This window comes from Chionomys nivalis, chromosome 1 (genome assembly GCF_950005125.1).
Source record: "Chionomys nivalis chromosome 1, mChiNiv1.1, whole genome shotgun sequence".
NCBI classification, from domain to species: domain Eukaryota; kingdom Metazoa; phylum Chordata; class Mammalia; order Rodentia; family Cricetidae; genus Chionomys; species Chionomys nivalis.
Genome location: NC_080086.1, coordinates 198,867,687 through 199,121,880, shown reverse-complemented (window position 1 = coordinate 199,121,880; position 254,194 = coordinate 198,867,687). Strand labels below are relative to the sequence as shown.

At 41.9% G+C, this 254,194-nt stretch overlaps 1 protein-coding gene across 1 annotated transcript; it reads right to left on the bottom strand.

Moving 5' to 3' along the window:
- Positions 1 to 11,096: 11,096 nt before the first annotated feature.
- Cdk6 (cyclin dependent kinase 6) lies at positions 11,097 to 188,282 on the bottom strand. Its single transcript, XM_057771599.1, has 7 exons — positions 188,050 to 188,282; positions 143,609 to 143,744; positions 101,167 to 101,334; positions 57,900 to 58,009; positions 16,861 to 16,911; positions 12,857 to 12,992; positions 11,097 to 11,629 (listed from the first exon to the last, which is right to left on the bottom strand). The coding sequence occupies exons 1-7, from the start codon at positions 188,280 to 188,282 to the stop codon at positions 11,483 to 11,485; spliced, it is 981 nt and encodes a 326-aa protein (XP_057627582.1). The 3' UTR covers positions 11,097 to 11,482.
- Between the last annotated feature and the right edge of the window lie 65,912 nt (positions 188,283 to 254,194).

The following is a 254,194-nucleotide window of genomic DNA, read 5'->3' as shown; positions in this document are numbered from 1 at the left end:
GGGTAAATCAATGCTGAAAATTAAAATAATAAATTTGACTTCCTGGGAAATACCTCATTTGTTGATTTTCCTTAGAAAACAAGGAACTAGAAACTGGGCTGAACTCCAAAGGGTAAAAATCCGTGACAAGCTACAAAGGTTTTGATGGAATTTGAGTGTGGCGGAGATAACAGAAGGATCTGTTTGATCATAGTTTGGGAGGTACAGCTGCGTACGTGGCACGCATGTGCCAGGTTATGCTTTTCTGTAGTTTATGTCACTAACCCCAGACTGTGTCACTTGTCTTCCTGCCTCCTCCTTCATTGCGGGCCTGTACACAGAGCATGTCTCCTGAGAGCAGCACCTCTTGGTCTTTGCGTACTCACAAGCCGTATTTCTGCAAGCACTCTTGAGAGTGCACTGCATGTGGAAACCGCGGTCGACACCCACGACTTCTGCGAGTCCTCTCCACTCATCTTTTTGAGACAGTGTCCATCACTGGACTTGGCTCACCAACAGACCAGATGGGCTAGCCTTTGGGTTCTAGGGCAGCATCTGTCTTTGCCCTCTCAGTAGAGTTACAGACATGAGTGACTGTAGTGATATTTTGTTTGTAATCTAACAAATAAAACTTGCCTGAAGAACAGAGTGCAGGGCTAAGCCACTAGTTAGCCATAAAGGCCAGGCAGTGGTGGCACACACCTTTAATCCAGCACTTGACAGAAGGATCTCTGTGAGTTCAAAGCCACCCTGGTCTACACAGGATTGAATTTGTCTAAAAGAAGCAGAGCTCACACAAAGGTGATCCCAGCACTTGGGACCGCATGTCTTCTTTTTAGTATTTTAATTTTTTTATTGATATTTATTGAGCTCTACATTTTTCTCTGCTCCCCTTCCTGCCTCTCTCCTCCTCCCTTCAACCCTCCCCCAAGGTCCCCATGCTCCCAATATACTAGATCTTGTCTTTTTCTACTTTCTACTTCCCAGGGACTTTTAATCCCAGCACTAGGTAGGTGGAGAGTGGCGTACTATGGCTTGGTGGAGAGAGGAATATAAAGTGGTAGAACACAGGAGCTTAGTGCAATCTGAGGATTCAGTCTGAGCACAAGCCTGAGGTTTTGTAGAGACAGCATTTCATCTGAGAGACAGGATCGTCTCCTTCCATCTGAGCATTGGCAGAAGTAAGAACTCGCCAGAGGGTGGCTGTTCTGCCTCTCTGATCTCTCAGCTTTCACCCCCTAATATCTGACTCTGGGTTTTTATTATAAAAAAAACCAATTGAATCCGTGTTAGAGGTGACATCGCCTGGATTTTACGTGGGTGCTGGAGATTCAAACTCAGTCCTCACAGTTTCAATCTAGGTACTTTAGTGGCTGAGCCATCCCGCAGTGAACCTTGCTTCACTTTTCCCCAGTGTGCGGTTCATGCACCTTGGTGTGAAGCTGTGTTTGTGTATGTGCATGCGCAAGCCAGAGGAGGGCACTGGGTCTTCCACCTCTAGGCCTTATTCCTGAAAGACAGGATCTCTTGCTGAACCAGTGCTTACCTGTTACGTTTAGGTAGGGTGCCCAACAAATTCCCAGAATCTACCTGTCTCCGCCACCCAATGCTGGGGTCACAGGGACAAGCAGCCGTACTCAGCTTTTCTCTGTGGGGGTTGGAAGTCTGAATCTGGTGGTTCATGCTTGTGCAGCAAATACTCACATCCATTGCGTCATCCCCTAGGCTTATCAAGCCTTATTTCTATGAAACCCCTGGGTATCTCTACTGGACCAGTTTGGTGACACAAATCTTTTTCATGGTAACTTCTCTCAACTGCAAGCTCTTAAGCACTGCCCGTATTTTACTGATTTCTATCTAAAGCGTTTAGCAGTCACCTGCTCACCCACTCAGTATTTGTTCAATGAGTTGTAAGCTCAGTGAGCTGCTCCTATTTGAAGCACATCCTTGATAAAGGACCTCTTTGAAAAATCTAACACCACATTGTGCTAACACGTTCTACAATGCAACAGTGTTGCTGCAATTATATCCATTTAAGTAAAAAGACAAACAGCCAGTATAGCAATCCACCTCTAAGGAAGGAGTCTGGAACTACTGTTTTTATTTTAAGAAATACAAAAGGTATGACAAATGTACAAACCATTTTCTGGTTTGGCGTCAACCAATTCAGCGGGCACACAGGTGATTCCAATGGACAGTGACGTTTGAACAACGGTTTTGAAAAGCAATGAATTCAGTTACCTGACAATAAATACCAAATTTGCAGTCTAGCACCCAGTAAGAAATCCAGTTTCCAAAGGAGTATTGATCTGTAACCTTCTTGATTTCCTGCCCATCTCCCCTCCCATCAACATAGAGTGAGGACTGCAGCGCTCCCTCGCCTGGAAACTCCCACGCCATCCGTACCAGGCTGCTCCCAGAAAGAGACTTGTGGAGATGGGAGATTCCACAGAGGTTGTGGTCTTCGGATGGCACAGACACAGCACACACCCCACTCTCCCACTCCTCTAAGTGGGAAGGGTTCGGATAAGCTGACCAGCACTTTCATCTGCTTCAAAGGACAGCCTCAGAGATGTCCTTCATGCTTCTCCTCAGGAGGGTTTCATATGGACGGGGCGCGTGTCATTAGAGTGACATAGGTCTATTGGCCCATCCATCTGTTTGCTATCTATATACCCTAGGGTCATTTTCCTGAGGGCTAGTAACGTGGATAGGCAGGGCAGCCAGAGAGGATGTGCCACACTCACCCTTGAGTGTACACCACATTTCACAGACCACTCAAAGAAAGGCCCCTGGTAGGACCTGGTCGGCCAGCCTGCTAACCTCATCTAGTGGGCACAGAGAAGAGCAAAGGCAACATCAACACCAAGACTCCTGCCCAGTGCCTCCAAGACTGTGTCCTAGGTAGTGATACTGCTTCTTTGACCTGCTGAACCCAAAGCACCAAAACAGAGCATTCTATAGCGATATGAGCAAACGGAATGAGAATAGTTATGCACCTTGAGAGAATGTGCAACCTGATGTCTGCACCATGAAATCAAAACAGTAGAATGAGTTTCAAGTCTGATGAAACACATTATAAGCAGAGCCAACAGGTGGACAGCATCGAGCAGCCTGGAATGTTTTTCACCTGGGACCACAGCCAACAATGAACACTCTGCATCATAACTGGGTTTAAAGATCAGGATGCACAGAAAAACACTAGGGGGCATTTATGACTGACATCATGAGTACAGTCTGTGCCTGGCACCAGGTATTATCTCTTGATGACTACGGCCAACCAAAGGCAAAGTGGGGGTGGTGGTAGCCAGGCCTAGGCAAGCATACTTGGTGCTCAAAGTATCACCCATCACGTGCTTGATGCCCAGAACTCAGCCAAAGAGGTGGGGAGCATCAAAGGGACAAGTCAGGGTGGTGGTATGAGCACCTCCGGGAAGGGAGGACAAGATTCTTGGGTGGGATGCACAGTGTGGGGGCCCTGGACATCTGGGGCTGGCTTCCACAGCCTAGATTAGCATCTAATGTATGTGACCTCTACAATTCAGTCCAGAAAACAATGAGCCCGATGTCCAGATTAAGGTTTTTTTTTTTTTTTTTACCTTTAAACATTTCTATTAAAGTCAAACAAAAAGCAGCTTGTGGTGTACAATGGCTTGGCTAAAGCCTAGAAGCAAGTTTTAACTAGTCTGTATGGGAATTCAAACAGAACACACCTTCCACATCTAAAAGAGGACAACCCTGAACAGTCCCTACTGCTAACAAGCACTCTGGGACGCGGCACTGTGCCCTAACACACACTGCTCTTCTGTACCAAACACTTGCCCATTAACCTTCAGCTGAGACCAGAAACAGCAGAAACACAGCAGGCTTTTGAGTTGTTGGGAACGTCTGGTTAAGATCCCAGATAACATGCGACCCTAAGGTGGACTGCTCCCATATACAGCAAAGTAGCCTGCCATAAACTGGCATTCTGGTTCTACAGACCCCCCCCCCCCCCCATACACACTGCTCCCTTCTCCACAGCACCACCTGTCCTCACTGCTGCACAGGACACCTACAAGGGCAGGGGATTGCTTAGAGAGGCTTTTTTTGTAGAACCAGTCAGGAAGCAGCACCCAGATGCATGGCATCCACTTTGCTGGCCACCTGGCAGTCCCTACATGCTTCTCTACCTTACTACTTCCTATAATTATTCCTACACTACATCAAACACACATCTGTTAGAAGCAACAGCTACAAGTCTGTGGCTTTGCCTCTTTTACCGTAAGACACCTAGACACCAAAAGCACTACCCTAACCACTGAAATTTTAGTCATGCTAAGCCCATGCACCTTATCTGGGGCATCACTGTGATTCTGTTTCCTTCACTCCACCAGGACAATGACAATGAACATTAGTATCTGCCGCTGGTTGTGCTTTCACAGGACTGGTGTGGTTTAGCAATAAATAATATGCATGAATAATAATAGAAATAACTTATGTAAATGTGGAACTTGATAAAAAAAATTCCCCATCTGCTAAGTGCTGTTCCTAGCACACTATTAATTCCGTGTACTAATACATCTATTACTGTTCATAGGAAAATAATGAAGACAAGAGCTGAAATACACATGAATATACTGCTACAAACAGGACCAGAGTGAAAAGATACATGATTTGGCAGGGGTGGGGTGTGTCAAGAAACAATCTACTTTAATTATTCAGAGACTTAAGGTCAAACTCAGACATGCTGGTGACCACAGAAATCATGTTGCTGCATTTTATAGAACTGAAGACTAAAAACATCAAGTCTGGGTAGAGGGCCCCTTAGCCTTAGCTCATCAACAGAATGTCACTAAACCCTACCTGAGTTAGGAGTTACAGAACTGTGTTCAATCCGGGCTAGATGTAGGTGTGGCTATGTGTCCCCTGAAAACAAAACAAAAAAAGAACACCTCCCCATCTGACAGTCTAAAGGAATTATTTGTGTGACTCAACACTTCACACAAAAGCTTCCTTTACAGAGGTAACCCTCTTTCTGTTCAAGGGATAATCTGCACACCGAAGAAGAAAGAGAGAAGAAATCAGAAACTAAAGAATTATACAGATGAAGTAGAAAGCCTTTTTTTTTTTTTTTTGGTTTTTCGAGACAGGGTTTCTCTGTGGCTTTGGAGCCTGTCCTGGAACTAGCTCTGTAGACCAGGCTGGTCTCGAACTCACAGAGATCCGCCTGCCTCTGCCTCCCGAGTGCTGGGACTAAAGGCGTGCGCCACCATCGCCCGGCGAAAGCAATTTTTCAAAATGAAATATTTCCAGGAATAACTTTTTGCCACCATGTATGTAGCAGGAGAGAAAACAGAAAACTAAATTATACATCTAAAACAAATAAACCAAAAAGACAAACTCTGAGTGTGAGGCGCCTGGTCCAGGGCTTGCAGTGCAGCGTCCTCGGCATCTTTACTCCTGAGCTAGCGAGTAAACTCGGTTGTCATTACTGATGCCCAGAGGCCAGCCGTGTTTCTAGGGCACCATGCTTCCTAAGATGGCACAACAGAAGGCAGCGGAGCACTGCCCCTCCCCATATAACATCTTCGGGGTCTGGCTCAGCTGCTTCGTCACTCTGCCTCGTGGGCTTCAGGTTCAGGAGCAAAAGCAGACGGCTGAAGAGAGCCAAACTTTTCTCAGGGCCTGGGCAGTGCCTGCTTGGCGTAGCACTTTGATTCAGTGTAAAGAACTGAGGCTTGCCTGTCTGCCACTCTGGAGTGACATCAAACAGGTGTGTGTGTAACACTCACGAGGAACAAACTGCTTTCCGTCATGGTGTGCCAGAGAAACTGCGATTCCTATCTGTTCACATCCTCTGCACGGAGTCATGACTGGTTCAAGGGGGATGGGTCTTAGAGCAGAAATGTGAATTCAAAATGTAGTATAAAAAACTGACTTTGATAGTGGAAAAACCACTTCCTGAGTTGCTATGTTCACATATATACAAACACAGAATTTATGGGTTTATAATTATGGTTCATACCGGAGTGTAAAACTAACGCACTGCTTATCTTGTTCACTTGAATTTAGAAGCGAATCACTGTCAAAGGGCCATGGAGGGTGGAGGGGTGGCGTCCTGACTGGGGCCCTAAAGGAGCCTTTTATTTCTAACAAAGCTAGCCTCTTTACAGATGAGGGTTGGCTTCATCTGTGTCCAGCTGGACACCCTAGAACTACAGGTAACTGGGGTCCCCTAAGTAACTGTAAAGGCATCCTTCATCTCTTCAGAATGTCATCCTCAAGCATAATTTGGTTACTCGGAAACTAGCTAAAAAGCAGATGTGTAAGCTGTGGAATATTATGAAGATGTTAGTTACTTGAAGAAACATGCGAGATGACAGTTAAAGATGTGTGGGAAAACAGTCTGCAGTAATATTTTTAGAGCATCTCTTTAGCCTTGGTCAGATTTTTCTGAGAGTGCCACCTTGTGGAATCTTAGGGGACTGTGAATTTTAATAGACTTCTGCCCCCAAACCAAGTCAACTCTAAATTACCTTCCATCCTCACCATTTTCATTTTAATTGTTGTAACAGTATTTCTAAACTTTTGAGGGAAAGCAATTTATTCTCAGGTGGCTGTTTTCTCGGGGGTCAAAGAGGCATGGATATTCTAGCAGCGAGTTAGATTTACCTTGTTGAAAATCCTGGGAAAAATATCTGGAAAAGGCAATTCAGTACTTCATTAGAAAAATTCAAAAAAGTAAATTTAGAGAAACAGTTAAAAACTAAATATGGGCGGCAGCACATGCCTTTAATTTCAGCCCTAGAGAGACAAAGGCAGGTGAATCTCTGAGTTAAAGGCCTGGAACTACAAAGATAGTTCCAGGATAGCCAGCGCTACACAAATCTTGTCTTGAATAAAAACAAAACAAAACAAACAAACAAACAAAAAATTTTAAACCCCTCTCTTTCAGAAGAAAGTAGGGCAAAAGAATAGCTTTGGCTTATGTCCTTAAAAACAACAAAACAAAAAGCCAAACCAAACTGGGTATGACTGAGATGTGCAATCCAGTGCTTGGAAGAGGCAGGAGGCTGTAGGCAGCACGTCCGCCCAGCTTCTCTAACAAGAATTACCCCCAAAACAAAGGAGGATTTTTGGATAAGGCTTCTAAGTTGTCTATTCTCACTTGAAGAGGAGGTAAATGCCATTTAAATTTTCATTTTTTATAGTGCCTGTTCTTAGGCATGTATATATATTTTGAGTATAGCTTCAGGTGGCTGCTTTCTTCCTATAAAACGAGGAAGGAACACCAATCATTCTGTGTGTCTCCACAGAATGTGTTTTGTAGACATACCAAGTCTGTAAGTGCTGGATGACCTAAAATTTTTTTAGAATATACTTAAAGGCAAAAGTGTATTATTCAAAAAGTCTGTAAATTTGGAAATACCCTTTGAATATGCTGTGTTGGTTCCCACTATTCCATAATTTTTAAAGATTCAGAAGTCATATAGTATCTTTATTTTCATGCTACAATGCAAAGTGTGCATTCTTCTGTAGGCTATCAATATGTGCTCTCTATGACAGAGACTTAGTGCTATCTGCTGAACTCAGCTGTGAAACAAAAGTGTGCTTTCAGAAAGACAGCTGGATGTGGTGGTGCATGTCATTAATCCCATGAATCAAGAGGCAGGGCCAGGCAGATCTACTTGAGTTCGAGGCTAACCTGATTTATAAAGCGAGTTCCAGAACAGCCATGGCTACACAGGAAACCCTGTGTGTATGTGTCTGTGCGTGTGCGCACGCATGTGGTTCTCGAACATTTACATGATTTAACTCCCCTAATGAGAATGCTGTAACTGCCTTTAGTAGGCGTAGCTTTTAATAGAAGCAGCTATGGTCCCTTAAAAAATAACTGCATGGGAGCTGCGAAGGTTAAAATCGAGTCCTGCTCTTTCCTGATTTTGCTGAAGACAGAGTTCAGTTCCTAGCACCCACATCAGCGAGGTTCCAACTCCAGGGGATCCGACACTCTCCTGAACTCTAGGGCACCGGCAACATGCTTGGCATACTCACAGCGGCACATACACACAAATAAAAGTCTTTAAAAAAACAACTTCAGGACATACTTTAAAGTTCAAAATGTTTGATCCTATTGACTTTCTCAAACTAGTTGACTAGCATTCCATTGCTGAGCCATCTGCACATCTTTCTATTCAAAGAGAAGTACTATGTCTGAGATAGCAACACCAGAGTCTGCACACCTCTCTCTTTAAAGAGAAGTAGTTTATGGCAACACCCAGAAGGTATCCTAGACTTTTTATTTTCACTAAAAATGACCACATGGAAATTCGGTTTTTAAGTGAGGACTTCTGGGCTGTTTGAGTAAATCACCTGAGACTAAATTCAAATCTACTATTCAGTGAGTGGTTCTGAGAGGAAATCGTGAGAAGCAGGGGACAGTTTCTCTGCTGCTTGAGTGCCCATCTTCTTCAAAGAGGGACGAAGTGGGACGCTGCAGCCCACTGGGTGCTCACAGACTGTGTCTCAGGGTGGCGGGGTGGTCAGGACTCCTCACAAGATAGCTTGGGAGCTCATGGGGACTACCTGGAAAATCTCCCCTCTTGTTTCTGAAGAGGATGTTACAACTCCAGACAGTCTTGCAATGCCAGGGCCCGGGACCAAACCCTGAAGAGAAGCGGTTAGGCACATTCTTCCACTATTTCTATAGTAATTTCAAACCTGTTTCTCATCACTAAAAGCTGTTTCAGCAAAACCCTGGGGCAGAAGGTCTTCTTCAGTGACAAAGGTGTTGAATCCATAGGCCCCAGGGTGAGCCCTGCTCACTGAGCCTTTATTCCACCTTATGCTTCCATGTACTACTAAGGGCCGGGACGGCAAGGTTCCCGACACCCAGAGAACTGCACGAATGAGGAGCTGGGGCAGAGATGACGTCCAGAGAGGCAAGGATGTCCTTTCTGGACCATTCTGGCACAATATGCCAAGTTTCTAATACCAAAATGTTTGTGACTTAAAATACTACTTAAAGCAGGTCGGTGGTGGCACACACCTTTAGTGCCAGCACTCAGGAGGCAGAGGCAGGTGGATCTCTGTGAGTTTGAGGGCAGGCTGGTCTAGAAGAGCTAGTTCCAGGGCAGCCAGGACTGTTACACAGAGAAGCCCTGCCTCGAAAAACAAACAAAACAAAATCAACCCCCCGAAAACAACAATCCCTCCAAAACCTACTTAGAAATAAGCCCCAAACAGATGACAATAATGAAGTTGAATACTACACCTTAAAAATTCTGAAGAATACTAAAAGATTCCAGTTTAAGACAGCTGTATTTTCCTCAAACAAAGCAATTCGGGGGAGACACTATTTTTTTTTTCCCAAAAGCAAAACCCTCAAAATTATTTTCACTTTATCACATGGATGCTAATCCAAAATGGAGTAGGCCATGGTGAAGTGAGTTTTATATTCAGTTTCTAGGCCCCAGCAAAAGCCTACATTTTGAGCCTTGCTCAAGGCAAAGCAGAACCCACTGTTGTGGTGAGACTTAGGGTAGACCTGCTGGCTGCTCCGAGCCTATCTCGAGCTTTGACGGCACTCACAACACACCCAGGGCTGTAATGATGATACACAGGACATTCACACAGCCTAGATTTTTTTTTAAAATCTTGCTTTTGAAAAAAAAAATAATAAAACTTGTTTCTAAAGATAGTGAATCAGAAGAATGTAATACATGTATTAAAAAGGGAAAAGACTGACTCCCAGCCCCCAAAGCTCATAGGAAGGGCACCTAACTCACCTCTATCCTAGATAATCACAAGCATTATTCAGCTGCAAAAAAACTCAGTAAGGCTTCAGAATACACCATCTGAATCTGATATCGGTCATTCTGTCCAAGTATGCTGAAACATGATCTAGTTTCTACTTACATGCACTCCAAACATGATTAAAAGACAGCTAAACTTCCCCAAAGCTGCTTTCTATGCTTTCTAATTACTAGTGCACTAAACCTGTGGATAAGGCAAAAGTGGCACGGAATATAGAGGACTGGGAGCAGACAGCAAGGGAAAGTTGTTTATGAAGCCCCGGCCAGGCTTTACTGAAAGCACAAGGCACCAGAAAACAGCACATCCTGGGGATGGGGAGAGACACCCATCCCCTTAGACATTTCATCCATAATCCACTCTATAAAAATGTAAAGCAATCTGTACGGTGTGACACACTGAACAAGTGACTCAGTGACAGCAGGTGGGAAGACTGCACTAAGAAAATGCAGGAGGACCTGTTAGGACTGCAGAATTGGAGCCATGAGCCGAAAACAAGGCTGGTAGCAAAGCATTCAGTGAAAGACAGTGGGCAGGCAGAGGTGTGATGTAGCGGGCAGCTAGGCAATCCGTCCTCAGCTAGGCATGGTAGGAACATGTGTTAGACATGCTGGCGATGGAGAAGGTGGGCACTGTACAAACAAATCAGAACGAGGCAAATGCACAGCAGAAAGTATGGGGTGGAAGGTGGAGAGAACCTCATGGCATTCCTGTCTCTAGTCAAAACCATCTCCAAATCAGAGAAGGGAGCAACTCTCTAAAACAAAAAAACTAAAGAGCAAGAAATGCCAAGGAAATAACATTTCAAACCAGGAAATATAGACTTTCTTTATCTTTAAAACCTATTTGAAGAACAGTCCCTAAATCTATTGCAAGTAATAAAATGCGTACAGGGCCTTTCCCCAGAGAAGAATTAGGTACTGTGCTATACACAGGACTTAGGACAAGTACATTCAGCTTTCCAAAGAGCAAACAGAAGAATGCATGCTTAGAAAAAGTCTTTTTAGAGATACCGGGTTTCCCCTCCCTTTTACTTTCTTGTTTTTGTGGCGTCCAAAACTTTATCGTTTACAGCTAGCAAAAGCTTTTTTACAGAAAGGAAATGCTGAGGACATAGGCTCACCTTTCTAACTGAAGAGAAATACACTGCTCAATCACCTTCATTGTACTAAGCCCTCACCTCAGTCTCTAAAATTCAATTATTCTTGCTGTCTACAAAAAGGTAACACTTTACAAGATCAGGAACCTCCCTCCCTTCCTCCCTCTCTCAGACACACACACACACACACACACACACACACACACACACACACACACTCTCACAAGTACCAAAGCAGGCCCAGCAGCTGCAGCGATGATGTCATAACTCAGCTGGACCTAGATTACCATCCCACAGTGGGCAGCACTCAAGGTTAGAAAATGAAACGGCAGCACGATGGGTCAGCAGCTTCTCTTCATCTGGAAGTTCTCCAGGTTCTTCAGACAGACAGACAACAAACAGGTGAACGAACATAAAGCGGCAATCGCTCTTGCATTGATTTTGGAATAGTAAACTAGGTGGTGTCCTTGGTGAAGCAGAGCCCATCCAGAAGCTGGCGTCTGGAAGACCCGCAGCCAGCCATCTTCAACTGCTCTGCAAGGCTTTCTCAGGGGACTCGTCAGCCACCGACATGTTTAGATGACCAGCTCATGGTATCCCCCACGATCCTCAGGCTGTGTTCAGCTCTGAGGTGGTCTGGCTGGATGACAGGTGGGAGTGCAGGTTGTCCTTGTACCTCTCCAGGTCTTGGAAGTACGGGTGATTCAGGGCGCCATAGGCGGATATTCTTTTTGCTGGATTAAACGTCAAGCATTTCTGCAATGAAAAAAACGTCTTATCGGAAACATATCAAGGCAGATAATGCGCTTGTGCCTTGGACCTCGGGGGAAGTCCCAGAAAAGTGGCTTCTAAACTTTCTCTAACTGTTCTGCTTTAGGAACAAAATCACCAGCATAAGAACGAACTAAAACACCATGAGCAATAAATATTGCTTCTGTCAAAAAGGTTTAATTTGATTGCCAAATAACTGAGATAAGAATTACCTTCTAGAATTATAACTTATTCAAGAGTTGAATACTCTGGTAGGCTGTGAGGGACATCCTTACCTTTATTCAAGTTGCCCTCGACAATTAGCTGACTGAGGTCTTCAGGGATATCGTGTTTCTTCTGAGAGCAGCTACCTGCTCCCATGAGACAAGCTTATGGCAGGAACCTGCTGCCTCCCTGGCCTGGGTGGCAGGGTGAGACGGATACGAGAAGAGCAGGTTTCGATCCACAGTGTGAATCAGGTAGTAAGGGCTCTTAACTCAGACTTCTTGTTCACAAGGGCTCTGATGACGAGAACAGTGCAGAAAGGAGGGCCTTCCGTGTCCCCAAGGGCAGGACAGTATACATGACAGCAATAATGAGGAGTCTGATAGTACAAAAGTGCTTAGTTTGTTTTTTAAAAAGATACTTCATTTTAGGTATGTGTATATTTGAGACTGCGCAGGGGAATGCGCACAAGAGCTCAGGTACCTGTGGAGGCCAGAAGACAGCATTGCTGGAGCTGGAGCTACAAGGTGCTGGGCACTGAGCCCGAGTCCTCGGCAAAAGCTGCCCATATTCGTAAGAACTGAGACATCTCTCCAGCCTTCGAATGTTATTTTCAGCAGGATATTTTATATGTGCATAGCACACTAAATGCTTATTAAATAAAGCAATAACTAGAAGAACTGTTACTTGGTTCCTTTGGGAAAAACATTTGCATGGATATGATTATCAAGTTGCTTCAAGTAGCATGGAACTTTAAACAAGAAAACACATTTTCTTGTCAAGAAGCCTGTGCCCCAAAAATCCAGAGCCTTCTAACACTGCATCCAAATACACATGCAAAACATGGTGCTAAGAGCTGCGGTAGAAAAGATATTCCAGAGTCAAAAACAAGTAGCTGGAAACAAAAACCACAGGAAGACCACAGCCTCCCGTGTCGTGTGGTTGGGGTACACAACGTTGGCCGTCCAGTTTCAATAGGCTCCGGCCAACTATGTTCCGGGAACTTACCAGAAGTAGGTCTTTGCCTAGTTCGTCAATATCTGTCACGAATTTCTCGATGGGTTGGGCAGATTTGGATTGGAAAGCCTGTCTGGGAAGAGCAACATCCCTGGGCCAGTCTTCTTCTCCTGGAAGTCCAATCACGCTACAGAAGAACCAGAAGGGAATATGAACATTGGCAGTCATATAGATTCCTCACCAAATCCTAGAGCAGGCACGCGGCACAGTCTCAGAGAACACTATAGGGTTCATTCACAGGAAGCAAGCCAAGTCCGTGGCAGCAGACATTAGCGGGAGGTTCGCAGGTGAGACAAGGCCTGGTGCAGTGACGAGGCAGGGCCCCGCAGGGCCACCTGGACACCCAGTATGCCTCTCTAGCCCAATGGAGCTCTACTCTGTGTTCTGATTGAAGAGCTCTGTGAAGACGAGTTTTCATGATGCCCATCCAGTACAGTGTTAATAATAACACATTACTTTAGCCAGGTTTTTAAACTAAAGAGTAATTTTCTAAATAATTACATAAATTAGACTCAAAAAATAAGGTTAAAAAGTATGTCAGTCCTATTTTATGCAAGCACTATTTAGTGGTATTCCAAAGTGAGAAACAGTCCACCAAAAGGGTGTCATTTGGGTTTCCCCTGACAATCGTTCTGGGATTAGAGATGTGGAGGGAGAGCGAGCCACAGGCTTTGGGAATAGGCAGATGTGGCTTCAGATTCAGCACCTGCCCTTAACTGACATGTAAGGACAAATCACATGACAACCATGAGCTTTGGCGTCATTTGTCTGCGACAGTAGTAATTGGCAGTTAAATGAGGGTTGGTGGTAATTTATTGTGCCTGGCACACACTGGCACGCAGCCAATATCCATTTGTTACTAATTAATGGTAGGCTGATGGCCCCATACAATTTATACATATGTACTATTATTTCTAGTTTACGTATAGGTAGTTAAGTGTTATTTGGAGAGTACACAGACTCTGAGTAACTCTGAACTAAAAAACAAAGACATAATTTAGTAGACAGATTATATAGCTGCAGATCCTGATCCAAACTATTTTGACCCTAGTTAGAAATGGCGCTGACTCACATTAAAGCTCCGCTCTGTACCTTCTGCGGCACAGAACCAGGGGTGGCTGCAACCATCTTGCAGGAAGATAGGTGGTAAATGTCACAGGATCTACAGGGCTTTGTCACTATTCCCTTCTCAGGTCACAGACCTCCCTGGGGAGAGCACATTCCCCATCTCCAGTGCACATGTCACGAGGTATGGAGCAAAAAACTCTGTTCCTTCCCTCTGGCATCAACAGACAGCCACATAAAGGCAGACTCATGGATATACTGGAACCAACGAGCAAATCATGGCTGAGCAGCATACAACTATGTTCAATAGTAAGAACTATAACGTGAGGAAGGAAGGGGTAAAAACATCACTCTACCCACGAAAGCCGACACAGGGACATGTTTGAATAGAATGCCACAGAGGAAAAGAAAACTTATTACACACAGTTGTAACTTCTGTCCCCTCCTAGCCATCTTTCTCATCGTATAGCTATAAACGGATTATAAAGATGCTTGGAATTTAAATTATTTTATTGGCAGCATTTTTTAGAGATAGTGTTTCACCGTGCAGCCCAGGCTGGCCTCAAACTCATAATCCTCTGGTCTCAGTCTCCTGAGTATTATTAGCAGTTTCAAACATAGATTTGAAATCTTATGAATACAGCAGTCAGAAGCCAAAGAGTTTCAGAGAAACACTGTCTGTCTGCATAATATGTAAGTACATATCAACTCCACATAAGGCACGGAGATATATGCATACACATATAAAAATAAAACAAAGTCCACCCTACTGTCTTCTCTGACTCCTGTAAAAACCCAGGAGACACAGGTCAGGTGTATCCTCTCTCTGTCGAGAAGAGAAGGCGGGAGAGGAATGAGAATGCCTGCCAAGGTCAGGACTCCTTACTCCATATCCCATATTTTTTCCATTTAACTATGCTCTGGCTCTTAGAAAATACCCTAAATGTTTGGCCCAACACCACTGTTTTACTTCTAAAGCACTTGATGCTCTCTGAAAATAAAAATTTGTCTACAGCTTAACCTTTTTTAAGAGCATGAGAATACGATTTTCCTTTAAAAAAAAAATCAGCTTTATGTCCAATAAGGACTGTCATGGCCCAAATGAGCACAATGAAATTGTGAGAACTCAGTAGAAAGGCCGCATCCTATCTCACTGTTTGGACAGCTAAACAGAAGCTGTGAAAGCTGACATTCACACTGCAAAGACTGACAGGGCAGAGTCTAGAAATGGCTGAGGTGGCTGGGGAAGAAGCAGCGTCTCGAGTAGTTGGCAGTGACACTAGGGTGCAGCATGGTCCCTCTCCTGGGGAGAGGACCATTCAGATTAATGAGGCAAAGCCAGAAACCAAGAAGTATAATCTAAAGGCACAAAACATGCAAGGCTTTGTGGTTGCTTTTCTGTTGGCCACGTGGGAGTGCCAGGCCTTGGCCAAAAGTCGAATGGTTTTCCCACGGGGCGAGCCAAATGTCCCTTCTGACCCACCGCACTGGCTCCATGGTCTGCAGACTGTGCTGGGGGTGGCCAGGACTCCCAGGAAGAGTAAGGATGGGAGGGCAGGTGACGACCTCCAGCGCCCAGTGGCAGATGTCACCAAGACTGTCCTCCACAGCGGAAAACTATAAAGTTTACTTTCCTGGGTCCGTCCTTGAAGATCACATGCACACAGAACACATTCTACAGTCTTGGGAATACAAGTCCACCAGCGAATGACAGGGGTTTGCACGCAAAAGTAGGATAACAAAACAGCTTGCTTGAGAACGTGTCCATTCTCCGGGATTGTCAGTAGACACGCTTGGTGACTGCCCAGGACCGGGGAAGTCCCCAGACCAGACCAGACCAACAATAACAAAGTAAAATGCCTCCCCAACAACAAATCAACGCCAGCAAATGTTCTTTTAGCTTCAAAGCAGAAGGAGCTTCCGGTTCCCAAAAGAACCAAGTCATTAGCTTGGGGTGAATTCCAGGTGTGAAGCGATCATGCTTAAGTAAATAATTCTCGTCTTGTTTGTTTATTTGTTTGTTTTTGTTTTTGCGGGGTAGTGGATCTTATAGATTTACAATTCCATTAAAAACAAATCACTTGAGATTGAGATTCATAAACACGTTACCAACCAACGAGGGTGGTGACTTGTCGCCAGGACTCCCATGCGCTTTCTATTTCATCTGGGGTGGGGCTCGGCAAAAGCACATATCCAGAAAGATGCCACACAGTTACATTTTAGTGACATGAAAGCATGCCCATCCTCACATGCACGAGCGTAGGCACAAATGAGGTTCGCAAATCATCACAGAGCAATAATGGAACAAACAACTGGAAGCAACACACGGGTTGGAAAGCAGACTGAACCTAAAGTCGGTTCTGCTTCTCAAGTGAAAAAGCTAAAGAAAACAGGGTTAAGCCAGCAATCATCAGTCAGGCACGGGGCAGTAAACCTACTCAAGGGCGCTTCGTGCGCCTTCTCACTCACAGCTGTCACAGGTGAGAAACCAGGCTCTCACTCCCTGGTTTGCTGTTCTGGGGCAAAATGTGACTGGGTGGCATTTTTATCCTTGGTTTGGGAATGCAATGCCAAACCAACAAGAATGATCAAGGACTTTTCAATGGGAATAGGATGCCTATATGGACAGGAGAGATGTGACCACAAGCAGACAACATCTGCACTATGGAGATGGCACTCAGAGCTCAGCCAAGCATGGAGAAGCAGCGAAAAGCCACCCAGGCAGCGCACAAGCATTCAGAGCACAGCATCAAGGTTATGCATCATGACCGGCCCTAAGTGAGGTTCTCTTCCTCGTCCCAACTCACCACACCAACTAGTAAGACTGTCTGCAGCTTCAGCTTGAGGCAAGAGAGATAAGAGAGAAACAAGAACGTCAGAGACAGTCACTGCGGACATTCATGTGATGTAAGACTATAATTTTTACTTACTCCAAGATTTTTCCTAGTTGATCCACATCTGAACTTCCACGAAAGAGAGGCCTAGAAGAATAAAGATACATTTTAAAACCAGGCATTTCCTGACGTTACATTCCAATCATTGCCATTATCACTGTTCCAGCAGAAAACCAAAGATTCTTTACTGGTGTGAGAAAGAAGTGTGACTGTCCCTCTCTGGTGAAGGAAGGCTTGCCAAGTGTTTCTCTTGCAACAGGAACTCTTGAGGAGTCTGACTTCCATAACCATGTATCCTGTTAGCTGCCATTGCAACAACAAAGCTACCATGGTCTACAGGCCCAGGCTTTAAAGTTCAGTTTAACCTGCCATAGTGTGGAGCCCATCTTGGTCTGAGCCTTCCACTGAAGGTATGTGGGAGTCCTGAGGATGTCCGCAGGCTTCTCTAGTTGTGCTGGGCGCTGTAGCACGCTGGGTCTCTTTTTTTCTTAATCACACCCCTTTCCTTTCTCTTGGTGTTACTGCTAACAATTACAAGTTCAAAAAGCTTAAGCTTTGGGCTACAGAGACAACCGTGTCCTCTCGGAGTGCTAAGCTTTTCTTATCTGCAGCAACCATTTCATTTGCAATGAAATAAGCTCGCTTTGTGACATTTCTGGTGTTTTCCCAAGTAACCCAAACAGTCCTTTGAGGGTGGGGACGTCTCTAGGTTTCCCCATAAGTCTAAATACCGTTCCCTAACTGAAACACACTTATTAAACATTTTTGTTGTTTACAACCGTAGTACACAAATAAATATTTCTCAACTCCTGTTTAGTGAATGGCATAGACAGTTATTTTTTCTTACCCTTTCTATTTTTTTTGTTTATTTTTGAGTCAGAGCTTTATTCCAAAGCCCACTCCGGTTGGGAATTTATTACATGAACTCAAGTCAGCTTCAAACTTACCACCCAGCTGCCTCACTTTCTCTAGTGCCAAACCACTAAAACTGGCTCTATTAATACCAACCTATGTAAAATATTTATAGGTTATTATCAAGAATTGTATACTTAGTTATATTAGATATCAAATTATAGTGTGTGTGTTACTGTCTAGTTGACTATAGGCCCAGGGTCATACATGTAGAAATACAGTAATGGATGACCTGCATACATTACTGAGGCCTTAGACAAGTCCCCAAATAGCAAAGCAAAAAGTGAAAATGTGACATAAAATTCAAAAAACAAAACAAAAAATTATGGATTCTTAGCAGCTATCTTGTATAGAGTATGAATCTTGTATCTAGCACATTTCCAAACAGGGTGTCATTAACTTCCACAAACCTCCAGGAGCAGCACTGTCGACGAGGAAGCAGGATTAGCGATGATATGTGACTTAACCAATACCTACAAAATTACAGACTGGAAATTCAAACCAGGTCGGCTATGCCCCAAAGCCTGCACTGCGCATCTCATAGTTATGTTGAAACACATTATTTTCATGACCAATGTTCTGCAGCTAAAGCCACTGGGGAGAGGCAGTGTGGGACTCTGGGAAGGTGTTCTTCAGAATCCTGATATTTGACAAGCTAGTGCTGTGGGATCCTGTAATCAGACTGCTTTCTGAACATCTACGAGCCTTTAAATTCTGTTCTACTTCAACAAGGAACAAACCAACCCACCAGCTTAATGGCGTTGTGTTCTCTGCACACTAACTGGGGGGTGCTATGAGTGTGGGTGTCAGGCATTTTATGAAGAGATGAGGCTTTAGATGGGGTTCTGTTCACATGAATGAGACTGGAGATCTAGTAGGTAGAAAGATGTGCCCTGTCCCTTTTGTCTTGTGAGGAGGCAGCAAGAAGCTGGTGTTTTGGAAGCAGGGAACCTTCACTAGACACAAGACCCACAGGCATCTTCATCTAGGTTTCTCAGCTTAAAGAATCATGCACAATAAACTTCTTATAAAACACTACTCAGTCTAGGGTTCATTTACAACCATCAAATAGACCAAGACAACGGTCCTTTTGGATACTTAAGTCTGCTCCCGGGCCCAATCTTTTTGCTCATACTTAATTTTTATTCTTCCAAAGTACCAAATATATAAATTTTCTAGAAACAATATTCCGCTTTATTTTCACTAAAATGTTTGCTTGCTTGAGAGCAGAGAAAATTATGAAGTTATAAAGGCAAAGTCTAAATGTCATTCTGAGGTATAGGAATACATAACTGACCCTCTCTACTAATAACCATATTTTAAAAGGCTTGAGAGTCAGGGCTCCCAGGTTAACCAAGTTTATACACAGAGGAAGGATGTTAGCTAAGTTTGGGTGTTGATTATGTGGCTCTGTGACCATGCTAGCTGGAATACCTCTCATGAGCATGGTGGCCACAGACGTTGGTGAGAAACTACTTCTGAGTATCACAGAACTGCTTACCATCAATACTCTGGTAACAACTACTGAGAAGCAAGCTGAAGAGGCTGTCTTCAATGGGTACTTCTAAGAAAAGACCTAAACCTGTCTCTCGTACTGGGGTGTGTGTCTTGTAGTTTATTCAGGCAGCTTTAACAGACTCATAAACCAGAGAACAGTCCCAGAAACAACAGCAATGGAGCTCTCTTAGTTTGAGGATGGGAACCAGGTGAGGGCCCACTCCCAGCTCTGTAAAATGGCTTGGTTACCTTCTTGCTTCCTCGAGACCAACTTGAAAGAGAAGGCACCTCTCTGACCTGTCTTTGTGAAGGTTAAGATGTTTCAACACACAGGTTTTGGAGACAGTGGTTCAGCACTGGTCACTGAAACCCAGCCCCATACTCAGCTACACAGGGGCTCCTGTCTTTAGTGCCCATCCCACTGCTGGGTGTTACAGCAGAGGACGCCCAGGCCCCTCTATTCCGCTACTGGCTTTATCTCTACTTATTGGCTGGGTTTGGCCTACAGGATGAAATGAGCTCTGCTGCCTTTGCATTAGCTCTTGGGACTTAGGTACAACCTTTCTTTGGTGAACACTCAGATGATGCAGCAATTCAGGGTACAGGCCAGAATGAGTGTCACCACCGCGGGGACAGCTGGCACGTGACTCTGAGTTCTGTCACTTTGCTTTGCAGCAGATGTGGTTTGGCTTTAGTTACACAGAGTCACTGAGCTGTGACGGCACAAGTAAAATGTCAGTTGTCAGTGCAATGGTTCCCTGGATACAGATACATAGTCCAAAAACAATGAAAATGGGTCGCGTGGTAGAGGGAAGAGGCGAAGAAACCGATTATAAATGTGATGAAAAATTTAGAGCAATCTGGCTTCTAGAAGAAAATTCTGAATAGTTTATAGGAGGTGGTTTAAGTCTACAGGAGGTAATTTGTGCACATCCAGAAAATGGTGGGGTGCAATGAGAACAAGAGTAAATGCTTTCATCATGTTGACATTTTGAGGCTCAGTGGTAGAATATGGAGAGGAAAAGTAAGCGAGCTACTGTCTTTGATGTTCTCAGATTTAAAAAGATTTCAGAGGTAAGCCTGTGTATTCTTAGGATACAAAACAGGACACATGCCGGGCGGTGGTGGCGCATGCCTTTAATCCCAGCACTTGGGAGGCAGAGGCAGGTGAATCTCTGTGAGTTCGAGACCAGCCTGGTCTACAGAGCTAGTTCCAGGACAGGCTCCAAACCACAGAGAAACCCTGTCTCGAATAACCAAAAAAAAAAAAAAAAAAAAAAAAAAACAGGACACATGATAACTGAAATCAGCTTTAATAATTATTCCCCTTCGCTGTGTTAGACATCCTCAAACTTCATGTTCCAAGTCAAGTTAAATATGGAAAAGTACGGACATAAGCTCATGCACGTGTCTGTCTGTGTGTGTGCGTGTGTCGCTGTGGACTGAACTCCATGTTTGCCATCAGCACCGTGCTGTATCTGAGCAGATGAGCATCCATGGGTCTTTTGATTAGCGGCAGCTGACAGGTTTACTATCCCCCTTGCTTTTCTCCAGGAGGCACACTGCTCACAAGAACAACTATGTCCCGAGACCCCTCAGCTGCTGTAGCGGATCTATCGCTCGTGACAACTTGTGCCCCTAATAACAATACACTTTCCAGTCATGCCTCGCCTGTATGCCAACAGGAAGCCACCAGCACTGGTAATTTACAATGGATGTGATAGCTTCTCCCTGGCCCCAGCATGGCCTTTTCCTATTCATTCAGTCATGACTTTATCTGCGTGGTCTATTTATTCACTGCTCAAACCATTCACACAGAATGGGATCAAACTTTATTCTTTTCAATGCCATACATAAACAAGCTGCTAACAACACCCTTGGCATCTCTCACAGAAAGAAGTACAATTGTTCCACAAATGATAGCATAACTGGAGCTAATAGGAAAGCAATTTGAAAAGTGTCTTTATGGCATACTCCCTAATAAAGAAAAAAGGGTAAATGAGATTTTTTTTCTAGCTCCAAATTGTGCGATTGTTCATCAGCCCCCTATACCTTTCATCTCTGGGCATAAGTGACTATGTGTGAATAATCTACTTTACATGTGCTTATGACTGCAGTAATTTTTTAGATTTAAATATGTATTTTATATATGTATGTACATATATACAAGCATACATATTCACCACTCTCTTCTTAATGAGGTACAGATGTGAAAATTGTTAGAGCAAGACTTGGTAATCAATAGGTCCTCAGTAAACACAGAGGGAAGTAATATATATTTACAACAATAAATACCACACACTGATAAAGTGGGAAGTGTAACTACAGAAAACAGAACACAGTCATTGTCTATGCTTTGAGTGGCCGAGGAGATGGCTTGGTGGGTAAAGAGCCTTCTATATAAGCATGTGGACCTGGGTTCAAACGCCCAGAACCCGCAAGAAGCCTCTGGTCTAGTGATGTGCAAATGTGATCCCACGAGATCTGGTGCTCAGTGTTAAGATGGGAATCAGAGAAGGGTCAGCAAGCCTGTGTAGGCATCAGGGAACAACAGAGACCTCGTGTTAAGAAAGGTGGGAAGGTGAGGACCAATACTCAAGTTACCCTTTGACCTCCACATATACTCACTCACCCCAACAGGACAATCTCCTTCTTTTTTTTTTTTCTGCAAGAATTCTTTCACTTACAGATAGGAATCTTTTCCTACTTTGAACTCCCACACGAACTAAGGCTTTGTCATGTGACACTTTGAAACCAATTTATTTATCAATACTTATGTGTGTGTGTGGCTAATGCCTGGAAACTGAATATTACTATAACATCTATTTTGGGGTATAGGATCTCACAAACACCAAGCATACCTGCCATCGCCAAGGTATACTACACCATTTGTAATGATTTATGACTAAGAATTTTACTGTTTTTCTGTTAAGATATTCCTTCTTACACATCATAACTACAAATGTGAAGATAAAACTCTGGTTTTAAACTACTTTGTTTGCTAGCTTGCTTACTTATCTATCTTTTTAATTTATGGTATGTATACACGAGCGTCACAGTGAGCACCTGGAGGTCAGAGGGCAGCTTTTAGGAGCTGGCTCTCTCCTTCTAAAATGCGGTGCTGGAGACCAAGTTAAGGTTGTAACTTTGGCAAAAGCATCTTTACCCGCTAAGCCATTTCTGATAGCCCTGAAACCCTTTATGAAACAAATACATTTCATTTACATAGTTAAGGGTTTCTTTCTACTATGAAGGGAGTATTGCAAAGTTCAAAGGCAAGCCTGCATTCCTTTCAAAGTACAGTGAGGTCAGTTCTCTGATGAATACGATCTATGGAACCGCCACATCAAAACGAGCACACGTTTTGGTGTTTAGGCAAGGATTCCCCACAAGCCTCCTTTGACATTTTCCCTGTATGTCTTCCTTCCTGTTAAATACAGACACGCATTTCTGGTGGTGGTGGGAATTAAACTGGGGATCTCACAAGTGCCAGGCAAGCAATCTACCACACCGTGCTGCATTTTCAGCCCAATGCTAAAAGGCTGTTTGTTGACTGGAGAAAAGACCGGTATGGACTGTACTGGAAACACCCAACTCAACCATTTCTCCCTAAATGACTTTAGGAAAGTCCCTTGGCCTGTTTTATTCTTAGGTGACTCATTTGTAAACAGAGATAGTAACACCTACTTCATGGGTCCACTAAGTGATACTTTAGCATATACAGAACGTCCAGCTTCCAAACAGATCTAGAAGTGGTAAACACACACACACACACACACACACACACACACACACACACACTTCCCTTGCTCTTGGTCAACATTATACTGGATGAGAAAGTGCTTCAGATGGTAAATGAGTAGGGTAAGAGGCTGGGTGTGGCTGCAATCAAGTTTGAGGCCAGCCTGGTCACCACAGCGAGTTCCAAGACAGGCACATAAGTTAGACCTTGTTTTAAAAACCAAAACCAAACCAACAAACAAAACTCAACCAAACAAAAAGAAAAAACAAAAACTCTCATGTCACGAAAGTGAGCTCTTTTACTTAAGCCTAGCAGTCCTTTTTCTGGGTTACTATACATTTATTACTACGCACAGTAAAGGTCTTGTAACTAATAAAGAAAGAATGACTTCTGTCAGGGATGATGCTAATTTTCCTGGAGAGAGCTCATTAAGCCTGAACTGGCAAAACCACGTCCTCTACTGTTAAGTTAGGAGCGTGTCCCCCAGCCCCTGGCCTGGGGGTTGCTTTGCTCTAGATTCCAAATCCCAGCAGGCCAGGTCCTGACCCCTCCCTGGGGCGGGGGTTAGGACCACTCCCCAGAGTATTTAAATGAGCTCCCAAAAGAGGAACACATGGTGGTCTCCTTCTCTCCGTCCTGGTGGTCCCATTTGTGCAGCTTTCATGATCCGCCTCGGGGCCACCGAGAGTGCAGAACTCCCATTAAACCTGGATATTTCTTAATTTGACTTGTTTTGATTTGGCTTACTGGGAATTTTGCGTCGGCAGGGAGCTCGCGTTAGGAAATATTCCTAAGATCTACCATGTGTTGCTTAGTGACCCTGCTATCAGGGAGCTTGCCTGGGTCAGATCACAGTGGACAGCTAAGAAGAACATACAAACACCACGGATAGCTCAGTGAGCAGTGGAAACATTTAGAAGTGGGTGTTCCCTACTGCAGAAGTGTACATGGGCAGGGCTGTTACAGAAAGGAAATGATTCATACATAGTGGAAGACGAAGGATTTAATTTATAAATTCTTCCACTTTGCTAAACAGGCACGGAAGCCGGCGTCACCCTATGGAACACCTCTGTAACCTGCATCTGAACCATGGCCATGCTCTGCCTGCTGCCTTCTCTGATGGGTAGAGGAATTGCCCATGTCCATAAAGGGACCTTTGGCAAAGTATTACCTTCCTATTTTACACCTGCTCCACACTCCTTCTGTAGTTGTTGTCTGAGAACCTTAACTTCACTCTACAGTTACCAGCTACTCAATTCAGCAGATCCAACAGGAAATCAACTCATGGATTTGTTTAAGGAATACTAACTGAGCGATAACCCACTTAGCACAGAAGGCTCTAACTTGGAGGCAGAGACAAAAGCCCTTGCTGTGAAATACACCGTGATATTGTCAATTATACAACATTATGTGTGTTCTTTATATATAAAGCATTTAGAGGGACCAGAGTTGTGGCTTAGTGGTGTGTACTGCTCTTGGGTTTGGATCCCAGTACCTGTATTAGCCATGAACTATAGTTCCAGGGGATCTGATGCCCTTATTAGGTCTCTGTAGTTTCCTGCACAGACATGGTACACATGCAGACAAACACACACACACACACACACACACACACACACACACACAAATAAAAGTAAATTAAAAATAAAGTGTTTGGAATCCACATAATCACTATTTGAATTACACTGAACATTATTTATAAACATATATATTTGCCATAAGAATTATGCTCTCCTTGGAAAGATAAAGGCATGGTTATACAGAGATGTTTATCTTATGTTACTGATAAAGCCCTACACTCAGCGTAATTATTTAATATCTACTAAATATTAATCCTCTGTTACAGATAGAAATCAAATTACCTGAGGAAACAGCCAAGGAAGTGGGTAAGGTGCTCTTTGTGACTTCAATAGACAGGAACTAGAAGCAGTTTAGAGAGATTAATATGACAAGGATTGACTGAGTTAGTTCTGGGGACAAGGTTAGTGCGCAAGAGAGATGACAAGGGTCTAGCTTGGCAGGACAAGGCAGCGTGGAGAAATGGAGAAACACCTGGCGTAAGATGATCTGAAGAAAGACTGACCCTGACTTGGGAGAAGAAGCAGGGTTTCGAGTCTATAGTGTTCCTATAGCTATGCAGAATGCCACAGGAATGTGCATCGCGTGAGTATGTGATGTCCATGAAGGTCAGCAGAAGCTTTGGTATCCCGTGGCGCTGGAGGTAGAGTTGGCTGTCAGCTCCTCCATGGTGCAGGTGCTGGGAAATCAACTCAGATCCTCTGCTAGAGCAGTACAGTACATACATGGCCTTGCCTGCAGGACCAGCTCTCTGCCCACTAGCAAAATTAATTTTAGCTACATCTTTTATAATTAAAATGTACAAAATGGTTTATTAAAAAGTTGAAGAGTGAGTGCTATGAAAACCAAGAAGTTAGGCATACAGCGCTGAAAACACAAGTCCGTACAAAGATTTGTGCATGAATGGTCATAACACACTTTCCTAATAAGCGAAAGCAGCAAGAACATCCGATGAAGGTGAAAAGAATGAGCAGCTATGTGACAGAAGATCATTTAGCCATAAAAGAGAGTGAACTACTACAGCAAGAGGCAGGTGACCTCTGAAACTATTATGTTGAATAAAAGCATCTAGTCACAGAAGAACACACATGGTATGGGTCTGTTTATATTGATATATACGGATCCACAGACCCGTAAGCTAGACTTGTGGTTGTCTAGAACTGGTTCACTGGGTAGTTGACTATATATGTACGATATCTATGTCCCCGAATAGTTCAGATGCTTAAATCCTAGTCTCAAAGTGATGGTCATGAACTAGAGTATGAGTGGGGTTAGCCAGGGGCTTAGGAAAGTTCTTCAGGGACTCTCTCCAGGCTGCCATGTGAAGACACGCTGAGAAGGTTGTCAACGCGGACGCCCTAGATTCCCCAACTGTGAGAAACAAGTTGTGATGTTTATAAACCATCAAGTTCTTGCATCGTGTTAGAGCGGCTTTAGCTGCCTGAGACAGACTGTGAACGGACACCAAGTTTCCCTCGGCAACGTGGGCGACGTGGGCCACGTGGGCAACATGGTGATCAGAACATGGTCGTGAGTGCATTCAACACCACTGAAATGATACAATTTATACTAGTGGAGTACTTGGTATGTAACATTAACCAGTTCAAACAAGCAGTTAAGAAATTATATTCTAAGCAGATATTACAGATTCTGGGTGGAAAACTACTTCTGACCAGCTTAAGTACATAGTAGGGAAATAGTGACAAACACATATTTACCACCTAGTCAGAGCCCTCACCTGCTGACACACAATCCCTGAATAACCTAAGAATGTGGTGAATCTCTATCATCTGAAAATTTAGAATTAAATAATAAAATAATTATAACTCTGGTTTCAAAAAGGCCTGTTCTGACACTGATACCTGTCAGACTCGGCCTTCCCCACTCCTATGCCTGTCCATTTGTGTTAATTACTTGTTGGCTGGTTTTTACACCACTGCAAGCTCTGCCTTAGGGCTAGCTCATATAAAACCTCTGTGTCTATAGTGTCTAACATGCAGTTTTGTTTCAAGAAATGAACTTGCCAAGGAATGGCTGCTACTCATCCCTTTATGAAGACTTCCCTTTCTCTTCCATAAACTTCAGTTCCTTATTTCAAAATTGGCTCTCTTGGTCTTTACAAGTTCACACATTCAAGTGTGAACATGTGTATTTGTACAAATATGTATATACGAATAGAAATGCACAGAGAAACAAAACTGGATTTAACTTAATGTCAATTTATACTTTAGTCAGTCTGAACAAGGCACTAGATAATATCTGCCTAGAAATCATGAGTACCTAAAAAGTGGAGCTCATTCACAGTTATTATCCTAACTAAGAATTTTTAGCATGACCTCACACAGGCATGCAGGCAGCGATGGGGTGCTTGGAAGGCAAAGGGAAAAAAGCCTGAAGGGGGAAAAATACAGCAAAGGCAAAATAAGGAATGAAAGAACAGAGAGGGGCGGAGGACAACGGTCCAGAAAGGGAGGACGGCCCCTCCTGAAAAGGAAGGACCCAAGTGGAGAAGAGCAAGTCCTCTACTAGGGAACGGAGGTGCACTCATGGGGAGGCGTGTGCCAGCATCTCAGTATTTAGGAGCACTGTTTGCTAACTGCCATAAAAATAAATCACTGGATGGATGTTTTTCTTGGTACCAGATGTGAATAACTTATGATTTTGCAAAAGGCTCACACTGACTAGAGTATGAGTAGTGTGGAGCTGCTGGGCGGGGCGAGAGCGAGGCAGGGCCAGTACACAGCTTAAGGAAGAGGGACATCCCATTGTTTTCAATTCAAAATTGAGAGTCAAAATTAAACAAAGGATCATTAAATCACTTGAGCTTTTTGATGAAACAGACCCCACCCCAACGATCCATAAACATGAATAGAAAGACTAAGTAGTCATTAAGAGAAAAGTCATTGGGAATGATTCTAAACTTACCATTTTCTGCATGTGGCAGCAGAGAACTGAGCTTAACTAGTAGCTTATACCACTGACTATAATGAGATACATGAGGGACCTTTTTCCCTCTGACTGACTTCAAAGCAATAAACAAGTATATCCCCACACTGATGACAGTCACATGACAGGAATGGAAATATGGCTTCTGAAACCACCTCTTGGTCTGGAGAGATAACTTAGTGGCTTGCTGCCAAGCTTGAAAAACCAAGTTCAGTCCCTGGGTCCCACACAGTGAAAGGAGAGAGCCAATTCCCAAAAGTTGTCCTCTGACCTTCATATGCATGCCATGGAATATCTGAACCCAGAGGACTCATTCTTTGACATGGCGTTTGTTTGTTTCTGCAACAGCATGTCTTAGGAATTCTGCTGTGTGTGAGATCACTACTATACTACTGTACAGTCCTGCTTTTACAAAAACTGCAATTCACATGGCAGCAGCTATCAGCAAATGCCATTTTTTTTTAGATCAGAAGCCTTAAAAATTCATAAATCTCTAGAGATTTCTGAAATGAAAGAATCTGTTAGCTGGAGTAGTTTATAATTATTTTAAATATATATTGTTGGGCAGTGGTAGCACACACCTTTAAACCCAGCACTAGGAAGGCACAGAGAGGCAGGTGGATAGCTGTGAGTTAGAGGCCAGCCTGGTCTACAAAGTGAGTTCCAGGACAGCTAGGGATATAGAGAAATCCTGTCTTGAAAAATCAAACACACACACACACACACACACACACACACACAGAGACAAGAGGGATGGTTTAGTGGTCAGTAAGCCTGATGCCCTGAGTTTGAACCCTGAGACCCACATAGTGGAAGGAGAGACATGTCTCCTAATCTCCACAGGCACAGTTACATACCTACAATTATGCCTAATAAATTAATTTTAAAAAGTTCTGCTCAGAAAAGAACCATAAGCATCAGTCAGTACCACAAATGCCCTAAAGTTGCAGTGAACGATTCAATCATTGCCTGTAAATATGCTACACAAGACTGACTTTCTCATTTTTCCTCTTAAACTTAGAATCTGCTTAGTATAGAACATGAACTCTGACCTTCAGAGTCAGAGACATTGTCTATTCGGCTTTGAGAACTGCAGAATTAGTACTGTCTGACCAGTGAAACATAACCCGTGTCCTGTCGCATCACACCGTGCTGAACAAAGAACTAGTTTTCTTTATTTTATATCAGTTGGTGTTTTGCCTACATATATGTCTGTGTGAGGGTGTCAGATTCCCTGAAACTGGAGGTACAGACAGTTGTGAGCTGCCATGCGGGTGCTGGGAATTGAACCCAGGTCCTCTGGAAGAGCAGCCTTACCGTCTCTCCAGTCCAGTGTCCAAAAGATCTGTTCACCAGATTCGTATTCTTAATGATGGGTGGATCCTTCGAAGGTCTTTCCCAAGGCACTGCAGCCTGAGTGAACTAGAGAGACGCCTGCCGAAGCAGAGCGTGAGTGCACACAGCCTCCAGGAAGACAGGGATCAAGGACACACTCTAAGACGTTCTCTAGGCACACACTTCCTGCTACTCTGTTAGAGTTCGTGTTGTGTACCAAGGAGCAGTACTTTCCTTCTCCCTTACAAGTGTGAAGACAGCTGGTGTTCTATGTGAACACAGTATTCCCTCTGTCTAGCTCATGTCGGATGGGGGCCCAACACTGTGTGATAACTCAACAATTCAGTACAGGAAACAAAGCCCACAGAATTCCTCAGAAATTTTACAGACTATCTAGACGGAACAGGCCCATTTGAATGTTTTGTTTTTCTCCCTTCAGTAATAACTGAAGAATGTAGTTGTTCATGGATGAACACACAGACGGATGCAGACCCAGATACGAACCAAACACAGCTACATGATTCAGACTCCTAGGCTGTACTTCATGTTGTGTTTCGGCAGGGGTCAAAGGGACTCTGGTGTTTGACAGCTGTGATGACTCACCAGAGGAAGTTGTTAGCCTTCGGATGTGCTGGTGAACAAAGTCAGCCTCTCCTCCCCACATCACTCTGGCCAGTGAGGTTTTCAGTTTAGGAAACGGAGGTGTCAATGTGAACAAACTGGCCCGAGGTATTTATAACGCAGTATGTAGTTGTCTTAAACTGCCTTTGAAAGAAAGAGCATGTGAATGGGAAAACGAGCTGAGTTCCTTTCACTCTTTTGTGTCAAGAATGGAACTGCATTAATAAATCCAGTTAGCGCTACATTATTAAAATAAAATTATTTTCAAAATTTATTTATTTTACATCCTGACCAGTCTTCCCTCCATCCTCTCCTCCCAGCTCCTTCCCCATTTCCCTTATACCCCTCCCCAATTCTCTCCTCTAAATTTCTGTTCTGAAAAAGGCAGTCCTTCTATGGATAGCAACAAAGCATGGCTTACCAAGTTGCAGTGTTAAGGCCGGGCAAAGCAACCCAATATGAGGAATAGGCTTCCAAAAGCAGCAAGCGTCAGAGACAGCCCCTGCTCCCACTGTTAGAGGAATCCCACAAGAACACCAAGCTATGCCGGGCGGTGGTGGCGCACGCCTTTAATCCCAGCACTTGGGAGGCAGAGGCAGGTGGATCTCTGTGAGTTCGAGACCAGCCTGGTCTACAAGAGCTAGTTCCAGGACAGGATCCAAAACCACAGAGAAACCCTGTCTCGAAAAACCAAAAAAAAAAAAAAAAAAAAACACCAAGCTACACAACTGTCTCAAATGTGCGAAGGGCCTAGGGCAGGCTCCCTCGTTTTGGTCCAGTCTCTGGGAGCCCCTAAGAGCCCAGGTTAGTTGATTCTGTGGGTTTTGTTGTTGTTTTTTTTTTTATTTTTTTATTTTTTTATTTTTTTTTTTTTGTGATGTCCTTGAACCCTCTGGCTCCTACAATCCTTTCTCTTCTTTAACACGATTCCCTGAGCTTGGCCCAGTGTTTAGCTGTGAGTTTCTGCATCTGTTTCTAGCAGTTGCTGGATGAAGTCTCTCTGGTGACAATTTCGCCCTGTTACACTTAGTGGCTTTCTGTATTGTTTTCTGAGACAGGGTCTCGTGCCCATGAAGCCACCCAGAAGGCTGAGGAACCCTTCTATGCCCACCTCCTATGCCCTGTGGACAGTATGTGCTGCCATATTCAGTTTTGGTGGGCTTTTTTTTTTGTTTCTCTCTCTCTCCTCTCTCTCTCTCTCTCTCTCTCTCTCTCTCTCTCTCTCTCTCTCTCTCTCTCTCTCTCTGTGTGTGTGTGTGTATGTATCGTGTGTTTGAGTCCTGGGGGTCCAAATGGTTCCTCATGCTTACATAGCAAGGACTTTACTAAATTTAAATAAAGTAATATTCTGTCTGTGTGAGAGAGTTTATGTGCATGAGTTCTCTGTGCAGGAAGCCAGAGGAGGACACTAGATGCCTGAGAGTGTCCACTACAGGTATCTGCAGGATGTCAGATTTGTTCCTAGATTCAGGGATTCGAATTCCCATCCTCATGACTGCATGGCAATCGCTTGTACCCACTGGGGCATCTCTCCAGCCCTCGATTGCTATGTAGTGAAACTCACCAACATTCTGGCTTTTGACTTTCTAATATTTCAAAAGCGCACTTCCATTTTAGGCTCTGAAATATTTCCTGTGTTTCTTTATCCTCTCTTGGTCTCATTTTACTACTTGATTCTTGAAGCTGGCTGTCATTTGTTTTGCAAGGATTAGTGAGACCTGAATTAGATTTTTCATTATCTTCTAAGAAGTTGACTGGTTCCTTTGCCTTGTTTGATGAACAAAACACTTTACCCTTTAAGATTTGTGATAGATGATAAAGTATACCTTCTCTTAGGCTGAGATTTTGGGCTTTCTAGTCTATTCCATTAATGCCTGATTCTTCTTCATTTGGAACAATACTGGTTTTATGGTTATAACTGGGTAACACACCATTCTGTGGTTGGTAGCAGAACTTTCCTTTTATCTACCTCCAACAATACTTGGCTGTTTTCACCAAATGAAAATATGCTCTTCAGCAAATGCTACTGGAACTGAGAATGAGCTTTAAAAAAAAAATCTGTAAGTGGATTTACAAATATTTCATATCCTTGTAACATTCAACCTTATTTAGGAAAGTAGAAAGCATTTCTCATATTCAAATAATTGTTACACTTGTGTGAACTTGCATTAACTCCATCCGGTCTCCTCCACACATGCACTGACACTTGTCTTTCCTTTGTATTTTATGCTGGACTAAAACAGCATAATCATCAACACTCAAGAAACTTGGCTGCTGTTCTCTCGGGGTCCACAGTGCTGACCTCCTGAATCCCAGACTGTTTGCAGTTTGAGAAGTAGAAAAAAAAAAGAAAAAGGGAATGGGTCCTTTAAAGGACGAAGCAGTCTGTTTTCTATTCACTGCGAGGAGACTCTGAACATCCCAGGAGGGCTCTAAAGGTTAAAAAACATGCACCCAAAAGCACCGAGGTAGTAAGACAGAACTAATGTTCGAATTAGTGCTGGGAGAGATGACTCACTGCATTGGCTAATCCGTGGGAAATCACCTACTAAATAGAATTTAGCCGCTAAGGTGTTATTTTTGGTGCATGCTTTATCGCTGCCCACTCCGACCACCGGGGACTGACTCTAGCTTTTCAATTATATGGAACTGGTAGTCCTGGCAGACCAGCTTTTCCAGGTAGATGTGCTGTCTCCAGAGCAGGACAAGACTGTGTGCACTGCTCAGACTTAGGACAAGACAGACACGTCAAGTCATACGTAATAGAGAGCAGGCTAAGGCACGAGACAGAAGCCCAGGCTCTGTAACTGATTAAAACAACGGAGGGAAAGCTGGGTGTCTCCGCTTCTGGCTGTGCTGTGGCCCAGACCAGAGTAATATAAAATTATTAAACCACACCAACAGAGCATTAGTCTGCCGAGGGCAGAATGAGCCTGCCTGTTGAAAGCAACCCTTCCAAGCAGGTAGAAAATATAATGAATTCTCACTCATTTCCAAGTTTCTCTTCTTGGTTACTCTTCCACCATTTGCTCCTTTCCCCCATTTTTCTCGTTTCATTATGATGAATTTTGCAAGAAATATTCCATACTGTTGTTTGTTTCTTTCTCTGGACCAAATCTCTCTAGGTTTACTTTACCCATGGTGCCCTACTGCCGTGTTTGCAAAGAGCATTAGAGAGAGCTTTAAAGCTGCTACAGTCTGGAAAATGACACACATAAGAACCAGCATGTTTTCCTATTCTGTGTAACGCAGTGTCATGTCTCCCTGCACTTCACCTCTCCTTGAGAGTGATCACCTTATACTAATGGATATACTGAAGGCCTGGGAGATTAAATGACTAACTGAAGGTCTGACTTTTTTCATCTCTTCAGAGAATATTTACTGAGTGTTTAATGCTGTTTTGGATACTGGCAATACAGTTATAATAGAAATAGAATCATTTCTGAAAGTATTAATACATTTTTCTGTTGGCATATGTGAAAAATTTTCCTCATGTCTGTTTAGCAGTGGTAGAATTTCTGTGAGTCTTTCTCAGCTCCCAACAATGACTGAGACCAGATAAGCAGGCTTAGAGAAATGGAATGAAAACCATGAGTTACATGTTGTGTGTCGGGGAGACGGCTCAGCAGTTCAAATGTTTGCTACGTAAGCATGACGAGAGGCGTTCAGGGCTTCTACAGGCTGAGTGTGGCAGTCTGAGAGGGTGGAGACAGAGAAGCCAAAGAGCTAGAGAGGTCACGAACCTTCAAAAAGAATCTACGGCTTCCACTTTGCTAGACCAGCATGACTCCTTACTGCTTTCTAAACCTTATCCTCGTATCCTCAGATAAGCGTGGCTACCACCCCTCATCAAAGAAGCCTCTCTTTACAGCAGATGGAGACCCTCACAGAAAACTGCGGCTGGACACAATGCAGACAACAACAGATAATGGGGAACCCAGCACCAATGGATACAGTTACACCACAGCTCCTGCACAGGGAACCTGGAGGAAAAGGGATGGAAATATTTTAAGAGCCAGACTATCAGGAAACCTGTACTGGAACAGTCTTGCTAGAAGTGGATGCGTAACAACCAGACTGCAGCAAGGGAAATATCAACAGTCATATTAATGTGGGAAGAGGAAATTTTCACAAAGAACAGTAACTAATGGTTGATGAGCGGAAGAGAATTAGAACCCCCTTACTGGATGTTCAATGCAGATAGAGAGGCCAGCCTTGGAACCATATACACAAAGACACAAATAAAATGGACTCTGCAGGTTGTGTTTATAATATACATGCATATATATACAAGCATATATATGCATACACACATAAAATATGCCTATAACATTAAAAGAAAAAGATTATCAACTGGAGGGTATGGGAGGGGGCAAGAGGGGAAAGGGGAAGAAATGATACATAGGCCAATCTCAGCACTCAGAGACAGAAGCAGGTGGATCTTTATGAGTTCAAGGCCAGCCTGGTTTTCAGAGCAAGTTCCAGAACAGCCAGGGCTACACAAAAAAACACTGCCTCGAAAAACCAAAAGTGTTGTAACCTTAAAAGTAAAGAACACCACTACCACAAAGTGTCAGCTACCAAGTACTTGCTTTACACATATAATAATAATAATAGTATAATAAATTAACTCTCTCACAACACCCTGCTGGGTAAATATGACTCCTAATTAAAAGACAGGAACTGACATTTTAAGACGTTCTATTAAAAAAAATAATATATCAGACTGTAAAACCGTAAGTAATAAACAGTCAAGAGTATTACCCAATGGTATACATACAGGTTGATTATGTATTATTAGAAAATAAAGCACTGGATATGTTCTCCTTTTTAAAACAGGACTCAGGTATCCCAGACTAGCCTCAAACTTGCTAGGTAGCTAAGGGTGACTGATCCTCCCGCCTCTACTTCCTAAGTGCTGGAATTATAGGCATGTGTTATGATGTCAATCTTGCCTGAAGAGAAATTTATAAAGATTTAGAAGCTTGTATTGTGTTCATTTTTCTCAGCTAATTAGAACCCCCTAAAAAGATGTTTAATAGGTTATAAAAATGTTTCTAATATGACAACAAACACTGTATACATCGTACGTCAGCTAATATGCACTTTAGTGTTGAAAGTTTCAAAAGAAATTTAAATTTTCTGCATGTGTCAATTGCAATTAGAAGCTCTTCTTTATTAATTTACCAAAATTCAGCAAAAACAAACTTCAAGGACATCAATACTACTTTCTATGTAGACGATTTATTGTAAAGGTGAACTTGGCACCTGAAAGCAGTCAAGACGTCACTCAGGAAGGCAGCTACAGGGTGACAGTGGGTGCTGTTGGTGAGTGGCAGTGCCACACTGATGGCCAGGCCTCACAACCGAACAAGGAGAACCTTCTGGAACCTTTGCTTACTAATTTGGGAGTTCTCCCAATGTCTAGAGAGAAGGATGCTTCAGAGCAGATGTGCGCCGGCTTCCCTGTGCTTGTTCCACAGGGAACAATCTAGCAGCAGCACACGACCCAGGCCGGACAGGAACCTCTCATCTGCTCTGCTCACGCCTGTTCATCGGCAAGCACCATGAACTCTGAACTTCAAGTTTTTTAATCGATTCAAGGGTTGTGTGACTGCCTCAAAGTAACCTTACTTACACATTAAAGAGTAATAAAGTTGTCCACAAATTCAATGTGTTTTCCTTGCTAGTATTTGATTTTGAGTTAACCAGCCCCTGGGCCAATGGGATGCAGGAGATGGTGCACTTGTGTTTCCAACAGAGTATTTCACTAAAGTCAAGACGCCACTGACTGATGGCAGTTCAAGCCCCGATTGTAGAAATGATGGAACGTGAAAATAACAGCGTCTTACAAACACTGAAGTGTGGTAGAAGTCCTGCTGAGAAGGCAGCTCTCCTGCTTGGAGCAGATGGAGCTCAGGGAGCCCTGTGCAAAGCATCCTCGGGGTTACTCTAGGCCTCAGCTCAGGGAGCCCTGTGCAAAGCAACCTCGGGGTTACTCTAGGCCTCAGCTCTCCTGCCCTGTCTGAACACACATCACTGAGAGGACTTCTCCCTTACTGTCCTTACACTCTTCATACTTCTGGTACACACTCTGGAGCGATGCTAAATGAAATCCCAACCCTCATAATGTGTGTTTCTTCGTAACTGCTCAAGGCAGCAATATTATTGAATACTTTTTCTAGAAGACTCAGCATGAAGGATGATGGGGTAAACTCTGCTTCCAAGTAACTTGATGACTGGACCGCCACTACTTCTGTGTTTTACTGGTCTGAGGGCAGTGTCAGGAAACTGAGAATAGTCTCAAAGGCCAGGCATTTGCTTGCTCAAAGCATAGTGGGCTGCAGGGGTTGGTGCCTAAAGACTTCCTGTTCCCACTGGAAACTGGAGTGGCTGTCCTAGGCACCACCACCGTGTTAGCCTCACGCCTCACGATCACATCAAAGTGTCTGGGCTTAGGCCCACTCTTCGGTTTCCTTGGTCTTCCACTTTTCTCTTAGTTCTTCCCCCCGTTGTTTTGCTTGTATGGGCAGTGACAGTTACTGGTTTCTTTCTTTTATCAACGGTTTCCTTTACCACATACACTACTCCCACCACTGGGAGCCTGGCAGGATTGGAAAGCTGGAAGAAAAACCACAACTGAATAGCCTGGCACTCACTCTAACAGTCATTTCCAACCACAGATTAGTACTGTTGCTGGAGTTGACTAACGGCCCTCGACCAGCAGCCCAACTGTCATCACACGAGAACATTCAAGCCAGCTCAAGACCGAAGGGAAACCGGAACAAGCCCACAGCGTGGTGTGGTCTTACCAACTGCTCCTCTCCAGACAGCCTCCTCCTCCTCAACATCTGGTAACACAAATGGATCAGGAAAATGCGCACCTCCTGCTACAACTGCTGGGGCTCGACTCCGCGGGTCAGGGTTGCCAAGGGCACTAGCTGGCACTGAAAGGGCACACAGCTCCACCGTCCAAAGAATATGTGTATATCCCACACCTTGCCCCGCTTACCTCGTCAGTGTGAGGATATGAGTTTTAGGCCGGCATTGCGGCCACAAGGAAGGTTCTCTCGGAAGCTTGGGGTTTTATTGTAGACTGAAGGCCTAGGGCAGCGGACAGGACTTTTTAACAGACACAGATATGAAACCTGAATTCAGGTTGTATGACACTGGAACTCTTACAGAAATGGAGAGGGGAGGCTTTGGGAAACGGCTACTAATCTCCGTATCTGGGTCCTGCCGCAATCTAACCAACAGACATAAATAAAAACCGAGTCCCCCCACCTCCCTCACTTCATTATTTCTCCCCCTCCCCTGCATAAGATGAGGGTTTGCCAGATTCCCCAGGACTCAAGCGATCCCCTCCCTCCAGCCTCCTGACTGTTGCTGAGAACACAGGAACTCATCACCATGGCCCCCTGTGTTATTGTTCTGACAGGTATGTGAAACAAAACTAAGTACAAACCGTGAAAATGTGACAGTACACATTTAATACGTCGTTGGAGGAGAATACAGGGAAAAGATGGCCGTGGGTTTCAGGCTCAGCAAGTCTGGAGACAGGGAGATGGCTCAGTTGGTAAAGTGCTTGCTTGCCCAAGCCAAAAGAGCCAAGTTCAGATCCCCAGCACTATCGTAAAAAGTAGAGCGCCGTGTTGAGCACCACAAAGTTCTAGTGCTGGGAAGGTATCGGCAGGAATATTCCTGGAGCTCACTGGCCAGCAAGTCTTTAAAATCAGTGACCTCCAGGCTCACTGACATCCTTTCCTCTGGCCTCCACGTGGTACGGCGTGTGCAAATGCACACTCACACACGGTCACTATTCCCATATTCTTGACTTGCTAACTGAGAATTAGTCCTGAGGGAATCGTGAGAAGGTAGCGGTTAAACCCTGTTTCTCAGAGTTTTGCTTAAAGAGTTCTAGAAAATTTCATTTTGACACATTTTATCTGTATGTAAATAATAATGAATACTTAAGTACAAATTAGACCATGACTTCCTTTTATAAGAGGAAAACAAAGTACAACCATTTCATGAGCTAAAATGTTACAATGCATGAGAAACAGTTAAATACCCATTAAACCACAACCGACCGCTATTTCTTGGTCAATGGTTTATGTTTATATTTTTCTTGTTAAAAAAGACAACTCATAGAGTTTGAAACTGTGATCTGCACCCCATTTCACTGAGTAGTTTTAGCATCCACTCATAATCACAGTATGTCAACTCATCATCTCTTCTCTATTGTTCATCCTTCTACCAACAAAGAACCTTCACTTATCTTCCATGTCTTTACTTATTATTAATGTATTCTTTACGTGTTGTAAAAGCAAGTATAAACTTGACCTTATTTGGTGGGTTATAATCTTACATACCTTGATATGCAAAATACCTCAGATTAGTCTAGATACACATTCACACTCAATCTTGTGACATTTTCAAAATCATGTCTTTACTTTCTGGTACAAATAAGACACTCTAGGCTTATGCTGTTTTCTTTGCCCATACTTTAAAAAATGTTCTGCAATAATTATGTCATCATTGTCAAATGAGGATATACAATGCATACAATTAAGCCAATTTTTGGGTTGGAGTGATGTCTAGGTCCTTAAGAGCACATTGCAGAGGGATCGGTTCAGAAAAGCTTGTAACTCTAGCTTCAAGGGGATCTGCTGCCTCTGGCCTCTGAAGTCATCAGTGTTCAAGTGTACCCACGTTTACACACATACTTAAAGACAAATCTTAACAATGTAGGTGAGCAGTGGTGGCGCACACCTTAATCCCAGTACTTGGGAGGCAGAGGCAGGTGAATCTCAGTGATTTTGAGGTCAGCCTGGTCTACAGAGCAAGTTCTAGGACAGCCAGGGCCTATCACACAGAGAAATCCTGTTTCAAAAAACAACAGCAACAACAAAACCAAAGAGTACCAATGTCTATAATATATGTATTTACAAGAATATTTTAAAAAGTTGTTACTGAGGCTAGGTGTTATGTAGCCCAGACTGACCTCAAACTTGCTATCTAGCTGCGGATGACACTGGATTTCTGACTCTATTACTTCGTGCTTCTATCCTTTGAATGCTAAGATTACAGGCATGTGTCACCACACCCAATTCATAAAGTCATTATTTTTTTGAAATCTAGCTTTCTGGTTCAGAAACATTAGAATAAAAGGGGTCTCTGCACGGAGTTCCATCTGAGATGGGAGAGGGTGGAACTGTCTTATAAGCCAGTTTGAAAGGCAGTTGTAGCTAGTGATGGTATAAACACAACCACTACCCTTTTCCTAACTGAAACCAGTCAGCCAGTCACACAGATCTAGACATGAAAAAATGAAGCAGTTCTAGTACATTCTGTGCTCTTTTAGTCTCCTAGCTGAACGCTTGCCCGCTCTCCTCACAGAAGGCTGCAGAGGAAATGGTGAGACATAGTCATTTTCACCATTTTCTGAGTTTTTCCTACTGACTGTTTGGAGTTTCCCCATGAGCTGGTGAGAGGCACTTCTTCCTGTGGCTCAGAACAAGAGTTTGCAGGGACCTTGGGGATTATACTCCAGATTCTGTGAAACACCGCATGAACAAAGGGAGAAGCCCTCACATGCTGCCAGCAGTCAGTGGGCCTCTGCCCCAGACAGTCCTGCCTGAAGCCCAATATACTCAGTGCCTGCCGGATTCTAGGCTTGACTTTGACCTTTGCAGACACTGTGGTGGGGTAGAGGGGCAGAGAAGAAAGAGTCCCAGCATGACTAGGCATGACTTCATTATTGAGTCATCTAGCCACGCTGTTCAGTGTGCAGCGGCCCAAGTTTAAGTCCCATTCCTAAGACTAGGGTGCTGTCTAGAATCTCAACACTGCAGAGCCCAAGACTTTTTGACTGGATTCTTCCCATGTCTGATGTTACCAATGAATGATAGGGTTATTCTGTTCTAGATGGGTAACAACACAGACAAGAGTAATCATTGCTACTGAATACACACAATGTAGAAGAGAATGCCAGGTGGACGAGTACTGTTTTCTTTAACCCCAAACACCACTGAATGGGAGCTATGTTTGAAACTGAGGTTGAAGGATGGTTAATTATGAGTCATCACCTAGCTAAGAAGTGGTAAGGACGACACTGGAGGCTGCAGAGCTGTCTCTCACCACCGTCCTGTATCCTCCAGAGAATACCATGTGACTGTTAGAGGACACGAGACTGCCTCAGCTGCTTTTCTAGTCACAAAGGCCACAATCAGGGACAGAGAGGTTAACTTGGGGCAAGAGGGATTTATCTTGGCTCATGGTTTCAGGGAATGTAGTTTTCCACGGTGAGGAAGGCTGACAGGAACAGCTAACGCCTGGGGCAGTGGAACCTGCACGTGTTACTTCATATGTTACTGGACCAGCAAAGTACTTGGCAGGAACCTGAGGTGGATATAGCCTTCAAGGGCTACTCAGTGAGTCACTTCTGCTCATCAGAACACAGACCCACGACCTCTCCAAACAGAACAAGCAGGTGGAAAACAAATGCTCAAATATACTAGATTGCATTCAAACCATAATAGAGTTCATAAAAACATTCTCAAAGAGAAATCAACGAGTCAAATACCATCAACAAGCTTTGTACTAAGACCAGGTCATTCTCATTTTAGTGTATTCTAAGAAATGAAGAAATGATAATGAGAGAACTGGAGCAAGCAGGCTACACAGTACTCAGGAGTTTATTCATTTGCTCATTTGGTCCCCTGGAGGTTAGGCTGTGCTCTTCATGGTGTTGGTTTAGGGCACCCAGAACAGGAAAACTGACATGGTATCTGCCCTGTTAGGCTTACAGCGTAGGATTAAAGAAAGTCAGCTATCAAGCCCAGCACTTGGGAGGCAGAGGCAGGCGGATCTCTGTGAGTTCGAGATCAGCCTGGTCTACAAGAGCTAGTTCCAGGACAGGCTCCAAAACCACAGAGAAACCCTGTCTTGAAAAAACCAACCCCCCCCAAAAAAAAAGTAATGAAGGAAACTCTACTGAGAAACAAACAGTAATCCACAATGGCATCTCTGAGAGATGACATTTAACTTACAAGGCCAGAGACCACAGGCAGCGTGCTGATGAGGTATCCTCTTTTCCATCTTAGGAGTACAGCGTGAGTTGTACAATGCTTGATAATGAATGCTTTATATTGTATAAACATCACAAATATAAGTGAGGTTTTTACTCTTGAGTCTTCTCATTATTTGCTTTTAAATATAGAAAACAAACACACAAAAACCCAAACCAAAACCAAACCAAGGAAACAAAAAACCACTTCAGAATCAGGGATAAAAAGGAAAGCATTGTGCTCACTGCAGAGTTCATCCAAGTGGAATACTGGCTTCCCTGTTGACTGTCATATCAGCTTTAGGAAAGATGATGAAAGATAAGAACTAGTCCCAGAGGGTCAGACTCACACAGGCTGTAAAGCAACAACAAAGGCCAACACAAAACCAAACAAGCAGGGAAGTGGATTCAATTCTTCCTATCAGCGACATCAGAGCAGTGCCTGGATGTGGCACTCAACATAAAATCAAAAGCCATTTTTATTCAGCACTCACCAGTCTTGATCTAACCTCCTCAGATTTCTCTCAAATGGCAGATTTACAACCTCACAAATAGAAGAGAGGCAACAGCGCGGAGGATTGGTGTTCTTTGTTGTGACAATACGGCTGCATTTTATCTTCAAGAATAGAAGTTCTCCAGTGTATGTAAGATTGGAACCAGGGGACATTTACAGCTAAGAAGGGAATATTATTGGCACACACAGAAGATTTAGATTATGATTCTTTCCTCATTTAAAAAAGGCTGTAACAGAACGGTTGTGAATTTTCTTCATGGGAAAAAACTGACACTGAGACCTCTTCTCCTGGGCTTCCAGAAATAGGCATTTTCCCCCATCATAGTATTTCCTTTAACCACTGAATAATTAACCTTATTGCCTAACCTGGTCTCATAGGGCTTGAGAAATCTGCTCTTGATTCATGTGATAAATGGAGGGCATTAACTGATGGAGGAGCAGGGAATACGGACTCATCACTGGAGCAGCCAACTCACTGTCTCCATCGCCTAGCACAGAACTGACACTGTGTGGATCATCACCGACCAGCCAAAGCTGTCCCCAGCCCAGGCTGTCAGTGATGGAGACCTGGTGCTGCAGTGGCATGCTGCTATGCCCAGGCCAGCAGCCGGTCGGATGTCTGTGTGTAGCGCCGGACCACCTGTCTGCAAGGAATGACAAATCTCATTTTATGAGTCCTGGCATGGAAACTAGCAGTCTGCCCCTGACACCCAAGTACTCAGATAGCAAAAGGCAATGCGACCAGCTCAACTGTGAATCTAAAATGGATCTCTTTGGGAAGGAGTTTTCCGGTTTCCTCGGTTTGGATTCTGCAGTGTTTTCAGGCCTCTTGTCCATTTTCTAAACCACATTTATTGTTCCCAGGCTCAACAACATCATGAATTTGCCCTTTCCTGTTTTTTAAAGATAGTCAAAACCATCATGTCATACCCCAGCATACCCATACAGGAAAAATGACGAGACTTATCTTGTTTTTAGGGTATCAAGTTACCAGCATTTTATAGGCAAAAGGAAGATAGGTAAATGCTTGCAAAATAAAGTATGACCTGAGCTTCATCCAATATGTAGTTTCTATCTTGCTGTTGAGAAGTGAGCTTCTGGGGTGCTGGGAGGGATCCCCACAGTCTCATGGAGAAGCCACCATCACAAAGAGGATTTCCTAAAAAGGTCTAAGGGCAAGGAAGTTCCTCTCCAGGCTGGCTCTGCCATCTGGGCAGCCCTGCTGCTCCACCCACAGTCAACAGACCCGTGGGAGGGTGTTGCTGGGGAACACTCCTTCCTGTTGTTCCTCACGCCTCTCACTTCTCTTTTGTCTTTGGTAATAGCTGGAATTTATGAGTACGTTGGATGACCTCCCAAGTCTTTTCAGCTTATTTACCTAATGGAGACTCCGTACTAGGCTTCCAGTTTCGGCTTCGCTCACTGAAGTTGTGTGTGCCTCTAAGTGTGGCTTCCTTTCTAAATGGGAAGGACTCATAGGGCTGCAACCCTGACAGTCCTACGATGAATGTGCCTGTGAGCTCCGGCTTCTAAATCACATTGCAGCCGGGACCTTGCTTTCTTAAGAACACACTATTTCTGTGGCATGCCTCAGGAAGTCCTTGCTAATCAGTCAGTTAAACAACTCCAAAGTCTCTATTATTCTAGTGTAGCTCTGGAAATTCTTATTTTTCTTATACCCTTAGTTTAAAAGTCTCAATCGTTCTGGCCTGTTCGTTTTGCTGCACTTGCTCATGGAGTCTAAGTCTTTAGATTTCACTTCTCGACTAACTTCCTTAGTGCCTGGCATAAGCATCCCCTCAGTTTTTCAAGGAACTGAAAATCACACTCATTGAGAAGATCCCAGTTTAGTTTCGTGTCCTTACGAGGCAAGTTGATTGACTATGTAAGTGTGAACATTAGAGAAATAATGCTAAGGCCAACACTGAATTAGTGCTTATTTAATTTTTACATCATTTATTAAATGCTTTATGAAAATGTAAAATTAAAAGTGACTAAACTGGTTTTTAGTGTGTTCCTGAATTCAGTTTACAAGTATTCTATTGAAAATTTTAATTTATGTTTACTGGAAATCTTGGCCTATGGATTCTTTTCTTGTTTTTGGTCTGGTTTGGGGTTAGGGTAAAAAAGAATTTGGAAAATTTTCTTCTTTTATATTCTGTGAAATAGTTTGAGGAAGAATCATGTTGGTTCTCTGAAGGTTTGCGAGAATTCTGTACTGAACCCGTCTGGCTCTCTGGGCATTGTTTCCATTGGAAGAATTTTAATTATTGCTTCTATCTCATTGAATGTAATCAGCCTAACTTATTATCCATTTCATCTTGATCTATTTCAGTATGTCATATGTATCTAGAAATCAATCCATTTCTTTCAGGTTTTCAAGTTTGGTGGTGGGATATAGGTTTTTTTTTCTTTTCTTTTTTCGATTGTTGGATACAGGATCTTTCTGTTATGTTTTAGCATAGTCCTGGCTATGCTAGAACTCACTCTGTAGACCAGACTGCCTCCAGGGTGCTTGCATCGAAGGCATGCACCACCATTGCCTGGGTAAAATTGCTTGGCTAGGATGCAGGCTTTTAAAGTATTGTGTTCTCATGAGTCTCTGAGCTTTTAAAGTGTCCGCTGTTGTCCCAAATGTCAATATTAGGTATAAAGTTTCACTAATTTGAAGTGGAAAGTAAGGGTAGAGGGGCAGTTGAGGGCGGGGGAAGGGTGACTGGCGGCTGATGTCCTGGTCTGGTTCTTTCATACAGAATGTTTAGACCATGCCCAATTTGGTGACTTCATGAGTCTAAGGAGCCAGAGGGTCCCAGCTGCTGGAGTATTTGCGTGTTTCAGGAAGGAACAACAACTATAATCATAAACAGTCCTCTTCTCAAAGCTATGCGCTAGCTAGGGTATTTTTTAGACTGAATTCCCATAATAAACAAGGGAACAATATCAATTTTCACTGAAAGGGGAAGTGGATACAGGAAAGTTAAGTAGCTGGTCCATGCCTACAACGCTAGTAAAGGGGCTGAGATCTAAACCCTGGCAGTCTGGTATCACCATGTCAGCTTCTGTGTTTAGTTACCTTTGGAATTACAGTGTACATTAGCACGTTTATATGCTGCAGAAATAATTCATACTGTATCTTCATGTTGAGATGAAGATTTGTGTAAGAAAGTAGTCTTTAGAGCTCAACAAACATGAAGCAACAGAGATAAAACACAAACGGAATAGCATCAACAAAACAATCTTTCTCTCACCAATTGGGTTACTGTATACACTATATACAACACCAACTTTAAACAAACAAGTAGTACCGAACACTTACCCCACTCTTAAGTGTTCGGCAAGGCTCCTTTGTCGATGTTGCCCATCTCTAAAGTATTCCCTACAAGATGATATACACATGCATATATATATATATATATATATATATATATATATATATATATATATATATATATTCCTACCTCTCCCAAATGCCCAGTTTCTTCATCTACGCTTTCAGCTGGGTGCAGAGCACAGGCTCCCCTTGGAGTTTTCCTGGCCGCAGATCTAGAGTTCCTTCCAATGCAAACAATTCTCAGCAGACATCAAGTGACAGTCACTCTGTGTTGCATGGTCTCAAATGTTCACTGTTTATTTCTTTGTGTCCTGCTGCTAACTTGATGTCAGAGCTAAACAAAGAACCAACTGAGCCAAGTGGCTGGGATGCAGGCTTCCACCCACGCAGAAATGGCTCATTCCACACGTCGTAGGAATAAATGTACTTCCTATCTTGGTCCAATTGTTGGCTAAAGTCAAATGAATGTGGTTACAAAACTGACTGATTTCTTGCTGGCTATAAACCAGGGCTCGTTCTTGATGCGTAGCAGCCTCTCTCTAGTTCCTGATGTGTCCTCTACACATCTGGGCATCCAGCTCAATTTATCCTGTAAGCACTCCAATGTTCTCCTCTGCCTCTGCTCTGAGAAAGCTCCTTCCTCCCTCCTTCCTTCTCTCCCTTCCTCCCTATCCTCACCCCCTCCCGTCTATTGTCTATCTATCCATTTCATGGTTAGACTGGGTCCATCTTCCTATTCTAAGGTTTATACTCTCACACCTTCACTTGGCTGGGACTCTTCAGCAATGAGCATGAAATTATGTCAACACCTTAACAATGAGTAAGGTCTGAGGGAAACTTCAATGTAACCTCTAAATAACTCTAATAAGATATAAGAGCATTCTCATATTATGAGAACACAAATGCTTTTACGGTTCAATACTTCATAAACTGTATTGATATTATTAACAAATTTCGCTCATGTTGAATATTAATTAGATTTTTGTACTAGCATAGATTATCTTTAAAGAGAGAAATTTATGAGAAGATGCCAGAAATAATACCAGCACAAGGAAAATTTCTCCCAAAGGTCAAACTTCATGTGCTTGTATATTCTGAATTCCCGAACTGTGAGTCTCAGTGCTTACCCTTTGCTCCCAGCCTTCCGGAGCCTGCGGTCTGACGACCCACTGTGTCTCATCTCACTCTCTCCCTTTCTAGTTCATCTTTAGCTTTCCATTTGGACCTAGTCTTCTCTGTGTTTTAAAAAGGTCTTTAGAGAGAACGTTGCTTTTTCAGTTGCTGGCGGGCTAGAAATGACTTTAGTCATATTTAATTAGACCTTAAATCTGATGGTACACTCCTGCCTGAGGGTTTTTTGGGGGGGGGAATTTCTGAAGTCCAATTACAGGGTTATTCTCATAATAAGGACTAATAAGTCATAATGAAATTATTCGCTTTTAAGCCTCATCCAGACGTTGTTTTGAAAAAATATCGTCACCCAACCACATTCCTACAGGTCATTACTATGACTAGTACAGGCAGGTGAGGTCTGCTGGAGTCCTGATTCTCCCCATAGCGTTGGGGGAGAGGTGAGTGCCTGGTCAGGGGACAGGCTCACCTTACATCCATCACACCACGCCATTGTATTTCCAAGCTCTAGTCTTGCCACTCCCCTCAGCTATCTCAAATACGTCCAACTAATACTTGAAAGGTTTACATTCATTTTTTTACTCTTTGTGTAGGTTGGGAAGGCACACACACGGAAGACAGAAGACCACTTTCCGCCTGCTGGCCCTCTCCTTCCTACAGTGTGTTGTGAGGTTTGAACTCAGGTCAGCAGGCTTGGCAACAAGAGCTTTTATTGGCTGAGTCACCTCACCAGCCCTCCAGTTGATATTTAACCAACAAACACACAGTTGTGGAACCCTCAAGAATGTGAAACTTCCTGCTGCCTTCCCACATTTAAGACAACGCAGTTGCCTTCAGCTACAGATTTTCCTTTTGCCTCCACAAACACATGAAGATTTCTTTAGTCTCAACTGGCTGCTGGCTAAACAAAAGAGAACTAAAGAGAAACGAAAGAGAGGCCAGCTTGGGCTTTTAACATCTTTTCTTGTAAAACTTTGAAATGAATTTATTTGATCCTTGTTAGCACTTTTCTTCCCTGGACGGGCTGTGTTGGTCTCTGAAGTGAATTCCATCGGTTGTGTCCCTTGTAATCATTTCCTTCTTTATCTTATAAAAGGAACTGTGTAATCCTTAAACTTCACATTCCACGTCTGTCTTGGTCAGCAGGTTAAGCATAGATAGAAGTCACAAACAGTCCTGAGGATGAATCTCGAGACTGATGTTTAGACAGAAGATTGAGTCCACTATCCAGGCATTCTGGTGGGCAGATGTGAGTCTTGTACGACCGCATCTACTCAGCTCTGAGTGCAGACAGCCTCTGAAAATGCCAAGACAGGCACGAGTGGCAGCTTCTGCAATAATCCAGCTCTGAAGCCCACCCAGAACTGAAATTATAAGTTCTGAAAGCCGATTTTCTAGTTGATTTGAACTGTGTTTTCCACACTCACGGTTAGAGTCGGTGATCATCCCCACACAGCGCAGACTTCTCTGCATATCCAAGCCTTTTTTCAGGTTGGGAACTGTTTCTTTGTTGATAGTTTTGATTGCTACATCATGATCATCAGCTCGTCCAGGTTCCTACTTCATATCTGCCATTATGTCACCGTTTGAAACCCTTGGTTGTTAGTGCTGTGACCCTATCTCCTGTCACACTGATTCTACTCATCACCCCGGCACACTTGGTCACAGCAGTTGGCTTCCTTACAATTCCACATCTTCTTCACCTCTTTTCAGCTCTGCACAAATAGAGAATGTGCGATCCATGTGGCTTTAGCTTCTGTCTTACAGAAAGTTGTCTGGCAGTTTTTGTGCTACTTTATTGATTTTTAGCAATTTTCTTTTGATTATTTTTCTGAATAATTACAATTTTCTGAGCTTTCTTTCCTTTGAATCTCTGGAAAGTTCGCTTTGTCTTGTTAGTAGTCTTCCCAAAGTTGTACTTGTTTTCTTTTACTTTCCTCTTCCCCTTTTCTAAGATGCCGGGACTCTACATCAAGGAGAAGAAGGTCGTTTTGGTCAACCAGACCCTGGAGAGCTTGACTGGGTACTGCCAGGGCCGGTGCCCTAAAAACCAGGCACCCATAAAAGCAGAGCTTCATGCGACGAGAGCCACAACTCAGGAGTGGTGGGCGCGCTAGGCTAGGTGCAGAGCCAGTCTTGTGTTCCTGTGAAGTCTTTCCATTGCTCTGCCAGGCTGTTTCACTTTTCTTGCAAAACATACAAACGTGGAATTGTAGACTCGCAAATGACACTCTACATTTTACTTTTCTCTTTCCCCATTCTAAGAGAAGCAATTTATCCATCCAAGATCTTTGTAGTCAGTGCAGATATAATGTTTTTGAACTCACATTTCCTGCTTTCTGAGGCGTTATTATATTTTAGAAATCTTCCATGTTTGGAATACTATTGCTCTTACATCTGCTTTCACCTGCAGATAACCCTCACTTCCTCTGACCTCTTTATTTCAGGGGGTGGAGTTAAGTTCACAGTACCATGGACCTCTCAGCAGGGACAGGACCACACACACAACAAATTCAGGCCACCATTTGTTGTATGCATGTGTGTTGCACGAATGCACACTTAAATAGGCAACAGCTCTTAATCTTATTAGATCGGTTTGCTTAAATTTCCAAAGGAAACTGGTGCAAGACACACACACACACACACACACACACACACACACACACACCCTGAAACCATCATGCACTATTAGAGAAGGCAGGGGTGTGGGATTGTGCTGGTTAAAATAAGAAGATGAGAGAGGAGGAGCTGATGAAAAAGGAGGAGGGACAGAAAGAGGAAGGCGAGGGATGAGGAAAAGGAGAAAAGGTGAAGGGAGGGAGGAAAGGAAGCGCTAGTATTTATAAGAAAATGCCCAATGATTCTCGGCTGACTGGAGTTGTTAAATGCCACCTCTGCCGTTTTAGGGGAAGGCCAGACTGGAGGCAGAAAGAATATGTACCCAGAAAACCCTGAGTGCCAGACAAAGAACACAGCAGCTGCCCGGTGCAGCGCCCGATTGTTAGCACTACCTATCTTTTGGCACACTTCAACATCTGCTGTAACTTTAGCACCATGTAAAGGACACTATGTGGGCATATCTCAATGACCTTAATATTCATCTAAGATTAGTTGATTTACTCCCCTTCATTATCTTGTCTAGGAAATTTGCGTGAATGTTATGAAACAACCAATACATCTTGCTTTGAAGGAGTTGCCAAGGCCAGATTCAACATGGTGCAGCGAACATCACTTGGCACAGAAAATTTTTGGTTTCTATCATTATGAAGCATCCTCTGTTCATCTATTAGAGAAGATGAGATTTTTGCCATCCACTAAAGGTAAAACTGACTTCCATGCACCCAATGTTCACTTTCTCTGCAAGTATTTTATAATTAAGAGTGGGTGCCTCCTTGCTTCAAATTAATTATTTTTATCCAACCTCAGCCTTGAGGTTTGAGACTGAGTCTGAGCTTTTTCCTATCTAGGAGTGGCTGATGGAGGCTAGAGTCACTGTACAGTACAGACCTACAAATCAGAACTGCAAGTAAGGACATCACCTGGGACTACCAAGGAAGGGAGGTGATCGGAGTCCACCCACAGTTCTCCAAGCAGACACTGTAACGTTCTGGGACTGTTTCAGGACTGCCCTGGGCCGCAAAAAACCCTCTGAGGATCTGTTGGGATTTACCTACATTTTTTTTTTTAAATTGGCAGAAAGGAAGATTCCTTCCCTTCCATTGCCCAACTGATTAAAAAGGAAACTCACAGTGAATGTCACAGCTCTCTCATGCATCACCAGGCTTTATAAAGGCTTCATAAGAAGTTACCATATTTACGTTTTCAGTTGGAATTGTTTTGGGTAGATGAGGTAACCAAAGATTCCACAGCATTCCCACTTTGTTTCATTCTTCACAATCTATATCCTTCTGGGGAAATTGAGGATTGAACCAAGCAAGAGCCTCACAGACATCACCTGTGCTGGGCCAGGTCATCTACTGTTGAGCTACACCCCAGCTCTAAGATAATCTTTACTAACGTTCAGAAATCTCAATCAAAACAGACTTTAAGCCTTTTGAGGAAAATTTGGTTTATATAGCAGACGTTTTAAATGTGTGTTATCTGACCCTGTAATTTTGCTTCTGGAATTCATCATACAGAAATACTTGGATAAATGTTCTATAAAAATAAGCCCCCCATTTCTATTTCACAGCAACATTGTTTACAATAGTGCTCCAAACAAGGGAGCAAACAAACTTTTCTTGTTTATCAAAGGGACATTATTGTTAACTTCTTTTTAAAATTATAGCCAAGTCGTGAACTAAATAGACAGCAAGCTTTTGATTGGCTTAGTGTGCAACCATTTCTTTGTTTACAGAAAAGTATGTCTATATTTTTAATAGCCATATGTACACACACTTCTAAATTTATAATAAAAAAAAGATAGGAAAGTATGCTCAGGGGGTTACCCTGGGGTTGATATAAGAAAGAAAACTCCTACTTTATTCTTCAGAGCCACTTGGCATTTTACAACCAAGCTGTTCTTTAAGAAACACAGCAACCTGCTATCTAGATCTACTAACTCAACCCTTCCCTTGACAGCTCTTGTTTCTGAAAGTGGTGCATGGAGCAAGATCACGGACAATGATGCTCCCAAGGTGTAAGCACTGTTTAAAGAGACCACATTGGGGGCCGATCTGCTGGTGTTGATAAACACCAGCTTATAAATGTGAATTGATGCCCAAGATGTGTTTCCACAGAGGCAAAGTATGATGGTGTTAACTGTGGACATTACATACACTAAGATTTCAGAAGCCCACTACAGTCAGAACGAGGAAAGCGAGGGACTACGCAGGCAGTATCTGAGGACTCGGAGGCACAGCAAACTCTAGAAGACATTAGGGTCTAGAGGTCGATGGCTTTCCCTCAGTCACAAAACTGGAAGGGCTGGAACACACATTGGGAATTTTGGTCCTATGAAAGAATTCTGTGACCCCGATTTCCTATTGCACCTACGGCGGAAGACCAGTGTATTCAGGAAGAACATGGAAGAGAAAAGTTCAGTAAGACAGCTGCAGACAGGACTGTTGGAGTAAGAGGCAAACTTCAGTGGATGCCTCCCGAAGGAGGCAGCTCTTGGTACTTCTGCGGAAGATGGAGGAAGGCAGGTGGGTGCTAGGAACAGAAGGGCCGGGATTTATAATATTTAAAAAAATACTTTAATATTATGTATATATCATGTGTATGCCTAGTACCAGAAGAGGACATGGGATATCCCAGGCGGGATTATGAACAGTTGGGAGTCACCATGTGGGTGTTGGGAACTGAACCCGAGTCCACAGCAAGGGCAGCAAGAGTTTTTACCCACCAAACCATCTCTCCAACTCCAAAAACAGAGGTCTCTAGGTAGGAAAATCTTGAGACACATTGTAAGGCCGAATAATGAAATCTTGACAAGGCCCATATGAAATAGGAACTTTTTAAAAAATGTCTTGAAGCCCAATAATTCTACATTAGTTGGGTTAAGTTTTGTGAATATGTGATTTATAGGAGTATGGATTCATCACAGACACAAGTTGGTGAGAAGCAGGCTTGACAAGTGACTGTCCCAGATAGTGACTGTTAAAAAAGACCTACGTCAGGGAGACAGAGTTGGTGTTGGAGGGGTGAGGCCCGAGACCCAGCGTAGGCAATCCACAGAACATGGACGAAGAAAGATGAAGACGGATCGGAGGTGACTCTGAGGACCCCTGTGGCAGATGTGCATTTCACCAGAACAAAGGGAGAAGAGGCAGGTCTGAGAGGCCACTAAGGAAGAGGTACTTCGGGAGGGTGGCAGATGTGGCCATCAGGGTTTTCATGGTGCTGGAGTCCACCTGAGGGTCATCTTCATCTACATTTTAAAGTGTAGCTTTATGACATGGCAGATGAAAAGAGGCTGATGAAGAGACGGAGACAGGGCAGGCAGGAATGTGCTCGTCACCATCAGGCAGCCAGGCAGGTTGCACAGAACAAGAGGGGAGACAACCAGAGCCTGCAGGTGTCAAGCTGTACACCAAGCAAGTCCCTGGATGCAGCGAGGTGTCAGAGGGTCTTTGCAGCAGATATGACTAGGTTCAGAACCTCTTCTCATCACTGATGAGTTTGGCTGTGGTGCTCTGCACGACTTAACCTTGCTGGCCTCAAAGCTGCACCTTTAAAGCAAGGTGGCAGCGGAACACCATGAAGCTATTCAGAGATTTGCACGAAACTGCAGTTGAAACCATTGGATGCAGCAGGTGACTCACAGAAAGTAACCTAAACATTACCCATCACTTTACAAACCATCAATTTATCCATTGTTATTGTACATAGGGATGTGTGTAGAGAGACTCACATGCTTAGATCAGAGGACAACTTTGTGGATTTGGTTTTCTGAGGATCAAATTCAGGTTTGCAAGCCAAATGCCTTTATTGACTGAGCCATCTTGCTGGTTCCTATCATTTTTTTTTTTTACTGGAAAGGACTAAAGGGTGAGCCAGTGGTGAAGAAGTGGTTGCTTTATGTATGTGTATTCTTGAAAGAAGTTTGTCCATGAAGGGAAGGACAAAGTAGAAGCAAGATCATTTACAGGATGGGGACTTGAGAGCTGGTAGACGGAGCCTCTACTAAACCAGAAGAAGGTCACAAATGAAATGCCAAGAACACAGTTCTAGGGATTTGCCTTGACAGAAGCAAGAGAGAAGCAGAAAGCAGTTACTGTGCTGAGAGGAAGGGAGAGAAGGGACGTCCTTGGATAGCTGCATTTATCTCCACAAACTGAGGTGAGACAGAATGCACAGCCAGGAGTGTGGGGGTCAGCGGGGTCATGAGTACCAACAGACAGAAGTGAAGGGAACCCTAGCGCAGGGCTGGTCTGCCAAGGGAAGGGGACTAGAGGAGACTGGACATGCCTATCAAGAGCTAGCTAGTAGGCACTGAGCAAGCTTATGGGCTTGAGTTGCCCTTATTTATGTCTGTAGGCAGAAATTTCTTTCTAATCATGGACAATTTAGACCAGTAGGTCTCAAGCTATGGGTTGTGAACCCCTGGTAAAGCTCTATCTCCAAAAATATTTATACTACTATTCATAACAGTACCAAGATTGCAGTCATGAAGTGGCAAGGAAAATCACCCCAGCATGAGGAACTGTGTTAAAGGTGAGTGTTAGGGAGGTAGAGAAGCACTACTCTAGAGGATGCTCCTTCAGAGACATCTCTCTGAGAAATTATGAAAATCCAAAATTCATCTCAAGAGTCTCTGAATGCTTACTGCTGGTTGGTGGAAACAGAAAATAAAAGCTGAGCGACTGGGTTGAGCCAACTGGACCTTTACATTGTTCTGCCTCTCAGCATGTGACGCCACAGCTGTAAGTGGTGTTCTTTCTTGCTCTGTAGTGTGGCTCCAGGCTAAAATTCTCTGGTTGATACAATTAAGACTTGGAGTTGGGAGTACGAAAGCGAAAGCACAAATACGTTGAGACTGGCACAATCACTACCAGAGCAGTAGGTTCTCAGAGGGGACAGGGAACGTACATACACACACAGGAAAAGCTGACCTCACAATGGCACCAGAGGAAAAGTCTAGGGTAGCAGATCTGTTGCAGAAAAAGGATTCTGAGACTCAGAGTGGAAAGATTAACAAAAGTAGAAAGAGCCAGAACGGAGGTGCTGGCTGCTGAGAACAGAGACGGGAATATGAGAAGGAAGAGAGGATAGCGTGGCAACAGGACAGCTGAAGACAGGAAGATAAAGTCCCAGCTGTGGACAAGACCACAGACAGAGCCAGAAGAGGTTTGGGAGACTGGAGAGCCGTGAAACAGTCTGCAGGGCCAGATCCAGTGGCGTGTCACGATAAGCATACTGTGAGAGTATCTTCTTGCCCCAGAAAGAACTCTCTGGATATATCCATCACTCTGCCAAGACCGAGCCCTTTCATCTGGGTTCCATCTTGGGTATTTCCTTACCCAAGACAACGCATTCAGGTGATTCTTTAAAAGAAGACCAAGGAGAGGGGTGTCAGAAAGTCCAGCCCTGCACACTTGTTTACACGTCGCCTCAGCCTGAGGTGACAGGTTTTCTCACCTCCTGAGGCTTAGGCATTTACGGCAGTGAGTTAAGTACTTCATTTCCTTGATGCCACTAAAAATGTAGTCAGAGATGGGGACCCACCAACAAAGCAAGCGATGGAAGACTGGCAAGGCACTCAGTAATGTTTTCGACATTTTTCTCACTGGTCATTGAGTCACAGAAGACAGCTAGCTTCTGCTCCCGGGCACTTACTTCACAGAGATCAGTGACAGGTTCAGAGAGGCCACCAGACGAGGGGCCATAAAACCATGAAGTCTTGTTTGTTTCCTGCTAACAGTGACTGTATTTGTTATATTCTTCTTGATGGAATTTGGCATTTTGTAGCTAAGGATCAGCTGACAACCGAGTATTTCTAAGAATCATTATCTGTTCGCCACAATCTCCATATTCAAAGAATCAGTAGCATATATTCTTTTGTAACATGCATTCTCTTTTTATGACTTTACTTTAACCTGGAAAACCCTGTAACTTTCAAACCATAAACTAACAGTTCTAGTTAAGACCACAAGGCAACCAACAGATAGTGGAGAGCTGAAATAACTAACTTATTTCACTACAGAGTTAAATGGCACCCCATCTCCCCTTGTCTCCCAATAACCCTCCCATCATTTCCACTGCTGACCACATTCCCAACTGTTTCAGTGTAAAAAGCAACTCAATGTGACATTTTAAGATGGGTCACTTACAAAGAACCAGAGAAGGAGGATTAAGAAAAATCTAGCTCTAATCCATTTTGTAGAATGCTTCTGTGGGCCAGTGCAGGCAGTTATTAAACTACTCAGATAGTGACAAATGGCATTTAACTTGCTGTTCTAAGACTTCTTTATTGAGCTTGTATTTTCTAGGTATCAATTTTAGAATAGAAAACATGCATCTCTTGATAATGTTAATGATAATCAATCAATCTTTCCAGTGTTATGGAGACCAGAAAGCAAGGACATTGACTGTGTGATCTGCTTTTTCACCTCAAAAATATCATTGCTGTTCTCTTTTAATAATAGATAAAATACTCTAGAAAAAAATACAGGCTTTGTATGTTTAGTAATGTCAGGAACAAAAACATAACAGCAAAAAATCAATGCTACAGTGTCAGGTAGGCTTTTATTCTAACCTGGCTCTGCCATGTAATAGCTGGTATTCCTGAATAAGTTATTCACTCTATTTGAAAAGAGTTCACATCTCTACCCTCTGCGTAATGGGCCTCGGAATGAGGCCTGGTGAGATAATGTATGTGAAGGTCCTGGGCTTGTCAGAACACGGGTGTTTAACTAATTCCCTTGGTTTATTTTCTTCTCCCCAGGTTATAAAGATGGCAAGTTTTGCTATGCAAAAACGATTACTCCTTAAAGATATATATATATAAATAACTAGGATGTGACTTTCAGACTTTCACTGAGAATTCTTCCCACAACACCTCATCCTTCCTAAGCCAGCTCTGCTTATCGATGTGCCATCATCACACACCCTTCACTAGGACTTATGACGGTCATCCTTTCCTCGTGGAGGAGTTGTATTACAGCGTTTTGACATTGAACACTCTCAGCTGGTGACATGTGAGGTCATTTTAGAGAGGGTAGACATGAACTGATTTCTAATGATCTTGGTATTTATATAAATTCTAATGTCTATCAGACAAATGACCAATTTACCAAAGCTATAGCTTTATATATTCTTGTTTACTGTGAGGCTAAATAAAAAAGTAAGCTGATTTAGGGCAGTAAAAAGCCTAAGTAAATGAGAGTAAAACTTCTATAAGGGTGTAGCAAACAACAATGGCAGTAATAAAGATAATAAGATGTAGAAATTACTGCCTCTGCAACAAGTAGAAACACAAAATAGATTACCCTACAGTAATCGATGAGTATGCTTTCGGGATCCTGGGCTTTTGAATTCTCAACAGGATGTACACAGCGTCAGGAGTCCAGCAGGATCCTGCTGATGATAGAGTACTGGGCCATGTCCAGACATCTGGGTAAAATTACACGGATAGCAATGTGAACTGAGCAGAAACAAAGATCAAAGCCTACATCCATGTGCAAGGCCAACCAGCAGGGCCAACCAAGCAAGGGATCCTAGGAAGGTTAGCTGTTTGGTCTAGATCTGCTCTGCTATCTTTAGGACCCGACCCAGTTCCTGCTACTGTTTCCTCCTTCAATCACTTATTTCTCCCTCAACCTTTATGTGTGCCATTAGGAGAAAGGGTACTTCCCATGCCCATACTCGGAGGAGCCAACGGGTCTCTCCCCAGTATCTGACTCTCCCAGGAAAGTGCAGTAGAAGATTGGCACTAGCACCAGTGAGCTTTTTCTTGAGTCTCCTTTCTCAGTCCTAATTCTGAGGCGGGAAGACTGCTGTTCTTGTCATGCTGGATTGGAATACAGAAGGAAAATTTCCCCTAGGAAAAGGTATTTGATGAACCAGCAATATACTGTTCCATGTATGTTCCGAATTATTCAAGAGCCCTCAAGCTAGGCTGAGAATCTAATTATCAATTCACACTATAATGACTTAGGTGGAAATATGTTCAACTTGGGATTGAACTGTTCCAAAGGTGGGTAAACACTCAAGACTTAAAAAATATAGCCAATATCTTACTAATGGATGCTCAATTCTAATATCTTAAGCTTTATCTTTTATTAAAGCATCTTCAAAAATAGATTTTTAAAATAATCAGTCATGGCTAACTATGGAAAAACAACTGCCCTCTCCACCCCCCCAAATAGGGACCCCACTTTTACACTTGAGGAAAATTCTAGAATCACAAATACAATTCCAATCAGCATTTTTTTTTAAAATAGACTCTTTAGTATTAAGTTATCCCCTGGATAGCCTGGGACACCTGTCCTAACTCTCACCATACTCTACTTCTGGGCCTTAATCCCATCTCTGGCTTTTAACCTAAAATGCTCCACTCTTGTTGGATTAAAGAATCATCTGGGCACATTTCAAAAACAGGATTCCTGGCCCAATTCAGTAATGAATCAGAGCCTCAAGGGAGTTCTGGAGAGACACATTATTAAGTACTGCCTATTCCTGGTAACACCATCATCCGATCTCGTGGTTCTTAGTTAGCCTGGTTCTTATTGGGATCAAGTGCAGGGTTTGCCAAAACACAGAGAGGTAGAACCTAGCCCCAGAATACCAACTCCGTAGATGTAGGATGGATCCTAAGAATTCCCATTTCTAAGAAAATCCCAAGTAATGATGAAGTGCGGCAGGGACCACCCTTCCCAAAACAACCTACTGAAGGGCGAAGACAGCCTAGCTGGTAAAGTGCCTGCCTAGCAGCACGGGCACCTCTAGTGCCAATATAAAAAGCCAGGCATGACAAATGAACGTGTAATCTCAGCGCTGGTGAGGAGAGAACAGGTTGGACCCCCGAGGCCAGCCAACCTAGCTTCTTAACCAGCTAACCCAATGAGACAGCTGCCTCAAAAAACTGTGGATGACACCGAGGTACACGTCTGGTCTTCACGCACATGCAGTATACACAAGCCCTTCTTCCTCAACCATACCAAGCCCTACTTATTAGCCGGGTTGGTTGTCACTGCAGTTTAGTTGATGGCTAATTTTTATTTTTCCTGCCCCCTCCTAAACATTATTAGATTAGAATTTACTAGACTTCCTTTCAATTCATATCCTTGCTACTTCTTAGCTGCCATTCATTCATAGTTTCTTCTTACATAAAGGATCAGTAAAAGGAAACACTATGGAGAAATTTTGGCAATGTCCTCAACACACAGCAGGCTAGCATGAAACATTCTTTGTACTCTCAAGTGTGTCTTTGGCACAATCCGATTGTCCTGTGAATGACAGTGAATTTTGCTGGAGTCTAGAAGCTTTACAAAGCTCACCGCACACACTTCCTCTGGGTATAAGAAAAAGCAAGCCACAATGGCTGACCACGTCTTTCCTCAGAAAAGAAGCTACGCAGAGCTACATTCTGAACCTTCTCAGTGGGAATATACTTCAACTTCCGCACTCACCTTTTGTGAGGAAAACAAAAATAGAAAGGGATAGATCAGGGTTAGCTCTCTGAGAGAACTTTACTATACTGTTTGCTTCTTTTCTGTGACCCAAAAATCAAGTGAACTACTACTTCCACATGCAGGGTGGCCCCGGACATCATGTAGCTCCCTCACCAGGGCTGACAACATCTCCAGTGTGTGGTGAACACCCAGAACACAGAACACACAAAATCCTGTCTGAGCATTAGATCCCCATAGGTGGGAACAATCGTGATCTCACTGAGATGGAAATGCCATGTTGCCACTTAAAGACTGATGGTTCAAAAAAGAAATGGAGTTCTTACTTTCTGCGAAACATCTCTGCAAATATGCAGCCGACACTCCAGAGATCCACGGGCGTGGCGTAGCTGGACTGGAGCAAGACTTCTGGGGCTCGGTACCACAGTGTAACAACCTGTAACAGCGAAGGGATCCGAGCATGAATGAGGAAGCTAGCTGTCGGATTACATGCCAACCCTGCGTGGCTCACGGACAAGATTCAGGTCATTATACATCATGGTAACAGCATGGCAAAGACAAAAGTGCATAGGCCGTGCTCACAGGCCAGGAAATTGCGTCACCCCGCACCCTGGGCTTCCATTTCAGACTGTCTTCAATGGGACGAGGAATGGCAAATAACACAAGTTTCAGAAAGTAAGTAAAAAATAAAACAAAGCCAAAACTCTTATCGCAAAACTCCCCCACTTGAGACTTCAAAATAACACATGGAAAACAACAACGGCTCAATTCCCAAGTCACTGTTGTTAGAAAACGAAGAGACTCCAGTGGTTGCTGGAGGATGACCCTGAAGTGCACAGAGCATCCCAGGCCAAGTCAAAACTGGTCGTATTACAGCACCATGGGGAATCCAAACAAACTTCCCTACTGCTCTTTCAGCAAGCAAAACCGAGGAAAACCCAAGTATGTGCACCCAAGATAGAGAAGTCACTTCAAGGATGGAGCTGCGATCCCAAGAGTCCATTCAACAGGAAACGAGAGAAGCACAGCTGGAATGCTCAGAACACCAGGTTAAGGCCTCAGGTTTGCCTGTGTCTAGGGGTCAAATGCTTCTCTGCTCTGGAGAGGAAAGGCAGGCACTCAACAGATGTCTAAGATGAGGATGTCCTCTTTACTGTTAGATACTCCATCAATATCTCTCACACACTTTAATACACATTTTACATAATTCAGATCCCCTTATCCTCATTGTTTTGTCTGTGTTACTATCTAGATTGCCTGATATACTGGCTTCATGGGCTTTGATCTTGTGTTAGCTGGTGTGTGCAAGTCGCTAAAAATGTCTCCCATCGTTTCCTTCTCTCCTTGTACGTAAGTTTACTCAGCTTTCAATGAATGTGAGTTGCTTTACCCACAGAACATGGCAGTGCTGTCTGAAGCTATCAAGTCTAGTTCATAAGGTAGTTTTCAGCCTGGGCTCTTTCAAGGGTTTGCTCTTGAGACGCTTCCTCTCGGGACCCAGCAGTGATTCTGTGAAAAGTTCACAGAGATGCTTTGACAATCAGTCGCTGCTAGGTTCTCAGCTGAGACCTATGTGAGCCATCCATATTGGACAACTGAGACCAGTTTGTCCCCCAGATGACTAAAGACTACTGAGGTGAGTCCAGTCAGCTTACAAGAGTATGAGCAATAACAAAATGGTGTTGCTTTAACTCTTGGGGGTGAGCATACAGCAACACTGACAGTTCTCTAACCTCTTCATCCCATAGGCTTTGCCTCGAATTCACCCACTTGGCTGATAGCTAATGGAGGAGACTGTATGACAGTCATAACAGACATGGTGGCGCACCTGGGAGGCTGAGGCAGGGGAATCATGAGTTTTAAAACTAGCCTAGGCTACACAGTTGAGACCCTATCTTAAAATAATAACAAAAACATGGAAGAATTATGATAATTTAATAGCAATAAAAACAAAATACAAACTGAAGGAAGACCAACTGTCTTGGTTGTCACCTGGCTTTAATATGTTTCTTTTATGGCATCTTCATGGTGCCTTGACATCCTTGATACTCTAATCAAATGTTAGACTGCATCATTGTTTTCAACCTTGACAGTGAATGGAGCCATCTGTAGAACTTTGAGAGAAATGAAGGTGTCCAGACATTCTGCTACCTCACCGATTGAGGGCTCTTATCTCAACATCGAGGAAATGCTTAGTGGGGTTTGAACACCAGCAGTCCAACTAACGCCTACAGCTCTTGCTGGCACACATCTGTTCTCTCTGCTTTCTCAGGTCCAGAAGCTTTTCCTCTCCCCTCTCCACGTGTGGGAGTTCTGTTTGTCCCACAAGGCCCAATCTCATGCCACCAGCACCCTATATTCACTGCTGCCTCCAACAGAGCTCTGTGTCTTTGCAATTGTGTAAATTAAATTTCTTCTTGGTGAATGGGTCGCTCGTGCTTCACCCTCTTCACGAGTTGGTTTGATTAGGATCAAAGATTTCCCTATAAACTCTTCCTTCTAATTTTACAATGTATTGTCTTAAATCTGCACACAGTATTTCTCACTGTCCTTGCCTTCATTGCTTGTTGGCTGAACTATTTTGTGTGTACATCCCTTATATTTTCTCTTTTGACATCTATCAGGTCTGCCAAGAGTCTAGTCATATTATTTTAATGGCTGAGTTACTTTATTTATTACCAGAGACTGTAATCTGTCCAATTCCTATTTCGTTGGCTTTAATTTTATTTTCTTTATGACCACACCTGCTCGCTGCTGTTGTTCTGTGGGCCGTGAAAGAGCATTCTGCATTAAGTACAACCTTTACCAATAAGACTGTATGTCTGTAAATGCTTGCACTTTTCCGTAACTGTCCAGTTCTAAAGGAGGTCTGAGCCTTGTCACTGCCCCCTCTAGTCTCTCCCCCTAAACTTTCTAAACGTTTATATTTCATAAACATTTGGCCTTACATTTTGGGCAAATATTATCTACGGTGATACAATATTAGTAAAGGAATGAGAATTCAGATGATACACATAGACTAATATACAAGTCCTACTTAATTCAGTTGTAAAATGTAAATAAAACAACACATTCGTTCAGCAATAAAATAAGGTAAAACAGAAATTAAAAATATAAAGGCTGTACAATGAAAAATAATACATATTGCTGTTGAAGAACATAAAACAAACAAATGCATGACAAATCACAACAATGTGGAAACACTGTGTGATAAAGGTAATATTAATATGAAAAATAAGAAAACACAATGATGTTGGGGAGAAAACCAACTCTTGGCCCAAAGAAATAAACCAGAAGGTGACCGAGACAAAAACACCAAATTAAGTCCAGAAAGAGACTGACTTACAGGGTTTGACATACCCACAGGGGAGTTGGGTAGGATTTAGCATCATACTGCTTAAGGGGCTTTTATTAATCAAAAAGAAAATAATACAGCTGAAAAGCAGCAAGCAAAGTCAATCTATAAGAAATACAAACCACCAAAGATGGGGGGGAGTAGTGCGTGTGTGTGTGTGAGGGGGGGGGAGAAATGAGATAGCTCAAGGAAATCGTACTGGGGTGGGATGGGGATGATTTGTAGAAATTAGCAGAACAATATATTGAAAGCTTTAAACTGCAAATGGTCACAACTCTTCGAAAAGATAGTAAGGCAACATTTATAAAATGAACAGTACACGTTCCCGATCCAGCATTCTCGGAAATATTTATATTACTAACAAACAGCCATTCCTAAGGATGTTTATGCCAGAGTAATGACTGCTAGGAGAGCATTATTTATCTTTCAAAAAAGAATGGGATTGTTTTCATCTCGTAATCCTGCTCACACAGAAAAGATATCCATGAACAGTGCTGAGAGACTAATTCTGAGTTCTGTTGCAACAGGTTCTGGTTTTTGTTAAAATGTTATGGTGTGGATATAGTGTGCCTAGAAAGAGTGTCTGTATGGCAGGGGCATCAAGCTTGAGTGGGTGTCTGTCACAGAGCCTGGGTAGCCACACACAGACGAGCATGCGCACAGGGAGCTGAGTGGGAGGCAGTGTGGTTAGCAAGCAAGCTGCCCTTCAGAGCTCAGAACTGGGAATTCCAGATGGTTGAGGAGCCTGGCCTCAAACATTCAACTGAGAAGGGCTGGGATTCCGGGCAAAGGTAATCTGATGATCTGTATCCTCCTGGAAATCTCACGGAGAACCTTTACTTCCAAACACCCACGAACCAACAGGTAAAGGCAGGCTGAAATTAAACCACTAGTGGACATGGTTTTGAATTTATTTTGAAACATTTAATTGTGAGGTATTTTTTTAGGTAAGTCTGTGAACTCTAGAAATGCAGCTGCCATTGGTGTAAAATTATTTCCTTGCACCATGACTTGAGAGAAAGATTGCTGACATCCGCATAATGAACGCAGGGACGTAAGAGCTAGACTCAACTGGAAAGAGTTCAAACTCTTCGACTTCCCTCAAGCGGAGGTTTGCTTAGTCTCTGTACAAATCATCACCAAGCAGAAGTTAGAGGAATTAGATTACCTTCACACCCTACTTGAACATATTTATCTAAAGATGCATTGATTTGGGTTGTATTTTTGTGGAAGAGAAATTGAGTTCTTAAGATTAACCCTTCTACTTAATTCTCAAGTAGACTAATAGTCCCAAGAGTCCCAGCACCTACAGTTAAACGCAGCAAAGCATCACTTTTTATAATAGATTTTCTAAAAAGTCATCCTCTGGTTTATGTAGCATTCTCTTCCTCTCTAGCATCAACATCTTATTTTATATGACTATTCTATACTGTCTAACTCAGAACCCTTCTATTTTCATATTAAGTTGCTATGATTTTAAAACCTGAAATTCTGCACAATTTAAAATATTTTATTGCCAACAAATCTAGTTTAAGTCTTTGAGAATGGAGTAAACACATTTTTCTGGCAGCAAATACAAATTTGTTTTTATTAGGAATTATTTTATTTCTGTCTGTGGAAAATTCTGATGGAAAACTACCTCATGTACAACCAGTTTAAGTCTGTACAAGCAGAAAAGCATTAATTACTAATTCAAAAGCATTATAAAGAGTGAAATGTACCAAAAAAAACGTTTTGTGATTTTACTACATGAAATAAAGACAATTCCCAAACATACCATTAAATTTTAGTTCTCTACAGTCAATAGTTCTAAATATCCTTAAAAGCCAATGTACAGTGCTGAGTCTTAATCTGAACGCACTGTCATGGGAAGCAATGATCTCAATGAGTAAGAATCAAAGCTGAGAAATCTGTGACAAAGGTTGCTACCAAAGGTAACACTGCAGTTTTCCAGCAAGCAAAAGTAACAATAGGAACTACTGGCAGAGTCTGGCTGGGGCTGGCTGGACCAAAGCAAACACCGTGTTTATTATAATCATTACATGTATTAACAGCCTCTTAGAGGTGCAGAGTGGATTTGGTAGTGGGGCGGGGGCTGACGGGAAGTTCAAGGATATTTACATAAGTCAATATATCTGTTTAAAGGGCTTTGATCTCTATTCACATTTTTTGAACCAGTTCAGTAACACTGTAAGACAAAGTAGAGCCAAGGCCAGTGTGTCAGAGTCAACTGCTCCCATTCAATATTCTACCTAACAGTCACTTCACCTTCACCTGTGGCAATGGCAATGGGCTTCATGCTGGGTGGCCACAGTTGGTAGAGAGGCCCTGGTGAATGACTGGTTGGAGACCTTCCCTTTGACTGTTTGGATGATCTCTGCCCTGGAGGTGGTCCTATCTATCTGCCATATGCCTTAGTTCCTTATTGGGTTTGGCCACGGGAAGTCTTGGTAGGAGTTCAGACCTGGAGCATGGAGTGCCGGTGGTTTTTTTTCTCACCTCTGTTTTGACATATCCGTTACCAACTGGAAGACTGTTCTTCAGCACCATGGCTACCTGGATGCTGTGGGGTCCACGGTTCCCATTAGATATGATGACTTCCGACCAACTGGCCTTTGCTTGTGTGGGATCCTCTAGATCTGAAACTCTGCAGGTCTGAATTCTACAGGGCACCAAAGGTTCTCTGCCCAAGTCTTTATTTATATAAGTTCCCAATTTTATTATTTGTGTTTAAGTATAGGTTGCCCAAGGTTTCGTTCCAAAGAGCAAGCCTTATACCTAGATCAAAGAAAACTTCAGGTAAGTTCGTCATGCACTCTCTCTCTAAAAAAAACACCACGTTAGCAAGGGACATTATGGCCTCCACAAAATACACAGTAAAATGATTTGGCAGAAGAGCAACTGCAGGTAAGAGGCGCTGCAGGGTGTTATGTATGGAATACCAGGCTCAGAGTTCCTCCTGCTTTCTCCTCCTTCAGTGACTGCTCTTTTAGGAGGTCTTACTCTCAACAAGGAGAGCCTCAAATCCATGCTGTACCAGGACTCTGCAGAGGACCACACCTATGGTGATAAATGTATCCTGGACATCACCATTTATTCCCTCCAAAAAAACTTCAAATTCAATGTGCCCGCACCGCCTTTCATCTTGTACTTGTTCCTCTACTTTTATCCTTTCTTTTCACAAGAAAAATTACTCCCTATCACGGTGTGCCGGGCAATTTTACATCAATCTGAAGCAAGCTAGAGGCATCTGAGGAGGAAACACAAACGAGAAGATACCTCACAAGATCACGCTCTAGTCTGGCCTGTAGGACATCTTCTGAATTGGTCATGGGGGGCTGCCAACCCACTTGGGTGGTGACAGCCCTGGGTAGGGGTCTTGGATTCTGTAAGAAATTCTGTAAGGCTGAACAAACCAGTAAGCACCACCTCTTCATGGCGTCTGCATCAGCTCCTGTCTCCAGGTTCCTGCCCTCACTGCCTTTGGAGATGAACTGTCATATGGAACTGTCTTCCCCAAGTTGCTTTTAGCCATGGTGTTTTATTGCAGCAACAGTAACCTAATCCCAAACTAAAACACCAGGTTCTCTGATGAACTCCATGATCAACTTACCCAGAAACTTTGAGGTTCTTCAAATGTGCATCTTGTTTCATGCCTTTCAGCCTTTAGATAATGCTTAGATGTCCCTCTACAGGGTCCAACTCTCAACTGCATTCTTAATTGTTGTGAACCCCACCTTGCCTAGTCTATCCCCTAACATAAGGGATCCCAGCTCTTACCATACTGTATCTGTTTCACTGTATCTTTATAGCTTAACAAACCTGAATCAGCACCTTGAGAGTAGAGAGCCAGGTAGACTGGTTCAAACCCAGCACTATGCAGTGTAATACACACAGCAGATATAAAGTGCATGTCTGTCCTAACGAGTGCTTGAGTAGCAGAGAACAGAATGGAAGGTTTCAGTATTAGGAAAGAGAAGCCAGGAAAGCCACGGGGTGTGGAGCTGGGCTGTGTCCTCATACCCAGGCTGAGAGTCCAGCAACACTATATTTAATCATCAGATGGCTTTTTAATAAAGTACCAGGGTCACTTTATTCTTGTAAATTAAGTTCTAAAATGCCTGACAGGCTCAAGCTATTCTTCAAGCTGTATTGTTTAAATTTCATCTTGAACTTGTGAAACTTAAAACAGTCACAACTTGCTAAGTGTCTATTATATTTCAAGCAACAAATTCATCCTCTTTGCAAACATATGATATAGCATAGCTTTGATTTTGACAATAAACTATCACCACTGGATTGCTCTCTGCCTTCACCATAGAAAACAAGCAAATATTTGTAGGTATTCCTTCAACCTTTCCAGATAAGTAGAAATGAAAATTAATCCGAACTCAGAATATGGCAGGCTGCAGAGTTCATCACTTGCTCTGAAAAGTTGTTTTAACTCTTAAGGAAATCTGTATGCTTTGGGAGACCAAATAATTATGCAGGCTTCAAAGAGAAATAAAAAGCATGATTTATTTTGTTATGGAAACAAATGCCTATGCCGTCAGGGCCTACTGACCCCCATGCACTGTGCTCATCTTTACACAGGCTGTATACGAAACCCCTCATGAGTTCCAGCAAGCTCTGTGACCAGTGGGATTGAGGAGGGAAACGCAGCACAGTTTGCAGACAAAGCCCAGGTACACATTCTCCAACATCCTTCAACTCCATGGTCATCGCCTTCCTTACATGGGAAGGAGCTGGAGATCCTTGACTGAAGGAGCCACCAAGTTCATTGCACAGCACTTGATCCCATCGGTCTCCCATCTCCTGCATGCCAGAGAAGTGTACACAGAAAGAGAAAACCGGGCCTGGACGTTCCAATTAACCTGAGTTGCCAGAAACAGACTCACGCAGAGACAGCTCTAAGTATTTTGTGTCAAATGTCAAAGGAAAGAAATAAAGGAAACATACTTTTGAAGATTAGGATGTCCCGTGCTGTTCATCTGACTTTATTAAAACTGCAAATGAAAGCATAGGACAAAACAGAGAAGAACAAAGACTGCAGCGCGAGGAATCCGAGACAGGGAGACCGAGACTGCAGCGCGAGGAATCCCAGACAGACAGGAAGAACTGTTGAACATCAGGATGGACCTACTGTGGGAGTTTATGACCTTTTCTCTGAGGCTTAGGTTGTTTTTGTTTTTTTTTAAATCTTATCTGAGGTAAAGACAGAGCTAGGGAAAGGGGGAAGGAAAGCCTATGTGAAACATGGCGGACGTATAAAGTTTGGCGTTGGACATATCTTCAGTTTAAGGTTGTGGGCAAGCAGCACTGACCACTTCCAGCCACAGGTAAGAGCAGGTAGACAGAGGAAGTCCATGACAAGGAGCTGGTTGAGTGGCAGGGTCAGGTCTGAAGCAGGTCTTGGATCTCCACTCAGGTGAATTCTTGCTGTGCAATGGTTGACTTCATAGTTCATTCCCGTGGGGGAGGACCGATGGCTTCTGGGAACTGAACTCGGGCCTCGCACACGTATAAGCACTGCACCACTAAGTTCTAGTCTCAGACCTACTTTGATTTTTTTCCCTTGAGGCAAGATCTTGAGTATATAGCCCTGGCTAGCCTAGAACTTTCTACATAGACCAGGCTAGCCTGGAACTTGAGGTGATCCTCCTGCCCTGTCTCCAGAGTGCTGGGATCACTGGCATGCACCACCATGTCTGGCTCAGATGTTTTCTTTCAGGCCTTTTATTGAGTTATCACTTTAAAACAATGCTTTTTTTTTTTTTTTTTTTTTTTTTTTTAAAATATCAACATTTCTAGAGCAATGTAGGTTACAAGCTGACTAGAAGATGTTCTCCTATGGTAATGGTGTCTGAGAGGTTCTCACTGATTGGTCACCAGTTGGGACATCAGTGCTATGGCTGGATCCTGGATAGAGGGGAGGGAAGGACTGCTTACCCACAATGCTCTGTGCTATGCCCTGCGCAAGGTCAGAAGGCTGGAATGGTGGGCATGCTTCTGTTGGTCCTTTGCTGCATCACTGTCCTTCCTCCCAACCTTGTTCTCCTTTTCCATTCTTCTACCTCTGCAAATAAAGTTGCTAACCAGTTCCTCCAGTCAGGACCGTCCTCAAACTCACTCCTCACCCATTTACAGACCTGACAACATGGGGCTGTAGAAACAGGCAAAGGAAAATTCAGCTTGGGAGCCTGGCTAGCACTGCCTACTAGTTTATAATGTAATTTTTGGCCTAACCCCGCCCCTATTAACCAAATCTTTAGGCTTAATGACTTTCCAGAACATAGTATAACTTCATGGATATCATGGTAACAGTGTGAATTTACTATCTGATTTGAAAGCTGCTTAAAACAAACACTTATCTTCTGTGAGCACAGAGGAAGAAAGGATCACAGAGAAGAAATGCATTGATAGATAATTAGAACACATGAATCCATACTGCTGGTGGGCCGCAACGCTTCTCTCGAACCTGTCTCAGTTTCTAGGAAGAACCACACAAATACCAACGCCTTCACACACTGTTTCTAGGTACATCCGCTCCCGGGAGAGAGACATGTGTGAACATGAAAGGCAGTGGTAGGTTTCTCACCTAGACGGGGAGCTGAGCCACTCTGTGCTTAGGGCACTGTGGTTGCTGCATGCAAACACTGCAGGAAAGGAAAAGTACCCGTCCATGCTCATGCTAAGCTTGGCTTTGACCTCAGTGCCAATTCAAAGAAAAGGCTTTCGCATTTACAAACATTTCAAAGAACGCTGCTCTTTCTAGAAACCTGCGGCAGGTAGTTTCTTTATCCTTACAGCAGGTGGTTGAAGACGTGTTTACTGTGGTGTCTAAGGAAACGTGAAGAATACAGAGGACTGTTTATCCTCCAGGGGATGAAACATTGTCTTAAACGATCACTGTGGATACTTGATACACAGGGGACACTCATAAGTGGCAGAAGTAGAAGTAGGGTCTAGTGACACCCTAAGAGTCTTCTGGAACATTCTGAAAGAAGTAGCAGTTCCCTGCTCTATACTCTCTGATATGCGGTGTGACCACAAGAATCTATTCCACCTGTTACCCCACAGAATCAAATGCTCTAATGACATTACTTACTTTCATATCCCCAATACTTAGGTTTTGCTTTCTGTTACTCCAACACACTGTCTGAGATAATCAAGTTATAAGAGAAGAGGTTTATTTGGCTCACAGTTTTGACGAGTCTAGACCATGACAGGCAGGCCCTACTCCTTTGGGTCAGAGCAGACACCCATGCAGCAGGGAACTGCTCATGTGAGGAAACGGGCAAGAGCTAGAAGGGGGATGAGGTCCCACAATCATTCCCGGGACCAGGCCTCCAATAACCTCAACACCTGCCTTTGAAAGTTCCACAGCTTTCCAGTAACCCCACCCTGGGGACCAACCAGTCCTTAACACTTGGCCTCTAGAGCAGCAGTTCTCAGCCTTCCTGATGCTACAACCCTTAAACACAGTTCCTCATGTCATGGTGATCCCAACAATAAAATTATGTCCACCGCCACTTCATAACTGCAATTTCACTACTGTTATGAATGGTAATGTAGACACCTGACATGCAGAATATCTAGTATGCAACCCCTGGGAAACCCCAAAGGGATTGAGAAGCACAGGTATTGTTTTTGTTAATCCCAGTACTTGGGAGGCAAAGGCCGACAATCTCTTTGTGTTCGAGGCCAGCCTGGTCTTTATACAACTTTGAGGACAGTCAGGGCTACTTAGAAAGACTCTGTCTCAAATTTTCTTGGTTTTTTTTTTTTTTATTTACATGCTTAGTGACACCATCTAGACACTGTACTAAGTTTTAATACATGATATTGGTGATATTCTCAGGAACCTGCCACTTGAAGTAAGAACTTTGATCAATAGAACATTAATGAGTACCCAAGAAAATCTGTGACTCATTAAAACAAAAACATAATCCCAGAAGACACTTAAAAACTTGAAGGGTCATTTAGACTATGGGGAACTGCAGCTAAAGGCTAGCGAGCAACCACAGATGTCTGTGTGATACCATTAAGAATGATGGTCATGTTCTTTTATTTTCAGAATTAAATGTTGCTGCTTAAACAGGAATGTGTATTGAGTGACAAAGTTCTTATAGGTAAACATTCAAATCTACTATAAAATATGCTCCCAGACTCCATTCCACAAAGATCAAGACTGTGTATGTTTGCCCCTAACACACAGACACAAAAGAGCAGTGACAAACGGAGCGACGTGGGCTGCTTTCCTAACACTGCGCGCTCTAACATGTGGGTCCATCGAGGCGAATCATCTGTTCCTGGCTTCAGACATTATGAAAGGGAGAAGTATCACATGAAATAACTGGAATTCCATAACATTTCATAGAGACCGAATAATATTGACTTTCTACAACAGTTTAAGCAGTTCAGGTGGAAGAAACTCAAACCACACATCTCTCTGGGAATTTCAATCTCCTCTAATGAAACTGGATCAATGACCGAAGAGCAGACTGCAGACTCCCGAAGCAGACAGATATGGGGACATCCTGCCCAAATCCCCTCGGTTCCTTTTCCCCAAACATCTATGGTCTGGAGACTATGACAACTCTATTTAAATTACACACACGGTCTCACCCCTTTGCTGGTGACCAAGGGACTCTGATTTTTAAAAGGAGGACATAAGAAGCAAGGCTCAAGGCGGTAGGCACTTTCTCATTGTCAGCTTTTATGTCTGAGGGTCCTGGATAGAGCCAGAGGACAAAAAGATACAGGCTTTATTGCTAGTTCCTAACAAATGGCGGGTAACAGCTCCTGTGGACACATTCTTTGCACCTGAGGAAGTCCGACTGCCAGTAGCAGCACAGCTGCACGCTAAGCTCCACTTTACAGGCATGCACGTTCCCGTTCTGCAGCGCAGGATTCCTCTGCTTCCTAAAGGGTTCTGGGCTCGCTGCAGAAGCGTCATGCCAGCTTCGGAGTCCATGAAAGAGCAGAAGCTGGAGCCTATGAGCTTGGAGCATGGAGCACGAAGTTCTGTGCTGTGGGATGCAGCGGCCAAGAGCCAATGTTTACAATTTCCTGGGTGGGGATGGCAGGCTTCAAAAGCCTTTGCACTTGCAGGCAGTAACCTTCGACCTTCGCCTGCTTTCAAAGCAGCTCTCAGCTTAACCCCCTGCATTCTGTGCGCACTGGAGTCTCACAGAGGAAACACCTTTCTTTGAAGGCCACCTCACAGAAACACTGGGTTCTGATTTCAGCTGGGGTGCCCCAGAAACACTAGACTAGAAAGAAAACACATATTCTCTCTGCCATTAGACCCACGGGCATGTCGGGCCCCTGAATCTGGATTTCGAAGTGTGCTGTATTCTACAAAAGTGACAGTTCCCAGCTTTGGGCAATGAACTCAAGCTTACAAACCATGGGACTGGGAAATATGAGTGCATTTCGTCTCCAGGAGAGAAGGAAGCATCCAATTTATGAAGAAATGCCCTTTTCCCTGCTAGTCAATGGGAAGCCTGGCTACAGCCTGGGCTTCCTATGGGATCTAACTAGAGGAATGGTGCTTAAACTTAAAGAGAGACGGGCTGACCTGTTAACTTAGCGTTAGAGACAGGATGAACTGTTAACTTAGAGTTAGATATGGGATGAACTGTTAACTTAGAGTTAGAGACAGGCTAAACTGTTAACTCAGAGTTAGAGACAGGATGAACTGTTGTTAACTTGGACTTAGAGACGGGCTGAACTGTTAACTTAGAGTTAGATATGGGCTGAACTGTTAACTTAGAGTTAGAGACGGGCTGAACTGTTAACTCACAGTTAGAGACAGGCTGAACTGTTAACTCACAGTTAGAGACCGGCTGACCTGTTAACTCACAGTTAGAGACGGGCTGAACTGTTAACTTAGAAAGGAGCCGGAGAGAGGATGCCAGCCATGGAGAAGTTTTCCAGTAAAGCAAAGCTGAACACACCTGGCTTACTGCTGTTGCTATTTCAGTGGCATGAACTTTTATTCCTAATGCTAAGAAGCAAAGATCCCATGAGAACAACACACATTTATGTTTTCTTAGTCTCAAATACATTATTCAAAAGAAGCTTAATGATAATAATATGAAGACAAGATAACAGGGATAATATTTCAGGCCTCAAAATGTTTTCTGGGTGTAAGATTTACTTTGGGGGAAAAAGGCTGATCTGACGTCAGGGATTCATTCCTATTAAAACACAGACTTTGTTTTGGCTGAGGAGTTCTGTGAATTCAAATAAGTTTGAAACCTACACATTGATCAACAACACCTTTAGTGAGGAACAAAAAGGAAAACTCAGTAGAAAATGTAGCTGGAATGTACAAGCCGTCAACAGAGCCCTGTGGGAACTGTTCAAACCCTAGGAAAAGAAGGGGGAGGGAGAGGGAGGGATGGAGGGAGAGAGGGAGGGGGAGGGGAGAGGGAAAGAGAGGGAGGGGGGAGGGAGAGGGAAAGAGAGGGGGAGAGGGAGGGGGGGAGAGGGAGGGGGAGGGGAGAGGGAAAGAGAGGGAGGGGGAGGGGAGAGGGAAAGAGAGGGGGAGAGGGAGGGGGGGAGAGGGAGGGGGAGGGGAGAGGGAAAGAGAGGGGGAGAGGGAGGGGGAGAGAGGGAGGGGGAGGGGAGAGGGAAAGAGAGGGGGAGAGGGAGGGGGAGAGAGAGGGAGAGAGAGGGATGGGGGGAGAGAGGGAGGGGGAGAGGGAGGGGAGGGAGAGGGAAGGAGAGGGGGAGAGGGAGGGGGAGAGAGGGAGAGGAAGAGAGGGAAAGAGAGGGGGAGGGGGAGAGGAGGAGAAGAGGAGAGGAGGAGAGGAGGAAGGGGGAGAGGGCGAAAGGGAGTTTTTCTCTTCCCTGACCAGCACTTGTCCCATCATAAACCACCTGTATCCTATAGCTGGCTCCATCTCGCGCGCTGTTTGAGAGGTACTGTTCTGCAGGTTTCCTGGGTCATAAGTGCTTCTGAGGGGCGACTAGGGCTGGAAAGATGGCTCTAGGGATCTAAAGGCGCTAGACACTAAGCCCAATGACCTGAATTTGAGCCATGGGATCCACAAGGTAGAAGGGGAGGACGGACTCCCGAAGGTTGTTCTCTGATCATATGCTCATCACGCAATGTCCTCCCAATAAACAAATTAACAAGATGAATATTAAAACCGTAGTTTCTCAAGGGATGTTTAACAGTACTAAGAATAAGAACCATGTCTCCAGCTATCATTACAGACCATTTAACCTTTTCTTGCTATCTGCAATAGAATTTCAATGATGATTAACTAAACATATTCAGTGCTAATGCAAATGGACTAGAATGTGCCGAGAAGCCCAAAGACACCCCAAGCTTCACAGGAGAGAAGACAATGTACTACAGCCGAAGTGTGCCATGGCTTGCCTGTTGTTATCTCAGGAAGAACTGGGCATGTTTCACGCAACTTAAACAACAGGCCATTATGAGACAGGTTTGAGTGCTCTGTCCAGATTCTCCCACGTTCAGAGCACACTAGTGACGAGAACAAAGTCCAAGCTACACACGGGAGGCAGAGCTCAAGCTCCCGTCACAGCCACTGGTGACCGAGCACCCAAACAACCTGTACCACCGCCACCTGGAGCTCCGGGGAAACCTATGCCATTTCTCTCACTTACGACAAATATAACAATCACTCCTGTTAGAGTGAAGGCCCCAGGCCCACCAACCTTTAAAGAAAGATCTGTGGTTCTGGTGGGACTCTGCCCCATGTTTCTAAATCAAAACAATCATCACAAAGCTGGTGCTCGCAATCCCGACACCTGGGAGGCTGAGGCACGAGGTTGACAGCAGCTGCAGGCCAGCCTGGCCTGCACAAGGGAGATCTTGTTTTCAACATGAAATCGAATCCCAAAGGGGCTGGTAGCATGGTCTCTATCACAGGTGCCCATGGCACACGCTAGTTAGGGAAATGTTCGTATGTACAGGCCAAGAAAGCACATTACAGTCGCTCTCACACTGTCCTCACCTCCACCCGAAGCTCTTAAGACACTGTTTCTTGTTTGTCCGCATAAATGAATTCTGCCTTAAAAAACTGTTGTGAAATCAAAGAAGATAAATATCGCCACTTTTAAACAACTCCTCAGTTTACAGTGCGTGAAGCCACTTCTAAATAACAACAATTGTCTGTGAACTTTAATTATTGCCATAGAATAAATGATTAGGATAATAGACTATAGAAGAATTAGAATAATAAACCCAGTTGGAACTGAGTTTCGCCACATAGTAAAGTTAGAACTGTACAAACGAAGACAAATATGCACAGTTAAAAAGAATGTTACAGGGGCCGTCTCAGCGAACAAAGCCAGCTCAGTCTGGTGCTTCCCCTTCACTGCCACATCCGCACATCGTTAGCTGGAAAATTCCTGATATATGCTGTAATTTCTGTGCCCCCCCCCCCAGTACACTGGGGGCTTTAATGTCCAGATGCCATTTTCCCTCTTATCTGTCCCTGTTTGGGGCTCTGCCAGCCACGGTCAAAGAAAAAAAATACAGTACGCTCCCTGGCAAGTGGTATAGCCTTGCAGGAAATACCAAATAAAAACTTGATTATGTATTGTTTGACCATTTTGTTTGCCTGTAGGCCACCCCATCGTCGGTGTAATTCAGACGAGCATATTCCATCTGATGGTCTATGAGCGGCCATTGTTCGTGGAGTCTGTCACACACAATCCCTGGCTTCAGCCTGTGGCGCTCGAAGTGAAAGGAGCAGATTTGTGGCAGCTTTCCAGCCTGCATTTCTTTTAATTAGTCAACTTGTGGCCCAGTGTTATAATAGATAAGTAACCTCTTAATATTCATGTCATCAATTAATTTTTTTTCTTATTCAGTTGTAAGCATTTGCATACGGTGGGAGAAAATGTTTTTTCCTACATGGGTTATGGTTTATGAAATACATATGCTACTATTTTAAAGAATGCAAGAGACTATCCCTCAGTGATTCTTCACAAGGACAATTCCGGAAATCACAGGATACCTACACCTATTTTTGAAGCATTCTAGTTTGCATTTAAATAGCAACTGATTTTTTTTTTTTTTTTTTGCTATACATATGTGAGATGAGTTATTTTCTTGCCAGCTTCAACATGGCCGGGAAACTCGCTCCGTCTGAACTGGTGCAGTGAGCGGTGCAGAGTGAGCGCTTCCAGTCTTCTGGAGCCCATGGCAGCAAAACAGTTCTCAGAGTTCGAGGAAGTCCGACTGCCCCAGACCTTGATTAAACAACTAATGTCATTAGTTCTTAGAGCATACAATTAAAAGGCATGCTAATTAAAAAGATAAATTGATTTTTGTAAAAATTAGTACTGGTCATTCAGATCAGGAATAAGAGCGCCATTCAGAACTCAGCCCTAGTTCTTTCAAACAGATGTGATTCTCAATCAACTCAGTGGTTCTCTGCAAAGGTGGCAAGGACGTTTACAGATGCTCTGTGTCCTCACAGACACACCTGTACAATATTCTCAAAATCGCTGCTCAGATAGTTGAAAAGTCTACAATGGCAACTTCAACCATTCATTTATATAATACGGTTAGTCTATGTAAGACACGTATCAGATCCCAGTTGTGAGGATGATGGGTGATATCATATCTGCTCCCAAAAGCGCAGTTAGCAATGGAGGCAGACACATAACAACTACCTGAAGATTCTCGATACCACGTAGAGGTTTACCGTTTAGTAGCCTGCATTCAAATCCTGGCTCCTTTTTGTAATGGGACGGAACGAATTAACTACTCTATGTCTCTGTTTTCTGATCTGAAAATGAAAAGCCATTAAAATTCTCTTATAGAATAAGTCAGATGATTTGTTGTAAGTGACATAAGCTGTTTGCAGACATCTGGTCCTGCATATTTCTGCTACTAGAAATATTACAAAAGTCTTCCCAACGTGTAAGGATGTAGAATTGGCCACACTGCACTGCGAGCTGTGACTGTCAAGGCAGTAGTTAGAAAAGAAACGTGAAGGTCGTGAAATTGAATGGCCCAGGCCACAAAGGTCCCCGGGGACAAGGTGATGTAGCTGGAGTTTGTCTGGATCAGAGATACTGAGGCTTTTATGCAGGGAACACACGCTTAATTTATATGGTCTGCGTTTTTATCCCACTAAATATAGAGGATAGAACTGAAGATAGTCCTAGAGGCAGGGAGCTCAACCAAAACACTGGACTGACCCAGAAAAGCTGAGAAGACCTAAGGAAACTGTGGGGTGGTGAGTAAAGGGGGTAAGTACCCAGGATGCACCCCGTGCTTCTGTCTCGACAGAGAGTCAGGCAGGCCTCCAGCTTACGATGAAGGGAGGCTGGGCATCCTCCTGCAGGACGCTGCTAGTCCTGAGAGCACAAGAGAGAAGCTACGCCAGCCAGAGAAGAGCATTCGGGAAACCAGAGTGAACAGGCAGTGGGGAGGAAAAGCAGGCAGCAGGACGCCACAGGAACCGTGCTGGCTGTTCATCAGAATGTAAAAGAACAGGCAGACACCAGAACATGCTACACAAGATGAAGGCTGCAAGAATGGAATCTCGGGGCTAACGGCATTCTGGGTGAAAAATGTTTCTCCTAGAGTAGTGCCATGTCTTTCCCACCTGCCCTCTGCTCCCAAACTTGGGATGTCCTACAGGCATATTTGGAAGATATGGGATGCAGCAACGACAGGAAACAGTAAAATTTAGAGGGACTCAGAGCAGGCACCTAGGTAGTGAGTTAGAGAATCCCTACGCAGACAGGCACGTGAGCATGAGTGCATATATATACAGATCAATTTGTAAGTATACGGGGTAGAAATGGAAGGCGTTCTACACAAAGCTTTATGGCGTTGGTATAAATATGAGCTGATACCATGAATGTCACAGATACTCCATTTGTAAAGCGTAAAGCAGACAAACTTTAAAATCAGCTGGCACCGGCTTAGGCAATCCTGTGTCGCTTTTTGGAGTTTATATCCTACTTACCATCTATCTAAGAAGTTTTGAAGTATTTTTATAGTGAATAGGAAGACAGCACAATCAGAAATATTTGCACTAATAAGTGTGATACGGAAACATGCCACTTCACATGTGTGTTTGTATTTGTGCTGCAGTTTGGTGTGTATGTGTGTGCGTGGTCCTTGAAGACTGATTACACATGCTGGTGCACATTATACATTATTGAGAGACACTCCAGTTCTTGAATGACCTTTTAAACAACTTTATGTGTGCATGCTAGTGTGTACATGTGTACTACTGCATGCATGTGGAGGTCAGAGGACAACTTTTGGGAGTTGTTTCTCTCTCTCCTGAGGACCCCGGGCTCAAACTCAGGCAGTCAGGCACATGCCCCAAGCACTTTTCCTGCCGAACCATCTCACTGCCTTTCTTGCATTACTTCACGAGGATGGATCTCATAAATAGAAAACCAGGACCTTAAAATAACCAAGTATTATATGATCTAGTATATTATCACAAAAGAGCTTCCATCCTGACTAGGTAGGGTGAGAATCCTTTGCCTGTAATACACACACACACACACACACACACACACACACACACACGCACGCGCGAAGTTCCCTTGGACTGGCTGGTGGCCCTGTATGTTTCAAACCCTTTTCCTGCTCTACCACCCACAGACCTCTGGTGCCAAACACCATGGGCCACACTCACAGTGAGATGATCTCTGAGCCCCAGGTGAGTCAGTACAGGGTAGTGGGAGGAAGTTTCTGGAAGCAGTTCCTATGAAGGGGTCAGGGACTAGTCATACTTGTTTTAATGATTTTCTCAATCCATGCACACTGGATATTTACAGCTAGACAGCTGCGTATCTCAGGTGGGTTCTGTGCACTAGATAACAATTTGCCATCCACTCGATAACAATTCGCCCCCACCCAGAAATGATTCCAGACATTGACAAATGTCCCCTGGAGGAACAAACCCTTTCCCTGGAACCAGTCGTATGTACGAAACCATGAAAAAATGTTGACCCCCTTCCCAGGGTTATAGACCCCAGTCAATGTTCCCCCAGGCAGCCTCTTCGGCCACTCCAGTGGTACCTGAGGGAAGAAATGTGATGCGGTGGTCTAGGGGTTTCATCTGCTTCAGTTGTACCTGCAACAGCTTCCTCCTAACTATTTAGAGTCAGTGAACCTGGTGCTAAGGCCTCTTCCACAGATGTGGTGTATGACGGGTGCTATGAGCAAGGGGCTGAAAAGTTTGTCATCACTCTGAGAATGATAATCCCAGTTTCATTTAGTCATAAGCATTGGAAAAACTGAAAAGATTCTCTGTCTTCTACACAGTAATTAATTAACAACACTACAACCCATTCCCCACACACTGAATATCTCAGGATGGGCGAAAAGACGTGTCCAGCAACACCAGCCATCACACTGTCTAAAATTAAGTAATGTAAGCACAGAACAAATATTCTCAGTCCTATGGATTAAAAAAGGCAATGTCATACCTGGTAGCGAGAAATAGAAAGTATGTGTACACAAAGGGAGGGCGGGGACCCTCGATAAGACAAAGATGTGGGCCTAACTAAATTTCCTACATTCCGTGCACTCCTCTGTTCTGATTACTCGATGTTTCTTGGCTGCACCTCACTGTTGGTTCTGCTTTCGCTGCTAACTGCTACCAGTGTCTTTCGGTTTTTTTCCCTAGTTTCTACTTCTATTATGGGCCACAACCTTAGGTCAAAACCCTCTGAAGGAAGGGTTTCTTTCATGCTTACAAGTGAATGCTCACCACGCCTCCGTGGCTGACTGGGCATGGTCTCCACTTCTGCTCTCGGACGTTACCATTTCCTTCCCATTTGTCCTACCCCAGCCACAGTCCGAGTTTCCTCCTTTGCTCTGACTGCCAAACTCGCCCTTGCCTTGAAGTCTTCTAAATTCCGTTTCTTCTGCCACGCTACTCTTACCTGAACCTTGTCTTTCTGAAGAGATTTTCCCTCCCTAACTTATGTTCCTAGGCCAAAATGCAGACTCTCTAGTTAGCTGCCACAGCGCTTATCAATCCAATATTGCTGTACCTGATTACTGATTGCTCATCTATTCTTCCCACAAGAATGAGGAGAGACGTTACAACTTTGTTCTCAGTTTAGTGTCTCAGTGGCAAATACCATACAGAAAAATTTCACAACCTGTGGGAAATGAGTATCACTAAGAAGAACCTAGAGATAAGTGTAAGAACTTGCTAACCTACAGCTAAGCACACATAAACAGGCCGTTTACTTCTGTTTATCCCTTTGACTCCCCCAACTCTTTGCTCCTTTGCCTTCCTAGGCAACCACTATCCTCAATCTTGTTTCACTTAATTGATTTAATAACATTAGATTTGACATAGAAATATAAATAATGTATCATTTCATAAGTATTTCATATAACGCATAACTATTTCATCACTAAGTATCGCTTCTAAGACCTGTTCATATTATTGGAGCTGATTTACTATGGTTCTCACTTCTGTTTAATTCTGTGTGATTTTTAACCAAGGCGAATTTGTCGTCTGATAGGTGAGCCTTTGGGTTGTTTGTGTCTCCTGATGTTGCAAACAATGCCGCTGTTACTATTTCTAATACGAATCTTAATACACACTTGCAGTAATGTTTCTAAAGCATGTAACCAGACCTGAAATGACAGGATTTACATATATGTTAAATTGCATGGCTAACGACAAAATCTCAAAAGACAGAACAATTTTATATTCCATTAGCAGAGAATCAGTGTTTTTTTTTGTTGTTGTTTGTTTGTTTGTTTTTGTTTTGTTTTTTCGAGACAGGGTTTCTCTGTAGCTTTGGAGCCTATCCTGGAACTGGTTATTGTAGACCAGGCTGGCCTTGAACTCGCAGAGATTTGCCTGCCCCTGCCTCCCAAGCGTTGGGATTAAAGGCGTGCGCCACCACCACCTGGCCATACTCTCTGATTTTAAAAGGTGACTTTGTCTGTTTACATTTACTGTGATTTAGTAACTAATTTATTTAGACATATTTCCAATTGTATACCTTTACTCTTCCTTGTATCCTAGGTACTCTTTTTGGAATTTTCTTTCTTTCTTTCTTTCTTTCTTTCTTTCTTTCTTTCTTTCTTTCTTTCTTTCTTTCTTTCTTTCTCTATTCCCATTAGTAAAAAGCCTTGACTGTAAATTCCCTTGGTTTTTCTTTATACGGGAACTTCATTATTTCACAAGTATATTCTCTACTTAAGAGCCTCACATATAAAAAGCAGTTATCAGCCCTCCTGACCAGCATTTCTTTTGCAATACCCTTTATCACTAGCAAGTAATCAACTCTCTGACTGGTTTTCACTTCACACAGACATGCTTAATTAGCAAACACAAGTCAACACTCCCAATATCAAATACTTTGGGAAATATTTAAGAGAACCATTGTGGAATACATTTGTTTCACCTTGCCTGCCTAAGGCACCTGAGTGGTCTAATAAAAAGCTGAATGGCCAATACCTAGGTAGCAGAGGGGTAGGTGGGGCTGGCAGGCAGAGAGAATAAGCAGTTTTAGGCTCCAAAGACAGAGAGAGAGAGAGAGAGAGAGAGAGAGAGAGAGAGAGAGAGAGAGAGAGAGAGAGAGAGAGAGACCCCCTTTATTGTATTCCAAGGCAGCTTATTTAGGAATGCTTAACTGATTGCCCCAGCCAAACCCACCAGAAACCACTCCTCTGCCATCAGGAGCTCCTGAGGGTCTCTTGCTCAGAGTACCTGCAAACACAGGAAAACAAGTTGTTTTGCTCAGAGCCGCTGCAAGCATAGGAAAAACAACAGGAAATTCAGCGTCTGGGGGTCCACAGACCCAACACTGGATAGATAAGAGCAACACCAAGAGAATGCTATCAAAGACTGAACGAGATAATAAGCAATCACATGAAATGCCACACACACGGTTTTAGAACAGAAGACCAAAAGGGAGTTGTTAGTTTAGGTACCAACTTCTTTGTAGATGGGGGCATTCCTGAGTGACTTTGTAAAACAAAACAAGACAGTGCAGGTTATGTATGGGCTGGGCTGAGAGCCTCAGGAATTTCTTTCAACTAATTTATTTGCAAGGCCAGAGCTAGAGGAGTGACACATCTTAAGCAGACTATGGGGAAAGTCCATGTTATTTGTGACATTGGCTCTCAATCCATGCCACAGTGAGTCCTTTGTTCATCAGAGAAGACTGTAATCTGTTTGGGAAATGAAACTTTCTGAGTATTAACTATCACTTATCCCCAAGAGAACATAAAACCTAGAACACAAGCAGATTGAAGTACTCACTTAGACTACAGAAACCTTTTTTTGCCTGTGTGTGTGTAGAGTGTGCATGCCTGTATGCATTTGTGTCTTCATGTATGTGGTCATGTACGTGTGTGTAGGCCTGCCTGCTTTTGACTTTGAGTGTCTTCCTAGATGTCTTTCCATTTTACTGAGGCAGGGTCTCTCATGGAACCCAGAGGTCAACAATGCTGGCTCTAGCTTGCCCTGAGGACACCTCTCAGGTGCGGGATTACAGGCAGATACTTGATCTCCCCGGTTTTATGTTGGTACCGGGGACGGAGACTTGGAAACTGCTCAAGCTCTAGAGGCAAGGGTTTTAGCCGCTGAGCCCTCTCCCCAGCTTCTGCTTCGGAAAGGACAGTCTTGAAGGAACTTGCTCTTGCTTCCTAGGGCTTACCCTATAGGTGGTCAAACACTGCTGTGCTGGAGCCCAAACTCAGTTCCCCACCACTGCCTTCAGTTACTTGCCTAACAGGTGACAGGAAGAGGAGTGAAGGTCTGACAGACAGTCTGACACTCCGCACCAAGGACCGCCGGACAGTGTCTTCATAACATGTTCCTCTATGCTTACTCTCTTCTCAAAAATTCTGCAACTGGCTTTTTGTCTGCGAGGTCCTTGGCCAGCAAGTAGCCCTGGTCCTGTACCAGAAAATCCATTGGAGAGGTGAGTGTGTTCCTGACCAGCCTGCAGAAGCCCCGGAAAGGGAGCACAGACACTCCTCAACCCCTAAACTTACTGCTCATTCTGCAGGGGCTTCTCTCCCTGGCTACTGCCTCTCTCTTCCTATCCCATCCCAGCTTGCTCCCAGGCACCCCTTCCCTTCTGTGGGGTCATAAGATCCCCCAACTCAGCCTGTTTTGGGGCAGAGGCTCTGGGACGGAGTGGTGAGTGCAATCGGGCAGGAGTTCCTCTGTGTCACTAAGCCTGCATGCAGCAAGCTAGTCCAGGCTAAAAACGAATTTAAAAACTAATTTTTAGTCCAGGCTAAAAAGATATTTAAACAATACGTAGCCACAAGTCCAGCCTTACAGAAAGTAATAGAAGGAAAATCACAACCCAAGGGATCCAACAATGCCCACAATAACTCAGACATCTAGCAACCCTTCATCAGCACAACTCAAAGAAGGGAAACACACAAACTCTACCACCACCACAAAAAACAAACAAAAAAACCAAACCGGAGTTAACAACCACTGGACATTAATATCACTTAATATCAGTGGACTCAATTCACCTATAAAAAGGCACAGGCTAAGAGATTGCATGTAAATACAGGATCCAACATTCTGCTGTTTACAAGAAACACATCTCAACCACAAATACAGACATCTACTCAGAGTAAAGGATTGGGGAAAATGTTTTTCAATCAAACAGACCTAAGAAACAAGCAGGTGTGGCTATATTAATATCTAACAAAATTGACTTCAAACTAAAATCAATCAGAAGAGATGGAGGTGGACACTTTATACTCATAACACTAACAATTCATCAGGATGAAGTCTCAATCCTGAATATCTACGCCCCTAATATAAAAGCACCCACTTATGTAAAAGAAACATTACTAGAACTCAAGGCAGACATCAAACCCCACACATTAATAGTAGGAGACTTCAACACTCCTCTCTCACCAATGGTCAATCAAACAGACACCTAACAGAGAAATAAGAGAATTAATGGAGGTAATGAATCAAATGGACTTAACAGACATGTATAGAACATTCCACCCAAACAGGAAAGAATATACCTTCTTCTCAGCATCTCATGGGACCTTCTCAAAAAAAATTGACCACGTACTTGGCAACAAAGCAAACTTCCACAGATACAAAAAATATTAGTAACCACCTGTGTCTTATCAGATCACCATGGAATAAAGTTAGCATTTAACAATAATTCCACCCCCAGAAAGCCTATAAACTCAAGGAAGCTGAACAGTCAACTATTGAACCACCCCGGGTCAGGGAAGAAATAAAGAAATTAAAGTCTTCCTTGAATTCAATGAAAATAAAGACACAACATACCCGCAAACCTATGGGACACTATGAAAGCAGTCCTGAGAGGAAAGTTCATAGCACTAAGTGCCCACATGAAAAAAACAGAGAAAGCTCACATTAGAGACTTAACAGCACAGGTGAAAACTTAAAAAAAAAAAAAAAAAAGAAGAAGAAGAAGAAAAAGAAGAAGAAGAAGCAGACTCACCCAGGAGGAGTAGAAGACTGGAAATAATCAAACTGAGGGCTGAAATAAACAAAACAGAAACACAGAAAACAATCCAAAGAATCAATGAAACAAAGAGCTGGTTCTTTGAAAAAGTCAACAAGATTGACAAACCTTTATCCAAACTAATCAAAAGGCAGAGAGAGAACACACAAATTAACAAAATCAGAAATGAAAAGGGGGACATAAAAACAGACACTGAGGAAATTCAGAGAAATCATTAGGTCTTACTACAAAAGTTTATCTGCCAAAAAGTTGGAAAAAGTAAAAGAAATGAACTTGTTTTTAGATAAGTACCATTTACCAAAATGAAATCAAGACCAGGTGAACAATTTAAATAGACCTATAAGTCGTAAGGAAATAGAAGTTGTCATAAAAAAACCTCCCAACCAAAAAAAGCCCAGGATCTGATGGTTTTAATGCAGAATTTTATCAGAACTTCCAAGAAGAGTTGATACCTATACTCCTTAATGTATTTCACATAATAGAATCAGAAAAGTCATTGCCAAACTCTTTTTATGAAGCTACAGTCACCCTGATTCCAAAACCACACAAAGACCCAACCAAGAAAGAGAATTACAGACCAATCTCACTCATGAACATCGATGCAAAAATTCTCAATAAAATTCTGGCAAACAGAATCCAAGAACACATTTAAAAAATTATCCATTCCGATCAAGTAGGCTTCATCCCAGAGATATAGGGCTGGTTCAACATATGAAAATCTATCAATGTAATCCATCATATAAATAAACTGAAAGAAAAAAACCATATGATCATTTCATTAGATGCTGAAAAAGCATTTGACGAAATTCAACACCCCTTTATGATAAGGGTTTTGGAGAGGTTAAGGATACAAGGATCATACCTAAATATAATAAAAGCAATATATAGCAAGCCAACAGCTAATATCAAATTAAGTGGAGAGAAACTCAAAGCCATTTCACTAAAATCCAGAACAAGACAAGGCTGTCCACTCTCACCATATCTCTTCAACATAGTTCTTGAAGTTCTAGCAATAGCAATAAGACAACATAAGGGGAACAAGGGGATTCGAATCGGAAACGAAGAAGTCAAACTTTTGTTATTTGCAGATGATATGACAGTGTACATTAGTGACCAAAAAAAACTCTACCAAAGAACTCCTACACCCGATAAATACCTTCAGTGATGTGGCAGGTTACAAGATCAACTCAAAAAAATCAGTAGCCCTCCAATACACAAAGGACAGAGAAGCAGAGAGGGAAATCAGAGAAACTTCACCTTTTACGATAGCCACAAATAGCATAAAGTATCTTGGGGTAACTCTAACCAAGGAAATGAAAGATCTATTTGACAAGAACGTTAAGGCACTGAAGAAAGAAACTGAAGAGGACACCAGAAAATGGAAGGATCTCCCTTGCTCTTGGATGGGTAGGATCAACATAGTAAAAATGGCAATTCTACCAAAGGCAATCTATAAATTCAATGCAATCCTCACTAAAATCCCAACAAAATTCTTCACAGACCTCGAGAGAACAATAATCAACTTTATATGGAAAAACAAAAAACCAAGCATAGCCAAAACAATCTTATACAATAAAGGAACGTCTGGAGGCATTACCATCCCTGACTTCAAACTCTATTATAGAGCTACAGTAATGAAAACAGCTTGGTATTGGCATAAACACATAGAAGTGGACCAATGGAATTGAATAGAAGACCTGGATATTAACCCACAAACCTATGAACACCTGATTTTCAACAAAGGAGCTAAAAGTATACAATGGAAGAAAGAAAGCATCCTCAACAAATGGTGCTGGCATAACTGTAGAAGAATGAAGATAGATCCATATCTACCACCATGCACAAAACTCAAGTCCAAATGGATCAAAGACCTCAATACCAATCTGAACACACTGAACCTGATAGAAGAAAAAGTGGGAAGTACTCTACAACATATGGGCACAGGAGACCACTTCCTATGTATAACCCCAGTAGCACAGACAATAAGAGCAACATTGAATAAATGGGACCTCCTTAAACTGAGAAGTTTCCGTAAAGCAAAGGACAGTGTCATTACAACAAAAACGCAACATACTGATTGGAGGAAGGTCTTCACCAACCCCGCATCAGACAAAGGTCTGATCTCCAAAATATATAAAGAACTCAAGAAACCAGACTTTAAAATTCTAAGTAACCCAGTTAAAAAATGGGGCACTGAACTAATCAGAGAATTCTCAACAGAAGACGTTCAAATGGCCAAAAGACACTTAAGGTCATGCTCAACCTCCTTAGCGATCAGGGAAATGCAAATCAAAACAACTTTGAGATACCATCTTACACCTGTCAGAATGGCTGAAATCAAAAACACCAATGATAGCCTTTGCTGGAGAGGTTGTGGAGTAAGGGGAACACTCATCCATTGCTGGTGGGAATGCAAACTTGTGCAACCACTTTAGAAAGCAGTGTGGTGGTTTCTCGAAATTCGGGATCAACCTACCCCAGGATCCAGCAATATATCCAAGAGATGCCCAATCATACTACATAAGCATTGGTTCAACTATGTTCATAGCAGCATTATTTGTAATAGCCAGAACCTGGAAACAACCTAGATGCCCCTCAATAGAAGAATGGATAAAGAAAGTGTGGAACATATATGCATTAGAATACTACTCAGCGGTAAAAAAGAATGACATCTTGAATTTTGCATGCAAATGGATGGAAATAGAAAACACTATCCCGAGTGAGGTAACCCAGTCCCAAAAAGATGAGTATGGTATATACTCACTCATAAGTGGATTCTAGCCATAAATAAAGGACATTGAGCCTATAATTCGTGAATCTAGAGAAGCTAAATAAGAAGGTGAACCCAAAGAAAAACATATAGTTATCCTCCTGGATATTGGAAGTAGACAAGATTGCCAGGCAAAAGTTGGGAGCACGGGGGTGGGGGTCGAGGTGGGGCTAAGGGGAGTTGGGGAGAGAAGAGAGAAGGGGAGGATGGGGAGAGCTTGGGGAAATGGGATGTTTGGGATGGAGGAAGGGTGGATATGGGAGCAGGGAAGTAGATATCTTAATTAAGGGAGCCATTTTAGGGTTGGCAAGAGACTTGACTCTAGAGGGGTTCTCAGGTGTCCAAAGAAGATGTTCCCAGCTTGTTCCTTGGGCAGCTGAGGAGAGGGCGCCTGAACTGGCCCTATCCTATAGCCACACTGATGAATATCTTGCATATCACCATAGAACCTTCATCTGGCGATGGATGGAGGTAGAGACAGAGACCCACATTGGAGCACTGGACTGAGCTCCAAGGTCCAAATGAGGAGCAGAAGGAGGGAGAACATGAGCAAGGAGGTCAGGACTGCGAGGGGTGTGCTCACCTACTGAGATGGTGGGACTGATCTAATGGGAGCTCAGCAAGGCCAGCTGGACTGGGAGTGATGGAGCATATGATCAAACTGGCCTCTCTGAATGTGGCTGACAGTGAGGGCTGACTGAGAAGCCAAGAACAATGGCACTGGGTTTTGATTCTACTGCATGTACTGGCTTTGTGGGAGCCTAGTCTGTTTGGATGCTCACCTTCCTTGACTTGGATGGAGGGGTGAGGACCTTTAACTTCCCACAGGGCAGGGAACCCGGACTGCTCTTTGGACTGGAGAGGGAGGGGGAGGGGAGGAAAATGGGAGGAGGTGAAAATTTTTAATAAAAAAAAATAATTCTGCAACTGTCTGGACCTGAATATTCAGTTTCCTATATTAAGAGAAGAGATAAGATATATAGAATCCATTCTAATTTCTACCTAGACTTTAATATTGCTGAGATAATATAGACAATGGAAAACTTTCACCTATATATAAATTCACACACACACACACACACACACACACAATTTAGGAATACTAGAACGTTCTTGCTTGGAGAATTAAGAATTTAGTTTAATTTAATTAAGAAGTAAAATCTCTTTAAGATATCAATACCCTAACGCTAGTATGCATGGTTGCCTAAGTAACAGGATGCTAGTAAGAAAAGAGGCTGGCTGGCTGTGCACATTTCTTTCCATGTCTTCATGTGCAGGTACGGGGGTTGGGAATAGGTGAGGGGATGGGGGTGCGTATCATCACCACAACGTTCAGTCACAGCGCCAGACCGAAGATATCTATACTCACGTGTGAACCTGTTTTCAAAACAACCCTGTAAGGTACACACTGGTGTTTTCTCCACCTTAACCGAAGATAAATCTAGGGCTCAGAGAGGCTGAAGAGTTCACTTAAGGTGGTTGCATCCCCAAGAAGCTTCACATGATAGGTGGTTCCTGACTGCACTATCCTGTACTTCTCAGTAACGAAATGAGGTTTCCCAGAAATGACCTCTATGTCTATAGTCAAAAATAGTAGGAGAGAAAAGAGAATATAATATATTCCGGGAACACTTCCAAAACTGGAATATAATATATTCCAAAAGACTTCCAAAACAATGTTACCAAGAAGGAAGAGGGAAACGGGAAGAAATTCTCAAACAGGATCAATAGCCACTGTGTAAGACAAGACAAGACGCATGCACTTGGGAGAACTATTTATTCACAAATACCTGATGAGATAGAGAACCCATGTATTTTCCCCCACAATGCATTATGAAGATTATCAAGTATATAGCATTTCAAATGTAGATGTCTTCTCACTTCTTCCTAAATTAACAACTGGTCTAAGAAGGTGGCAGTCATTAAACATACAGGAGGTGGGGTACAAACACCTTCACTAAACATACAGGAGGTGGGGTACAAACACCTTCACTAAACATACAGGAGGTGGGGTACAAACACCTTCACTAAACATACAGGAGGTGGGGTACAAACAGTCCAATTTTTCAGCGCCTTCCAAGTTGTGAAACTAGCCATGCTTTTCTGCATCATGTACACGGAGTCCATTTCCCTGCCTTGGACCACAACACGACTCAGAGTTTTGTGTATGCTGGGTAAGCACTCTGCCCCTGAGTCACATTTCCAAACTCTGACAGGGATTTTTAAACCTGTACCTTAAGGAGCAGTGAAGGACGTAGGAAAAAAAAAAAAGACAACTAGATTCAGGCAAAGATAACTCTTACAAGGGGCTGAAAAAAAAGACAGTATATTTCTCTGTCTTGTCAATCTTTCAAATTTCAGATTTTGAACATTAAAAAAACCAAGTCACTATAAAATAATTGAATAGATGAGCTAAACCAAGAAAGAAGAATAGTGGTAAACCAAGACCACACAAACACGCTGACAATACAGGTAACTTTTATGATGGCTCCAAGCATCTGAAAACTACAGCCTCACTACCAATTGCTATTTGGTGCGCATGAAACGTGGTGTGTCCCAGCCCTTCCCTCAAGGAGCGTGCTGTCTGACGGAGAGTCAATTACGATGTTTTGTGGCTGTTTAGGTTATACACCCTCATTAGGGGTTAGTCATATAATGACAACATGTAAGGTATGTAATTTGTCAATTTTAGCAAAAACTGGATTATGGGGATTAAAAAAGAGAAACAGGTGTCTAATTAAACAAAACATTATCATGTTACTTTAGGCCCAATAAGTGAAAAGAAACGGTTATTTAAGTTTTCCGGCAGAGAGAAGATATTTTGGGGGGGCGGGGGCATTGAACCTTCTTCCCTGAGACGGCTCAGCAGGAAGGGCACCTGCTGCTAAGTCCAAAGAGCTGAGTTTGATTTTCGGGATCCACATGCGGAAGAAAAAGCCCTCGTCTGAAAGCTGTCCTGTGACCTCTGAGACTCCCAGCCCGACAAAAAGTAAACTAAAAAGAAATTAAGACTTTGCTTGCAAATGCAAAGATTGTTTTTTGATAGTCCTCTTAATACTAAACCAGCAGGACACTGCAAAACTAGTGAGATATGTTATGCAGACCCCTGAGCATAAAATATGCTCCCTTTCAACAGAAACACTCACTGTGTCTAGAGGAATTGCTACCGCAGCCATCACACTGCTAGCGAGACAGTAAAGGGCACACGTGTGTACTTGGTTCCCCACAACAGTATGACTGATTTAAAGAGAGTTAAGGCCAAAGCTGCTTACTTGACTTAAAAGGACATTTCTTATTTCTCCCCTCCCTCACACGCACCCCTTTAGCTTACTTCTAGCTCTTCAGTTTTTCTCTTCCTTCAAACACCCACACTTGAACACAAATGTCTTCAAATTGCATTCCTACCGGGTGTGGCAGAGATGCCTCTAATGACACTGCTTCTCATGTCAACATTTAGCAGGCAGAGAGGGGCCGATCTCTGTGAGCTGGAGGGCACCTGGTCTTTATACTGAGTTCCAGTCTGGCAAAGGGTACAGTCATAGCTGAGAACCAGTCTGAAAATGAAAACAGAAACAGAAAACCAAAACCAAACAAAATCCAATGCTCATACAAGTCTTCTTGTCAGCCATTTCTTTTCAAAAACATTGATTCTTTGAGAATTTCATACACCATACACATATATAATGTGTATTAGTGGACATAAGGTCCACTTCTATCTCACCAGCGTCCTCGAGATCCCTAGCATTTTCTTAATGGACACAAAATCTCTTTACCAACTGCATTCATTGCACCGTACTGGAGTTTGGGCATAACAACAAAAACGAGCAGTTTGGGGCATGTTCTCCCAGGCATGCTACCCTGATGCCTGCCCGCAACACACCCTTTTCCTTGCTTTGCCACCCAATCTCGTCTTCATTCTTGAAGTGGGAGGCACAGAAACTAGCTCCCTTGTGAAGTCATCCTACAATTTCCAAGATGAAACAATACTTGTCTCTAGATGCACAAGGATTTACGTGGCTGGGTAACATATGCAGAGGACATACACGCACACTAATATATGTGATTCGTACTAATTTAAAGAATTAAGTCAATGAAATAAATTGCAATAATAAAATCAGTTACTTTTAAAGAGTAACTTATGTGATAGAAAAATTCACCCCCTCGCTGGTTCTAAAAATCAACCGTCTTTTCTACGTATCAGGATAAATTTTGAGGTGAAGAAAGTGTCTGTAAAACACTAGGAAAATTTTTTCTAACTCAGATTACTGTGGTTACTGAAGAATCTAAGGAAATCAGCTCTGGTTGGTGCAGGTGCCTAAGCTTTCATCATCTGTGAAACATTTACAGACTAAAGCACACGATGAGCTATAAAAATCACTGAGTAATCCATGGACCTTGGAGAGGAAGCAATAACACAAGTTTCTACCCACACAGAGGCACTGCAGGTTTGGGAGTCTCTGAGATCAATGAAGGGGTTCCCACAGCCACCTGCATTTTCAGCTAGGATAAGTTTATTTTACTCAGGTAGCAGTAAGAGTTATCTATAGTGTGACTGGGCTATGCAGAGGCATGTTGATTCTGGATGATAAAGTGAACTTCTGGAAGAGACAGTCTTCACTGGACAAAGGCAGCGAAATTCACCCTGTCCCCTACTGCTTTAAGTCTTCCTTAGAACTCTGTAGTCATGGAGCTGTAATAATGAAACACAGCAGCCACTGCAGCACTCTGAGGGATGACACACCCGTACACTGAGTGTATGTTTTGTTTCCTTCGGTGTTTAATTAAAATATATAAGACAACACCATTGAGTCAATTACACCAGCTGTAGAATTACCTATCTCCAGACAAATTATGATAGATTAAGAAATTCATGCCCCAGCCAAGCAGTAGTAAAATACACTTTTAGTCCCAGCGCGCAGGAGGCAGAAGCAGGCAGATTTCTGAGTGGAAGGCCAGCGTGGTTTTCAGAGTGAGTTCCAGGATAGCCAAGGCTGCACAGAGAAACCCTGTCTTGAAATACTAAACCAAAAAAGAAAAAAAAAAGAAAAAAACACCAATAAAACAAAACCCCACAATTCCCCTCAAAATACCCAACAAAGAAAGAAATGAATGCCCACTAATCAGGAAATATTGTATTTGTTTTCTATACTTGTAACCACACATATGCTGTGCAAACAGTATGTTTAAAATTTTTTTTGAGAATCTCTTGGGGCTGGAGAGGTGACTCAGCAGTTAAGAACATCCATTGCCCTTCAGGAGGACCCAGTTTCAATTCGTGGTGTCCACATAGTTCAGGGGACCCGGTGCCCTCACACAGACACACATTCAGACAAAACACCATCACATATAAAATAAAAATAAATGAATTATAAAATAAACCCTGAGGATCTCAGCTTTGGTGATCAGCAGTAACAAAGTCAAAAGGAGAAGGAATGAGGATTCGCCAGGCAGGAGGCGCTAGTGAGGAGCTAGTCCTTGTCACTAGTGTCTGCTTCTGTTGTCGCGTCAGCAGCTGGAGACCAGAGGGAAGGGACCCTTGGGCAGGACAGATGACAGGAATGCCTCTGCAGAGAACTGCAAGCCTGACTGGTGTCAGAACATTCTAGATGTTTTATTAGGGGGCAGACACAGAAGCACCTAACAAGGAAGATGCCCAGAGGTACTCAGGAGAGACGAAGCAGAGAGCTCACTGGCTCTGTTAGAGAAAATGGAGTGCGAAGTAAAATCCTTCAGAGAACACCAAGTTCTCAAATGTGCAGGCCTACTCTTCATACAGTTTGGGTAATATGGTTTTTAAGACTTATCCAAAACAGTGAGGCAAAAGAACATGCTCAGAGACAACCCTCAAATGTTCATCCCAGAGACAGTCACACTGTAACGATAAGACAGAGAACAAGGCTGGATGCTAGATGTACAAAAATGCCCAAGGTAAGTCCAGTGAAGAAGTAAGAAACACTGAAGAGGCAGACGAACGCATGTGTATCACTGTGAGCTCTTACCTACCTCCAACCACAGAGAGCTTTCTATAAACAGCTAACAGTGTAACATTTCATTCATCAAACCAACAGCGACCTATGTGGACACTTAGCTTTTAAAATAACTCCACCAACTAAAAAAGAATGCAGGTTAAGAATGTTGATTAAAGGAATACAAGAGTTTAGAGTAGGAGATGGCTCAGTGATCTAAGGCGCGTCACACCAGGGCACTTGCCACCCGAGGGCCGTGTGATCCTTGGACTCCATACAAGTGCATGGCATGTGCAACCCCCCACAAAATAAATGTTTAAGAAGCAGAATTACTCATTTATACAAATGCTACAGATGGAATGTAGAAGAATACACTTACACAAAAATTCACTGGGTTTTGTAAACTGCATCATATAAATAATGTTATTTCCAAGCAATTGCCTCCCCACATTAAGTTTCTAAAAGATTGCTTTTTGAATGAAGGCTATGTTTCACATATTTAAAGCAACTAGTATTTTTCTAAGATGTAACTGGTGACTTATTTTTCTGAAATATCACAGGACTTGCAATACTTAAGAACTACAATCAAATACTTGCACCTAAACAGAAATAGAGGGGCTAAAGAGATGGCGCCACAGTTACGGGCCCTGGTTGCTCTTCTGGAGAACCACGGCTTAATTTGTAGCATCTACATGGTAGCTAACTCCATTTGCACGAATCAGACACTTTCCGCTTCTGTGGGCACTGCATGCATGTGGTACAGAGATATGCAGTCAAAACACAAATACATATCATAAAATAAAAATAAATGAATATAAAATATAAAATAAACCCACAAGTGCCTAAACCACGATGGCAAGGAGAACAACAGAGAAAAATGTGGGCCACTTTGCGGGTGCAGCGATGAGGCATGTAAATTCAGCACTTATCTTTACAAGACACAACCAAGGGGCCTTACAGAAACACCAATACACCTACAGAAAAGGCTGACACTGTGCAGCCATCCCTGCGGAGGTCCTGACGGCACTTTTGAAGAGGGTTTTCCTGTTATATGTGGATTGCTTAGTCAGTCTTGCCAATGTCTTGGGCACGGTGCCATGCCCTGACTCTCCCCTTGTCAATAAGAAGATTGTCAGGAGTGAGAACAATGTACAAGTTTGTATTTTCCCCTGGGTTTAACACTTCTGTGTTTGCAATGGCTAATTCTGGCTTTTCCTATCATCTTGTCTTTCTACAAAAACTACAAAAAAGCAAAGTGGTCAGACATTAAGATAAGCTAATTTATGAAATACAGAATCATAGAGGCTTAAGAAAATGTACTTCCACTTATTAAATTACATTTTAAATTTATTTTCCCCCTTAATTTTTAAATTTTATTTGTATGGGTGTTTTGCCTGTAGAGGCCAGAAGAGAGCATTAGATCCCCTGGAACTAGAGTTACAGAGATGTGGGTGCTGAGAATAGAATCCCAACACTCTAGAAGAGCACCCAGTGCTCTTAAAATGATGGAGCCGTTTTGTCCAGCCCCTAAATTTTAGATATTTTGAATAACTATGCCATAAGCTCACTGGTAAAATACGTATCTTAAAGTTATGCAATTTGGGGGATGTATTGTTGGGAGGAACATTTGTCAACTATATGTAATTTGGGGTTCAGTTTATGGCACAGGGTCTAGGGTACAACTATAAACATTTATGTTTACAGGACAATAGATTTTGTCTCTAACTCTATAAAATATCTCCCAACTTCATACAGGCTGAATTTCCATTTACCCATACAAATGGTTATGACTTGTAGTTCCCTAATATCTATGTGTGGTCTGTGAGGAACCAACCAGCCATATATCTGAGTAAAATGAAGAAAATTCTGATTTTCTCTAATATAGTTTAAATATCAGTACTATATTTCAGCAGCAAGAGTAACAGAAGGAACTATGTTCCTGGTGCTGAAATTCTGCGATGGTGCCTTCAGGGAAGTGAGCTCGAGCTTAGGGTCGGTCTCCCCCTCCTCTACACACAAACCCCCCATTTCATCACAGGTTCTACAAGCACTCACTGGGCAACCACCTCGGATTTGTGAGTACGTTGGGTGCTGAAATGTATTTCACAACGTTAACGAAAAGGGAGATAAAGTCAAATAGATGGGAATAATACCACAAGAGCTGTACATTACAGGAAAATCCAAGGTCACACCAATGGTCCTGGGAGTCAGGCAGGCTCCAGAGGGGATGAGCTGGGAAGAATGTCTAATGGCTCGGGGTCACAAATCTCACAGCATTGGGATGGACAGATCACAGGGTATGTGGATGGGTTTGGAAGAACTCGGGGCACAAACTTGTGGGCACTGGGGCGGCACTGGGAATTTAAACATCACTATCTACCCAGAATTGCCGTTTTCCCACAGTGATCTGTATGCATGACTGCTCCTACGGTCCCCTTCTCTAAGTCAGTCCTGTCTTTTCAGGAAAAAAAAGTAAGCTTTTCTGTCCAATCGAGGTTCCTTCCTTCCACCCGCTCTGCAGAAGTGCGTGTCTTATAGTCAGGTAAAGACATTCTCAGGAGAACAAGTGGCGATCATTAGTTTAGGAATTCACTTCACATTCTTGATAGCAACTTTTCCTTTTCTTTGCAAATGTTCCAGTTATATCGTCCTAGCCACATCCACTCCTCCAAGATCTGCTTTCTCTAAAATAGTAAAAGCTAGTTTTCTGGAACTAGATTACAGACAGACTTTGGCCCATTTAACAAGGTCAAGACTGTTTATTCTTGACAGGATTCTTTCCCACTGTAAAAAGGTACTTTTAAATGCCACATTCCGAACCCAGTGCCAGTAAGCCACTGAGGCATATTTTCCCACAAGAACGGATACTATGTGAGGTGCCTGCCTCACTGAGGTCACCCAGCCTTTACACGGTGCACACTGTATTCAATGCCACCTGACCTCTACCAACTGTCCTCGCAAAACAAGTCCACACACTGCAGAGCACGGGTAACCTTTACAACGTAATTAATCAAAACAAAAGGGGGAGAGAAGAAAAGGAAGGGGTTTTAAAAATAAAAAAAAAATCAAATGTCAGAAGAAGATAAATCTGGAATTTTATATTAGTATCCAAAGCTAAAAGTTGTAGAGCTTCTTATTCCTTATTTTGGGTTTTTTATGGTTGAGCTGTTAAATTTACAGCCCCATTTTTAGACTCTGCCAAGCCTTCAGAATAAACACATGAGCAGCACTAAAGTAAATTTTCTTACACTTTCCCCTTCTTTCATTTGGATGTTTCCCAAAGACACAGAGGTAGATTATTCGTCCACAGCCAACTGTCAACTTTAACCTCCATATTTATGAGGGATTTAAAAATCATCAGCGCCCTTGCAGGTGCGAGGCCCAGCAGCATCACTCACCCTGCATTCCAATCTCTAAAGGAAAGGAGAGTTCAACTCGAGAATAAAAGGGTGGGCTCAAACACCAAAGATCTTCACTGACAGTCAAGTCAACATCAGGCTAGAAATCTACTATAATCATGTAGAAAACTGACCTTCGTCTTTGGAGACCTGTACAAATTGAGAATATTAGACAGAAACATATCTCTAATACTCTCAGTGTCCACATGGACCAAGTCAAATATCTGATGATAAAGGAGGCACTGTCAACCATTTCTTGACATGATTTCTCCAAACAGTCTGAGAACTCAGTTTTTATATAAAGGTACAGCACAGACAAAACAAAAGTGCACAGGTTAGGGAAGGACAAAAATCTGACAGACCCAGACAGACATTCAAAATATAAGCGTTACTCCTTTGGTGCTCGTGAGGCTTGAGTTATCACAGAGACGACAGTCGACTGGGGCGATCAGATGAAATCTGGGTCTAGGTGCTCATAAATGATACAATGATGCGGGCTGTATAGTACAAGCTGGAAATGTATGGACTAATTTATTTGTGGAAATAGGGAGTTGTGAAGCAAGTTCAAAGAACAATAAAACACTTGGTGGTATCAGGCAATGAGTAATATATTGATGTGTACGGGTGGAGATGAGAGAGAGAAGTAGGTAGGAGATAGGCTGTAAACAAACCACAGAGGTGGGAATTCATTACTTAGGTACTAGAGAATCATGACGTCTCATTCATTTATTCACTCCATGTAAAATTTGAATTGAATGAATAAAAACAGATAAGCCAATGTTACAAAATTTCAGTTAACATCTTGACCTCCACTATGCGATTATTAAAGCCCAGACAAAAGGAAGATATGGCTACCTCCCCCTGCTTTACACGGTGGTTGTGACAGCTGAAAACAAGAGTTCACACATCCCAAGAATGGAAGAAGACACAAAAACCGAGTTATAGAAACATTGTTTTACATTCAATTTCAAGGACTGTGCCTCAAAGGCTGCGTCTGGAAAGACTACCTTTGAGCTGTCTTATTACACAAGGTTCAGATCATTCCTTGACTCAGTACAGAAAGTACTCAAAAACTGTTAAAGGTAAAAGACAAGTGTATCTGTTGTCGACCTGTGTCCCCGGGAGAGCATCTGGGCTCATCAACTGTAACACGTGTGCTGTCGTCACACTAACGTCTGATTTCAGGCTTCTGAGATTCGAGTGACATCAGATGGTGTATTTATGACAATATATCAACAGGCAGGAGACTGCCAGACTCTATGGACACCATACCTGGACGGGACACGCTGGCTGAACGTGGACGGAACATGTGAAACACTTCTGGTCCTTCCTCTGGGTAGAAGACCCCCTAGGCAGGCACATTATAGTTCAACTGCTTTTGTCCCGAACTAATTCACAACAATCACCACTTATGAAGGAGCTAGCCTTGGGTGAGCCAAATGAAAGCCTATCTTTTACAGACAAGGAGAACAGTAATTTGATTCACCTCGCAAGCAGAGCTGCTGTAATCAGATACCCATACATAAGCACACCCACCTACGGCGGTTTTCAGCACAGTGCAGAATTCATTCTCTTACTACTCGGGGGAAACTCACACAGTGGTCATCAATGTTTGCTGTTACTGTAAGGCAGGGCTCACTGATCAGACGGCAACTCAGACAGGTTTTATTGCCACTGAGAATGAGCAGCAGAGGATCTGGATGGGTTTTCATGTTTGTTTTGGCTCAGACATTTTCCACATACGCGGCTCTGGGAATCCTAAAGAAAACATGTCCTGTTCCCAGCTCTGCCCAGCCCCCATTGTGTTCCACGTTCCTCACTGGTGAAAGTGAAAACGAAACCGGCACAAACACCCCATTGTTAGGTAGGAAATACGTACTGGCAACTGGAAGTTTTAACAAAACAGACCCGGCTGTGTCATGGCAAGATATCGGGACAGGAAGGAGTCACAGGAGGCTTTCCTACTTCGAGGCGTGACCCGAACTTTTCTGAGGTGCCCAGGTGGCAGGGCTTTGGGGTTTTTCCATGATACTCGTGTAAGGCTCTTGGTTTGAGCCATTCAGTATTCATTGGCAGCCTCTGGAGGCTTCTATGGGAGCAACTTGCTGCTGAAGCCAAGGCACAAAGCCTGCCAGGTCTCCACAGTAAATACAACATGCACGGAGAAGAAACATAAAAGAATTCCCTTTCTTGTGTAAAAGATGACGCTGTTCTCTAACCTCTGGTCCTACTTCACTTTGTCACTTGACATACCAACTGGGTGTCATGCGATGAACAGAAGATTGGATGCACGACACATCCCATGGACCTGCAGACAGACAGCTTCTGGAAGGAGGGTGACCTTGTCAACACCCCATATTCTGGCTCAGGTAAATGGTGTGGGCTTCTCTGACTCCAGCCTGGGTAAACCCAGGAGTTGTGTGGTCCCACAGAGCTCTCATCTCTCCTTCACTGCATTTTCCTCAGTCTCTTGTTTTGAGACTGGGTTTCTCTGTGTCTTAGCTGCCCTGAAACTTGTTCTGTAGACCAGGATTGAACTGACAGAGATCCGCCTGTCTCTGCCTCCAGAGTGCTGGGATTAGAAGCATGGGTCACCACCTCCCGGCCTTTCCTTGGTTTGTAAGGATATATTACATTGTGTTACTGCTATATTCAGATCTGACTCCAAATATTTTTATTTTAAATTTATTTTATGTGCATTGGTGTCTTGTGACTGCTATATTCAGATCTGACTCCAAATATTTTTGTTTTAAATTTATTTTATGTGCATTGGTGTCTGGAACTGGAGTTACAAACAGTTGTGAGCTGCTGTGTGGGTGTTGGGAATTGAAGCTGGGTCCTCAGGAAGAGCAGCCAGTGCTCTTAACTGCTAAGCCATCTCTTTCAGCCTCATCTCCCAATTCTGCTTGTAAGCTATGAGAGCAAAGACCTAGTTGGCTTTAGCTCAGCATTGTCTCTCAGGTGTACAGACAGAGCCTGGCACGTATGGATGATTGTCTGCTGACTGAAAGTCAAAACCTCATTTCCTTTCTTTTTCTAAGCATATAAAATTCTCTGAAACGGAATAGTTTCTTTAGTGTTTACCAAGTGCTAACAACACTGACATACACACGCACACCCCACTCCACACGCGCATGCATGCACACACCCTGCACTGGTCGGAAGTATATGCAGTTCAAATGGTGTCAGGCTTCCAGTGGTAAATGAATGATAACTAAGCAATGCAATATTTAGAATCTTATTACTGCAGTTGAAAACCTGCAAGTGATTTGTTTCTGTACTTTTATGTCTAACAATCTTACTGGGTTTATTATTGTTTTTGGTGATTTCTACGTGGGGAAAATGTTTTGAGGTCATGAACATCTTTAATACTGAAGATAAGGGTGGATGCAGAATATAAGCTTGGGAGGAAAGTTACACGTGAAAACATCACAAAGTTTTTACAAAGACCACAGAATACAAGCTATTCTTAATGATCAAAACAAACAAACAAAACAAGCAAAAAGCAAAACTCATACATATGTGTCCACATGGAAAGCTGAAGAATAAAAACTTTCTAGTAATTCTATTCTTTTATTTGGAAGATGTTAATTATCTCTGAAGAATACAGAAACTCTTCTAAAGCTTGCTAACATCAAAACACAATGAGTTAAAAAAAATAATGTCCTAAAAAAGTAGAAGTATAATAATCACATATACTGGTATCCTCCTCCGTTTCCTGTTCAGGATAGAAAGTTTGGCCCACCCCGATGATGAAGTCAGCAAAAAGGATTACTGTAAATTTAAGATTTCAACTCACTGTGGACCCGAGTTCCAACCATCCTCTAGTCCTAACACGGGGCCCAATAACGGCATTGGTGTGCACAGAAATTCCTGCCAATGACTCAGTCAACACCATGGTAAAAATGAGCGTGAGCATTTGAAAGTGTATATTTCACTAAGTCCTTCAGCATAACACCAGAGGATAGCGATGTGGAATACTGCGACCATTAAATGTATAAGCAATTCTTTCCCTTTTTTTCTTATGATTCAATATGCATGCATCCCCATGTTGGCATTTATTAACTTATTCGTTAAGAAGTATTCCCTAAATGCTCATGCAAACAACACCCAGGTTGAACAAGAGGGAGTATCTCTCTTTAAATGCATTACCACTTTATAAATAAAAGCCCCAGATAACTACCACCAGAATGGGTTTATATGAAAGCTATTTCTCTAGGGACTGGAAAAAGGCTCAGAGGTTAATGGTGACTGCTGAGAAATCATGAGGACTGGAGTTTGGAGCCCTGGCTCCCCACCCCCAGGCACCCTACAAGTGACTAGCTCCTAGGGATCCAACTCCTTCGTCTGGCTGCCTTGGTACACAGGTGCACGCACCTGACTCACAGAATCAATCTTTTAGTAATCCTAAGTAGAGAACAGTCAGTTTCTGCAGGGGTTCACAAAAAAGGGGTGTGAGAGTCAAGCCTGGAAGGTCAGCAATACAGTCACATGTTTTTCACAGCAGTTGAGATGGTGGTCCCGGGTCAGGTAACTTGCAAATATTTAGTCACTCTGCATAGTATGTGGCTTTCAATTTCCCTATGGGACATAGCCTACTGTAAAATGGGTATTTCTAAGCAGTTGGAGTGCAGCCTATTAAAAAAAAAAAAACACTAAAACTAGCATAGCAGCTCAGTTTGAAAGACAGTAATTCTGTTCTTGTATGTGTATGAAAAATTAAAGCATCATAATTGTATGGATTCTTCTTGTAAGGAGAAAAAATACTAACAGTGGAAATTTTTTAAATGCAGGTCCCTAAAGAAAACATGCCTGTCAATATTGTCATTAAATTCCAAGTAAAATCTTTCCCAGTTGCTAACACCTTCTATTATGTCACTATAGTAAATTTAGAATACACAATACAAACTAGACATCAAATATCAGATCTGGTTGCCATTGCCCTTTTCTTAGGATATGAAATAGCATTTTCCTCTTTAAAAATATCAACTTCCGGCAAGAATGCATTATCAACTGAAGTTACTCACAAGTTGCGTTACCATTCTTCAAATTTAACAACAATCAAAATACCAAAACAAAACCCATCTGGATTTCCTGTTTTTATTCATAGTTATTTTTATTAGTGCCAATTTAGGGGGATTAAGATGAAGAATCCTAGTGGCTCAGCTCATCCTTCCCCCAATTAATGTGCCCAAGGACTAGTTTCCCTCATTCGCTCCCCAAGGAGTCCCTCAGTCACAAAGTCTATTCAAACTTCTCCCCAGGGTCCCTCAAAAACAAGGACAGTAACTTCCTAAGGAAACTCAAAGGCTACCTCACCCTTCCCATTGGGGAAGCCCACAGATGCAGCCCTTTCTGGTGCCCTTACATAAAGGTTTGCTTCACTCCACCCAATGCTAAGGCATCTTTTAAATGTGCTTTGGCCTTGTCTTCTCTAAGGCACTGGCAAACACAGGGTAGGTAGGATTTCCGTTTGCTCCAGAGCCTTAGGGAAATATCCAGCACTGGGAATGGAAGGGAGTTTTAGCATGTGGCATCTGTGCTTGGCAGAGAGAGGAAAAGAGAGGACCAGAAACCTTTCTGTAATGTGGAGGCTCTTTCTGACCAAGTTACTTTTCTCCATGGTTTCCACTTCCAGACTTGAACTTTGCATGTAACCCTGCAGGAACCGGGGGAAGCTGCTGCTGCCTGTTTCTCTGTGTGTACCGTCAGGGGATGGAGCTGTGTCATCCTGTCCCAACAATGACCAAGGATGCCACCTCACATTTCTCAGCGATAGCACCCACCAAGCCAGGTCTGGTTTCAGAAACTCTTTGAGGCTGAGGATGGACTCTGTCTCCTAAGCTGTAATTTGATTTGTCTGAGGGCACATTCTGACAGCTGTACTCTCTGCATCCATCCCCTGCCCCGCTATTAACACAACAAGGAAACTCTGCGCTGCTCATTCCATCTACTCATGGATTTACTTCATGCCAAGCAGGATTTTCAAAGAAAAGGATTATTAATACTAACTACTGGGGTGCTCCTCTTAGAGCCTGAGTGTAGAATTCAACAAGACGAGCTATAAACAGAAACAGGAGTTAATTAAAGGAAGGACTTGTTACGGCTCTGAAGCTTAAGCTCTTTGCCAAAACAAGGGTTCAGGTTGTCTCTACTGTGGCCCACAGAAAGCCTTCACCTGGCTAGGCAGTGCGACTCATTCATCATTCAGAGGTCATTCAAGTTCACTGTGATGGCGTCACAGCTTCAGGGACTGCCTTAGCCCACCTGTGAAGGCTGTGTGGCTGTTTCTCAAGTCACACTGCTGCAGGCAGGTAACATGTCTCCTGCCTTCTCTATCTTGACCCTGGCCAGGTGTTCTCCCATCGTTATCTACACAACTCTAAAATCACAAGTTATAGCAAAAAGCACTTACAAATTTGTAATTGAGTGCTATCCATGGCTAAGATGCCAACAGGCTTTTCTCAACAAACCCAGTCAGATGTATCCATAGTAAGGAAAGCCCTTTCTCCTTCCCCGCTGCTGGCAAAACGTGCAAAGACATTCCATTAGGAACATGAAGCGGGCAGTTTGTCATTTCAGACAAGAAAAGTGTAATGAACGGACTGTGCTCTTACTCACCACTGACGTCAGGGCCATTTGAAAACTATAGATGCGGGCAAGGCCAAAGTCAGCCAGTTTGATTTGTCCACTGCTGGTCACCAGGATATTCTGTGGTTTTAGGTCACGATGCACTACTCGATGAGAATGAAGAAAGTCCAGACCTCGGAGAAGCTGAAACATCATATCCTAAAAGAAATAACAAACATGCAAAAGTCAGTGGGTGCTGCAAGCAGTTCAGGTGCTATAAAAGACACTGCGTCCCCAGCAGACCTGAGATGAAGGCTAGTCTCCTCTCTTGTCACGCTCCCATCTTCTAGAACACTGTGAAATACTTAGCTCCCACCTTGTGTTTCATTAGCGAAAGGACATCTTAGCAGTCATTTCTACGGTATACGAATCACTCTGGAAGGCGCTGCCGGTTAATGCTAAGAAGGGGAACTAGGAGATGGACCAAGGGGAATGCATTTTATTTTATACACTTTTATTTATTAAGTTATTTCAACAGTCAATATATGGCAAACAGTCAAGCATGTTTCTAAATGTTTTCTGTTTAGCAACCTATTTGGTCTAAGCCATAACACTGAGGTGAATTTTCATGTCAAGAATCTGATATATTGAAGTAAGTTCCAAACGTGGCTCAAGGTCACAACTCTGAAGTGAAAGCACAATTGAAATCATCCTTGATTGATTAAATGAAGAAAGACACACAAAAGACAAGGCCTGCTGTTTAATTTCTCTGGCTGTTTATCCAGCTATGATGATGCAGACAGATAGACCAACAAACATGTCTCCTGTTTTCTCCACCCTGACCTTGAGCTGTTCACTTCCCAAACGGCTGGTATCCTCTAAGCTCTGAGACAAAATCAACTTCTTCTTCCCTAAGTAGCTCCTAGCTAGATAGCGCAAGATAGATACCAACATAACAACTACTAGTATAGAAAACTGGAGCTGTTCAGTGGTGGCGCACGCCTTTAATCCCAGCACTCGGTAGGCAGAAGAAAGCAGATCTCTGTTGAGTTCGAGGCCATCCTGGTCTACAGACCAAGTCCCAGGACAGGCCCCAAAGCTACAGAGAATCCCTGTCTTGAAAAACCAAAGATAAACAAAAGGAAAACTAAAACTGGTATGACAGATGATAAGTGAGACGCCTGCTGTGAAAAACCTGACCGGGAGGCTGCAGTCCTGGAACGCTGTGAGCAGATCTCACCAGACATTCCAGCGGGAGTGTGGGAGGCCAGAGCTACAGGTCATTGGCAAAATATAAATATGGCTGAGTTCTACTGTACCCTGAATATCCCAGTGAAGCTCAATTCAAACCTATTGGGTTGTCTGGCAGAACATCCAGGCAATGGTGTGGTCGCTGCTTACTGTTAGGTTTAGAGCAGGAATTCGAAACCAAAACCAGAACAGAACGATAAAGAGAAACATCTGAAAATAAAGAGCAGAGACCCTTTAGACGTGTGACCAGGGCTGAGGAGCGCGTCGGGAGAGAGCGATGATACAAAGACAGACAGAAAGGTGCTCTGCCAGTGATCCCACCCATTGAAGATGTCGGAGTATAAAACTGTAAGCTCATTTGGGAATCTTTTATTTAAAAGGAGAACCTTCAATGTAAAAACTAAGCCCAAATGAAGAATGCCACTACTCAGATGCCCTGCCTCAAAAGGGCTGCACAGAGAAGCCCTTCCTCTGGTGTGGCTGCGGGTGCTTGGAGGCCAGTGCAGCCATACTCCTGGAGGGCAAGGCAGCACCAGAAGCTGGCATCAGAACACGAGTTACGCGGCAATGGAAGCTCACCCCAAGACTCCAGAGAAAAGGCCAGTGTGTGACAGGGCTGGAGTGACTGGAGAGACAATCTAAGACGCTCCCACTGTGAAGCCATGGAAGAGAAGGAGCTGAGATTTCAATGGAGACTACAGGAAGACGGAGGCGAGAAGAGTCCGGGACATTCGATGAGAAAGACTGCAGACACTGAGCCGGCTGTGCGTGCCACAGGCAAGTGGCTACTCAAGGTCATGGGATCTCAGATGACGCCACCGAAGGCCCATAGGTTGGGAGTGGAGCACCAGGGTTTGGTGTTTGCCTGACAGGTTTCAGTCCTGCTTTGGTCTAAGCATTCCTTGCTAGTCTCTTGTTCTTCGCTTTTGGAATGAGAGTGTCTATCCCATGCTACTGTGCACTGTAAGAATACAACTTGTCTTCTGGTTTTACAGGGCTCACAGTTAAGAATCTGCCCTGAGTCTCAGGAGACTGGATTTCTGGACAGTGTTTGAATTATTCCAGATGGGGATTCTTAAAGCTAGGTTGAGTAAAGTTAGTATTAATTATGAAGTGTCCACGAGCCTCTGAGGGCAAGGGATGATGTGCTGTGATCTGAATGTGAACTATTCCTCATAGGTTCAATGTGTTTGAACATGAGGTTCCCTACTGATAGTCCCATATTGGTCGGGGCTGGGGGTAGAGGCTGGGGAGGCTTTGGGAGACAGCTGCCTTAGGCCAGGAGAAATGCCGAGGGTAGCTGGCCCACTTTTGGCTTGAGTTCTCTGCTTCTTGGTTGTCACCTTATGTTACTTATGTGACTTATGTTACGTCGGGGCTGTGTCCTGTCGCTGATACTGTGCCTTCCTCACTATGACAGGACATTCTAAACAGTGAGACAAAATTAACCCGCCTCAAAAAATGAATGAATGGACGAATGAAGTGACCTATCTCTAACTGAATTGCCTCTATCTAATATTTAGTTAGGGCAAAAGGAAAATAATACAATCACTAAACCAGTTTACTGAGAACAACATTGGTTTTGGATTCACTTTCTGAAGTTTAGAATTCTGTCTGCTTAAAATCAAATCCTTAGTTTTTCTAGGTGTCGCATGGAAAAAATAGCATTTACTTTTGCTAATAGGAGGTTCAAATCAAGGCATGCAGCAGGGGAGGATTGTTTCAGGCACACGGTGAGCATTTAACACATGGAACTTTATTAAGATGAGAATGGCTGTGTTGTCTCCTGTTTTCTGGGAAAGCCAGATGCACATCAGTCAATTGTAAGGTTAGTGTGAACAAGGTGCTAAGAGGGGATTCACAACGATACAGGGGTATGGACATGATTTCTGAGATCCCCTGCTGGGCATTCTGAGATACTCTCTAGCTCCCAAATGTGGGTATCTTGAAGAAGACCTGCTCTTGTGAGGGGTGGCCTTGCAACACGTGGGAACTGACGTTAGTCAAAGAACTTGCCGCGAGTAAACAGCAGTGTGAGAGGAGACACAGGATGCGAAGGCAAAAGATCGTTATTAGAAACCATGCGCAGAGCTTGTTAGCACCGGATTTTTAAAAAGCATGACTGACTTCAGGCAATGTCCCGCTGGCTCATTATCTAAACTTCCGATACACAGAGCATCTTTCTTTTAAAGTAGCACAGGGAATAAATCTGCCTGATTCATGTTGCACTGGTCAGACAACTCAAGTAGACAATTCAGAACATAAAATTTAAAAACTTGAACTAATTTATTAATTGATAAAGCCCACATGAATTTACAAAAAGCTTGTACTATAGAGTAAAAAAGTATGCACTGGTTTTGTCTTCTAGCGTAGTCATTACAAGCTTAATCATAGAATGAAAAACAAGTATGTATGACCGTGCACTTAAAGAAGAGATGTACACAACAGAGGAAGAGGAAAAGTCCTGCTTATGCTCTAACTACTAAGAGAACAGAGAAAATTTCACTGTCAAATAATCTTTGTGGACATTTTTACTTTCTTTTCAAAATCACAAACATTACATTTATAAAAATAAAATGTTTAAATAATAGTTACCTGTATACTTTATTTTATAGTGTTAAAAAATACAATTTATAGCCGGATGGTGGTGATACACACCTTTAATCCCAGCACTCGGGAGGTAGAGACAGGTGGATCTTTGTGAGTTCGAGGCCAACCTGGTCTACAAGAGCTAGTTCCAGGGCAGTTAGGGATGTTACACAGAGAAACCCTGTTTCAAAAAACCCAAAAATTATTGAAGCGGTAAAATAGCTCTCTGGGTAGAAGTGTTTGCAGTACAAGCTGATGATCGGAGCTCAACCTCAGGAACCGACAGTGGAAGGAGAGAAGTGACTCCAACCGTTTGTCCTCAGACCTTATACACACACTCGCATGCGCGCGCACACGCACACACATACGCCACAACAACAAATTATGGAGAATATTGTGTAAATTAAACAAAATTCTTCTACTTTGTTTCATACAATGTAACTCTTAGTGGCTATGTAGTCTTCCTTCTTGAGGTATGTCATTAATTATTATTTGGTGCTGTTTTGGTACCTATAGTACCAAACAAAGAGGTCAAGCTCTTTGTTTAAAGGCTAATGTGACTTTCCAAAATAATATCCAAGCATGGATTAAACAGTATGATCCACATCCCCTTATTCACATTCACTCCATGCTAATGACATGTGGAGAGAATTGGTCTATGTAAGAATTTACTACTCTTCCAGTACTCAGGAGGCAGAAACGGGCGGCTCTGGAGTTCAAGGCCAGTGTGTCTACAGAGATAGTTCCAGCACAGCCAGGGCTGCACAGGGAAACCTTGTCTGGGGGAAGGGGAGGCAGTGGAAGACACTACTCAGGCACCACATTAAGACATTGTTCCAACTCTGCAGGACAATACAAATGAATGAACTACCGTATAATTTAATTAAGAATCTGCTTCAGTCGCCAGAACCATTTTTATAAAGAAGTCAAAGGATTGTCAATGTGCTTTATCTCAATTTACAGCAGAGGTCCTCAACTGGTAGGCTGCGACCCCTGGGGGGCTGTCAAACGTCCTTGACACAGATATTTACACTAGGATTCACAACCGTGGCAAATTTTCAGTTATGAAGTAACAACTTGAATAATTTTATGATTGGGGTCACTGCAACATGAGGAACTGTTAAAGGGTGGCAGTATCAGGGAGATTTAGAACCACTGTCTCACGGTGTAAGACACTTTCAGTCAGCTCAAGATCTTAATCTAAATTCACCTGTCCCAAGTGCAGTGCAATGAAATCAGAAGCTGATGAACCTAGGGGTGTGCCCAACGTGCTCTTCAAGGTGAGCACACCTTGATGTGTCTCCCTGTTACTCATCCAGGACAGTTTGGTACAAACAGCCTGACCATCTAGCTATTCTTGTGGTGAGCTGTCAAGGGGGGAGGGGGGATGACAAGACACACACACTCTCTCTTTCTAAGCCATGTGACAGGAAGTGTGTTTTCACAGGATCCTATGGCAGAGAGAGTCTGACTCTGGGTGACAGTGGCCGACAAGGAAGTCAGCCTTTGGCTGCTCCTTCAAAGACTCCAGACCTCAGTCTGAATTCCAGGGATCTCTAAGGCTTGCAAATCAAAGGTTTCTTTTAGTAGTCCTGGAGTTGACTCTGTTTATTTCTTTAAATAAGAATAAGCAAACTAAAAATCTTTCTGAAAAAGCCTTATGATGGGCCCTATTTTCCAATTACTGATAGCACAAGTTAATTCTTACTGATATTGAAATACCCAACATAAACCCTCTGACTAGTCTCAGAAATGGCAATTTTAAAATGAGTAATTCTGGTGATACCTCCCCCCCCCACTAATTTAGCGTTGGGTTATTTATGTTCTCAAAGTTAATCTCTAAAAATATACAAACATTCATTCAAAAATTAAAAATAAGATGCAATTTATGGACAGTACTACTTATTTTTCTCCCTATGTAAGCCATGTTCTTTTTTACTAACAATATTTTTATTGTTTACTTGGAAATTTCACATAATATACTCAATCACGTTCACTTTCCAGTCCTTCCAGGTCCACCCCCCACACTTGTGACCTCCCCCAAAACAAAAGGAGGAGAAAAAAAGAAAAATATACCAAGTCTAATTTGTGTTGTCCATGTGCCCACGAGCCATAGTCAAATCTAAGTGGCCAAATCCTTGAAGAAAACTGGTCCTTCCCCGCCCCACCCCAAGGAAGCCATCAGCTGGGAAGAACATCCCTATCACAATTTTATCACAATTTTAAAGAGTTCTCTCCAAAGCCAGGCAGTGGTGGCACACACCTTTAATCCTAGCACTCAGAAGACAGAGGGCAGGCGGATCTCTGTGATCACCTGGTCTACAGAACTAGTTTCAAGATAGCCAGGGCTGTTACAGAGAAACCCTGTCTCAAAAAACCAAAAACAGGTTAAGTTCTCCCTACCTGAAGGAAAGTTGGCAATCTAAACAATAAAAACACTGGTATGCATTCAAATCTTACATAAATAATTTTTAAACAATTTATACAAAAATAGTTCTGCATAATGTAAGATGTAACAAAACCAACTAAACAAAACGTGTCAAGATGTCTGTGGACAGTGTGTGTGGTCCACTTTATGTTGACACCAGAAGCCTTGGCATTTCAAGGAACAGGGTGCCCCAAACAAAGCTATCAACAGAAGCACTAAGCTCAGGCTTCTAAGAGAATTTCTCCAAAGCTCATCTTCCTTTCCAACTGGAATGTCTTCTAAAGGCCGCTTTAGAAATGGTCGAGAAAGCAGTGCAGTCACGGTGCAGAAAGAGCAGAGGCAACATAAAGAGCCCATCTACAGATGTGCCCAGGTGTGACGGGGCTACGACCTTCCACTTAAAAGCATATTTAGCTGGATGTTGAGAGCCTATTTTGTATGTCAAGAAGTTACACAAGCATGTTGTGGATAAGTGTATATAGTCCAGGTAAAACACTTTGCCAAGTTTCAATAGAGAGTTTACCTTTTCCTAAAAATTTTACAATTCAGATTTCAGCCTTTACACTCAGGAGGGTTTTGCTCCAAGCATGAGCACTTGTATTCTATCTCCATAGATCTCATTTATACCAGGAATCAAGTAGAATAAATGTGCCCATAGCCTTCCTTTCCTTTGAAGTGTTCAGTTCTCACTGAAGTTGGTAACCAGGTTATTTTCTAGTTGTCAATTCTGCATCCATAAGTGCCATTGTTGTATGGTGGTGTTTCCTAGACTTTCCCTGATGCAGTTTTACCTTTGTTGGATTTGTATAATAAACAATTGTTTAAAAAAAAAAAAAAACAGTTTTCTTGACTGGCTTTGTGTCTAGACTATGTCTTTTGCGGGGGTGGGGTGGGGGTGGGGGTGGAAGACGCTGTGTCCCCCATTCTCTATGGTGAGTCTGCAGTCATCGAGTCAGTGACAGCACTGGTCATGAACTTCCACATAGTTTCTGGCTATACAGCATTGGCCACAGACATCAACATGGTTTCAGGTGGCAGCACAGACCACAGACATCCAGGCCTTCGGTGGTAACCAGAGCCATGGACACCAACACGGTCCCTGAAAGCCATGTTCATTGCAAAGATGTTATTATGGTTCCTTCAGAACAGGATACCATGGCACCTGCCTGTAATCTGAACACTCAGGACCTGGAGCTTGAGGCTAGTGTGAGTTACACAGCAAGACAATGGCCCCTCCAATAAAAGCTCGCACCCCTACATCTGCATGATATCTTGTTCTAAGGCGTGTCAGGAATGTCACATGTAAAGCAGGGGTTTTCCTGACAACCTGGTAACAGCAGATTGAACTCAGGTGGAGGCTGTGGCTATAGGAGGTGCGGTAAAGATGACCTGGGCCCACAAGAAACCTCAGATGTTGAAGTCAGAGGGAAAGCAAAGGACTTCACAAACCAATGAGGACTAGTCATACCAGAATCAGTTTTGTTTGTTATTATTAATATTGAGACACACACTTTGAATTGTAGTAAAGGACACAACTGACTTACCATCTTGGACCATTTTAACTGTATGTTCAGTATTAAGCCAGTCACGTTACTGGGGAGTCAATCTCTGAAACGGTTTCATCTTGCAAAACTTGGAACTCTATACCACTCCACCACAATTCCTGCTTTCCTCTCCTCTCAACCCTGGCAGCTATGTTGTCTCTGACTTTACTCTAGAAACCTCGTATGTGGAATTACAGTGTATCCCTTTGGGCGTGGCTCCTTTTAGAGTAAGTCTCCATAATAAGTATGTATCAGTGCTCCTTAGAGACTGTTTAGTATTTAAATTCATTGCCTCCCACCCTTTCATTCATCGAAGGACATAGACTGCCTCTACTTGTTGACTTCTGTGACACACACTGCTTTGAACAGGCATGTAATTTTATTTGCAACCTCCACTTTCAATTTATTTGGATACAAACTCAGAGATGGGATTGCTGGATCTACTTCTAGGACCTGTAAAATCTCAGTTCTTCCACAAGCAGTCCAACAGTGTTAATCACATGACTAAACAGAACATCAGATCCATGCTGGGACCCACTTGAGTCATCAGGTGGGCTTACCATGCCCACCACTTTCTGGGAAAACCTGTGCAGGGTCACAACACCAAGCTGACACTTTTGACTTAACTCAAAACTCAAAAGGCCTTTGCTCCTATTGTGTTCTCGGATCAATTTTGAATGGTGATGACAATCTTCAGAGACTCTTTTATACACAGTCATGCATGAGTAAAGCCGACTTCTCGCATCAGTTCACAAGAGAATGCTACACTCCAAACCCACAAAGAGCAACAAGTTCTCAAGACGTGAAAAGAAGGTTTGAGGTAGATTCTTTAAAACATTCAGGCTGCCTTGCAAGGTCTAAGAATGGTGAATTTAAAGTGGGCAATTAACCAAAAGATTAGAGACAGGCTCTAAGAGTCATACATAAACACTGTTCCAAAGAGCAGGGCTGGGCTGTGCCCCACTGCCTTCCTCTTAGTGCCTGTCACTGGGCATGAGGGAAAGACAGAGCTGGGGAAGGTGGAAGGCCACCTCAAAGCACCTCAGCAGAAACCAAGTCCTGAGACCTCGCTAGCAGCGCTGGCTCTCTACTGCTTCAATTAAATGGACAGACGCAGAACTTGAGCGGCTATTTTCGTGTATAAATTTATTACCCACATAGCAGTTTATAGAGTCTCCATTATCTTCTCTCTAGAAGTGGTGACTCAATAAAGCAGAAAAGAGACTCATTTTCAGCCAAACCCACAATGTCACTGGCGAACATTCAGGGGACAAAACAATGACATAAATGGACAGTCTGGAAGAAGAAATCATTACCTCATCACGATGGCTCTCATCAACCCACTGTAAAAAGCCATCAGGAAACGAAACTACAAGCATGCAGGGTTAGTGCCGACTTCTTCAGAGCGGAACACAGAACCCAGCACTGCATAAGCAAGAAGATGAGAAGCCCAGGTACTCAGGCTGCGGGTCAGTGACCGAATGATTCAGGTTTTATAGACATTGTGTTGTGATACTTTTACAAAAATTGAACATGCTGTGACAATTTTCCCATTTCAATGCGTACCCCTAAAGAAATAAGTGTCACGCATTTCAGCAGTTGTTTCTGACAAAGGATCTTCTCTTTCCCTCTTCTTCTTCTCAATTCCTTCTTTTGAGACTCCCCCCCTCCACTTCACACTTCCCTCCTAAATGAGGTAATGTGAACCCGAAGTTGCTATCCACGAGAAGATTGTCTAACCCTCTCCTTCTGCAGAGGACAGTTGTGGACAGCCGCAAATGGATGGTCCAAGACATTCAGGACGATTCTAGCTCCATCCACGGTGCCTCAGAAGCACTTTCCTCCTTGGCAAGAGGAGTATGGCAGGAGGTTCTCACCTTACTTCCACCTCCTGTCCACCCGACCCATGGAACGAAAATGCAGAGGATTCAAAGCTAAACACTTTGGTTATGAGTTTGTGCTTACTAGTCATATGAACTAAGGCTGGCCACATGTATTTCCGTGAATCTTTGTTTCCAAGCCAACAAAAAGAAAAAAAAAAAACCCAAAGGGAGATATAAGTTCTAAATTACATAATGTATGTTTATATTTTACACATATTAAGTTGAATGTTACATACTGAAGTATTTAATATATTATAAACTACACACAATATAACCAACTGCCATTTTTTTCAAGAGAACTAAGATATTGCATTAGGCAATGTTACACAGAAGCACCCAGAGACAGGGGCCCAAGGAAGTCTTACTTTAACAAGAATAGAAGACGTGAGCTTGTACCTACACACTCCAGGCTGGTTTGTGATAAGAACCACAGAGGACGCAGGTGCTCTTGTAAGTGATGAGGACGAAGGAGCACTTGAGCCATCTGGGTAGTGGGCTAGGGTTCAGTCTGCTGTGGGAAAGTGCTGTAAAAGAGAACACAAGCAGACAGAGATCTAGGAAAGCATGGTGCTTGGGAGTTAGAACCAGCCACAGTATCACCAGAAAGACATTGCTAAGTGGTGCCACACTTCCAGCCTTCCTGCGGGGACTTTACAGTGTCACATCTTACAGTCAGTGTGGGTAAGGAATACAAAAAACTAGGTTGTTGTTATTGATAGTTTAGCATGTGGGATAAACAGAAGGTGAAGGAGGCTATTAATATGCTTTGGGTATAATACATCAAGAGCATGAGCCAGAATACTGAAAAGAGAGGAATGAGAGAAAGCCATCATGACGGCAAATGCGGCTTTTGCGTTTTCATGGGTTAACTATACTGGGATGCCTTTTGAGAGCTCGAGAACATCTCATCTTCCAACATCTAGTCTCAGTTTCCTCACTCTAAAGTGTGGACAAGGCTCTCTTGTAGAGTGGTAAACTTCTCAGCATGAGGAATGGGTTCAGAAGTTGAGTCGTTAAATCAAAGGCTCGACCATCACCATTAGCAAGGGTATCTGGCAACACACAGCCATTCTGCTTCTCTCCAACGGCACCTTAGCATCCCATCTCTCTACATCCTTGTTATTAAGATCTATAAACACAACTGTGCCCACACTAAAGGCCAGAACCTGTAATATTCAGCGTTTTAATTGAATCAACTGCCATGTAGCCTGTACTTAATTTGAAACTCTACTGACTGCTAGTTTTAGGTCTATAAGGATCTTTAAAATTAGTTATTATTTAATGAGCAGAGGATCTGTCTCTTTTCATAAATAACCCAGCTTTCTAAGGTACATTAAGTTTTTTAACTTATTCTTAGAAAAAACTTTTGAGGTTCTCCAATGGCTGAGAAGGAAGTTTCTTTCAAATTGTCTTTTGAGGGCTCTTCCAGGTCAGCACCCATATACTAAATGTTACCTAACAGATAGACAAACATACACCACACACACATGCTACTGGGGGGAAATTCAGGTAAGTTTTCTTATGTAATTAATTCTGTTGCTTTTGCAGTTTCACAAATAATAACTAGAACTGTGATACTATTTCCTTACGTTATCCACTAATGCCGATCTGTGTGCATTCCCAATGCAAAGAGGAGGAGAGGAGCGAGAGAGAATTCTAAAAAGAACACTTAGCTTCATTTGGTCAAAAAATAGTCTTCACAAGGTTTTTTTTTTTTTAAATTAAGGGTTGTAAAACATTGCGTACCACAATGTACCTTTTCACATGAAAAAGCAAAGGCAGCCTTGCTGTGGTGAGAGGCTGGCACAGCAAGGGAGGAGATCTGTCCTCTTTCCATCAACGCATCTGCACACATTATCTGTGCTGGGGTAGTGCTGCCTACAGAGCTGTTTATGGAGACGCCAAAGAAAAAGCGGTCCTTCAGCAGCCTTCGGTGTATGCTGCTGCAGGAGAGAGCCAGAGGGAGGAGAGCCATGCCCTCTTCACTAGAAACCTCTTGAATCTACAGGAAGAGGGTGCAGGTGGTCACATGTAGGCAGGAAGAGCACAGGGGCCAAGAATAGGAGGGGATTTTCAGGCCAGCACAAACAATCAGGACTGGGTGACAAGGATTTGGCAGGCTACTGTGAACGCTGGCTTCAGGACACGAAGAGGCCAGGGAAAGGAGTCTTAGAGGGTGCAGGCACATCTACCCACCAGGTGCTACTGATGTTTGCAAGTGTTGTTCCCTAAATTGAGCTCTGACCCTTTAGGACTGGTTGTTTTCCATAATACGCCTCTCTTGCTTTCAACCTTCCTGGGTCCACCTAAAGCTCCAAGTCTGTGTCTGTGTGTGTCTGTCTTTCTCAGTATGATGAAAATGTTTTCCATTTCTTCCTACAGGAATCGTGAACCACTTGCCCTCCTTATTTCTACAAATAAAACAGAGACAAAAACCTTACAGGAAAACTTTAGCTTCACTTGAGCTTTTGGTATCTCTTTCACTGTGTCTACCGTAAATTTCCTTTTCTGTTATCTACCACGGCTACCACATTGAACTTCTGTTGTATTCCCTGTCTACTTTCATGTGCACCTGCATATCTCAAATCTATCTTAGGGTCTGGGTAGAGTGGTTCATATCCATTACAGCAGCCCTAGAGAGGTTAAGGCATGAGGACTGCAAACTTCAGGGCCAGTCTGAGCAACCTAAGTGAGACCTGAGCTCAAGAAACCAAGCCCTGGGGATTTATCTCTGTGGCAGAGCTCTTGCCTGGTACATGGAAGACCCTGGGTTTTATTATGAGGAACACACACACACACACACACACACACACACACACACACACTTGAATCCAAATCTTGCCTCTTCCATTTCACTTATCATTCATGGCTTCAACTTTTATACTGGTCACAGTTCGAGACATTCCAAGTCATAATAACTGTTGAGATTCAGCTACGTACACATTTCAATGCTTTCTGATACATTCTCTAGAATATTCCACTATATCAGCAAGCCCAATCTGTACCAAAATGATGTCTTTTCTAAAAGACTCTGTCAAAACCTGTTCTTTAGTCTCTATTTCTTTTTGTATACAAAAGTACAAGGACCTAAAATTTACTAAATGGTGGATTCAGAAATCTTCACAAATTACCTACGTCAGTCATGAGAGCTTCTAAATTACTTTTCAAACAGAAGCATTTGGCCTTTTCTCCCTTTTACACAAATGTGTCTCAGACATGACAAAAGCATTCCAACACACCTAGCTCCCGTATTTAAATTAGTCATCTTTTATTTAATTCTATAATGCTGAGTGATATTTCTAAAAGGTAGCCTAACTCATACAGAAGTCCTCTATTGCTCATCCTGTTCTTAAATTTTTAAGTTTTGTATTTTAAGATACATTTGTATTGTTCTTTGATAATTTGTACAGTGTTTTGATCACATTTTCCCTTTCTACGACTATTCCCAACCTATCTAATCTTGTGGCCTCTATTTTATTTTTAAATCCATCAGTCTAATTTATGCTGCTCAAAGATTCATGGATGTGGGCCTCTTACTGGACTGCGGCTGACTCCTTTCCACTCCCTGCAGTGATCCACTGCCAGCAGCTCCTCAGCTGGGGTGCGGCACTCAAACCCAAGCTGATCCCTAACAACACCGTCTCATTCCTAGCGTTCTCCTGACTGTTACTAAGCACTGAAGATGCCGCAGTCTTGGTCCTTTGGCAGCACTATTCCTCATCTTCCCATTATGCTCCCTCCATTTTCATACTACCCCCCAACATGCACATGTCTTCCAATCAGTGCATCATATCTGGCTCCATGTAACTTGAGGACTTACGGACAATTCTCTACACAAGCACAGTCTCCAGCCCCGCCCCACCCCCATACTCAACAAGCACGGAGCACGGTAAGCACAATCCTGTCCAAGGGCTTACGTGGCTTTCTTGTTTCTGCATTTCCTCCTCTTCCTGTACCCTAAGAAGGCAAGTGGGCAACTCCTTAGCCACTCAGCATTTTATCTTTCCCTTGGGTACTCGGTCTATGTTACTATTTCTCACAGACACCCCTGGAGTGAATCCATTTTCATTCACCCTAAGTTTGTGTCATGAATGGGCTAATGATGAGGACAGACTATAGAGAACAATGGTGTCTTGTTTGGAGCCAACACACATGGGGGGGGTTGTCCTGTAGGGTCAAAGAAGAGCCTAACACCCCAAATCCGACTGGTTCCAACACAAGGGAAAACAATCAATCAATCTGTCCATCCATTAATACATAAGCATGGGAGTGAACACTGTTCTAAAAATGTCATGATTTAGTAATTCTATCTCTGGAAACTCACCCCACAGACCCAACAACTCAAGTTTATATTAAGTCAAAGCAAAGAGGTTCAGTGCTACCTTGTTTTAAAGACATAAAAAACAAAATCAAGCAAACAACAAACTCAGGAAAATTCCTCAAATATTTACCAATGGAAAATAAATTCTATATCCACTAATTTCAATCTGAGATATCCTAACAGCCAGTGTGTTGATTTGGTCTTCAGTTTAATCCTACTGGGAGGTACTGGAATGGAAGTGCCTGTGTCAGCAATGTGCAGGATGTACATCCAGGAGCCTGATGGGGCTGGAACACAGCAGTGCATCTCCTGAAACTCAGCTGACAGATGGCTGCCAATTGTCAAGTGGGTGCTGGGAACCAAACACGGTCCTCTGTAAGGGCTGTTAACCACTAAGCCACCTCTCCAGTCCTGTCTTCCTCTCTTTTTGAAGGTTACCAGAAGTAGACATCTTGTATCACCATGCTATGCAGTAATGTCTCTTTACAGGCCTCAGCAATAGATTCTTGGACTGAAACCTCAAAAGCCATAAGCCAAAATATGCCTTTCCTACCTATACTCCATATCTCAGGTATTTCATTACAAAAATGGAAAGCTAACTAACACAGTATTCCCACAATATGAGAGGAAGCCATTAGAAAGATGGGCAATTTTAACATCTAAGTTAAAGAGTGAAAAAGACTAAATCTTAGTGTGACGCATTAACTTCTGAATTCTACTTTAACACCAGAAAAAGGCATATGCCTATACAGGCAAGGTTATGTGCGTCTGCTAGGTTATCTGATACAATGGTAAAGGGAAAGACGGTTCTGAAAGAAATAAAATAATCTATTTGGCCATATTTTAGTTATTGATTTATTTTATTTGAAATAGGATATCAATGTAGACCATCATGGCCTTCAACATCTCCCGTCTTTGCTTCCCATGTGTTGAGATTACTGGCTTGTGTCACCATGCTTGACATAAACAATACTGACATATGTATCTGTTTTTTTTTCCTAGACTCTTCTTAAAAAGCATTATTTTATGCATTTGTGTATTTGTTGCGCCATGTATGTGTACCACGCACATGCCTTCTGTCTACAGAAACCAGCAGAAAGAAGGTGGTGGATCCCCTAGAATTCAAGTTGCGAGCTGCCATGTGGGTGCTGAGAACCGAACCCAGGTCCTCTGCAAGAGGAGCAAGTGCTTTTCACCACTGACCATCTCTTCAGCCCCCCAAATTAAATTCTTTCTGTTTAGAATGTTTCAAAGTGAAAGCCAAATCAGTAGGGCCTTTCACAGCAACTGTGAACCTAATGGCTGCTAAGAACGAACCGCATAAAAGCTGACAGGCAAAAAACCCAACATGAAGACAAACCTACAACCAAACCCCGAGCAGTCAGGACCGCGTAACTGAATTTTACCTCCCGACTCCTTCCAGCTCCACTGGATTCCTGGCCGTTAAAAACTGCCAATTTTTCCACAAGGTTCCTGAACCTTTCCACTTTCCTGGCCTCTGGCTTTTGAAAAGCAGACAACGTTTTTGCTCAGGTTTTAGAGTCCTCTCAGACATACTGTTAGTCACCTGCTTAGCGTAGCCAGGCTTGCAAATGCTGGCTAGTGTTTCTGTAGCTGTTTATACCTGAATACAGAGAGTCTTCAGTTGGTGTTTTACGGTATATTGAAGAAGAATATAACACCCACGCATTCACGCTTTCTAAGCACACGCACTCATACACTAGGCACGTTACACTCTGAACATCTGAATTATCGGCTCCACAAACTCTTTTTTCTTCTGGGTACCAGTTTGATGGGAGACAATTCATCACAGCAATACACTTCATTTCTTTGACTGCAGGGACTCTGGGGACCTTCTTATAGGCAGTGATACAGTTTTGTTTGCATTGGACAATACTGGGGATCGAACCAAGGGCCCACACAAGCTAAGCATGTGCTTTGCTACTGAGCTGTAACCTCTCCCAGCACAACTTATTATTTTTCCATGGCCATAACCTATTCTCTTCATAATCCAAGACCAACTTTACCAGGTTGTATTTTACAGAGCTAGCCTTTGCCTGTCTTTATAAAAACAAAACATTTCCATTTTCTAGTATGTAGGGTCTTTCTTAGAGTCCAATTCCTCAAAAGGTTCTTGGGGTTCAGTCAAAGAGTAACCTCATATATAACCCCCATTTTAGACTAAGCTCAACAAGACCAAATCAACAACTTCTTTCCTAAACAGGCAATTCTTTTCTCTGATTACCTACTTTTCTTTTCCTCTGGACAAGGAATAACCAACTGTCAAGTCTATCTTCATAATTCTCAGTTCTCCATGTGTTCAACAAAGACACACTCATACTAACTCCCTGCTCTCATTCTCTCTGGCAGATCTTCTGTTGTGATGTCTTCACTGTTCCCTGACTAATCTGTTGAGCATTCTTCTACGACAGCCGCAATGCCTGTCAGCACCTCCACAATCACACAGATCTCTCCGGAGATGCCCAGACGAGTAATAGCTTCCCGGAACTGGCAACAAGCAAAACTCAATCATGGCTTCTAAATCCTAGCCTGTACTGAAGGCTGTCACTCAAAACAGTATCTTGCAAGTCTTTGACATGGTCACTCCCTTCACAAAGTCAGTGTTGCTTTCTTTCCTCTCTTCCTGCAGCACCCACATGGCCTCTGTGTGTTTGTTCTATTTCCTCATAAGCTGGATCTTCTAGCACAGTAGCACACAGATTCAGTATAAGGACTCACAGAACAAATCAGGTGTCAACCTAGAACGCACATGACTCTCACTTAAAACATACTAATAAAATCTGTTATGTCTTAAAACATCAAATATTAGAGTATTTTTTAAATTAGCGTTTCAATTTGGTCGGTGACATCTAGGAAACATTGACTCAAATCTGAGGGAAAGTGCACAGATGTTAAATAGACTATGTAATTCCCAGGCCTTTTACTTTTAAAGTGTTCCAATGTGCAATGGAAAATTCTTAACATGAACTCCCTTTATTTATGATGGCATATTGTGCTCTATATTTAGCCACTTTATAATAAAAGTTTATAGGATTGACCTTTCAGAGGATTGAAGACTTTTAATAGCAAGTTAAATAACTCTTATATTATCAGCAAGAGGTAATGGAACAAAGGACTACGGGGGAGGAAAACAGGTTTTACGGGCACCAAATAGATGAAGTAACACTAGGGAAGCATGAAGGCCTCTCCACAGAGAATACTTGACCTCACTGTAGACAACGCGAAGATCCAGGCATCACCAGAGAGAGCACTAGGGCAGCATGGGATTTCTGACATTTGAAGCAACACTGTGGCAACTACAAAATACACATTGTCTTCCATCATTAGGACAGAAGATTGTGCACACATCTATCTATACATTTCAGTGCCTGTGACTTACACATCTTTATAGCCGTTCTACAGATAAAGAAACTGAAGTTCAGGGAGCTTAAGTGACTTACTTGCTCACTATTAACAAAGTGTCATGTTGCCAGGGACTTTGATCACATCAAATAGATAAATGAAATATACAGACATTCCCTTTTGGGTCTTTGGATTGGGGGAGTATCAAAACAGTATTATAGTTTACTATAATCCGGTTGGCATGATGCTTACTGAAAAGCTACTAAGGGTTGTCGTGTATTAATCCCAACAGCCACCCCTTTCCAGGCCAATGGAATTAATGTCTTCTGAGATAAAAGATACATGTGGTTCTGTAACTAAAGGCCAACTGAGAAAATAAAATAAATGCCAGTGTCCAGAGCCAACCTGAAATTCTGCAGGGTTCGCAAGGGAGATCCTCATTCCCTGCACCTTGGTCCTTTCAGCCTCCTTTGGGCTCCTCCACATGGCTCACAGGAAACTGTCTGCTTCCTTGTGGTACTTGCCATCTATCTTTTTCTGTTTTTAAAAAAGTAGGTTTTATTTTCAGCTTAAGTATTCTAGACAGGCCAGGCAGTGGTGGAGCACACCTTTAATGCAGTACTCTGGAGGCAGAGACAGGTGGAGCTTCATAAGTCTGAGACCTGCCCAGGTCTATAGAGTGAGTTCCAGGATAGCCAGGACTGTTTAACAGAGAAACCCTGTCTTGTAAAACAAAACAAACAAAGAAAAGCCTTCTTGGCTTGGCTCTGTGTAAGGAGACAGAAGGTTTGTCTCATTTTCAGCCCTCTCCGTGGTATGATGGGGGCACTGCATCGTGAGTAAGATGTCGAGCAAACGTCTGCCGAGCGCAATGAAAGCCACCTTCACCTGAAAATATGGGTACGAATGGCTAAGAACTGCCAGGGAGGTAATTATCTGGAGCATAAACAAAGAGAGTACGATGTTAAGAATGAAGTTCTAGCGCGTGCACATGCACATACACACCCACCAGTTACCGATTCTGATCTAGGTTAGCAAAAGTGAGGATGAAGTTTAACACTGCTTTCAGGGGGATGTGCAAGTAGGTACAGCAATTCGTTCATGCTAGTAACAAGTCACGATAAGTACAGACCTCTATTATTAAAAACACTCCTAAGGAAATGAGAACAAAATCGCCTTTTATGGCTTATACAAAGTCTGATGTCTGGAATAGATGGCAATTTTAGCACTAACATTACTGCAGGGCTTCTAGTAACTTGCTAATGGCTCCAGGTTATGTAAGAAGGTAGAGATATTCAAATCCAAAGTTACCTCCATATGTACATTTTATAATTTCACTGCTTTCTGCTTACAGTATACTTTCAAGTCTTAGGAAACAGTTTCTGGGGAGTCTGACAATGATCCCCTCAGTTTTGCTTAGTTTGCCAACTTTTTGATCTCAGTAGGCAAATCTCAAAATTTCCAGCTTGAGCTGGGGCTGGAATGGTAAAGGAAAGACGGCCACATGTGAACTCTCTGTCAGGAGCATGGAACCAGGCCTGGTATAACCTGGAATCCCTGGCATTTGGGGGATTGGAAGGCAGAGGCAGGGAGCCCTGAACTGGGTGATGGCCTGGGCTACTTGGTGAGAACTTGTCTGACTGTTTGTTGAGACAGGGTTTCTTTGTAGCTTTGGAGCCTGTCCTGGAACTCGCTCTGTAGATGAGGTTGGTCTCAAACTCCAGAAGACCCGCCACTACCGCTGGCTTTGTTTTTCTTTTAAGAATAAGTGTGTGTGTGAGAGAGAGAGGAATCTTTTGACTTCCTTCGTGTTCCCTTCACAGGTCTCACAGAAAATGTGGGGCACCCTTCAGAACAAGAAGTCATATCAGAAAAACAACAAAGCGCCGTGTCTATTCCCGAGCAGCAGATCTGCATATAGAAAATGTTCTCCCTAACTCTAGATACAGTTTCAGGGGCAGCAAGGAAAGACAATGTATAAAGGAACAGAGTCAAAAGTTAAGGAACCATCCTTTGTTTCTAAATGCTGTCACCGATGCCACAGGTATTAACAACAATAAAATGTACTGCATCTGTTTTCATTTCGTTTCTCACTAGGGACTTACAATAATTATAATCATAAAAATAAAATTACTTTAATGGCCCAGAGGGTATTGAAATGCTAAAACATTTATATAAATGGGACTTACTCACATTGACATATATATAAATTGTACATAATTTTACTATAGGGGCTAAAATGAAAACAGTCTAGTAGATTGTGCAAGAGTCAAGTTTACCTCCTGGGTCTTAACTTGTGTGAACTTGGGCAAGTCATTAAATAGTGATTAATGTCAAATGTTTCTACCTGTAAAACTAGCACCATACTACAACCCAACTGCACCACAACAGTCCAGCTTAAGGGCCTGAGAAGATGCCCTCAGAACTTAAGGAGCCAAATCCGCATCGAAGTACACAGGGAACATTAATTTTACTTCAACTTGTGGGGAAGACAGTGTCTTCAGTGACATCAGAGAGGCCGAAGCATTGCACTGCTCATGAACAGTTGCACTTATTGATGCACGAGGCTTGTGTCTACTTGAGAGCAAGCTCGGAGGGCAAAGCTCTGGGGAAATGGATGCAGTGAGTCATTAGAACCTGAAGTGAAGTGAGATGAAATGCTACATCAAATCCTGTCCAACCGTTTCCCATGAGAACTCGACAATTACAAACCCAACGAATGCTAGAAGAGTTCTGAGCTGACACGTTGGAACACAAGTGTCTTCAATGAAATAAGCCATTTTTTGAAATGTAGTCACTATTAATTAATGGCAAATAAGAATTTTTATGGAGTTCCATGAGGACAGATGACGACCTGAGCGGTACACCATGATTGATGTCATTACTCTGAATACCACAGTTGTTAGTGATGATTTGGGGCCTTCCCAGGAAGTTCACGCCACTGTGCTCTGTCTATTGTCTCAGCACTGTGGCTCAGTGGGTATTTTCTCTCCTGTGGCTGTTCCTCTACAGCCCACACAGTCTGCAGGTAAGAATTCCATCTGAAGCTGGATAGCTCTGGACAGATGCTAAGATCAGGCCTAAAGTACAATTCCAAGAAAACCATCCTATTTAAATATCCAGAAAGTATTATAAATTTATTTTCCATCTGTTTTCATACTTAACTGAAATAAGAATCTACTTTACGGTGTATAAATCCACTTCTGAACACCAAATTGTGGCATTTATTAGTGTACTAAACTTTATGCTTTAATATGGACCTAAGCTTAGATACTTCACAGTCAATTACTGATTATCCTCCTAAAATCAGAGCTTAATGACATGAGTAATAGAAAAATCATGTGCAGTCTACCTTCAAAAGGGCAAGGAGAGAGCCCTGAAGTAGGGACGGAGCACACATTCATGTGAGCTCACATTTAATGATTTTCTTTGTGGTCTAAATCTTTAAAGAATTTTAAAATACCCAACAGGGTTCTCCAAATCCATACACTGATGTTTAAATTAAGTCTAGTATTTAATGTCAAAATTATGTGTTATTACATAAAATTAAACAGGAAGATGGTTTTCTGAGTCCACAGGGCCACGGAGAACCACTGCAGACAGACTGAGGAAGGCTGCCTGTCTCCAGGTCTGTGGGTCTGTCCCACTTCTTGCTGTCACTTAGTTGTACTGACTCAACCTGTAGAGCAGTGTGAATGTGACCTTAAGTTCTGCCTCTATGAAATCTTTAAAAAGGTCCCCACCTTGCAGGCTTCTGTTTCCTCATATAAAATGAGGGTCACAGACTAGATGAGGCCACAGGATGAGAATAGCCTTGACATTCATGACTGACAACATCCCCACACTCTCCTGGGTTGGTACCAATTCCTTCATATAGAATTAGATGACATTGTCTCTGGTGTGCGCATGTGCACACACTCTGAGAGCATGCCCCGGAGGTGTGAGTGTGTGCACATACTCTGAGAGCATGCCCCGGAGGTCTGAGCGTGTGCACACACTCTGAGAGCATGCCCCGGAGGTCTGAGCATGTGCACACACTGAGAGCATGCCCCGGAGGTCTGAGAGCATGCCCCGGAGGTGTGTGCATGTGGAGGTCAGGGGGCAACTTGGGGGAGTCCATTTTCACCTTCCAATTTGTTGAGTCTGGGCCTCTCTTGTTTCTGCTGACCTGCACACCCAAGACTGGCCAGCCTTCCAGGGAAATTCTCTTGTCTCTCACTCCTATCTTGGGGTTGAAGTGCTGAGATTAAAAATCTGCTCCTACATCTTTTTTTCCTTTTAAACAATGATGTAGATCAGGCTAAGAGCTCGTTCAGCAAATGCTTCAACACACACTTTGCCATTTTACTGGCCCCTTGAAATGATTTTAAATGGTGTCAAATCATCTGCAATAAACAACAAGAATACAATGAAATTCAAGCTTCTTCCCAGGTTTTCCATCTTTGGGTGCAATCACTCGAATAAACTCCTATTGATTCTATTAAAAGACCTCCTACCATTTGCACACTTCCAAGCAAATGATGTCTGTTCTGAAGAAAAGGTTCTAAGTTCACAATTACGCGGCCACTTCCTTGTAAAGTTAAAATACAGCAAGAAACCATCCTCACTCCTCATCTGAAAGCTTTAAGGTTAGCTCTAATGAGTGTGCTTCCACAATTTCACTCATCTCAATCACGTGTCCCTCCGTGCTGGCACTCACACTGTCCCAGGCAGATTCACTCCAAGCCAGCATATGCTTACAGAGAGGTAGGCCAGGACTCATCTGGGTAACAGCAGCTTCATCATCTCAACTCTAAACAAACAAAAAGCCACAGCAACAGTTTTTGGAAGCCTCTATTTAGCTTACGGCTTCTTTTATCATCTTCAACGGCCTTTCTTCTCTGAAACTGGTTCTCATTTCCCACAGCTTTTTTCCCTGCTTTGGAAAAGCTGCCCAAGGTCTTGATGAAGTCAGTCAGGAAGACAGTCGTCAGGCAGAAATACCTCTTGCGGTGGAAATGGAAGCTGTGTGGAGAAAGCCGGTGTCAACTACTCTAGCTTGAATGAAGGAGAGTTTAGTGCGCTCGAAGCTGTTTCCATGTGGCAGTACTTTCCCAACGACTGAAGAGTCCACTTCCCGTCACTCTGTGCCCCGCCACTTTTCTCTACTCCTAGCAAAATATAAAAACCACCCTCTCCAAAGACGAAATCTGCCACCGAGGTGGCAGTGCAGCAGTAATTTCACAAGGCACTATGATCGATAATGACCAGCACAGCGTGGGATAATGCTCCCTTAATTCACTGGTTCCTTTGAAGGGTTAAAATAGGGCAGATGTTGACAGCTGATACTCCCTGCTAACAGGATAGACACATTGCTGTGGGTCCTGGTCTAGGCTTTTCCTTCCCTGCAGCTGTCTGTGTAGAACTAATTGTATCCACTTGTTTAACCTCGGGGATGTCTGGAGGGGACCCAGTGCCACAAGGGTACCTTTTCTTTCTTTTTTTTTTTTTAACGGTCACTTCCTCTCTGGTGTAACTTGCATGACAGCATGTGACAAACAGAAATTAATGGGGACACCGCTGTGCCAGTTCCTCCTGAACTGCTGACACTGGCTACAGGCTGCCCGTTTGCCACCCAGCCAAGACCTCACATGAAACATGGCGAGGGGCCCACAGCTCTATTCAACAAGCCAGCTGGTCAGTGATGAGAGGAGCTGAAACAACGTGCTACGTACAAACCAGGAAGAAAATGCTTTCTAAACCAGTTCAAACCAAAGAGGTGGCATTTGCTAAAAGTTAATACGACCATTTATTTTCCTGAGTGGCACATTGCAGGGCTCCAATTTCCAAAGCAATTGAAATGTATAAAGCACACGTCTCATGGGGACTCATAAGCTGTAAGTAAGGATAGGACATCATTCAGGTAATAGGAAGTCACGCGAGACTCACTTCCAACAGGCCGCTTCTACGAGGGCCTGGGAGCCTGCCGTGTATCTTGCCTCCAGCTAACAACCAGAGTACTGGTTTAGAATTCTATGGATGGCATCTCTTTCCCTCGTTCTCCCATGTGCAAGTGCACACACAAGCACCTATACACAAAAGAAACTTCAGTTCAGGCCCATTAATTGCCTGCCAGAGTTTGCAGGCTTGGGGACTATGCCCCAACTTTGGCAAGACACACTTTCCCCTCTAACATAATCAAGAACCAACCTTGGCTTGCCATCACTTAAAACACCAGCTCTGTTTCAGGTCAGGCCTGGCTGATCTCAGCACAGACGAAAACGTAAGTGCACAAAATAAAAAAAGAGCTGACATAAAAAACCAGTTTGGATGGCACTCACCTTTAGTCTTAGTGTATAGAGAGCAGAGGCAGGGGGATCTTTTTAGGTTCTAAGTCTTCCTAATCTACAGAGCAGGTTCCTAGCTAACCTGGCCTACATAGTGAGAGCCTGTGCAAAAACAGGGAGGGGAGCACTATTATTGATGAAGTATGAGCCTGTGCACAACACACAAGTCAGGTCTAAGGTTTGGAAAGGTGGGAAAGGATAATGGAAAAATCATACTGTAGGACTTCTCTACCACAGTCAGGAAATTTCAAGGGCATTTACAAGGGCTCCATTTGACCTGGGTGTGGGCAGCTGAAACAGGAGTCTCTCTGGAGGAGAAGCACAGCAAAGGCAGCAGCTCAGAGCTGCCAGGTGCACTGGGAGAAAGATGCATTTCCCACCTCAAGGGGACTTTTCCAAGCCGATATTTGAGTGATAGCCTTTGGCCATAGAGTTCGTTCCATCTTTCCACCAACAAATAGAAACACCAACATTCTACAAACCCACGCAGCCAAAAAGCGTAAGACCAGGTGAGGACTAGGCTCTGCTGGATAAAGGAATAACTTTATCATCAAGAATAACTTCAGTGGATACGATGTTATTTCTGTAAGTGAAACCTGTGAGATCTCTGCGGAGTTTAGGAACATCTTAAAACATTTGTAACTCAGAACCAAAGCACAGTACTGGAGGGATCGAAAAAATGCAGAGGGAGAAGTCATGGAAATGGAATCATTAATCTCTTAAACACATTTCTAAAATACACTAAATAATGCAACTTGAACCTTTTAAAATGTTCACCGCCAGTGTAGTCTTTAAGGATCCCTGCTTTCCCATAACAAAGTAATGCTTTAAGGAAAATCCGAATGTTCCAACCCAAAACTTGTTCAGAATGCACTAGCTAAATAATGGCTCCTTTTTGCTCAACACCCATATCGAAACATTAATTAATAGAAAACCCATTCAACTTCAGTCATACCTCTCATGGAATAACTCCATGATCTGAACTTGCATCTCTCAGAATCCACTCTGCAAATGTTAATGAAGACATGTGCAAGTGACATCCTCAACTTCCGACTCTGCAATCCATTCCGGTTGCTGCAGTGGTCCACTATGGGGGCGTGTGAGCATGATGTCCACCCTTCCAGAGAGGTAAGGTACTGGATCTGTGTGAAGGACCTGACCCCACCATGTGACCTAATGGAGGCTTCCCCAAATGGATGTTTCCAGTGTTGTTTCTCATTAAGTTAAAATACTACCTGCATATGTGAATTTACCTGCAGTTTATGTTCCTGACTACCTCAGCTTTTCTAAATTATAAACACGGAATTTTAAAGTGCCAGTAGTAGTAACATAATTTTACAGATGGAATTTCACCACACAAATACTTTTTAGAAGTGTTACTCCCTTTCAACAAAACAGGGTGCCCAATGCTTATTATAAAGACCTTTCTCTCAGCTCCCCGACATGTTGTGGTAATCTAGTAGTCATGAGGCTTGCCAAAGGCTATGTGAGCACACATACATTCAACTTGTGAGGTAGGGAACCATCAATTTCACTTGCGAAGGCGACTCAGCAAGCAGGTGGACACAGTACTTGCTCAGACCTAACAGTTCTACCTGATGCTTCATTAGACCTCTTATCAGAAAAAGAAGAATGTAGATCTCTGTCAGGACCTTCCCGAGACAAGTCACACAGAGGCACAAGCCCATTTCCCACAGCAATATGCTCACCAGCTCCCAGAAGCCAGGACTTACTATTCTGACCAAGGAAAGGAAGCTCAGGGATTTCTCCCTGGTGGACTGGGATGTCCCTTTCAGGGCTTGCTGTGTGTGCATCCTAAACACATCCACTTGAATGAGTTCATGTAAGCTCTCTAGAACACTACCTGTGCAACTGTTTGGAAAACTATGGTGGTGCTAATTTTCTAAATGTGATTTAGAGACTACCGAAGCTATGGTAGTTATAATTCTTTAATTGACACATCACGAGAAATTCTCATTATCACCCATGGTGGTTCATTTATTCAAGAAGCCATAATGATTAATGACACTCCTCCCTACAAACAAACACCTCCAACGCTTTACAAATATGCACATTTATGTAACTTCTTTATTCAGCGTGACTTTACCTGTAACTGAGAATTAGAGTAGATTGTCCACACTGCCCACACATGTGTCACTTTCCGGGCATAATGTGACTGTGAGTTGCACTGAGTTGTTTTAAGAAGTCACAGAATTACACATACATCCTTTTAAAATGCCTTTGCTCAAATACTTAATATAATCACCATGACTTCATGTTAACAGGAACTCCAAACGCTGGTTTCAAGTAAAAACCTAAGCCATCAAAGAAACTATGCATGAGCCTGCATTGTAATAAAAACAGGCTTATAACTTTCTTCTATATGCAGAGAGGAATTTAGTTTACGATTGCCTACTGATCGCTTCCAATTACAATTAAGTGAATTCCTCCACAGTGCAATTTTCCTGACATTAGGCACAATGGCAGTGAGATAAAGGAGATGACCACACTAGTCCTATTGGGAGGTTGAGGACTACTGTGTCTCAGTGCTGCTATTTTACCGAGATCACCATCTATGCCATACACTCAGTCCTTCAGGGTACACATGCTGACTATGTAATAAGGTCTGTCCTACTGTGCTGTCAAGAGGAAGTGAAGGGTGTTATTCATTCTTACACTGGGGACAAAGGAAAGATGGACATGAGAGAGCACTGACTCTGCAACAGAGAATGTTACCCAGTGGGAGATCATTTGGTTGGGTGATTCAAGTAGCCGTAACTAGGAATTTCATCCAGTCTAATATAGAAGGTCACCAACATAAACAACATAGCATATTTTAAGAGAGATACACATTTGTATTTTAGTGTATGTCTTGCTAGTTTTTGAAAATGTATTAGACATATAATTCCAAATTGAGAATATGCTATCTATACAATTTGTATCTTCTACTTCTTTAGGCAATTATTCTTTTAATAATTAGGTTATGAGAAATGTTTATGAGAATTGTTCCTGTAGTGATACAATCGTTCTGTTTGAATTAGTTTTGCAATTTACATAATAATCTCTTATAGTACATTCAGACTCTCACCATGCATCCTAACATCAGTGAAGCTGAGCTCCCCTCAACCCCAATTCTTTTAGTTATTCTATGAATACATAGGTCTTGATGAATATTTATTTCCTTATTTGTATCTAAACTGGTTAATTTTTTTTAGTTTCTAAAAGCTTTTTCTATATTAAGACTATTAAACTTTTGCCAGATTGTGTAAATAACTGTTTGCCTTTCAATTTTACATGCAATACTACAACTTAAATATTTTTCTAAAGTCTAAACAATTTATACATATGTTCTTTGGTTACTTGAGACAGGGTTTCACTATGTGGCTCTGGCTGTCCTGAAACTTACTCTGTAGACCAGGCTGGCCTCTGCCTCCCGAGTGCTGGGATTAAAGGTGTGCGCCACCACTGTGATCTTTTACACACAGGAAACTTTACTCCACAATCTGTTAAATATTTGCTAACATGTTGTATATGTTAAAAAGAACAAGTTGTAATCCAGTAATAGTCACTCATCTTTCTAAACTAGAAATATGTGAATTTCTACAAATCATCAACAAAGATACTCGCTTCAAACACAAAGCTGAAAGCATTGCCATCAGCCTCCTCCCGACCAGCACTGAATGATGGTAAATCAGGCCTGTTTCTAGCAACATTTACAAGCAAACTCAGCTGTCTCTCTTCTAAGGAACTCGTCCTGCTGTACAGGGCTACCTCTGAACAGTATCTCCATTATTCCACTCAGGACTCTTTTCTAATTTTCTGTTTTCTGGCAGCTGTTCTCTAACTTACAAATAATGTGTGTCTTTGTCTGGAGTTCCTTTAAAAAACACACACACACAATAAAATAAAAACTATATATCCTAAATGTGGAGGAAAGCTCAATTTATTCCCCTGGAAACCCGAGAAATCAGTAACACAAACCATATGTTAATTACGGGACACAGTGATAAATTACATATTTAGTTCTGTGAAACCCTGTGTTGGACAAGACAGAGCAGGAAAGAGGTCCTTTCTCTTGTAGTGTTACCCCAGGAGATCACCAAAATGCAAACATTCTCAATTCATGCTGACATAATTTGTAGGTTACTTCCTTTCACATTCCTAAGTATTTTCATTAAGATCTTACTTACAAAACGGATGAGCGATGCCCATTAGAGATTGTTGGTATAGTAGTGACATTCAGAACAGATTACAATCAAAGACAAAATAACTATGTTCTTGTGTGTTGTTTATTTGGATTCATATAGCTTTGCAACACAGACATAACTCAGCCTGTCTTTAATATCTGGTTGGAATACACTTGAAAGGGGTTGGGGATTTAGAAGACTTAGAAAGGGCTGTGCTCCGTGTAATAGTTTTAATGGGGAGAATGAGTTATTAATATTAATGTTTCATGCACTTATGGCCCCATTTCGTGACCTGCCTTTCACAAAGCAGCCTGGGAGAAAGCTGACTGCTAGTCACAACTCTATCTATTTTTAACGGGATCCAATCAACGCAGTTTTCTTCTGCAATTACCAACTTCTTTCTTTCTTCTTTGTTCTTCACCCCCTGGCCAGGAATACGTTTTGGTAAAAGGATAAGGCAAAAAGGACATAGGGCCTACACCTATGTCCTTTCTAACATTTTCATTTCCACAAACATTGTGTCTCAACTGTGGGTGATGAATTTTTCAGTTCCAGGTTTTAATATTAATATGTGGTATATCAGTTAGATGAAAAGGTCAGCAAGTATCTTGCTTTGAGTGTTTGTTCCCCACTAAGCAAATTCACAGAGGATGACTGTTTCAGATCAAGATATAGTACAAGGCACAGACTTGATCTTTAAGTTGTCATTCCCAAATTCAGTTCACCACAAAACCTCCTCAGCCTGGCCATCCCCATTTCTGCAATGTTCCATCTTAGCTTTCTAGTGACTACACTCCAGGAGAATGATTTGAAGGAAAAAAAAAATTCTTTTTGTTCAAAACAAAGACAAATTAACGAATATCATCAGGGACAGACATGAATGGTAGTAAATACAAAATCAGAAAGTTTACAGGGTCACATTTGTTTGACTCCTTGAGTCAAAAAGGAAACAACTAACATGTACTTATTATATATACTATAGATGATGATGTCACCATTAAAACCTGTGACAATGGAGCAATCTCCTCCTGAGCATACTTGAGGCAGCAACACCCAAAGGAGCAGATACAAAGGAGCAACTGCTGAGAGAGCAGGCCTGAACCAGAGACCTCTGCGGGACTTGGCCCAAGCCAGGGACATCTACAGAAACAGGCCTAAGCAGGTTACATTCACCAGAGCAGGCCTGAAACAGCAATCTCCACAGAAGCAAGTACAAGGGAGAAACCACTGAGGAAACAGGACCAAGCCAGAGACCTCCGCTGGAGTAGGCATGAATCAGAGACCTCTGAGGTAGTAGCCCTGACCAAGAGACCTCCTCCTAAGCAGGCCCAAGGCACAGGCAACCTCAGAGGAAGCAGCCCCAAGCAAGCAACCTCCATGGGAGAAGGCCAAAACGACCCCCGGTATTGCAGTGACCCAAGGGAGTGCTGAGCAACCTCAAGGAACACCAAGTGACCTCTGGGATGACTGGAACCGTGGCCCTAACTGCACCACGAGGAGTAAACCATCTGAGCCTTGGATCTAATGGCACCTGGAAGACTGATCACCAGAGACATGGACAGCCCCAACACAATCTAAGAACACACTCAACACCACAAAGAGCAAAACAACACCAATAAAAACTAGTGGCCCTACAAACAGCAAGACTTGAACACCCCAATATAAATAAAGCAAAAGAAAATGCCCTTAAAAATAACTTTAGGAGAATGATTGAGGCCCTTAAAGAGGAAGTGAAAAATTCCCACAAAGAAATGGAGAAAAAGACAAACAAAACATTAGAAGAAATCAACAAATCCCTTAAAGAAAACCAAAAGAAATCAAACAGACGAAAAGAACTACTCAAGACTTGAAAACCAAAACAGAGACAATAAAGAAAACACAGACTGAGGGAATTACAGAAATGTAAAATTTGAAAAAAAAAAAATCAGGAACCACAAATGCAAGCATAAACAGCAGAATACAAGAGATGGAAAAGAGAATCTCAAGCGCTGAAAATGATAGAGGAAATAGACACATCAGTCAAAGAAAACATTAAACCTAGCAAATGTTTAACACAAGATATCCAGGAAATATGGGGCACCATAAAAAGACCAAAACTAAGAATAATAGGGATAGAAAAAGGAGACGAACACCAGCTCAAAGGCACAGGAAATATATTCAACAATATCATAGAAGATTTTCTCAACCAAAAGAAAGATATGTATATGAAGATGCAAGAAGGTTACAAAACACCAAATAGAATGGACTGAAAAAAAAAAGTCCCCTTGCCACTAAAGAAAGAATATTAAGAGCTGCAAAGGAAAAAGGCAAAGTAACATATAAAGGCAAAACCTATCAGAATTATACCTGACTTCTCAATAAAAACAATAAAAGCCATAAGGTCCTGGTCAAGCGTTATGCAGACATTAAGAGACCAAGATGCCAGCCCAGACTACTAAACCCAGCAAAACTTTCAATCATCATAGACAGACAAAACAAGATATTCCATGACAGAAACAATTTTAACCAGATTTAACCAATACCTAGCCACAAACCCAGCCCTACACAAAGTACCAGAAGGAAAACTCCAACCCAAGGAAGTTGGCTACATCAACAAAAACACAGACATTAATCTCACAGCAGCAAATCCCAAAGAAGGGAAAAACACATACAGTAACATCACCACCAACAAAAACTAAAATAACAGGAGCTAGCAATCACTGGTCATTAATATCCCTTAATATAATTGGACTCAACTCACCTATAAAAAGACACAGGCTAAGAGATTGGATACAAAAACAGAATCCATGCTTCTGCTACATACAAGAAATACACATCAACTTCAAAGACAGACATAGCCTCAGAATAAAGGGTTGGGAAAAAATTTTCAATCAAATGACCTAAGAAACAAACTGGTGTAGCTATCCTAATAGCTAACAAAATAGACTTTAAACTAAAATCAACCAAAAGAGACAAAGAGGAAATTTCACATTAGTCACAGAAAAAATCCATTAAGAGGAAATCTCAATATTGAACATCTATAGGGAGCCCTCATATGTAAAAGAAACGCTTCTAAAGCTTAAATCATACATAAACTCTACATACTAATAGTGGAAGACTTCAACTCCCCACTCTCACCAATGGACAGGTCTGTCAGACAGAAAAGTAACAGAGAAATAAGGAAAGTAACAAATATTATAACCCAAATGGTCTTAACTGACATCTATAGAATATTCCATCTAAAAAAAAAGAATATTCCATCCAACCATAAAATATACCTTCTCAGCACCACATGGAAACTTGTCAAAAATTGACCACATAATAGGTAACAAAGCAAACCTCAACAGATAGAAAAAAAATGGAATAAGCCTGTGTATCTTAATATATCTTATTGGATCACCATGGCTTAAAATTAGAATTTAACAGCAACACTAATTCCAGAAAGCCCACAAACACATGGAAATTAAAAAATTGCTCACCTGAATCACCAATGAGTCAAGGAAGAAATAAAAGAAGAAATAAAAGACTTCCTAAAATTCAATGAAAACGACCACAAAATATACCCAAATTTATGGGACACAATGAAAGCAGTGTTAAGAGGAAAGTTCACAGCACTAAATGCCTACATAAAGAAGCTGGAAAAATCCCATGCTAGTGACTTAACAGAACATTAGAAAACTCTAGAACAAAAAGAAGCAAACTCACCCCAGAGGACTAGATGGCAGGAAATAATCAAATTGAGAGCTGAAATCAACAAAAAGAGAAACAAAGAAAACAATACAAAAAAAAAAAAATCAATGAAAAAAAGTTTAGGGCCAGATGGTTTCAGTGCAGAATTCTACAAGATTTTCTTTTTCTGTCCCCCCCCCCCTCCCCCCGAGCTCTTGTAGACCAGGCTGGTCTCGAACTCACAGAGATCCGCCTGCCTCTGCCTCCCAAGTGCTGGGATTAAAGGCGTGCGCCACCACCGCCCGGCTCTACAAGATTTTCAGTGAAGAACCAATACTCCTCAAATTGTTCCTCACAATAGAAACAGAAGGAACATTGCCAAACTCTTTTTATGAGGCTACAGTTACCCAGATACTCAAACCACATAAAGAGACCAATTTCACACATGAACATTGATGCAAAAATACTCAATAAAATACTGGCAAATCAAATCCAAGAACACATCAGAAAAACCATCCACCATGATCAAGTTGGCTTCATCCCAAAGATGCAGGGATGTTTCAACATACAAAAATCTGTCAACGTAATTCACCATATAAACAAACTGAAAAATAAAAACCACATGATTATCTCATTAGATGCTCAAAAAGCCTTTGACAAAATACAGCATCCCTTCATGATAAAGGTTTTGGAGAGAGCAACGATAGAAGGAAAATACCTAAATATAATAAAGGCGATATACAGCAAGCCAAGAGCCAACATCAAACTAAATGGAGAGAAACTCAAAATGATCCTTCCGAAATCAGGAACAAGACAAGGCTGTCCACTGTCTCAATATCTATTTAATATAGTTCTTGAGGTCCTAGCTAGAGCAATACGGTGGTCAAGTAGAAACAAATCAGAAAAGGAGAAAGCAAACTCTCACTATTTGCTGATGATATGATAGTTTACATAAGTGACCCCAAAAATTCTACCAAGGAACTTCTACAACTGATAAACACCTTCAGTAATGTAGCAGTAAAATAAAAAATCAGTAGCCCTCCTTTACACGGATGATAAAACGGCTGAGAAAGAAATCAGAGAGACATCACCCTTCACAATAACCACTCATAGCATAAAATGTCTCAGAGTAACTCTAACCAAAAAAGTGGAAGACCTGCATAAGAATTTTAAATCTTTGAAGAAATTGAAGAAGACACCAGAAAGTGGAAAGATCTTCCATGCTCTTGGGTAGGTAGAATTATCATAGTAAAAATGGCAATCTTACCAAAAGCAAACTACAGATTCAATGCAATGCCCATCAAAATCTTAGCAAAATTCTTCACAGACCTTGAAAGAACAATATTCAATTTCACATGGAAAAGCAAGCAAACAAACAACAACAACAACAACAACACCCTAGGATAGTCAAAACAATCCTGTAGAATAAAGGAACCTCTGAAGGCATCACAATCTCTGACTTCAAATTCTACTACAGAGCTACAGTACTGAAAACAGCCTGGCATTGGCATAAAAACAGCCAGGAGGACCAATGGAACCCATCTAAGACCCAGATATCAATTCACATACCTACAAACACCTGACTTTTGACAAAGAAGCAAAAAATATAAAATGGGAAAAAAGAATGTATATTCAACAAATGGTGCTGGCATAATTGGATATCAACATTTAGAAGAATAAAACTGATCCATATCTATCACCATGCACAAAACTGAAATCCAAATGGATCAAACACCTCATTCTAAATGTCAACCAAACTGAAAAGTGGGAAGTACACGTGAATACATTTGATACAGGAGACCACTTCCTAAATATAACTCCAGGAGCACAGACACTGAGAGAAACAATTAATAAATGGGACCTCCAGAACCTGAAAAGCTTCTGTAAAGCAAAGGACACAGTCAGCAAGACAAAACTGCAGCCTACTGAATGGAAAAAGATCTTCACCAACCCCACACTGGACAGAGGTCTAATCTCCAAAATATACAAAGAACTCAAGAAATTGGTCATCAAAACAACAATTAATCCAATAAAAAATGGGGTACAAACCTAAACAGAGAACTCTCAACAGAGGAATCTAAAATGGCTGAAAGACACTTAAATTAGCAATCTTATTTGATGTGTTGTTAAGAAGTGAGATTGGGGGCTGTCTTTCAAAGAAAAACAAGAAAATACTTATTAATGAAGACTGTGAGGGAAAGTAAGGCATCAAGCCTGATATTTAGGTTTAAGGAAGGCTTAGCTTTAAGAGAGGGTACCCAGCAAGTTTGTGTGTGCATTGTGGGCTGCTGGTATTGGTGCGGGCATATGTGCATGTGCGTGATTGTGTGTGTGTGCGTGAATGTATGTGTGTGTGAGTGAGTGGGGGGTGAGCATACCTTGGAGGAGCACTTTGGGTGTCATTCCTGAACAGCCACCCACTTTTTCTTTCTTGAGACAGGGTCTCTCACCAGAACCTGCTCACCAATTAGTTAAGGCTGACCAGCCAACAAGCCCCAGGAATCCTCCTGGTCTCTCGCCTCCTCAGCACTGGGATGCCAATGCCAAGTACATACCAGCATACCCATGGGGTTTTTGTTTTGTTTTCATGTTTGTTTTGTTTCTGTTTTTCTTTCTTTTTTATTTTTGTGTTTGGTTTTTTTTTTTTTTTTTTTTGGCTCATGGTGGTGAACACTGAGGATCCCATGTTGGCACAGCAAGCACTTTGAAGACTGGTCTATCTGCCCATCCTCTCCAGCTACCGTCCTGCCAATATCAAGTCTGTATATCTTGGACAAGTGGGAGGGGTCAGGCTGGAGAGTATATACCTGAACATTCTGGATAGCATGACACAACAGGAAATGAAGGTGTAGCTAAGGAAGAAAAGAGGGCTATAATGAAACATATTCCCATGTTTACAGGGAAACCCAAAGAGCTTGAGAACAAGCAAATGTCAACAGGAATGTCCGCACTGTGTAGATTCGTCAGTCTCCACGGGGACATGCAGAGGTTCACATTGCCTAGAAACTTGATGCCTGCGGTGAGGAGGCATTTGCTCAAGCCAGTCCAGATCATCTGCTATGTGTAAGTGTCATTTCCCTGTTTAGTGAGTCAGTCTTTATTTTAAGGACTGAGTCTCAATTGTACCTCCAGAAAGTGACTTTTTAAACATGGACTTCCTGTTTGTGGAAGAAACCAAAAATTTTGTTGTAATTTCAAATTGCAGTATTACGTATTTGAATAATTCTATCTTCTTTCCATCCGTGTACCTTTAGCTACTACAAAGATGCAGGGATTTGCATGAGCATTTGCTTCTGTGAGGATCCTCTAAATCTAAATTACCTAAAAATGGTCACCTTGAAAAGGTTTCTGATGTTTCTGAAAGTTTTCATTTGGAGTGGACGATAGCAGGAGAAGGAACAAAGGGAATGGCCTAGTAGGATGACGGATACACGAAGGAGCTCACTTCTCTCTACACATTAGGTCTGTGCTTGGGAGTGTAGGAGTATAAAGTACTGTGCTTGCTAAGCTCACTCACCCTAGTTTCTTCCCAAATTTGGAACAGACTCAGTACAAATGCTAATCTAATAAATGGTCGGGAGCCAGTAGTGGTATACTCAAAACCAATTTCCCTAACATAGGTCACAGTCCTGATCAGGTCACTGTTGTAATCTGCTGGCCTGGCCTGTTGCCTGGGTACCCTGTCCCTTTAAGAGACAAGCCCCTACCCCACCCCCCCAGGCAAGTGGATCTCCACCTCCTCTCCAGCCTGTGCTCTGCGGCAGCTCTTCAGCAGAGGCAATTTCTGCCTCTCTTTTCCCCTTTCCCCCTCTTCTCCTCTCCGCCCCCCCCTCCATAACCCGCTAAGTAAACTCTACCCAACCTCTCTCTGCATGGCATATCTGTCTCCCACCAGCAAGGGGATCCGCAGGGCCTCGGGTCACCCCGTTCCACGACAGTTAGGGTACCTGTTTTAAGGTGCTAGGCAAACTCTCGACCACTCAGGTTTGCTCCCACCCCGGATGCCTGTTCTAAGAATACAAAATGCTTGTGAAACACAACAGCTAATACACTATAATCATCCAATTTTTATAAAGCACCATGAAGGTCTTAGAGTGTATTAGTAAATTAGATACAGCACAGCAATAGCCAATTCCATTAAACACCACATTCATGTATACAGAAAGACAAGAGGACTAAAGTGAGCATCTGGGACTCCAGACCCAGAGAAAGCCTGAGGATGGGCAGGACTAGGCAGACCCAGGGCCCGCAAGGCTAAGAGAGAAGAAGGTTAACGCAGGCACTGGTGGGATCGTCCAGGGAGGAAGGGTGAAAGTGGAAGAAAATCAAGAGAAAGACTACGGAATATACAGTATTGAGTACCAAGAAAAAAGAAGTGGGAAGCTACTACAACGGCTTGCGCTATCCAACTTTAATTCCAACCAAGCTTTTCTTCCTGAAGCTGCTGTCAAGGCAGGGTCTGTTTCAAAATACAAGTGCCATGACGGACCTATGAAGTCCCTTACACTAGAATGGAAGTCACTAAAATATGTCGTTTTGCTCATTAAAGGGCACTTAATCCAATAACATATAAAGCATCTTTCACATATGTACTTAATTTAAAAACTTTAACTATAAAAATAATTTGAATAGGAGGCATAGCATTGTAAAGACACTCATGCTAAAAATCAATCTATTAAATTAATCTAGCCATGATGTTAAATTGAAATACAATTTCGGCCCAAGATCTTTATTTTCACTGTTGAGAATTTGTTCTTTGAATTTTTTGCCTTGTTTTTTTTGGGGATCACCTTATTATGCAACATCTGCTCTTGAATTTCCACTGTGATAAACAGTGTGAGCGCTGGCGGCAGATGGCTAATGACCAGCAGTGACAGGGTATTCAAGCCTGCCTTGTTTTCTGAGAAGCGATATTTTCATGTTAATTTGTTCTGTGTCCTGCAAAGATAGGACAAATCACCTGCTGTAATTCAGGCAAAGCAGAGACCACCAGGAGCTGCAAGGGGCCAGGGTTTGGTTTCTTTAAGAGCAGAAGAGGAAGAGCTGGGAGACTCTCACTTGCTGCACATGGGACCAGTCACTTTGCATTATGTCAAGCAGACAAGGATGAATTAGCTTAGGGCATTCCATTCCGACATCAGGCACTGCTTATTACAAGCAGATATTAGTCACAAAAACAGATTGTTTCCCAGAGGCAGAAAGCAGGAGTTATCAAGAGTGTGTGTGTTGGTCTCTGAGGTCTGGGTTTTGTAAAATAAACCTAATAGTACATTTTATCTCTTACTGAAAACAGCAAAACCAACAGAAGCTCCAAAAACCATCGAACTGAAGATAAAAAGAAATCTAATTCACTGAGAAAATTACCCACACAGACATAAACCTTGAGCTTTTTTCTCTCTCTCCGGTTCCATTGAATTCATTTATCATAGGGATACATGGACATAATTTTTATCCCGCAACTCCGTGAGGCCATATGGTCTTGAGGGCGAAGAATCTGGTCCTGTTTTAGAGAAGCTACTGATCTGTGTGTTTCTTCTGTGCTTTATTCTCATGAAATGATACCGTCCATTTCATTAAATATGTTGTACCAGCAGAATGTCCAAGGAATAAACCTAAGTGAGTTGAAGACTCTGGGCCAGACCCTAGAAAAGCTGATCTGCTGGCGAGTGCCAGTACACAAGACGGGGTTCAGTGCAAGAGGGCAGGCACCCAGTTCTGCTCTGGAAAGGAATTCCTCCCTCACAGAGGACTCTCTCCTCGGTACTCTGCCATATGGCTCCTTCTACTGCAGATGACTGAGAAATATGGAGAATGAACGTTCTGACACCTTCTTGACCCCTGCGACAGATGGATGCATGAAGATGAAAAGTAAAGGTGGAAACTCAACTCCACAAACAGACTCGAAGACGATAGTCTGAATTAGAAAGAGGAAAGCCAGCTATGCCAACAAAGTCACATCAAGCTACTTGTTGGTTTCACAGTAGAGCAGCCAACAAGCTTTCTATGCAAATGTCATCATCAAACAAGAATCGGTGGACCTAAAGACCACCACAACACCTTCAAGGTGAGGTTTGCACATCTAGAACATTTTACCTAGAAATTTACTTTGAAAATGTTGGAAGAAGCAGTGTCTTATAGTTTTCTTTATTATAATGATGATGATGGTGTCTAGATCACAAAATCCCCCCAAACCAACTAGGAGACCAAGCCCTGTATTAAAAGCAGAGAGCTTTTATTCTTAAACAAGTGTGCAAACTTGGTCTCTCCATGTAATGGAGTGATCAGAGGGCCCCCAACTCAGAGTTGGGTTTTTATAGTAGCAATGCCATGGTGGGGGTGAGGGATTTCTAAGGTCTGGGACCCCTGATTGGCTGACATTTGTCTAGGGGTGTCCCGGTGAGTGTGCTGGCAGGTGATCCAATCTATGATGGTTGGAACATTGGGAATTTCCTTTGGATGGTCTGTTCCTGAGCGGTACCTGGGTGGACTCAGTTTGTGGTCTTTGTCAGAACCAGGTGTTGCCTCAGGGTAAACCACTGAGACTCAGGCCTCTATTGAGCTTGTCCTGACAGGGTCCTACAATTATTATTATCACTATCATTATTATTACAGTTTCTCAGAGGTGATCTTCAGCTCAGGCATAGCCAGTGACTTCCTTTATTCAAGGCTGATGGGAAAACCATGCAGTAACGGAAGCATGTCCCCTACAAATGGACCCAAGTATCAACCTGAACAACTACGTAAAGCTTCATGAGTTTTTGTTTTTTCAAAACAAATATTACTCGAATATCTGAAAAACTGTTCTCTGAGAGGTATTTGTTTTCTAACGAAGATGTTGATTAAATGATAAAGATTTTATCTCTGTCCAGACATGATGAAATATTCTAGTTCTATCCAGTCCTGCCATCCTATTACAATGAGTACCCCAATAAGCACTGGAATATTTTTATTATAGGTGGCAAACTAACAGGTGAACAGAGCCAAGAGATCACCTTGGAAAACAGATGGTAAAGGACAAAGTCCCTGTCCTAAATCATCTTCCATGCTTTTTATCTTGATTTTTAAATATGTATCTGCTTTACATTAAAATATTTTCCAGTTTACGACTATTTTGAAAACATAGCATGTTATATCAGTACAGTATTTCTAACCTCCTAGCTTCTGGGATGACTCTAAAGAACACCTCGGTACCACGTGCAAAAAGCCGAAGACAGGTGAGGTGTTTGTACCTGAAAATGCTCAAATAAAGACTGAGAATGTCTGCCATCTCTCTCTCTCTTTAAATGTGCATTTCAGCCCTTGATCATCAAACAAATAATTTCACCCCTAAACACCGAACAAATAATCTCTCAGTATTTTCTAAAAAGAGTCTTATTCCACAGAACATTCTATAGAAAGAATCCGTTTTTGTGTTCTTAGTAAACCATTCAACATAATAACATTCACTGGCTCAAAGAGACTTGGCATAAATAGACCTTCTGTACAACAAATATTTCTGTTCTCCACGTCCATGCTTGAAAACATCAACCAACAATGTACTTAACCTGTACACCAACTCCTAAAAAATCAGTCAATCACCAAAACAAAAGATACAAGTGCCTAGTAAAAAGATTTGTATCAATTATACTTTTAACCTAACTTTCCATTTGATGGATGTCAGTTACACCTTTAACCTAACTATTTAATGGTTGTATAAGCTCCTAAATAAACACCTTACAGGACAAATTAGGGGACCAAGAATCTGTTTGGTCTCATGGTCTGAGGGGGTACACTCCAGTGTGATGGGAAAGTCACTGTGACAAGAGTGTCACGGACACAAGCAGTTGATGGTGAGTGTGTCAGTGGCTTGCTCACATCTTCCTGACCAGAAGTACGAAGTACCCACTTCCTCCAGCTGGTCCTCCTCCTCAGTGTTCCAACCAGCGGGGAAGGAGGGCTCAATGAGAGGAGCCTGTAAGGTGGATTTATACTCCTGTCATAACACCATTCAGGTTAGAAACATACTAATCAGTAAAAATGAAAAAGAAATCGATCAATTGAGGGCTATTTTTAAAAATTAAGGATGAAAACAAGGAGGTTTTAGTTACTCTTTAAGGTTAAGCAGAGACCTTTGCACTTACACACACATTACTTTTATTTGATCATGGTTACATGCCACTTTGAGAACACTCATCATATTCTTCACCATAGGCCATCAATTCTAATTAATGGCCTGCCTCCCAACCTCACTTCTAGTAACTAATCTAGAGAGCTACCAATTCTCATGGCTGTAGAGACTCTTCAGCTTCCAGGAGAATTTCAGTCTTCTGGTAACCAACCTCCAGCACCCATGCACACACAGATGCATGTACACACAGAGACATGCACGCATACAGATGGCACACACACAGGCATGCTCGCACTAATCCAACTCTGGTGACCCACAATCACGCCTGCTTCTTTTCCTATTATGTTTGATTTCACACACACACACACACACACACACACACACACACACACACACACACACACAAGAATCTCCCAGGCCCACTGTACCACTCTGGGTTATCAAACCTTTAAAATATACAATTTTTTCTGCAAACAATTTCACTCATCATCCTCTGACATCTTAGGAGAACATTTGAAACTCAAAAAAAAAAAAAATTCTATGGAGCTGGAAATGTGGACTATAAATATATGCTTACTTTGTTTTCTTATTTTAAAAAGTATCATGGAATAACTGATAGAAGAATTACATCAGAAAGGGCCAATGATCATTTGCATTTAATGTATTGGTTGAAATAATTATATCTAAAAGGAGTCTGGCAGCATGTCTTATTTATTGTGTCCCTATGTATACAAATCGAGTATGCCAACCAGCACATATGATTGTACTACAAATAGGTAAGATATACACATAAATAATCACAAGGGCGGAAAATACCACGAAGTGGAGTGTGCAACAACTACTCAAAGGCAGATGAGCCGATATCTAACTGAGAGAGCACATCACACACATCTGGGCAGACCTGGGAGAACTGAGAGCACATCACACACATCTGGGCAGACTGAGAGAGGACTGACTGAGAGAGCACATCACACACATCTGGGCAGACCTAAGAGAGGACTGACTGAGAGCACATCACACACATCTGGGCAGACTTAGAGAGAGAGGACTGACTGAGAGCACATCACACACATCTGGGCAGACTTAGAGAGGACTGACTGAGAGCACATCACACACATCTGGGCAGACTTAGAGAGGACTGACTGAGAGCACATCACACACATCTGGGCAGACTTAGAGAGAGAGGACTGACTGAGAGCACATCACACACATCTGGGCAGACTTAGAGAGAGAGGACTGACTGAGAGCACATCACACACATCTGGGCAGACTTAGAGAGGACTGACTGAGAGCACATCACACACATCTGGGCAGACCTTAGAGAGGACTGACTGAGAGAGCACATCACACACATCTGGGCAGACCTTAGAGAGGACTGACTGAGAGCACATCACACACATCTGGGCAGACTTAGAGAGAGAGGACTGACTGAGAGCACATCACACACATCTGGGCAGACTTAGAGAGGACTGACTGAGAGCACATCACACACATCTGGGCAGACTTAGAGAGGACTGACTGAGAGCACATCACACACATCTGGGCAGACTTAGAGAGAGAGGACTGACTGAGAGCACATCACACACATCTGGGCAGACTTAGAGAGGACTGACTGAGAGCACATCACACACATCTGGGCAGACTTAGAGAGAGAGGACTGACTGAGAGCACATCACACACATCTGGGCGGGCCTTAGGACTGTGAGAAGCTCCATGAGGGCCGCTTAGGTCAGAAGTCAGACCACATAAAAAACTGGCAATTGTTCAATGCGGTCAGGAGACAGTGAGCAGAAAGGACTAAGACCCTGCTCTGTAGGCACAATATTGGAGTTTCTGGACCAAGAACACAAAGAAAAGAAATGAAATCACAGGAGTGGAATATAATGCCAGAGGAAGAGGGTGCAGAGTGAAGAGGCCAAGAGATCAGAAATCCTACATGTTGAAGGCTTTCCTGGCCTTCAAACTGCACAGATAAATGAAACCACCACTATTTATCTCACTCTTTAATGAAAGCTAGATGGGAGAAAACTGCACTCTTACTAGCCTAACCCCAAACACACAGCCACTTATTATGTCGCAGTCAGAATGCATCAGTATCCGGGGACACCAACCAGCCACCACCCAAAGGACATTTCTTACTCTGTGGGGACAGCCACAGATTTAACAGATGGACCAGAAAATGAAGCTTAGCAGAATAACAGGCTAGACCATCAAAACATTTTGAGTAGCTTTTTCATTAATCTTAAAGGAAGAATTTGTTTGTAGTCAATATACTTCCTAGCTTGTTGACCATGAAGGGCAGAAAGCATGTTTAATTATCGTTGAATACCAAGATTATTACTTGTCATTTAGACTAAAAAACAAACAAAACCCCCCGAAGAATTGGAAAAAACAAAACAAGCAAACAGAAAGAGTCAAATGAATATGTCTGAGAATCAGCATATAATTATAATGCATAATATAACTTTGACATCTAAAAATTTATCTCTTAAAGAACAAGAACACCAGGATAAACTGAGCGATGTCTGTTATACCATACCTTATAAGATTAGGGGCAGATAATACACAAATATTAGTTTTAAAGAATTTTAATGTGCATTAAAATTAAGGTTTTTTTAAATTTTAATTTACCCTACAATTAAACTGGACTGCGATCCTACTCTTTGAAGATACTTAGTAGATGGACTAGATGATTTTCCATTTTTTGACCATTTTATTTAGTTGACATTCCGAACTGTATATTAAGTTTCAAAAACACCAATTCTAGCAATTTTCACACGAAAATTGGTGTTGAGTAAGCTGTGACGGTGGCTAGTCTACTCAGACAAAAGTGTGATGCTTGGTACCTTTATGGTTTCTGTGGGCACTCCGGGCTCCGGAACTTTATCCAAGTAGGTGGTCAAGTCTTGATCAACGTGCTCAAACACTAGTGTAAGTTTGGTTTCTCTGTCTGTTCGTGACACAGTGCACACGTCAAACAACCTATAAGGGGGAACCAACAAGAATGAGTAGATGTAAATGAGCCAAGTGGTAACCGTCCACCTTCCGTGTACCCCTCGATTCCACCATATAGTTGAGGGCCTAATGGGATCTGCTGGTTTCATAACCATCTCAAAGCTCAGCAGAGGAACAGTGAAACCCAGATTGCCCAAGTATCAGTCACAAAGTAACATGACGGGAGATTAAATATAAATGCCCAGAGTATCTCAACTAACTAAATGTTTATAGAGAATTTGTTGATGGAAATGGCTTGAAAAACTTGCAACCACACAAAAATAATTCTGACAATGCTTAGCTCACAAGCTGAGAAATTAAGTGTTCTCTGGACATAGTGGACTCTGCAAAGCTTCCTAGAACAACGATGGCTGTTAGAGCAAGTATGGTGGACTACGGAGAAACGTTTCAAAGACAGTCTTCTCATCCTGGTGAGACAAACTATTGCCCTAGGAATAGTATAAACTCTCAATTAGTTTTAATTCCAACTCTCATCCAGAATCATACCATAAACAACTAAGCTTTTATTATTTGTTTTAAACAGCTGACAAAAAATAATGTATTCTCAGGATAGCAGCAGTGTTTTATTCACTAGAAAACTGTTGTACAGAATAGGGACTATAACAAATAAAATGCTATATAGACTCCAAAAGCGGTCAAAGTATGAATTCCAAATGTTTATACAAATCATAAAAAACAGACTACGCATACAGTAAGATGGTTCTGCTAAATAACTTGATTATCAGGCCAACACCGCGAAACTGAAAGAAGAGATACACTGGAAAAGTAATAAAGACTCAGATAAACAAACGGTACAGAAAGAGCCTTCCTTGATCCAGAGAACCGCCAGGGCCAAGGACAGAAAGCCCTTTAGTTGAGCACTGTCTCGTGCACTACAGTCCCACCAAGCTGTCGGAAGAGTTAAAGAAGTCAGCATTAACTAAGATGTATGGGAACTTCTTTCATATTATGTTTTCTTTTACAGACTGAAAAACCTGTTCCAGAAATTGTTCACTGGGTACATTGCCTTGCTTCAATCTGAATGTTACTTCTATTAAATTTATAAGGCCTAATTGGTTTACTGGGTCACACTACTGTATTTTTGGGGTACATGGGCTTCAAATTTGGTACGTCTTTCTGAATCTATCTTAAATTTTAACATCTACAGAACACTGTAATCAGTTTCAATTTATAATAAACTATGAAACCCACGCTATGGAAGCCTTGGGAGTCTATCAAAACAGCTCTATGAACCTGACTGACGGTTTGTACATAAGCAGCTTTGAGCCACCTTATGACTATTAACCACCTCTCTCAACTACTTCTTCTCAAAGGAAAGAAAAGAGTTGCAAAATCAGCAAGCTTCTCTGTACCAGATGCTTCTTTATCTTTGCAATGAAACTATAACGAACCCAAAGTGGGATGTAATGAAATCAAATACACACACTGTAGCCAGGCCATTACAGCCAGGTTTCTCAAGTCTCACTCTAGATATGACGCCCATTAGCACTAAGACATTCCTTAATAAAAAGTGTGCTGGTCATCACTTGCTGGAGTTAGTAGCAGCTCCAGTTTAAGAACTCTAATAGTTACAGGAGCATCTGCCACACCCCCCCCCCCCCGAGTGTTTCTGCTATTATTTTTCAGAAGAAGAAAAATACGTGACGGGGACATAACACAGTTGAGCCAAAGGTCACCTGCTCCTCAAACCGTTGTCTTGAAATTGCCTAACAGCTCTGGCACTATGCAACATTGCTCAATCACACTGAAACCGTTTCCAAGACTTGTACGACACAATTCATGAATAGCATCTAACCACCCAAGCTGCTTTTCATTATATAATACCTTGTTCTTCAAAATATTAATATACGCCAACTTTACCTAAGGTCCCTCGGCTCCATACTAGGGATGCAGAAGAAGATAGGTAGAGTTGAGCTTTAAGAAGCCATTGCTGATTGCCTTAAATAAGTATAGGAAAAAATTTTTAAAGTGGAATGAATTTAACCAGTTGTGTGACAATGCATACAGCAAAGTATTATTTTTAGTTCATGTGTAAGTATTTTGCCTGCATGTACGTGCTATGATGTGTATATTTGGTGCCTCTGGATTCCCTAATACAGGAATTACAGATGGCTGTGAGCTGGCTTATAGGTGCTAGGACCTGAACTCATGTCCTCTCCAAGAGCAGCAAATGCTCTGACTGCTAAGCCATCTCTCCAGCCTCTGTATGGATATTTATGCATGTACTTACATATTGTGAGCTATAAAACTAGGTGCTCTGTAGAAGCTGCTCATCCAGGTTCAAGGAGACACTACCTTCAAACTTTAGGTGTGTTAACTCAGAAAGTAGAGGATCACAATCCCCTTAGAGATAATCAATAGGCTCCTCCCTTCCATGTGCCAGTGCTAGCCGTATAGATTGGTAGTTCTCAACCTGTGGGTTGCAACCCTGGGGTTGCACATCAGATATTTGGTTTATCAGATAGTTACAACTCATAACATTATCAAAATTACAATTATGAAGTAGCAATGAAGATAATGTTATGAAGAACTGTATTAAACAGCTGCAGAATGAGGAACTTGAGAACCCCTGCCATAGTTGGACCACTTCAAAGACAACATTTAGAAAAGTACTGCTCTTCACTATAACATAAAGTCACTCTAACTGTTCAGTAAACATACTACAAGTTAATAGTTGCATTAATTGTAATGGATAGAAAATACATTTTCAGTCAACAGTTGTGAATATTAATTCTGGAAATTCTAGGACATAATCCTCATTATGTCTTTTTGTCTATGGATTTCTCTAAAATTACTCCAGATCAAATAGTAGTCATTTTGGTGGGCAAAAAACAGACATTTCCATATAGTAAGTGTTTTATTTATGTTCATACATAACATAAATAAAGTAAAGCAAGGTCTCTGGCATTTGGATGAACACTAACGATCCATAATCTATCTGTATAAATCAATGAAGAATGTCACCAGACTGCCCACATCTCCCAGACTTACAAAATCAAGGAGTAAGATAGGCCTGAGCATTTGATCGTAAACACTGGGAAATAACTCCCACTGTAAGATTTCTTACATTAGTCAACATTTATGATGTTCTAAAATACTCAGTAAGCTGAAAAAATTCCATTTCAATGACTTCATGACTATATTTTCGTAGGAAGAATGTATGCACATTGTACTGACCATGAGCAAATAAATGATAATTCTCAGACGACCTTCGGAGGGAAACACCACTCAGTATCACAACTTGTACTGTGTGACCTGAGTAAACATCCACCCAAAAGAGTGAGGATGAGGGAGCTGGGTCAGCAGCTCAGAGTGTGCTTACTGTTCCGGCACCCACATGGAAGCTCACAATCACCTGCAGGGCTCTGTAAGGGTGCCTGCACACACATTGTGAACAAACTCATGACGGTATACTTAAAAAAAATTTTAAAGATATTTATATTTTTTATTTTTAAAACAATCTTATTTTACATACCAATCCCAGTTCCCCCTTTTTCCAGTTCTCCCACTCCCCCTACCTTCTCCCCAACTCACACCCATCCCAGGGGGCATCAACAAAGTCTGTCAGATCACTTGAAGCAGGACCATGGTCCTCCTGCTGTATCTATACTGAGCAAGGTATCCCTCCATAGGAAATGAGCCAGTTCATGCACTAGGGATAAATCCTGGTGCCACTGCTGGTGGTCCCCAAAACTGCCCGAGCCACACAACTGTCAACATAAGTCAACATTCAGTCTTATGAAGGCTCCCCAGCTGTCAGTCTGGAGTCAGTGAGTTCCCACTTGTTTCGGTCAGTTGTTTCTGAGTTTCCCCATCATGGTCTTGGCCCCTTTGCTTTTAATATCACTCCTTCCTCTCTATGACTGGACTCCAGGAGGTTGGCCCAACTGCTTAGCTGTGGATCTCTGCATCTGCTTCCATCGGTTGCTGGATGAAGGTTCTATGATGACAATTAAAGTAGTCATCAATCTAATTACAGGGGAAGGACAGTTAAGGTATCCTCTCCACTAATGCTTAGATTCTTAGTTGGGGTTATCCTTGTGGATTCCATTCCTGGGAATTTCCCTAGTGCCTGGTTTCTTGCTAATCCCACAATGCCACTCTTGGGCATATACCCAAAAGATGCACACTCATACTACAAGGACATTTGCCCAACTATATTCATAGCAGCATTATTTATAATAGCCATAACCTAGAAACAACTTAGATGTCCCTAAACCAAAGACAAAGAAAATAAAGAAAATGTGGTACAAATACACAATGGAGTGCTACTCAGTGGTAGAAAACAATGACATCTTGAAATCTGCAGGCAAATGGATGTATCTAGAAAAAAACATCCTGAGTGAGGTAACCCAGACCCAGAAAGACAAACATGGTATGTACTCACTCATAACTGGGTATCAGACATAAAGCAAAGAATGACCAGCCTACAGTCTAGAACCCCAGAGAAGCCAGGAAACAAGGAGGACTATAAGAGACACATGCATGGATCATCCCCACCCCCACCCCCACCAGGAAGGGGAAGTAGACAAGATCCCCTTAGTAAACTGCAGTGTAAGGGGAGGGGGACTGTAGGGGAGTTAGGAGGGAGGAAGAGGAGCAGGGAGGAGAACATGGGGGATCAGAAGGTCAAGTTGGGTAAAGGACAGAGAGGGAGAGCAAAGAAAGAGATACCTTGAGAGAAGGTATACTTTTTTTTCCTTTGGTTTTTCGAGACAGGGTTTCTCTGTAGCTTTGGTACCCGTCCCAAACTAGCTCTTGTAGACCAGGCTGGCCTCGAACTCCCAGAGATCCGCCTGCCTCTGCCTCCCACATAAGAAGAGGCTCTCAGTATGTATTGAGGCTATGCATCCAGTTTAGCAGATTAAACACAATCCAAAATACAGGTTGTTATAATTTCATGGTGAAGGTAGCTAACCCCTAACTATTCCATCAAATGAGCTAGCTACCTTTCATGCTGTCTCTAGGGTCCTGACCTGCAGCTGCAGGGCAGACAACAAGCAGAGTCCAGCACAACACTCAGTTTTCCTGCTGTCCTGTGATGTAATCATCTAACAAAACATTCCCTGAATTAACTTTGCATCCTATCCATTGTAATTCTTAATGGCTGCTTCCCGTTCACCCTTCTCAATTTAACTTGCTGCTCAGAACCTACTGTGGAGGCAAGCTGCCTTCAGCTATTGGATGGGATTGCATCCAGCAGTTTTGGGATTTCCAAAGTTTACAATTCACAAATATCTCCCAAACAACGAGCCGTGTCAACACAACCTCTGCTTTTCTATTGTGGTTATAATAAAAGGGAAATCTGTATTATTTGCTGTGATTATACCATGACTGAAAGCAGGAAGTTCTAAGAGAACTTTTTTCCTGTCAGGTTTTCCTGACTTCTTACACTCGTCATTGTTTGGACACCAAATAGTTCTAGAGCTGAGCGCTGTCTGGCACGGCTGCCTAAGGGACATAACAAATTCTTAATGAACTAGAGCAGAGGATCCCCGCCCCCCGTATCTAATCGTAGAACTCCATGAAGTGCATGTGGTGGGCACGGCTGGTGAACCAAACGACGGCTCACTCCTCTCACGAGCCGCACACTACGGGACAGTGGCTACATGGCTCTTTTTGCTCCAGAAGTACAGACTAGGTATGCAATGGCTCATCGTGAGCATGAAATGACAAACTCCAGAAGTATTTGCCACGGACAGCTGCTGAAGGGGGCGGCGATTCTGCAGGGTCGCTAGACATGCGCTAGCACTTAGCACGCGCAGGTGCCACACTCAGTCTAAGTTCCTGAGAGATGTGGGGCAGGGAAAGCATGCGGAAAATGTGTCCAGAGACAATTAGTCAGAGGGACTGACAGAAGCCTGAGAACTGGTCCCAGGAAGAACCAAGAGCCTGTACCAGCTGGGGGCTGCCCTTGCCACTCTAGTCCACCTATCACGGGACGGTTTCGGGGGGACCTTTTTTTTTTGGGTTTTCGAGACAGGGTTTCTCTGTAGCTTTGGAGCCTTTCCTGGAACTACCTCTGTAGACCAGGCTGGTCTCGAACTCACAGAGATCCGCCTACCTCTGCCTCCCGAGTGCTGAGATTAAAGGCGTGCGCCACCACCGCCTGGCCTGGGACCTTTTTAAAGTACTTGCTGAAGCCTATTCTGTCCGATCTACTTTCTGCATTTAGAAAAGTTACCTGGGCTAGCGAAGTCACATTTCTGAATGTGAATTGGGATTTTATTACTTACAGAAAAAAAAAAAAAAAGCTCTAACCTACGGCAAATCATGTATGGGGCTCACATACAGAGACCCACCTGAAATAATGCACAATGAGTCATGGTATTTCTAAAAGAGATAGTCATAAGACATCTATAAATATGTTGAAATTACTATCTTCAACAGGTCTACATGTGACTTTCAGCGACGTCCACACACGGGAGCGGTGTCAGTGTCCTCTGAGTCACAGCTCCCGACACAGTCACAACTCCACGTGGGGTTGGGGGCTGAATAATGGGCTGGCAGAGTGTGTGGCAACAGAAAAGCTTTCTGAACATACAACTATAAAATAATTGAAGATTAAAACACATTAGCATATTCAAGGAGCTTCCGGCTATGGCAAACTTCCACTGCAGAAAGTGCCCTTCCCACTGCACACAATCTGTGCACTTTACACTGCACACGTCCCTCGTACTGCACACAGCGTGAGCTCTTCTCACTGTGGATGCTGCCAGGCTCTGCACCACCAAGGGGCCCAGCTTGGAATTCCTCAGGTCACACTGGTATTCACTGCACACACAAAGATATCTGCTGTTACAGAAATATAGCAGTTTCGTTATGGGAAGCAAAGAATGTTCTCCTACTGTCAAACAGCATGTCCGGTATCAAATTAGGTTATCTCTGGACTGCTCCTTTATAATACTTCATTTTTAAAGCTGCTGTTTTGAGCTGCTGATGGGTTTTGTAAAAAGTCATTAAATGAATTCTGGCTTGGAATTTGGACAAAATCTCAAAATACTTTTGAAGTGGCCCCATCTAAAAATGTTTTGTCATTTTGTACTATGTATTTATTCATTCAAAATGGTTTCTCAGCACTGACAATTAGAAAATCAGATTATTGATCACCTCTGGAAAACACTGAATATGCTCTTTTATATCTATCACATGTGCAGCCAAGATTTACCTCTTTGTGTAAAATTAACAACCCTATCCATTTAATTAAAATACAGAAAACTGTTTTTATTCAATTTATTGAATATACTATTGAGTATAATTATTCAATTTATCATCAGTCCATGTTTCATCTTACATTATTTTATTTATCAATATACTTGGGTCCAGGAGTGAGAGGTTTTTTTAGAAAACACTGCTCTCCACACCTGTACAGACTTCTGGCTCCATCAGCATTGTCGACAGAGCAAGAGCAGCTGACAGCAGCATGCACGCATGACAGGTTCTGCTAAGGGGCCCTGTGACTTCCTTAAGGATTTACCTAGGGATTTAGGGATGAGGGCCTAGGGATAAGCTTGTTTCCCATGTAAGAAGCCTTGTGTATGTTCCTCTGCATGCTATTAGCAGGTTGTGTTGGCATATGCCTGTAATCACATGCTCAGAAGCTGAAGGTCAAGGTCATCATCAAGTACAAGGTGAGTTCAAGGCCAATCTGGGACAGTTTCAAGACACTAATTCCTAGGTGAGGTTCTTGATGTGACCAGACATTTTTATGGAACAAAAGAGGAGGGTACAGCCCAGCTCATCGTTCACAAGAATAGAAACTAAAAAAGAAAAGGAATCAGGGAAGACAGGAGTTAAAAGTAATGTGAAGGTAAATCATTTCAATGAAAGGTTGAGTCCAACACCCAATGGTGTGTGCTCCTGATATATACAACTAAACAACACCCTCTCATTACCTACTGTGGAAAGTACAATATACCAGCACATTAAATTAGCAAAGGGTTCAAGCCAGAGAAAGCCCTTATGCAAATCTAGTGGGCTGTGGAGTTCAGTTCCTCCGTGCCCTTCACCACTGTGTTCCTGCAGCGGGAGAGTGCCGCAGGAAGCTCACAGTTCACCTCCTTCCAGGGTCTCCAGCAATCTACTTTCAGCTTCTTCTTATAGGCACCTGGGAACTGTGGTCCTGTGACTTAATATTTTTTTGACCAAAAAAAAAATGTTTCATGATGAACTGGGAATTCCTGAAACTGGACAAGTTTACAAGACATGCCTTGCACTACGGTAAACACAGAAAATAAAGCAAACAGTAAAATCTGTGTATGGAACCATTCCTGAACATGACCAGTGACAACTGGAGTGACGACGGATCACAAATAAGCTACAGAGGACAGCTCGGGGGCAGACAGGATCCTGGATGCCTACGTCTTGCTCTGCTCACAATAAAAAAGAACTCTTCAAGTGAGCGTGGACCAGCAGGAATCAAGCGGCCCCCTGTCCTGTAGCAACTCCTCCAATCCGCCCTGAACCAGAGGCACTGAAGAAATGAGGTGGCAATCTCACTGCCGAGCTGACTGCCATTAACTCTGTGGAAAAAAGGAAAATTAGAGCGGAAATAAGAAAATTTACAAAATTTCTTATTTCTTGTTTTGTAGGCAAGACAATGGTAACAGGACTAAAAAGCTGAGTCACTCTATGAATCATTGCCTCCACAAACCCAAGAAGGGGGGTCAGCATCTAAGCAGAGAGGAGTTCATAAGTTTTGCTGAGTCTAGAACTTAATGGTTCTGAAAATTCTAAAGGAACACGAAGCTGACCGATCCCGCCAGAAGAAGAAACTCACTGACCGCAAAAACGGCAGACTACTTGGGTTTATATTTGAGTAAAGAATAATTCACCAACCCTGGCTACAGCTTCTCATCACCTTAACCTCCTGAAGAACAGTTAACTTAAGACATGAAGCATCTACATCCCAATAAAAGACCAAGGCTAGCTAATGACTTGGAGAACTCCAAGCCCATGGCACCTGGGGACAGGGGACCCCAATCCTAGATAATACAGAGTAGCTAACATGAGCAGCCTTGAACTGGAAGCTCCTGATGGTTCTCTCCTCTCCAACACAACCAGGGCAGCATCCAGCACCCAGTAAGTACCAGGAAATGGCTACAGAATGGATGACAGCTTAGGAGGAGAAGTTCAGGAGAAGGTACTTAGAGATGTTACCAAGAGAACACGGCACAGTGAGTACGCCGGACTTTGTAGCTGCTGCTGAGCCTAGAGGGCTCTGCCATACTGCATTTAATATGAAATTTTCACCTGTCTCCTCCTGACTTGCTGGCTATGCCTAGACTATTTTGACATTTTAATGTTACAGCAACTCTGTGAGATAGTCCTGGTTTTAGACTTGTGGCATCATTCCTAATAGCCAAAAGGCAAAACCAAAACACCTAGAAAAGCGGCACACCCATACACGGAATCTTAGGTGGTAGTAAAAAGAAATCTGGCTACGTACTATACTGGATAAACCTTCACGGTTTTATTTATATGAAGTGTAGAGAAACGGGCTGATCTGTAGAGTTAAAAATAGACTGAACAGTTAGTTGCCAAGGATTGGGGGCATAGGGGCTGCTGGAAGAAAGGGGAACAAATGCTTGTGTGTGGCCGGTTTCTTTCTGGGGTGATGAAAACATACTAAATTTAGATCACGGTGGTCGTTGCACAAACTTGGTAAATGTACTGGAACAATCCCTAAACTGCACACTGACACAGGTGAATTTCATGCTGTTCATACTACATCTTAATAAAGATGTTTAGGTAGAAGTCAAGCAAAATAGGAGCAAAAAATGAGCAGAAAAAGCTTCTGTACTTTGTGTAGACTACAGAGACAGAAAGCAGGGGTAATGGGACCAGATTTGAAATCGCTGTTCTGTTGCATGAAAAGCAAGGGTCAGCAATGCAGAGCTCTCATTGTGAATGCTACACACACACACACACACACACACACACACGGGTGAGGAGCTGCTGGGAAAAATCACGCTCAGAAATGTCACAGGAAAAACGGAGACGCTAAAGACTTCGGATCGCTTGGCCTCGTGTGCCTTGACTATTTAGAAAAATGATACACTGCAATTCTCCAAAAAGGGCTTGAAAAAGATATTCTGATTCCAAGAATAGAAGAGTTAAGAGGTATTTTTAAAAGTGAAGCGAACAGTTTTGGCTTGAGTCACATACAGTGCGGAACATTCTGGACAACTTTCAACATTCAGTTCTCGTTCCATTCCTGACCTGTAAAACCCTGTTTTCCAGCCTGGGCCTCTCTTGAGGAAAAATGACGAAGCAGCCAAACCTAGGAAGCCTCACGTGATGAAGACTGTCCGCACAATCTTAGGAGGGGAAACAAGCTTAGCATGTCACACATCCTTTCAGGTAAACCACTTTATCCCAGTGCTAACTCACTCAGCTACCTACGATTAGGTTCTCAGCCAAGGAAGCAGTTCCTTTCAAGGAATCACAAATGATCATTGTGTAGTAACTTAAAAAGAAATAAAAAAAATCAAGTAACACTAACAAAATCAGTGACAAAATATTCAAAGTTGTACAAAATGAGCTAACATAAACGACATGGTTTTTTTCTAATGATAGAACTATATATAATCTTCAGGGTATTTTGAAAATGCCCCCATTACTTTGGGAATGCAAACTGGTAAGGATCTTTCTTCCTTCACACACACAGGCACACAGAGAGAGAGAGAGCACACAGATAGATACTACTAGGCTCTTACATTACAGATCTCTATTTGCTGGGCACAGGAAGGCTTTCATAGTAAGATCCCACACAGGTAAACAAAAGGGCACAGGATCACTCGCATTGCTATCCGTGGTTATCTTTGGGTGATAAAATATGAAATAAGTGTTCCTGGTATTTTCTTATTTAGGTTTTCTACAACAAGAGCTTACTAATAAAAACAACTTTTATACACATTTGTTTGCTTTTTTGTGTGAATGTGTACCATGTATGCGCCTGGTGTCCTCAGAGGGCAAAAGAGGGAGTTGGGTCCTCTGGAACTGAAATTGCAGGTGGTTGTGAGTCACTAAGTGGGTGCTTGGAACTAAACTCAAATTCTCTGCAAGAATGAAAGGAGGTCCTTCTATTTCCCACCTCTTTATCTTCAACCTGTTTCTTTTGAGTTTATTCTTAAAATCCTGATAATTAATCCTGAAAATATAACTTTAAAATTAATAATTTAAGCAAGGCCAATTCTTAATTTCACTAGAGAAGAAAAAAATAATATGCATCACTAATTTACCAGTGGTGACATATAATTTTCAGTACTCTACCCAATACAGAGCAACTACCAAAAAATGAAGGAACGAGCTCAAAGTCTAGCAGGACTAGGGACTGGGAGACATTGGTCAGTAAAGGTCTACTTTCAAATGCTCAGAACCCAGGAACAAAGATAGTGGCAGGCTGGAAAAGTGAGGTGGTTCCAAGGGTAAAGGCACTCTGCGGGCCACATCTGGTGACATGCGCACCTACTTGAGTTCAATCCCTGGGATCCACAGGGGAGAACAGACTCTCATGAATTGTCTCGAGTCGTCCTCCGGGGCTGCACGAGTGCTGCTGGCTGTGCAGTTCCCAGCTCTCCACCCACAAAACAAAAAGTGGTAATGTATGCTTGTAAACTCATCAACAGTGAGGCAGAGAAAGGCTATCCCTTGGTAGATAGCCAGCTTAGCTTACTTGATGAGAGACAGAGGTCAGTGAGAAACCCTGCCCCAAAAGACAAAACAAAACAGTGGACAGTGCCAAGGCCCCCAAATTTGCACACAGTATGTACATATATCTGTATCTGAACATGGAGGGACACTTACATGCACAAATTTGCACACATGTATGTACAATATCTGTATTTGAACATGGAAGGACACGTAAATTTGCACACATGTATGTACATATATCTGTATTTGAACGTGGAAGGACACTTACATGCACAAATTTGCATACATGTATGTACATATATCTGTATTTGAAATGGAAGGACACTTACATGCACAAATTTGCACACATGTATATACATATATCTGTATTTCAATGTGGAAGGAAACTCGCATACACGCACTATAGCAGAATTACCACAGATCAAAAGAAAAACAATGGTAGCTTATAGACTTTAAATAATATTTATTATGTAAGTCAAAGAAAAATCCAGCAAGGAAAAACTATGTTTTCTAAGTAGAGGGGACTTTAAAGGTTACGCAGTTCTACTAAGTATTTTCAGAAATGAGAAAACAGGCAAACAGAGCAGAATGGAGAAGAAGCATTCTACCAATATCAAGAAATGGGCAATCAAAATGACTGAGAACAGTGTTTAAAACACTCTTCATAAAAAACCATTTTAAAATAAGGTCTATTCTAACAAAACCTTCAGGTATTACACTGATAACAACTGAGAAAATTTTGAAACTATTTAAGGTCAACTGTATGAAAATATCAGAAAATAATACAGCCTACTGTATTATTACTGTAATGAGCCACTACTCTCTCATCTCAACAGCTTAGCGGTAAAGACCCTGAAACTGGATGGGTTTGCTGGGTATAAAAACTTGTACATGTTTAGGTGGAAGCCCTACTGGCATTCATATATACCTACGATGGTTGGGAGGTTTGGGATCTCCAGCTTGAGGCCCCATTCCACGCTCAGGCTCACTCCTCCCACAACTACCCCACCCTCAGTGCACCAAGCGACAGCCCATCCCCTGGACAAAGCCCTCCTTGGGGCTGCTCAACACCATGCCTATAGGCTACTTACGACCTGGTAGCCATATCAGACATGTGATTCCTCTCCTGCCCTCCTGAGGGTCACCCAGGAGTTTCAGATAGTAGCAGCTATTAAGAGAGCGAGAAATGTGGAAATGTAACCACAAGTCAGATTTCTTTAAGAACATAGAACACCTTTATTATGGAGACCTATTAGGCAACTAGATATTCCACACAGTTGGAAATTTTGGACACTGGATTCCTCCTCCAGACAGACAGATGGGGTGGGGTGGAGGAGGAGGTGTTAAGGCTTGAGTTCAGGGCTTTGAACATGCTAAGCAGACACTCTATGACTGCGCTTTACCTGAAACCCACCTCACACCATTTTAACAGTTACTATTGTCAATGGGATTCTTGAAAACGGGCACTGCAGATTTCCTTGATCTTTTAAGCCTGATATCCCTATGATGTCCTGAGGTCAGTTAGCCTCCTGTACTAGACAGCTGATCATAATCTTACATAAATTAATCAATAAATCATTAAGTGCTTATTTTCTATGAACTGTACTGAGTGCTGGTAGAAACAAAATAAATGGTCCAGCAGAGAAGACACAAAAAAGATGAGCCGGGCGGTGGTGGCGCACGCCTTTAATCCCAGCACTCGGGAGGCAGAGGCAGGCGGATCTCTGTGAGTTCGAGACCAGCCTCGTCTACAGAGCTAGTTCCAGGACAGGCTCCAAAGCCACAGAGAAACCCTGTCTCGAAAAACCAAAAGAAAAAAGAACAAAAAAGATGAACATCAGCTACCCTGTAAATACCGAGATGTGTGTGCACACATATAAATGGGTGGCATTTTAAGAGATATAAAAGGTTGATCCAACCTAAAAATGTAGTAAAGATTCACATAAGAAACAACCCCAGAACTATCTGAGATTATAGGGAGTTTTGCAAACAAGTGGTTGAGAAAGGGCACTAGAAATCAAGAGAAAGGTGCCCAACAAGACAGTCAGTAGAGAAATAGAGAAATCTTGTAAATCTCAACAAATTCACCCTCTATAAAATAGCTATCTAGGTTTTCATTTCCAAATACCTCAATCGTCCAGCATGGGTATAAAAAGACGAGTAAGAAGACCACAACAGGACCGGCTGCTGCAGCAGCGAAGGAAAATGAAGAAGTCCTGTCCTGAGGAGCTGGCAGCCAAGGACAGACGGAGAGAGCGGATTCCAGAAATCCTTAGGAGGTTAACTTGGCAGGACTTACTCAGTGTCTGAATGTGGCGGGGTGGAGAGATGGGAAAGGAGGAGAAGCCAAGGATGATTCACAGGCTTTTGACTTTGGGGACTTGGTGCCACCCCATGAGATACAGCAGAGTTCACAGACCTTGGTTTTAGGGAACTGTAAACTTCCCAACAAGTTCAGCACTCGAGGGAAAGCTTACTATCATCACCTTTTATAAAGATAGCACACTTTAATTTTCTAAATATGAACTGCTGTAGGTAACAAAAACCACCGCAGAGATGGGCTCTTCTTTTCCTAACTGCATCCTAGATGATGGACAACACCGGTGAGGCCTGAGACTGGGCTACAGACATCTGGTTAAGCAGGATGAACATGAGGTGAAGACAGAATGGTAGAGTGTGCTCTCAGCATCTCCCACACACAGAATGGTAGTGTGTGCTCTCAGGACCCCCCCACACACAGAATGGTAGTGTGTGCTCTCAGCACCCCCCCCCACACACAGAATGGTAGTGTGTGCTCTCAGCAACCCCACACACACACACAGAATGGTAGTGTGTGCTCTCAGCAACCCCCCCCCCCACACCTACAGGGACACTTATTCCACTAAGGCTAAGAGTATAGGGGGAAAAGTTCGAAAGTTACCGAATGCTCTGAAGACGAGATTTCAACTATGCATAGTGGGGAAATGGCTGTGGAGCTGAATGTTAAACCCTAGCCTGGAATTTGCCAGATAAATAAAAGAATCTTGGGATGCTCCCAGTAGAAGGAACAGCATGTCCAAAGGTATTCAAGTATGAAAGAAAACTCATATTTGGGGAATGGTGGATAGTCTAGAGTAAATTTGTGATTTTTCTTGGAAAGGATAAAAGAAGACCTGGAAAAGTACAGAGAAAAAATTATAGACTTTGGCCACCTAGGCTAAGAAGTCTACAAATATCTTCGGGGAACTTGAAGGACCCAAGGATTTCACAGTAATGTTATGGGTGGATGTGCTGCTTACAAAGCCACTCGGGCTGCAGAGCGGAGGATTATAGCACAGTACAGCTGGAGCTGAGGAGAACAAGTAGAGAGTAAGAGCTAGCAGCCTAGCAGCCTAAAGAACAGGGCAACCAGCACCTATGTTCTTCAGCAGGGAACCAGGCAATGAGACACTGTCCCTGCTTACCTTTTACTGCTAGTTGTGAAACTAGAATCACATATCACATAGTACTTTATAATGTAACACTTTAGCAATGTCAACAGCTTCTACAAATCTATCTTCATCTTTAATCTGAGCTAAATTATATTGCTTATTTAATTTATTAAATGACATCCTTAGTCTTAATAGGGATGCATTATTCCTTTATAAATTCCTACTAAATGGAACTGAAAAACACTAAGGGTAAGCGTTTTTTAAAAAATGTATGTGCATGCAGTGTGTGTGAGAGTAATTTGTGTGTACGCATGCATGAGTGTGTGTGTGCACGTGTGTGCAGGTATGCGGTGACAATGGTCACCTTGTGTTTTGAGGGAAGGGCTTTCAATGTGCCTGTACCTCATGCAGACAAGGATGGCTGCCCTGCCTGCAAGTCACAAGATCCTCCTGCCCATTTCCAGAATTAGAATCAGAGATGCAGCCATCACACTCAATCTTTACACAAGTACTGGAGAGCAAAACTCAGGTCCTTATGGAAAGTGATCAGAATCAAATAAAATGAACCTCGGAAGCCCCGGAAACAAGCAGAACAGTAGGAATACCAGGGAAATGGTATCTCTCTCTGTTTCACTCATCCACACACACATGCATGCACACACAAACACACATTCACAAGAGAATTAAGAAGGTAATTCCATCTTAATAGTATCAAAAATACAGTAGACAATATAAAGTAAACAAAATGCACTGCATACTAAAAATTACAAAACAATATTAAACTATGAAAGAAAAAAGGTAAAATACTGATCTCTAGAATTGGGACAGCAAGGATTTTTCAAGCTCTACAGTTTAAATGTAACTTAGCTGAAAACCCCAATGAATTGGGCTTTTTAGAAAAAAGTAAAAAGCTGGTCTTAGAACTCCTAGGACAATGGCAAACGGCTACACACACACACACACACATACACACACACACACACTGAGAAACACAAAGCTGGAGTACAAACTTCACAATCGGACAACTTATATACTACTTAAGATAGTAGCATTAACAAGGAGGACAGGCAGACCCATGGGACAGAATTATGTAGAAAATTAGCATATTTATCCACTTGTTTATGCTAAGTTTGACCCTTAACAAAGGCATACGACTGACAGGTAAAGTGTCTTCTCATCAAACATACAGGACGACAGGATGTAACAAATGAGGCTGGACCCATCTCACAGCACATAATAAATTCAAAAGAAAAAAAGACCATAGCTGACACACGGAAACACATGTAACAGAAGAAAGACAAACTGGATTTATCACTAAGAATGTTTATTTTTATGAGATGCCCGGTTTTTCGGCTGTCGGAGCATGGAGTAAAACAGGGGAATGCACTTCTCGCAGGGGAACGGGCAGCTTCTAAATTAAGGCTGTGACCATGTGCGCACAACTTTATGAACACACTCTCCAATCACTGCGGTGGATACTCTCAACTGTGTTTACCCACTGCACCCTCACGCTCTGGTCAAGAGGTGACCACCCCCACCCTCCATTCTTACTGTGTAACTGGATTCTACCCATCCTGACACTGGTCACTCCTGGTTTCTGTGCTGCCGTGTACACAAGTTGCACTTCTGCCTGGGACATTTTTTTTCAACATGTACCTGGTGATCTCTTATTCATCCACTAAGAGATGAACAAGCCACATGATCTACACTTGTGTTTGCTCCAGCCTCCCTTTCCCAGAAGCGGACTCCTCTGCTAACTACAGCATACCGGGTCCACTAGAGGCCCACTGAATGAATGAATGGGATTGTCATAAGAGTGTGCCCTGTATTTCTGGAAAGAGCTTGTGCCAAGTCTGATAAATTAAGTGTGTGTGGGGAGAGGGGGTCAGGATGAGTAATATTCTTCTGGGTCCAAAAAGAGGTGTGATAATGAAGTAAAGATGTTTGGTTTTCTTGGCGGGGGGGGGATTGGCTAATGAAATAGTTCTGAAGACAATTCTAAAGAGTGAAAATATTTTGCTCGATTAAAATAAGACTAGACCAACTGGACTGCCTCCCATGGGACAGGACCTATTTGCTCATGATCACAAAAGTTCTGCTGCAGCATTTTTCATTTGTCTCATTATTTTCAAGTCACACTGTCCTTTTATTAAGCATGTTCCCTTTTCTAAGGCATAAACTTTGAATAGATTACTCCATTTTCCCTCAGAACTGTCCTGACATGTCAAATGTTTTACTATCAGAAGGGTGATTTCTCTCCTCCCCCCACCCCCATTTCCAAAGAGGGAAGCAATTTGCCACTATTTAATTTAAACCTACCCATAAATCCAAGGAATGTCTGGCTCCTGAAAGGGAATAACAAGGCCCAGAGTCTATTAAAGTGTGAGCCACGCCTTCAGGGAGCATCTGATACTCAGCGTACATTTCAGTTCATTTAGCTGTTGCGGAGTATCTAGTCAGATACAAACTGATGAATGAACGGACTTCAAACCAAAACTGGATCAGAAAATGTTTTAGAACAACGCATTTTGCTCTTTCAACATTCTGAGAACTGTTCAAGGAACAAAAATCTTACTGAAAGAAAGAAAAGCATATGGCAAACCAGGCTCACGTAGGCCTTGTCCTGGCTTTGATTACAATGTTACCAACACAATGGAAGGCAACTGGCATGTGCCACAACACACATTTCAATCACACTGCCTCTTCCAAATCTCGATCTCAATACGCTGAAAGCCCCCTTTATTAAAATGCCCTTTCAAAAGGATGTCCTAAAGCCTAAAAACAAAGATCTAGGTATTTTAACTGAACCACTTTTTCAATTGTCAAAGATTTACAGATTTTTATATTATGCATGTGGAATCAGTGTGTGCAAACATTAGATTCAAGCCATCGGATTAGTGTTTTTTGTTAGCAACTACTTGTCTCTTAGCGAATAACAGGATGCCACACTGAAAAGCCACTCTGCCACAGAGGAGTTATTTGGATCTACGGTGATGATGCAGAAAACTTCTGGAACTAAGACAGAAAACTGCACACACAGAGAGCAAGGCTATCCAAGAGAACAATGGCAACACAAGCAGCAGGGATACTGACAAGAGAACTCTGTATATGCTCTCAAGAAAGAAAAAAGGAAGGAAGCAAGGGAGGGAGGGAAGAAAGATTCCCTCCAGGGTATTTTAATTGTTCTGTCTAGAGATTTTTTTTAAGTAGAAAATGTAAGTCTACAAAAGTAAGTATATTTATACCTTTTAAAGTTATAGATATGCATTAGATCAATACCCTCCTGACTCACATTAGAAGATGAAGCAAACTTAGCTGTCCTCACCTTAATGAATCAGGTAATGTAACTCTATGAAATCAGCCTTCACTAGTGCGTTGAGAAGCCAAGATGATGATAAACCAGACAGTTTAGTCTTTCTGTCTTTCTAATCATTCTCATAAAATTTGAGAAAACTGTAATGACTAAATACATGAATGTTTATTATAAGCACGATGACTGGTTGCTTTGATGTTTCACCTCTCTGTGTATCTCTGTTGCAATGACACAGTATGTTTTCCTTTCAGAAAGGAAAACCCAGCTGGAAATTGCAATCATTTTTTTCCCTGTAGGTATCCCAAAGAAAATGATCTACTTAAAAACAATATCTCACTATGTAGCCTTGGTTAGCATGAAACTCTCTATGTAGACCAGGCTGGCCTTAGCTCACAGAGATCCTTCTGAGTGCTAGGATTAAAGCTGCGGACCATCACACCCAGCCTTCTCTACCAAAAAGTTAAAGCCTCAAATGATTGTATTTTTGAACCTATTTAATATTGAAATAAAAATAATAGGAAACCAAAATATTCCACTTGTAGTAGTTAAATGCATGCCACTATCAAAGGATACGCCAATCAGTTCTCTCTTGGAGACACCTTTTAACTTTACTAGAAGTTGTTTCAATAAAGAGACACAAAAGCACCCACAAGCAGAACATGAGACAGGTAGCAAGGTGGTTCTGGAGCCAAACTAAAGGACAAAGTCTAAACTGAAGCAGGGAAAGGAGTGTCCGGGTGTGAGGAAGAGCCCAAGAGCTGGAAGCAACTGAGAACAAAGAAACTAATAAAACACTACAACTTTATCAAAGTAAATTCTAGAAAAACACAAACACTTTGGCCACTGCAGCTAAGTCTGATCACAGATAAGGGAGTTTGTAGACAACCTCCCTTCCCTACTGCAATCAAAATGGATGTACTGGGCACTGATGCTGAGGCAAACGGACATTGAAGTTATTGACCTCCATCTCCTTCGAGGGCTCCAAATTCTCAAAGCAACGACCTCCCTGTAATAGGGGCTTCCACATGGTGAGGTGTGGGAGGAAGACAACGCCGCGGTCGGGAGATCCAAACACATTCAGGAAGTTCAGCATTTACTGGAAAAGATTACAGTCGTGTTTTTGGTTCAAGCCTCGGGTTTTTTGTGAGGCTGGCAGGAATGTGTCATCTGAGTCTTTGAATCCCTCTAGGGCTAAGAATAAATTCAAGGTTTTAGTTGTAAATGCCAGGCATGCAGCATGCCAATTATCAGAAATGACAGAAGGTAAGGGGCTCGGGGAGACAACTCAGTTGAAAGGTATCTGCTGTGCAAACACAAGGACCCGAGTTTGGAAACTCAAAATAAAAATTAAATTTATGTCCAGGCAATGCTGAAGCGGTTCTGTTGAACTTGTCCATATTGGGTTTCATGGTCTAAACTGATGAGGGTGGCTGACCAGGTCTCTTTCTCAGCACCCATATAAAGCCAGAGTATGGTGTCAAATACCTGAACACCAGTAACTGTGGAGGCAGGAGGCCTACTCACTGAGTTCAGTGGAGATCCTGTCTCAAAACACCAAGTGGAGAGCACCTGAGAGAGAGACTTTGGTATATGCAATGATGCATGTGTTCCTGCACACACAAATGCACCACACATGACAGACGATAGACAACAGTGACTGGCACGAGACAACAAGCCACCACACAGTCAGGCGATCAGACTTCTCAAGGCAGGAGAGACCACTGTCAGCACGGAAGTTTCCAGAAAGCTCCTAGGGAGCCAAGTTTAACCTCTGCAGATAAGTGAAAAATCAATCAGGTAAGGTGAAAATAAGCAGGCAATTCTTAGGGACAGCCACATGAGCAGGCCCTGTGAGATGCAGAGGCAGGTTTATGTACAACAGGCAGGAGTGTGTAGGACAGTTCCAGACTACTGAGGAAAAAAGAAACTTACAGAATGGTGGATACATTACATGGGAGGAAAGTATTCCACAAACTATAAGACAATTACTGTGTTTAAAAAGAAAAATGAAGAAAAGTGAATCATCCGGTTCTCTACTAAGGAAACACTAGCTAGAATAGGGAACAGCACCATGGACACCGTAGGGGATAAAAAGCTATAACACATGGTTTACCTAATGACTTGATAAAAAGGGTCGACACTTGGGGATGGGGACGGACACACACAGAGTGTGTGTGTGTCAATCTGTGAGTATGTCTGTCTCTCTTCTCTCTGTGTGGTCGTCTTTCCCTGGAGGAGATGCCTCCATTGGCAAAGTGCTATGCAAGAGGAAATCCCGAGTTCATGCCCTGGGATCCACATAAAAAGGTAAAGAGCTGAATAATGCTTGCAATTCCAGTTTGGGGTGATGGGGATAGGGGTATGCCAGAACCCCACTGGCTAGCCAGTAGCTGGAATAGTGAATCTCAGACCCACAGAGACTGTTTCACAAAACAGGGCGGATAGAAAGTGCCTGAAGACTAAAGCCCAACGTTAACCTCTGTTCCCCATGGACATGTGGACACATGCGCACTTGCGCACGAAGGAACACACATCCCCAAACAAGGGAACGTGCAGCCTATACCAGCCATCTACAACATTAGTGAGTTTCCATATGACTCAACTTAATTAATTCTGAGTCACTTCTTCACTGATTGTTCTATTGCCTCATATGGATTAATGCCATTTAATAAACGGAGACATTAAAGGGAAACTTACAAAAGATCATCAGCCTCTATGATGCATGAAGGCAATAAAGAGCAATGTCAATCTGAGTAACCTTAAAAACTAATCAAAAACCCACCCCTGATTTCCTAACAGCGTTCAAATATAAGAAATCCAAAAATTCAATGACTGGCAAAATAAAAAGGTCAACAACCCCAACAACCCCTTGACTTCTAACCTTCATACCCAGCATTTCAGCTACAAACTACAGTCTCCAGAAACCTCCAATTTCCAACCTTTTCTATGGATTTTCATCTTCTCGTTATTGATGAGAACAGAAAACACTAAGTTGGGAATGTTGATATTTCTGATATCAGAGTATTAACTGGTGTACATTTTCCCCAGTCTATACCAAAGACCTTTAAGTACTTTTTGCCTTCTATAAATTGATATTAAACAGTACCCTTGTAATAATTGGTACTGTCAAATTTTAAATTTTGTTTGCTGTAGAGAGCTGTCTGTCACCCATGGTCTCTACTGGAGACAGCGCAAGTAACTCTTTCCAGCTGTGGCAGGTGGAACGTCCAGAGACTACCCAACATCCCCGGGGGCTCAGGCATTCCTAGTTCAATACAGCTGCTGCAATGGAAACTCGGGAGCCAAATTCATACTCGTGCAATCACAGGTTTAAAGACTAAACAAACAGAAGAACTGCATAAACAATTAGGGACAGTTTATAATTTCTTCACCTTTAAGTACACATTGCCTTTTCTTTTAACTCAGAGAGCTGAAGTCCCAATAAAAGATAACTGGTCACAAAAAGAGAAAGCAGACTCACTAAGGCTGCTATAGCTGGGCAGAGGCCAAGAGGGAGGCTGAGTCACTCAGCCACTCCCAGCAAGGCCTCACTTTCTACAGCTCCAGCCACTCAGGATCAAAGAGACATCACTCTGGAGTTTGTCGTTTACGGTATTTGCTAGTGAGTTTATTATACATAAGGTGTTTTCCAGGCAAGCACTCTTTCCTGCTCAGTAGTTTAAAATAAAAATCCATTTCCACCACGTTGCTCTCACATTTTGTTATGAAGAGCCTGGTTTTACCCACCAAGGCAAGATTGGTAACACTCATCCACGCAATTTCAGTTCCTGGGATCGCCTGTTCTAAGAACATGCTGTAGTGAATAATAGAGAGCATTTTATATGATTAAAACAAAAACAAAAGAAACAGTCAACGCCAGTACTTGGGAGGTGGAGGCAAGAGAATTCAGATGTTCAAGGCCATCCTCAACTACTTAGTGAGTTTGAGGCCAGCCTGAGGCACTGTCTCAGAAAGAAAAGTCTGTGTTGGTAGTTATTAAGGGCCTAGCAAAGCACTGACATTTTTATTTGGAATATATAATATCTTACGATGTATTCTCAATAAGGTTCAGAATCTGAAACTCAGTTCAAAAAAATCTGTTGAGCTTTAAAATGCATTTGAAGTAATATTTAATTAGGCATTTAAAATTATGAATTAGATGTTTTTAAATTTCTGCATAATAATTTTGCACTGTAAAATATGTCCCTTCACCCATTTCCTTCTGCCGTTCTAACATGCTCATTAAAATATTTTTGTAAGCATAAAAAAAAAGATACTGTCCCCCTTACATCTTCTAGTGCATTTTTAAACCTGTCTGCTGACACGCAATGGCTCTGAAATGTAAACTTCAAAACGGCTTAAGACTTACTCTATAGCTTCGTCTTCGACATGTGCAGTGTTTTGTTTAAGGGCTAAGACCACAGCAGTAAGCATGGACACAGCCACACCAAAGAGAGCCAGTCCGACACAGGAGGTGTTTTCTCCACACCATATCTCAGATTCTAGAGTAGGCACTAACAGGAGCAAATCCATCAGTATGGGGAACCATGCAGTTGGTACTGCATTGACCAAAACAGCCACATGGAAACAGAGGTTACAAAGGAGCCGGAGACAGGAAGACACACAGCAAGCACTAAGAGAAGGAGGCAGGACACAGAGAGAGAGAGTCTCAGGGCACTGGGACTAAAGGCGTGCACCACCACCATCAGGCTCAACAAAGAATTCTGAAGGTCTATCTACAACTATTAAAGATGTCTCTACTAAGAATGAACAGCTGCGGGCTCTGAAGCACCCTTTTGTGGTCCCCAAACAACCCTGAGTCTTAACTTCTCATTATTTTCTTATAACATCTCTACAAAAAGGTAAAGCTAAACACAAAGGCGATGGGTGTGGGAAGGGAGGCCATGAAGGAAGTGAGGACTTAAGCTGATTACCAAGTATCTCTTGTGCTTACAGTTGTCAGTTTATATTTTAATAGCCGACAATTGTGTCTGTGGACCGAGATAATGGGCATGGTGAGCCGTGCATGATAAAGTTGGTGATAAAACCAACAGAAACTGAACGCGTGGAGTAGATCAAAAGCTGTTAGCATAGAAGCACAATAGTTCTGCTAAACTGCATTCTTCTACACCAAGGCTGGTGTATGCTAGATGAATTTACTTAAGCTTCCCCAAAAGAAGCAAGTAAGAAGAAAACAAGGAAATGCATGCTGATTCATGTTTTGGACAATAGATTAACAATTTAAGACAAAACGCACTGAAGTTCTGAGTTGTGCAATGTTGGGACCTGATCTATTCCCTTGAGCTTCTAGATTCTCCACTTCTGCTGAGTCCAGAAGTCTTTCTCCAAGTCAAAAGTTCCTGCCATAGTAACTTTTACCTTTGGATTATATTATTATTTTTAAGAATAGTCTGTTTTAAAATTTTCGTGTTGGTTTCATGTCATTTTTTCTTTTATCGACCTGAATTTTCTTTCTTCTTTTCTTTCTCTTCTCATGCTTCATTAGTCTAGTATCTTAACTTCCTGCCTGGCTTTTATTATTTTGGGAGTGAATAGAAAGAACAAAGATGATGGATGTCCTGGAGGACTTCAGGTGACTCCTTACAAAAGGAGCATCTGAAAATAAACAGCTAATTGAGAGGAGGGCTGCCGCTCCCCACAGCCACCCAGTGGAGCGGAGCAGAGGCACTGCGGGGTCTGGAGGTGGCCTAGGCTCTTTACACTGCTGTCACAGACACAGCACTCCAATGCAGTCGAGACAAGGTGCACAGGCACTGTGCGTGGGATTACACCAGCTAAGGATGCAGAAGAGCCCAAGCTGCATGATAAAAGCCCTGATTCTCTGTCCAGCGGCACGGCGAGCTCTGACTCACATCCTCCCTTAGGAGTTAGCTTTCTTGTTCAGATGCACTATCCCGGATTCTGCTGTGATTGCATGGCCCTGCTTCTGTCTCTCTGTTTCAGGACACACAAACCCAAAACACTGAGCCTCTAACATGGCTATCTCAGCCTCTTTATTTTTCAGTACGCAAATGGATTCAAACAGTGAAACAGTATAACCAGATCATAATACAACTGGTTTTGTTTTTCCAACAGGCATGAAAGTCCTTCTCCCATCCATCATGAATAGAACTGTAGAACTTGAATTTTATTTACTATGACCCACGGCAGACACCTAATTACAACTGCCATTTTATTAGAATTCAAATAAAGATGTCTTAGAAGTATCCTCTTCATAGGTATTTAAAAAATCAAATAAGAGTTTGCTTTACGATATTTTATTCTCGCTATAGATGGCTGAACTTACCTCCTATAGTATCTTTCTTTCTGTTTGTGTGTTAGTATGTTTTTCTACTATAGCTCAATAAACACGATACTCACTGAATAAGCATAAATTATAATATACATTATAATAAAAAAATTAATCAAAATATTCATTTTGAGGCTATGGTACAGCCTCAGAAGCTTGTACTTTTAGGCACACAATACCGACTTTCAGATTCCTACAGCAGCACCTGAGAGCTCACGAGAAGAGGGTTTTCTTTTGTCTTGCCTATACTGGCACTCTCATTTGTGTGGATCAGAGGGCTCAGTTCTTAAGGTGCAAGTCTCCAAATGGTGTAATGTCACAAATGTGTCAGAAATACATAACTTTGCAAGCACCTTCTAGAATCTAGAGGTCAACACTGTTTATTTAAATACTTTACTGTGGAATCAGCAGGTATTCTGATAGCACAAACCAGCTTTATAACATGTCTATCTTAACCTACGATTACATTTTAGTCGTCAGCAGAGTGAAATTCAGAGCTCAATTCTGCAACAGCTTCTGAAAATCTCTTACTTTGGAATGAAGCTCTTCATGTAATTTCTCAAGTATTTTGAGATTAGATGATTAGAAGAACAATCAGATCATAGTTCATTTCCAGAGAGTAGGACCAGTCAAGTAAATAAAAGTATGTTTCTGAGTAAAAGACATTGAAATAACTACATTATTAACCGCACATTTTCAGTATGATTATCTAACATGACTTCTTCAAAGTTGAATTTTCATTTGAATTATGTTCACAAAAAGATCAGGGCTTTTCTGTCAGGTTTTTGCTTCTGCTTGTTAGCAGGCGGCTAAAGGGACAGACATTCTAATTCATGAGGCCTCAGTCAATATGAAAACACATAAACACATTTAATAGTAAATACTGGCTTTTTAAGTAAAGCCACTGTGATGGCTAGTCCTCAACTCGACAGAATTACAGTCGCCTTGGAGATGGGCCTCTGGGTTTTCCTGAGGGAGAATACCTTGATGACATTAGTTGATATGGGAAGTTCCTCTTAACCAGGGGATCCTGGACTGTGGAAGAAACCAAAGCAGGCCAAGCACTAACAAACTTGCATTCATCCTGCTCTGTCTCCCCATGTGGATGTGATGTGATCGCCCTCTTCGAGCTCCCGCCATCTTGACACCATCACCAAGACGGACCGTATCTTGAACTGTATGTTAAAATAAATGGGTCCTTCCTTCTTTAAGTTGCTTTTGGCAGCGTATTTTATCAAAGCAACAAGAAAGATTTTAGCCATATTCTTGCTATAACATTGCTAATTTCTTCACTTACAGTGAAGACTTACAACTAAATATTTTAATAAAAATATATTTCTAAAGAAACAAAATATTCAGATGTTTAAAATAGCTTTTAAACAACTCTGTATATTTTAAACAAATATCAACAGAGAAAAACTGTCAGCGAGCACCTGCAACTGATGCACCACAGTCTGCAGATAGCAGGGAGACCTGAGTTCTCACCTCCATCTGCGCTCACCACTAACACGGGGTCTGGCTAACACCTTTCTCCAGTCTGAAACACAAAGCCAAGGGCCTAGTCTGGACCAACTAGAAAGTGACAGGGACCGGCAAAGCAGATGGAGATTGCCACAGCTTGCTGTGTCACTGGTCACTAAGACTTTGCTAAAGCTTAAGATGCAAACACTAGAGACGTTTGAACTCCATCTCCTTCCACTTTTGTCTGTTAATAGTTTGCACAGAAGGAATAAAGACCAAATGGATTACAGCAGGACTGTCTCAAGAGGTGAAGATATATCTACTTACAGTCCAGGCCCAAATCTATTTCCTTAAGCAGAGTCCACTGAAGAACACACAGTATCTGGTGCTGTTCATCCTAGCATTAATAAATCAAAAACAGAAAAAAGAAGAAATAACTGAACATTTCCTTTTACGATTAAAAAAAAAAATGATTCTAAGAAACCTTCAGCTTCGACCAAAGTCATTTGATGCCAGCCTGGCTGCAAAGGGAACCCAGGAAGTGCTGAGCCATCAAGAGTATACACAATCCATCTTCTCTTTCTCTTGCTTAGGGTCCACTGTGGAATGCTCAATTCAGGCACAACAACAAACAACTTCAGGCATATGCCTCCACACACCTAATAACACATAATCTACGTGTGGATGGAGACATACTCGATTATTTTCCATAACCCATATATACACACATATGAAGTCAATGCCAGTCCATAATCAACAGAATAAATACACTAAGAAGCAATCAGACCTTGCAGTTCTAAAACAGTCTGTGTGCAGGAGACAGCTGTTTGGCGCAGGGTCTGCAGGCTGTGACAAGGAGTTGTTTTCTTCAATGCAAGCTACAACCGTTTATGTGTATGTGTGTGTGTGTATGTGTTTGTTCATGTGTATGTTTGATACCCTGGGTTCTATCCCCAGTACCAAAAATAAAAACGTGGTATTTGTTTTTATCAAAATTAAATTATACCTCTTTTTCAACAATAAAAGATGAAACAGTGCTCACATCAAAACTTAGTATCTTTATCAGCAGGCAGTTTATATTCATTTAATCAGTCAAACCTTTAACAGTCAAATTCAAATGATCTTTGCATGATTGAAACGCTTGCCATATTAGAAAATTGTATAGCAAATCATACCCTAGAGTTGAGACATGTGGTCTAGTCATTTAAATTCTGTCTCTGTCTGTAAAATGGGAACAACAATCCTACCCTAGCTTCCTTTTCTGTTACTATGAGAACGGTGCTAAAGTAGACAACAGCCAGGATAAAAATATAATGAGGCATTTGGTAGGGTTGGGGCAGGGAGGCGAAGATGGCACTGACTGACCAGCCCAGGCTTGTGCTGAATTCAGGCTCTCCCTGTCTGCTCATCCTCCACAACAGTGCTAAGATTACAGGCATACATGGCCATATCTGGTCTTCATGATATAGTTACTATTATTATTATTTTATGATTGTATCTGTATGACTGTTGTCTGTCCACCACATGTGTGCTAAGAGGGCAATGGATCCCCTGGAACTGGAACAAATGATTGTGAGTTGTCATGTGCGTGTTTGGAATTGAACTCAGGTCCTCTGGAAGAGAAGTCAGTGTTCTTAACCACTGAATCATCTCTCCATCCCTGTTATATAATCTTTGAAAATAAAATTTGGGTTTTAGACTAGTTCCTATGTGTTTTATTAAAGACACTCAATAATTCCTCAGGATTTGAATCTTTGTCACTTAGACTAGGAACACAAGAGAAAATAAGCCTAGGATAGTAATAGTAAATGAGACAGAATTCAATACTACTGCATTATGCAAAGATCTAATTCTTTCTAAAATCAATTACAGACAATGAAAAAACAAACAAGATCCCACCAAAACATTGTGCTGAGTGGCTGAGGAGGAAAGCCAACCAGTCACACAATTCATTACTGGCCAAGTATAAAGCTCCTGACCTACTGTGTTCTATCACATGATTCCAGAGGCCTACTGTGTTCTATCACATGACTCCAGAGGCCTACTGTGTTCTATCACATGACTCCAGAGACCTACTGTGTTCTATCGCATGACTCCAGAGGCCTACTGTGTTCAATTGCATGACTCCAGAGGCCTACTGTGTTCTATCGCATGACTCCAGAGACCTACTGTGTTCTATCGCATGACTCCAGAGACCCAATGTGTGTTCTCCCACAAGTGATTTCTTTGGAGCTTAAAGAGGTAAGAAGCATAATGTGTTCGTCACATTAAAAAAAAGCATGAGTCCTCAAATAACTTCCACTCCTGGAGATAACATAATATTTTATTTAGTGACTGAGCAATAATCTATCTTTTACTGCCAGGGCTTTAAATGTACTCTCAATTTTTTTAATGCATTACCACATTCAAACTTATCAACTGAGATACCTTTCACAGGAGCAGTGTGTATAGAAGAGTATTTGAATGAAATCTCACCCATTTGTTCATATTTTACTCAATTATTTTCCACAGCACATGTATACATATGAAGTTGAGGCCAAGCCATAAGCAACATAATCAATCTAGACTGTTACGTGAATGAGCGATTAGACTTCTGAACAGGTCTGCAGCTGGGAGACAGTTGTCTAGCATAGGATCTGTTGGCGTGACAGGGACAGTTTTCTTCAATGCAAGCTACAAACAAACTCAACCTTAATCTGTGATCCAAAATCCTTCCAGGCCTCTCCCAATAATGCTGAAGAAAGCTCATATAACTCATGGTAACTTGGGATTTGTGAATCTTAATTCAATGTAAAAATGGGACAAAGAGTCTTCATAAGGGACCCAGAGTCCCAAATCACTTTAGAGTGCCAATCTATACCTGCCAGAATCCACTTATTTATCAGAATTGCTAAGTAAATAATAGTAAAAAGGAGAAGGAGGTGAAAATCAAGGATGCAGAAAGCTGGGAGAGAAAAAGAAATGGAATCAATCCTATATAATATTGTTTCTTGTTGCAAACAGAAAATGCATCAAAGCTTTGAGGCCGTTGGCTCTGTTCCCAACTGCTCTCCATCCACAGCTAAGAGCAGTGAGGACATTCCCAACTCTGACTGCCAAGTTAAAATGAAAACGTTCTCAGTCTAGAAATGATTGAGGTGGTTTTCTTTAATCAAATTAGAGCAGCCAAATGTTCCTTTCAAAGGTAACTGTCTACACTGCAGCTGTATGCAAACTACCACATCAAATGTGAGGGGGATAGCAATAGAATTGTGTCCTTACAGTGCTGAGCTAGCTGCAGAGATGGGGCAACAAAAGCAGCAGTACAGCTCGGAATGACATTCACAGGAGCTTCCAGAAATGTGCTGACTTCACAAGCTCCCAACAAAGTACTGAAACTTCCAGTATATAATTAGCTATTTAAGGGAGGAGAGAACATGGGGAAATTCCCCCTTTCAAAACATCTACACAGCAATAGATACCTTGAGTCATTTACCCTGGCGACCAAAGCCTAAATGAGAAACATTAAAAGACCGGCTGAGAGACTTCCTTGAAAAAAAATCTCATAGACCTTGCTTTTTCACTTCCTGTCTCTATCAAAAACACACCATGGTGAGTAAACCTGAGTGTGCAACAAGCTTCAGTTGAGTTGGTAATGATTCATTTGCAAGCAGAATTTATTCTTTTAAATCACCAGACATGGGAAATTCCTGCAATGAATTAATATATAATTGCCTCTCTAAGTTTTCTAGTTTGTTTCCCTTAGGAAAAATAGGTTTGTCAACATTCCAAATATGATGTCATATTATCTCTCGCATGTTAAGAGTTTATACCAGCTGTTGGCTTTGAGATGGTGTATGAACAGTATGAAACCTACAATATGAGAGGGAACTCGGACAGCAGGTGCAACAGGCACCGAAAGAATGGGCCAACGCTTGTTCTACACGTATGGACTCTTTCCAGATGATAATACTGTCTTACAAGCAAAGCAGCGCGCTCGGAGAGCTGAGAGCAGAAGGACTGCTAGGGCTTAGGGAGAGCAAGCAGTCTTTCAAGTCCCCACTGTGAAAAGGACAGAGCACAATACTGCTAAACCAACACCAGGTCTCCTCACCAAGAGCAGCAATGAAATAGACTAAGTCTTGGAGATATCAAGCTGAACCTTCACCCAACACGACTGCCTAGTACTGAGACAACACTCTTTAAAGCACTTATCAACGTAACACAACATTTAACCTTCAACACAAAAAGGTTAGGCGGATGTACAGGAAAGTGTGGGCTACAATTAAGAGAAAAGTCAGTCCTCAAAAGTAGACTCAGAAATGACATCATTTATACAATAGCAAAGATATTAAAGTGATTATAGATATTTTAATCACACTAAAAAGACTTAAAGGAGCCTTTAATCCCAGCACTCGGGAGGCAGAGGCAGGCGGATCTGGGTGAGTTCAAGACCAGCCTGGTCTACAAGGGCTAGTTCTAGGACAGGCTCCAATGTAACAGAGAAGCCCTGTCTCAAAAAACCAAAAATAAAAAACAAGCAAGCCAACAACAGCAACAACAAAAAAAAACCAAAACAAACCAAAAAAGACTTAAAGAAAAAAACAACTAAAACAAGGCAAAAAATGACAAGTAGGTATCAAAACAAACTTTTGGCAGATCAAAGGAACTACTGGAATTTTAAAAGGACTAAAATCATACAGAATATTTTTCAGATTACAACAGAATTTAATTACAACGAAAATATTTGTAAATCTTTATCTGCTTAGTAATGTAAAAATCTACAGGTTAAAGAGAAGCTACAAAAGCTTTAAAACACTCTGAATTGAATGAAATGAAACTACCACATGCTAAAATTTATAGGAAGCAAATAAAGCAACATAATGCCTGCATTAAAATATTGAGATTTTAAGCTAAAATAAAAGACATTTAAGTATTAAAAGGAAGGGAACAGCAAATAAATGCCAAAAATAAAAACAAAAGAAATCAATGAAACCAAAGACTGGTTAAATGAAGATAAAAACGACAAAACAAACAAAACCCCACAGAAGTGGGCTGGAGCAATGGCTCAGTCATTAAGAACACTGGTTGCTCTTCTACAGGTTCAATTCCCACCCCACATGGCAGCTTCCAATTGTCCGTAGTGCTCCAGTTCCAAGTAAAACAACACCCTTACACAGATATACGTGCAGACAAAAAAGCAACCAGAAAATAAAATACAATTAAAAAATACACAAAAGAACAACAAAAAAAGAGGAAGCAGCAATTATTAACATTAGGAATGAGAGAAGGGACTACAGATATTTAAAAAGTAAAAAAAATATAAATCACTAAACTCAAATACACATTACATCATAAACCCCTAGAGAACATGCACTACAAAATATGATTCACCTATAGCAACATATTAAAGAAGTCAATTTTGTAGTTTATAACAAATACAGAATGATGACAATTAAAAAGACTCACACAACCTAGAGTTAGGAAGGACGGAAAACTCACCACATTGCCAACAGAAATTATATAACCAGTTTGGAAAAGTTTGGCAGTTTCTTTTAAAATTAAGCACATTTTTACCATGCTAATTATCAACTCACTTCTAGATGTCTGCCCCAGAAATGAAAGCATGTGTCATTTCAGTGCAAAAATCCAGACATGAGAAGTCATAGAAACATCATTCACAAGAGCTCTGTTCTGGAAACAATTCCAATTGACAGGTGAATGAAGAAACAACTGCGGTAAAATCAAGCAATGGGAAAGAATGCTCATTCTACTGACAGAGGCCACAACAAGAATGAATCTCAAAAATATTTTCCATAAAAGCAAAAACAAAGAAAACCAAAGCAAAGCAAAATCATACTGCTGCCACACACACACACACACACACACACACACACACACACACACGCCTGCTTCTTGACTCCATATATAGGAATCTCAAGGAAAAGAAGAGTAGACAATGATAGGAAGAGAAAAGCTACCAGGAGTCCAAGAAGGTGAAGGCACTGACTTGCCAAGGCTCTGAAGTGGAGTTTTTTGGATCTTGATTATACTGGCAGTCATGACTCACAGATGCTCAGTCAATTCAATGAAATGAAACAGAGCAAGGACCACTTACGCATGGTATTTCTGAAGAACGTGGATTATGAGTGGAAAGAACAAGAAAAAATACAACGACAACCATAAACTCCAGGGAGAAAAAATGGTACAAGGCAGTTTTCCCTTGGATAAAAAGTACACGCAAATAGGGCATGACTTTAAACAAGTGATACTGAACAAGAAATATCTAAAGTAAGGAAGACCTACAAAAGTCCTAATGAGTTACCAAGTTAAACCTGTACACAAGAAAACAGAAACACCACTGCATATAATAACTGTAACCATTTTGCGGCCATCAAACTTCCAAGAAAGAACTTTACATGAAACAGGAAAGAAGAGAACACAGTATTTAAGAGTGACAAGCACGGTGCTGTTACAGGGACTGGGGAGCAGAGGGGAGTTAGGGAAAGTCTCTTCTCAGGGAATCAAATTGCGGTGCAGCAGAGTGAACCATAATAAACTTGATGCTGTGGGATACTGTTCAAAATTATTGTATGAAATAAGGATGTAAAAAATTTAAAAAGCAACAAATGAAGAAAATTAAATTCTCATCTTGAGGTTAGGAAGCCCAAAGTGTCTGGAGTTTAATATCAACATACAGAACTCACATATTTTAGATTATGGAGGCCGTTACCACGAGAACCCAAGACACGGCTAAGAAGTCGTGTGTGGAGAGCGCTGGGAGTGCAAGAGGCTGGTGGGAGACAAATAATTTTGGCTTTTGTTGTTTGCCATTTAGTCATATGCATTTCTGAATGGGTACCATGTACCGATGTCACGGCAACAGAAAAAGGCTGACTGTATGAAGAGGTAGCCAATTCTTTAGCCTGCCTTCCATTGGCACAGGTTCCCTTCCCTTGAGTCTGTGGGTTCAAATTCACTTGTAACCAACAAAATTGACAAAAGTGGTTTTGGGGACTCCGGTTTTGGAACCCAGAGACACCATGTAAGTCAACTACTGTGAAGGTTTAGATTCGTAAAGGAAGCCTGGGCCAGGTGTACAGGCATGGATCAACCCAGACTAAGTACCCAGGCCATACTTATCTACCAACCAATCCACTTAAAACTTAAATAACTAGACTTAAGAAGACACAATCTTTACGTGAATTCCTAGCTGCTGAGTTACTTCCAGACAAAAGGGGAGCAGATGGAAGAACGCCCATCACTGTGTTAAGCTCCTCCCTCCACTATGTCTCTGAAAATGACTGCGTCAAACCTCTAAATTTTGAGGAAACTCATGACATGATGACATTAATCCAAACAACATCACTTTGACAGTAAAATGTCACCAACTTTTCCCTCCTCTCCTCCTCTACAAATTTTGGTATTGAACTTCGGTAACATACAGGGATAGCACATTTTTTTTCCTTTTCTACTCTATTCTTCCTTTCTTCCCTCCTAGTACAGAGCAGAGGGCTGAGGGCTTCTGTCTCAGTACCTGTGGAGGGAGTGGCATCATTAGGAGGTGTAGCCTTGTTGAAGGAAGTGTGTCAACGTGGAGGTGGACTTTGAGTTTGAGGTCTCATATATGCTCAAGACACAGCCCCGAATCTCCTGCATTTCCTGACTGCCTGCATGACGTAGAACTCTCAGCTACCTCTCGAGCACCATGTCTGCCTGCACACCACCACACTCTCAGCTGCCATGCTCCCCGGACATGATGATTACGGACTGAACCTCTGAAACCGTAAGTCACCATCTCAACCAAATATTTTCTTTATAAAAGCTGCTGTGGTCATGGCATCTCTTCACAGCAACAGAAACTAATTAAGACAGTAAGAGAACACATACAGCCATTTACGCAAAGGCCTTAGAGTTTACACTAACCAAAGGAAACATATATCAAACAATTTTTGAAAATTCAGCCCAGATACGAAACTGTTGTATCCACCACAATATCTAAATCAAGTCTGCAGAAAGAGTAATGACCATTTACAGTGGTATCGTTATCATTTGCCATTACTGATACCTGCAAGGGACATCTCATGGCTTAGCCTGCTTGCCAATCATTACATTATTAACCAGCTCCTGCTTCCTAACTCCTTACAGTCAAAGACTGAACCACATACTGCTGTAGTTATTAGGCTGCTTATCCTAAAGACACAGAAAGCTGCAATGCCCACTGAAATTTGGTGATGATCCTACTACAGTAACATTTCATCTCTGCATCCTCCTGTTTACTGGACAAAACACCTGCAGGACACTGTTCCACAAACAGGAAGCAATGCAGTGATAGGATGATTAGGATTCTCACTCTCTTGCAAATCTTACTCTAATGGCAAGCACACAGCACACATTAATTCTTATTAATAAGAATAACTTATTCAGCAATACCTGAGTGGGCAATGTGTTAACAATTTAAACCATTTAACAATCACTAAAGCAACGTCCTCAAGAAAAGCAACGAAACAATTTGATTTATTCCTATAAAATTCTGAGGACACTCTGATTTTTTGTTTGTTTTTTTGTTTTGTTTTTCGAGACAGGGTTTCTCTGTGGCTTTGGAGCCTGTCTTGGAACTAGCTCTTGTAGACCAGGCTGGCCTCGAACTCACAGGGATCGGCCTGCCTCTGTCTCCCAAGTGCTGTGATTGAAGGCGTGTGCCACCCCTGCCCCCTCCCGGCTGACAGTCTGATTTCATTCATTAAATAAGCATGAGCTCACCAGCTTCATCAACGTAGTAGAATTTTCTAATCCTTTCAGATTCCATGCTACATCTGGGAATTCTGAGACCTTGTTTCCGGCCCAGCTTCTTTCCTGCATCCTCAACTTAACAGCTACCAGTGTTTCCCATCCGTCATTTCCATGCATGTATTTCAGAAACAGTCTCAGCCTAGCCCAGTCTCCGCTGTCTAATGATAGATACAGCTCTTATTTTATCTATTTTATCAACTGAAGTAAAACATGGACCACTTTTAATAAATTTGCTTCCCTTGATTCATCACAAAAGCCAGTAGCCTTCCTTCCTCCTTCCACAGGATCTCCTGCATGTCAGGTTAGTCTTTGACTTGCTATGTAGCAGAGACTGGCCTTGAACTTCCAATCCTCTTACCTCAACCTCTGTTAAGATTATAGGTGTAGGCTACTATGCCCTGTTGGATTTCTAGATCTGGGATTTGGAATTTGTACCAGTGGATTCAACTGTATACAGATCCTACTGGGATCCATCACTCCAAGCCAGTCAGAAGTAGAGAGAAGCAGAGAGTAAAATTCTAAAAGACTTTGCCCCTGCAAAGTCGACATCAGTGGCAGTTTAAAAATCCAGAAGTTCATTGACTTAAATCACAAAAGTTAAAATAATTTAGAATGACTAGGGGGATGTTACAGTTTTTGTGTAAAAATGTGTTATTTCAAAGATCATAAAAGTCACATATTCTTTATTCACAATCAGCTCTGTAAAACCTTTTATTCAGCTTTTCAAATCTGTATGTCTTGGCTCTTCAAGGCTCAAAAAGATAAGAATTTCATTTTTACCATTCTTCAGCATTTTTCTAAAACAATTTTATAGGGTTGTGATGCATACTAAATCACCTAAAACTCCCAACCTGAGACAATAGATTCGCTTAGTCTCCACTCAATTTTTTAAAGACTGTATTGCTTGGGGTCAGAGAGATGCCTCAACAGCTAAGACCCTTTGTTCTTCGTGCCGAACACTCAGGAACAGCTTCCGGCACCCACACTGCAGCTCACACCCATCTGTAATTCGAAGTCCAGGAGATCCACCACTCTCTTCTGGCTTCCACAGGCAACAGGCATAGATTAAATACATCTAAAAATAATTATAAGTAAATAAAAACACATTCTTTAAAAGTTAGTACACCAAAGATTAAAAATCTGTCCTTGAAACAGTCTTTTGTTTTTCTTGTTTAGTTGCTAAGGAAGCGGCAGCACTCGTGATGTAATACTTGCCTGCCTTTAAAACCAAAAGTGTGCTAGGAAAAGTGTCTTATAGAAACCGTTAGGAAGGAATACCCACCACGAAGATCAAGAGAACACTTATCAATAAAGAAAGTGAGAAAAAAGGGAGGGTTTACTATAAATGAATGCCCTTGAAAAGGGCCTAGTCTCCTTGCTCAGAACAGCCCGTCCTGATGACTTAAGGACAGCGTAGAACAATGCCACAGAGCGGCTATGTGACAGGAAAAGACTCTGAAATTAAGCAGAGGACCTCAAGTGTGTCACATAAAATGAGTAATTCTGTCTGAGAATTTATGATTTGAAAAAGGTGAGCGTGTGGGTGAGACAGCGCTTGCTGCCAGCCTTGATGATCTGTGCTCAATTCCTGGAACCCGCAAGGTGGAAGGAGAGAACCAACCTTCCCAGGTGTCCCCAATCTCTCTATGCATGTGTGGGTGTCCATCACACACACACACACACACACACACACAAAATGCCAATAAATTAGTGTGGAAAAATTAAAGAAGAGTTAGCAAGCGAAGAATCAAGTAAATCACCGCGTTATTTTATAACATGAAACACAAAGGAAATCAGGATCCCATCTGCGAGACCTCCGGAGGGTCTACAGACTCTCACATGGAAAACAGGATTCTACTAACAGACTGGGTTACCGAGATGCAGCACTGGGAAAATTCAACAGTAATTCTCAACACAGATTAAAGATTTTCCTTTCCTGCAACACTGAATCCATTCATGCCATCACAAGGGGTGGCAGAGCGTGAAATACAGACGCCCAGTTCATCTGTGCAATTGGCAGTTTCCTCCATAAAATTATAGTTTCTGCTTGAGGGCAGGAGTTAGTTTTGCTAATGCTAATAATTTCCATTTTTCTACAGTCTGACTTTTTAATACTTTCATTTGATTATGTCAACCCACTAATGTCCAAAGTATAGGAATAACTTCCTCCTTTATTATTGAGAAATGGCACCCAAGAAATATTAGTAATTTGCCCAAGATCACACAGCTAGTAAGTCGAGGAGATAGGAAAAAAAAAATCAAAGTCTTCCAGCTCCTAGTCCGTGAATGGCAGACTTCTACTGGGAAAAGTCCAAGCACATCCAAACATACACTGGTAATAACGAGTCTTCAGACCCTCTCTAATCAACCTGCTTGATCTTGCTGTGTTTCTGGAGGCAGTTTTCAGATACCGTATTTTCATTTACAGGGTGGGGACGGCTGGGGACATTTCAGTGTGAGACCGCTGTGTGGATCACACTTCAACAAAGATGCTCGGCAAATACACCTCTACTGCCTCAGCATCCATCATCTACTTCTGATCTACCTTGGAGAAAAACAGCTCAACCTCTTTATCTGACATTCTTTGATGTAATGCAAATATTCCAAAGGGTTCTTTCCTATGACATCATTCATTAGTTAAGCATTCATTTTCTTGTCTCTGGATATACATTATCACCAGACTCTGTCTCAGGGACCCTCCAACTGGAATTAGTAGAGGATGATGAAAGTATTCTACGTATCAGTTAATAAGAGGGAATAAAAATGTTCAAATCGCCACACGAGGTGCGAAGCTGTCAAGACAGGAGCATACCCAAGAAGAGACCATGTTAAAGAGCACACCTACAAGGCAACCTGAAACACTGGCCCTGAACACAGGAAGCATTTCAGAGTGGTGCAGGGAGGGGCCCCAAGCTGAAGTTTATCATTTCAATTAAAGTCAAAGAAACAGATGTAAGAAGGGCATCTGCCGGAACCGGAAAGGTCTGTTTGTCCACAAATAACAAGGCCCAGAGGACACATGGAAATACTATTCAGGCAATATCAATAGCCAATAGACAAACAAGGGAAGCCAAATCATTTTCAAATATGAGTATGTATTTGAAGGGTCCTACTCAATAGACTTCACATATACCTACAATATGTTCTACAATAATAGAACACCCCAAAATCTTCAACATCAATGTTAACCCAAAATATCTGCAAAAACACAATGACTGTGCTTTCTATGTCTGTAACTGTTGACTGGCAAATGCATGTTCCCTAAATAAATGAAATACAGTGAGTTACGTTAGGCACCCTGAACATGGACGGTTCTTCAAGAAGACCCAGGTTTGATTCTCCAGCACCCACATGGAAGCTAACGATCATCTATAATTCCAGGGGATCTAACACCCCCTTCCACCTTTCATAGTTAGCAGGCACATACAGGGTGCATATCTGCATATAAATGCAGGGAAAACAACCATACACAGAAAATATCTTTTTAATTCCTCAAGAATAAATAATTAACAGTGAAGCACTATTTTTAACAATAGAAAAATACTGCCCTTTGGTCTATTTGTCCAAATGTGTAATCAGCTATTCATAAATAAATAAATCTCCAACGGTGTGTATTAAACAGCAATTCTATCAACTAAATCTAAATGAAAAGATTACTAAGGCACACTTTACCTGTGAGCTGAAAACAAACATTCTGGTGTAATGACAGGTTCATTTCACTGCTGTCCCCTAAACACGAGCACCAAAATTCCCCAGGAACACAAGTAAGGCAGCAGTGTAGAAGTTCAGGAAGGGAGGGAAAGGGTTTTCAAGGGGAAGCCTTAGGAGATGGTGTCACGGCAAATGAAGCACTGCAGCCGCACTGCTGGGACACGCATCCTGGAGACTAACCCGGCTCAGGGACGCAGGCAATGGGAGGAAATCAATTAGAAGCATCATTCAAACAACAACAACAACAACAAAACAAAACAAAGTAAAAAAACAAAAACAAAAACAAGGACCCATGTCCACAGATGGATCTCAAACAAGAAGAGCAAACATTCCAAGAGTTATTCACTTATTCCAGTGTGTCATGACTCCCTTCTACTGCTTCGCTCCTGTACCCCATTCACTTCTAGTCCATGAATCCCGTGAGTACGTACTTCACACACACACATACACACACACACACACACACAGAGACAGAGAGACAGAGAGAGAGAGAGGAATACAACCGCAGAGCTGAAACCTCAGCGTCACCAACTTCAACTCCAAGAAGAGAATGAGCAGCATGCCACTGTAAAAACACGTGTTTACGAAACAGCTGTGACAACTCCAACTTTTCCAGAACTCAGAAGGGACACACATACTTTAAACACTGAAGTTTAATTGGAGATCCAAAGTCTTGCTCTTCCTGTTTTCACTGAAGTCAGCCCCCCAAATAGATCATTAACCCACAAAATGACACTTTTATCAATAAGGATCTCCACAAACCGACACCTCTAGCAACCTGGCTTCACATACATCATCAAGAGAAAACATACCATGCTTCCTCGGTACTGAGCCTAGCTGCTGACGGCTGAGCCATCTCTCCAGCCCAACAGGCCATGCCTCTGCTCTCCTTTCACACTACGTACAGTGAGAAAATCAGAAGCTGCTCCTTAATAATCACTGAGCTGCACATCTCATTTCCGTTGCTTTTAAAACGGGACTAAATACTAATCTAATAATAATACCTTAGCTTGCAGAGCCAATACTTGAATTTGAATCACTTTTCCAACAAAGCTTAGGGCAGCATAGGTAGCACTTGACTGTGCCTCGCTGAGGTGATCATCTTATTCATCCAATGACAGCAGAACCAGCTGAGTGGCTAAGTGTTACTAGGTATCTTTCCTACAACTGATTTTTAGAAAAACCTTCTTTCCTTAACACTTTTTGAACAAACAGAGCTCAAGTGTTCACACATATTGTAGCATGAATAATAAAAACCCAGAGACATAATACAGGGGTTCAACCTGAAGATCAGAAAAGCAAAGCAGCCAGCCACTTACCTCTACCTCAGATCCAAATGGCAATCCTGCCTCCACAAATCCTCAGACTGAGACTCAGCTGAGAACTGTCTCCTCCTGTTTTATATTCCTCTCTAGTGCTGGGATTGAAGGTATGCACCACCACCTCCCGGCCTCTACTGCTAACTAGTGTGGCTGCTGGGATTAAAGGTGTGTGCCACCACTGCCTGGTCTGTAAGGCTGACCAGTATGGTTGTTTTATTCTCTGATATTCAGATAAGTTTTATTTGTTAAAATACAAATGAAATATCACTACAACATATTTGTAATATGTCAATGTCTTTTAATATAGATCAACTTGTATGTTTTAAGGGAATTTAATCTATCTGCATACATCAAGTGATACTGATTAGTGTTTTATCTCCTTTACCTACCCAGCAAGTTCGTTAACTAAATTGTCACAAACATTAGTAGCTTTATTAAACTGGTCAGGTTAAATGAGAAAAAACAAAACCTGAAATAAAGACCATAGATGGTCTCCTACAGTTCAGTCTGGACGTGCTAACTTGCCAAGTAGCTGGGGATGACCTTGAACTCCTGCCTCCACTGCCACCAGAGTTCTGCTGTTTACAAGCAAGCACCACCATGCCTGGCTTAGACTTGACAAATACATTTTTTAAGAGGGAGGGAGGGAGGAAGGAAGGAAGAGAAGGAGGGAGGGAGGGAGGAAGGGTGGGTGCCAGCCCACGAGTAGCCAGGTATAGTAGGACATACTTAATCCCAGCACTCAGGAGGTAAAGGCAGACAGATCTCTGAGTTCGAGGTCAACCATGTCTACAGAGCTAGTTCCAGGTCAGCCAGTACTACACAGAGAAACCTTGTCTTGAGGAGGAAAAAAAAGCAACTTTCACAAGGTTAGCAATTCCCTACCCTGTTTCTGTTTTCTAGAAGTTGTCTGGCACAAGTAGGCCCTCAATATACGCTTGGTGCATAAGCAGACTGCTGATAAAAACATGTTTTAGTTCATCTCTGTGTTCTGTTTCAGAATGGCAAACAGAACTCATCTGTGGAATGCAAAAACGCCAACCTTACAGTCTGCTTCTGGCGAAGGCTCCAGACCTCAGGATTACGAACTGTAAAATAAGAGTAAATCTATGTGCAGGACACTACTGGTTCATCAAGCCTGAGCCTGGGAAGTATCAAGTGCAGGAAGGCATGACTGCTGCTGTGCAGGCTCCGAGTGCTTGGACACCAGCAATAACAAGTCTGCCTTTCTGGTAAATCCATCAAAATTAAATCTTAAAACTTCTGTGAAAACTAATATGTTTATTGTGCGCTTTCAAGCTTAGAGGCTTAGCTATGTGTGGACAGGGACTATAATTACGATCAATTACTTTTGGCTTGAAGGCACGTAAAAAGCATCTGTCCTTTTAAACAATCTCAAACAAACAAACAAACAGGCTTAAGGGTGTAAAACTTGCCTCAGGCAGGACATAAATTACAGGTTGGGGAGCTCATTTTTGACACTCTCCCTTGGAAAGAAAGGAATTATTGTCACCTGTCCTGGATTTCCTAACATCGCCCCCCTCCCCCCAAAAAGAATTCCTAGCTTAGCCAAGCAAGTCATGAAGGGGTGGGAGGCAGGGCAGTGAAAATGAAAACAGGAAGGAAACCAAAAGGAAATAGAGACGGCGGCTTGTGAGGATGACATCATCGCTATGACACTGGGGACATTTCACTAATCTCACGTAGAGCCTGCCAACTGCCTTTGCTAACAAATTCAGGGTATGGGGACCCAAGCAGCTTCTTGGTCCTTGGAGATTAAAACATTCCATTCTCCAGGAAGCTCCTTAAGCAGAAGATGAACAACTTAGAGCAGCTTCAGGAAGTCCTTGAAACTGACCAAGATTCACCAGGCACCGTCCTGCCTTCAAAGCTGAGAGTCCCTCTCGGAAGGGCAGTCATGCTACAAAGAAGACCTCCCTCAGTGAAGCTGAGCTGCAAAGAGTATGAGACCAGCTGAGGCATCTCAACTCTCCAACCTGTGAGTTGTTACCTGCAGTGTGCTCCAGGTTCCCAGGTTTGTAAGCTGTCACCCAAGCTAGGGTGGGCTTCAGTGATGCAGCTGTCTGTGGGTCACTTCTGCTCCTGTTCCTTAAGCACCCCTCACCCATATTTCTGTAAGAACATTGGACTTTGTTGGTTTGTGTCCTTTGTTTGCAGGGGGCTTCCTATCTGGGATGCGCAGAGGAGTGTGACGTGCGGCTCCAGGAAAAGACTTGTCATAACAGTCCGGAGTGTCCAACACCAATCTGATTTGTTTGGTAAAAATGTCAGATAATGATCCTGGGGACCCGGAAAACTCTGACGTATTCAGGTACCTGAAATGCCTTTACATTAGAGGGCTTTCACCACGCTCACTTTATCCTCATAACTCTAAGTAGGCAGGGTCACAAAGGTAAAAAACAAACTTAGCAAGCATCTTTTCTTTTTACTTATGAGTAGATTCTAATGAAATTCTCAGTTCAGAATCCCTTTATGGAGTCAACTAAAACTGTCAAAAGACACACCAATTTCATGAAGATAAAACAGATGGGATGACCTCAGCAGTGTAACAGAACAGCCTTCTTCTGATTCAAGAATTTATAAAGGATTGCACTCAATAAATAGGCCATGCAAGAGCACTTGTTTAATGGCTCTTCATTGGAAGAACTTTATTTGTATATACGATAATCACTCTTATGTGGACCCTCCACAGGTAACAGACAGAATAAATTGATATTAAATTCTCATATTGGAATTCATCCTTTGGTACAGCCTCACTCCTCTAGGATAGTAACTGAGAGTCAGCATGAGCCACCCTTTCCCCTACACACACACACACACACACACACACACACACACACACACACACGGCAACCTATTGCTTTTAAGTAAATTCTAACTTTCTAGGGAACTAGAAAGTCTCCAAAATCTCACTATCTTTTGTTGCCACACCCCAACCCCATACCTTTGCCACATAGCATAAGGATAATGGGGTCCTATTTTTCCAATGTCTTTTTACTTATTTATATATTATGATTCACTGCTGCATTCTGGCCTGAGTCTGACTATATTGGAAACCAAGCACTACAAAAACCTCCCAGGATTTTGTAGACTCAGTCTGTAGAGGGCTTGGTATTTCAAAGGTCAGTTTTGGGTGTCTCCATTTTGATGACTAATGTTAAATTGCTTAACTTCCTACAAAATATTTGGCTGTTCTTATTTACATATTTTCATCCTCAGGACCCACAGTAAGCACATAGTTGTTGAACCAAATCCCCACAGGAATGAGAAGACAAGATCCCCAAGATCATGATTCCCCTACACACAGACTTGAGTGAGAATGGTGAATCATCACCTAACTTGTAGAAGGGTCTGTGCACCTCCCTTCTAACTCTGAGCTATGCATTTGTTTAATAACCGGGAAACCCCAGCAGGCCCGAGAAAACACCATTATCCTCACCGCCTACGCTGGCACTTCACAGGAGAGCTGGTTAGAATGCCTCCCCACCACTTGCACAAGTCTTCCAGAGAAAACAGGTTTTAGAATCTAAGAATTAGCACAGTGTGATTCACATCTAACCCTTGGGAGGGGCAGTCTAAGTTAGGCCATCCCAGTCCTCAGACCTTGAATGATCAATCAGTTAAGGGTTTTAAGAAGGCTCTCACCCCCCTATCCCCCCATCCTTCCCTCCAACTCCTCTTCCTTTCTCTTTTCAGTCAGGATCCTTTTTAACACAGGCTGGCCTTGAACTATGGATCTTCTGGCTCAGCGTTCCCAGTACTCAGCCTTAGAAGATTTGTTTTCAAACAATGTTTAACACTAGGCGTCAGTACTGAAACTTCTTAGACCATCAGAAGTCATTATTCTACATGACTTCTACATCTTTTTTAAAAAAAAAAAAAATAGCTACCACTATGCTTGCAATTGGCAAACATATTCTTATACATTTTAACATTTTCTTAAACTTTCTATTAGGCTCCACCCTTCAAGTTTCCTTCTAATTACCTCTCTCATTCTCAGATTCTCAAAAATTCCCCCACAGACGGCAAAAGTAAGTAAGGGTTTGAGGGACGTTTCTAGACTGTCGTCTGGTTTTGTCCCTAAAAGACACCCAACTCACTCCACCCAGGACCCTTGGGGCAAGCAATGGAGTGAAATCACTTGTAAGTTGCTTGGTTGCAGGTAAGCCATAGCAGGTCTCCTTTTCTGCTCGTCTGTCAAGGTCACCGGTTCTATTGGCAAAACTCGATTGTGATTGTAGGAGGGTCACCAGCCTCCCCTTGCCAGCACCTTCTAAGGCCAGGGCTCCCGGCTCACCTGACCACGTTGGGGTGCTCAAAGGTCTCCAGGTGCCTCAGCACCGCCACCTCGCGGATGGTGGAGAGCGGCATGCCCTCCTCTCCGGTCTGCACCCGCACGCGCTTCAGAGCCACGAAGCGGCCGCCGTTCTTCAGGTCGCGGGCCTTGAACACCTTCCCATAGGCGCCCTCGCCAATCTCCGCCACGCACTCATACTGCTGGTCCGCACGGCTCAGGCTGTCCTTCTCCATGCTGGCTGGACGCTGCCGATGCAGCACAGAGGGTCCGGAGTGTGCGCTTGCTGTCTGGACGCCTCGGGGACGCCCGGAGTCGGACTCGCTGGACAGGGCGCCCTCCTCGCCCGCGAGCCAAAGACGGGCGCAGCCGCCGCGAAACTCCGCCTAGCCGAGTCGCCGCGCCGCCGCCGCTGGAGAGTGCCGATCCCTCTTCCCCCTCCGCAGCGACCGCTTAGTCTTCCCACAATCTCTGCACCTAGGAGGAGGAGACGGGAGGACAAGGAGAAAGTGCGATCAGACAGCCCTGGAGACTTCCACCAGCTCCCCTCCTCCCCTATGCTCGCCCGGGCCCTCCACCCAGCTGCCTAATCTAGCCGGGTTTCTCGGAGAAAAGCCAAGTTACTTTTTTTGCCCAGCAGGGCTCGTGCAGTCTTCGCGAGGAGAGGTTGCAGGGCCCCTCGGGGATGAGCGCCGCGCGGGACGGGAGGGGGCGTGCCGAGCAGCCCAGAGTGTGCTGGAGCGCGGGGGAGGGGAGGCGCCGGGCGCGTCAATGTCACGGCTCAATATTTATACCTATACCGTTGTTCTCGCTGCCCTCCCCGACTGCGGGGCCTGGACGTGAGGGGAGCGGGGCGTCTCGGGGGCGCCTGGGGTTCACCCTTGTGGGGCAGAGGACTGGGGTTGGGGCTCTCAGGACCCTGTAACCCGATGCTGGGAGTACGCGAGTAGGGGTGGTCAGACATCTGCTCGAAATTGCTTCCTTTCTTTCTACTTTCAGCTTTTCTACCGAGAGACATTAAAAAGGGACTCGCATACACAAACGGTCTTTGGGGTATGGCAATCTTAGTGGGAGCCAGAATTCTGCCGGCCTCCGACTCGAAGGACCTCCCTGGTGGAAACTCAGAGAGGACAGACCATCTGGTAGGGGAGGGCTGGGGCTACTAGGGGTGGGAGAGCGAGGGGCCCTGGAAGGGGAGGAGTGTCGTGCTCCCCTCAACCCCCCCGAGATCCCAAGGCTTTGGGGAAGGGAAGTCCGTCACGCTTTCGCTCGTCCTGTCCTGAAATATTAATTTCGGGACTTAGAAAGATAACCGGGACTGGTCCTTAAGTTTTCAGTTGACTTCAACCCGTCCAAACGGGTTGTAGCAACCGCCCTTACGACGGTGGGGGTGGAGGATTAACGTGGGAGTCCCGGGTGTGAGAGGGGTCTGCCCCTGGGTTATGACGGCAGAACCTCCGCCCGGTGTCCCGAGCGCCTGGAGGTCGGTAGCTGAAGAGGTCGCTCGGCTCCCCGGGGACTGGAGGCCGGGTCCCACGCGCGACCGGTCGAGCCTCCCCTCCCCGTTCAGTTCTTAGGAAGACCGAGCGAGCTTTCCAGTCCCACGGTGGCCTCAGCCTAGGCTGGACCTTGGCCCACGACAGCCGCGTGTCCGGAACCCTGGGCCAGCATTTTACCTGCCCCGCACCCCTCCTCCCCCGCTCGCCTTTCTGCCTGGAATTAAACAACACATGGCGGGACCCCCACTGGGTACGGGCGTGCAACGCGCAGCCAGGGAGGACTCCCCAGGCTCCCTTGAGGGAGTTCCTGAAAAGCTGCGGAAGGAACCCCCCGACCTCGCCCGGGGGTCCGCACTAGGTCGAGGGCCACACAGGTAGCGGGAGCCGCGGCCTCCGCGCCCGCCCTCCCCCTCCGGCCGCATCCAGCCCAGGCTCCCGGAGGCCGCCGCTGTCCCACCCCCGCGGGCTTGCACCCCCCGGACGCGAGCGGCGGTGCTTAGCCCCATCCCCTCCTCCACTTTTTTGTTGTTGTTGTTGCTTTCCCACGCTGGCTGAATGTGACTTGACCCCATTTCAAAAAAGTTTGACATAGTGCTTCAACATTTCCGCATTCCTCCGCGACTACAAAGGCTACAGCCGCCTCCTTCTGCTTTCTGTCTCTGCTCTCTGTCTTCACACTCAATGAAATCCTTCATGAGCCTCTCCCGAAGCCTTGCCAAACGCTACAAGGGTCGCCACCAGCGCAGCGAGGGGAGGCCGCCCGCGGGACCGCGACTCGCGCGTGTGCGCATACGCAGATGCGCCCGCGCAGATACGCCCACGTGCACGGGGACTAGTGCGCTGCCGAGCCCCGAGCTGCTCTTGGCCAGGGTTGCATTTGAACTGCAAATCTTTAAATAAGAAAAGTAAACTTGGGACACTAAGCAAGCCTGCGTGCGTGTTCGCGGGGGCTTCAACCCTGGTGGGCTGCGTGCCCGCCTCCGTGCACAATACGCTCGCGGGGTCGCCAACAGGAAGCCGACGTGAACTTTTCTGCCTTAGTGGGGGAGATGGAGCTGGTACCCACACCTCGGGAGGCTTCAGAGGGAACTTGCTCAGGGAAAATAAACGTGGGGAGTGGAATCCCACCAGACGGTGCATTTTCAGCCTTAAATCTGACTGTCCAAGTGGAGTTCCTCCGGAGAAGTTCCATGAGTATTGAACGTATGGTGGGACTGTTTAAGTTGGCACGGGACCCTGGCTGTCGGGGTGTCCCTGGTGTGGGAGGTCCCTCTTGAGACCTCTAGCTCCCCCGCTGACCCCCATAACCTACCCAGTCTCAGCGCTAAGGGGTTAACCCACGCGAATTCCGAGGGGTCACACAGCCCCCCCACCCTCATTACCCTCACCCACCCACGCGAGCCCGTGGCTCCTTACCTGTGGGCCAGGGGCACTGGCCTCCCGAGAAGCTGGGGTGTCCGTCGGCCCCCGCACGTGCTCGCCGCGCGGAGCAGGTAACTGACTGCGGCCAAGGCGAGCAGCGCTCTGCGGGCAGGGGGTGGGCACAGCGGCGGTGGGCGGAGGGACGGCGGAGGGAAGGCGCCGCCCGCGGGGAGGCCGGGGAGGCTCGGGGCTCCGGCCGCGGCTGGGGCCCGAGGCCAGAAGGCTGCGCGGAGGGGCGGGGACCTGCAAGTCCCGGGGGCCCGAGACCCGCCCGGCGGCGAGTGTGCAAATTAAAGCCTTCCGGAGCTAGAGAGCGAGGCCCTGCCCGAGCTCGGCTCCCTACCGATCGGCTCCGAACGGGGGGCTCGGAGGGCGGGAGAGAGTTAAATGAAAATTTCCGGTTCTTACTGCAACTGAAATAAACTTTGTGGAAGGGACCGGGTGGGACGCAGAGTCTGGAGTCGGCAGGGTTTCTACACCCATGTCCCCCTGAGTTGGAGTTTTGACAGGGTTGGGGGGGGGTGTCGGTCAGATGAGAACGGATGAGCAAAACACAAAACGACAGTAATTATGAGGGGGCCGTGGAGTGGTAGATAGCAACACTTTCCTACACGCAAAAATCGAGAGAAGCTTGGCAGGATGCCTTACAGAAAAGAAAAATACTAATCTGTCCAAGCACTTTTCATGAGCTACGTTCGCTTTGTTTTCTTTCACTTCCTTTCGGCCTCAAAAAGCCCTATCTTTTCCTTTTGGACAGAGGCTATGGTTTGGAAATTGCCAGACACTCATGTGGTTAACGATCTACTTGAAGGGGCTGACGGGGTCACAATTATTAAGTGATTAGAAACTGTTGAGGGTTCACTAAGGTATTTCTGTGGAGCTAAAAAGATTCCATTTCAGTGTAAATAACAACTTCAAAATAATAGATACACGCACACATAAAGAGGAGTGCTTAACTTAAGTGCTTTATTGGAATTTTGAAATTTGAAACTTTGTAAGAATGTCTCCTTCACCTGAAAAAAAAAATTAGATGCAATTACTTCAAGTGAAAATGAGATTTTGGAAGGTTGGGGGAAGGTCTTCAAGACTTTCTACAAGGAGAAAAAGGAAAAGTAACTGTCTTTGGAAATAATTCGGTGGTTCCCAAATTCTGTATCTGTAGAAGATGCAGATATTTTGAAACTTTTAAACATCTTAAGGCAAGAGAGAGAGAAAGTGCAGGAGGGGAATTTCTGTACTTTGTAGAAAAATCAAAACCAATAAAAATCTGCTTAAACTGTAAATATTACTTGTATGAATGTTTTACTTTTTTATTAGATCATATTACTAATTTCACAATAGTTTTTTTGCCTTTATAAAATTAATCCTGTTACAATGTGAAGTAAGACTAAAAGAATTAAGGCTGCTGTGGGAAACTGCAGTTTACAGATGCATTGTAATAATTTTTCTTAAATAATAAAAAATTAGTAATGATGTGCTTTAAATTTAGCTTATAAAACACATTTTGTGATTGAGTACATCTTCTAAAATAAAGCCCAGTTTTGAGCAAATTTTGTGTATAATTTAAAACATATACTCAAATTAAATTACTAGATCTTATATTTATAAAAGTATTGAATCGCCACCAATCACTAGGCTCTGAGCTGGAGATACAGATGGAAGTCCTCCATTTTAATCACCTCACACTTCTCAGTGCTCTTTAAAACAAGATTAATTTGTTGGTAACGAATATGCATATCTTATCTAAAAATAATAGTCAATAACTAGCTGCAAGAACAAACACATGGTGTCAGGAATATATTTAAGAAAATAAAATAATTTGTTCAAAAAATAGTAAGTGGTGTCTTTTTGCAGAAAAGTGCTTATTTTTAGGCTGGGTAGTATTTTTAATTACAACATTTGAAAACAACCGTTACTAACTAGATTATTAATGTCATGATTTAGGTTACAAGATCACTTGGGCAATGTAAAAACAAACCCCCCAAAAAATCAAACTCCTAACTATACCAAGTTTTAACTCATTTGATGTCCTCTTTTTTTCCTTCTATAACTTATGTTTTGTGTTAATTTAACGCTATCCACTTCTGCTGGTTATGGTTCACATTAAGTACCAGCTGATTAAAAAGCAAGATCCAAAAAAGAGTTACAATGGCTTGCATTGAAACATTAAAACATACGATTGTTTTTGTTTATGGATAACTTCCTCTGTGGGTAGCAAGCTATCATAATAAAATTTGTGCACAATTTAAAAACTGTGAACCAAAATCAGACTCCTTTGTTGAGGAGTGTCCTGCAAATGAAAACACAGCATTCTAAGCATAATGACTGGACCCAGAGTTTTCTTACTGCCTGTCATGTTCCACTATCGTAAATCAAAATCATCTCTGTAGATTTTGAAAATTTAGAATTCATGGATTTATCTCTAACCTGAGAGTGGAGTGTTCCATAAGGGATAGATGTCATGTGGGAGTACTTTTATGTCAAACTATGTAACTTTTTGTTTTCTCTCAAAGATTAAAACTGAAAGTTTTAATGTATAATTTTAACCTTGTTAAATAAATTAGCAAGCTATAATAGCAGTACCAGAATGTGTAATCCTACATCATTTCTGCTTTATGACAGGTTTCAGATGTGGAAACTGGAAATGCAGTCTTTTGGTGATTCATTTTACATTTATTTTCATTGAAGTTTCATACAAATGTATTTTTATCTATAAAATTCACCTATTTATTGTTTTGATAAAAACACTGGTTTAATAACTTTAAAATGGGTTACCTTATTTTCTAATGCAATTTATATACACACATAAAGGTTACCTTTGTTCAATTATTATCATGAAAAACTTAATTTTTATTCCAACAGTAGAATACAATGCAAAACATTTTAATTCATTTTTCTCCGTGTCTTAGACATTTCCAAGGTATTGTCTTAAGTTTTCTTCTCAAATATAAAATTTTGTTTTACATTGGTTTTATATTTATATTTATAAAAAAGTTTGTTAAATACTTTAAGAAGAATAATTTCTTTTATCAACTTCTTCAGCTAAGAAATTCTGAACTTGAAGTAATTTTAAAATTCAAGGTACTAAATAAATACATTCCTGCTAATGTGGAAATTACCTGGGCTTTTCATTTACCTGGGTTTTTCTCTTTTATTACAGTAGCATTTTATCTAATGTATTGCATTTGAGCCGTGTAATTTGAAAATGTTTTTATATTTGCCAGGAAGGAAAAAAATGTATCAAGTAGTAGCTTATAAATTTTAAGGAAGAAAAGCCCTAGTCATTATTATCTTTGGGAACATTCTGTTGTCGTGGTTCTTTCTACCTCTCTGTAATTATCTTCATGCAACATGTCTGCACTATATCCAAGTTGTTTAATTATCTCCTCTAGTTTTTCTCTTTTTTGATAGGCACACATGTCTTCCTTTTCCTTTGTGTGCATACCTGTATTGTTCTTGGCATATGGTTATGACATGTTCTAGACATGTCCCTAAGATCCTTTCATTGCCCATGTTAGAGTTCTGGATGATCTGAAAAGTAATTACGGAAATATACTTAGAAGAGATGATGATGACACTGAAAATTCATGCAAACCATTTTCAATTTAGAGTGACTTACAGTTTTCACTAAGTTAATATTCACAATTCCACTGCAAATGTGGCCTGGTGACTGTGTTTCCATGGCTGCTTGAGCTCAAGGCTGTGTGGCTCTGAGGTGGTTTCTTCAGATCCAGCAGTGAAGGTCCAACCGAGCAGGGACAGAGTATGACAATGTGGGATCTGGGAAGTAAAAAGAGAAACAAGCCACCCAGGAAGAACTTATGTAGATGGCTTGGCAACAGGGAAACGGAAGGAGGCTCATGCTGAGGTTGTGGGGCCAGAGATGGAGCCTTGCTGCCCAGGTATGGTGTATCCAGGCAACCTGATCCTTCCAAAGTGAATGGGATTCTGTGCCTCTTCTGTTCTGCAATTAAATCCACCTTATTAAATAAGACTGCATGGAGTGTGTATCCTTCATTTGACTTATTTTGTGTTGTCTTACTCTGGATTTTTCCTGAAAATAATGCAGAATAGAATTTGTTGCAAAATTGTTGGAATGCCAAGCAGACAGTACAATAGCAGTTTGTGGTGCAAAGATTTTCACATAGATAAAAGAAAGGACCAAGTTCTAGAAAATCAGCCTTTAATTATTTGTTTGAAATTATAAATGAACCAATCATCATTAATAAAATGTGATAAATGGCAGTACCAACCACATCTAGAACCAGTGTGGGTGGGGGTAGGGTTAGAGATCTCAGGTAAGTGTACAGGAAAATTTCAAAGGCATCATGAAGCGTAACTGGGGGTGTGACATAGCTAACAACTATTAAAATCATTAGTGGCAGCCAGTCCTCACAGTCCGTGAGATGGTGGGAAGGAGGACAGTGTGCTGGGAATCTGACAAGCTTAAGTCAGAGTTCCAGGGACTCCTAGAAATGCTGATCAAAAGCCACATTTAGAATGTGTAGAGGAAGAAGCTGTGTCTCTGTGTTCCTGTTTTCTGCACCATCGGGCCATGTGCATGGTCTAAGATCTAAGATGAGCAAAGAAATAAATTTGTTCAAACTTACTCATAGGTTTGTAGCAACAGTTCCCAGGCACAGTGACTGGCAAGGATTTTATATATTTTGACTATGGAAAAATTAGCTTTGCAGCTTTTCTTCTTTCTTCTTTAGTGTGGTGTGTATTTTCTCAGAAAGTATACTAGAAAAAAATTTAAATATAATCCCATGGAGAGCTTTAATAGACTCTAAGAAGCATTTCGTTGATTTCAGCCTGTCTTCTCTGCCTAGATCTCCTTCCTTTCAGCCATCTTGCCCGAGTCTTGTCGACCTTTTAAAGCTTAGCTCCTCCTGAAAACCTTTGACATCCCCTCACTTGGAAGATACCCTTTTGATTCAACCCTTTGAAGTCATTTGCCTTCTATGCCACTAAAAACATTTGAAACATCAGGAAACAGTACTGTATGTTCCTATATAGAAAAAAAAACCAAGTCCCCTGCTACTTGGGGGTAAGATTAGTCAGTTTTGCAAGCATTGGTTATTAAAACATTAATGTTTTTAGACAAATGATTCCACTCCCTGTCCCTCAAAATTGCAGCCAACTTAATTTTATTTGAAAAAGCTAATATTAAACCCTAAGGTAAATCAGCTACTGTATAGCTCAGAACCCACAAATGCTGCAAATCATATTCGCCAATAACACAACTATAGAGAAGCCAAACGTGGAGTCCTTAACTTCTAAGTCAGCAGCCATCTGTCTGTGGTCCTTATTCTGCCTCAGTGATAGTCACTGTACCCTAGGGACCAGTCATTGAATCATTCTGACCCTCTGTGTCTTCATCTAACATTCAGGAAGAAAACTGAAAATAGTGTGCATAGAGGAAATGAAGAAACAAGGTTACAGAGATGTGATGTAGATCATTGGAAGAGAAGGAAGGTTACAGAGATGGGATGTAGATCATTGGAAGAGAAGGTTACAGAGATGTGATGTAGATCATTGGAAGAGAAGGAAGGTTACAGAGATGTGATGTAGATCATTGGAAAAGAAGGTTATAGAGATGTGATGTAGATCATTGGAAGAGAAGGTTACAGAGATGTGATGTAGATCATTGGAAGAGAAGGTTACAGAGATGTGATGTCTGGATATCAGAAGACCTGAAATTAAATCTGGAATTGACTACAAATAAATCTGGAGTTGACCACACTTTTGCTTGCCCTTGAGTCTTCAGATCCTTGTTAATAATTGATGGTAGACAGAATGATTTCTTTAGTTGATGTGGTTTGAAAACACTGTTTCTCTCCAACATGTCAACACATGATGCCATTATTCCACACCTGTTTTTATAAATTCTCTAAAGATTAGTAATACTAAAGGATGAAGATCTAATGTCAGCAATGGAGAGAGGTGCCTGAATTTCAAATGCAAATTATATTGTGTCCCCTTAACTTAACTGTCTGCATTGTAAAGACAAAATAGAAATCAAGACTTCTAGAAAAAACACTGACTCTAGTGTTTTCACTGGGGATATAGAAGGAAGAGGCAACCTTTATTTGTCTAAAACCAAATGTAGAAATGAATCAACCATCACTAAGAAACTGTGATAAATGATAATTGGACACCTAGAACCAGAGCAGAGAGCCAGAGATCTCAGGTGAGCATAGGAAATTTTCAATGGCACTTTGGGGAATGTGGCATCTGCAGACTGTGTCTTCAGCGGACTCTGAAGTGGTGGTGGGAACGTGAAGGACAGTGAGTCAGCTGGGAATCTGATGAGCTTAGGTCATACATAGTACCAGGGACTCCTAGAAATGCTGATCAGAACCCACTTTTAGAATGTGTAGAGAAGGAAGCTGTTTTCTGCCCTGTCGGGCCACTCGCACACTGTAAGGTCTTTTGTAGATGAACAAGAAAGGGAAATGTAGGGCTTTATAGTTGATTATCATGGACTGGAAGTCTGGCCTTGTTGCATGACTTTTCAGACCCTCCAGATTCCTTCACCCATAAAGTAAACATACTGTAACCTGCCATGGTAAGTTAGCATAAGAATCCAACTGTATACATTTTGCCTTTATCAAACAGCTGATAAACCTAGTATACACTCAATATCCCTGCCGTAAACTCTTGCTGTTCTTTTTCCCACCTAGGGTCAGCTAATCATTGCACAGAAATGCTTTTTAGCCACGATGGAGTGTCTTCTTATTGCAAGAGGAGCACCCCCAGAAAGAGAACACACCCAAATTAACTTGAGCCTAGATAAAAACCTCCATTGTGTCTGGGCATGTGAGGAATGAAAGAGAGAGTGATGTTCAAATGGAGACTGGTATTTTCTTGTTCAGATTTTAGCCCCGTACTTATATCTAGATGTACCCCAAATATTTACTGACATTTGTCCTGACCCCCTGCATTTTACGGCCTCTCTGAAAGGGCTCCTCCACTGTCACCAAGTCTCCTTGCACTTCTCTAGTTTATCAGTGAGTCAGTCTCTTTCTTAGCCTTTGTCATGTCTAAAACACTGTTTTTCCTATTCCATATGCTTCTAAAATTTGAATGGGATAATAAGTAGATTAGTGTGAACTTACTCACACTAAAATAATAATAATAATAATAATAATAATAATAATAATAATAATAATAATAAATAATAATAATAAGAGTGAATACTTGATACTTCTGAGCTATTTTTAAAAGTCAAGTCACATTGGTATAGACACTTGCATACTGATACAAATTCAAATTATGTTAGTTGAATGGGATAACAGGTAGATTAGTGTGAGTTTACTCATGCTAATAATAATAATAATAATAATGAGCAATAGAGTGAATACTTGCGAGCTATTATTATAGTCAATTTACATTGGTATAAATTCTTGTATATTGATACAAATTCAAATTATATTTGTTATATTGAATATGCTCTTATTTCTGTTTACAATATTTGTATACCTATGCAAACGTATTTTGTCAGATTGTATGCATGCCTTTTTCTACCTCTGTTTAAGACATATTGTCCTTATTTGCTGCATGGTTGTTTAAAGATTGTTTAATATTCGATATGAAGTCTTAGTCTTTAAGTTATAGAGGTATTAAGTATTATAGGTCAATAGTCATCCATATTTGTCATACTTACAGTTAGACTAATCAGGTTCTTTATATACATAGAGATTGTATTCTGCATAGATAGGTAATCTTCAACCATTTCAAAGAAGTGTTGAACATGGTACTTAAATAACTTAGGGTTCTGTTGAGTGAGAGATTCCTGAGAGAATGTTGAGCACTGAAGACACTCCACTTGGAGCTTGTTTTCTTCTTCGCAAAACTGGACTTTGGACAAGGAACTGCCCTTGCCTTGACCACTGACAAAATGCACAATGTCCAGACTGGACAAGCAGGATACAAGAAAAAAGACTGCCAAACCTTGCCAAGACAAAGTAAGATGGTTTAAAAAATCTTCCTGCCTCTGGAAATGGTCTGTCAGTCACTCTAGGCCTTAGCCAAAGTTGGTTACAATGTTACAATGAGACTTTGGGTAATTGTCTCCATCATCTACTGCACATTTTGGAAGCTGCTTGATTGCACTTCCTGCCTACTCAAATAATATTATCTCCCTTCTCAGGCCTTATGGGGTTGAAGATTAGATAGTCATAGTTACTTTCCTCTTATGATTTAGCCAAGCCATTTCTAATACAAGGCTTAGACTCCATAGAATAAAATAATTATTAAAACATTTAGGATATGTTCCTTTCTTAATATTTTTTAAAATATTTATTTATTTATTTATTTATTATGTATACAATAGTCTGTCTGTGTGTATGTCTGCAGGCCAGAAGAGGGTACCAGACCTCATTACAGATGGTTATGAGCCACCATGTGGTTGCCTGAAATTGAACTCAGAACCTTTGGAAGAGCAGGCAATGCTCTTAACCACTGAGCCATCTCTCCAGCCCATCTTAATATTGTTTATACTGATTGTAATTCTGATTTTTATACTTGATATCTGTTCTTATTGTATATAGTTTTGTAGTGGATTTGGAACTCTCTTATTTAGACAAAAGAGGGAGGTGACGAGGAACCTCCTTCAGTCTATGACCTTTTAGAGGCTGGACTAGGTGGGGCATGGCTTTGGGTACCAAAAGGCCAGAAAGACCACCCTCTTGGCCTCTTCCCGCTTGCCACATTTGGATGTTGGATCCTGTTCCTGTTTCCTCATTGTGATTCGTGAATTTCCCTTTTAATAAAGACAACCTTAGTATGCCCTATTCAGAGCTAGTGTGGGATTATTTGATTTGAGTCTCCATCTGATGCATTCTGCATCATACTCTTGTCTTTTTAATTTCCTGATATATTTCCATTCCTTGGATTCTGTCTTTGTTACTCAATGGCTCTTCACCAGCCATTTTTCCACCCAGCCCTCTTAATCCTATCTGTGGGTACTGGGTGCTTTTACTGCACAGTTTCCGGACTTCTTTTCTCAAATGTGCTTTGCTCTGGAATGTATAGAGTATCAAAGATGATAAGTTCTTCGCGGGTTAGTTGTGGAGACTTTGATTTTTACCATTAAGTCATAGCACAGAATCAGTAAACAGATGTTGATTACATGGGAGATTTAGTACTGTGAGAAACAGATGCCTTCCGATAATTTCCTCTGCAGAAGTGAACTGCTTTTCTGGGCCACTCCGTTCTTTCCTGACCTAGATTCCATGTTATGGCAGGGTAACGAAAAGGTTCCATTTTGTTGATTCAGCTCTTCTCTCCCATCCCCGCACTTCTGAACTGAACTATGTTGGTCTCTCTCATCAGGAGCACAAAAGAATGGTGAAGGAAAGTTCTTGATGCCGACTCAGTCTGACTCACATAACCACACTAAGTAGGAAGGAGCCCTGAAACCCAGAGAGCAAAGCTTGACCTTGATTTCTAAGCCAGGACTTGGGAGAGGAAAGGTGGTCAGTGGAGCAGTGATCATGGATGAGATGCCCAGCACCATCCCCAGTTCCTTGACCCCTGTTTCTGCACTTCCAGTGTTTCTCTAAAATTGTTTTACCCCAATTCTTCCTTGTTTAGCTGTCGTGACACATGACTTAAGGTTACTCCTTGGTTGATGCTCTTTTGTCATACATTGCCAGCGTTTTCAATCGGTCCTGCCCAACTTGGAGATATCTCGTAAAGCTCAACAATCAGTGGTGGGATTGTTCTGCAAACTCATTTTCACAGACTATTCTCTGTTAGTCACATATTGATTAAAAGGGCTCCATTACTCTTACAGGATCCATCCCTTCTGCCCTAGCCTAGCACTGACTGGCACATTTTCCTTTTCCCCACATGCTCTCCTGTTTCCAGCTGTTGATTTCCTGACTCTCTTGAAGGAATGCATGGCCTCTTCTTACTCTGTTAACCTTAACATCTGGCTTTACTGCTCAACTTCCAGTTAGTCATAGGCACTTCGTGCTTCCAGTTGTTTGGGGCCACTGTTATCAATAACATTTTGGTTAATCCAGCACAATTGCTTGATTGATCATCCTGCTGGAGGCTGATAGTCCCACAGGGTGTATGTTCTCTCCCCCATATCTGAATAGGACTGACTTAGGATCTCATGCTTGCTGGGTCAGTATTGTACCAACCAAGCCCTATCAGCACCCCTTTTCTTAACTCCTTCAGTGCTCCCCTCTTTCACTTCTGCACATCTACTGTTTGACACTGAAGCTATTTTTCAGAGACATCCTACACACAAGGTCTTCACTGTTTGCTTCTCACAGAGCAGCTTTCTAGAAGAGCTTGGAACCTGAAGGCAGCACTATTGTCTGTGGGGTGTTGGTTCTCAGTCTGGCTTTTCAGAAAACCGCTTCACACTCTCCTCTCCTTCCAAGTTTCCAGCACCTGCCTCTCCTCTTGATTACCAAGATGTTCTTTCCTTTCGAGCACATTGAGAATATATAATTATGGTCATTCATGTCTTTAATGCCAGCATGTAGCAGAGGCATAAGGATCACCATCAGTCCAAGACTAGCCTAAGGATTGTAATTGCTTTTTGTTGCTATAATAAAACACAAACTTAAACCATTTGGTGTGGGGGGGGGGTTCTTATAAGTTACAGTCTCTCATTGAGGGAAATCGAGGCAGGAATAGAGTAGGGACCATGGAGGGACTGCTTACTAGCTTGATTAACCATCCTTTTTCTACAGCACAGGTCTACCTGCCTAAGGATGGTACCACCCACAGTGTGCTTGGCCCTTCCAGATAAATCTCAATCAAGAAAATTCCTCACAGACATTCCCACAAGACAATTTGATGGAGGCACAATTCCTCAGTTGAGGTTCCCTCGTCCCAGGTGGTGACCTTGGTTTATGTCAACTTGATAAACAAAACAACAACAACAGCAGCAACAACAAAAACTGAATCAGAACAGGCACATAGCAAGTTTCACAACATGAGGGCTGGATCAGATGAAGTGTCCACACACTCTCAGGCCCGCTTCCCAGGGCTTCCCTGCCTCCTTTCCCTCACAACCCCCTTTCTTTCTCTCCTCATTAGTCCTCATTCTAGCCTCAATGGTTCCTTTTTCCACTCTCTTATTTCCTCCCATGACTCCCCTGGTCCTGCAGCTTTTAATATCATTTGCATGTTAGATTTCCAAAATATGCATTTCCACTCAAACAGCCTACTCGATAGTTCTACATAAATAATACCCACCTCAGGCCTAAAACACACCCCAAATGATCTTTGCTACCCCAGGTCCTGTTTCTCTTGCTTTTATTCATCTTGCTAAATTCAAAAGCTAGCAAACGTTTTCAGCCTGTTTTTCTCAGAAGACAACTGAAGCCCTTTCTGTGGTTAGCAGGCCTTACCTGCTCTAAGCCTGCTCCACCTTTGTTCCCATTCCCCCTCCCTCTCCCAGCATGTGTTGGATCTGCAGATGCCACGTTGCTGCATGTCAACCAGCTGAGCACATCATGCCTTTGGGCCTTCACAGTTGCTGTCCTTCAGGCCGAATGCTCTTCACCAACACATCTACAAGATTGCTTTCCTTTGGGGTTCACTCAAGAGAGGGGCGATGGAGCACTGATAGAGAGCCAGTCTCCTGAGCTCCATTCTCAGTAGCACAGGTGTGTACATCCATGCAGGCTAGAGTGCTCCTGTGCACACACGGCAATCAGAGGGATGTTCTCTGACCACAGTACATAAATTGCATCTATGCCGCTGAACTTAACTTTATTGTTGTTATTATTATTATTATTATTATTATTATTAGCATTTACAATTACCTGACACACCCAGGCTTACATGGGTATTTGTTGCATATGAGCCTCCACCTCACTGCTCTAGACCACACTCTGGGGGATGGGACCTCTGCTGTAAATACTCTTGTGGCTATAGATAAATATTCATTGAATAAATGAATAAATGAACCCTCTTCCTATTGAAAGTCTTTTAACTATCCTGTCACTGACTGGGTGATAGCTTATTATTTATGAATATCTATAATATAAACCTTAGTGTAATTTCCATATAGTTACACATTTTACACCCAACAAGCTTCTTTATTGACCTTCTGCTGGGATGTATTGCTTACGGATATTTTGTTTCATGTTCCAGAGATGAAATTAGATCTACAATAACTAAGACTGCAAAGTCAGTAGATGATTCCATTAGTTGAAATTAGTGCTACACTGGAATATGTGTTTAAGAAATGTGAATTTTGGCCGGGCGGTGGTGACGCACGCCTTTAATCCCAGCACTTGGGAGGCAGAGGCAGGCGGATCTCTGTGAGTTCGAGACCAGCCTGGTCTACAGAGCTAGTTCCAGGACAGGCTCCAAAACCACAGAGAAACCCTGTCTCGAAAAACCAAAAAAAAAAAAAAAAAAAAGAAATGTGAATTTTATTTAAATCTTTTGCTTCTCTTATATGAAGAGTAGGAAAGTTCAGAAACTAGAGGTGGCCAGATTCATTTTACCACTGTATCATTCCAGGTTCTTGCATGCTTCCTGGCAGCCAGAGAGATCAGAGACTGCAGTCAGACTGGTTCCAATCCAGGTTCTGTCAAGTTAGCTTTGTGTCCTTGGGTAAGTTGTTTAGCTTCTTCGAGTCTCTGTTTCTTTGTCTGGGTCGATCATTCATTAGGTTCCTGCCTCGTGGACTTCCTGAGGACTTAATGAGCTAATGCACATAAGACACCTATGGGACATACATAGAAAGCACATGTGAAGTAGGAGCCAGCACTCCATCCCCTGTGGCTGACATAGCTTATCAATTTACTGTCTCTGTTCTGGGTACCTTGTGCGGATTACTGCAGAGTACTCTGTGTCCAGCAGGTGCAGCCACCACACCTAAACACTGTGCCTTATGCCTGCTCTGTCCCTTCCCTCCCTCCCTTCCATGGATTCTGCCTCTCCTCCTCCTCCTTCCCTTCTTCTCTCCATGCTGCAGTCTGTGGTGCCCATGTTTTACCCCTTACTTCCTTTATTGCTGCTGCTTTCATTCGAAAACTTGTAGAGGAAAATGACCTGTTATGCCACCATAACTCACAGAAGGCAACTCCTTAGCAGCTCTCACTTCCTGGATAAAATTTTGCTTTCAAGTAGCCCCACTGTACTTTGGATGAGGCCTTTCATCCAAATCTACTTTTCAAAGTAACGAGGAATGACACCTCAGCACTTCGGGACCATATGTGGGGGATAGCAGCCACAACTGCTGCTTTAGAGAACTGCCTTGTCTTAGCAACAGTCATGGGCTAACTGCAAAATCAACCATAACTAATTGTCTTGCTTGTAGCTTCTCAGGGGTGTCCATGAAATAATGCTATTGCTTTAATCATTAAAGTTTAAACCATTAAAATTTAATGCCTAGTGATATGCAAGTTCATTGATAATGAGAATATAGGAGGGGAAGGCCATGCTCAGTGGAAACGTCCCCCCCCCCTTTTCCTACTAGAACTCCCTTGATTGAAGGAACCACGTATGCCCCTTATAACACATACTCAGGAAATCAATGCTCCCTCGATTTTTGCTTCCTAGGATTTGGCAAACATGGCTAAAGAGTGCTGCAAATATAAAACCTTAAACTGTAGTTTAAGGATAGTATCTTAATGTGATTGCATTCAAGTACTTGTGGGTATGGTTTTGGTATATGTGTGTACAATGTGTGCATCTATACTCAAGTGTGAGAAGGCTAGAGGTTGTTCGCTCTATCTTGTTTCATGAAAGGGTCTCATTGACTCTGGAGCTCACTTATTGTCTAGACAGCTGGCTAACAGGTCTCACAAGTCCTCCTATCTCCAACTTCTGAATGCTGGATTACAGTTGTGTGCCCTGTGCTGAATGCTGGATTACAGAGTGTGCCCTGTGCTGAATGCTGGTTTACGGGTGTGTGCCCTGTATTGAATGCTAGGATTACAGGTGTGTGCCCTGTGCTGAATGCTGGATTACAGATGTGTGCCCTGTGCTGAATGCTGGATTACGGGTGTGTGACCTGTGTTGAATGCTAGGATTACAGGTGTGTGTCCTTGTGCTGAATGTTGTGTAGGGATATAGCCCCACCCATTGGGGCGTGTTCGCCTTGGGCTAATGTTTACTGATAAATCTGCCGGGTATGATCCCAGCAGCCCTTTTTGCTCTGCTTCTCCTGTTCTCCGCGGGAACCTGTGGTCCTGTAAGTCTATTTCCTTATTAAAGCTGTATATATTTTTATAATCTTTCTGCATTCATTTACGCCGCCACAATGTTGGGATTACAGATGTGTGCCCTTGTGCTGAATGCTGGATTACAGATGTGTGCCCTGTGCTGAATGCTAGGATTACAGCTGTGTGCCCTTGTGCTGAATGTTGGGATTACAGATGTGTGCCCTGTGCCAAAAGCTGAGATTACAGGCATGTGCCCTATGCCGAATGCTGGCAGTACAGATGTGTGTTCCTTGCCTGGTTTTTCAAATGTGAATGCTGGGGATAGAATTTGGGTCTTCATGCTTGCATGGCAGGCATTCTACTGACCAAGGCTTTTTCCTGGCTCCCATTCAGATACTTTGTAAAACTTGTTGTTCTTGACACTGAATTCTTAATTCTTATATAAGTAAGATAATTGTCACAGATCTGTATTGTCTGCATCTGTGATATCTCCTTGTGGTACCCTTCATGATAAATCATAATCATAAGGAAATATGTCAAGTCTTTTCTCTGGGAAATATATGTGCTACACATATTCTATGCATCTAATGCCATCTATTTACCGAGTAGAAAAAGATGAATGGTCACTGCTTAAACTGATGACAATACTCAGAATGTTTGGAGATATTCTACATCATCAAATGGTCTTGTTAAGTAGAAGTTAATACCTGTGTAAAATATATAAGTTGACACATTAAAACATAAAAAAAGATGCAAAGTTATATTTTGCATAAAAAGGCACTTCAGTTTTCTTAAGTAATAAAACTGAAAGAAACTGCTTGGTCTCCATAGACTAAACTTGTGTTTTGTTTTGGTCTACTTGTATTTTGCTGTACCTTTAAAATAAATGTTTTTTCCAGTTATATATTTTCACAGATTCTGAATAAAAGACAGTCTTATTTTTGGGTTGGAAAGTTTTCAGATAGATTCACTGTGTTGAGAAAGGTACTGCAGCACCATCTAAAGTGATGAAAAGTTTGATTTTTGGTTTCTCATTACATTTGTATCTCAGCACACTATATTTCTTGACAAAACCGGCACACACCTCTCTTGTTCTCAATACTGAACATCTATGCCCCAAATACAAGGGCACCCTCATATGTAAAAGAAACACTTCTGAAGCTAAAATCATACATTAAACCTCACACAGTAATAGTGGGAGACTTCAACACAGCCCTCTCACCTTTGGACAGGTCAGTCAGACAAAAAATGAACAGAGAAACAAGGGAACTAACAGATTTAGGACTAAAATGGACTTAACAGACATCTATAGAATATTCCATCTGAACAGAAAAGAATATATCTTCTTCTTAGCACCTAATGGAACCTTCTCAAAAATTGACCACGTACTCGGTAACAAAGCAAACATCGACAAATACAAAAAAATTGGAATATCCCCATGTATCTTATCGAATCATCATGGCTTAAAATTAGAAGTCAACAGCAATACTAATTCCAGAAAGCCCACAAACACATGGAAGTTAAAAAATTGCTCACCTGAATCATCAATGGATCAAGGAAGAAATAAAGGGAAAAATTAAAGGCTTCCTAAAATTCAATGAAATTGACCACACAACATACCCAAATTTATGGGACACAATGAAAGCAGTATTAAGCGGAAAGCTCATAGCACTAAATGCCTACATAAAGAAGCTGTAAAAATCCCACATTAATGAATGAACAGAACATTTGAAAACTTTAGAACAGTAAGAAGCAAACTCACCTAAGAGAACTAGATGGCAGGAAATAATCGAATTGAGAGTTAAAATCAACAAAATAGAAACAAACAAAAAAAAAAACAATACAAAGAATCAATGAGACAAAGAGTTGGTTCTTTGAGAAAATCAACAAAATAGACAAACCTGTATTTAAACTATCCAAAAGGCAGAGAGAGACTATCCAAATTAACAAAATCAGAAATGAAAAAGGGGGACATAACAACAGACACAGAGGAAATACAGAGAATCATCAGGTTATATTTCAAAAACCTGTACTCCACAAAATTAGAAAACTTAAAGGAAATGGACAACTTTCTGGATAAATATAACTTACTAAAATTAAATCAAGACCAGATAAGCAAATTAAACAGACCTATAAGAAGAAATAGAAACAGTCATTAAAAGTCACCCCTCCCCAAAAAAAGCCCAGGATCAGGTGGTTTTAGCTCAGAATTCTACAATATTTTACAAGAAGAACTAATACCAATACTCCTCAAATTATTCCACACAATAGAAACAGAAGGAACGTTGCCAAACTCTTTTTATGAGGCTATAATTACCCTGATACCCAAACCACAGAAAGACATTACTAAAAAAGAGAATTACAAACCAATCTCTTTCATGAAGATTGATGCAAAAATACTAAATACTGGCAAATTGAACCCAAGAACACATCAGAACCATCATCCACCATGATAAAGTTGGTTTCATCCCAGAGATGCGGGGATGGTTCAACATACGAATATCTGTCAATGTAATCCACCATATAAATAAGTTGAAAAATAAAACCTTTAATAATCTCATTAGATGTCAAAAAAGCTTTCAACAAAATACAACATTCCTTCATGATAAAGGTCTTGGAGAGAGGAGGGATACAAGGAACATACCTAAACATAATAAAGGCAATAAGCAGCAAGCCAACAGCCAACATCAAACTAAATGGAGAGAAAGTAAAGAGATCCCACTGAAATCAGAAGCAGGACAAGGATTCCACTCTCTCCATATGTATTCAATATAGTTCTTGAGGTCCTAGCTAGAGCAATAAGACACCAAAAGAAGATCAAGGAGATACAAATCAGAAAATAAGAAGTCAAACTTTCACTGTTTGCTGATGATATGATAGTTTACATAAGCAACCCCAAAAATTCTACCAAAGAACTTCTACAACTCATAAACAGTTTCAGTAATGTAGCAGGATACAAGATTAACTCAAAAAAATAAGTATGCCTCCTGTACACAGATGATAAAAGGACTGAAAAAGAAATCAGAGAAACATCACCCTTCCCATTAGCCACAAATAGCATAAAATATCTCAGAGTAACTCTAACCAAACAAGTGGAAAACCTGTATGACAAGAACTTTATATCTTTGAAAAAAGAGATTGAAGACACCAGAAAGTGGAAAGATCTCCCATGCTCTTTGGTAGGTAGAATTAAAATACTAAAAATGGCAATTACCAAAACAATCTACAGATTCAAGGCAATGCCCATCAAAATCTTAGCAAAATTCTTCACAGACCTCAAAAGAATGGCACTCAATTTCATACAAAAAAGCAAAAAACCCAGGATAGCCAAAACAATCCTGTACAATAAAAGAACTTCTGGAGGCATCACAATCCCTGACTTCAAATCTACTACAGAGCTACAATACTGAAAACAACCTAGCATTGGCATAAAAACATACAGGAGGACCAATGGAACTGAATTGAACACCCGGATATTAATCCACACACCTTCCAACACATGATTTTGACAAAGAAACAAAAAATATCAAATGGAAAAAAGAAAGCATATCTATCAAATGGTGCTGGCATACTGGATAACCACATGTAGAAGAATGAAAATAGACCCATATCTATCACCATGCACAAAACTCAAGTCCAAATGGATCAAAGACCTCAACATAAAGCCAGCCACACTGAACCTTATAGAAGAGAAAGTAGGAAATACACTTGAACACATTGGCTCAGGAGACCACTTTCTAAATATACCCCAGTAGCACAGACACTGAGAGTAACAATTAATAAATGGGACCTCTTGAAACTGAAAAGCTTCTATAAAGCAAAGGACACTGTTAAAAAGACAAAATGACAGCCTACAGAATGGAAAAATATCTTCACTAACCCCACATTAGAGAGAGGTCTGATCTACAAAATACACAAAGAACTCAAGAAATTGGTCACCAAAAGAACACATAATCTAATAAAAAAAATGGAGTACAGACCTAAACACAGACCTCTCAACAAAGGAATCTAAAATGGCTGAAAGACACTTAAGGAAATGTTCAACATCCTAAGTCAGCAGAGCAATGAAAATCAAAACAACTCTAGATTCCATCTTACACCTGTAAGAATGGCCAAGATCAACATCACTGATGACAACTTATGCTGCAGAGATTGTGGGGTAAAGGAAACGCTTCTGCATTGCTGGTGGGAATGCAAGCTGGTACAACCTTTTTGGATGTCAGTGTGGAGATTTCTCAGAAAATAAAGAAGCAAACTTCCTCAAGAGCCAGTAATACCACTTTTGGGTATATATCCAAAGGACGCTCAATTGTGCCACAAGGACATGTGTTCAACTATGTTCATAGTAGCATTGTTTGTCCATAGCCAGATCCTGGAAATAGCCTAAATGTTCGTCGACTGAAAAATTGATAAGGAAAATGTGGTACATTTACACAATGGAGTACTACACAGCAGAAAAAATAACATCTTGAATTTTGCAGGCAAATTTATATAGCTAGAAAACATCATTTTGAGTGAGGTAATCCAGACCCAGAAAGACGATTATCACACATACTCACTAATAAGTGTTTTTTAAACATAAAGCAAAGAAAACCAGCCCACAAATCACAATCCCAGAGAACCTAGACAACACAGAGCACCCTAAGAGAGACATACATAGATTTAATCTACATGGGTAGTAGAAAAAGACAAGATCTTCTGAGTAAATTGGGAGCATAGGGATCTTGGGAGAGGGTTGAAGGGAAGGGGACAGGCAGGAAGGGGAGCAGATAAAAATGTAGAGCTCAATAAAAATCAATAAAATAAGATAAAGTAGATATAAATATTGTAACTGTAATTCTTGCTTGATTATATTTTAACTTTGTTAAAGTTAAAACCTTACTTTTTATTTAGACAGAAAAAGGATATCATGTGGAATGTCCTTCTGTATATCTGTTGCTCTAATTGGTTAATGAGTAAAGAAGCTGCTTTTACCTGTGATAGGGCAGAACAGAGCTAGGTGGGGAAAACTAAACTGAACGCTGGGAGAAAGAAGACAGTCAGTGAGATGCCATGTAGCCACCACAGGAGACAGACAGTTCTTTTATATTTAAAGGGGGATATAATATAGATATGAATAATTTGCATTGGTATGGATTTTAAGGTCAATTTTGTTATATGTATATGTGTTTCTGCTCTTGATTGAGGTATTGTGATTGTGTAGTTCATTTAAAAATATAATGTATAATTAGGAAATATAGGTTGTTAATGGATAATCATCAAAAATAGTCAAGCTTGTAGTCATGTTAGTTAGATTTTCTAGATATATAGAGATATATTTCAGTTAGATAGGCATTCTTCATATCTTTCAAAGACTGCAGAATATGGCATTTAAGATGTTTTAATAACTTAGGGCTTTTCATGACATTGAGACACACCTGCTCCTGGCAGCACAAGCTACTTCAAGAGGAAGATGGGCATCGAAGAGTATCCTTATGGAGTTGGTGAGTCATTTGGGCAAGAAACTGCTCTTGCCTGGACTATTGCATAAACTGGACACAAAGAACCCACAGAGAGAGGACTGCAGAACTTGCCTAAAGGTGAGATGGTCCTTCAGGGTTCCTGATTCATGAAAGAGTCTGCAAGATGTTCTGCAGGACACAAAAGAAAGTGACTGAACTGTCTTTGAAATTTCCTGCTTCATGGAAAAGTCTGCCAGATACTATGGGCCTGAATGCCGAAGATGGATGCCCCAACAGTACAAAAAAACTTTGGGTGACTGTCCAGGCAGTGAGATGTCTCTGTCATTTCTAGAGTTTTGGAAGTTGCTTATGATGAACTTCCTGTTTACTTAGGTAATATTATATTCTTCTGGAGTCTTTGATGGAGTTGAAGAATAGGTAGATAGTTATAGTTTTCTTTAGTTATGATAAAAGATAAGATAGGTTTAAATATTGTAATTGTAATTCTTGCTTGATAACTGTTTTGTTATATGTAATTTTACTAGGTTAAAGTGAAAGCCTTTCTTTTTTGTTTAGACAGAAAAGGGGAAATGGTGTAGGAGGTCCTTCTGTATTTGTGTTGATTTTATTGGTTGAATAAAGAAGCTGCCTTGGCCTCTTGATAGGACAGCCCTTAGATGGCCGTAGTAGACAGAACAGAATTCTGGAAGGAAGAAGACAGTGTGGCAGACACCATGGCTCTCCTCTCCAAGATGGATGCTGGTTAGACTCATCCCAGTAAGCCACAGTCAAGTGGTGATACAGATTATTAGGAATGAGTTGAATCAATATGTAAGAGCTATCCAATAAGAGGTTAGAACCAATGGGCCAGGCAGCGTTTAAATGAATACAGTTTCTGTGTGGGGCGAAAAGCAGCCTGCTTTTACAACATATCCAGACTCAATTTCTTTCTGACACAATTTTTGAGATATTTCTTCTTCTGCAACCTTTAAAATGTCAACAGGGGTTGGGGGATGACTTGGTGTGCAAAGTTGAAGAAGGACGCTTAAAAAAGAAATCTCACACTATCTCAGAATTGAGTATAAGAAAAGGTTATTTCTTTAGGGGTAGACTCACAGATCACAACCCTCTGCTGGAATGGGAAACAGCGACGGAATCCCACAGCTGGAAAAGGGGCCGGATGCAAGCTTTACATCGGCATAAAGTGCTTGTGGCTCATTTCAGAAGCCCAGCACCCATGGGAAGCCAGAGGCACTAGTGAGTGTCTGGAAGCTTCATGCTCCTCCAGGGAAGCAGTGAGGCTGTGACGGGGGATCCCCACAAGCTCGAAGGCCAGCTAGACTGCTCTGACTCAAACAGGGTGAAAGGTGTGTTCATGCATGCATGCACTGACACACATACACACACATACACAGACCCATCATTCAAACACACACACACACAAACACCCTTAAGAATTTTTGGCTTGGTTTTGTTTTTTGTTTGTTTGTTTGTTTTGTTTGTTTTTGGGAGACAGGGTCCTGGAATTCACTTTGCAGATCAGGCTGGCCCTCAAACTCTTGTAGATCCATCTTCCTCTGCCTCCTGAGTACTGGGTTTAAAGGTGTTCTCCACCACCTGGCCAAAACCTACAATTTTTTATAATGTCACACAGAGGAAGTATGAATTTTCCTGATATACTATACATTAAGAATTTAACATATATCAAGAATGAGAGAGGAAGGATGTATTTTCCTGATATCCATCTATACATTAAGATTTTAACCTACATCAAGAATGAGATCTGGCTGGCAGAACCTCTGGAGAGTCTGTTATCAAAGGAATCCTTTGTATCTCAAACAATGATGTCCTAATAGTTTCTTCCAAAGACTATACTTTGTTCAATTTAATATTACTCATATAATCATAGTGTTGGAGTAGCCTTTGAAACCATCATTGTATTAAGCCTGTAAACTGTAATGTATATAATTACTGAATTTCCTTTTGCTTTAGGATGGACAATATACATTTCCGTGCATTCCGAATAATGGTTCGATAGTTTCATAAACACAGGTACTTTAATTTGTTTTTTTTACTCGTACCTGCATATTTTAAGACATACAAGATACTATTTAAATCACAATATAACACACCCAGAAAAGTTCTTTATTGGAGCAGTATATAATACCAATAAAGACTGCTATTTAGCCTTGTCCTTTACTGCTAAATGTCAAAAGGCAAGTCGATGCCTCAACATTGCTCTCATCTGAAGAAGATTGCCTGAGAGGTTTCAAAACTACAAAATCTGTGCTCTGTCACTAAGATCCAATAAACCTCATTCTTTTATTGGGGTAAATATATTACTTTTTAGCTCTTTTTTGAACAGATTAAATTAATGAAATTTAAAAATATGATGCCACTGGTGCCTGCTTTCCTTCCATCCTCCTTGGGAAGTTGATCCTTTGGCAGGATCCTTAGCCTGACTCTATTTGAGAGGAGATAAAAGAGCTTTTGTTTTTCTGTTTTCTGTATAGTTGGGCTGACTGTCCTGTCTCAATGAGATTAAGTAGCCTCGGAAGGAGGGCGATGAACTAATGGTCACCATACAATAGGGCTGTTTTAATTCTTTCTAAATGATAGTTTGTCTCCTTGATGCCTCTCTTTTATGATTGTGTCTGGCTCATTTGTTTAGGGCATTCCAGTAGCACATAGACTAGATAATCAGTGGTTTGGGTTTCTAATAAGGTTGGAGAGACTTATAAGCCCTTCCCTAGATTTAAGTTTTTCAGATACTAGAAAAAAAGCCTAGGATGATTTTGTTGTATGTTTTGTGTTTTTGTTTCATGGGATATGTACCAAGTACTAAAATATCTTATCCCAAATAAATTCAAAATTCTACACCCAGTATTTACTCCCAGAGTTACTTAAAAGCAAAATTTTCCCAAGGGGTTGTTATCCTTCAACAGCTGAGCAAAGCTATGGCCGCAGCCATCAGTTCTGCTATACATAGCCTCTAGATCTGCACGTCTCCAGCCTGAGCTTTCCACTGCCATATTGAACTGCTTTTTCTTGAGATAAGACTTTTGTTATCTCACTAGAGAGAGTGAAGCAATGCTTTTAGAGGAGCAAACAAGGCAGTGGTATTTATTAACCACATTCTCTCAGCATACTTTCTCTCTTGACTTTCAGGGATTTCTTGCCTGCTGCTTCTCAAAGAAGGGGAGGCCACCATGCATGGACTTTTTTGGTTCACTTTCCTGGCCATCTTTGCACTTCTGGGTTCTTAGCTATGACACCTGGTCAGCCCTGTAAGAAAGGTTTCTACTGCTTGCTAAAACTTACTTAACTTGTGCTCTGAAAGCCCTGACTTCCCCAGCTGTCTTCTCTACACCCATGTTTTGTCTTATCCTTTCTTTCTCTTCTGAATTCCCATGTATGGGAAACAACAAAGAAATTAAGACCAGAAACCCACTAAAATAGCAAATTTTTCCTTAACTCAGAATCTTCTCTTACTGGTCTAATTTCTTAACAAATAGATGTGCTTTTGTTTGTTGTTTGTTTTTTTCAAAATGGGATTTCTTTGTATAGCTCTACCTGTCCTGAAACTTGCTCTGCAGACCATACTGGCCTCAAACTCAAAAATCTGCCTGTCTCTGCCTCCTGAGTGCTGGAATTAAAAACCTGTGCCACTGCTGCCTGGCTTCCATCAAGTTCTTAAGAATTTTTACTTGAGTTAGTCTATTCACTGGTTTCTGTTCGCTCTTCAATCCACCCCTACTTGATTTCCGTCACCTTGACCTCTCTCCTAAAGCAGTTTAGAACACTCATCTGCTCTCAGCAGTCACCTATCAGCTCTACTTCCCTCTTTTGAACATTTGTCCACCAGAAAAACGTCTTGTTTACTACGTTTAGTTTAGTTCTTTCTCTTAGTCATTCTTTGTAGTATAACAGTTTTCTCCGAGCCAGAAGCTCCTTAAGCAGGTAGTAGTTTTACAACAGCTTTAGGATGTCCCTGAAACTGATCAGATTCACTAGGTCCCTCCCTCCTTTCCATAAAAACTGAGAATCCCCTTCTTGTGGAAGCTGAACTGCCAAGATAACTCTAAGGCCAGCCCAGCTGCCTGGGATAAGCAGAAAGCAGCCGAGCTGCTGGGAGAAGGTTTAGAGCAACTGAGACACTTGGAAGGATGCTCTTCAATGTGTTGATCTACTGCAGGCTGTGGAGTACGTTCCAGGTTCCCAGCTTTGTGAGCTGTCGTGGGCTTTACTGTTATAGCTGTCTTTGAGTCATTCATGCTCTTGTAAGTACCTCCCCCATATTCCTATAAGTGACCTCAGTAACCCTCATTGGTTCACCAAGTTGTACTCTGGTGGTCTCTGTACTGTCTGTCATGCTTTCCCTACCTGGGGTGAGTAGACATGTGTGTTGCATCTCCCCGGGAAAAGTTCTGCTGCACAACATCCTTGTACCTGTTTTCTGTCTCTTCTAATTTCACTCTTTTATCCATTCCTTAAGTTCCTAGGTATTCATTTTTCTTTTCTTCCTCTTCTTCCCTCTCACTCTAGGCTAGCTTACACACTTCTGGACTTTTGACTTTCCTTCGGGTACCAATCTCTGTCTCCAACAGATCATAGTAATTCTCCTGAGAGACTTCTCAAAATTCAACATACTTGATAATCAATTGGCATAAACTCTTTCTGTGGAGTCTGGTACAAATTCCTTTGATCAATTGGCATGAACTCTTTCTGTGGACTCTGGTACAAATTCCTTTACCCATTTTCTTGTCTCAGAACTTTGTATGCTTTCAGATGCCCAGGAATGAAGTGTGACCCTCTTCTTTCTTATTTCCTCTTAGTTATACCTCCTGAGAAGCTTCTGTATGCCCTCTGTCCTTCATTTCACTGTTGTAGACTAGAATAAAGTTGTAAGATTGCAGCCAGGCTTTCCTTCCTTGGTCACCCTGCCAAAAGGTCTGATCCCACCACTTAGAGGATTAGCGACCTTCAATTTCCCATGGCCTCAAGGAATGCTCCAGTCAAAATTCCTTAGTTAGCATATGATCCTTTTCATCATATGGACAAGTCTAGTTTTCTAATTACCTCTGGTCTCCCATCCACATAGAGTTACATACTCGAGAATGTTCCCCATTGTGCCTTCACAGCTCACCTCGAGGTTCTCCTCTTCCCTGGAATGCTCATTTTCTCGCCTCTGTTTCTCTGCCCAGTAAAACTCTACTCTCTCTTTGATTGGCACCACAAGGTCACCTGTTTCTGCCGTCCTACTCTTCATTGCCACAGCCCCACTCTACTCCCCACCTCCAAAACATCAAGAATCGGCAGAGCTTTTGTCTTCGCACAGGGTTTTATGAATGCTTTCTCTCAAGACTGTGTCCCATTGTACAGTGACTGAAATGCCTTGCTTACTGAATGAAGAGCACCTGCAGAGCACATCACTTTGTCTACTGTGAAGGCATGCTTCCAGAAGTTTCAACTCTGTCCTCAAGATGAAAGAGAAAGCACTGACTAGACACAGGTGGAACCGGGACTTTGCGGTGTCCTCTCCTACCCATCTCGCCTGTGTATTAGCAGCAAATCAAGAGCGTGGGCTCTTCACCCATGCTTTTATCTGTCATCATTACCCCCCAAGTGCTTGCACAGCCGCCCTGAAATGTGGGTTCTAAGTAAATGCTAAGTAACTGGTCAATCCTTTAAGCCTCAATAGTTTGTATTTTTAGTTATTTTCAGCAGTTGACTTATTTTTAGATGTCAAATTGTGCCTTTGTTTTGAATAGCCAAGTGTGATATTTACTAAGCCCTTGTAACTTCACCATGACATTTCCCTAACAGTAGATACCATCTGCATAGACAGTTGAAAAACTGCAATTGCTAGAGAGGATTATATTAAGTTAGTAGCAAAAAGTCTTTATTTGTGGGAAAGTAAATCTGAGAGAGCAAGGAATTAAAAGGAAAAGACTGAGCACAGCGATAAATGGTGCTCACTCACCACACTGGAATGCCAATATGTGTGTAACATCACACACCCTGGAATTTGATATAATTATTAACTCCATTTATTTAGAACAGAGAGAATCAAAAAAAGGTAACCAAAGTTGCCTAGCAAATATGCTTTAAAAATTATAAAACAAAATAAAAAGCCTCTGAGTCCCAAGAATCGTAGTGTCCTCTGTTTGTGGTTTCTTTGTGACCAAGAATTTATGGGACAGTAGGAAACACTACACAGTTTCCATCAGCTGAGCAGGCTTGAAGGTGGTATGGGGAATTGTGGGGGAAGAGAATATCAGAGGCACCTCTTAGCTTGGTATTTCGAGGCCTATCTGTATCCACAGCACTCAAATAAGCGGAGGCAGGAAGACATGGAGTTGAAGGCCAGCCTGGTTTATACTGAGTTCCAGGTCAGGCTCCAAACCATACAAACTGAAAAAGAAGAGTTCTCTCTCTCTCTCTCTCTCTCTCTCTCTCTCTCTCTCTCTCTCTCTCACCTTTTCCTCTCTTCCTCCCTCCCTCTCCTGCCTCTCTCTCTTTCCTTCTTTCTACACCTTTACTGTAGAGAAGACATTACCACAGGCGAGCCCCTGGGATCTAAATTGGAATGCTGACCAGAGTGAACTTGTCTCACAGCCTCCACATTCTTTTATAGAGTTTTTAAAAAAAGTTTATTATATGTGTATGCCTGTTTTGTCTATGTGAATGTCTGTTCACCATGTGTGTGCGGTGAGTGCCCTCAGAGGCCAGAAAGGATATCAGATTCACTAGAATTGCAATCACGGGTGGTTGTGAACTGCCATGCTGGGAACTCTAACCTGAATCCTCTGGAAGAGCAGCCAGTACTCATAAACGTTGAACCATCTCTCTAGCTCTAGAGCCCCAATTCTGAATTATTTTGTGACCAAATAACTGACAAAAGCAAGGTAGAGGAAGAAGGGTTTACTGTGGTTCACAATGACACAGTCCATGGTTATGCACTGGCCTCAGGACAGCAAAGGGTTAGAGATGAGGTGGCAGGAATTTGCTAACATCGTGATGAATCCAGAAGCAGAAGGGAATGCTGTGTCATCCAGCTTTCTCTGTTCTCTTTTTATTAGGTCCTGGACTCCAGTCCTTGGGAATGGTGTTCCTCACATTCAGGGCAGTCCTTTCTCCATTACAGACACACCCCAAGGAATGCCTCATTCATGTTCTAGGTATTTCTTAACCCAATCAAGTGGACAACGGAGATTAATCATCACAATAATTATATTAAATAATTTTTAAAAAGAACTTTTTTATTTTTTTAAGATTTTTATTTATTATGTATACAGCGTTTTGTCTGCATATATGCCTACTCACCAGAAGAGGGCACCACATCTCATTACAGATGGTTGTGAGCCACCATGTGGTTGCTGGGAAATGAACTCAGAACCTCAGGAAGAACAGTCAGTGGCCTTAACTTCTGAGCCATCTCTCCAGCCCTATATTAAATAATTTTACTTTAAAAAATGTGACAAGTTGTCAAGCCTCGGTTGCTTCAGCCAACCAAACACAGCCATGATTATTGTGTTGTCTTTTTCATTTGTCTTCTTTCTTGTCTCCTTTTTCTCATTTTTCATCTTGGGTCCAAGTACAGTCTGAGCTACGGTGCTTCCCAGTGTTACCAACTCATGCACATCTCCCCTTGGTCCATATCCTACTTCCTACGCCCTTTGAGGAGTCATATGTGGATCACTTGACATTTTCCTTATTTCGGAAATCACACATCTTGTTTTCAGTATTTGGAAGCCACTCATAATCTTTTATTTTAACTTCCCTGATAAATGAACTCACCATTGGTCATCTCACTATGCATAAAGTCCATCCTCCCTCTCTGTCCTTTCTCTTTCTCTCTTTCCCTAACTTGTCTTTTTATATCTTCCAGAACGAGGTTAGTTGGGAGGCAGAGAGAAGGCGCCTGCTCTGAAGACCTTCCACAGCTCATTAATTGTGTACTGGCCATCTGCTCATTTCAAGAGTAGTAAGCAGGTGGGGGAGATGCTGGTAGCTCAGTTGAGAGGGTTAGTAGCCATCCTTGAGGGTTAGTAGCCATCCTTGAAGGTTAGTAGCCAGCCATCCTTGAGGGTTAGTAGCCATCCTTGCTCTCATCCGTGGTGCTCACCCTTCCTGATGCTGCAGCCCTTCCTTAACACAGTTCCTCATGCTGTGCTGACCCCAACCATGAAAATTAGTTTTGTTGCTATTTCAGAACTGTAATTTTTCTACTTTTCTGAATCATAATGTAAATATCCCTGTTTCCAGTGGTATTAGGCAACCCCCACGAGGATCGCTGTTCTACATGCGCCTTACAAACATTCCTTCTGTTGTCAGGGACAAAAGGGGGTGAAGAAATCCTAGGCACGACTAAGTTAGTGAAGTGATCTGGGGTTTTCTGAGAAAACCCAAAATGTAGACCTGAGAGCAGCTTCCTGTGCAATCCTAGAAACAATGCTTCAGGCTATGAAGGAAAACTCAGCCCCACCCAGTGAGATGAATTCAGGCAGTTTATATTGAGGTAGTTTAGGATAAATTAGAAGCGTCTTTGAAATGAATCCGTAATTAATTCTAGAGGATGGGATGTTTACAAGCATGGAGAAGATATATTTTGGCTGTGAATTTTGATTAACCACACTTTTCCGGTGGACGTCAGGGTGTCTGCACTTTTCTGCTGTAGGAATCTCAGGAAGAACACAAATAGGTTCATCTGAAGAGGCTTGGAAGCCAAGTTGATTTTTGTGTTTTGTTTTGCTCTGTGACAAATTATCATGAATAAATAAAAAGTAAGCTTGCAGGAAATCCATGGGAGGGCTGCCCTCTGTTACTACCTTAGGCAGATCTCCATCCTGGGAGACCATTGTGTAAAGCATCCCAGGTATTACGTAGGAGTACCTGTGACGAAAACCCTGGAGTTATTTAAGAAAGTAACTTCAATGAAATGGAAAGAAAGAGTTAAGAAAATGGTTCAAGTTGTCATTCTGCCCTTACTGGCCCAATCATTAGAAGTTGTTTTAGTTTCTCTGGACCTTGTTCTTTCTCTATAAAAGGGATATAATAAGCCAAGCAGTAACACATACTTTTAATCTCAGAACACAGGCAGCAGAAGCAGGTGGGTCTTGTGAGTTTGAGGTCAGTCTGGTCTATGTAGTGAGTTCCAGGCCCTCCAGGTTACACAGTGAGATCCTGTTAACAAAGCAAAAGGAAGCAAAGCCCAGGAGAATGGCACTGATTTCATATTTGAGAAGGGCTCTTAACCCTTATCACCACCAGAACTGTTTAAGAGCTGGGCAAACACAGACTACCAACAACATCCAGAATTTCAGGTTGGGAACACAGAAGTGAAGCCCGAGAATTCCCAAGTCAAGTAAAATCCTATTGAGTTTAGGGTTGAGATCGCTGGTATTAGGAGCAGAATTTGGAGGCAGGCACTTATGCTGTTATTTTTGCCTGGGCTGGGAAAAGTGAGGAAAATACTTGTGTCCAAATGTGAGGATCTGAGTTCTGAGTCAGTCGTGGGAGCATGTGCCCACAACTCTAATATCAGGAGAAGGAGACATGAGGATTCTGGGAGCTCACTGGTCAGGCAATCTAAGCAATTGTTGGGCCCTGGAGTCAGTGGGAGACCCTGCCTGCAAAACATAACATGGAGAGTGAAAGGGAAAAACACCCAGTGTCAACCTCTGACCTCCATATGTGCATGCACACACCGATTTAGGCACAAACACACACAAACCCTATAAATACCACACACACACACTCACGTAGAAAACTAGCACTGTTATCGGCATAATTGTTATTCTTCAGGAAAGAGTTTTGTTTTTCCACATTCTGTTAGAGAAATCAAGGGTGATAATCTTTGAGGTAAAGTAAAAATTCTGTTCCCCAGAAAAAGTATAACAGGAATCTTTAAAGAAATTTATTTTGGGCTGAAGGTATGACTTGGTGGTTAAAAGCACTGTTTGTTATTACTGGGGGCCTGCGTTCAAATCCCAGCACCTTACGTGTTTGTTCACAATCATCTGTAACTCCACTTTAATCTGTGAAATACTAAGAACTTATGCACACTTTGAGCTTATTCAATTATTTATAAACTTTAAATTCGCTGCTTAACAGCACTGGAGAGGAAGTAGAAGTACAGAAATTACCAAGAGTGGCTCATTGAATACAGGAAGTCCTGGAAATCTTGTGAGACAGTCAGATCCTTTATGATGTCTAGCCTAGTTCAAGCATCTTAGGTTAATAAATATCTAAATTCAGCTACTTTCATTTTGCATATCCTTGGCATTCTAGGCCACTCTTGCTTTAAAACTTTTGATATTTCAAGGAACACAAATCTCAACCCTGGGGATTGTGTATCACCAGCTTTATACTAAACCATGTCAGTGGAATCTTAGTTCAAACCTCAAGTTACATATTTTTTAAATGGAAAAAAATGTAGGTGACCATAGGAACACAACAGTTTTATCATTTTTATTACAAGAAAGTTCTGGCAGCAGAAATATATCATTGGCAAAGATGTAAATATTGTTCAGCATTTAACTATGTATTGACAGTAATTTCAAATTACTTATATATTATTGTCACAGATATGAGAGATTGTAGACATTCATCTTTTAGTATGGAAGCATTATCTCTCTGTTTTGTTTTGTCTTGAAATTAAGCCTCACTCTGTGAGGCTGGACCAGAACTCATCATGTAGCCCAGGCTGACCTTGCATTCAAGTAATCTACCTGCCTCAGTTTCCCAGGGGCTAAGATTACATGTGTGAGCCACCATGTGATGTGGGAAGTCTTTCTGTATATGTGTTTCTTTTATTGGTTGATGAATAAAGCTTTTCAACCAATGACTTAGCAGAGTAAAACCAGGGGGAAAATCCAGAGATAGAGTAGGCGGAGTCAAAGAGATGCCATGAAGCTGCTGAAGGAGACAGAAACCAGAACATTATCAGTAAGCCACAGCTCATGATGATACATAGATTAATAGAAATGGTTTAATTTAAGATATAAGAGCTAGCTAGGAGTATGCCTAAGCCATTGGTCAAGCAGTGTTGTAATTAATATAGTTTCTGTGTGATTATTTGGTTCTGAGAGGCCAGGAAACAAAAGCACAGTCTCTGTTTACAACCATGCATGACTGTGGAGCAATATCTTTTGAAACTGCCCTCAAATTTCCCCTTGTCCATGCTAGTGAAATAAAACATGGCACCCAGACCCAAACACATAGTACAGAATTCCAGGATACTTTTAAGGATGATTAGTGGTGAACAAGACATAAAAGTTGTGTAGTAAATTCCTAGTTGTCATGAGACAAGACCACAGCACAGAGATACTGAGTTTTGAGCACTGTTTTGGGAGGGTGACATCTCAGTGGTTCTCTAGTTCTCTCCCTCTTGGTCATTCTTCTTGACAAGATGTCCTCCGTCACACGGAAATTCTCCCGTGTGGAGTCCTTTAACACAGCTGGCTTTCATCATTTCTTGATAAATATTTCAGTTTTTTTCACACTGTTTTCCTGTTTCAATAATCCCTGCCCAATCAAGTCATCTTGCAGGTGTTTGCAGTGCTGGCTGACAGAGTATATGGAAAGGCCTTCTGCAGTTTGTTCTTCTCTTCTGACTGGGTGTTTTAAGTGACTTGGCCTCAATTATAATTGGCAGTTTGAATTAAGTTAGTTTTTTTTTAGTTGTTTTTTTTTTTTTTTTTTTTTTTGAGACATGGTTTCTCTGTGTAGCCTTGGTTATCCTGAATATCATAGAGATCCTTCTGCCTCTGCCTCCCAAATGCTGGAATTAAAGAATTAAAGGCATGCACCACCATGGTCTTGCAGAATTAAGTTTAGTTAATTATTCTAAAATTTAGAGTTCAGAACATCTGATGATTATTTTCCTTGTTCTGTAGAGATGTGTGTGCAAATGAAAGACTAACCTTAAAACCCGTGAGTTTCTTTGTCACTTGTAAAACAGTTACTGTACTGAATTATAAGTGAAAGTCAGACGCGTGGCACGAAAGACAAGTAGTGTGATTTAAAACGCTCACAAGCGAGAGTAGCTAAGGTTCATTTTCTGTTTACTAGAAGGTGGGCATGTAAAAAAATTTAATTTTTGTATATGTGTGCATATGGAGGTCAGAGTTTGACATCAGCTTCTTCTATTATTGATTTACACATTATTATTATTTTTTATTATTACTATTATTTGCGTATGTGTGTAAGAGTGTGGGTATGTATGTACCACCGTGCATGTGGGAAGGTCAGAGGACAACGTGCAAGGGTTGGGTCTCTGTCTACTCCATGAGTTCAGGGACTGGATTAAAGTCAATCATCAGGCCTGGTGGAAAATGCCTTACCCACCCAGCAAACTCACAGCCCACTCCTCCTTATTTTTTTTTTTTTTTTTTTGGTTTTTCGAGACAGGGTTTCTCTGTGGTTTTGGAGCCTGTCCTGGAACTAGCTCTTGTAGACCAGGCTGGTCTCGAACTCGCAGAGATCCGCCTGCCTCTGCCTCCCAAGTGCTGGGATTAAAGGCGTGCGCCACCACCGCCCGGCTCCTCCTTATTTTTTGAAGCAGGATTTCTCACTAAACCTGGAGTTGACTTATTAGCTAGTCTAGGCCAGTGCACTCCAGGGCTCTTTCTGTGTAGTAGGAATAATAAAAACCCAGAGGCAGATATTGGTGTTCAACCTGAAGATTAGAAAAACAAAGCAACCAGACATTAGAGAGACCTTTTACCTCTAACAAATCTTTAGACTAAAAGGGTGAGATCCTGTCCTTACAGATCCTCCAACTTCACACTCCACAGTTCTTGTTTCTTTTGCTTTATACTCCTCTCTCCACCCAGTCATATCTATCCTGTCTCTACCTCTTTAGTGCTAGAATTAAAAGTATGTGACTTCCAAACACTGGGATTAAAGATGTGAACCACCACCACCTGGATCTGTTTCTAGATCCATCTTTCACAGAGTTGAGTGGGATTAAAGGTATGTGCCACCACTCCCTAGTCTGTATGGCTGACTGGTGTGGCTGTTTTGCCCTCTTATCTTCAGGCAAGCTTTATTAATTAAAACACACATAATATGCCACCATATTTCTGTCTATGCATACTGCTGTGTCCATCTTTTATGTGGATGTAATGAATCCAAACTCAGATCCTGATGTTTCCATGTCAGCCATCTCTCCAGCCCATATAACTGAATTCTTTCTGTGCATTAACTTACTGATTTCTATATCAGCCATAGGTTCCAGAGAGATTATAGAACTTGCCGTGGTCAGCTCAAAAGTGGTGATTCTTGAGTCTTACTTCTATGTCATGACTCATTCTGCCTGTCCATCTTTATTTGTGGGCTTGATCAACACTGCCATATTCTCTTATTTTAAGATGCTGCCTGGGGTCTCATTTAATAATACTTCAGAACAAAATGAATTATTACCAACTATATGAACATGTACATAAATACTCTGGGAGGGCTAGGAAGATGGCTCAATTGGTAAAGTACTTATTTCATAAACATGAGGACCCAAGGACCCTTTTAAGCACCCACATAAAAAGCAGGGCATGATAATGTGTACCTGTAATCCCATGATAGACAGGAGGGTCCTTGGGCTTGTTGGCCAACTAGTCTTGATGAGTGGGAAACTCTGGTCTCAGTGAGAGACCCTACTTCAGAACAATTAAGGGGACATTGATGAGGAAGACACTGACTTTTCACTTCTGCCTTCCACAAGCACATGCACAGAAATGTACACACCACAAATGTGCACATAAAAATATTTTTAAAATAGTATATTTAGTCTCTTGGCATCAAGTTATTTTTTTAGTATTGAGGACATGTATAAGTTAAGCTTTTTCAATCAATATTTTAGACATGTTGAAGTTTTATATATAAATATGTATACATATATATTTAACATATTAAATACTGTATAGTTAAGTGTATTCATATATATTAAACACAAAAATCTAAATCCCATTTCATTCATTTAATCCACATTTTGTCTTTGTTCTTGACACTATCACCTAAACAATACTGTATAACAAATACTCACTTATATAGCATTCACTGTTATATTGTTATAAATAAGTTAGAGATGATTCAGAGTATGTCAAGGGTGTGAAGAGGTAGTATGCAAATATGGCATCATTTTGAATATAGTGCTCAAGCATTCACAGACGCACTCCCCACTGAGTACAGAGGGGGCCCTATACTGGGGGTGGGGTGAGGGAGTGCGGCCCAGACACTCACATCTTTGGCTGTTACAGAAATGGTTTTAAAACTCAATGGATTTTAGAGAGTAGACTCTGGATGCTTCCATCTTTCATAGTCTATTATAGTTTGAATGTTTGAACCCTCAAACATTTATGTTAAGGTTTGATTGACTTTCAAAAAAGTCGATTTTTTCACCACCATATATCAGAGACATGCAGGAAGCCCTATGCACAAGCCAAGAACAAAGCATGTGGGTGTGAGGCATATGAGTTTCCAGCTTACTCCAGAGTGTTAAGTGTGTTCTTGTCATGAGGTCCATGCCAAGTCTGAGTATCATTGTAATAGTTTAAACTATAACCCAAACTACTCATTTATGTAAACATGTATATTACTGTGTGCCCAGGGCATGCTGGGTATATAAACAGGCTTAGCCCTGGTAATAAGAGGTCAGTCTCGGTATTAGTGACCTTTCTTGTCCCTACCACCAAACGCCTGGTAAAAGCAAGTTAAAGAAAGAGGACTTTATTTGGCTCATGTAAATTTCAATAATGGGTTGAGTGAGGCTCAGTCAGTGAAGTGTTTGCCACACAAGTGTGAGGGTCTGAGTTTGATCCCCAGCACCTACAAAAAAAGTAGGCAAACATAGCAATAAACCCAGTACTGGGGAGACAGAAGCAGGAGGATGACTGGGGCTTGCTGCATCAAATCCAGAAGAATCAGTGAATTCCAGATCCAGGGGGCAAAGACATGAATATTATGAGCTCAAGGCTAATCTAGGAAAATTAGGATGACTGTGACTCAAACGAACAAAAATTCCAAGACAAAACAATAAACCACAGTAAAACCCAAAACTACAAGAGAGCAATACAGGTAACGACCAAAGCCAAACCAACCAAGAAAAGAAAAACAAAAGGCTGGTGGCACAGTTTTGTGGTGGAGTGCTGGTGTGTCATTCAGTCCCCTGCACTGGAAAGAGAGGATCTCACCTTCTATTATTCTAACACCAATCCAGGAGAGAAGGGACAGCCCACTTCCCCGGTAGGCTAATCAGAAACAAGCTACTGAACTTCATTTCTATGCTTCAACTTAGATCTCTGTGCAGTTCAGACACCTGTGTCGACAGGCAGACGAGCTGCCAGTGGTTCCAGCCCTCCGGTTACAATCAACTCCTCTGGAACCAAAGTAGTTGAGAAGAAACAGATGACCATATTGAAATTAGCTTTTGCCCAAAGCAAATTCATTGGTTTTATTTTTGTTTTGTTTTTGAGTTTGTGATATGAGGAATGGAAGTTAGGGTCATGTGTATATGCTAACACAGGCTCTGACACGGAGCCACATGGCCCACAAGCCCACCTCCACCCAGAGTAGGTAATTAGATTGTGAAAGCCTTAATTCAGCCAATGTCCTTTGACTACTGTCTTTTATTCAATAGGGTTATTATTTTCTGCAATTAAATAATTTGTCCTCATTTAATGCTCAATACATATTTTCCTATATTACCTTCTAAAGTTTGTATGTATTTAAAACACTCATCTCTTAATTTAGCTGGACTTTTACTTTTGATAATAGGTTTTAAATATTGGGTAAATACAAATAAAATATAACAGATAAAGGTTCAATAAAAAAATAAAGCCCAGAGAATAAGGGGCTGGAGAAACGGCTCAGTGGTTTAGAGCACTTGCTGCTCTTCCAAAGGTCCTGGGTTCAGTTCCCAGCACCTGCGTCATTTCTCACAACCATCTGTAACTACAGTTTCAAGGGATCTGATACCCTCTTCTGGCTGCCAAGAACACCAAACACACACAACATGGTGTAAAGACATATATGCAGGCAAAACATCTATCCACATAGAATAAAATTAAAAAGCAAATTTTGGGGAAACAAAGTTTAGGAAATGATAAACTTAATAAAAGAAGGTTTATTTTCTTAATCAACCCCTTGTATTCTGTTTTACTGTTATTGAGTTCAGTTCTGCTGAGTAAGTGTGTGTGTATACACATACATGCATATGTATAAGATAAAATACATACTATTTAAGGTAATAAGTGCATGTGTATACACATATGTATGCATATATAATAAATAATACATACTATTTAAGGTGATATGTGTATACATATGTATTATATATATAATAGATAATAAGACTATTTACTGTAATATGTCAAAAAGAAAGTCATACAAGGCTTATGGAACTGAGACTGATCACCCACAGGAATGCCTGATTTGGGTTCTGTGTACAGATTGTGATCAATGAGACAAAGCAGACAAATACACAAAAGCATTCATTTTATCTAGTCACTATGATCATTAAATCCTTTCCTCTCATAGAGCTTCAAAACTGGCAAAAGAACAAAGCTGCAATGTCACAGTGCTGCTATTTTTAATCAGTCATGTGTTCCAAATACATTAATTGCATAGCAGCTCTTTAAAATGCATGTGCTTGGCTAAGAGACAGTACATTGCATATTTGAAATGAGACTTTTCCTCAAATGCCTGCATTTCATAAAGGCCACTCATATGAAGCTCATTACAGACTGACTGTTGATGTAGTAGTGGCTAAGATTATGATCCTTTTCACACTTCAGCCCATTTTCATGCTTTGGAGGCGGAAGGAAGAGGCTCATGCCTGCCTCCTAAATCAAGTAGTAGAGATTTAGGGTCAAGTTGCCAGACTGGAATGAAAATTCAGAGGGAGAGTTTAGGAAAGATGGAGATTAGAAGCAGGTTGCCATATTTAAACTAGAAATTAAACAAAGCAAAATTGCTACCTCAAGATCAGGGATGTATAGTAATTAATACGGCAGGGGAATCGCTGTGTGAAGGACAGACAGATTGTTATCTCCACCTGCTCCCTTCCTGTTGGATGGTCCCCATTTGATAAAGCCATGTTTCCCTGATTAGGCCATCCCCGTGTTCAATGACAATAAGCAGTCTCCCCTAGGTAAACAGGACATAACCCAACCACCAGCCAAGCGCATGTTTCTTGAGTGATTACCCCAGGAGTGTTGGTCGCAAAGGTAATATACATCCCTTCCTAATTTGGAGAACTCTCATTCTTATTTTCAAGATCTCTCTCTCTCTCTCTCTCTCTCTCTCTCTCTCTCTCTCTCTCTCTCTCTCTCTCTCTCTCTCTGTCACACACACACACACACCTACATCTATCTATCATCTATCTATCTATCTATCTATCTATCTATCTATCTATCTATCTATCTATCTATCTATCTATCTATGTACATATGCATGTGTTCTCTCTGTCTCTGTTCCTCCCTCCGTATGTTTCTCCTTTTTCCCTATGTTCTTCTCTTTCCTGTGTACATGCCTTTGCCAAAGAGGGTACCGATATCATTGTATGGACTAGAAAATCCTAAAAAGATGAGACCAGAGCTCTAGTTAGGAAGGCAAGAGATTATGGCGACAGACACAAGAGTAGAGGCTGTATCAGGAAAGGAGGGGACAGCAGATTTCCAGAGATGTTTAGTAAGTAAGTCTTGCTTCTCCAGAGTGAGATCTGACTTTAAATTCAGGCAAGGTGGAAGGAAACAAGACTTAAAGCATGCTTTTAACATCGAGAAGATGAAGGACAGTGCATTTTTGAGATAGAAAATCCAGGTTTGGAAAGAAGAAACTGAGTTCATTGGCAAACATGGAGAGTTGGGGGACCTGTGGTAGACACTGTGTATGTGTAAAATTAGGAGGTAAAATCCTACATGTGTCCGATAGATATTGTTCGTTCAGGCTCCAAATTGCTGTGCTTATTTGTGCTTCTAAGGGTGAATGAAGACGTTGGCTTTACACTTGCATGTTAGCAACCTGTTTCCTCATGCTAATCTTACCACTAATAAAAATGTTTGTTTTTATTGAGTGTGCATTATGAACATATTTCTTGCATATTTATAGACCATTTTTATTGATGAAAGAAAGTCAATCTTTTGGTATTCTCTGTATTTTTTTTTTTTTGGTTTTGAGCTTTTCATGGACATATATGAGAGTTCTTGGAATACCTTTCTACCCCAGGTAGAGTCTGAAAAGAAAGGAAAGAGAAACAGCAGGAGAGGCGAGGTGTGCCTGAAGTCTAGAGAGAGGTCAGTTCAGCCATTCAATGGGCATCATGCGAAGATGAAGTGGAGGAATCTATAAGCCCTACCTGAGAGAATGTGGGAAAAGAAGAGCTGCCTCCTAATCAAGGCAATGTGTGCTGTCTGGAGAGTCTGAGGCAGGCTTGTTCATATGAAGGTTATTCTTAGGAGCTGTGGATACCAGCTTGGGGAGAATGCCCAGAGCAGCATGGGATGTGGCGGTAGACCAGTGCATGTTCCTGGAGTAGCAGCCTGTGGCTTTCCCTACCACAGTCTTCCTAATGTCCCAGAATAACATCTGTACATTACAATACTCATACATACAGGATTCAGAACCACAACCACATTCTCAGCAGTGCTACACAGCCTTTAAATTATAACAAAGCTGAAATACTTCAGATTGATTTGACAGTCTCCATGTGCTGTATACATTAATCACTCCCAAATAACAGCAAGGGATTGCTTCTTGACTCCAGGTGAGATGACAAACATGCAAATAACGTGGTGCAACTTTCTCCTGTATGTATTAAAGGCTTGCGACATGATGTTTTTATATACATATGCACAACGAAATGATTACCACAGTCAACCAAACTAACTTGCCCATCATCTTGTATAGGTTTCTTTCTCTGCTTCCTTCCTTGTTTGTTTCCTTTTCTTTCCTTGTCACAAGTAACCCCAGACAATGATGGCAATGCTAATAAAGGTTTACATTTGTAAATAATTTCTTCAATGTGATATATATTTTTTTCATACCGGTTAGGAATCAGAAACACTGTTCTGAAATGTCACTTGATGTGGCAATCTTTGTGTTGGTTGTTAAGGACTTGGTTTTATTCCAAGGATGAGTTTATCCCAGGATGGATTTATCCTGGTGTGAGGCGATGCTCTGGTTTTTGGGCTCCTAGGAAATGATTAGGTTAGAGATAGCTATACTTCCAAGGATAGATGTGTTAGTTTTGGGGCTCTGATGGTCCCTAATACAGTTATGTTGACTCCATTCCAATTATTTATTCAGTTCTTAGGCAGTCATATACAACTAATCTTTTATTTAGATGAATTAAAATCCTCCCTTTGTGTCCCATAGGTCACAAAATCCCTGACTCAGTTGCTTTAGTCAGACACTCGCCATACATATGCTACCTTGAGATTTTGGAGAGCTGCTTGGTTATAACTCAGACGGCTAGAGGGAGTTCTGGAAAATTTCAAATCTAATGCAATTTCAAGATTGTTTGTTCCCCTTTTTGTGGTCAAATGACATTGTAAAAACACTTCCAGGGACCTTAGAGTTCATCCTACATTTCATCAACAAACCACTAGCATACCAAGGCCCATCCTCTTGGAGGATGGCGGGAGGGGCTGAAAGGTTTAAAGAAATTAGTGCAAGAGCTAAGTTTAAAAAGTCCTTAGAGTGGAGTTGAAATGAAAGCCATATTTACTGAACACAACACATGCTTTCAACAAAACCACATAACATTGTTTGTTACACAAATATGCAAGCAGTGAGCTTGCTTGTCTAACTTGGAGTGTGAAGAAGCATAGAAAGTGGACAAGGGTGTTTTTCCTAAGGTCTTAGCAAGGAAGTCTGAGGGTGGAAGAGAAGAACCAGCTCTTCCAGGAACTTCTTTTTTTCTTTTCTTTTCTTTCTTTTTTTGAGACAGGATTTTTCTGTATAGCTTTGGTTGTCCGGAACTTACTCTGTAGACCAGGCTGGTCTCCAACTCAGAGATCCACCTACTTCTGCCTCCTAACTACTGGGATCAAAGGTGTGTACCACCACTACCTGGTTTTCCAGGATCTTCTTATTCACTTATTGAAATAATTTTTTTCTGTGTAACATCTCTGGCTATCCTGGAACTAACTCTGCAGACCAGGCTGGGGCTTGAACTCACGGAGATCCATTTGCCTCTGCCTCCCAAGTGCTAGGATTTAAAGCATGTTCCACCACCAACTGACTTGATTGTGCTCTTTCTGTACTAAAGTGGCAGGAGAAAATGTAATGCATTACAGCAGTAGCCGATCGGTCTGGAAATTGACAGGAAGTCTTTGCAATCACTTGGCAAATCATTCGGAGACAGAGTTACATATTTGGGGTAGGGAGTGAAGTCAGGTCATAGACTTGGTAGTGACAAACTACTTCAGAACAAGTCAAACTTCTGATAAATCTCCTCATAGTCTTTAGGGGTTCCAGATTGTTTTAACTAGTATTGCACATTAACGTACTGTGTTTTGCATGATGGATGAGATCTAAGACCAAGGATAACTGAAGACACATTACCAGTGAAAACTGTAGAAAATTTTCTGAATTATGTTGCAAAAAGAAACATTTTAGAAGGCAGTAGAGCATCTTGACCCAAGATGCCTAGACGACGACCGATCCTTCTCTACGATCACACACTTTTGTGGATCAGCCTAATCTTTTGTTCAGTTTCTCTTGCTTGCTAGAAAATAAAGCAAAAATAAAATAATCCCAGCTATTACCAAATATAACAAGGCCAGCAACTGATTATTTTCTTAATATTTTATGTTATTGCTTGAAGTACAGGATAAAGTGTGTCCACAAGTGTTTCAAACCACATACCTATGCCTGCTATTTTCTGGGCAGCTTTCAGAATATTTAGTGCCTTATTTTGCATTGATTTGATTCTGCTTTGTTTTTAGATAAGGATATATATAAACATCACCATAATGTGCACCATAGTGTAATAAGAATTTTACATGAGTAGGAAAAAAAGAAAAACAAGCTCAAACAAAAAACAAAAAACCCACCTTGAGGACTGTGCAGGCATTTCTGCTCCTTCTGCTGGCCCCTGATGGACCATCATCTTTGTGGGCCTGGGGATGTAGGTCTGTGGTAGAACACTTGCCTCATGCAACATGAAAGCATGAATTCAAGCCTTAGGAAGCTTTCTCAGCAACACTAAAAGAGTCAGCTCATTCTTCTGCCTCATAGCACATATTGTGTAACTCTGCTGTAGCATTTGTGTGATTGGTTGCCCTTTAAGCTAGACTCTTTAGAAGTAGACTTTGCTTTAGGTTAATCTCTAGCATAGTGTGTGACACATAATAGGTACAGAGTACCCACTATTGACTTGTTGTCTTTCCAGTGGTCCGTGAAGAGAAGCTGTGTTTAGTTCCTAGATCATGCTGCAATTCAGAAGCTGCAGGTTCTAGTTTAGTGTTCAGCTTGTTTGGTACCCCTGTTCAAACCAGCATCCCACCCCCGGCTTTTATGCGCCATTTTCCTTCGTTTATTAGTCTTCTCAGGTGCTCTGGAGGTAGTTCTAAGTTTTGGTTATATGGAATTGTGTTGTTAGCTTAATTTGATGTTAGAAGACTGTTGGGGGGAATTTTAAATTTATATGGAGACAGTTGGAGGGAGTAATATCAGGAAGATAGCAGAATAGGGGCTCCATACCTCCCTCTTTCCCACTGTGAGAAGTGTGAATTCCATCAAGTTCTCATGGATAAGAAAACTGTTGAGAAAACCCCAATCTTGAGAACAAATCTGAGAAACCTGAATGACCCAGACAACTTAAAATCATCCAAAGCAAAGACTCTCACAGAAGGGTAAGAAGGATGTCTCAGATCACATGGCCCTCTCTGCCCTCAGCCTCCCACTTCTCTGGCACAGAGAGGTGGGAAACTACAGTTTTTACTTAAAGATAAGCCCAGGAATCTGGGCAGTGGTGGCTCACGCCTTTAATTCCATCACTCGGGAGGCAGGCGGATCTCTGTGAGTTCGAGGCCAGCCTGGTCTACAAGACCTAGTTCCAGGACAGGAACCAAAAGCTACAGAGAAACCCTGTCTCGAAAATCCAAAAAAAAAAAAAAAAAAAAAAAAAAAAGATAAGCCCAGGAGACAGCTACTAACTGCCTTAGCATTTCAAGATGCTACTAGGAAGTGCATTCAAAGCCATCTCTCTGTCTCAACAAGAAAAAACTGTCAATCACTTGGACACAATGCTGATCTAGAAGATCTGCCTTTGCTTCCCTTGGCAATCCTCTCTCTTTTCCCATCCCCTCTTTCTAGGAGTAATTTAGATAGTTGTTTATAAATTTTTACACTGAAGTATTTTTTAATTAATTAATTATTTATTTTTTATTAAAAATTTCCACCTCCTCCACTCCTCTCACTTCCCTCCCCTCCCCCCATTCCCCCTCTCCCTCCCTCTCCAGTCCAAGGAGCAGTCAGGGTCCCCTTCCCTGTGGGAAGTCCAAGGTCCTCCCTGCTCCCCCGGGTCCAGGAAGGTGAGCATCCAAACAGACTAGGCTCCCACAAAGCCCGTCCATGCAGTCGAATCAAAACCCAGCGCCATTGTCCTTGGCTTCTCCGTCAGCCTCCACCGTCAACCACATTCAGAGTCCGGTTTGATCACATGCTCCATCAGTTCCAGTCCAACAGACCTTGGTGATCTCCCATTAGATAAGTCCCACCGTCTCAGTGGGTATTTTTAACTCTTTACCTAAACCAAATTTCTTCTCTCTTTCCTTCTCCAGTACTAGCCAAACAATAAAACAGTGAGGCCTCCAGAGTCAGGCAGAAGGAAGTGGAGAACCCAAGGAACACAGAGGCAGCTCTGTGCTCCTGTCAACACTGCTGAGAAACCAGCCAACAGCACAGCCCACCCACAAAGCCATACTCTTCACTTGTAGAAACCCAGATGGAAGGTCTGGAGTCCACCCAGGTGAGGAGGCAAGCCTCAACCATGCATTTTTATGTAGTGTAGACTCTGGATTCACCCATTCCAAGCCATGGTTCTGCCTAAGCTCAGACCCTAATTGGCAGCCTACAGAATGCTAATTGGACTGCGTGGTAGAGAATCCAGTCTGCGATCCTGAGTGAATAGCAAAAAATACAGTGCCTAGGTACCAATTCTGTCTAACTGGAGTCCAGCCATGGTCTCACTAGAGAGCATAGCCCAGCCATTCATTCCATTTGATGGCAGAGCAAAGGTCAGATCCAGTTAGAGAACTTGATAGTAAGTATTCCCTGTCACAATCAGCTGGCCATCTGGAAACTCGGCTAAATATAAACAGTATAGACCCCTACTGAATGGGTAAAAATCTTCACCAACCCCGTATCAGACAAAGGACTGATCTCCAAAATATATAAAGAACTCAAGAAATTAGACATTAAAATTCTAAATAACCCAATTAAAAATGGGGTACTGAACTAAACAGAGAATTCTCAACAGAAGAATCTCAAAGGGCCAAAAGATACTTAAGGACAGATTCAACTTCCTTAGCTATCAGGGACATGCAAATCAAAACAACTCTGAGATACCATCTTACACCTGTCAGAATGGCTAAGATCTAAAACACCAATGATAACTCATGCTGGAGAGGATGTGAAGTAAGGGGAACACTCATCCATTGCTGCTGGGAATGCAAACTTGTACAACCACTTTGGAAATCAGTATGGTGGTTTCTCAGAAAATTGGAAATCAACCTACCTCAGGATCCAGCAATACCTCTCTTGGGAATATACCCAAAAGATGCTCAATCATACTACAAAAACATTTATTCAACTATGTTCATAGTACCATTATTTGTAATAGCCAGAACCTGGAAACAGCCTAGATACCTCTCAACGGAAGAATGGACAACAAAAATGTGACACATTTATACATTTTCTAGAGGACTATTCAGGGGTAAAGAATAACGACATCTTGAATTTTGCATGCAAATGGATAGAATTAGAAAATACTACCCTGAATGAGGTAGTTCTGACGCAAAAAGATGAATATTGTATGTATTCACTCATAAGTGGATACTATCTATAAACAAAGGACATTGAACCTATAGTTCATGATCCTAGAGAAGCTAAGTAATAAGGTGAACCCAAAGAAAAATATATATAGATACACCTGGAAATTTGAAACAGACAATCTCGCCTGACAAAATTGGGAGCATAGGGGTGGAGGGAGAGGGGAGGGTAGAAGGGGAGGAGAAAGGGGGAGGGTTGAAGAGGGAATGGGGTAGCCAAGATGGAGGAAGGACAGAGATGAGAGCAAGGAAAGACATACCTTGATTGAGGTAGCCTTTATAGAATTAGCAGAAACCAGTGTCTAGAGAAATTCCCAGGAATCCACAAGGGTGACCCCAGCTAAGACCCTGAACAATAGAGGAGAGGGGGCCCGATCTTTACTTGCCCTGTAGTCAGACTGATGAATATCTTAAATATCACCATAGAACCTTCATCCAGCAACTGATGGAAATAGAGGCAGATAACCACATCTGAGCACTGGACTGAGCTCCCAAGGTCCAGTTGAAGAGTGGAAGGAGTGAGAACATGAGCAAAGAGGTCAAGATCGTGACGGGGACATCCACTGAAACAGCTTACCTGAGCTGATGGGAACTCACCAACTCCAGCCAGACTGGGAAGGAATGAGCATGGGACCAAACTAGTTGACAGTTGAATTGCTGGGGCAGACTGCGGGGCCACTGGCAGTGGCACCAGGATTTATTTATCCCTACTGCTTGTACTGTTTTTTTGGTATACTATTCTCTTTGGCTGTATCCCTTGCTCATCCTAGATATAGTAGGAAGGGCCTTGGACCTTCCGTAAAGCAATGTGCCTTACCCTCTCTGAGGATTGGATGGGGGTGGGGCGGGAGGGGTGGGAGGCTGTGGGAGGGATTGGAAGGAAGGGAGGGAGTGGGAACTTGGCCTGATATTTTTTTAAAAATCTAATAAATTAAAAAAAACCAGTATGGACCCATCCTTGCAAAAATATCAGTAAAGCCTAGAAGCAGGTTCTTCCTCCTGAAATGCCCAAGCACCTTCACAAGAGAGACTTCAGGGTCATGGAATTATAACACCTAAGGAAGGAAATGAAGTCAAATAATGGTCTCCAAAGACATGTATACGTGGAGAGTGAAGAGAGCAAAGGTATTTGAAGCATTAAAGTGCAAATAGGGAGAGAGGGGGTGGAGAGAATTGTAGCATTTTTATATTAAATGGGCTCTAAGTCAAATGCTGTAAAAACGGGGCTGGAAAGATGGGTCAGCTGTTAGGAGCACTCGCAGTTCTAGAAGATGGAGTTCAGTTCTCAGCACCCACATAAGATGATTCACAACCACCTGTAACTCTCATTTGATGGATTCTGACACATTCTGGCCTCTGCAGGAAGCTGCACACACAGCATACACTTAAACAGGTGCACACACATGCACATAAAAAACTATAAAAAATAAAGTCCTTATGCATGATAATGTAAATTATCAAGAAGCTATTAAAATTAAACATATATCCAACATAGACACAGCTAGACATAAAACAAATATGACATGATCTTGAGATGTAGCTTGTGATACAACAGTTGGGGACTCAGTGTCTCACTGTCAACAGCATCATGTCATTCAGTTCAGGTGAAGGTAAGACAGGAGCACTGGGTTGGAACCAGGTTTTAGAGTGAGTAGAACTGGGGGACACAGAAAACATAGTAAATATAAAATAGCAGAGTACACAAGCACAGTCTATTCTTAGGGACAGACTAAGCTTCAAAAACAAGGCCTGAGACATTTAAGAGGCCTGCATCATGTCAAGTATCATTCCCTGTCACAACAGTATTAAGCCGGAAATCAATGGGAAGGCTATCAGAAAATTCATGGAGATTATGCAATATGTTTTGTGAACATAAAAGTCAAAGAAGATGTCGAAAGGGAAATCAGAAAATGTCCTGAGACAGACAGAAAACACATCATGTGAAATTCATGAGGGAAGTTAATAGCAGTAAATGCTTATTAAAAAGAACAACAACTCAAGGAGCCGTATCTTTCAAGAGAGTAGAAAAGTATCAAACAAAACCCAATAGGGTAAGCAGAAGAAAAATAGCAAAGATCAGAACAGAATTAAGAGTATTAAATAGAATGGAGAAAAATATCATAAGAGTAAATTTGAGTTTTTTGAAAAGAGACAAGGTTGGCTGTAGTTCCATAATACTACATGTACTACAGTCCTGTAGTGCCTGTACTGTGTGTACTACGGTACTATGCCTGTACCATGTGTACTACGGTACTATGCTTGTACCTTGTGTACTATGGTACTATGCTTGTACCATGTGTACTACGGTACTATGCCTGTAACACACGACCTGCACTATGTGACCAGTCGTGAGCCTGGTAAGGGCCTAGAGATTGACACACACACTCACACACACACACACACACACAGAGAGAGAGAGAGAGAGAGAGAGAGAGAGAGAGAGAGAGAGAGAGAGAGAGAGAGAGAGGTCATCCTTGAATTCCCCAAGAATACCCCCTTTATTGTGTTCCAGGGCAGCTTCTATAGGAATCCTTAACTGATAGCCACGCCCAGGCAAACCCACCAGAAACACCCTCCTGCCATCAGGAGCTCCTGCTCGGAGCAGCTGCAAACACAGGAAAACAAATTGTTTTGCTCAGAGCAGCTGCAAGCAAGTTGTTTACAGGAAATTCAGGGTCTGGGGGTCCCCAGCCCCCAATAGTTGGCTAACTGTTCTAGTTTGGTTTTTATTGCTGTGCTAAAACACTGACCAAAATCTACTTAGGGGAGAAAGGTGTCAGTTTTAGTTCATAGGTTCTAGTCCATTGCTGGGGAAAGCCAGAGCAGGAAACAGATCATGGAGGAACACTGCTCACCGTCTTGCTTCTCCTGACTTGCTTATCTGCCTTTCTCATACTGCCCAGGCCCACCTACTCAGGGATGGGACAACCCTTAGGGCTGGGTCTTCCCACATCAACCAGAAACCAAGAAAATGCCCCACAAGCATAACCATAGGCCAGTTTGATGTAGGTGATTTTTCAGTTGACGCTCCTTCTTCCCAGGTATGTCCTTGTTTGGGTCAAGTTGAGAAAAACTAACAACTAACCAGCATACAAACCTGACACTTTCTTAGCCAAGAAGAGATAAAATCAGAAGTGGGGGTGGGGAACGGCTCGGTTGGTGAAGTGCTTACCCTGTAGATATAATGATCTGGTCTCAGATCTCTAGTACCCATGTGTGGTGTTAGAAAGAAATTGGCCCTGAAAGGAAGGAGCACTAATGGGAGGTATGAGCCTTGTTAGAGGAAGTGTGTCACTATGGAGGCAAGCTTTGAGGTCTGTTTTGCTCAAGCCTTCTTCAGTGTGACAGTCAGTTAACTTCCTGTTGCCTGCAAGATGTCACACACTCAGCCCCAACATCACATATGCCTGCATGCCACCATGCTCCCTGTCATGATGATAATAGTCTGAACCTCTGAAACTGTAAGGAAGCCACCTCAATTAAATGGTTTTTTTTCTAAGAGTTACTGTGGTCATGGCGTCTCTTCACAGCAGTAAAAACCTAACTAAAACAGCACATAAAATAAAAAGCTGGCATGACAGACACAGGATAGTTCAGCTGTAATGCATCTCACTTACAGTATGAAGGACACACACGTCACATGTATTAGCTTCATTTGCATTGCTCTCACAAAAATGCCTGACAGAAACAAGGAAGAAAAGGTTTATTCTGGTTCATGGTTTCATAAGTGTTAGTCCATAGTTGCTTGGCACTAGGAGCTGGAGAATAACGTCGTGGTGGCAGCAGATGGTGGAGCAACTGTTGATGGTACAGCCTGTCAGGAAGCAAGATGAAACCAGAAGTAACAGAGGTTCTGTATCCCCGAGGACCTCCCTCTGGTGACCTGCTTCCTCCAGCTAGGTCTTTACCTCCCAGACTTTGCACAGTGTCTCAAAATAAGACCGTTTGCAGACCAAACCTTCAAAGTCCTGTGAAGGATATTTTGGATTTAAACCAGAACATTTTAGGGTCATGTCATTAGATGCAAGAAAAAGTAACCAAATTCAAGGTCCTTTTGTGATTAAAGCTGAACAAAGTAGACCTAGAAGGACTGGACCTCAACCTGGGAAAGACTATGCATACCCAGGCTCACAGCCGATGTGGTACCCAGTGCTGAAAGCTCACCAAAGTATAGAAAAGAGACAAGAGTTCCTGCTCGGAGGAGTTATTTTCACAGTAAACATTTGCCAGGGCAGTTTGGCAAGAGAAAGAAGTCAAAAGCACCCTAAAGAAGAAGTAAAATCATTTCTACTGACAACATAATTATAATTACAAAAAATCTTCAAGACTCTACCAAAATACTGTCATAACAAATAAGCAAGTTTTCTAGAAAAATTGTAGGATAGACAATCAATATGTCAAAGTCACTGGCATTGGTGCGCATTAGCCGTGAGCCATCCAGCAAAGAGATTAGGAACATAATGCCAGTTAGCTGAAAGGTATGTGACGCTGAGGGAAACAGCTAGATTAAAATACAGTTAAATGGAAACACATTCATGTTGATAGACTTGAAGACACCCGTTTTGATAAATTAGAGGATTTTATGCTGTTGAGATGTCCATACTGTTCAGCGAACCCCTGTCAGAAGGTGATCCCAGCAAAATGCCAATGACTTTCTCAAAACAGAAAAATAATCTTGGATAGATTCTTAAAATACCTGGGACAGTCAAAGTAATTTTAGTCTATACTAGAGTATTTAGGATTTTCTGTAAATATTGTCACATCACATATAAATCTCCTCTTACTTCTTCCTCTAAAAGTTGAAAGTATTTTATTAGCTCAAAACAAACTTTGTAAATCACTTATTGCCTTTGAAACAATATTTAAGCTTTCTGAATTTCGAATTTTATATTTACTAAGTACAAATCCTAATCCCCACTCAACAAGTACTAGTTTTATAAAATTGCCTTTTACCAAGAAAAAAGCTCTTACCCTTTCGTCTTATTCTGGATCTGGAGGTGACTGGAGGATTTTGAGTTGCCGGCCACACATTCCTCCCTGATGAGTCAGATGAGGGTGACATGCATGCTTAGACTCCATCAGGAATGAACAGTAATGAATATGTGTCTTCAAATTCTCAGAAATAACTCATTCCTCCCCAGTCGTTATTGGGTTGGTAGCGTTCAGTGATTTTCTTTCTGACCTAAATCAGCTAAAGCCATCTTTCAAGAGTTTATTTAAGTGGAGATAGTACTAGCTTTGAACCCAGCAAAACATAATGTGAAAATACCCCCAAATCTAGCCCCAAGTCTGCGTGTGCAGACATCCATTTCACACTCACTCACAGTGAACTTTACACATGTATCCCACTGAGAGAAATGGCACAAAATGTTCCTGGAGGTTGGACCTTGGTTCACAGGCATTTGCTTCAGTGAGCATACCTGAGAACTCACCCAGAAGATGACAGACAGTTTCTAGGGAACAACTGAGGGAGGGCAGGATGTGGTCATGGTGATTCAGAAGTGCCCCTTCCTTACTCTTCTGAGTCAGCATGCAACCTGCCACATGGCCCCACATGGCACAGTTATGACTTCTGGATGAGCTGTCCCAGAAAGTCTTGTCTGCCTGACTTCATTAAAGCACGCCATCATTTTCAGAGCTCAGTCTGTCACATGCCTCTTCTCCAGATCATTCAAGCAAAAAGTTCTTGAAACTTTCTGAGGTATTTTTGAGCTTGCTTGGTGTCAGACTCATTTGATCCTTAAAATAGTAAGCTGGTTGCCTTTTGAGCATGGAGGCAGCCTAGTATACTTCTTGAACATTCCCTGTCACTCAGACCGTGATTCTGTAAGTGTTTCCGTCCCAGAGGCTGACTCATGCCCATGCTAGAACTGGTGCACTGACAGCCGAGCAGAACTGTGCTGCTGCTGCCGACTGCAGAAGTTACAGCAAGACCGGGCTGGTTTTGGCTTGGGTTGCTAGACTGTAGGATAGCTTTTTCCTGTATCCTTCATTTGGTTAAGCATTTGTCCACCCCTTCATCTCCCCATACCGCCCCCCCCCCACGTCTATGTTTGAACCTAGGAGAGTAAATCTTGACATCATGAGGGCCTCTCAATTCGTCCAGGGATTAGGAATTGATAGTTTGGCATCTAGGAAATTAGAGATCATCATATATTAGCCTCAATATTCAAGTATGTTTTTTAAAAAATATTTTATTTTTTAATTGATTTTTATTGAGCTCTACATTTTTCTCTGCTCCCCTCCCTGCCTCTCCCCCCTTCAAATCTCCCCCAAGGTCCCCATGCTCCCAATTTACTCAGGAAATCTTGTCTTTTTCTACTTCCCATGTAGATTAGATCTATGTAAGTCTCTCTTAGGGTCCTCATTGTTGTCTAAGTTCTCTGGGATTGTGGTTTGTAGGCTGGCTTTCTTTGCTTTATGTTTAAAAACCATCTATGAGTGAGTTCATGTCTGAAATACCTCATTCAAAATAATGTTTTCTAGCTCCATCCATTTTCCTGCAAAATTCAAGCTGTCGTATTTTTTTCTGCTGTGTAGTACTCCATTGTGTAAATGTAACACATTTTCCTTATCCATTATTTGGTCAAGGGGCATTTAGGTTGTTTCCAGGTTCTGGCTATGACAAACAAAGCTGCTATGAACATAGTTGAGCACATGTCCTTGTGGCACAATTGAGCATCCTTTGGATATATACCCAAAAGTGGTATTACTGGATCTTGAGGAAGTTTGTTTTCTAACTTTCTGAGAAATCTCCACACTGACATCCAAAGGGGTTGTACCAGCTTGCATTCCCACTAGCAATGCAGAAGTGTTCCCTTTACCCCACAACCTCTCCAGCATAAGTTGTCATCAGTGATGTTGATCTTGGCCATTCTTACAGGTATGAAATGGAATCTCAGAGTTGTTCTGATTTGCATTTCTCTGATGATGAAGGATGTTGAACATTTCCTTAAGTGTCTTTCAGCCATTTTAGATTCCTCTGTTGAGAGTTCTCTGTTTAGGTCTGTACTCCATTTTTTTTTAGTTTTGTTGGAATATGTGATGTTTTGGTCTCCAATTTCTTGATTCTTTGTATATTTTGGAGATCAAACCTCTGTTTGATGTGGAGTTAGTGAAGATCTTTTCCCATTCTGTAGGCTTTCGTTTTGTCTTGTTGATCGTGTCCTTTGCTTTACAGAAGCTTTTCAGTTTCAGAAGGTCCCATTTACTAATTGTTTATCTCGGTGTCTGTGCTGCTGGGGTTATATTTAGGAAGTGGTTCCCTGTGCCAATGAGTTCAAGTGTACTTCCCACTTTCTCTTTTATAAGGTTCGGTGTGGCTGGCTTTATTCTTTTGGACTTGAGTTTTGTGCATGGTGCTAGATATGGTTCTATTTTCATTTTTCTACATGTTGATATCCAGTTATGCCAGCACCATTTGTTGAACATGCTTTCTTTTTCCATTTGATATTTTTTGATTCTTTATCAAAGATGAGGTGTTCGACAATGTGTGGATTGATATCTGGGTCTTCTATTCGGTTCCCTTTGGTCTTCCTGTATATTCTTATGCCAATACCAGGCTGTTTTCAGTACTGTAGCTCTGTAGTAGATTTGAAGTCACGGATTGTGATGTCTCCAGAAATTCTTTTATTGCACAGGATTGCTTTGGCTATCCTGGGTTTTTTTTTTTTTGCTTTTCCAAATGAAGTTGAGTACTGTTCTTTCGAGGTCTTTGAAAAATTTTGCTAGGATTTTGATGGGCATTGCATTGAACACAACCAGATCTTATAGAGGTATTTTTTCAACTGAGGTTCCCTCCTTGCAGATAATTCTAGTTTGTGTGCCAAGGTGACATAAGACTAGTAAATACACATATGTGTAATGAAGGATACAATCTTAGGTTACTGCTACTTACCCAAGGGGTGACAGTGAATATTGCCAGCATCACAAAGGCCAGTGAATTTCTCCAAGTGCGTTGCTACTTCCTCTAAAGAATTAAGCTTGACTTTTCTATTCACAATAGGCCCAATCACATTGAGAGATAGTGTTTTGAGATAAGGAATTAAACTGAACATCAAAGGAGGGTCCTGCTTGTTGTTATTTAAAATAGCTCCACACAAGCCTAGAATGGAATATAACAAACGTTTATTTGTTTAGAGGTAAACTCACAGAAAAAGTAGTAATCAGCAGTCCTTTGTGTGAGTGGGGAACTGGAACCGAATCCAGCTGCCAAGGGGCTTGTGCAGGCCTGTGTCTATAGTACCCAAGACCACACCCAAAGTGGGCCAGCCTCCCAAAGGCCATTGGCTGAAGGAGTTCCCACAGCACCTCCCCTTTTTGTATAAATAAAAGTGTTTCAAACCCAGAACAATACTATATACGATAAGAACAAATATCAAGTATAAAAATTAGAATTATAATCAACATAAACAATATCAAACAAGAAATATATACTAAATGTTTCAATAGTTATCCTATCCTAAAGAGTCTAAGTCTTGAGAGGAAAGTAACTCTGACTATCTAGTCTTTAACCCTATCAAAGACCTGAGAAGGAAAATAATATTACTTGAATAAACAGGAAGCACAATAAAGCAGCTTCCAAAAGGTACAATAAATGACAGAGACAACTGGCTACCTGGGCAATCACTCAAAGTATCATTAGCCATATTTGAGCAACCAAGTTTGGCTAAGACCTAGAGTAATGGACAAACCATTTTCAGAGGCAGAAAAATTTTCAAAGCTGTCTTACCCTGTCTTGGCAAGGTTTGTCAGTCTTCTTTCTTGTATCCTGCTTGTCCAGTCTGAACGCTGTGCATTTTGTCACTGGTCAAGACAGGGACAGTTCTTTGCCCAAAGGCCCATTTTGGCAAGAAGAAAACAAACTCTAAGTGGAGTGCCTTTGGTGCCCAACATTCTCTCGGGAATAGATTAGTGCTGCCAGGAGCAATTGTATCTAATGTCAACAGAACCCTAAGTTATTTAAATGCCATATTCTACAGTTTTTTAAGGGTTGAAGACTACCTACCTGTATAGAATACAATCTGTATGCATCTAAAGAACCTATCAGTATAATATATATATGTTCGGTAGTGAAATTTTACCTACAGAGGATATTGGTACTATAAGTCAGATTTCTTTTTGCTTGGTGATTCTTTCCAGATAGCTTATCTTTTCTTCTTTAGGCATCTAGATGCCCAAGGTTGCCAGCTACAAAATGGCATCCATACATTTGGGGGCTAACCTTCATGGCCAGCCACACACTTTGGGTCCAAGTGCTTGTATGTCTCTCAGGGTTAGGAAGAAAGTAGCTGAGAGCATGCCTACTACTCAGCACCCTGCCTGAGTAGGCAGCTGGATCGGGTCTGCTAGGTGTGTACAGACAGGAAAGCATGGTTGATTCCCACTGCCATACACAGAGACACTTCCAGGCCGTGAAGTATGCTATATGGCAGATTTAGCTTTTACTCAGACAAAAAGAGTTTATGTGCTGCACAGTGTTTCCTAGAGTTGAGGTGGTGAGCATGGCTCCAACCCAGCATTCCAAGAGCTGGTGGTAAACTCACCTCCACCATATAAAAAGTCCAAGAGAGGTGGAGCCAGCATCCAGGGCTGCCACGACTACACTGCTTACCATTTTAAAATGCTATTTGTCAGAAAAAAAGATCTCAGATACACAATAGTACAGATTCAGACATAAAAGACCTCTAAATGAGACACAATGTGTTAAAAAATTTAAGTAGGTTTGAGAGAGAGAAGAAAAAATGTAGATAAAACAAGTCTTTAAAGAGACAGTAAAAGTCATATAAAAGAGTGCAGTCATAGATTAAAGAAGTAAAGAAAAACAAGCCATGTAAAGATGGAATATACATAGAGTCTGGATTATGAGATTATTGTGTTTTCTTTGAACTTTTTGACTGCGGAGAGTTGCTGGGGACTGCTAAGTTAAACCAACATAAGGTATCTTGACTTCAAACTTTGGGTCTAAGGATATGTTGCTTTTGTTTCCACAGAAGATGAGAACCTGTGGTTTCCCTCCAGGTTCATGTGAGTTAATGGAACAAAACCCTTGAAAGGTCTCTGTGAACCTAAAAATAATTTGTCCAACAAAAATCAGGAAGCATTTTAGAGAAAACTACACCCAAATTCCCAAAATGATTGCCTGTAAATGTTTATTTTCATTTAAAAAGGGTTGGCTATAATAATGGTCACAGTCAATTTCTAAAAAAAATGAGAAAAATATGATATAGAGATGAATATTTTGGATTGGTATAGATATTGATCTATTGATACAAACTTAAGGTCAATATTCTAATATGTATTTCTCTTCTTGTTTAAGGTATTGTGTTTAGACAGCTCATTTAAAAGTGTAATGTATAATTAAAAATTGCAGATTAATAGGTGGTCATTTATAATAGTCTATCTTGTAATCATAACAGTTGGTTTTCTAGATGTACAGAGATATATTTCAGATGTATAGATATTCTATCAAGTCTTTCAAAAAACCTACAGAATATGGTTTTAAAAGGTTTTAAGAACTTAGACTTTTCTCAACAGTGAGACATGTCTGCTTCTGGCAGCACAATCTACTTCAAGAGGATGATGTGCATCAAAGAGGCTCCTTATGGAGTTTGTTAGCCATTTGGGCAAGAAAACACTCTTGCCTGTACTGCTTAATAGTATGTTGTATGAACTGGATATTCAGGACCTACAGAAAAATGACTGCTGAACTTGCCTAAAGGTAAAAGAGTTCTTCAGGGTTTCTGCTTCATGAAAGAATCTGTCAGACATTTTTCAGTGACTGAAAAACGATCAGTATAGGCAAAATAGCCTTTAAATTTCCTGCTTCATGAAAAAATTCCGTCAGATACTATGGGCTTGTAGGCTAAAGATGGATACCCCAATGTTACAGAAGAACTTTGGGTGATTGTCCAGGTAACGAGATGTCTCTGTTATTTCTAGAGTTTTGGAAGTTGCTTACAATGCATTTCTTGTTAACTTAGGTAATATTATACCTTTCTGGAGTCTTTGATGGAGTTGAAGAATAGTTATATTGTTTTTTTAAATATTGTAACTGTTATTCTTGCTTGATACCTGTTTTGTGATATATAACTATGTTGAAGTTAAAACCTTCCTTTTAATTTAGAAAGAAAATGGGAGATGACGTGGGATACCCCTCATCATACCTATGAATATGTTTTATTACCATTGGTTATTAAAGAAGCTGTTTCTGCCAGTGGCTTAGTAGAGTAAAGCCAGGTGGGAAATCTGAACAGAGATAGAGAGAGAAAGTAGGCGGAATCGAGGAGACACCCTGTAGCTGCCAAAGGAGAAGAACACTAGTAGCCGACCAGAACCTTACAGGTAGGCCACAGCCTTGTGGTGATACACAGATGAATAGAAACGGGTTAATTTTAAGATGTAAGAGTTAGCGAGAAATAAATAAGCCCAAGCTATTGGCCAAACAGTGTTTTAGTTAATATAGCTTCTGTGTCATTATTTGGGTCTGGGCAGCCAGGAAAAGAACAAGCAGTCTCCATCTACTTTGTGTCCAAAGTTCTTGCTGGAAAGCCTAGCTAGGGTGGTTTGTCTGTGTTCGTAGGTGTGCCCAGGCCCATGGGTGTTTTTCCTGTAAAGGAAGGATGATGCACACCTATCCTTATTGCTAGTCACCACAGGTGATTTTTAGATTCTGCAAGTCTCTAAAACAAAGATTATTCTTTTTCTGAGTTTTTCCTATCACTGATTAGCCATACACAGTACAAGCTAGGAAGAGTGGCCACTCTGGATGCTCTTGCTGATTGTTAAACTCCTGGTAACAATGAATACATCCTTCCTCAGACACAAAACAACCCCAAACTTCTTTTCCTTCTCTTGCCATAAATGAGAATTTTCTGTTTGTGAATTTTGTATAAGTAAAATTAGTTGATGTTTTTCTTGCTAAATGCTGTGTCTTTGAGATATTCACATTCTTGCTACATATAGAAATCATTCTTATTTTTGCTGTATGGTGATCCATTTCATATATACCTTACACTTTATCCTTTTGCTAATTAACTTATGGGTTGTTTCTACTTTGTGGATATTAAAAATATGCTATGCCTATCTTTTTAACTGTTGTATACATACTTATGCATTTCTGTTGGATTTACTCAAATGGGTTGAATTGCTTAGCTACAGATCAAGAAAAAGATTTCCAAAATTATATTGTATAGCTAATTGAAATATTTCTTCCTTGGGGGGAGGGAAAGGTTTATAAGACTGGGAAATAAGTGAAATTTACAAGGCTCAGGAAGCTTATGAAATTTACAGGATTCACAATACCTCTTTCCACGGGCATATAAGTAGTAACTTTTGCAAAGGACAGGCATTTCAATGGGAGCTTCAGGGATGTAGCTTTCTTTATTTGTCACTCATATTGGGATTTTGGATAATGTTGCCTTTGAGTTACCCATTCTCTTGTAAATAACCTAATTATATATTCACTGATGTGCCTATAAATGACCTCAATAAATTCACTGTTTCACTAAGATAGATTTAGGTGGAATAATTTCCATGATTTGTTGGGCTGTGTCCTATCTGTAGTGAATGTGCATTTATTCATATCTGGTTATAAAACTATGACTTTATCAATTTATATTTCCACTAATATTATACGGCTTCTGTTGCTGTGTTTCTTACTAACATTTGATATTTCTAATGCTTTCAGAGGTAACCATTCTAGAGTGTGTGTAAAGATGACCTATTTTGTTTTGAACTAGCATTTTCTGGTAACTAATGGTTGTGAACATTTATTCATTCATTTATTTATTTATTTATTTATTTATTTATTTATTATTTATTTATTTATTTATTTATTTAATGTTTCTTGGCCATTTGGATTGGATAGTCTCTTTTGTAATAAACCTCTTCAAATAAGAAGTCTGTCCTTCCTATTAATTTACAAAATGAGACTTGTAGTGTTTTGAATAAAAATGGCCCACATAGGCCATATATTTGAATAGTCATCTAGGAGTGGAACTGTTTGATAGGATTAGAAGGATTAGGTGTTGTGGCCTTGTTGGAGGAGGTGTGTCACTGCAGGTGGGCTCACACCAGACCCTTCTCTCTGTTTGTCTCTCTGCCTGTGGATTAGGACAAAGCTCTCAACTACTTCACAGTACCATGTCTGCCTCCTTGCTCCATGCCATGATGATGATGGACTAAGTCTCTGAGATTGTAAACAAGACTCCCATGGTCCTGGTGTCTCTTCATGGCAATAGAACTGTGACTAAGACAGAAGTCTACTACGGTTGAATTTTTTCTGCCACTTAAACATGTCTACTGTTTTTTCCCACTTTACATTTTGATTTGTTCCCTTAAAATTTTGATTGCATTTATTTATTTTGTGTGTATGCTCAAATGGAAGTCAGAAGACACCTTTCTGGAGACATTTCTCTTCTTCCACCATGAGGATTGTAGGGCAGATCCCGGTTGCAGACAGTGTCAAGCACTTCCACCTGTGAGCCATCTCTCTAGTCCTAATGTTTGTTCTCAATAACTTTTGATAGGTAGAAGATCTGAATTTTAATGAGGTCATATGACCAGTCATTCTTATTATGGTTAATACCTTTTATTTCAATTAGTAAACCTAACTCACTAAAACAGTTTTAGATTTACAGAAGAATTGAGGAAAAATAATATCAGATTTTCATATCCTCGCACCCTCTAGTTTTGATTATCACACACTTTGGCATGTTTCCTCAACCAGAAAAAATATACCATGCCAAAATGTGACTCCTGAATCCCATGCTAAGATAATATTTGGCTTGAAAAAAAATTCCAACTCTTTTTCAAAGTGGCAGCACCATTCAACTTTCCTACCAGCAATAAATAGAAGATCTTGATAGAGAAATAAATGAACAAAAAGGCAAATTGATAAAGCATCCAGAGAAGGACATGGGAAAATAGTTTATTGCTTTACTTTTACATAAATACTTTATGTATAAATATTGTTTAAAAAATACTTTATCTTTGATTAAAAGATTTATTTATTTTCTGTGTGTGAGTGATTTTTTTTCACACATATGTCTGTGCACCACATATATGTCCGATGGCTGTGGAGGTCAGAAGAGGGCACTGGGTCCCCTGGAGCAGAAGTTGTGGATGGTTGTGGGTCTCTGGGTGGGTACTGGGATCCAACCCAGGTCCTCTGAAAGAACAGCCAGTGCTCTTAACCATTGAGCGACCTTTCCACCCCACTTAAAAAGGACTTTAAACAAAGTTGTTCCTAAAAGAATACAAAATCAAGTCAGATAGGAGAAAATGTTGGCAATATATGGGTTCAAGTTTGAGACCAACTTAGGCTACATAAACTTGTGGTTTAATGAGAATGGCCACCATAGGTTTATATATTCGAATGGTTGGTTTCCAGTTAGTGGAAGTGTTTGGGAAGGGTTAAGAGGAGTGACCTTGTTGGAGGAGGGTATACTCTGAGGATGGATTCTAAGATTTCAAAAGCCCACGTCATGCCCAGTCATACTCTGTCTATCTGAAATTTCCGGATCACATGTGAATGCTTACTACTGCTGTGATACCATGCTGGCCTGCTTTTTTGCCACCTGTTCCCCACCATGATGATCATGGGCTAAACTTCTGAAACTATAATCAAGCTCCCAACTAGCACTTTCTTTTAAAAGTTGCCTTGGTCATGGTATCTCTTCAAAGCAAGACAATAGTAACTAAGATAAGACTATCTCAAACAAAACAAAACAAAACAAAACCAACACCAAACAAACAAAAACTCCAGCCATCCAAACACAAAAACAGAGACAAAATATTGAACCAAGTAAAGGTTTTCAGGCTATGGCAGCATCAACAACACATGCTCCTGGAACCATGAAAAGGGAATCGACAAAAATGACAACTTGTTTCATACAGACCCATGACAAACTGCAGTGTAGTGAGAAATGGTTTCTAAGCATGGACTGAGAGTACAGAATTTTGATTATCTGAAAAATAACCTTATGTTTCTTATACTTATATTCCGAAGAATATTCTTATTCTTATAGTCTGATCTCACTTCCTCTGCCAGGCCAACCTGCCTTGTCTTCAATCTGACACCAAAGCCTGTCCCCTTAAGCCCAGTGCCTGGTCCTTTTACACCACATTTCCTTGCATAGTTAGTCTTGCCTTGCTTGTCTTCAGTGCCTTATCTCTCTTGGTTAGAGTCTGAACTCCACAAGGACCTCTTGTGGAGGTTCTTGTGTTTTGTTCAGCAACAAAGAAAAGTGTCTAGGGCTCCACAGGTGCTTGGCAACTGTGCTCAAGTGAATCGGAGAGAACCTATCATTCTACACGAGGAGAAACCCCAAGTTGAGTAGACCTGGATCTTTGGTTCTGCTGCTCAGGGATATTATTAAAGCTATGTCTTTCATTTTCACTGCCTGCTGTTCTCAGTGATATGGCTTGGCCTCTTAGGCTGGTTTTCTTCATGGTTCCAACTCAGCTATTAAAAGAGGCTAGAGAGATGATTTAGTAGCTAAGAACTGTGAACTGTGCTTGCAGAGGACCTGGGTTCTGTTCCCAGTACTCACATGGCAGCTCACAATTGCCCGTAACTACATTTCTAGGGGATCTGATGTCCAGTGGACTCTTGCATATATGTGTGTGATGCATATAAGCTCACACAGGCTCACTCATATGCACTTGATTGTTTAAAAAAAATCTTAGGACTGTTCACCTGTGAGCTCAGTGGAACCATGGAACACAGCTTGCTCCAATACTGAGGGGACCTAAGAGATAGCCACAGCAAGGATTGGACCAAGACGCCAAGACACTGCTGGCCTCATTTGAAGGAAGAGATGGGTAGGTGCTAATGCAAGAATTCCTCCAACATCCTAAAAGGCAATACGGTAACACCAGAACCCAGCAGATACACAAAAGGAAGACTTGATCGTCCTAACCCAAAAGAAGTAGAAGAAAACAACTTTAAGCATAACTATAAAAATTATGGAGACCTTTAAAGAGGAAGTGAAAAACTTCCTTAAAGAAATGAAGGAGAAAGCCGGGAGGTGGTGGCGCATGCCTTTAATCCCAGTACTCGGGAAGCAGAGACAGGAGGATCTTTGTGAGTTCGAAGCCAGTCTGGTCTACAAGAGCTAGTTCCAGGACAGGTACCAAAAACTACAGAGAAACCCTGTCTCGAAAATAATAATTAAAAAAAAAAAAAAGAAAAAAAAATAAAAAAAGAAAAAAAAATAAAAAAAAAAGAAAAAAAATAATGGAGGAGAAGACAAACAAAAAATTGGAAGAAATTAAAAAATCCCTCAAAGAAACCCAAGATAACTAAGAGAAATCAATCAAACAGGTGAAGGAAACAGTTCAAGACCTGAAGACTGAAATAGAGGCAATAAAGAAAACATAAACCAAGGGAATTCTGGATATGGAAAATCTGTGTAAGTGAACAGGAACTACAGAAACAAGTAAAACCAACAGAATACAAGCGATAGAAAAAAAAATCTCAGGCACTGAAGATACTATAGAGAAAATAGACTCCTTGGTCAAAGAAAGCATTTAAATCCAACAAATTATTAACAAAAAACATTCAGGAAATCTGGGGCACCATGAAAAGACCAAACCTAAGAATAATATGGGTAGAAGAACGAGAAGAACTTCAGCTCAAAGACACAAAAAATATATTCAACAAAATTATAGAAGAAAACTTTCCAACCTAAAGAAGGATATTCCTATGAAGGTATAAGAAGCTTTCAGAACACCAAATAGACTGGATCAAAAAAAAAAATCCCCTCACTGTATAATAATCAAAACACAAAACATATAGAACAAAGAAAACTGCAAAGGAAAAAGGTCAAGTAACATATAAAGGTAAACCTATCAGAATTACACCTGACTTTTCTATGGAAACCATGAAAGCCAGAAGGTCCTGGATAGATGTACTGCAGACACTAAGAGACCATGGATGCAAGCCTAGGCTACCATACTCAGCAAAGCTTTCATTCACCATCAATAGGAAAAAAAAAGATATTCCATGACCAAAAAAAAAAAAAAAAAAAAAAAAAAAAACAAAAAAAAAAAACAAAAAACAAAAAAAAAAAAACAATTTAAACAATACATATTCACAAACCCAGCCTTACAGAAAGTACTAGAAGGAAAACCTCAACCCAAGCAAACTAACCACATCCACAATAACACAGACATCTGATAACCCCCCCATCAGCATAACCCAAAGAAGGATAACATACAAACACTACTACCAACGACTGGTCATTAATATCACTTAATATTAATGGACTTGACTTACCTATAAAAAGACACAGGCTAAGAGAATGGATAAGAAAACAGGATCCAGCCTTCTCCTGTTTACAAGAAACACACCTCAACCTCAAAGACAGACACTACCTCAGAGTAAAGGATTGGGAAAAGATTTTCCAATCAAACGGACCTAAGAAACAAGCGGGTGTGGCTATCCTAATGTCTAACAAAATTGATTTCAAACTTAAATCAACGAGAAGAGATGAAGAAGGACACTTTAAACTAATGACAGGAATAATTCATCAAGATGAAGTCCCAATCCTGAATATCTATGCCCCTAATACAAGAGCACCCACATATGTAAAAGAAATATTACTAAAACTTAAATCACACATCAAACCTCACACACTAATAGTATTTCAACACTCCTCTCTTGCCAATGGACAGGTCAACCAGACAGAAACTTAACAGAGAAATAAGAGAACTAACATATATAATGAATCAAATGGACTTAACCGACATCTATAGAACATTCCACCAAAACAAAACAGGTTATACATTCTTCTCAACACCTCATGGAACCTTCTCTAAAATTGATCACATACTCGGTGACAAAGCAAACCTCCATAGATACAAAAGAATTGGAATAACCTCTTGTGTCTTATTGGATCACCATGCAGTAAAGTTAGAATTTAACAACAGTATTACTCCCAGAAATCCTTCAAACTCATGTAAACTGAACAGTCAACTACTGAACCACCCCTGAGTAAAGGAAAAAAATAAAGGAAGACACTAAAGTATTCCTTGAATTCAATGAAAACGAAGGCACAACATATCCAAACCTGTAGGACACTATGAGCGGTGCTAAGAGGAAAGTTCATAGCACTAAGTGCCCACATTAAAAAAAAAAAGGAGGAAGCTCACATTAGAGACTTAACAGCACACCTGAAAGCTCTAGAAAAAAAAAAGAAGCAGACTCACCCAGGAAAAGTAGAAGACAGGAAATAATAAAATTGAGGGCTGAAGTCAACAAAATGGAAACACAAAAAACAATACAAAGAATAAATGAAACAAAGAGCTGATTCTTTGAGAAAATCAACAAGATTGACAAACCCTTATCCAAACTAATCAAAAGGCAGAAAGAGAACATCCAAATTAACAAAATTAGAAATGAAAAGGGGGATATAACAATGAACACTGAGGAAATTCAGAGAATCATTAGGTCCTACTACAAAAACCTGTATTCACAAAATTGGAATATGTAAAAAAAAAATGGACAATTTTTTAAAGATAGATACCATATACCAAAATTAAATCAAGACCAAGTGAGCAATTTAAATAGACATATAAGCCATGAGGAAATAGATGCTGTCATCAAAAACTTCCCAGCCAATAAAAGCCCAGGGCCAGGTGGTTTTAGAACAGAATTTCTACCAGAACTTTCGAGAAGAACTAATACCTATAATCCTCAAAGTATTCCACATAATAGAAACACAAGGGTCAATGCCAAACTCTTTTTATGAGGCTACAGCTACTCTGATACCAAAACTGCACAAAGACTCAACCAAGAAAGAGAATTACAGACCAATCTCACTCATGAACTTGGATGCAAAAATTATCAATAAAATACTGGCAAACCAAATCCAAGAACACATCAAAACAGTCATCTATCATGATCAAGTAGGCTTCACCCCAGAGAAGGTTCAACATATGAAAATCTATCAATGTAATCCATCATATAAATAAACTGAAAAAAAACCATATGATCATTTCATTAGATGATAAAAAAGCATTTGACAAAATCCTACACCCCTTCATGATAAAGGTCTTAGAGAGATTAGGGATACAAGGATCATATCTAAATATAATAAAAGCAATATAGAGCAAGCCAACAGCTAACATCAAATTAAATGGAGAGAAACTCAAAACGATTCCACTAAAATCAGGAACAAGACAAGGTTGTCTACTCCATATTTCTTCAACATAGTTCTTGAAGTTTTAGCAATAGCAATACGACAACATAAGGAGATCAAGGGGATTCAGATTGGAAAGGAAGAAGTCAAACTTTTGGTATTTGCAGATGATATGATAGTGTACATAAGTGACCCCCAAAACTCTACCAGAGAAATCCTACAGCTGATAAATACCTTCAGTGATGTGGTAGGATACAAGATCAATTAAAAAAAAAAATCAGTAGCCCTCCTCTGGTGTGGGAGGTTCTTCTGTATTTTGTGTTGCTTTCATTGGTTAAATAAAGAAACTGCCTTGGCCTTTTGATAGGGTAAAACTTAGATAGGTGGAGTAGATTGAACTGAATGCTGAGAAGAAGGGCAGTGTGGCAGATG

What these genes read in the sequence shown, in the direction of transcription:
- Cdk6 (XM_057771599.1), bottom strand. Translation starts at nt 188,282, where the DNA reads ATGGAGAAGGACAGCCTGAGCCGTGCGGACCAGCAGTATGAGTGCGTG. An exon ending in AAATGGCCCTGACGTCAGTG is followed by an intron (nt 58,010 to 101,166) that starts GTGAGTAAGAGC and finishes TCGCTGTTACAG; the next exon opens with GTTGTTACACTGTGGTACCG. An exon ending in GCAGAGATGTTTCGCAGAAA is followed by an intron (nt 16,912 to 57,899) that starts GTAAGAACTCCA and finishes TTATTCTTCTAG; the next exon opens with GCCTCTCTTTCGTGGAAGTT.